The sequence below is a fragment of the Mugil cephalus genome, chromosome 12, assembly GCF_022458985.1.
Source record: "Mugil cephalus isolate CIBA_MC_2020 chromosome 12, CIBA_Mcephalus_1.1, whole genome shotgun sequence".
Classification (NCBI taxonomy): Eukaryota; Metazoa; Chordata; class Actinopteri; order Mugiliformes; family Mugilidae; genus Mugil; species Mugil cephalus.
This window is the reverse complement of record NC_061781.1, coordinates 12,353,827-12,572,878: the sequence shown is the minus strand read 5'-3', so window position 1 is coordinate 12,572,878 and position 219,052 is coordinate 12,353,827. Positions and strand designations below refer to the sequence as shown.

The window sequence follows — 219,052 nt, the reverse complement described above, 5'->3', positions numbered from 1 at the left end:
ATTTCCATGGCTCCATTTCTCAACGTTTCATTCCCGCTGATTGAGCCTTGCGAGCACGGTTACAATAAATTAGATTAATTGCTCACTGTTAAGCTGGAATTTTTTAGCCGAAGGCTGCAATGTTCTCTTAACAGAATTAAAACACATGGGGTTACAGAGGCATATGCAAATACAGCGCGCATAGGAAGCAAACATAATAAAATATCACAATCTGCACCAATAGACACTCTTAAACACAAAGTATTTACAACTTGAGGGAAGTTAAAATGATGAAAACCCATTTTTATTATCATTATTTAAAAGCTTACATTTGGATTTCTTTTTTACACCATCTTCCACCTTCATTCAGCTTACTTTGATCAACCCCCTCTTTTTATTTTCTCATCCTGGCTAGGAGTCAAGTGGATGCACCCCAACTGTGTCCACACAGCAGCCTACCTACACTCAGATTTCCTGTCTGATTCTGTGTCAGATATCTAATACTAACCGTGTTTAAAGCAGAGGTCTTTTTCTAGGCGGAGGAAACAAACTGATGACAAGGTTAAGAAGGGACCCCCTACCTACTATATGTGTTCTATATTAAACTCTACACTGTTTATAAATTTACATCATTATTATCATTTTGACACATACATGTCTGACCCTGAGGAGAAGCATACGACTTATCTAACCTTAGATGAATGGATGTTGATGGGAGCGAGCTACATTGTTAGCTTCTCTTCTGCTAATATTGCAGCTGCCTCTGGGATTTCACCTGGGGACTGAATTGCGGGGAACCTGACAGAATCTACGTGTAATATGTGGCCTCATGATTGGCCCAGCGGCGATAGGGGCGGGGCCTACCGTGTAGAGGAGGCTTAGATTGACAGGTCTCAACCAGTGACTGTATATACTATGGACAAACCCATAGTAACGTCACATATTGGATTGTGAACCTTGAAAATGAAGCCCGAAGTGGGCGGAGCCCAATTAACGAAAAAATAAATGAATGAGTTAGAAAAAAATCACCTCCCTGTACAGTTGTCATGAATAGTGAAATAAATCATTGAGACCAAAACCATTTTTGAACCAGGCTGTAAACATGTTTAATAATGCTTTAAAGTTGGGCTTTTTAAGATTGGGGTCTATGGGGATTTGCTCCCTTTTGCAGCCAGCCTCAAGCGGCCACTTGATGAACTGCAGTGTTTTATCACTTCCGCATGGGCTTCATCACTCAGACCCGGATGTTGCTGCTTGTTTTCAACTAGTGTGGCGCTCTATATGAAACGGTATCAGAACGAGAGAAGTGCTGACTGATAGCCTCCATTCATCCCTTTACTAAAATATGTTGGAATCATGTTATTGTGTAGTATTTAAAGACATTTAAATTTGTGAGGGAAAATTAAAAAAAAAAAAACAAGTCTAATCAACCAAAAATTTTAAGAAGACCCATGAGCTATTCTGCCTATATTAGTCATATTTCCAGCTGGATTCTATCTCTTTCATTAAAATGTCGAGCTATAGGCTGAACCTCATTTAAAACTGGTTGACTGGGCTTATGATAAAAAGTCTCCAGCTAATCTGAGTTACTAACCCAGAAGCAAGAGCAACAGCTTGGCCTCTGTCTTGCAGGCATTAATTTTTGTGAAGCTCTTGCCAGTCCACTTTTTTTCCATCAATACTGCAAACTGCAATTTGTCTTTGCCTCTTCCACGATGCCTTCCAAGACCCATTATTAGTAGTGTGTGACGTAGCGTTGTAAAGCATCATGCATTTCTTTGTATTGCACCCAGTCAACACAAATTATAGAGCCAGAGCAGGTGTCTGTGATGCAGAGTGAAAAAGAAAGAAGGTTCCATTTTCCTTTTTAAATGTATGTCAGTGTCTTACAATATATATTTAATCATCAGGTTGTACAAGGTAGATTATAAACAGACCTGCAATTGCAAAAGTGTTGCAAATGCTTCAGTGGTGAGCACAGACCTGAAATAAACTCAGTTCTATTATCTGCTAGCCTCCCGATCATGGTGTTTTCGCAGTCATGATATTCTGCTCAATATAAAACTAATATGAAGTTCTATGAGAAAACTGGAGTATACTGTATCTCACCTGAGAGTTACTTGCCATTTCTTGTGATATCTGCAGCTGACACTGTAGTTTATCCGGTCGTGTACACGCACACACACACACACACACACACACACACACACACAGATCTGTATGAAACACCTTTCCTTTCAATAACAGAACTGTGGAATGAGATGTAAGGTCAGTGGGTTTAGATAGCTGGCAGATCCAGTACCATGAGTTTTGCTCAGTAAGTGCATCTGTCCTTCAGGGCTCCAAGCTTTCTGTGGCTGCACTAAATTATTCAGAAGAATGCAGTAGTCATCTTTGAGGAAACCCAACAGACTCTCCCCTGCGTCCCATGAGGAAAGAGGAGGCAGACGGTTAGCTAGGGCATCGCCGCCGGAAATAACATGGCAGGGAAATTTGGCTGTTGTGGCGTTAGCAGCTGGTATCTGGTTCAGAGCCTGCTGTAAATTAAAGCCTGTGAAAGAAGCAGAGCAGAGTCAAGTTTTCCAAGCAGGTGTGCTGGACGCCAGCGGTGGATGCAGCCAGGTCTGAACAAAAGAGACTCAGCCCCTGACCCAACCTCTGCTGCCTTTTTGGCTCACTGTTGGAAAATGACTGTCCATCTTTCCCCCCTCTGCAGGCGTGACTAATCAATCCCGAGAAGAATGATGGACGACCACTGACTCCTCTCACTCCAGCTCCTACTAGCCCTTGGTTATCACACTGCAAATCCACTGTCTGCGTCTGCCAGAGGAAATGCGTGTGGACACGTATTTTTTTTCACCACAAACTGGCAAGAGGCAAAGTAAGGTTGCTGCAGAATGTTTGATAAATTCAAGTACTTTTCTGTGTCAGACTCATTAGCCCTGAGACACATGCATACAAACCATTTGAATTAATATGGTGAAACTAGATGTTAATGCAAAACGACAGGGCAGTTTCCCTCACTGCCACATTTCAACATGCATGCACACAAAGTGATGGCAGGGTGTCCTTTTCACAATGCCAAAATGCAAAGTCAGGAGAAGTCTGGTGACCGTCTGGGGCCTGCTGTCATCCCTCTCCATCCGCACAATCATCACCCGTCATCTCTCTCTCAATTTGGATCCATCCTGTCACACTATCCATCTGTGTATCTGCCACCTTCGGGGTGCATGCATGCATGTTGCAAAGATTGCTGTGAAGCAATAATGTCACACGACAGGTATCCACTCAAAATTGCCTCAGGCTGAAAAAAAGACTTAATGAAGACTAAACTGTTACCGTCTGTGTCTCCAAAAATGCAGCGAGTGTTTTCTTATCCCCCACTGCTTCCTCACATGGTCCATAACACAGCTGCACTGGAAAGAAAACCTGTCACACAGAAGAAAAAAAAGCGCCACCCCGTCTCTCCGGGTTTTAATTAGCCGCTTTTAATTCCATAAATGCCTGCATATTATGTAATATCTTGTGCCTGGAGATTTGCTCTAAGAAATATGTTGTTACCCTCGGATATCTCGTCATATTTCCTGGGGACAGCGGCGGGGCTGTTTTTTCTACTAAGATGTAAGATGTCAGGCTCATTTTGTCTTGTTCAGTGACATCATGCGTCGCCTCCACTCATTGTGGGGAACAGACACACGGGACCATTGTTAGCGTCTGTCCCATTTTGTCTCTGAAATCATTAGAGGCATGCTGGAAATATACAAGTACAAAAAAAAAAGCACAAAAGACTTCACCTCATGTAACACTGTGGCTGTATAGACAAATATGTGATGCATTATGTGCTGCCAGTGTCTAAAAACCTTTATTAAAGACCAGCGCATCGTTTGGCCTGATGCTATTTACTTTCAATCCACTGGAAATGCAGAGGACTCGGAGGGAAGCATTTCAGCCTCACAGCAGGGCTTCGGCTGTTATTGTCAGTGGCTCTGCCTGCGCTGTGAAATTTTGATGAAAGTTTTCTCCCAGTTTATTCCCACACTACATTACCCAATTTAATTTCCAATTCTGTTTAGCTGGATGTGTCTTTCTGATTTATGTTCCAGTCTGCATCGTCATCATCATGGATCATTACAGGTGTTGTGATAAGACTCTCAACATCCTCTCGCTTTCATTCACGCTCTCACCCGTAACTCGTAAAATTAGGTGTGTCTTCGTGTCGGCATTCTTGGCAAAAACAGTGGTGTCGTGTTTTTAAAGTCCGATATAGGCTCCGACTGTTTTGTTCTTTCTTTTCTCTGCCTCCCACAGCTCTTTTAGTGTCATGCTAATGAAAGGAAACGTCCAGAAGTTATTAAATGGAGCTAGAGACAGACTGTCTTACAAAGACAATAGCTTCTATTGTGCTTCGCAGTTCAGGTTCTATAATCCTGACGACTGAAAGTACATGTGTGGGTGTCTTTATATAATGTACCACATTAAGTTTGTGGTCATTGGTCATTACAGCCTACACTGTAGTATGTGCATGTAAGAAACATTCACGTGTGGAAAAAAAAGATGAAAGGTCTTCCAGTTATTCTAAATTGTGTATTATTTGACTGCTAAACTCATTGAATGGATAAAGAGGTGTTTGCTCTACATGTTTCCACAAAAGTCGTGATCAAACCAGTCGGCCGTATACTGCTCCTAAAGGGCAGCAGGAAAATCTGAATTAAAAAAAAAAATAAAACTCTTGAGCTAATAAAACATTATACAGCATTCATTTTGTATAATTTTTACTTATTTGTATTATTATACAGCAGAATTTGAGTTTAGACTTCCCACTTATGAGATACATTTAATTCAGTTTAAGAAGGGAATAGTTATAAGCTGCTTCCGTTCAGACAGATATCTAAAAAAAAATAACAATAATTGCACCTTTTCATTGCTGTCCAGTGGTCAGGCTCTTCTTTAAAGGATGATTCCACTGTAATAGTTTTCACCACAGTGTCTTTAATTTATGACAGAAATCATGAGCAATGAGTTGATCAGACTGAACCCAGCCAACACTCTGGCCAGATTATCAGCTTATCTGAACCACAGTGTTTTAAAATAAAACTGAACAGACTCGTAATATTGGTAATAATCCCTCAAAACGCATGGAAAACTATGCCAATGCTCGTTTAAGTGCAGTAGGTCAAATATAAACCAGGAGGTCAATCTGCAAAATGCCATGGCTGTTTGTAGACCGTCTGGGTCAAGGTTTTTACTCTGTTTCTCTGATTGCAGCGGTTTTTTTTAATTATTATTATTTTTTATTTAGTATCATCATAATAAAGAAACATTACTCTTCTGACACTGACAAAATATTTATTTTCTTTCTTGCTCGCTTCATCTCTGCAGCAACTAAATGGTTAACATGTCTCGCACGTCTCTAAGCACAGTGGGGCTTCGGTTACTGTTAAGGAGAGATTGTGGTCACGTTTAATTATTTAAAAGGTCACCAGGATGTGTTCACTTTATTATCATTCCACCGAAACCACAAACTAACTGAAGCTAATGGCATGAGTGTCTCCGCTGTCTGAGACCGGCATCGTAAAATGAATTAGGAATAAAGATTGTGAGAAACCTCTTTCTTTGAAACTTGTATTCTTGTCTGAACATACATGTATAGCTTGCCCTAATTTACTTTCTTTTTTGCATTTCCCCCACATCAGGGAGTGTCATTTTCTCAATGAAGGTTTTCACTCATATGACATTCAAATATTGGTTTCAGATATGCTGCTCTAAATCCAATCCATTCAATACTGTCAAAGGTCATGAGCTAAAGATCCAGGTTCAAGCAACGAGCGCATCATGTGACATGTTAGTAGTGGACACATACACAAGTATTTAGATGCAAACAAATGATTTTAGGAGTGCTACTTGTGCAGTGATATTGTCAACAGCCATTAAAGACAGTACAATGGGAGCTCATTCCTTGCATGCAATAACCTTTCCGATTCCCCTCTCGGGGGAGTAGTTGTAAATTGGCATGTCACCGTGGCTTATGTTTCAGGAAGGTATTTCTTCTGCCTACCTACCTAAAGGGGATTCATGTGTAAAAGGCTACGTACAAAAGACAAGCCGAGCTTTCCTTGGGCAGATGTATGACACACTTATTGCTGGAGCTCTGCACCGAGGCTCTTTTAAAGTTGCAGGTGACTAATCTTCACTTGTCAAACAGACAGGTTGTCTCTTTTTTTTTTCTCCCCTAAAAGTGACACTTTGAAGGTCTCAGCTCTTTTCCCCCGACTTTTTCCTGCAGAGTTCAGATGTTGGTGATTCATCCCATCCCCTGTAGAGAAAATAACTACAGTATGATACTTGTACTTGCAAAGCAGGGCCCTGCCTCAAGGAACAGAGTTTGTGAGTCAGGGCTTACAAGGCTTTGAAGGATATCATTAGCTGGTGCAGCAAATGCCATGGCCGCTGCAAATGAAAAGTGACATTATAAGAAAACACGGGAGGTGGCTACAAGACTGTTGCGCGCTGTAATGAAACTGTGTAAATACGAACCGAAGCACACAGGAGTGCACCAGGATAATAATAAATAATAAAGTTTTATCAGTGACTCATGCACTTTTTTTGCGGTTGAAAGTGTCTGCGCCGAGATCTACCCCACTAACCTCTTCACCCTCGCACCTTTTTTCCTCATATCATCACCGAGCAGCGCAAAAACGCAGCTGACACTTTGGGGTGAAAGAGGGAGGAGTGTGGGGGAAGAGAACAGAAGAATGCAGACGAATTGGCAACAGAATTAAAGGCACAGAGGAACAGCAGGTCCCACACGCCCCAGCCCCCTCAGCTGGCTTTGTTCCTGCATCTTCTGCAGCAACAATTCAAAAGCAGCTTGCACAAATTAGACCCATGGGGAGAGAGAACAGACCAACGTGCAGCAAACTACTGTCACTCAGAGCGGCTCCTGCCGAGGAGAGAGGGGACACTGGATATGCAAGGTGCTCAAGCAGACGAATTGGCCACGAGGGACCAGATGTTCCTCTGCTGTGTTGCTTCTCCTCCCTAATAAATGCTCTTGGTATTGCAGTGCGAAAGTGCACACAGCGCCGCGCAATCTCTTGTCTTTGCATCTTCATTATTTTAAGACTCGGCCGTCTCATTTAATGTGGCGCAAAGGAACTCAAAAAGATGCCTCGTTTTCGGCTCCTAACAGTCATTAAAGCGGGAGGATACAGTCGCTCGCACTGTCACGCCTTGCGCGCACACACCTGGCACAGAAGACGACGAGAGGCGACAAAAAAAAAAGGGCAAAGAAAGAGAGGAATACACACAGAGAGGGAAGGAAGTCTCACTCGGGGAGGAATTTGGCAGCTTCCACAACTTTGTAGATCGCAGGTGTTGTGTTCACAATCGTGATCGAGTTAGTAATGCCACACATCAGTGCAGGCTGGCAGGATGAGATGGCAGGTGTTGTCTGCAGAGAGGTGCGCTGGCAAGCGCAAGGTGTCATATGTGGAGTGAATTGGATTGAACACAAGAAACTCTTATTCTGTCAAAGCCCAGCTTGTGGTATTCGTCATGATTAGAGCTGCTGAAGTCACGCAACAAAAAAAAAACGACTGAGAACCGACTGAACCTGAGGACTGAGTGCGCGTCAGAGTTTGCCCGTCCTTTGATAAGGAGTCGTGCAGTGTAGCGACTCAGCATGTCACTGCTTAAACTGGATTCTCCAAACCTATTAGTCACACATTCTGCTTTATCCAATAAAAGGAGTTAAACATATTAGTGCTTAAGCAGAAAATGCGGCCTTATGTCGGGACCAGGCAGCACATGAATGATCAGCAGCTCTGTACAAGAAGAAAAACGTTTTTTTTGTTTGGTTTTTCTGAACAGTTCAGTAGATTTATTTAATTATTTTTTTTCTGAAAAAAATTAAAACCGTTCTGAAGTGGACAAAAAGTAATTAGACACTGACTGAGAGCAACACAGAGGGGAAAATGAACATGTTAGAAATATATTTTGTTCGCTTTTTAAACAAAGAGCGTGGCAGAAGCTGGGTTTTAAAAGATGACAACATGTTTCTTCTCTGTCTTTTCCACAGCCTTTGTCAAGGATGGGGTGCAGTTTGTAATGGCAACCAATTACAGAGGCCTTTCATCCAGGAGTCAGCATCAAACGGTTCAACTGTCAGCCTTTGTTGCTGGGGGCAGAAAGGCAGCCCGGGGAGAGGCTGATGCGCTCAGCACCACTGTCTTCTTCTTCTTCTTCTTCTCCTAATGTCCATCTCTACAGGACAAACCGCCTTTGGAGGAATAAAGTTTGCACCTCTTACATGTTATCGAGGGGGAAGGTGCTGCATTAAATTAGAGGTAGTTTTTTCTGCACCGCGATCGGAAGAGAAAGTGAATCAGTGTGTTCCATTAAAAACGCGCTTGTTGATCGGAGAGGTCCGCACTTAACCCTACCTGTTTGTGTGTCTGTTGCCACCCGAGGGATTTTCCTGAGCCGTCCTCCTCCTGGGACTTAACAGACATAACAGATGCAGCATCAAAGTAAAGAAAATGCCCTCTGCTCACAAGCACACACTAACGCACACACACACACACACAATACACACAGACAGAGCACAGATGTAAAGGCAGCAAGGGACAAACGGATCCTGCCTGGGAGGGGGTATATTTAGAGTCTTGCGTAATGTGCTTTTAACACAACACAGAGTGGATGAAATTTTAATGCCAGGCCAGGGAGAGGGTGGAAGAGGGAAAAAAACAAAATGAATAAAGTTAAGTATTTAATCTGTGCTGTTGCTTAGGGGTGAGACAGAGAGCTGAAAGCAGCCTATGAGCATCGGGCATAGCCGCCGATGTAGCAGCCATGGATGAATGGGTCTGCAAGGGAGGGGACGGGAAGCAGCAGAGAGAGCAAGTGTGTGAGACAGGGAGAGGAATATTGGGAGATATGTAAGGCAGGGGAGAGGGGAGAAGAGAGTGTGCATGAATGAGCGAGCAGGAATAACTACGAGCCATGTCAGTGCTGTGCTGGGTAACCCAGGGGGAGCCGAGAACTGCACAGTAGTATCTCTGGCAAAGCCCATACACTCTGATGTGGATGTTTATGATGCAGAGTCATGTACGGACGTGTTTACCCTACACTTGTTTGCGGGGAGGACGTGCGCCTCGGTGTAATCAGACGTGAGAGCAATCATCAACTAACGAGGCTTCATAAACTCTTCCTTTCCCGATATCCATTAAGTTGTTTTCATCGCTAACTTTCTCCTGAAAGTTCAAACCAATTGTAAAAGTCGTTCACAAACGACCCGTTTAAATAGGCACAAAAAAATAGGCAATTTCCATAAATATACATCCGCGTTTTTTTGTTCGGGGGAATGTGTTGAAAGAAGCAGCAAATCGTTCATTTGTTAGAGTCTAATTTCAGCTGCCGATTAATACACGTTTGGTGCTTTAATGAGAGTTTTACAACAGCAGGATGGCGTGTGTGGGATTGAGTCAAAAGAAAACCGCACACTGTGCCTCACTTGTTTGCTTTAAATAGCCTTGCAGGGCACACAGACTGTACTTGCTGAACAGTCATTGTTGGTGTTGGTGCTTCTGCTGGATATTGATGTTGATATTGTAAAATAGCCACTAAATTATTCACAAGCTGAAACGTGACCATGACTTTAGTCTAAACTGAATGATTGCATGGATGTTTGTCTCGGTCCTGAATACATTGTATAGGAGTGATGCCTTTATAGATACAAATCCTCACTTCCTCTTTTGCTTTGATAAATACTGTGGCCACTAGAAGCTGTAACATTGGCTAGTAATAAGCTGATTGAATAATTAACCAATGGGTCCCAAAGGAGGGCAATCTTGTTTTCTCTATACAGCCTAAATACACAGTAATTCAATTTAATTATTAATGAATTACATTAGAAATGTATGTCACAAAACCTGTCAGAAACAAAAAAGTGCAACATAACCAACAAGTAAAACTGCACTGTCGTGTTGGTGTATCTCGACTGGCCAAAAGTCACCCGCTGCTACATAAATGTAATTTCCATATAACAGTCCAGCCTTATTTCCTTCGGCCGCTCTTCACCTGCAGTTACGGGGTTTGAGGGATGGAGCGACGTGAAATCACACACTGGTGCGCTACACAACAACAACATAAGCGGCGGTACATCCTCTGGCTTGACACACTGACACACTGACGCACAGCACATTTCACAAATGTGCACATTGACAAAATAAATACCGTCTGCAAACGAGCGCCACGTCTCCCTGCTGTTGGCTTCAAAACAAAACATGAAATGAAGCACCGGGCGAATCTTAGGAACACCTGTCTTTAAACCAGACGTCTGAGAGAATCTCACAGGGAGCTTCATCACCTACTGCATGACTCACTACATGGTTTTCCTCTCAGCTTTACTGCTCTCTTCACCAGAATAAGAGTGAGATGACAGAAAACATACCAAGGCTGCTTGGCCTTTCGCGGTGTTTGCCTAAAAACTGTGTGACAGTCGGTGTCACTGAATGTGAAGTAGCTCTGATAGTTGCTGTGAGCTCTGATTGTGTAGTGTTTGGCTGATGACAGACGGAAATGACAGATGGGCGATCAGGAACCGGCTATTTATCTTCTCACGCGGCTTTACCGCACCAGGAAATCTTTAAGGGGGAAGAGGATTTGAAAAGCGATGCGGATGGCTGATCAGCAGATGTGTGGGCTCGCTGGCGTTAATGCTGCCAGTACGGTTAGACGATGCACCGCGGTGACTTGACAGTGAATGATCGTCAGAAAACGTCAGTTTCAGGCAAAATGGGGGAGGGCCTCAGTGCTGGCAGCGGCAAAGACAGGGGTTCCAATGCCCACATGCTCAGGAGCAGTGACAAGCGTTAAAGTTACCCTCCTTTCACCTGGTATTTAGTATTCTCACAGTAATCCTAGCCTGCACTTCTGTTTCTCTGCACTCTGCAAATCTGCAGCTAACGACACCCTTTGAACGTATTTCACCCAGTGGATTAAGAGAGGTCTATTGATCACACCTCAGAAAATCACACAGCCAAGTTTTTGGCCTTGACTTATTGACTTGCTGTTACTTGACACTCTTAGAGATATCTTTCTCTGGACAAGAAGTTCTCCCACTGCCAAAACTTGTAATTGCAGGATGACTGGGCAAAGGTTAGGTTTAAAAGCTGCGTTTGAGAGACAATTAGAGAGAATAACACAATAAACTCTTGCTGTTAAATATTAGCAACCCACTAATATAGGCCTAGGTTCCCCAAACTGATGGAGAGATTAAGTAGGGACCCCCTACCTACTATATGTGTTCTATATTAAACTTAGCTTAGTGCTACTTATAAATATACATTACTATAATCATTTTGCATTCATTATTAACTAATCCTTATCCCTCTACTAAAATATGTTGAATTCATGTGAATGTGTATTTAAAGAAATTTAAATTTGTGGGGAAAATTTTCAAAAATATATAAAAATGCCGCAGACCCCCTGTTGAAGACCGATGCACTAATATATGATCAAAAGGTCCAGACCAGCTTCTGGGAAACTCTTGCTCTCCCTTTCAAACACTGGAAAAAATAAATTAAATAGGTGTTACAGTGTATTACATTAACTGGTCATTTTTCATTATCAATCATATTTTTTGAGAAAATGACAGAAAACACGGAAAATGCCCAGATGGCATTTCAGAACTTTTTTTATTTAATTGATATGATGATATGATTAAATATGCTTATGAACACTTTATCCTTCATCGACAATTTGAAGCTATTGCTTACTACAAAAGGAGCTTAATAATATACTTATAACATATATAGCTGTGTTTATTTCTACGAGGTAGAAGTTCAGACATATTCTTTATTTTCGTTTGGCTTTTTCTGTTCTGCTGAAGAGTGGTTGCGCATCCTGGAGCATCAAACACGTTTGTATACACACACACACGCATGCACACTCAGGGGGCACCTCTTCATGCTGACTTCGCTGATAGCAGAAATAAATTCTGAGACCCATCAGTCAGAAGAGAGGTAGGAGTGAACTTTCTTCCTCCACAGCTTCATGCTGAGGCTATAAACTGATCTGTGTCACAGGAAGAACAAAGCAGCTTTAAGCGGAGCGTACACATGCAGCTGCAGCATGCAGGAGCGGGATTATTGTCACGCTGGAGCTTTCCGTTTGGATGTTATGAAGCTGAAGCACCAGATGTGCTGGTGCGATTTCCTGTTCAGAACCATGTGACTCCTCAGAAAAAGAAATTGAAGCTGTTTCCATGGACAAAGAAGGAGGATTCAGTCACATCTGAGCGTTGATATACAAAGTGGCTGTTCGGTGTCACGCAGCACATTGTGTGCTGCATTTAAACTGTCGTTCATTAAAGTCATCCTCAAATGCCAGCACTCTCTTAACTTTATGCCTCCTTTTTTTCTTTAAAGATGAGTTGTGACTGCTGGAGCCCAGAGATGTGTGAGCTGACATGCAGGGCTCATCTGGCCCATAACGGCCTGGAGGCAGCATCTGTCACCAGCAGAGCAGGCCTCCTGCTCCCGGCTGTGGTTTCCATCGAGCCTGGGCGCCTAATGAGGACATTATCAGATCAGTGTCTTCAGCCTGACACAAGCCCAGCCGCCAGCACAACTGATTCGACCTTTTCCCACCTGCTCTCAAGATGAACGACCAGGAGCTTCGCACAATATATTCAGGGGGGGAGGCAGGGGGTCGAGGAGATTTTATTTCCGGGAAGTGAATTGCTTCAGAGATGAAAAAGGAAGGCGTGGTGATTTACGGCGTATAGCCTAATACTGCATAGATCACGACCTCAGAGTGATCATCGTAAAAATGTGAACATACTATATTATATATTATTATATTTTGTCATATATAGACCTTTTATGCACACAGATCCTCAGTATTTCATCCAGAAGAGAGCTTTTAAAGCACTGTTAGGAAGTTCGAGTATAAGAAAAACTCATAACACAATTGGTCCTAAGATGAGACAGCTTCGTCAACAGCTCTTCCGAAGGTCAAGAATAAACTTAAAGCTTCAACTTTGCACACTTGTGCTCTAAATGTAAATCTACAGCATCTACTGTAATCTATTTAAGAAGACATACTACACAAGATTTCACAATTCTCTGTTGGGCAAAGTCTGCCCCAGTCTGCGCTATAGCCACGGGGAAGTTGGCATAGTTAGTTAGCATGAAAGTCTGTTAGTGTGTAAGAGGATGAAGACGCGAATCTGAGAGCGTGTTAGGGGAACAGACCCGATCTGACCTCAAACACAGTCAGTCAAACAAGTTTTAGTTTTCTGAGCTGAATTTGGACACAATCTGGTGGTGTGAACTGACTACAGACTCTACTGCAAACACGTGTGAAAAAGCCACTGAAAAAGAGAAAAAGAATCAGAAGACGACGGGAGGTGGAAGGAAAATCAAAACAACAAATGGCACAGAGTGGCTACACAGCGAACCTGGATCACAGAAATGGAGGGTCTTTTCAAAATCTGTAACACTATGAAAGTTGTGTAGATAGGCGTCATATTTTTATGTAAAGGTCGGCTAATTGGTTTGCTTATACATTAACAGGTATAATGTTTACCATGTTTGTTAAGAACGTTTGTAGTTCACGTAAACTCAGAGCTGTAGCCCCTTTAATGCCACTGGACAGCACATATGTGGGCCAGTCAGGAGCCAATCGACTCATTTGATTGTTTAATTGGAACAGGCTTTGTTGTCTGGTTCATTCTGGAGAATTAGTATGTAAGCATTGTTTATGCTTGTATTTTCACTGCAGATGGGGGTGTGTGATTGTTCAGTGTTTTGCAATGTGCTAATTGAGATGCCAACATGTGACTCGGCCCACATCTGCGCTGCATTGTTTTTATTGTAATTTAATCTCGGCGCAGCCTTACTATTTATTCCTTAGTGCGAGATCTGAATATAAATAAATAGCCGTGGAAGTTCACAAATTACTGCTTGATACACAGAGACACTGAATTTTTCATTTTATAGTCGGGCAATTTATTTTGTTTGTTAAAATTCAGTGAAGTTGGTGTTAGATAGGTGTTAAAGTTACTTGTGCAGAATAACTAACTGCAGTGTTTATTGTGTTGTTTTTGTTCTTGAAAAGGCACCTACCCACCGATCTGTACAGCCTTTGAGTAAAATGCAAGAAACCTTCAAAGTGTCTTTTCATGTGTTCGAACTGATTCGCCGCAGTGAATGAAAAACTCCTCAAATAATACCACAGTGTTCACAGTCTCTGTTTGAAGCTTCAGTAATTTGTTAATTAGCAACAAACATCAAGTTCAGGCTGGTTGTAATATTAATGACTGTTCAATACGTTGGTAAATGACCAAGTATTGGCAAAGAAAAACACTGACCTGGCAGTAGTTTAGGTCTTCAACAGGGGGCAAAATTTTCTCTAGACATCAGCATATATATTTGTGTGTGTGTGTGTGTGTGTTTGTGTGTGTGTGTGTGTGTGTGTGTGTGTGTGTGTGTGTGTATTTCCCCCACAAGTTTGAATGAATCAAGAATCAAACATATTTTAGTTCAGGGATAAATGGAGGCAGAAGATATTATCTTCTACTCATTCATCAATCTAAGCCTCCTGTATACAATAGGCCCCGCCCCTATTGCTGCTGAGCCAATCACGAGGCCACACATGACACACCGGCTGCCAGCTTCCCCACAGTTGGCCAAGAGCCTATTCAATCCCCAGATAAAATTACGTAGAGGGTCCCTACTTAAACTCTCCATCAGTTTGGGGGTCCTTGGCCCGAAAAACGTTCCCCTGAATTAGAGGAAAATTTAAACGATGGTCAAACCGATTACAGACAATGAGATGGATGCGTTCAAGAATTTGACAAAAATGACCACTTTACAGCTGTTTGCCTCTACCAGTCAAAAAATGGCTCGACCCCCAACATCTGATCAGTTCATCCCTGAGTCCATGTAAATGTTTGTGCCAGGTTAGAAGAAATCACTTGACAACCTGATACATAATGCCCCCGGCCACGTCACGCCTGTCAAAGGCACAAGAAGCATAGAAACACAAGATGTCAACCTGCTAGTGGCACGAGAGGAAATCGGTGGCTCTCCTCCACTTGCGTGAAAAAGGCTGCACAGAAAAAGCGGTGGACCAACGTACCGACGTACCAACAGTCATATGTTCCTGACTGTGATAAGTGTCTCCTATCTGGGATGAATATCTTGTGATTTCACATTAATTTAATTGAAAAGTGTTAGCGTGACACAGAGAGTGATGTGATTAAACGTGCCGCTGTTGTTTTAAAAAATGCTGTCGCTCAGTGACGGAGCCACCACGTCCTCAGTACAACACCATGTTGCATCCATCACATGTACTTTGACTCAACACTCTCACACAACGCTTTAACACTGAAATCTGGGCTTTGGTTCGCCTCTGGAAGTCTGTGAACTTTAATGGGGCTCAAACCGAGTGTGAAAACTACCTGTGATTGCTGTCTATGCACCACCGAACATTTGCTTGACAGGCCGAAGTTAAAACAGATGAGGACAGAGCAGCAGCAGCAGCAGCAGCAGAGGAGAGCCATCTGTTTCACCTTCAGTCTTGAGACAACTGCAAACATCTAAGTGATTCTCCAGCGACGGTCCATGTGATTCAAATTATGAGGAATGAAACAGTGGCATTTTTTTTTTTTTTCAGCTGTTGCGGAATGAAAACCCTTTCAGTAAAATGTAAACATCCCACTGCCAGCTCTGCAGGCAGAAACACTTCACACACCCGAGAGGCCCGAGAGAAAATTTGCTTTGTTTACACATTTGCACTAATACATCTATGTAATTATCGGCTCCGTGATGGAAGAGAGGTGTCTACAAGCTAAAACAAAATTTAACTTTCGATTGTCATCTCCAAAACAGAGCTGTTCTATCATTTTGAAAGCCTTATGTGGGACATTAGTATGCACAATGAGGTGCACTTCATCTTTGCACGCGGGGAGCAAATTAACTTCAAGCACTGCCATCTGTAATGGTGTTGTGTAACATGGGTTATAAGGGTATGCGTTGTTTTCTGCAGTTGGTTGCACACCCTCAGCTCAGGGACGGCAGGGCTGCGAACAGCACACAACATTGTATTTATGTATTTATCTCTCCATCCAGCCCGGCTGCTTGAGCCGAGACAAACCATACTTTCCTTCCTACATCCATCTCCAAAATGGCATCTCGGGCTGTGGCATCCGCAGAGCACATACACGCCGTAAATACGCTCGAGAGGAACCTCAGACGAAGACAGCTTAATGTCCTTGGTGACAGCTAATTTGACTGTGTGGGAGTGAGAGCGAACTGCCAGAGTGTTTATTTCCCGCAGAAAAATCAACATATCTGATCTCGGGTGGGAGGGAGAGTCATTTTCCGGAGTGAATTTTTATCCTCTGCGAGGGTAACGGCTGGCGGAGACGGCGCCACATCACTGCCTCCTGTTTTCACACGATGCCTTTACAAATTAAAATTAGCCACAGAGTTGGGTCTGTTACTAAAAACGTGCATCTGGTAGCTTTTTTTAAATTTATTTTTAATTTTACTATTATTATTATTATTTGTAGGAACCTTAACGAACATAGCAGCCTTGGGTGAATACGTGCGCATACGAAACAGAGACACAGTAGAAAATACACAAGAGTGACCAGAGTAAGTGCAACAGCAGAAAAGCAGGTAGTCTTGACAATTTGGCAGTCTATAATTTTCATAGTAGTAATTACCACGTATTCACATGCCAAGTGCAGCAGAGAGAAATTATTTGGTCTGAATAAATTACAGTGATTTAAAAAAAAAAAAAAAATTATATTGAGCACTTCATGCTGCAGTAAAAGTACAACTTGTACCACGCTGGTTAATGTAAGGATGTAAGAAAGTGCCCGAGCCATTACTGAATGATTCAAGAGCTGCGGATACCTCACTTTGTCCTACAGAGTAATGAGAAAAATGCGCGGCAGGAGATTTAAAAGGAATTAAAGCAAGATGGAGTTAAATGATTGAATGTATTTTTATTGTTTCTGGCGCCGAGTGCAACATCTGCACGAAGGAATGGAAATCTTATGCGTCCGACATTTAAGAGCGTTCAGAGTGTCTCTGCTCGTTCACGCGATATTAAAGGGCGCGCATCGTCCATGTATGGTTTCTAATTGCACATAATAATCTCTCCTGTCTGACGGGCTGAAATGTTCCAGTAATAATCCAAGTGTTATCATTGTATCCATTACAGCAGCCTTGAACATAACCCTGCCCCTACGCCCAGAGGTAATAAAAAGGTGAACAGCTACATTGTTATACTTGTTTGAAACGCGCCGCGTCCCTCGACGGCGTGAGAGGCAGTCTCATTTATCAACACCTCGCAGTGTCGCTTCAGTCGCAGGTGGGACTAACTGGGCTACAGGAACCAGAGAGAAAACCTCGGGGACAATCTATAACACAAAACTACAGAGAGACTCCGAGCAGAGCACAGAAAACATTACTTTGAACACGGAAACAAGATTGATGCTGCACTGTAATTTCCTTTGAAGCATGTTCTTCATCAATGAAGTGACTCTCAGCTTTGCACATCTCATTAACTTCGCTGAGCATCGTTCAGATCATTGTTTTGGTTGTACGGGCAAAAAAAAAAAAAAAAAAAGCGCTGATGCTGCTTTGATTCAAACTCACCGCTCTCATCAGCGTCCTTTTGATATGGAAGACGATGTTATTAAGTGGCTGGTGAACAGTGTTTACCGGGAATTAGACAGATATTTCCCTCAGGTTTTGGTGAAGACCAAGACAGACGCAATAAGAGTGAATATTGGACTTACATGGACCTGATCACTTTATTGCCCCATGCTAGCTAGGCCATCACATTTTTTATTATGCTAATCGCGTGTAGCTTGTTGTGCTCAGGTAAAGCAGCCAGTAAAAAAAATACATTTAATGAACATTAATCCGTGTTAAAAATTCACCTCCTCCTGCCTCCTCTCTGAAACTTCAGTTTTATAATCACTGACCAAAACTGATGAAAGTCAAAGGTAATCAACTGTCCCGCAGAGCTGACTGTCACAGTTGTCAGGGCCACAAGGTCAAACCTCTTCACCTCCAGACTTGGAAAAGACAAAGGACACTGTGAAGGTGATGATTCATGGTGCAGACTTTCCCCGTCCGTGAAGCAGATGGTGAGTTGGACTGGGGATGAAAAGACAGATATTTTCATCCGTGGCCCGCCTCTACCCATCAAAAGCTGACTGTCGGGCAGTAACCATATCGATCACAAGTGGCACCGATCTCCAAAGAGCCAGACTGAGGCGTCTGGGGGCTCAGCGCTGAAGAGAAAACAGAAGGAAAAGTGTTGTAGAGGAGGAGAAGGATATACAGCCTTCTCACACAGTGACAGTAATGACAGCAACACCTACAGCTTCCGCATTTGCCTTTAATATAAACGCAGTGTGAAGATGCTATGGGGTTTGCTAAATGCAGAACACTAATTGCCTAGAAACCAGCTACATACATATTTAGTTGATGTCAGTGTTCACGACATGCAAAACTCACCCACCATCCCCACCCACGCAAACTCATATCAATTAGTATCACTATACATCTGGACAGATATAGTGGGAGTTGCAGTGGTCCTCTATACAGGAGTGACTACATCTACAGGTGATCTGGTTCCTACTGCACTCAGCTGTGGAGGACACTCTGTGTTTTACCCTCATCTAAACCCTGATTTCAGTGGGTGGTCTCATTAGCTGGGCTCTCACAGTGTCTGCTAATATTTGTATTATCTTTCATACCGTAGTCTCTCCACTTAACACGCGTGTTGTGCACGGGGATCTTTTTTTCTAAAAAAGCATGTGACTGCCAGGATGACGCTGCTTAATCGACTCATCACAAAAACACCAATCAAGAATATGAATGAATGAATGAATGAATGAATAAATGAAGGCTTTATTTCGAACCTGAGAAAACACATGCAGAAATAAAAAAACAGAAAAACAAAAATAATGTTAACAAACGTGTCCGAAGGGGAGTAGGAAGAAGCTTATTTAATCCTAGCCCCTTCTCCTTTCTCAGTAATTAACTTTCAGTTTCGATTCACAATTTAAATTGTATGTACCAATACCTCATCACCATGCATATTTATATTTACGTACATTTTTACATTTTATTGCTTTGTACATGATTTGTGCTGTTTGAAAGTGAACCAGGTCAGTGAATTGATTTTAAGAATAATGAATTTGTGTGATCTTTGTAACTGACATTATGAATTTATCTTATGGTTCTTTTCTGCATTATGGATAGTGATTATAGTGTACATTGATAAGTATTGCACTAACCCCCGCACAGTAATTTAAAAATGGTAAAACCAGTGAACAGTAGAGAATGTGGAGTGATTTGTGGTCCATAGTGTATTTTATTTTGTCATCTATGAGGAACTCTTTCAACATTGACACCATCTACTTCCACCTGCACTTGAGTATCTGTTTTATAGTTTCTGTCAAACCACCCCTTTAATTTTCCCATTTCTGCAGTGATCATCTCCAGTAGCTCCTTTAAATCGTACCCTGAACAAAAAATATCCGTGTCGTTGGCAAACACTACTAATTTTAATATTTTTGATACCTTTCGAATATCATTTATGTAAAGGATGAATAATTTTGGACCCAGTACTGACCCCTGGGGGACACTACAAGCAATGTCCAAGCATGTCTATGTATACTCTCCCATCTATACAAATTGTTTCCTGTCTCCTATGGACTTTTTATTTTTTTATTTTTTTGTCCAGAAACACTACTGTACCAGGAGTATTTACGCTGATTCTTATATTGTGCAAGTCTGCCTTGTGTCTCCAGAACAGTTGTGACTCATCAGAGAATGGACGTGGGTCTTCTGATGGTGTCCTGTGGTGTGTGGTAACAGGATGTTGTTCGTGGGGGACCTTTGGGTCCTGTAGGTGGGGAAAGGAGGGGCCTCTGTGAATCAGGGTTAGATTAGGGTTAGGTTTGTCTCAAGGTGGATTGAGATTGAGCGGTTGGTGCATCGTATCTAGCAGGGATTCAGATAGATATACATTGCTCAGGGGCTGTTAGAGAGAAAGACATAAGGAAGAAGAGTGAAGAGTATTGGACTTATTGGAAAACCCAAAACAAAATCAGATCGTGTGAACAGTAAAGTTGCTCTGTGTTTGCTGGATGTATAAATTAGACATTATCAACTTTTAAGGATTATGTTTAGCTCAAGTCAAGTGGTCCCAAAAAAAAGATACTTAATCAAGGTTAAAAATAAAACAACCAGCTCAACTCATCTAGCAATCAGTTAAATTTTCTAACCACTGAACGATAGGCCTACTGCAGAACATAACAGACGAACACAGGGTGTGAGCTCAGCACCGGTCTAATTCTTGGGTCAGCTTATAACTTGTCAGCCCACTTTGACTAAATATTGTACATGGTAAAAAAAAAAAAAAAAAAGAAAAAAAAAGGGCAATAACTGCCTACCAGGACTTTTAAACTATTTACATGTTAATATCCCAAATCTGTTTGTTTATTTGTTGTTACTCTTGTTGTTGTTTTCTTGGCCCGGTGTAGTGACATTGGTGAGGTCTTTATTGGTTGCCTGGCAACAAAACCAGAGGAACTGCTCCTGGCCCAGAAATAACCCTCACAAAATCATAGCCTGTCATTTTTTTTATTTTTTTTATTTTTTTTTTACACTTGCACTGCTAATTATAAACACGTGAGACAGAATTTGTTAATTAGAGAGCTTCAGAGGTAGCGGCAGGCTAATTTTTTTTTTTGCACTCATTTACACTAGCTGCCCTCTTTTTTCACTCTTTATGCTAATCTAGGCAAAACCCTACCTTCACTTGAGTGTATTTTCCAAAATCATGAACTATTCATTGATGACTTACACATTGAAATCAGGCTTAGGTTGATGTCTCTGAATCAACTTCCCATCCTGATCAATGTGCAGTGTCTGATGTTTGTTCCTGTGGTGATATTTCAATGATAAAAAAAAAAAAAAAAAAAAGGGATTGTATCAGTGCAGCCTTGTCCCTGGACTACACCATCAACATGTTTTATATCGTAACTCTGTGCATCATGCGAGGTTCATAGAGTGCAAGTCAGCGTGAAAACATGCTGCACCCTGGAGCTAGAGCGAACAAAGCGGCTATAGAGGATGCAAGGCGAAGCCACTCCTAATAAGAATGACTTTTAGCTCTCGAAATGTCACAGCGTGCACCAAGGTAAAATTTATTCAGACCCCTCCCTCTACAATAGGCTTTTTAACGCAGGCCCACGGAGGAGTACTTAAGAACATCTGAAGGTATTTCTCAAAGGCTGGAATAATAAGGTTAAAGCCTGGTGGAGCACTTTTTAATTACTTAGTTATAGCCAGAGTCCTGCGAGGAGCATCTTAACTTGCTTCCAAACTTAAGCAGAAAGGTCAAACACTTGAAGAAATGAACACACCTAAAACGCTTAAATCAAAAAGTCCCTGCAGGTGCTTCTCTTAATTAGTAATGTTTCACCTAACGTGTTTCACTTTGAAACGGTTACAGAGCGTGCGGAGCAGGGGCGCGCATGTGAGCACCTAAATATATGTGACGCTGCACTCCTCCGCGGCGCCATTAACACGTTGACACAGCGTGTTACAGCATCCTCACGAGTGTGACACCGTTGCTAAATGTCATGGTAACAACCTTGCCGAGCGGGGTGCAGCCTCCACTCTGACACAGCCTCCTTCCTGACTTTCATCATTAAACTGCACACTTTGAAAAGCCTGTCACTATTGAGCGCTCTTGAAAGGAAGGCTCTTTTCATTTAGTGTTCGACTGAAGATTATTTGCATTCAGGGATTTTAATTGTGCTGTGTGATGTTCAACAGGCTAAGCTGCTTCAGAGGACTTGCGCAGCTCATTTGCATTAGTGATTGATGGCGGCTGATTTTCCCTTGAACTTTCAGGGATGTAGAGTTCAGAGCACTTGAAGCGACTGCGAGGAGGAGAGGAGGGAGGGCGGTCAGGAAGCAGGGTGGGCTCAAGGAGGGCAAGCTCTTTAGTCAGTCCGTACTCACTGATAATCAGACAATCAACCGAAGGCGCCTTTTGAAAGGGCCCGATTGTCATTCTCTATGACAGTAGTAATAGTCATCCAGTAATCCTCAAAATAAATCTTTTAACTATCACCCCAGGAGCACAAATTGATACGTTCGTGCTAAATTCACACTGCTTTAAGGGCATGTTGCATAATTTGACATATGTTCAGTTGAAGCGGGATGCGTAGTAACACACTTAGAGATGAAAAGGCAACAGTTCAAAGCATGGAAACCCCTTGGTCCTAGAAATCACATTTATCTGCTACTAAGATACTACTACTTTTGTGAAAACAATTTAAAAGAAATGAGACACACCACAGGTAATCCAACCTTTCATAGCGAGTAAAGAACAATTACTTTTATATATATACAGTTTCAAGGTTAGTTTTTGTAAACCAGACGGTCTTGGTTTTTTACAAACGGTCCCCAGTGACACCAGGCAGGACATACTCTCCTTAACAACTGCTGTAATCGATACCGTGACCCTGTGAAGGGGTTTGCAAGTATGAAGAGTTATCGCCTCAATCTGCAGCTTCCCTGACAGAATTTCAGCTTGATTAGCTGTCTCACGGCAATACTGATTTGCTCTCAGACGTGTCAACGGCAGCAGGAAGTAGTTTACAGCTAAAAAAGCAATAAAGCCCCCGCTGCACAATGCCCTAAACACCAGCTAGACACAGTTACTGTCTAAAGAGACAAATATGTCCCTCTGGAGAGACCAAAACAAAGTTACAAGAAAAATGATGTACAGCAGGAACATGAGACTAAATGAATATACGTTGTTCCATGATGACGGGAACGTTTAAACAGGCAGCTGAAGATTAACATACGTGGTGATATTTCAGTTTATTCTGGATATGCTAGCTCCTTAGCTTGTTTTCACTGCTAACACTATAAAATCTGGGGCTTGTGGCTCTACTCGCAATTTGTTTCAGAGAACAAGCTATATCAAACAGAATGTCTCAAATAATCAAACTGTTAAAACAAATACGTTTTATTGCCTTATTCCTCAAAAAACATGTCTTCATTTGTCACATATCTTATGTCCCAAGACATTTCTTTCACTGTGCCCGTCGGTTCTGTTGGACTGCAGGTGAATCTGAATGCAAATATGGCCGACCGTTTCTAAGTGTTAATGCGCGATTCCAGCTCTGCAGGGTTTAAACGCCCGTCCTCTGCACAGCAGCTCTCTCTCTGCCACACTCCAGGAGTCTCTGCGGGATTTTCTTTTTTGATTTGTTTGAGTTATCCCACTGGAATGGTGTGGTTGGTGAGCTGTTTCTGCTCTGCCCTCAGATGTTTCGCTCTTGATGTGTGAAGTTAATGTCATTTTAGCCAAATCCGTCTCACAGAGTAGTTCGGAGGTAACCTTGGCGAGCTAGTTTAAGTGACTCAGAACAGAAGTACTGAGTTCTGATGTAATTCTGGGAGGATCATGTCTGATGAGGCCTATTTAGGACCTTTGGTTTTGTTCTAGTCTCACTCCACAGCTTTCCCTCAATCCCAACATGCCTCAGATACAACGACTTAAGTTTTGTGAACCAGGGTTATTATGCTGTATATGTTGTTGAGGATGGCACTCGGTGTCCTTCTCTATACTATCTATTCTTTATGGTCGTGAGCCGCTGAGATGCTGTTTTTGTGTACTGAGACAGTGCTTTGTTGCACTCTATTGTGTGGTGCCTTTCAAATGGCGCGCACATCTCTTAGTCGTTACTTTAAGTGTCTGTTGTGAAAGAGCATGCCATTAATGCAAGAGAGGCGTAGAGTGGCACAGTCCGTGTAGCATTATGTAGGAGCATCTGTATGAGCATGTTTTTCTGCCGCAGCAGCATAGGAAAAATAACTGGCTGTCCTTGTGATATTCGCTGTCATGTGCTAGATTTTCGGGTCTGCAATTGAGCTTAAGCTCGACACTTTGGTGTTTTGGTTTTCTTTGTAGTGAGGTATTTAAAGATAGTGTCACAGAATCCTTGAGGCTATCTTAGGTATAGATAGAGTCATAGATTACTTTATTCATCCCCGAAGGAAAATTAGGTTACAGCTATAGCTATACAGCTACATATTGCGTGAAACATGATGAATGTAAAAAGGAATCAGACATGATAGTCATATATTCATATTCCAAAAGTTACACAACACTTCATTTAATTCTTTCTGTAACTGCTGCACATCTACTTCACTAAGCCTTAACTATTATACTTCCAGGCTAAAAGCTCATTGCCCTCAGCAGACTGTGAGTTCAGTCTTTAACAGTTTATCCTGGAACAAATGAGCTCAGCAGTCTCTTCAGTTTAACCTCCGCTGCCCTACATCTGTTTGTTCGACAGCATACAGGCTGATAAAAAAAAAACAAGTCCAAATAAAATATGCAAAGAATTCAGCTTCTTTTTCAATTTGCAACTTCAGTGTTTTCGTGTTGGTTTATATACAGACTCACAGAATCATCTATGCAGTATGCCAGACACATCTCTAAAATTGTTCTCATTTTAATCAATAACAACACCGCGTAATGTGAAAAGTTTCATTTGTAGCGATGAGCCCAAAGAATTATAATAATGACTCAGCTCAACTCAGAGTTTTAAAGCCTGCAAATTTACTGTTGTGATTCGCCGTCACAGCGCCGCCTCATTTCCCACAACAGGCAGACGTACCAGAGAGGAAACTGATAAACCTGATGTACATATACCTACACAGTGGTAAACAGCATTCAGAGAAGACTTTCAACATCTAAAGCCAGGCGGCTGTCTCATGAATTCACGGGGGCCAAGGCTAATAGGTGAGTGCATTCATATTTGCCATGTGAAGAGAAACCTGAATTGGCATAAATTCTGCTCTGTGTCTGCTAGATGTTTTAAAAGGAAATCGTTTTCTATAAAACATTCAGGAGGTGACAATAGGTGAACATTTGTTCAACTCTGCCCCCAACCTGCAGATAAAAATCATAACATATTCGTAGGTTTAAATACTGATTTCTGCAACCACACGCAGTTTGAGCTTCTCACATGAAACAAAGAAAAAGGCGCAGGAGTCTTATGAATGGCTCTGAAAGAATGGTTGTGATTTTGCACATTCAGGATCTTTGCATCAAAGTACAGCAGCTAGTTAGATAGTTCGACTACATGTAACTGACTGAAGCCTTTCAGCCAGACATTAATGGTTTTATCCATGTTTTGTGCACCAAGCAAATTCCTCCATTTTGAGGTGCCACCATTTAAATGAGCATCATTGTGAGTGTAATACTATAAAGTGGAGGGTACCTTTCAGTGCTGTGGCAAAGAAGATTAGCTCAGCCTACAGACGCCTAGGACGCTGCTAACGCTATTTGGTGATAAAAGCATACCCAGCAGAATCCGAGTGGATGTGACAATCAATTTCAATTCACTTTACAGACAAGAGTAATTCAATTAACCACATTTGCACCCTGAATGTTAGCTGACATCTACTGCTGCATGTGTGAATAGATCCTCCGCAATAAATAAAACCTCAGCAGCATCACTACGCGCGTACCTATAGCAATACATAGAAACAGCAGCTTCACAAAGATGTCTTTGCCTGATGTTTTCATAGAGATACACTGAGGTGGAATCTGAAAAGGTCAGTATCAGTAATATTTAAATGAAAGCCTTTCCTGTTGCTGATTGAACAGTGTTGTGGATAACGGCGGACTGAGAGAGCTCATGGTGGCAGTCCATCCTTCAGTGTGAGTCAGGCACATCCTTTTTACTGCATTCAATCTTTGAATAATGCATGGTAGCTAGCCGCATGCATCAGCAGCCTCTATGGCATTTCTTCTCCTTATAGCCAAAACTGCAAGCTTCCCCCATCTGCACCCGTCAACACCAAGCAATCAGCCAGGAGCAGCAGCAGCAGCGGCGGTGCCACGGAGCTCAAAATATGTTGAACTTGAATAGCCCACTTGCATAAAGTGGGCACTACTTTCCGAACAGTTCTGTTTTTAGAAAACGGCGGCAGATGCCTGGCAGGAAAGAGATTTCTTCGGCCACTGTGCTCCCTCCCACCGTTGCAGCAGTCAACCTCATCTCTCCCTGCGTTTGTAAGACACAGATCACAGCTCCATGCTCCGTTTTCACCCATCTGCAGCTCATGTGAGAAGCTTTTCCTATGAGTTTGCAGGACCTCGGAGAAATCCCTCCTGCATGCAGTCCGTCGTTGTCACAAGGCTCTGGCGGTGACACTTTTTGTGGTTTGAAAATGTGACACACGTGCATTCTTGCGGTCTCCACAGGTATTTCGTTTTCCTTCACAAGTCACAATTGTCACAGCCTCCTCTGAGATTTTAGGATTATGTGCTTTATGTTTTAGACAGAGGCATTTTTCAACCTTTTATTCGTCTGCCCTGGTCGTGGCCAAATATGTCTGGCAGTTGTAAATCAGCTGCTGCCATGCCAAAAATCTTTGGCAGCCACCTTACAGCTTCTGAAGTCTGCACCCTCTGCACCAGTGATTACGGTTCATTTTCAAACATTATGGCCACATAAAGACACCTTCCAAACAACAGATGGATCCGGACAATATGAAAGAGATAAAAGTGGAATTTCTGCGACAAAGCTCTGATATAGTCCATTGTAGCTTTTTACTAGAAAAAGATCCACAAAATACGACGCAAGGACTCCAGTGTTTGGTTGTTTTTCTTCACGACACAGGCTCCAGATACATTGCTTTTTTTTTCAAGCACATAAAGAGTGCTGCCGACCAGTAACGATTCTGAAGTGTATTGTATGATACTACAAGTAAAATCTTAGCATAAGAATGAAACGTATTATTACCACTACACTGACTTCTATCCTCACAAGACTTGGAGGCAAAAGAGAACGAAATGAGCAGAAAGCCAGCGGGGGAATTACATCTGAGAGAACTGCAAGCATCAGTAGAAGCAGTCTATTATCTATTATCATTTGGGAGGCAGTTCAAAACAAGACCTTTAAACCACAACCCAGCCCTCCAAAGACTGTCTACCCAGTAATAAACTGGCTTTTCAATTAGCACCTATCTGACGTTACAATGATAACACAAAACCAATTACACACTGTGCTCCAGATAACTCGTAATCCACTTAATAGGTCTGATTTGACTTCTTCTCCTTTTTTTTTTTTTTTTTTCAGTTTTCCTTACCACCACTGCACGCCTCAGGGCTTTTTGTTCTCCAGCGAGGACAAGGTATCACTATGAGTTATCAGTACTGAAGGCACATTCGAGATAGCAGGTCGGCCAATCTCCTGACAGCGTGTGCTACAGTACGTCTGTGTACAGGGGGGTGTTGATGACGGTTTCGTAGGTGAGATGAGCAAAGTTTAATCTGTGGCTCCAGGCTCCAACACTTGGGTTCACAGTTCACAGCTCCGTGGTCCCTGGTGTTTTTCTTAGATAATGTTGTTTAGTAGCTTTAAACTTAACTTGCAGGCGCAGAATATATTAGACCTTAAATTTGCTCTGTTTAGATTCAACAAGCATTTTGAATTATGAATGTTTTGTTGGTGTGTACAACATCAGGAACCAATGATACAGCGGCAACGAGAATTTTACATTACGTAACCAAATGCTCTGGAGAAAAACTGACCATTACAGATGTAAAATATTGTTATTTCTGTTTTCAGGCTAACCAAACAGAGTAGGTTGGAGAACGAGTGTAAGTGAGCTGCAGATCTGGGAAATGAGACTTTTCTGGAGGCAGCGGAGCTCAGTAAGTAGACTAGAGTGACCGCAGCTATTAACCTGGAGCTGTTTCAGCACTGACAGATAACAGAGACCTGCCTCTAATGATGCCACGGAGTCACAGCAACAATTCAGCACCTTAATTGTGAGGCGAAAGAGCTAAAAAAAAAATAAACAAAAACTAAAAATGAAAATCAGCTGCATTCAGGCTGTGGTGTGGAGCAATCAGCTGCAACCTTGCTGTTACAGCAAAATGGTAAAAATGATGAATAATTAAAAATGGGGGAAACACTAATTGTCTCATTTGGCATCCTTGCAAAGGTAATCATACATTTCAGTTTTAATCAAAACAGGCCTATACAGCCTTTAGTGATTATTTTTCCATCACACCTGAGATGAGGCAACTTGTCTCATGCATCATACGATGAACAAATCAATCACAATTTGCATCATAATGATATTTCACTGGAATCCTTTCTCACGGCTCACTGTGTCACCTCCCTGTTTAGGAAAGCAAACAAAAGACTTTTTTTTTTTGCCTCGGGTTGATTTGTACGAATGGGTGGTACAAAAAGAGATGGTAAATGCATTCATCAAATATGGCAATTTGCTTAATGGACTCTGACAAAGCCATTGGCGGTCTTTATTTAGATGCAGATGACTTCCTCCATACTGGCTTCCTCTGTCACTGTTGCCGCCGCCCATCAGAAAAAAAAAAAAAAAAGAGGAAAGCACCCTCCTATTTTCAGAGAGTGACAGTAAATCACCACCACTGTCTGTCTGTATATGAAACTGACAGACTGACTGTTTACTCTATCTCTCTCCACCTGTTGTATGGTTTACACTGTTTCCTATTTATTCTGTATACAATCTCAACTAAAGCAGCAAATAGAGAAGCCAGGCCCCGAGACTGCATTGTATAATATAAAGCGCATGGTCAATTCAAAGACATGCTGTCTGGTCTGAAATTCTCTCTGTTTTTCTATGTTTCACAATATCACTGAAAGGCATATCTGCTGCACCACAACGCAGCCTGATGAAACTGTGATATGAAATAGTGTTTTTCAGTACTTGATATTGTACGCCATGACTTTCAACAAATATGCCTGAAAAAAAAAAAAAAAAATTAAGCTATTTTGTATTCAATTGCTGCGTTGCTTACGGGAAAGTTTTAGAGCTGGAAGAGTTGATAAGAATGTGACCTGCATACTGAAAGCACAGGGCATTCCTGCTATTAAAAACTGCTCCTGGATGGTGCATAATTCTGTTGATTGTGGTCGACAGTTTGAGGATAATATCAAATGAATAAAATCAAGTATTGTCGAATGTATGTATTATATTTCAAATGTATTTTGTTTTTGTGCAATTATGGCTTCACAGATATACGAGAAACATGTTTTCCACTTAATTAATGTTTGACTTACTCATCTGCCTTTTGAAGTTGTATATTAGTACTTTTCTTTATTCATAGGAAAACTCATAAGTTGATTAATCAACCATTTTTTAAAGCGTGAAAAAATAAATGGAGAAATTTGATGATATTGCCTCCTGCTCTGACAATTAATCAAAAAAAAAAAAAATGATGAACTGTTAGCTGCAGCTATGCAGCTAGCAATAACCAGATAAATCGGAGCACATTAAGATATTTGTCTGTTTTGACAAATTTCCTTAAAGGAACGCAGTAAGCGACCAACAGGGATTCCATGCATTTGTTTCTGAGTAATTAGACTGAAGTCCTTTGGGCCTCATCTCTAAGGATGGTGGGATGAAGCCTTTTGCAAAAAATAAACAGAACAAATGGAGTTCTCCTTTAATGAGGCTTAAATATGACTTCTGTGCTTAAGATGTGCTAATGGAGATTAATCTTCAGCGCCGCTCCAAATCCACTGTGTCTCTCATCGCGGAGGAGAGATTAACAGTAACTCACCAGGGAAGATGGTAAGTGTTTTTTTTTTCAAATCCATGTTGGGACTGAAAGTCTACTGAGAGGCTGTGAAATGACCTGTATTGTACCATGAAAACCTCTCACATTAGTATGGTAACCAACTTCAAGCAAAGACCTTCAAAGTCAGTTAAACAAATGGCCCATGGCAAAGGCTCTCACATCTAGCAGAAAGTGTTTCTCTGAATTCAGTCGTTGGGTCAGCACGACGGCTGGATTTGAACGTCTTTTACGTGAGATAGTTTGTTTGATGTTTATGATGTTTTGAGGCCAAGATATGAAAAGATGTTTACTTTAAGATATGATTAAAGTGGACTAAATCTGCAGTCGGACACGAGGAACCCTAAATTAGTCAGACGTTATTTTAAAACCAGCGATCTTCTCAGCTTTGTTGATGCGGCCAGATTGTGGAGAATATTTGTGACATACTGGCAAAATGTCAAGGTGCAATTACTCACCGCCTACCCAGATATAGACAGTAACAACATAATAATTTCGTTCGTCCTCTGAACATGTGCCATATTGACTTCAGCTGTAGAGTATTGACTGAGACAAGGACGTCGTCTGTTCTCACTGCTTCCTCCTCACACAGAGCAATCATGGCGTGCCTTGCAGAAGCATATCTGTTTGTCATACAGTCAAATGCAAACAGGCAGCGGCAGTCATTGCTGATGACATTTGATGACACAAAGGTCAATGTTTGAATTGGCCACATGAAACGAAAACATCAAATCGATGTTTCTCATTGACTTGATAGAGCAAAAGCAATCACTTCTCCGCATTTGGCTGATGAAAAGTAGCACAAAAACACAGGACTGAATAGTACGCACTGAACAAATCTTAATTCCACGGACAAGAGTTCTGTCAGGACCTTGACACCGTCGCCATGATGGTGGAGGGGAGGCAATTGTTGTTCCCATCTGGCCGCATAATGAGCTCAGAGGACGACCCTATGGTTATTAATAGAAACATGTCATTTGGTCCATACAGTAGCCTACAGTGGTAGCAAAACAAACCGTACAGCTGTTGTCGATAATATGAAGGACCTTGGCATTTCTTCTCGACTGACTCATTTTACAATTCTCTTTCTCACTTACTGTCAGAGTGCACTGTGATTTGTCCTTTCACAAAATTACTCCAATTGTGCGGTTTGTTTTTCTGGGCCCACTTTATGAGGGAAGGGGCTGCGGAGCTGAAACGCTTAAGTGTGGCAGTTCATTGAAATTCATGTGGGAAGAGCAGCCAAAAGTGGTCTGATCTCTTTAGAGGACCTATTTCACTTTCAAATATAATGTTACAGTTGGTGGGCAACCTCTCCGAGGCATCAGGATAGCACAAGACCAATGCAAATTCTCTTTCTTCTTTTTCTTTTCACAAACACATAAGACAAAGCGTCCTACACAGGACAGAGATCTGAGCTCTGAAACCGTGAGGTAAAACATCAAGTTACATATAATGTTGTTTTAGATACAAAATAGTGTAAAAATACCAGCACCTGCAACAATAAAAATGAAGACTAGAGGGCAACGGTTCAAAAGCTAATTTTGATGTCTTTAATTACTTCACTTACTGAGCATGCCTGCAAGGTTAACAACATGAATCTGTGTTTAAAGGCTACTCAATCGATTTAGTATTCCACTGGCGTAAAATGTAGAGGCGTGCAGGAGAAAAGGAGTATTGAAAATTAATGCAGCAATACAATTTGAATTTCAGTATTGAGTATGAGTAAAAGTCTAATATATACAGCACTGGGCAAAAGTTTTAGGTAGGTGTGGAAAAAATGCTGTGAACTAAGAATGCTTTTAAAAATGCAAGTGGAGTGGAAGTGGAATGGAGTTTGTTTTCATGAATTAACAAAATGCAGTGAATGAAGAGAAGAGAAATCTAAATCAATTCAATATTTGGTCTGACAACTCTTTGCCTTCAAGACAGCATCAATTCTTCTAGGTGCTTGCACGCAGTTTTTAAAGGAACTGGGCTGGTAGGTTGTTCCAAACATGTTGGAGAACTAACCACAGATCTTCTGTCTCTCCATGTAATCTCAGACACACTCCATGATGTTGAAATCAGATCTCTGTTCTTGCTCTTCTTTACGCTGAAGATAGTTCTTAATGATCTTGGCTGTATGTTTGGTATGTACAGCCAAAAATGTGGGACCAATCACACGCCTCCCTGATGGTATTACATGATGGAAAAGTAGTACAGTATTAAACTATCAAACATTCATCTGCAAATTTCACAAAAATAATGTGAAAAAGTCCTAACATTATTTTCAAATCCAAGATGTCTTGTATTTCCCAACAGTTAGTTCAAACCCACTAAATTGCGTTTGTCCAAGAATAGCATAATTTTACTAGAAATACTAAAACCTATAAACTCTGGTTTGGCTTTTTGGGGCAAAATGTAAGAACTGTCATGTGTAGTCTGCACTGTACTTGATGGGTACTTGGAGCAGAAAAGGTAAAAACACACTTCACACAGAGTGGGACGGAGGGAGGTCACCGGCTCATTTTTGCTCCAGGGCCGTGATCCTCTCTACATCACAAGATGGTTTAGAAAAGGAGGAAAGTGACTGTTTTTCCACAAGCTGTATTCGCAAGATCAAGGTCATCCTAAGTCCATGACACAACAAAATTTAAATTTTTTGATTATTTCCTATGAGAAGTTTCTGTGATTGTGTTCAAAATGAATGGCTATGATCACACATGAGTCTCTGCAACCATTACTATCTTCAAAATATCGATTACAGCTCAACACAGTGTGTTGCAAATCTTAATTAATGCCTCAAGAATTTCCCTCCAAAAAAACATTATATTACGGCTCCGCTATGGGAAGCTGGAAATAAAGTATTTGGTACTAAAACACATGAATTCTCTCTATTTAGACCATCAGTTTCTGCTGCCTGGCCATATGGTTATGTCCTTTCAGTAACAAGGGGTTAGGGTCAGGGCACAGAGGGTTAGGTTTAGGGTTAAGGTAGACAGAGCACCACATCTTTGGCTCGACTGACGTATTTCTAAAAATTTACTGCATAAGGATCATACTAATGATACCAAGATGAAGAAAAACAAATTGAATCTTGTTGAATTTAAACAATGAAGGTGTTGCATTTAAGTGTAGTACCTTTGCACTGATATCCCTGCTATGTCAACATGTGATTTGAATGAAACTATATTGACCAGAGCTGCCTCTGATCTTACCTGAATTTTAACATTATTGTTGTTTGTTACTTACTTTCCATTCATGGCTATAAGCCTGATAAATTTATTTTAATCTGCATTGTATAATTTATCATTAATCTTTGGATGATTTAGGTACTGCTTTGTAAAGAATTTAATTACGGTAATGTTTCAAATTTCTTTACTACCATCAACATACTATGGATGTTTGCCAAATTGAACTTAACCTTTCACTGTTCCTCAGATGTACGCATACATATAATTCATCACACACTACATACATACATACATACATCTACTGTACACATTCATGTGTACTACATACCTTTGCTTTGTTCCACTAATATGATTACCAGTGCATTTAAATACAGAGGAGACAACATTGGCAAGTGCCCAAGTTTTCTTCCCTTTATTTAGTTGATTAATTATTCATATAGAATAAAATATACATAAATATGTTAAAGCAACAAAGGTAACAGAGGCATAGTTTTGCTGCAGATACTGTTAACCCTGGGGGGAAGGGAGCTAATGAGAGCAGAAAACAGTCAGCTCCCACTCTTTGATAATTTTCTCTAGCATATTATGTGTCATTAACCTGGCAGGAATAAAATCTGACTTCCCTTCTCGTTAATTAATGGCGACCATTGACTGCAGCTAACAAACACAGCAGAGAGGGGGACCCGCGCGCGCTGGGATGGCTCCGGAAGGCGGAAGTTGTCGTTACTAAGGCAACCAAGTGGGCAAACAAGCACGAGCACATCTGAACAACTCGGCAAACTTGCTTCTTTTTGTTTAGCTACTTTTAGCGGATTAAATTTTTCGTTTTTGTTGTCTGTGTTGTTAAGTTTGTCGCTTGGTGCTCCATTTTTTTTAATTTTTTTATTTTTTTTATTTAATTTTAATTGTAATTCAACGTCCTAGTCAAATGGCAGGCAAGAAGAAGGAGGCAAGCCTACAGGTTGGACAAACACGGCGCCGTTTGTGTTATGTTGACAAAATTCGTGTAGGTTTTTAGACTACTTTTTATTATCCCTGCTGATATTAATTGATTCACCCTTTCTCGACCAGGCTTCTGTCACAAACCAAGAACAGTGGGAGGAAATGCTTGCCACCAAGGGGTTAACAGGTAAAAGGCCAGTGGCACAGCTGTAGCAAGAGATGTAACTAAACAATAATAATAAACTGAATGAGTGCTTGTTATAGTAGTTGTTAATTTGTTGTATTCTGCTACCCCCTTGTGTTTACTCGGATAACTGCAGATTAAATGCTTGTACAAATCTACCATCCTTCCCATCTTTGCCTTTCCTCTACTCTTTTCTCTCTCACGCTCACAAACACACACTCATTGTGTTTCTGCATGCAGTTGTCGATGTGTACCAGCAGTGGTGTGGCCCCTGTCGAGCTGTGGTTAGTCTCCTCCGAAAAATAAAGAACGAACTGGGTGATGACCTCCTACATTTTGCCACAGTAAGCCCAAAGCTAAATTAAAATGTCAAGAATTTAAAATTGCAGCCAACACTTGCAAAGAAGAGGCTTTTAACTATGTTTGTGTTCGTGGTGCAGGCAGAGGCAGACAGCATCGATGCACTGGAAAGGTATCGAGGGAAATGTGAACCCACCTTTCTCTTCTATGGGGTGAGTGGGTGCATACATTATAAATGCATTTTTGCCCTTTGCATAAGCCTTCTGTGTCTAGTTAATTCAGAAATGCCATTTACAGTTTAATATTATATTATGAATCTATGCATTTAATTTTCAGCAGGTAGGTAACAGTTTTTATTGGATGTTACTGATATTTCTACTGATACGTCTATATTTATCTGCAATTTCAATTGTCAGAGACACTAATGTTCTAGGCCAGGATATAAAGTAACCCAGACTTATTATCCTTCTGTGGTAATGCAAAGTCTGGCTTACATTTTTAGAATATTTTTATATATTCACCATATTTGTATTACACATATTTTTAATAAACAATTCTGTTGCTGACTGACTGCTGTTTTTTGCATCTTAGTAGAGTGTTAACATAGGCTTTTGTAGCATCTCTGTATGTCACTGCTGGTAAAGTTAAACTGATTTTTTAAAAAAAAGTTTTAATAGACATTAGCAGGCTTGTGTTGGTTGAACAGGGTGGGGAACTGGTGGCCGTGCTGAGAGGGGCCAATGCACCTATGCTTCAGAGGATGATTTTGGATCACTTGGCCAAAGAGAAGGAGGTCCTTGAGCAGGGAGGCGAACGCAAAGTGGTGGGTAAATACTATATTGTACTACAGATACTACATTGTTTTCATAACAGGCATCTTAACTTGGCCTGGTAATGCACAGATACAAGTAACATTAACAAAAGTACAGAAGGCCATAACAGTTGATCTAATCCCTCCCCTGTCCTCAAAGCCTAGTGACACCCCTGGAGCTGGTATTGTGATTTGTAACTGATTCATTTTTCACAATCCAATGCTTAAAAGATATTCCAAGAAAAAATAAAAAATATCCTCCAGCTTAACAGTTACATGGCATTCCTGCTGTTTTCTTTGTTTTTGGGATTGAATATTATTGGATTCACTTTTCTTTTGACATTTCATTGACCAAATAATAATAATGATCAGAATTAAAGCAAACAGTAGTTGCACATACGTTGTAGGAAAGTATTCATGCGAGCGAGACATAGGCCACATGTTTAAGTATTCACTGTGGTATTCACAGGTTAAAGATGATGGTCTGGTGGATGATGAGAACAAAGGAGAGGAGGAGCCGCCTCAGCCATCAGAAAACGAAGAAAGCATAATTGGTACTTCAAAAACAACACAACACATTCATTTTATTGACATTACTGCCTGTACAATTTTTACTGTGATTATCGCTGCTGTTTATTTACCATTTTGCCTTTTATTGAAATTGCTGATCATCATTTGAGTTCCTTTCTTCTGATGTAGTTCCTGCCAGTAAATCCTACACAGTTGCCATCATTAAACCAGATGCTGTTGCTCATGGCAAGGCAAATGAGATCATAATGAAGGTACACAGAGACTAACACCGCTCACTTTCTAAGTAGACAAGATTGTCTCTAGCCTTCCTGCTGACATTAATTTGTTATGCTGGCATTACTCCCCTGGCTAGATACAAGATGCTGGGTTTGAGATCCTGGCCCACGAAGAGCGCACACTTACTGATGCTGAAGCTCGAGACTTTTACCAGCACAAGGCAGCAGAGGTATAGTACAGTGACTCAAGGAAAACAGAATAAATATGTGTATCAAGGCAACACGTTTGACAGACAGCAGGTTTTTGTGCAGATTGCCATGCTGTCAAACTGAGTGAAACTGATGATGGAGTATGTTTGTGGGGTTAGACGGGGCCATTAATATTCTGAGTCAACGTACCAATGGGACAGCAGTCACGACCAGTGTAAAAGTCATTTCAGTTACTTTGTAATACATTGCACATCCATCTGCATTTCTGCACACGACTCAAAATAGAGTTGCTGTACAAGCAGCTTTTTTAGTGCTTATTGTGCCATTTGTTATTCAGATTAAGAAATACAGAATATGTGAGAAAGGTGGGCAGGTAAAGCAGTGCACATACAGTATGTACATAGTATTAACTTTTATTGCAGTTTCTCTCTTGTAACGTTGTAAATTAAGTTCCACTGGAGGTTAATGGTGTCAGTGCATTAACATACCTTGTGTGTCTGCTCTTGTCTGTACGTGACGGTGGTTTGCAGGCTTCCTTCGAGGACTTGGTGCAGTTCATGTCCAGTGGCCCCTCCCATATTCTGGTGCTCTCTCAGGTAGAGGGCTTGGCTGGCGTTGTACCAGCATGGCGCGAGTTCATTGGCCCAGCAGACATAGAGGAAGCCAGAAGAGAGAAACCAGAAAGGTTAGTAACTGGAAATCATCCATACTGCGTGCCCCATTCAGAGAAAAGAGCTGAGAAAACACCAACAAACTACTAAAACTGTGAGATTAGCTATGATAAAATCCCCTCATTTTTGTAAACATTTGCTTATGGACTTTATTTCTGCACTGATGAGGCCAACAGTGGGAAACAAGCTCAGTCTAATGTCTGGAAAAGGCACATTCTCGCCTGCTCCATCAGACACACCCAAACATTATGCCTCTCTCTGGTTGAACACCAGCCGAGCAACCATCTGGTCTCCTCTCCTTTCTCCCCCTTGGCTTCCTGCAGCTTGCGGGCACAATACGGGACAGAGACACTATTCAACGCAGTGCACGGTAGTGAGGACAGCGACCAGGCCAGCAGGGAGCTCGCCTTCTTCTTCCCCAACTTTAGGACGGCCTCGGTAATAGAGCAGGATGGGGAGGAAGATCGTGTGGAGAGGACACTGGCTCTTATCCGGCCTAACGTTGCCAGGGAGTACAGAGGTGGGGCTCATGCCAAATACATAGAAGTACAAAAGCACAGACACACACACAAAATGACGGCTCGTATAAGCGTAGTGGGACTGCTCAGTACCATCAGCAAAGGTGTTGAATGACACTGTGTAGTGTACAATCCCTCCGCTTATTCATTTATTCGTTTTGCAGATGACATCTTGGCCCAGATCCACAAGTCAGGCTTCACGATAGCCCTCCAAAGAGACATGGTGTTGACAGAGGAGCAGGTCAGACAGTTTTACTTTAACCATGTTGATGAGGACTACTTCCCCGCACTGCTCAAAAGCATGACAAGGTAACTGTGACAGGCCGTATTAGTGATCTAATGACGGATGTGCTACAGTAGACATTAATTCGACATGTTGTGTTTACAGTGGACCAGTGTTAGCTTTGGCTCTTGCCAGAACTGGCGCTGTCCATCACTGGAAGAACATCCTTGGTCCTTCTGACGTGAGTAAAGCCAGGGAGGAGTGTCCTGACTGGTAAGTGATGTTGAGTGCTCTTTATTTACCTGCTGGAATGAGAACAAAGAAATCACTGTGATATAACTGTCAAAACAAAACAAAAAGTGGTCCAATATTTACCATTAGATATGGGCGGTGACCAGAGTCTAATCATTACTGTAATGCAAGAGTCTCTGTCTCTTATACTCAGTCTAAGGGCCCAGTTTGCTGTGGAGAATGAGCCTCTCAACCAGCTTCATGGCAGCGCCACCCAAGAGGAGGCGGAACGAGAGATCAACTTCTTCTTCCCCAAACAACAGACTCTGGCTGTGATCAAACCTGACGCGATGGAGGAACACAGAGGTCCTCCCTGCTCATTTAAATATAGAAATGTTAAGTTTTACTTCTGTTTGCGGAGTTTACTGATATTTCTTCTCTTCACTCTCACAGAGGCGGTTTTGGAGGAGATCCGTGGCAGAGGTTTCTCTGTAACGCAGCTGAAGGAGACGGTGCTGTCACGGGAGATGGCTGAGGAGTTTTACAAAGAGCACAGGGAGAAGCCTTTCTTCAGCCAGCTGGTGGAATTCATGTGTCGGTGAGTTTGTCCCCTGATATGGCCACATGGGAGCAGTGAGAAGTGACTACAGCAGACCTGCCCTAATTCCTGTAGCCGCAGCAAGTTTTAACTGGGATCTCAGCGGCTCAGAATCCAGGCAGCCTCAGGCAAGCAGCTAGGAAGTCCGTCTCAATTTCATTCTTTGTTTCACTGCACATCTACATTTTAAGAGTTATCTTCCGCTCTGATTAGCCCCCACACTTCGCTGTTACACAACTGCTCGCACACAGGGAGTAGAGAGATGGGTGCCACAGAGCACTTCAGACTGACAAGCTACGTTTCATTTTCAGTCTTAATTGAATTTTTTTTTTTATTCTGGCAACTTGCAAATGGCTTACACGTTTTCTTTTATAACATATTTTAAGAGAAACTTACTGAAGTGTTTAGCTGCTATTTCTGGCCCTAACCAGTTCGCTTGTATATGTAGATGTGATTAGAATAAACCCAACAGTGGGGTCTTGAAATCTGAAAATACACCTGGACTTCTCTACAAGCAAAGGTGAGAAGATGAAACACTGGAGGTCAAAGAAATACAATGTTATGTTTAAAGTAAATACATCTGATATTTTAACGATACACTATCAAGTGTGAAAGACATCACTTGTGTTGTGTACAAAGTATTATTACCTGAATCTACAGCTCCTGCAGCTTTCAGTTCTATGGAGAAAAAAAACTTTAATTTTACATCCCCCAAATCTCTAAGACCTACTTTGTGCTGCCTGTTCAACACCAAACTACAGACACTACTCCACCTAGCTGGTTAACAAGATTACTTGGCAGCTACAGAGAAACATCATCCCTCGGGAGTTTGTAGAGACAGAAGTGAAAAAAAAATAAATCACACAGAGAACACAAACAACCGCCCGAATGGATGTTCACTTTCCTCCATAGCTGCTGTATGTGTAAATAAGCAGCTATTTGCCAAGGAAGTCACCATGTCATCTTGGAGGGGTGTTTCCTGCTTCAGCTGCCAGTAACTGACCCAAAATATCAGCTGTGAACTACACTTGGCCATTTTTGGTTTCAGTACTCAGATTCAGATACTCAGTTTGCATGTTCTCCCTGTGTCTGTGAGGGTTCTCTCGGGGTACTCTGATTTCCTCCCGCTGTCTCAAAGACGCGCTCGTTAGGTTAATTGGTGAATCTACATTGGTCATAGGTGTGAGTGTGGATGGTTGTCTGTCTCTCTGTGTTAGCCCTGCGATAGACTGGAGACCTGTCCAGGGTGCACCCTGCCTCTCACCCAGTGACAGCTGGGATAGGCTCCAGCAACCCCACAACCCTCCAGAGGACAAGCGGCTACAGGAAATGAATGAATGTTTAAACAGATGCTTAACAAGCACATCTCAGTTTAAAGCAGGCCATGACCACACTTCGTATTACTGTGGTTTGAAAGCAGTTAAAATACCTGTATATAACGCAGACGTCCAAAAACAAACTGGCATTTTTGCCAAAGGTATTGTGACTCTTGACAATTTATTTGCATTTTTGCTGCAAATTATTCGCGGGTGAAAAAAGTAATTTTGTCGTGCTTGTTAATATGTTGCTAAATTCGCATCCCTAGCAACAATGGATGCAACATCTTTATAGGAGAACATTTTGCTACCCAGACTTTCCAGCAGGCGAGTAATAAAAGGCCAACAGGTGCATCACTCTTTCCCTACGTGTCTTAAAAGTGTTTGAATGCTTTGTTTGATGGTGACAAATAGAGTCCACCGGCCATTATTCTATTCAACAAGATATCTTTAGAGAAGAGTGGTTCAAAACTGGAGTAAAAGTGACACCCTCATTTTTTTACGTAACAGCATCCTATTGTGTTCGTTTCAGAGGGCCCTGTATGATGCTGGTCCTGACCAAGGAAAACGCAGTGGAAGAGTGGAGGGCCATGATGGGCCCCACCAACCCAGAGACAGCCAAGGAAACATCCCCACAGTCTCTAAGGGCCCGCTTTGCTGCGGACGTCCTTCACAACTCGGTTCACGGCTCCTCCAACGAGCAGCATGCAGAGGAGAAGATCCGTTTTATCTTCGGTGACATCAGCACCGACACACAACTCGCCGACGATGAGAATGATGGAGACACTGACAAATCAACTGCAGGTAACCATATGATATATGTGACGATCATTTCCCTCTGTCACAGTCTGGTTTCATATCAGTAATCAGTTTGTGCGGATGTTTTCGGGTATGTAACAGTTCTTCCTGCTACAAATATTATTTCTTTTAGTCATCTACTGTAAGGTTAAAATAACAAATGCTCCAACTTAAAAATCCATTTCTTTCAGCACAAGAGGAAGGCAGTTCTGCAGATGAAATTACAGGAATGTCAAGATCTTCAACAGAAGAAATACCCAAGAACTATCACCAAAATCAAGGTATGCTCTTCAGTATTTGGAATTCCACACACGTTTCGCTGGGTCTAAACAGTCAAAGTCTGCATCTCTAGACAAGTCCATGGGCTCCAGCCAGTTAGAGCCCAGCGGCACATTATTTTGCATAGGTGGCCATTATCATGCAATTGTAACAGGTATTGATTCTCATTCAGCGCCAAGTACAACATTTATTGGAGACAATGAAAAAGTCTGTAAATGTTGTAATTTAAACCATGGATACGTACCTTTTCTAACCTTTACCAGTTTATCATTGATATTTAAACTTTGACGTCATAAAGAACGCTTTTGGCAATAATGCTTCAACACACAGCTTGTGGTCTGTGTGTGTGAAGCGAGTTTATTATAGTGAATGGACACTAAGTAATAGAAAGAAACAAAATCTGAAACAAAATTACTCTGGAGACTAAATTGAAAAATACTAAACTGTAACAACTGTTGTTGGCTGCTTCCCTCTGAGGATACATCCTGAGCTGTTTAGTATCAATAAAGTCACGTGGAATTAAAGTTGCTTTATTGACAATTCAGATATTGTTTGTGATCAAGGGTAGGCATCTATCTTCATTGAGGGGAAAACCGTAGTCTCTAATCTTCATAATGTCACAAACAGCAGCTGGAAATGGGATGTAAACTAATCACAGTCTACGTGTGTAGGGAATGAAGTCAGACCACCTGCTCCCATAGCTCATTTTGTTGATATCTAAATAAGATCAGGAGACGCAGTTTGTCCACGTTGTCCCTGTGGTTGATGATTTGAAACAACGAAACATTACTCTCACACTGAACGCGGACCATTATATTACAGTTAATGCGTTGAGGTTGTTAGTTATAAGCTACAGCATTCAAGGTGTTTTTGTCATTTTTTTATTTCGCAGATGACTCACCCGATTCAAACCCTTCCAGTCCACAAACAGGAGGAAGTGGTGAGCCAGAGCACTCAAACTGAAACAACACCCAGTATTTTCCCTCTATTATGGGCTCAACGCGTATCATCATGGGAACAAAGCAACACCTGTCATTCAATGAATCGTGAAATAAACAAGACAAATATATCAGACATTCACACCTTCTGTAGGTGGCATTTCAAAGACACGAGGTCACTTGTGCACAGGAGGTCCGTTTGCTTCAGCGCAGTTGTCAACAGTTCGAGGTTTGTCTTGGCTAAAAGCGGCGGCTTCACGACTGAGCTTCATGCATTCGCGCTTCATGCATTCACCCAAAAGCAGCTGATAATTTCAGAGTTCACAAAAGACTCTGAAGAATCCAGAGAACATCCTGTCACTGTCAGTTCAGTCTATTTCAGGTCGCTCTCATATCATCCTGTGCTAACAGGAATGAGAGTGTCACTTCCATCTCGCTTGCAAGAAGAATATAAGATACAGGAGCTTAACAATGCACCATTAATACATACTGCAGCCAAATTAGTTTAGTTACTATAAACATTACGCAACTAGTTAGAAAAGCTTCATCCGAATGTTCTGGGCGATGTTAGTTTAGTTTCTTCCTGGTGAATCAATTAAACCCAGATTTGAGTATAACTAAGAAATGATTTTCTCACAGGTAAGATAATTACACCTGGTCAGGACTTAAACAGACAACAGCCTCAGGTCGACACATTTATTTATTTTGTCTTATTAGCAAAACTATATATTTTTTGTAGCGATATTTTACATGGAATAAGAAAACTATAGCATTTATTAACTCGTGTTGGTCATGATGGGCTTGAAACTAGGCACAGACTTTCAAGTGCTTTTTAGCTGAGGCTTTACACGATGGGACTATAACGTCAACTACAAGTGTTTTCAGGCGGAGTGTCCTCCCAGTCGTTTGCGACCTCCATTAAGAGAGCTTCGTCCGTGTCATCCTCCGCAGAGAACGATCTCTGGAACATCTCCATGATGCTCCTCTGGTTAGGGTCCTAAACAAACAGTCAGATTAAAGACTCAAGCTAAAGACTTGGTTTAGTCCAGGTAAGTAAGTCGTGTGTAAGTGTGTTTCATTTACGTGCAGTATGTGTATTTAAAACATATTAGCAGTATTATCTGATTTACACAGTTTACCTTAGAGTGAAAGCTGGCGTTGACTGCATTGTCTGAGAGGTTTGACTCAGACAGACCCACTTGCTCCAAGACATTCATTTTTTCCTGGATTATCGGCCTGAATCAATACATAAGTAAATTATTCAAATAGAGCAAATGCAGCTGAGTTCACTCACATTATGCGCAGTATTAGTCAGCCCTCGTTAACTCAAACCCGTGCTGTTTGAAAATGTGTTAAAATGGTAAATACGAGAGGAAACTGTCTGAACGGTGATAATAAAAGTGGGGTCATAAAATGCTTCCCCCCCGATTGACACATACCACAGGTGATCATCAGCAGTTGCCTTGGCAACCAGGTAGTGAATGTTCACATTTCTGGTTTGTCCGATTCGGTGAACCCTATCTTCTGCCTGAATGAGAACCTGAAAAAATATAAAAATCCTTTAAAGCAATGCAAAAAAAAAAAAAAAAAAAAAAAAAAAAAAGAGCAGCGGCTGTTTCACTGCATTACAAAATGTTTCCTGCTTTCATTTAGCCGTTACTCAAACTTGTAATAATTCACCTGCTCACAGATGAATTTAAAGCTGCACATACAAGTCAAACTGCGTACAATTGTCAAATATGTCCATAATTAATCAAGAAATCTCTTATATGATTATATGTAACATTCTGACCAATGTCACAAAGTACTTCCCAAAAGGATTAAATTATTGACACAATAAAACAGTATTAAAATGACAACGGTTTCATTGAAATAAATTAACATTCGACCATGAATGAAAGCTTTTCGTAAATTGATAAGTTTCAATATGTCTAATCCGAGCAGGTAAATCATTCTGGAGTTTGATGGCCCAGCCTGCAAAAGCACGATAACCCCTTTTCGTCATCACCCTGGGGTCAAGGATCTGAGACGGTGCCCACGCTGGGCCGTGAACATCAACAATAAAACTGCCACGAAGGAAGGCTAGAAGTTGAGTTACGTACGGTGTGATCCTATTTTCCTGATATTCCGAAAGCAGCATTGGAAATCATTGGAAGGCAATGGAGGGAGGCCAGACTAATAGTTGAGGAGAGTATTACATAATAAAATAAAACGCACCCTATACCACTCTATGTAAATTTGTGTTTTAATGGTATCAGTGCCCTTTGTTCCCCGTCTGACCTCCAGCAGGTTCCCCACAACCGCCTGGATGTTTATTTTTAAGAGGTATGTGACCAAGAGACACAGAACAGCACTAGTATTTATTGCCCTCATCAATGCTAAGTTATATACATTTATAATTAAGCTTTAAACTCCAGGTTAAATATCTGCCTTCAGCTTCTAAATGTTTGACTTTATCCACCAACTCGACGTCTCTGACGTTCTCTGACTCTTATTCGAAGTTAAAAACAGCTCCAGCGCCCACCAGGTCTGACCAGAGCGTCTGCCTCAAACTTACACTGTGGTAAATATGAGGAAAAGTGAACCTAAAAGAGGTTAAAAGAGACGACTGAGACCAGAACCGGGTCCGGCTCTGCGCTCTCAATAAAGTAATTATCCGTGGCTTACCCCGGGGTTCCAGAAAAGCTCAGCGAAGATCACCAGGTCTGCAGAGTGCAGAGTGAGGCCCATATTAGCTGCAGTGATTGACAGTACAGCCACACAGGCCTTGGACAAGAACTGAAACTTTTCACACAGCTGCTGTCGTTCCGCTGACGGTGTGGTCCCATCGATACGAATGAAACTGACGTTCTGTGGGGGAAATTTTATTGTCAATAGTTGCCACCATTAAAAAGTCTCTAATATTTCATTGGATCGTCTTTAGCTTTGATTACAGCACACATTTGCTGTGGCATTGTTTCAATAAGCTTCTGCAATGTCACAATGTTTATTTTCAGCTAGTGCTGCATTCACTTCACACCAGGATCTTGTATTGATGATGGGAGAGTCTGACCACTGAACAAAGCCTTCTCCAGCCCATCCCAAAGATTCTCAGTGGGGTTAAAGTCTGGACGCTGTGGAGGCCAATCCATGTGTGAAGATGATGTCTCATGCTCCCTGAACCAGTCTTTCACAATTTGAGCCCCATGAATCCTGGCATTGTCATCTTGGAACATGTCCATGATATCAGAGAAGAAAAAGTCCATTGATAGAATAACCTGGTCATTCAGTATATTCAGGTAGTCAGGTGACCTCATTCTTTTAGAATAATGTAGCTGAACCCAGATCATAGTATTGCCCCCACAGGCTTGCACAATAGACACTAGGGTGCATCTGCTTCTCTTCTCACCCTGATGCCCCATCACTCTGGAGCAGGGTTAAATCTGGACTCATCAGACCACATGCCCTTCTTCCATTGCTCCAGTCTTACCTTTATGCTCCCCAGCAAACTGAAGCCTTATTTTCCTGGTTAGCCTCATTGATTAGTGATTTTCTTAAGGCTGCACAGTCCCGATCTCCTGAGTTCCTTTCACAGTGTACGTGTGGAAATGCTCTTACTTTCACTATTAAACATAGCCCTGAGTTCTGCTGTTGGTTTTCTTCCATTTGATTTCACCAAACGTTTTAACGATCGATCAGGATCAACCAGGATTTCTCCCTCAAAGACGATGGTTCTTCACCATTTTTCAAGTTCTTAGTAATGCATTGGACAGTTCTCCTTAGATGTTTTCTCTGATGTTTTCTCTGCTTAATAAATGCCAATGATTTGACTCTTCTCAAACAGATTAACGCCTTTTCAACAACCACTAGATGTGTATTTCAACATGGTTGTTTAAGAAATTAGAAGCTACTCATTGCATGAGTTGGGATTAAATAACTCATTGCAGCTGAAAGATGATCACCCATGCAGTAATCATCCAATAGGAAGTTCCTACCTATTTGTTTAGTTACATTTGTTTTGTCCAGGTAGTGTATAAGCAGCAGTAGTGCGCTAAAGTCAGACCTGCCCTCGTAGTGTCGTAGCTGCTGATAAAGACGGCCTAACTGAGTTTAACTCTCACATAAAACTCTCACATAAAAAGTCGGAATGACCTCCTTTGTGTCACAGTGGTATTCCTATGCATGTATCTCACAGAGTAACCTCATTACATCCTACTTACCTTTTTCCCCAGCTCCGCAGTGATGTGGTCCAGGACTAATTTATGATGGGCAAACACGAGAAACTTCTCCCTCCCACACTCCAGCATGTCTGTGATGTACTCCCTGACAGTGACAGAAGAACACACTGCAGAGCTGAACGGAAATATTCAGCCTTAATGCGAAACATTTTTAAGTTATCTCAAACCCAGAGCAAAAGAACTCAGTTTCATTTCACATTTCAATCTCAGTTCTCATCAATCCGCAGCTAATTCGACTCGCTGATCTCCACCATTAGAGGATCTGTACTACTTACATAATGGCTTGTAGCTTGGCTTCAGCTGTGTGGTTATAAAAGACGAGGAGGGCCTCCTTCTCTTGCATTTTCTAAAAAAAGAGATGGAGATAAGGAACGGCGCAAGATAGGAACTGACAGGCGATTCTGTTTCATGATGTGACAAGACTTCCTTCACTCTGTGGAGCAGAGCGATTATGTGCAATCAAGTTCAGCGACACACTGCCATCGGACTGCACAAACACTGTAACAATAAGGCTGGACTAGAGAGTAATCTGGGTCATTTAAAAAGCACTTCTGCATGTTTTTCAAGCCTAAAATGAGTCCCTCAGTTGAAGAAGCCGGAACAAATACACCTGATTTCCAAAAGGGTTTCTCAGCCTTTCTCTAGCTATTACGTCTGTTTCGTGACAGACTGTTGATTTTGAAAACTTTTGTACTTCAGTAATATATTTAAATAATAATTCAGACTTTTACACGTATTGTATATCTATGTTGTAATTATGTAACCAACTAAATCCATCTGTGTTTACTGTGACTTCATGAAGTCATGAAGGTGAAACAACACTCTCAAAAGCAGGACCGTCCCCAAGAGGAATCAAGTTGCCGTTATTAGACCCAAGCTTCTCCAAGTGTGATAAGTCAAATGTGTGACATTCGAAACAGTCTGTTCTAAAACCTGTTCATTTATGTTTGTTTATTTTTATGGCATTTGAATTTAAATTTTAGGCTTTTTTTCAGTCAATTGTAAAGACATTTAGCTCATCTTTCAATCAATACAATCTTAAAGTTTTCGCTAAAGTGACTTCCCTTCTGCACCGGTAGAATCTGTGATGCTACATTTGTGTTACTTTACTTGTTCCAGTGTGTTATTCCTTACGTGTTCACTATTCTGCTGCGCTGCTGGTTTCTGAGGTTTTTGTTAAAAGGCTGAAAATGTGACATGTTCATGGGTAACATTTCTCACTTACATTGCGTTGACCCTTGGCCAGCTCCTTGGCTGCAGCTGAGAGAGCAGCTTTTGTGCGTGTGCTGATCCCGTCTATGGTCACGGTGACCACCTTCCGCTGCTTAGTGGGAAGCTGGGAGAGGACTTCAGACTTGAGGCGGCGCAGCATCAGACTCTCCTCCAACAGCAGCTTTAACTCTCCCAGATTAGAAGAGCCTGTGTAGTCCCAGCCCCACGTGTTCTGTAGGTTAGGGAATAAAAAAAAGACGGACTGACAGGAGGTAAAAGAGATGCTTAAAGGGTTTTTCATTTGGAATAAAAAAAGAAGGAAGAAATGGTTTCTACTGAGGTTAACGTCAATAAAAAGAGGAAAAAGATCAGTTAGTGAAACTAAACATACTCCGTGATACACAATTGGTCTTTCAATTGCCTCCAACAAGTAGGAAACATATATATCGACTATCCCATGTGTGCACAGAGACACAAGCTCACACATGCCTAACTGATCGATGGCCACACTAGTCCACTGATCAATAGTTAGCAATAACATGACATGATGTGCTGCGGTGTGCCAGAAAATTAAGAGAAAAAGAAGACGCGGGTTAGTAAAAGCTGTATCAGGAGGACAGGAATTGTCTTGAAATGTTAGTAGAGGATTAAGGAAAGCAGCATTATATTCAAACGTAACTTGTAACGTAACAAAAGACTCCATGTGGCTGCATTAAGAGAACAAAAGAAGATGAATTAAACAGTTGTCCTCTAAAAGCCCTGGTCTATTTTACACACTATTCACCAGCGTACACTGGCTTTATGGTGAACTCCTCTTCACACTGTGCACTTGTCAGTGAACCTGTTAAATTTTCCCACCCCAAAGGGTATATTGGAGACATACTGAAATTAACTACAAACTATATGTTTTAAATGCGAATAAATCACCTTCACTTACGTCTGCAAATCCCACGCTTTTGAGTCGTGTAATATTCTCTTAAGTGTCCTGGAATCACTGCCAATTACAACTCAACTGCATTAAGCATCGCGTCTACCGAGGTCCTTCAGACTCATAAGCTACCTGTCTGGCATCGCAATAGCGCATCCCGAACTCGTGGAAGCGAGGAAATAGAGTCGGTCTGACAGCCAGAATCTGGGCGTAGAGCTCCGAGGGTCTGGACATGGCAGGAGTCCCAGACAGGAGAATCACTCTCTTCGCTGCCTGCGGGTGGAAAAACGCCCGTGATAAGAGCACTGTCGAATGGCTGCAGCTAACAGAGCAAGAAATTACATCCCAACCATGAGTGAGTGTTTTATGGATCAATGGTACCTGTCGATAATCATGTATTCCACACACACAAAACAAATGCCCCTCTTGTGTACAGCACAGGTAATACTTGTTACAGCTTAACGGCAAGGTTTCAGCTTTCACGTTCGGTGAAATATTAAAGGAAACAGTGCAGGCCTCTGCTGATGCTAACAATTCTCCAACTCCCTGATCCACCTGCATGCAGCACGTTATCTTTGTCAATCGCAGGCTAATAAGTAACCAGTTAATTAACATATATAGTTGATCATTTAATTTATCTGTTAATCCAAACAGAATGTTAAATGATAAGGAAGAAAAACAAGTACCTTCAGCAGGGGCAGGGCTGCTTTACAACGAGCAGTCTTCATGTTCTTCAGGAAGTGGGACTCATCCTGAAAATATCCAAAAGCAATCGCTTTTTAAGGCTAAGTGAGTAATCAGCTTTTAAACAGGAAACGAGACGTGTCTAAATAACTTCCAACCATGATGAGGACACTGAAGTGGTTTCCTGGCAGCTGCTTGTCCATCCTACTCAGCAGGTCGTAGCTGATGATGTTGATCAAACCGGCCCTCAGCTTGTCTTTGGTCTTAACCAGCACGTTGATGCTTTCAGGACTCAGGGAAGGAAGCCAGCGTGTGAAGGCCTACAAGAAAAGTTAGAGCTTCAGGCGTAGACTCGCACAAAAAGACCTTAAAGTAACAAAGTTGTCCTTACGTAATTTACACACCAATCAGGCATAACACTATGACTATGTATCTATATATTCATCCATCCATGTGGGTGGCACATATCTAAGTAACATTCACATGAAGCATTGAACAGTCTCAAGATGACTAATGTTATTTACGTCTCCTGCCAGTGGTCACAATGTTGTGGTTGACGGTGCAATTCGCAATGTTTTGTGCCTAAAAGCTGGTTTGCTTTTATGAATCACCACTATTTTATGTTAACACGCCGTTGCGGTGTTCCCATTTAAAAACAGTCGGTCTTATTTGGGTTTGAAAAATGTCCACCTTGGCCCAGATGTTTCTGGCAGTTCACCTGCTTGCTCACTGTTGGCGTGTCAGTCTGATTTAAATCCTTCAAATTACGGCTCCCAATATTTGCCATAAATATTGCCAAAAGCACAAGACTAATGGCGCAGCTAAGAGCCGAGCCAAAGTAAGCGTCCTTTAATGGGACGACATCCTGAGACTAAACCCTCCGCTGTGATCAGGAAACTGCGTTTGATCCAAGATATCTATTTAGGGAACAGGCTGTCTCAGCTCGTCAATAGACAGAAGGCCGAATGAAGCGCCTCTTAAAATATGCAGCTACAATATTTTGGCAACGTCTCTCCAGGTGAAGTAAAGAATAGATGCTACAAACCATGTGAAGTGGACGCGTGAGACAAAACTGCAAACAATATACCTGAAAACATTTTCCAGTGCCACCTTTTCTTTATCCTACGTGACACAAACTAAATACTGGTGGAACTGGTAAATTAACACGGATCATCTGCAGTTACATTTTTATTTTAGTCTATTATTTAAAAGGTAAAGAAAATATTAATAAAAATAGCCAAATAAATACATTTAGATTAGCATGTCCATCATAAATCAGTGTATCACAACTGAAACACTTGGCCTCCAAATTCCCTGATGCCTGATGTTAGTACATCTGCTTAGTAAAAAGTTGAAGTACTTCATTGAGTCTTTTCTTTTCATGCCACTTTAAACTCTATTCAAATAAAGAGGGAAACTTGTACTTTTTACTTACTACATTTATCTGACAGTTTTAATTAGTTTAGTTTTTTTTGTACACATGCATGAAAAACTGAATGAATGAAGAATGAAGAAAGTACCAGTAATACTTTTAATACTTAAGAACATTTTCATGACTTTACTTTTACTTGTAACTATATTTGCCATCTGTCATGGTCCCAAATGAAGATAAAATAAAAAAATGTAAACAATATCAAGAACAAACCATCTTCATAAGATGAAGGTCAGATCTTTCATCAGCGGAGGGTCCTTAAGGCAGTGCTGCTTACATACAGCTGACTGACAGTGACGATTAAAGTTGAAACACGGCTCATTAACGAGCTATTTACCTGCCAGGCATAAAAACTTCGATTAACAAAAAATTACCTCAGCCCAGGTGAATCGCACGGAGGAGGGAGCCACCACCAGTAAAGGCCACTCGTTCCTGTAGTAAGCTGCGATACAAATGGCCTGCACTGTCTTCCCCAGGCCCATGTCATCAGCCAGGAGGAGGCGGCCTTGTTTGGACACCGCAAAACTGCAGCGACATAAGAATTCAAATTAAAAGCTTATACTCATCAAACTTTTTTTTAGATAAACTTGTTATTATGACTATGATTATGATCTCAGTTTGCACAAGACTGAGAAAGTTACATGTGAGTGACTGTCTCCTGGTATCGAGTTATCGGCTGCACTACGCACCGTGCAGAAAGTGAACTAATGGCTGCACAAAGACACCTACTTGACTCCCTCCCTCTGGAAGGGCATGAGGCTGCGGGTGAGTGTGGGGTCGATGCTGGAAAGGTCTGCCTCAGGGACGTCTAAAGACTTGGCTTTAGTCCCATCAAACCTGGCAGAGAAAGCTTGGATCACTGCCCTGGGCAGAGGCTCCACCTCCACTGCTGCCATCCCACTGAGGAGATCCACTGGGTATGGAACACAGCACGGTGAGGCAAGATGGCAAATGTAACAGAGACAACGAGGAACGCGGCAATGGACGAGCTGAAGAAAGTTAACTCACTGAGGCTCTTGTAATCCTCGAGTGAAAAGCTCCACTTTCTTGTCTGCGTGTCTGCAACACAACCAAATAAATAGAAAATAATCCTGCAGCCATAAAAAAAAGAAAAAAAGAAAATACAATAAGAAAACAAATAATCGCAAGACGTCTGTTACCATAGTTCCTTGTAGGCATTTGCTTAAACGCTGCAATAACATCAGCGTGGAAACTGATGTCAACCTCAAACTTTGTCCGAGACACCAGGAAGCACTGCCCTCGGAGGGGGGCGTCAGGTTTCTGCCAGCCATTACACAGCTTCAGCAGCGCTGCCAGTGACACACCGTTGCATGCTTGACTGGTGGCTGCTGCGACGTCCACAACTTCCATTCCCTCAAGAGGCCTCAAAGACACAGAAGCAATAGCTGCTGCATTCTCCACTGCAATAACGGGTCGAGAAGACAGAGACTGTAAATAACGCTTTCAAGTTAGGAGTGTCTTAAAACCATCCGACAGATCCCGCAAATATTTTCTTACTTAGCTGCCGATAGTCCTCCAAAGCGAAGTTCCATGTCTTTGTGGCTGGGTCTGTGTCAGAAAAGAATATTTTATAAGGCTACAGAATCTGAAAATGACATGCACACCGAACAGAATAACTACATAAATGGATTTAGATTTGGATCCCTGTTTCAAAAACTATTTTAGAAGATAGCATTTTTTATATTGCGTTCACAATAGTGAATTCAGTCATACATACTGGACAGATGGACAGATGTATTTGCAGCACCTGGTCATAAGTGTACCAGTGTTGAAAATGTGTTTTTATTAGGACTGTGAAGCAGCAAAATGTGAGTATCAAGAGTCAGCTACAAAACAGAGTAGCTGCGCTGGAAGATACTCACCATAGTTCTTTGAGGGGATGGATTTGAAAACAGCTATAAGTTCTGCATGGTAGCCCACTTCCACCCTGAAACGTCCATCTGAGTGAGGTGCACATTTTCCCCGAACAGAGACGGCAGGCTTCTTTGCAGGCACGGCATTCGGGGTTGTAGGTTTTGAGGGAAGCTGTGCCACAGGGGCAGCTTTAGCAGCCTGCTTGTAAAATGAGCTGGGTACATCTCCCGAGCTGCTGGAGGGCAGGGTGGGTTTAAGTTGAGCTGACTTGACACTGACGCTTCCTCCTGCATGTTGTCTGTTTATATGGAGTGGGTCAATGACTTGTATCTTGAAAGGAATAACAGATAAAGAATTACAAAACAGTATACTACCCACGACGTAAATTAGCATACATTTAAGTATTTAAATAAATCAAACCTGTCTTTTATTAGCAGAGGTGTACTGGTTGCCAGTGCCAGAAGACTCCTGGTGGTTTGGTTGCTGATTTTGGACGCTTTGTGAGTCTTTTTTGACGGGTCCAAAAAACTTTATTGCAGATGCTGAGGTTTCTCTGTGATGATCGAAAGTAGCATGATCCGCAGAAACGCTCTGCTTAGGGAGATGTGCATGCACTGGAGCAGTGCTGAAGCCTGCTGTGGTCTGCTTACTGCTGCCAAGAGTCTGTCCAAGTCTCTGGGCTCTTCTCTCTAAAGCCTTCCGTCTGTTCTCCTCAATCTTTCTCTGTTGCTCTGCAGTCAACTGATTAGACATATTGACTTCGATGCTATTTAAAAAAACTGGAGCTAGTCAGCACAAATTGGGACATCTACTAGTCAAAATCTGAGCTTGCCCACAGTTACCTGCAAACCAGGAATCCATGAAACCCCATCTGGTCTTTCGGAGCGAATGACTGTGCGAGCGTTTAGCTTAAAGTTTCATAAAAAGTTCTTCACACTGCTAAAGTTAGCAGCTAACGAGGCTAGTCCTGCCAGCAGCGAAACCGAGCAACAAAGTGTATCGTCAGCGTTAAAGTGGCGCTAAACTCACAAGCATTCGCGGACTAGTAGAAAACCATCAGTCTACTCTAAACGCTGCAAACACTTTGTACGCACGAAGCATGGTGAGTTATTTAAGCTAACTCTCAATGTGCAGGATGGCTCAAGCTCTGCCGCGCAGGAAGTGACGTAGGAAAACAAGCAGACACGTGCAGAAGGGGGCGGTTGCTTATTGATGTAGAGGGATTAGAAAAAATAATAAATAGCGATTAATTACATTTTTATTGGGAAAATCTTTATGGAAATATATGTTATTTAGAAATATATATAAATAATGCTTAGTTAGTTTTTGTTGGGACTTTGAGCTTTGAAGATGAATTATTAGCGCAACTAACGGTTAACATTATGAGTTATATGTTTCATTTCTTTTATTAATTGCACATTAATCAACACTGGTGCACTAGGCATCAGTGTTAATGCGCCGAACTTAGCACAAATGCTAATTTACACTCGTAGTACCAAGGCAGGTACGTAAATACACAACACAAACACAGAAGACTTTAAGACCTCACAACTGCAAATCATACAGTAAGACAATTACAAAACCAGACATGGGCAGACAATGTCAAAACAAACAATATAACAAAACATTTTGACCCACAATTGCAAAAAAATCAATGGACCAAGAACTCTGAGAACAGGCATCAGATTAAGAACAGTATTTATGCTACACCAGTACACGTCTGATTTATTTTTAACTAATTTTGAACACATGTTAAGCTAGATAGCTACCTGACAGGAAACTATTAAAGTTGGTTCTATATTGTCTCTTATTGTTAATTATAACCAATATGTTTTCTACATTATGGCTGGCTCTACTTGGCTGGTTATACTTGAATAAATGTTTTAATCAATTAAGTGTTTTACACTGATGTATGACATTTATAGAGACAGCTTCCAAAATTTCCAGAAATATTTAAAACAAAACAAAATCTATAAACCCAATAATAATAATCTTTTGCCTTGAATAGCAAACTTCAGATATTTCAAGTGTAAGTCTGTGCTAATGCAGACTTAAAGTGTCTACATCATACATGTGTAAGAACTGGGCCACTCTTTCCTTTGAATGACTCTGAATATACATTGCTTACAGTGAATAAATATCCACATTAGTTAAAAGTAACTAAAACAGATTTTTGAGAGGAGGCAAACATTACGCACTGGATCTGATTGATTTTATCACCGCTGCTGTCACAATAATTCTTGTTTTTGTCTCATGTGTTTTCTGCAAGCCTGAAATGATTAGCTGTCTCATTTGGCTTATTTTCAATAGCTATTAAACCGAGCTCGCTTTTGCACCTGAGATTCGATAAAAGAGTAATCACTAATCTATCTGTTGGCGATTCATTAAACGTTGCCCACTCTCCAGACCCCAGCCTCATATAAATTCTGACATCCCACCTGGCCGACCAATCTGGCCACAGGTGTTTTCATCTCAGTTATTCAACCATGTCCACTGACCAGCCAGTTTATTGCGCTCCTCTGTTTCTGTCTTTTCTGTCCAGCTACGGTTTTGAAATACTCTACGTATTTTTTAATGTCCTATTATACTTAAAATGCCATTTGTACGAGTGCTTATGCAGCTTATAACAACTTCCACCAACTAGCTATCCTTAAAAAATGTGAATGCATTTATAATATGAAAATACAAACCGATATAGCACTGATATAGCAATGAGCCACATTGCAGGCTGTTCTAAATGAATAGTGGCTTTGTTTTATTTATCGTCAATTTTAGTTTCTTGAAATTTGAATAAATCTGTGTAGGCCCTGGGAAACTGACTATTATCTGCTGTTTAGAAACAAAACACGTAATGGATAAATTAAGAAAGAAATTGAGTCAGAATAGATCCAACAATGAAAACAACAATGTTACATTTACTCAAGAGAATCAGAAGCAACTTGCAATGAGTCTTTTAGCGTCCCAGTTAGCTCTGTGGAGGAATTTTGGCCCATTCATCTTTGCAGAACTGTTTTAATTCAGCCACATTGGACGGTTTTCCAGCATGAACCACCTTTTAAAGGTCATACCACAGCATCTAAATAGGATTCAGGTCAGGACTTTGACTAGGCCACTCCCAAGTCTTCATTTTGTTTTTCTTCATCCATTCAGAGGTGGACTTGTGGGTGTGTTTTGGATCATTGTCCTGCCGCAGAACCCAAGCTCGCTACAGCTTGAAGTCACCAACAGATGGTGAGACATTCTCCTTCAGGATTTATTGGTAGAGAGTAGAAGTCATGGTTCCATTTATCACAGCAAGTCTTCCAGGTCCTGAAGCAGCAAAACAGCCCCAGACCATCACACTAACACCACCAGATTTTACTGTTGATTTGATGTTCTTTTTCTGAAATGTGGTGTTACTTTCACTCATCAAGATCATCAACATCAAGATGTTTTTTGGCAAAACTGAAACGAGTCTTGATGTTCTTTTTGCTCAGCACTGGTTTTCATCTTAGAACTCTGCCATGCAGGTCATTTTGGCCCAGTCTATTTCTTATGTCCAAGAGGTCTTTTGTGACCTCTTGGTTGAGTCGTCTCTGAGCCCTTGGGGTAATTTTGGTCGCCCGGCCACTCCTGGAAAGGTTCACCACTGTTCCATGTTTTAACCATTTATAGATAATGGTTTTCACTGTGGTTTGCTGGAGTCCCAAAGCTTTAGAAATGGCTCTATAACCTTTTCCAGACTGATACATCTCAATTATTTTCTTTTTCTTTAGCTCCCGAATTTCTATGGATCTCGGCGTGATGTCTCACTTTTGAGGATCTTTTGGTCTACTTCACTCTGTCAGTCAGGTCCTGCTGACGTGATTTCTTGATTGAGAACAGTGTGGCGGTAATCAGGCCAGGGCGTTGCTGGAGAAACTGAACTTGTGATAAATCACTTATAAGTTATGTTTCAACAGGAGGGGAAAACACTTTTTCACGCATTGGTCATGTAGGTTTGAATTTCTTCCCCCTTAATAATAAAAACCTTCATTTAAAAATGCATTTGGTGTCTACTTGAGTAATATTTGTTTTATATTTAACTTTGTTTGATGATCTGAAACATTAAAGTGTGATTAAGTGTGGAGCCTATCAGCGAGATAGCAATGACCACAGTCCAGTTGATTCCTCACCGGGAGGAGTTGTAAAGTCTTATGGAGGGACAAACAAACGACTTCCTCAACCTGTGCATGAAGTGGGACAGAGACTGCAGCTCTTGTTGTATGTTGTACACACTAAGGGTGTGTAAGGGTGTCTTGAATCTCGAGTGTGGTGAACAAAGGGATTTTGAAGGTGCATTAGTGACATTTTCTGCTTTTATTCCATTTACACTGAACTAAATTGCACTATTTCCTACCATAATCTGTGTTTTCATTTGTTTTGTTTTTCTGATTAGAAATGATGTATTTTTAAATAATTAACAGTGCACTCGCTCAATTTGATTTGATGCTCTCTTTTTGATGTCAAGCAGAAATCCGCCCCCACGCCCACCCATTTTGAAACGGGGAAAAACCAACCACCATCCTGCTATTCCTAGATTCACCAAACATGTTCCTGTGTGTTTGTCTCGGTCCACAGTTGTAATGAGTTGGCTGCTTGCATCACCGTGCGGTGGTGACGTGTGGCGTCTGGGAGCTGTCCCAGGAATCATGGGGCTGAAGCTGCAGCACCAATTCAGCAGCCAATGATCACAGGAGAATCCGGGGCTACGGATGCTTTCACCCGGACCAGGACAGTCCGACAATCGCGTTGGGTTTTCCACGGACGGATTTAAAACATTCTGCCTGTTCCTCGGACACGGAGACTCGATCACTGGGGGGATGTAAGCTGCACAGATACTTGCCAGCGACCTGCAGCCTGGCTGAAAATCTATGAGGAGGGGGGAGAAAAAATCCCGAAACTGGAAATCGCATAGAAATCGGTGTAGCTCGCCAGGTAAGACAGATTTTGCTTCCTAATATGTCACGCCATCGATTGACTTAATTTGCTCTGAAAGCCTTACAAGACGTCGACTGCGATCTGAGCTGTGCTGATTTGAAATGTGGCTCTCATTGTTGTGGGAAAATTTGAATTTTAAGATTGAGCGCTGACATTTGATTTTCGAGTCCATTTCAAAGGCAGATTTTGATCCTTGGGTTTCTGCACCCGCCGCGAATCTGGGGGGAGAAGCCTGTCTAGATAGTTTATGTTATACAAAGATTAAGGCCATGAAATGACAGTGGACACTGAGTGAACGGGCCATAGGCTTATTACTTGAATGCACATTCCCATCAGTCTAACATTTGACTTTCCTCTTCTAGCTGTTTCATTTGTTCAACTTAATGGCTTCAGACACTTGTTTGCATCGATTGGATTTATTTGCATCTTGCATTTACACCCTCGTGGGAAGACAATAAGAGGCATACGAAAACAACAAATCAGCACCAAAAAAAAAAACAACAACAACAACAACTAAAAAGGCTGCTGCAAAACCACGACACACGCCGGGAAACGCACCCCTGCCCCCCCCTCCACCACCCCAATCCCACCACATATGAAGAAGTGTTTTCTTATGACGGGGACACATACAGTGCAGACTGTTTCCTTCCAGCACCCTTGCATGGTGCTGTGAGTTTGTGGCCGGAGACAGCCCGATGCAGCGCAGCCGGGGCATGCTGAAGAGCCGCTGCTGCGTCCTGCTTGGTGACCTGAGGGTGCTCCTGCTCGGGCCACCGGCGCCGCCGACGCCGCTGCCCGCGCTGACCCCCATGAGCGGCCACGCTTCGGAAAGCCATGAGACCGGCGTCACCGTCCCCGACAACAACAACACGCTGACGAGGAGCCACCAGCAGGCGGGGGACCGGACCGCCCCACCTGCGGCCACCGGGCCACCGGGCGGAGAGCGACACGCGGCGGGCTGGGTCGACGCTGCAGAGCTGTCGGCGGCCCTGCGCGGCTGCAGCAGCTCCTCAGATGACTGCTCGAAGGGGAAGCTGGAAGAGAGGTTCTCTCTCACCAGCTACACAGAAAGCGGCTTCAGGACGCCCGTGTGCAGGATCTGCTTCCAAGGACCAGAACATGTAAGTGCTGAGACATTCATGACATGTCTGTGTAATCCAGTAACTGGGAGCCTATAACTCCGCCACACATTCTCTCAGAGGGTTCATGAAATTGTAAAAATCTAGCAGTGTGACATTTAGTTGGAGTGGAATCTCTAGACTATTTGCCGTGAAAGTAGAGGGGTGGCAACAAGTCCTCCGACCATTAGACCCCACAAGGTGTTGGAAATGTTGCACACTTAGATTCAGAAGTCAGCTCTTCAACCTACAAGCAGTTTTTCTGGTCCATTGGGCTACGCTGGGCACGCTTCTTGAATAAAACACTCCCCGTGTCTTGTTAGGGCAGCGGCACAGCTGGAGAGCCCTCTAAGCAGGAATCCCACTGCATCTTGCTCTCATCCCATTGCGTGGCTTGAAAAGACAGCCATAGCTAGCAGTGGGAGGATAATGAAAGACCTCGTCCCCGTGGCTGACAAGTGTGGAAGATACACAGAGATGCAGTAACAACTCATTATAGTCAAACGCTGTGAATTCACATCGAAGCATTATATGCATGAGAAAATATCAAACAATGCCCCTCTCACACGCCACCTGGAAAAGGAAAAAAAAAAATCTAATAATGTGCACAGAACAGAAGGGAAAAGCCTTCAGGTTAATCACACCGCTTGCCTCCGCCTTTGGGACCACATTGATGATAATGTCACACCACATCAATCAGAAGAGGGAAATGTGACAGAATATGGCCATAATAAATAATATTAAATTATAAGAAGGAGGCAGGCACTTAGCAATTTAGAGAGACATTAGTTACACTGTTTGACAGAGCTTTTGAGAGCATATTGACGAATATGTCACACCTCGCCAATTTGTAATAGAGGTAGGGAGATTATAACCAAAAATCTAGACACAATAACTGAGGTGTAGAACATAACTTTTTTATCTGGCAGTCTGTACTCGGAGTAACTTTTCCAGCAGCAGCAGATTTACTGTATCATTTCACGGTCAGTGCGCTGTGTATAGCCTATAATCTCTCTATGTTTCATCAGCTAATTACTCCAACAGCAATTTTGTGCATCACTCCACCTCTGAGCTCAGGCTTTGTAATTATTACTGACATGGCGACTAGTTATGAGATTGGAAGACAAGGTCTCACCCTTTTTTTTTTTTTTTTGTCCAGAAACTTCACAGATAGTCAGCACACTCTGGGGCGCATACAAAGTACCGTGTTGAAAATTTGCAGCATTTCCCATTGCTTCATTCAAGCTGTCTCATTAATGATTCCTATCTACCTGTCTATCCATCTGTCTTTGACCGCCCTTCCTGTTCCTGTCATCTATGAGTTGCTGGGTTGGGGGAAGTCCAGATATGGATCTGCTGAGGTGTAAATGGGTACAAGGAGAATGAGGCTCAATTTGAAAGGAGAAATGAGCCGACTGTCTGCATGTCACTGTGTGATACAGGCAGTGGGGACATTAGTTATCCTCTATCCTCCCTTAGCCTCCAGGATGTCACATAGACCAAGGCAGTCAGTATCTGATCTGACAATCCACCTCCAAAACATATCCATCCCCAAGGCTGAAATAGTCAGGACAGAGTAAAGAAGGGCACGTAAGACGTATCTTTCCTCGAGCATCCGAAGAGAAAAGAGCCTTGAGTGTCTGAGAGAGGCTATTGGAGAGGGGCTGCGCTTTGATTTAATATCACACCAACCAATGTAATGTGTCTGTGTAATCAACTCCTTTTTTTTTCCAAGCGAAGTTCTGTATCTCAATGCACTATTCAAATGCTCAAGTGTAGATTTAAATAGATATTGGTTACAGTAATCATACCTCTTTATACATGCCCTAAGGCAATCCCTTTAAGGTATGAAATTCCCTCTCTGTGATAGAATCCCATTTCAACAAGGAAACACTGCACTGGAAAACAAAAATAAGGAATTCCTTATTAAGCTGATTATAACTGAGGATACGTTTGATTACACAAATTAAGACACACACAAACTGTGGATACTGTACCCAGTCTCTTGGACATGCAATTGGATTGTACCCATGCATGGCATGAAAAGGAGCCATGATTACATCGCCCACTAGATCTTTTAGTGCATATTATATATCGGCACGCAAGTTACTTTACGTTTTTTTTTTTTGTTTTTTTTTTTGTAAACCTCTTGAAAAATAATCTTATCCACTTCTATTGAAAACTCACAATGTACAAAATAATGAACAGCTGAGCCAGTATCCGATGAAAGGACATAGAGCATATTCATTGCTTTTAGCTGAGGACCTCATGCCTGCTTTTTTAAAATCTACTTTAATATAAGCAGCTAACTCAAGACACATTTCTATCCACTATCGGTTCCATTTAGCTAAAGGTCAGCGTGATGCTTTACAGAGGACTCCGGCTTTCTTGCGCGGAGCATTTTTGCTTTGTTCATGCTTTGGCTTTCAGATTTAATCTCGACCTTGTCGCTAGAAAAATAAGTAATTTCTTTACTATGTCTTTTGTTTATTTCTATGAAATATTCATCAAGTGAACTAATTCATGAAAAAAATTAAACGGTAATACACAAAGAAAAGCAATGGATTATTCCCACTTGTTAGGGATCCTGAAGCATCATGAGCTATTATGCTGAAGTGCCCTTTGGGGTTAATGCTTCTACTGTCTAGTTTTCACTTGTTATGTATGCTGAAGATATGTCCCTGGTGCTCAGGGGGGGAAAAGAAATGTTTTTTCTTCTCCTGTATTGTTGCACAGATAATGCACTTGCACAGTTGAGTTTGTCGGAGACACAACAAGAAGCCTCCAGGGTTCAAGTTAGCATCATTCTTCCTATATGGCTCCAGAGCACTGAGCCACTATCCTTTCTCTATCTCCATCGCACGCAGGATGGCTGCACTGCCATTTGGAATGGGATACAGAAAACAAGTTATATAATCACATGAATTTTCTTGTGGCTTTGCTGAGATCTATGCACGGTCGCTGTGTGTTCATAAACTCAAATTAGAAACCCAAGTTTCTCTTTTATTTATTTAAAGAGGCTTTAACTGTCACTATAGGCCCATCGGTTCTGCAAACTCATCAACGAGTGGAACGTCCCTCTGCGCGTGTTTTATGAGCGGTTTTTATTGATAAATAAATTTGAAATAATATCACGTTCAGTTTAATTTCCTCACTTATTGGACCTTTAAATTGTTAAGTATGGGGAACAGTAAGAATCTGTTTTTCAGATGACTGCAGTATTGGGGCTTTTTATAGCAAAAAATGCTTGTGGCCTGAATATTACTGGCCATCGTAAAAATCGCTTGCTTTCAGTTTCCGTGCAAGCTAGTTCATTATGTGACAATTTCCCTCTCACTTAGAGGTAATGGAGTTCACTTTCCAGACCTGTAAGAAATAGCCATCTCTAAATTATTTTCATATCATGATATGCATTGAGATTGGATCCAATTTTATAAGGAGAACTCTGGTGACCTGGGGTGCATTTGTGAGTGAGTGGGACTTATTGTTGTTGTTTTTTTTTCTGTGATTATTACTGTTTGATCAACAAAAGGACATTTAGTTATCACTTTCTGTATGTGTGGGCTGTGGCGCCACATTTGTTATCAGCCTCTCTTGCTCTCCCTCCAGCCTCGGTTGTATTGGAGTGATCTAGGTTTCAGTTCTTGGCTGCGATCAGGCCGGTCGCAGTGAGCGGCCTGAGTCCCACTGGACACGACAGAAGTGTTCTGGTGCTCCTGCCAATACACTCCCACCCTGGCCATCTGTAGACGGGCCTTTTCTCCTCTAACTCCCTGTTTGAGTCAGGGTGCTGCTCCTTCTGTCAGAGATGTCAGCAAAATAAAGGCACGGAGAAATGGTGTGGAAACTTACTACGTTTCCCTACGATACCTTAACTTCTGGCACCGAGAGATGCAGTGCAATGAAATGCGATGCCTCCGCTTAGGAAAGAGAGGGAAGAGGAGATTTCTTGGCGCACACACAGGGTTGGGTAATTCATTTTTTCATTTACTGCAGCCTTTTTGTACAGTCCCATTAAGGTTAAAACATTTATACAAGAAGGTCCTGCGATGCATTTTACAGAGCCGCGTTTGTTAAGTGCAGGTCAGGACCTAAAAACTGTGGCAGGGCTTTGGGATATCATCAATATCCAATATGACAAGATTAGTAATATATTTTAATGAGCCTGGGACCCAGGGTGAGAGATAATAAAACTCTCGTTTGTTCCTCAGGCTGAATACAGCTTAAAAAGGATGTCTGGTTAAGAATATGGCTGAGCACATGCTGTGAGAAGACCTCGCGATGCCAAATTTAGTGATGGTTGCACTTCACATTGAGGATTTAAGAGTTTTATGTGTAATGGGGAAAAGTGCTTTGCTTTCTTTAAGTCACACCCAACAGGATAAGTTGAAAACATGTCAAGAACAATGCCGCTCGAGTTCACAGCGCTGCTGACCACTGAGCATCACTTCAGCCAAAACAAACCAAACGTTTAATCCAGCTGCTCTGACGTGCTCATTGCAAAGGTCGCACTTTATTTTAGCTGCTTGAATTACAACATCAAGACATTTCCTTGTGATACCTAGAGGTTAAACACACAATACAAGCATTGTTATTCTGCTGTGTGGTGACATCAATCATGTGTGGCTGTCATCAGGCTGACAAAGGGGATATGAAATTCTCTTTATACTCACACTGACTGACAGAGAGTTCAGACATGTCAGTCTAAGATTACCAGTGTGTTAAGCAACTCTATTTTCTCTAGTAACTGTACCAAATACATGAAAAATGTAGGGCAGCTTTTACTTTTACATTGTCCCTTCCAGAGGAAGGCAAGGAGAACAGAAGTGTGTCTTTTATTTTCCTATTTGATCTGTGGTTGCCATATGTATAACTATTAATGAATATTTATATGACAGTTTCATTCATTTCGAGAGCGGCCTTATCTTTGTGTCTTTAGCTCAGTGTTTTGCGGCTTTGTTGGGGGTTTGCTCTTTCACAGAAGCTTCAGTGACTAATTCTCCACGTTGAAAGCTACTGGCAATCAAGCATTTTGCCTGTCAACTAGGTGCAAGGCAAAGCTTTCATTTCACACCTGAACTGGTGTTCTGCTGTCATAGGCCTGCACGGTGCTGTTTACTCTGTATGAAAGTGTGTGTGTGTGCATGCTTGACTAACCGTGCACAAAAAGCCCCCTGAAAATCAATAAGCCAGCAGAAAGAAATATAAATATGTGTATGGTGTAAGTCTCGGCGTATTGAGTGTAAAAACGGGGACTACTGGAGCTTAAGAAGATGAGAAAACCAAGGATCGCCAGCCGGTCGGTGATGTGCTGTGGGCAGATATGTCTTCTGAATTACAAATCACGACTCTTTGTATGCTGCTCAGAGGCATCGGTCAGGTGTTATGAAGGAAAGTTATTAAATCTCAAGGGCTGAAAACACAGTCAATATGATATATATATATATATATATGTTCAAAGAGAAAACATGAAACACCAAATGCATATTTTCAATGTAAAATTACGAGAATTAGTTGCAGGTATTGACTAAGTCTGCATCTCTCCTCTAGGGGGAGCTCCTGAGCCCTTGCCGATGCAGCGGGTCAGTTCGCTGCACCCACCAGCCCTGCCTCATCAAGTGGATCAGTGAGAGGGGTTCCTGGGCCTGTGAGCTCTGCTACTACAAATATCAGGTCATTGCCATCAGCACCAAGAACCCGCTACAGGTGAGCTGCAGGTGTAAAGAATACCACTGAAGAACTTGGAGAGGTTTTTTATCAAACGTGTGTTTTTCTTGGCAATAAAAAAAAAAAAGAATCACAATCTCTATTCAGAAGTCTGAAAATTAAACTGGTTTAGGTTTGTGCAGAATGACTTTTTTCCCCCCACTCATTTAGAAGCATTTTTGCATTTTGCATTAAACTTTATTTGGGATGCCTTGTGGTGGAAATTGTCTGAAAGATAATAATGTATAATAATGTACACATAATAATGACACAAAACTGAAAGAGTTAAAGTATCAGGAGACCACAGTACCTCAACACACAAAGTGGCATGGAGGATTTCAAAGTGGTTGAACAGAAAAACATTTGTCTCTTATAGTGTTTGCAAAGACAGAGTTTGTCATGCGATTAGCTGGTTTCCCAGAGTTAAAAATACACATGACCATAACTGTACATCCACAACTGAACCACATCCCTGCAACAACTTGTCACAGGTAAATAGGAAAAGGCCCCTTTCTATGACATCTAACACCTAGACAGTGTCTCCTTTTACGTCTGAGGAACCAGTCCATTACATCATCAGATGGGTACAGTGATGCCCCAACAGAAACGCTAACTTTGCGGCTGAGAATAACAGAGTATGAAGGACCATTCAAACCATTTTTGAATTAATGATCAACTAGTAACTTAACTTCCACAGCCTACGACGTGATTTTGAGAACCCATGCAGTTTTAACTGAAACTCTAGTTGCTCTGATCAGAAACTGAGGAATTCAGCAAAAACTTTTTGAATTAACAAGGCTTTTCCTCCTTTGATCCTCAGAACAGAAAGATTGCAGAAGCGTTTCTTTTCAGTTTGTGTCTGTGCTGATATGATAGAGTGGCCTGTGACACGAAACTGATGATTTTTAGTTTTTTTTTTCCAGACGCGACTGACGTGTAAAAGATTGCTTTTTGGTTTCATATTTGAAAAGCCGGTGCTGAAACTTTTGTTTTGGTGAATGGATTCCAGGCAACGGTTTTGTTCAGTGTTAATGTCTTATTGTTTTTTTTATACGTGTCCTTTTATATAACTACTAATAAAGTCAAAAGAAAAAATAAATAATTTAGAAAAACAAAGACCTCAGCTGTTCTGTGTCTCCTTGCAGTGGCAGGCCATCTCCCTGACGGTGATAGAGAAGGTGCAGATAGCAGCAGCCATCTTGGGCTCCTTGTTCCTGATGGCCAGTATCTCCTGGCTCGTCTGGTCATCTTTCAGCCCGTCGGCCCGCTGGCAGCGTCAGGATCTGCTCTTCCAGATCTGCTACGGCATGTACGGCTTCATGGATGTCGTCTGCATCGGTGAGCTGCAAACCAGTCAACGCTGATCTATTAATTAAATGTAACGTGGGGATTATACTGATTCTTAGAATTTGTTTCACGGCTGAGGGTAAAATCGAGTGTTTCCAGTCTGGTCGCATTAATCCAGTTGCATTTCACAGGCAGCAAATACCAGTGTTCATTAATATAATATGTAATATTGGCCTGATTGCAGCTGAAACAGTGCACTATTCAATTCCCAATGCACCGAATAATATAGCATTCACTCAGACGTTAAAATAGAGCTTCAATTTACCATAAAAAGCTACTGCACCGAAATTCAGGCAAGTTTTGAAGACCAGTGTGCGCTGTCATAACAACCTCATCCACACCAAATGTTTTGAACAACAGTGCGATGGCATCTCCCATCAAGAAAACCCTTGACTGCCACTGCAGCAGGCAGCAGGGCGAGAGGATGAGGAGATTGATTGTCTCCGGACTGGTGGCGAGGACTGACTGCGGAGTCATTAACTCTGCACTTTACAGGGATTAACTTGTCACCTGGTGGACGTTAAAGAGCAAAGACCTGATGTACACTTATCCACACACAAAAAAAAAGTTAAGAGTGCGAACCTGAGTCAAGGAAAGCCGATGGGATTTTAGCTGCGACTGCTGTCACTGTGACGATTTTATTCTGTAGCTGGAATAAATGCACAGTGGTGACACGTCCCATATTTTTCATTTACAAGACATTTAAAGTGTTGTTCAGTGTATTTTCAATGCTGTTGTACTATATTCATTCAATTATTACATATTATGGATACTGGAGTATCTATATACTGTATATAAAAAATGTTGTTCAGAAAAAACTACCATACCATATTAGTGTCGACAGCTACATTATACAAACCTTGCATTAAATGCTAATAGGTGATAATCATACAAAACAAACCTACTTCCTTCTACTCGACTTGAATATGAAAGAAAAACAGTTCATCTCAGGTTCCAGACATTTGTCGTCAGGAACTGATTTCACTTTTCCAGATACTGAGTTCAACGAACATGAATCAATAAGCAATTTTGAGCCGAGATAAGATGTTATAAAAGATGTGTCATTTTTGCCAACATAAATCTAAAAAAAAAAAAAGTGAATAACATTGTGTCATATGTCACACCAAGTATCTATCTGTTCTAAGAAATAAAGATCCTATCTCTGGTTTATGGTGCGGTTCTTTAAAGATGAGTTGTTTTCTTCTGCTGCTGCCTCAGTTAATGCTATAAGCGAATGCACCGCTGCACATATACAGTACAGTGTAAATTTAGACACATCACTTTGTCAGGTCATTAAGCTGCCAGACGAAGACATTGTCTAACTTTACACTTTGATCTCCACAGCGCTAATCGTCCACGAGGGACCGTCCGTGTTTCGCATCTTCCACCGCTGGCAGGCCGTGAACCAGCAGTGGAAGGTCCTGAACTACGACAAGTCTATGGACAGCGACGACCTGAAGGACACCACTGTAGACAGGACACTGTCTCAGCCCAGCCAGGGCTACCAGACTGGGATAGGTGTGTCCACCTCCACCTCCTCACTGATGGTGGTGGCCTCCACGGCCGCCGGCTCCACTTCCACGACCGTGGTGACGGCGGCGGGAGCGCTGGGAGCACACGTGGACCCCAGCGGCGGCAGCGGAGTGCCAGACCAACACTGTCCCTACAACATCCTCCACCTACTCAGTCACCTGAGGCAGCCGGAGACCCGCAGCCAACCCAGCAATAGCACAAGAGAGCTGGTCATGAGAGTCACCACAGTCTGAGGAGTCAGTTGAGGCCTTATCTCGCAAGGAGGGGGAAAGATTTATGAACCAGCTGACAGTTGAAAAAAAAAAAAAAAGAAGAAGTCCTACCTTAACTGCACTGGATTAATACCATGTTCCTGTTTGTTTGTTTCAAATTGCATCTCTGATGTCCTTAAATTGATTGAATAAACGTCGAGTTGTTTGATTTGCAGAACTGGTCGGATAATAGTTATTTCAAGTATTTTGTATTTGAGTAGAACAATATTTATATTTCATACAGACACGCTGTCAGGTAATTCCAAAAAGCCAGCAGGAAGATTAGCTGCCAAGTGGAGAAAAGAAAGGTTCACATTTAAAGATTTCAGCAAAAAAGGCAATGAACTAGTACGTCTTCAGGACGCCTGCTCATGCAGATCCAGATCTGAATCACAGAACACTCCTACATGACGTGTTGCATGTTTTCTGGCCGTTGTTCAGATGCATTGTCGTTTTGAGACTGTGGGGTGCAGAGGTTCTTGGTTGTGATAATTTTTGCTTAAATTTCACACTAATAATATACGAATAATGAAAAATCCATATTTGTGTGGCAATACGTGAAAATACAGCAATACAAGTTGCGTGTAAAAAAGGCAAGCGACAGTTCGAAGCTGTCAGATGCAGATGTTGAATTTGTCACTCGAAGATTTCTCCATCACGTTGTATGATCGCAGAGAGTAGGTGACGTGGTGTAAATCACAGGAAATATGTGTGAGAATATGAGGAACAGTTAACAGGCGGCCGCTTGAAATCATCTGTAAACATGATTTTCGGGTCCGTTCTTTTTGCCACGACTACATCAAAGCGGGTGCAGTTTTTTTTTTTTTTTTTGGTGCTGTCTTTGATGGGCACTTTTTTTTTTTTTTGTTGCAGCATTTTCTTTTCAGGCACCATTATGTTATTTAGTTGATTGCAGGAAGAGTGAGGAGAGTGCATTCACGCCTGAAAATGCATTCGATTACTTTTTCTTTTTCTTTTTTTTTGTGGGAGCACCTTGTCTGTAAATGCACAAAATGAGCACTTTTACTGTTTTTTTTTTAACAATGCTTCTGAACAATGGGAAGTCATCAGCTAGTTTGTTTAATTGCATCCGCCAGTCATGAAACATTCACTTGCGGTCCATTAGGGCCCGTATTCATGTTCACGTTTGGCTCACAAAGCCACTGATTTCCTTGTCTCTTGGCTCTCACATTCACAAATGCTCTTTGATATTACTTCATGTCCATGAATAATTGGTTCAAGGGGGCTGCAGATCTCGAAAGCATGTAGTGGGAGGACAGGCACGCTGTTGAAAAACATCTGTATTGCAGAGGGCGTGGAGGGAGTGCAGATGTTCACTCCCCCAACCACCACCAGAACAATCTGACACTGTGATGCTGTACATGGAGGCATTCATTCACAGTTTCTTATTTGGATGCAGCGTCCTGAAGAAAAAAAAAAAAAAATCTGATTATTTTATCTCGTTGCCAGCTAATAAACCCAAAATCTGATCATAGTGTGAGACATTTTTCAGGGGGCTCAGATGCCTTCGAGCGTTTTCCAACATGCATTACATTAAAACACATCATTAACTTTCAAAATACATCTGATACGGATTAATCTAATCTGCAGCTTAATGTCACTCTGTCTCCTGTCCCGCAGATTAATGAGCTTTCCATCAGAGAACACAATCATAAAGTGCATCATCTACTGTCTTATTGTTTTAATTAATTTCCACATTACCTGGTGGTGGATGAGCTGTTTTGCAATCGCGTCATCCCTCGTCACGATCAAAAGCCAGGAGTACAGTAACTGCAGAGAATCAGGTACAGCGCCGTGAATTTCTGCTGAATTATTAACGCCGTGAAGTGCTGATATCAATGGGTGGGAGCTGCTGTACAGAAACAGCTTGCACGGAGCTGGGAGGTTGCCGAGAGTTCACCGTGAATCTGCTTGCCTTTTCTTTACACCTCGTCTCTTTGAATTCACAGATGCACACACCTGCCTTTGATGAAACCAACAAAAAAAAAAAGGATGCATGGGAATTTCTTATCTCATTTAATTTCAGGCTTAACGCGAACTCACATATTTAACTCACATGCAGCACATGTTAATATATGATAATATAAGGCAGGCTGCATATTAAAATTCAGTTCCAGTTCCAGTTGTGTGAAGATACACTTGCTTTTAATGCCATATTAAAAACATCTCCGTACGACCATCTCCTTAAACAATACACCAGCACTTAGGTGCAGAGCTGCAGCTTGTCAGCAGGCAACCGTGTGGGGCTCCTGAGGGCTGACAAACTTTAGCTATGGCAGAGGCAACGTGTGAAGAGAGAGTAGAAGACACAGCTCCACGCAGGCAGTTATATTGTGTGTCGTGTGCATGACTCTGAGGAAGTAGTTGCATGTCAGCGCTGTCCAGTTCCAGATAAAGATGAATTTATCCATCTGGGAGTGAAGAAAAATTGAAAATGATAGAGGAAGAGAAGACCATTAAGGAGCAATATAGTGGTAAGTTGAAGCAGATAACAACAATTAATACTAATTAGCTGAATGAATGCTGTGGGTGTAGTGTGAATTATGGAGGATGGACACATTTGGATAAAATAAGTTCCACCAGCATCATCTTATCTTGTTGGTTCTTTCCTTGACCTTTAGAAGCAGAGCAACAGGCCCAGCTCTGTTGTCCATGACTAAGTCTAGTGGAAGTGAAAATAGTTTTTTCTCTTGTTCACATCATTTTCTGGTGGATAATCTCCATATACCAAAAATAATTCAACAACAAACAACTCCAACTGAAAACCAGGATGAACTGTTGAATCGTTTAGCTTTAAAAAGAAAGCAACATTTTTGACATCCAAGTATTTCTAATATCCTTGCACTCTGTGAAGCGTGATTGTGTGTAATTCTAGTTGGCACGTATAGTGTAGTAAAAGTATTGCTCTCATTTGGAAAAAAAAATACTAATCAAATGGATTTTTGCTGAATATATAGAGCACTGAACCTGTGAAATTGAATATATTACATGCAGCTAATGTGCCGTTCGTGCAGGTCGTCTGAAGTCTGTATCACGCTGGAAGAATGCTCTGCATTCAGTCCCCGTTTCTTCCTCCAGCGCCAACAATGGAAAGGAGAATTTTGAAGTGCAGCCTTCTGATTGCGGAGGTGAGACAATATTATAGAGGTCCTTCTTCCATAACCAATGTTCTGTATCAGAGGCTGCTGAGGGCTGAACAGACATTCGCTGCACTTATTACTGAAAGATAAATATGAGCAATTTAGAGGTTGTGGGTGGAAACCGGAGGGCTCGGAGGAAACACACAAACACACGCTAGAAAAAACTCTAAACAGGAAATCCAGAGCAAAGATTCACGCCCAGGATAGTTGCTGGGAGATGTCAGCAGAAGCCACCGAGCCACTATCGCCCCTCCATGTAAAAAAAAAATATATATTCTCACATTATCTTGGATCATTATCCTTAAACAGACTTTTATACCAGCGGAACCAATTGATAAAATCAATGTCGTTCTGAGCTTCACTTATCAAAACCGATCATCAGCCATTGGAATAAAGTCAACGTTCCTGCAGCTTGTTCCCCCCCTGGTGGATTATTTCTGCACTGCTCATGATGACTTGCAACTCGGTGGCTGAACTCACTAATGTGGCAAAATATGAGGTGTGGGCAGACATTTAGAGGTCTGTAATGAGGCAGCTCTCTGTGTGATCCTTCAGCCTACCAAGGACTGCCAACTGAAACAGATTTTGCCAGGCTGCGTGACACATTTCCACTCTGAATTTCAGTGAGTAACTTCATACTTTCCCTCAGTACGCTGCACTTCAGAGGTAAATAACATGCTGATAGCCTCATTTCTGTTGTTTAGGGCCCGTTGAGGTATGAGTTGACCTCCCACCACCAGAGGTTGAGTGACCAGAATCTAAAATCTGTTACACCAAGGTTTGAGTGGTGCTTCAAGGCTTTCAGCGCGCTGTCAGGCACCAGGAATCAGCTTGTACACTAACCACCGCAGATTTGTGTTAACTGCAGGATGTAAACCCCTTCCGGGTTGCTAAGAGGAAAAAAAAAACAAATCCATGTTGTTGCTCAAGCTCATACATTAGTATTTCTACATTAAATTATTATGCAAAGGATTTAAAAATGATTTAGTTGCGGCCTTGAGATAGATCTGGCAGATGCTTACGTCTGTCGCAACTGCTCATATATCATACTTTCTCCTTTTATTTCTTATATAGATGAAGTTCTGTCATTAGTTTTATATTCCACCTTTAATTATTGAGGCCTTTACTTAAGTAAAAGGTTAAATGAGCCTTTTATCATACAAAGCAAACACAAATCAGTATGGTAGATGCATTAATGTTAAACAGACTTGGGTATGCTTGTTACTGTTTTCATGATGTGTAAATGTTCATCTGGATGCAGCAGGCGTCCAAAACGAGCGCTGCCCAGGAGACCGGCTCTGAGATTGCCAGCTTCTCTCCTAATCGCTCGCTTGCTCGGTCAGCATCCCTTCAGAAAAGCACCCCAACCCTCCCCACACACACACACACACACTTGGGTGCTCTACAAACAGCAGCAGCACTCTGTGAGCAGGTCAGTGGCGGTATCACTGCGTTTCTCTAATTGAGCCCCTGATGAGGAACTTCCTTACTGTAGCCTGCTCCCTTTGAACATCAGTAGCTGCGCATACATTCTTGCTGACAGTCACACCATGTCAGACTACAGCGCGTGACCTCATTAAAAGACGTCTATCAAACCAGGCCGCAAAATATCCAATCTTGAAGTGCAGTATTGTTAAATTACATCTTTCTAACACGAGAGCTTGTCATGTTCAAAGCAGATCATTTGAGAACACGGTGCTGGGTTTTGTTTTTCACTGGAGGACATGGGGGCCGATTGTAAAACACCCAGTAAAAGTCCTGCTTCCCGGAAAAGGGCAATCAATTGTTTTGAGACTGAGGATTTAGCCCTCTGTTTGATAATGGAGGGATTATATTTTATTGGTAATGGAGATCTGAGTATGAGTAGTTAAATCCACCAGGGTAATGGTTTTTGTGAGGGTAAGGACTCCTGATCTGTTATCAACTCTATTATCAAGGATATTACACACCAAACTTGCAGCTACCACTCCCTTGATTTCTTCCTGTATACATGAGGGTCACTTTCGCAGCCTTAATTATTGTGTTGTTGGATAAAACCACCACGTAGGACTTCTGAGTCAAAGTAAAAAATAAATAAATAAATGAAAAAATAAAATATTCACAAGCTTGATATCCGTTCTGAAAAGGTCTGTTGTTTGTTTTCCCCTTGTTGAACTCAAACCGACTACTCTCATTGCTTCAGATACTCCAATCAGTAAGTGCCTCTCATAATATTTTCACCAGAGCCTCATCTGTACTTGAATTTAAGCACTAAACCTAAATGACGCATAAAGATTCAATCGTCAGGCCCACACTGAGTGACCTCGTTTCAGCTGCTGCATAGAGGACGTGTCCCTGCCCTTGATTCATTAAAGTATGAATAAAATCATGAAGGCATGAAAAGACAGGCAGGTCATCTGTAATAATATATCCACGCCATAAGACAGGGAAAAATGTCCTTCAAGAGACAATGAAAAATTGATTTTATGTCCGGTGGCAATGAGAACCGCGGCAACTACTGAATAGTGCCTTTGAATTCAGAGGGCAGGATTTTTCCAAATGAATATTCAGACATAGTAAGAGGGAAACAGAATGGAGCTGCACTTTAATTACATTTACAATGTCAAATGAAAGATAAAGCAAAAGTCTTTAAGAGGGGCCATGTATTGTGTGAGCCTTTCACTACTAAAAGATACACTGAATATTTTTTGACCACTGGTGGCGCTATGGAGCAATATTAATGAGGGGCTGTTTAATTATTGACACAATAAATACGACCTCATTTGAAGGCAACAAGAAGACCTGGAGTTTAGCCATAGGTTGCGAGGAACTAGAAGCTAACTAGAAGCCTCAGAGGCTAACTGTAAACGAATCACTGAGCAGGTATCTTAACTAAAGTATACAAAGAAAACACAACTACATTACAATACATAAGCCTACAAAGTTGGGCCTCACAGAGTTTGAATACCATCAGAGGGCGTTGTTCATATTAGCTTTTTTTTTTTTACAAACACTGTAAACAATGGTTATTTATAGATTTTTAGATGTTAGACTCCATGGAAACACACCCATCCTATCTTACAGAATGTAAATACAGACTTGGTTTACTACTGAATGAAGTTAAATAAAATTAAAAAAAGCGATAAATGTTATGTAGTATGAGCTGTAAAACTATTCCTCATGCGGAAAAATGTTGCTGTGTGATTTAATTATATTTCACATTATTATGGCCTCGCTTTTGATTGAGGCCACACTGATAGTAAAGTAAAAGACTCGATGAAACAAGCATGCAAGCAATTGTTCAACATTTTTACTTGAAATAAGTGGATATCGAAACAATTGCAGACTATGTACCTGCTTACAAACTATCTTTTTTTTTCTTTTTTTTTTTTTTGCTATTTCAGCAGTTAAATTCCAGCATGACATCTCTCATGCCGTATAGCCTTGAAACATAAACAGAGTGTGAGTGTGAGCCGCTCTCTCCATGTAAGGCTGTGCAGTGGTGGGAGTTGATGTGTTTGTAAAGCTGCTCTTTGGAGAGGATCAGTCTGTGACTCTGACATTTATTCTGTCAGATCAGCTCGATAAATAGCTTGTTGCACCCTGTTGTATTTATTCAAAAGCACTTAGGTCTCTAGAATTGTGTCTGGGCCGTGGAGACTGTACTGCCTTCTCCAGCTGTCATTTTTACTCAGCGCACAATCATCTAAACATCTCTACAGTTTTACTTTCCTGCGCGTGCGCGATAGCTCGAGCGCGTCCTCGCTGTCCAGATGGGCACGCTCGGTGGCTCGCGCGCTGTGTAGAACTAAAACGAGCCTTCATCAGAAAGCTGACCTTGATCAAGTCCGCCGATATGGGAACTTTGCGACTGCGATGATTATCTCTAGCTCACAAATTGCTTGAATTTCCTGCCAGTCTCTTGTCGCAGCTTGGAGTTTATGTTCTCTGTGCTGTCCCTGCGGTGAGTAGCTACATTTTATTTGAACTTTCTTCAGGTTTTAGAGCAGTAGTTCTGCACAGATAGACAGCAATAAAAAAAAAAAAAAAAAAAGTGGAGCCATTTGGTCTGCGGGTTAGTTCTCTTTACAAATTTGACGGTGTGGTGTGAATAAAAGAAGTCTTTTCCGTGTTTTTAATGTATTTCTATCGCGTTAAAGGAATTTTCTGTTTTTAGTTGAAGTGTGCATCACCTTTACTGAAGATAATAGGGTGTATTAAACTCACATCGTAAAGTACACCTGTGTAACTTCACGTAGTGGTAGGTTTTAAAGTAGCCGAATTTTTGGTCATATATTTCTATGCATTCCGTCACTCAGTATTTAAGAGGAAACATTGTGTTTCTTACTCCACCACATTTATCTAACAGCTTTAGTCACTTCACAGCAGTTTAGAAACCTCTCATGATCTAATTACAGTAAATAAAGCTAATCTCAGCCAGTGTATAAAATCAGCTTATTTAGCTACAATTGATCTACATAAAATATAGAAAATAGAAAACTGACAGTTTATATTAGTGAGATACTATTAACCAAATATATTTAAATGGTGGTTTTGCTACTGTTGCCGTGGATGTTCATCAAGTATTTTTCAACGGTTTGAATGTTCACTGATGAAATCTTAAAAAACTCAAAGCTAGTGGTGGTATGGTCTAAAAAACTTTCATGAAATTATCCGAAATGTTTTGATAAAGGATTTGGGATGTTTTGGTTTGCTTTTTTATTTTAGATTTTGATACTGTTGACATTAAGTGTGCGAGTAGTTAGACTAAACCAACACTTGAATCCGCGTTTTATGACTTTGTGTTTGTTGATGTTGGGTTGTAGTTCAGGGCTTTTTACAGTAAATACGTTTCTACTGGAATCACTGACCTCTCATCAACTCCTGTGAAACTCTGCTAGGATAGTTGTTCCTCACATCAAATCTCACGTAGAGTCGTTTTGAGATTCTTCCAAAACTACTCATTAAATGTGTGGGATTCATCTAAAGGAATTTTCTTTCAAATATAGTCGTCTTTTCCACGCAGTGACGTTATTCACTGATGTTTAGACAACGATAAACATTCTTAAGCCCTGTAGAGACGCCTGCTGTGAAGACTCACTTGTTTGACAGCTTCTTCCTGCATCTGAAGCGAGCTTGGGAGTCAAAAGTATGCATTCAGTAATGGTCCTATTCAACCGCGTCTGTCTCACAGGAAAAAAATGGCAGTGATTTCAGGTTTCATCTTTCTGTGCCTGCTCCAAGCTGCGGTCCCTCAAACAGGACCTCGCGTACCCAGACCGATACCTGGGAGAGGTGACAGCCCCGAACCAACTCCCACACCCAGACCTGCAAGCTGTGAACGTGAGTCCCCTTAGGTCTCTAAATAAAATGTTATCGTAATGTAGTTTTTTGGATTTGCCACGCAAGAATTTATGGGTCTGTGTTGAGTAAATAGTGGGATTATTCAAATAAAAAAAAATGACTGGAGAAGCATTTCCTTAAAAATGCATTGGAGCAGCTTAAAATGGACATACTCCTCCTACTCCTACTCCTCATCTTCCCAAGTGTACAAGAGTAATAGCATTTTAGTGTAATCAGGAAAAGGCCAGAAACACGTCATATTACTCATCTTCAAGCAGCATTTTACTGCTGCACTGTGGTTGAAGTCAAGCTAATTTTAGGCCGAAAGTATAAAAGATTAAATAAAACAGTTTAATTTATGAACTCTTCATATGTTTGTGTACAAAAATCTTAAGTAGACACTTGACACTAATGTCCCTTCTGTTGTTGCTTTGCATTTGTACGAGATAATAAATAGGGCAGTAGAGTTATTTACACTTTGCATATGTTCTATCCTCCAGCTGGGATAATTGACTGTCCCATAAAGCTGTACTTCACCATCGACACTTCAGAGACCATCGCCCTACAGGAGTCCCCGCCTGGAAGCCTGGTGGAAAGCATCAGGGAGTTCACAAAGGTCTTTGTCCAACGGCTAGCTAATGAGGAGTACAATGGACAGGTCCAGATCACCTGGTCCATAGGAGGCCTGCACTTCTCCCAGACACAGGTCGTCTTCAGCCAGTTCACGTCCAAGGAGAACTTCATCAGGAACCTCGGGTCGATCAGATACTTGGGAAAAGGCACCTACATCGACTGCGCCCTCAAAAACATGACTTACCAAATGACGCACCACTACGCCGAGACGAAGGCCGTCCTCTTCTCCGTGGTCATCACTGACGGCCACGTGACAGGAAATCCATGTCAGGGAATCAAGATAATGGCGGAAAAGGCCCGCGATCAGGGCATTCACATTTTCTCAGTGGCAGCGTCCCGGTCCATCGATGAACTGGGCATGAGGGAGATAGCCAGCTCCCCCGACGAAGTGTACCGCGACGACTACATCGCTGTGGAGATCGTCGACGGGAGACCAGTTCTAAGCACTAAAACCATTGATCGTATCATAAAAGCCATGGTGATCTGAAATCTTTTTACCTCATGTTTCAGCTCAAATTTGAAGTGTGATGTGATTCTCATTGTCTGCTGTCTTTTCTTTGCAGAAATATCAAGCATATCTAGAGGTGAGAAAGACTTCAAAGAAAGGCTGATGGCGCGGTTGTGCTTTTAGAAAGTCTCCCTCGTCTTCTATATTTTTATGTAGTCCAACCTTTAATATTGATTTTCTCTTTGTGTTGTAGTGCTATAAACCCAAATGCTACGAGACCCCTGGAAATCCAGGACAAAAGGGGCCTCCGGGTCAAAAAGTGAGCATCAGCAGCATCAGTCAGTCGTGTTTATTTTTGCTTGAGCCAAAACTTTTTTTTATTGAAATGTCCGTATTTCTTCTTTTAGGGGACAAAAGGAACCAGAGGCCTTACAGGGTCAAAAGGTCTAAAGGGTAAACAGGTAAGTAGAAATGATGTCTTAAATATAGTGCATTTAGAATTCTGTATCCTCATTGATAACTGAATGAAATCTGTCATATTTCAGGGTGATCCGGGCATTGAAGGTCCAATTGGTCGACCTGGTCCAAAGGTTTGATGACACCTGCTGGTTGATAATCCTTGATGCTATGTAGTTTCATTTTTTTTTAATCTAATTTGTTTGTTCTTTTTTTTTTTACAGGGAGAGGCTGGGTTGAAAGGTGAGAAGGTGAGTGAAATCTTTACATTCTCACTTTTTTTTTCTTTTTCTTTTTTTAAATGCAGTGGTGTTGGGATTAATGGATCTGTTTTTATTTCATTAGGGTGAAATTGGATTTAGTGGAGCAAAGGTAAGTAGCGTGCTTTGTTTGTTTATTATACCAGGATGCTGGACATCTTTCGCCGCCGGTGTTTATAGACTGTAGCTCATTTTATCTCCCTATTGACGTCTAAACACAAAGGGTATGTCTGGATCACCTGGCAGGAATGGGACTGACGGACAGAAGGTGAGTGTTTTATCATGTTTTACCATGATACTAATATGATCAATATATATATATTTATATGTATATGAGTTCTGCTATAATTACCCCTGTCAAATCTTCAGGGTAAAATGGGCCGAATTGGAGCTCCCGGTTGCAAAGGTGATCCTGGTGACAAGGTGAGTCTAGTAGTTTTATTTTATTGTTATTAATTATATGTTTATATTATTTTCACATTTTCACATGCAGTATTAACTGCAGTGCAAAATGCAGTAGCTGCTACTTAAACACTAGACAAGTCTCTGTGATATTAACATGTCCATTTACTGTAATAATTGTATTAAGTCACATTTAATCCATGACTTTTTGTTTGTTGGTTGTTTTTAGGGGCCAAGCGGCTTCTCCGGAGATTTTGGTGAAAGTGGCCCCCCAGGGACGAAAGGAGGAAAGGTCTGAATTAATTCATAATTAAGATCTTTTCGTTACATTGAATGAAAGGAAAACTGGAAAAATAAAATAGGTTTTCCGAACATTAAGCTTTGTCACGTCGCTGATAATATTTTAGTGAGCAGGTCAAACACTTGGTTCCTGAGGGAAATATCTCCACAAAATTTGTCTGGATTCCAGTGAGATGCTCCCAAGGCTATGAATAGATAGACTATAATTCCCATTTGTCATCATGACTACTCAGTGAAAGAACTAGAAAAGGCAAGGAATGAAAAAGGAAAACTGAAAATGGCACATCACAGAGAAAAACAGGAAAAAAAGATTGATTCACAGAAAATAGTTCTCTTTTTATAATAAAACGCAAAGTTCCAATGACCCGACCCCTTTCGTTATTAGTATTACGACAGCGTATTTGCCACCATCCATCCCCAGTGTCAGGTGTTTGCTCATTTTTGGCTGGTCTCTGCAGAAGCAGCAACTTTTACATCTGCAGTCTATGTTAGACTGGATAATAACAGTGTTCAGCAGAGCCACAGTCTCCCTCCCAGACACTCGCCTGAGCGGCCTACGTAGAAGCAGACTGTTAGTGTGAGACACATAACAGACTTCATTCAGACATTATGACTTCTGGGGATGGGTGGTGATAAATACACTGTCCTGACAATAACAATGAAATCCAAACAAAGAAGCCACTCGGCTGAGTGGTGGAACGGCAGTAGCAGAGTCGCATTGTTTTAGCTTTGTTTTACAGGTAATAGTTTCAAAGCAGTGACATATTTTCTTCCAGTTCGTCGCATAAATTATAGTTTTATTTATTTAACACTGGACCAATAGTTGAGCATTTTTGGAGAGTTTGAGGTTTAAGCACGTGGGACTAGTTGGCTAGTGCTATTAATGCTAACATAGCATGCTAGCATGTTATCATGCTAATGTTAGCGGCCCTCTGCAGTATCTGAGTGAAACGTCACATCCCTGTCGTTAAATAAGATTTTATAATTAAATACAGCAAAATAACAAGTGCACATCGACAATTACAGCTCAAGTGAACTTCACTGATACTGTATCTATTGTATCAATACCACAGATCCTCTGGGTGCATAAGCTGCATGCTGTTTTTTGTTCGGTGTAGTTGGTTATTTTGTAGGGTTTCTGTATTCCAGGTAATGTCTTCATTCATGTGTTAGTTTGGTTTGTTTGTGTTTGTTTAGGGTGACCCCGGCCTCCCTGGGAGGTCTGGTCTCCCTGGGCCCTCAGGTGATCCCGGGCCAAAGGTAACTTTCAAATTAAACTTCAACAGAAAACACTGAGAAAAATTAAAGGCTTTTAGTTATTTTAAAAACAGAATTACTCACAAGCAGCCTTGTTCCTTAGGGTGAAAAAGGAAATCCTGGGAATCCGGGACTACCAGGAGAGAAGGGGATTACGGTACAGACAGGAATTTATATTTTATTACATTTATATCTTTTATAAAGAAAGTAAATGTCAGCTATTTAATACCTATTCAACTTTTGCAGGGGCCTGAGGGTTCACCTGGACGAAAAGGCGAACAGGTATTTAAAACATCATTTAAAAGGGTTGTCACCTTGAGAAATTACCATAGTCTTCTCAAAGTGATTGGTAAATATTACAGGGGAGAAGAGGATTACCTGGACCAAAGGGCACAGAAGGACCTGATGGACAAAAAGGAGGAAAAGTAAGTTTAATATTCAGAGGAAGTTGCATCATATTCTTAAAATATTCCACAATTCATTCATATAAATGTCATTTTCTGTATTCAGTTTTGTATTGAAGCAGGTAATCTTGAAAGACAACCATTTGCATCTGGACTATAACTCATTTTACTGTAGTAAACATCTGGAGAAGAACAAAGATAACTATGAGTCTAAGATAACTCATTCTGACAGATGGTACTAGTTTCTGTTAAGCTTGCAAGAGATTTCAACAGCGAGAGAAAGACGAGTCTTGTGTGTTTAAAATACCTTGGCCAAGTTTTCCTCTTCCGGAGAAGGACCAGCAACATCTCATTTGACTCATACTGTATAACTTTGTTCTGTGTTGGATTACCCAGATTTTCCTGAAATAGAATTATTGCCTCCCTGTTTTTCCAGGTTACATATACACTGGCATATGAGTAATATTGTGATGGGAATGTGTGATGAGAATTGTGACAGTTTATTTTAATTAACTGTGACAGGGAGAACGAGGGTCAGAGGGAGCCAGAGGTCGTTCTGGAGAAGATGGACTGAAGGGCGCTAAGGTGAGTGGATCGTGCCGTGAGTGGACTTTGGCAGTGGAGCAACTCTGCAGCAGTTCATGAGAACTCAGCAAACATTCGTTAGAACTCCAGTACTGAAGTCATCCCTTCTTGTGAAAATTCAACCACATTTTACAGAGAAGTTACTTCATAAGCCTTTTAAAAATGATTTGCTCCACGTTGTGCATTGCGAAATTCCCATCAGTATGAGTGATTTCATGAGTGTGCTGGAGTCAAGGTATCAAAGGAGTTTTCTGGTACTTTCTCTCTCCGCCAGGGTGACCCAGGAATACCAGGACCAAGGGGTCGACCAGGAGAATTAGGGGCCCCCGGAGCAAATGTGAGTTGTTTGTAAAATCATTATAATAATCAGCCCTTGTGTTTTGAGTGGATTCCTAATGATTCACCTTTTATCCCCTGTGGCTGCAGGGAACCGTAGGAAATCCTGGTGATGCAGGACCAAGGGGAGACTCTGGGCCACCTGGCCCCAAGGTGAGGAGTGAGGACACATCCGTTCATCACTTTTAATAAATTAATGATCAAACACCGCATCATCAGATGATTGGTGTTAATTTTCTCTTCTATAGGGGGACAGTGGAAGATCTGGATTCAACTACCCTGGATCAAGAGGACCCACTGTGAGGTTTTGTTTACCTCGTGAAAAATCCTGCACCTCTTAAATTTCTCTGCTGGAGTCTGACGTACTGCTGCTGTTTCCAGGGACAAAGAGGTGACCCAGGCAAGAGGGGACCGAGAGGGAGCAGAGGCGACTGTGGGGCCAAGGGAGAACCTGGAAATAAAGGACAGCCAGGAGAACCCGTAAGATTGATAACGGTGTTATAAGCTGATGCAAATCAGGAATGATTCATGTGCATAATCCCAAAAATATGCAATGTGCATCCTGCCTCAGTTCCAAAAAAACTAAAGGTTGTTTTACAAGTATCACAAGGAAAAGAAAGCATCTTACTTACCTCTTTGAGCATTGAGCCCCGCAGATGGTTAACATTATTTAACACTACGATAGGAGTACAGATATCACTGCACAGACAACACATAGCTGACTAATTTCCAATGGCATAATTTCCTCAGTTCCAAAGAAACCGCGCCTTTTGTATTGTCCTGGGGCATTGGTTCCTGCGAAGAGATGCTGTTGTTCAGCGGAAATGAAGTTTTAACCACTTCTGTTGTATTGGGATTCAGATACAAATCTTAAAGAGACAGCATGATGAAGTCCAGCCGATGAAAGTGAAAGTATTTGAAATACAGGGAGTGATGTTATCGTAAGCGAGTTGGGGGGAAAGATTGCTCTACATGTTACCATGGTGAGTGCCAAGGAAAGTACTGAATGTCAATTTAAGTATATATCTGAGGGAATTAAGCTAAAGAATAAAGCACTGAAGTCACTGGATTTTTAACAAATGAGGGCATCATAGCAGTGATCATCAGCCAGACTGGTGAGGTGTGATGTCTTCAGGTGTCAGAAGACTGTTAGCAACATTCAAAAACATCTGTGTATTGAGTCATTCGTGTTGCCCCCACGGTACTAAGTTCATGAGAATAGCACGGTTTGTTGCGTCATTCTGTGGAAGTCCTCTGCAGAGCACTTTAGAAGGAAAAAAAAAAATTTGTCACTGCCACTGAAAAATGTGTTTGTGTTTAGGGGGAACCAGGCCCGCCAGGGGAGCCAGGACAGAGGGGACCCAGAGGAGACCCTGGACCTGATGTAAGCAACAGCACTAACACAAGAATAATGACTTGACCACGCATGGAAATTTTTAGATCCAGGTGCATATCTTTCTCCTTGTGCTGTGCAGGGAGGTCCAGGACCAGTGGGCGACCCTGGGCTCACCGTGAGTAAACTTCCAAAAACACTCCAGATTTAGATTGTCTTTGTCCTCTTGGATACGTTTTTTCCTAACTAGCATGCACATCACTGCAGGACTGCGACGTGATGACTTACATCAGGGAGACGTGCGGTTGTTGTGGTAAGAAATCCTCATCCCCGCTCCAACAGAGCCTCGTTGTCAATACTGTTCAACGCGCTGATCATTTTCTTGTGTTTTGTCTCAGACTGTGAGAAGCACTGCGGTGCTCTGGACATTGTATTTGTGATCGACAGCTCGGAGAGCGTTGGGCTGACAAACTTCACCCTGGAGAAGAACTTTGTTATCAACACCATCAACAGGCTGGGAAATATGGCCAGCGACCCCGATTCACCCACCGGTACCTTTAAGCCAGAAACAATAAATCAGCCAATAAATCATGCAGCAGATAAGGAAAGAAAGATAAACCAATCTGAAGGAGCGATTCACTCTATCTTCCACCTGTTGAATAGAACGGTTAAAAATGTGGACTGGACTTTATATTCAGCTCGTGGTCATAATACTGTGATTGAGCAGGAAAAACTAAATGCAGACTGTCAGTGTTCCATATGTTTAGCCATCAAAAGTGTAAACAATATCATATTTAACCTGTCAGCTGACATTTTAAGTGTGAACCGTGTCACAAACATCAGATGTTTTATTTACTGCTAAATAGCACCTTTTAGAGAACATTTTGAAAGTGTGTTAAAAAAATGACTCATCTTTTGACAAACTGAGAATTCAAAACCAACAATTAATTAGAGCTACTACATGAAAAATTCCTCTGTAAAACAACAAGTTTTGTTCCAAAAAGGTAGCTCTGGGTGACATTACAAAAGAAACAATCCTGTCATGCTCCTGTAAATCCCCACCGCTTCCAAACCAGTGTAAATCTTTGTTCACAATTAAAAATGTAGAGTAAGATTTTCATTTAAAATCTCTTGGCATCTTCTAGGTACACGAGTCGGAGTCGTGCAGTTCAGTCACAACGGGACCTTCGAGGCCATTCGTCTGGACGACGCCAACATTAACTCCTTGTCTGCCTTCAAAACGGCAGTGAAGAATCTAGAGTGGATCGCCGGGGGCACCTTCACGCCCTCGGCTCTCAAGTTTGCCTACGATAACCTCATCAGGGACAGCAAGAGAGCCCGAGCCAGAGTGTCTGTGGTCGTGGTCACAGACGGCCGCTTTGACCCTCGCGACGACGACAATCAGCTCAGGTACCTTTGCGACGACCCCGCGGTGGTGGTGAACGCCATCGGGGTCGGCGACATGTTTGACGTGCAGCACGATCCAGAGACCCTGGTGTCTATAGCGTGCAACAACAAGAACCGCATCACCGAGATGAAGCGTTACAGCGACTTGGTGGCTGAGGACTTCATAGAAAAGATGGAAACCGTGCTCTGTCCAGGTAAGCATGCACCAGCACGTCCATCGGGATCATACGCCGGTCCTTCTGTTTGACCTACGCCTTTCTGTTTCAACCCTCCCAGATCCAATAATTAAGTGCCCTGATCTCCCCTGCAAAAGTGGTACGTTGCAATTGCGGCAAGATTATAGGTTTAGCGTTGGAACAAAGTGAAACTCTTTAACTGATTTCTTTCTTTCCAGAACCTGACGTAGCTCCCTGCGTTGAGCGGCCAGTGGATTTGGTATTTCTGGTAGATGGTTCAGAACGCCTCGGCGTGGAGAACTTCCGCAACGTCCGGGAGTTCGTGCAGAAGGTGGCTGACAGACTGGTGCTGGCCAGGAACAAGTCTGACCGAAGGCGAGCCCGTCTGGCACTGATGGAGTATGGCCGGGAGGCCGATAATTTCGTGGCCTTCCCTCTCACGCACGACCCCGTCACCATACAGAACGGTATAGCGGAGTTGCGTTACCTGGATTCTTCTTCGAGCGTGGGGCCTGGCATCATCCACACCATCAACAACGTCCTGCACGGAGGAAACGAACGCCAGACCAGACGCAACGCGGAGGTTTCATTTGTTTTCATCACAGATGGCGTCACTGACACCACCCATCTAGAGGAGGCGGTCAGCGCCATGCGCCGGGAGCAGGTCGTCTCCACCGTGATCGCCACGGGAAGTGACGTCGACGAAGAAGTCCTAACGAAGCTGGCCATGGGTGACCGCGACGCCATCTTTAAAGGACAAACATTCTCTGACGTGTTACGGTCCGGTACGTTCGACCGTTTCATCCGGTGGGTGTGTTGAAAAGAGAACGAGCTCATGTGAGCGTCATACTGGTGCTACCGTTGTTAATCTAGCATTTTAAAGGATAATTCTGGTCAACTTTAACCTGGTGGATTTCCCATTATGGCGGCTGTGGTGGCACTAACTTTGCATTCGCCTCCACCTTTTGCAGTGGTTCAAGAAAATGACGAGTCACACAAGACAGGCTTTATCAAATGATTTACAAATCATTTTTGAAGTGAGCCTGAAAGCGAATTCAGAAATTTCAGAGCAGTCTTTACAGCTCTGAAATTTGAAGACTGAAAACTAAAAATACTCACCCCCACGGTCGACGCTGTAATCAGACCTTTTATTTAGATGCTCACACAGCTCGTCTGGACACAAACGCTTGTGCTCCCTATGCAGTATAGAAAGTATATGCAGCTTCTGTGCGACTCGTCGTTTCCTTGAATCTCTATAAAAGTGAAGGGTGCAAAGTTGAGACCATCCATAAAGCCAACACAGCGACATTGCTGGGACATACATCAAGTTGAAATAAACTATAATAATACTTAAAAACACAAGACTGGTTTACTATGACTCTGCTATGCACTATACTATAAGCAAATGATGTCACAGTGTTGTGCTTTACTTCATTATCATCCTTAATATTTCATTATACAAAAATATAATTCAAAGTCATGCATCCTTGATCAAGCATTAAGCTTTACTGATTAAACATAATAAACCTGCAGTTTGTTGGACATTGCAGTGCTGTCTTCTGTAAAGTCCCAACATCACTGCAACTTAGAGTGGAATTACAACAAGGTTCTTAAAAGACAATATTTACAACTTGAAAAAATAATCACAAACATTTGGCCTAGTGTACGTGGGACAGTTTTTGTGAATTATCAACTAAAGTATTTTTGCACCGGATGTTTAAGCCACAGCTGAGTCACAAATACAGTTGCGTGCAGTTACAAAGATCCAGGGGTCTCAGAGTGGGAGGCAGAACAATGGACGGCTGAACTGGTCGGATCTGGTCGGGTTGAGAGATTACATTCTTCTAATTTCTCTGTAAGTGCGCAGCAGACACTCCTTCTTCTTACATCATATCCAGCTGCACAGGAAGAGGGAAAAAAAAGATGTAAGCCTTAAGAGGTCTTAACAAGCCTGGCATATTAGCAGTCACAAACACAGTGGTACATCCCGTAGATAGACAGAAAACGGCTTTAGGAACTTGTTAGATAAATATTTAAAGGCAAAGCACTAACCAAGTCATCAAAATCTCCAGCATCTTCGGCCGGTGGTGCAGCTGCCTCCTCCTTCTTCTCCTCGCGAGCAAGAAACTGAAAACGAAGTGGGCTCAAGTCAGCATAAATGACGCTTTAAGATCTTTTTTTGAAATCATCCGCGGGGCATGTATAAACTCACCTGACTGGCTTCGTTTTTGGATACGGTGCTTCCTTCGACCTCGTCCTTGCTGATCAGAGTTACAGCGTCTGGACACGAAACACCAAAAAAATAACCTGAACTCCACAGTTGACGTGTACCGTGATTCGAGCCTCGTTCCCATTTTAATTTATTTACCTGTTTTGCACTCTAATTATGTGGAAGTTTCATCTCGAGGGAGGAATGATCAGAGAGAAACCCTGTATCTCAGAGCAAAGAGGCTTAGCGTACCTTGAACAAGCAGGTCCCAGAAGACCTCAAGCCCCCTGTTCGGGATGCTCCCCTTCAGCGACTGGAGGTAGCTGTTGTACAAATCAGCATTCCCCAGCTGAACGAGGAAAGATAAAGAACATTTAAATTCCAAATAAGAGTCTTTCAAAGGCTCACATCGACATGCAAACACATACTTGCTACAATAACCGGCCTCCATTCAAGTCACAAGAAACAAAACGGACTCGTTTTTAATCTCAAAAGCCAAACTACAGCAGCTACTACACCATCGTGCACTTCCATGAATGTTTGTTTACCTTAACGGACTGCTCTCTGAAAGCCTGGATACAGGTGATGCTTTTCATGTAATAGTGTGTGCTCTTGTTGCCAAGCAACTGCTCTATCCTGTGAGTCAGCTGCTGACAGACTGGAAGGACACGGGGGTCACCACAACCAAACAAAGACATAAACACAATTAGAAGGGATGAGCGTGAGTCACGACGGTTTATAACACAACCAATGGAAGAAAATAGGTTCACGGGGGGAAAAAAATAACAGCAGAATAAAAAGTCACCCTCTCCGAATGGGAGAATCTTCTGCTTGATCAAAAGGCGGAAGTCTCGGGCTGGATCCACACTTCCCACCTGGTTATACGGATACGAATGTGAGACTTTTAATGTTAAAAACAAGTGCCGGTGTTATTTTTTTCTTTGAAATAGCAGGATTGTTACGTCATCCAGCTCCCCCGGTCCTCACCGAAGTAACGGAGCCTTCAGCGATGTCAGCCAGGTTATACTCCTCCTCAGTTTCGTCTTCTTTTCCTTTCTTGGCATCTGGCTCCTCTGAGCTACAAATGACAAAGAATTCTGTCAGAAACCCGAAAATAGCTTCTCGAAAGTTTGGTACATTTCAGATACACAACCAGAACTACTGTAAGACAAGTAGAATTACAAGTCTAACATAGATATTACTTTTTTTTTCACGTTTTAACCTCGTCTGTGGTGTTCAAAGACCTGACACGTTACCGAACTTACTCTTTGCCAAAAATCTGAGCACTAGTTTTCAGCTTCTTTTTCTTCTCCACTTCAGTGAGAGGAAACTTCCTCTTCACCTCCTCGAGTGGAGCTTTACAGCGTTCTTCAATGACAGCGGGGCGATCGAGAGCAGCCTTCACCCATGCCTCCATGGGGGGGAGAGGGGTGCCGGGTTTCACCCCCCGGTGATGCAGACACTAAAGACAGGTGGAGAGGTGGAGTGGTAGCTGTTAAGCTCTGGTGAGAAGACAAATAGTGAAATTTTTCTTCTAATATAAAAATGGCAACCTCACATGGCCTTTTATCGGAAGTAACACAAGAGCATTATCGTTTCTCTGAACACAAACTTGACTGCAGCACCTGGAAGTGCCTCTGGAAGGAAGGGTTGGGAATCTGGTGGGCCTTCAACAAGTCCGTCTGTTCTCCGTTCTCGTCTTCTTCCACCAACATCATAGAGTCGATGAGCGAGTCGACAGCAGACAGCTGGGTGTCTAGAGGAATAGAAAATGTTCACTCGAGTTTATTCGACCGTATCTTAAAGTCTTTGAACTTGGTGTTCTTCTATCATGGATCTACAGCGTCAGTGATTCACAGCAACGGAAAGTAAAGTCAAAATCTTTCGACTCTGGAGTTGCAACAAGAAAACCCTGATTTAGAAATGACGGTGGAAAGTTTCTGAGTTCACTTTGAAATTTACAGCGCGTGTCTGGAAGCAGGATGAGATATTACGACTGCGGAATTCACATGTTTTCACATTAATAGAATCTCAATTGTTCAATTATACACATTTAATTACTCAAAGCAGAGGAGTTTGTTGCATCTTCAAATATCCCTAGAGAGCGTCTTCATGCGGTTATGAACGAATGTAAAGGACGGTGACGTATGTGTGCATCTACAGGAAATGTTGAAACTGTGTCATTTACTCACTGTGCTTTAAGGAAACAATATATATGTGTGTGTGTGTGTGTGTGTGTGTGTGTGTACACTAGGTCTACATCTGCTGCCCTGAGTAAAGTTACTAAACAGAACTTACATCAGAGCTCTGAATAAACATGACGCACACACAGAAACGGTACCTGAGGGAGTGAACTTTTTGTTTTCAAGTGAAGGAAATGTAAACTGTCTGAGATCTTCCATGAAGGGCAGCTGGACGTACAGCAGACACTGTGGACGGCAGAGAGGGATTGTCTCACATACTGATTCATTAAATATAAATATATAAATGTTTAGGCCCGTTATCTCACCTCATAGTTCCGCTTGATGCAGGGGAAAGCTGCTCCCACTTGAGGGTTGCTGCGTCGATCGTAGGCGTAACGTACAATGGCCACCATTTTGAGCTCATCCAGCGCTCGGATAAGAGCCGACAGCGCCACTCCCGCATGCTGCTCGGAAAGAAAAAAAAAGTATAGAGATATAACGGGTCAGTGTGAGCACGCAGTCACTCGCAACAAACCAGTAATCTCCATTCTCACCTCATCATCCTTGTGAGCGAATATCTTCACAACCTGCGTTCCCATGAACTGATGCCGACGTATCTGCAGACAAAAAGACAGAAGGTCTTGATACATGAACATATTTTAACTGAAACTCTGTTTGGATGCCTGGCTAGAATACCATGTCCTGTTTGGTGAAGCCCAGCACAGCAAAGCATTTCCCATCATGTTTGTATTTCATCTGATCTTGATCAACTTTGGAGAAGGGAACGATGTCGCTTCCGTAACGAAAACCTGCGAAGAGAAAAGAAGTCAGACTTAAACGGCAACTGGACCTTAGAGTCTGAGTTCGGTGGCTGTTGATTTCACCTTGAATGATCTCCTCCTTCGGCACCTCTGTCTCATTGTCATCGTCCAGGCAGTGGACGGTTTCTCTCTTTATGTCTTCTTTCTGGGCAGATTGTGCGTCAACTGTAGTCCAGGTTTTCTTGAGTTTCTCTTCAGTCACCTGGTGGACGTGGTAAATATTGTATCTTGTACGTTTTATCATTATTGAACCGTTAACAACACAGCACAACTACATTTTAAACAGCCAACGAGTCATTAGAAACCATTAGTTAACGTACTGCTTTGTAGCCAACAATGCGGATGGAGAGAGAGCCGCCTATGGTCAGCTGACAGGGCCAGGCCATGGGTCTCCTCTCAATACACTTGAACATACACAGCTGTTCGATTGCATTCCTGCAACGGGATGAAGGCACAAGGAAAGCAAGTCATATGACACCACTCAGTACAAACAAAAGCAACTTCTTGTACTTGCATAACTTGAGTAGAAACATGCGAGACTCAGCAAAAAAGAACCAACCCGAAGGTGTAAATTTGATCCAGGCCGTCCTCTTCATCCAGGCTGAGCATGACGTGCTTCACCATGTCCACATTGTCTTTCTGTTCCTTGGAAAGTCCTTTTCCTGGACCCGGTGGGGGACCAGAGCCTCTCCTGTCTGCATCTCCTTGACCTTCCTCGTCTTCCTCCACAGGGAAAGGAAAACTGAAAATCAAAGGTTTGGAGTTAAAGCATGGGTAAAAGGTAAAAGTGGGTCTGTTTGGGGATGTGCATTAAAATTGTGTCTTTAAAGAGAGAAAAATATCAATTATCAAGACAAAAACGCTCTCTTACAAATGGCCTGATTTCAAAAAAGGAGTTAACAAAAACGTCACATAGTGAAAACGTTTGAGCCTTACAAGAACTGCAGAGTGATATCAGCTCGTTTCAGGTTTTCAATAATAACATCCAGGTTGTCCGGGTTGGACTGGATGCTGAGGTCAGTGAGGAGGGCAATGTTGAGACGCTCAACCTTCTTTCCCCTTAAAAAGTAGAAAGTGAAATAGTCCTTCAGTTTTCTTGTTGCTTTTGAGAGAACACTGAGAATTATTCACGAGATACAGGCAGTCTCTTACTTAGTCTCTGTCTGGAGAAGATCCATGCAGACTACGAGGGCATCCAGCCCTGTTAAAGTCTAGTTAAGGAGCTTATGATTTCCATTTGTCAACATAGGTTAGAAAAAAAAAAAAAGAACACAAGAATTCAGCGTAATTACTGTGTATCGTTCACAACTTTACATAAAGTGTAACTTAAGTTGGACTGTTTCAAGAGAGCATTACATGAGTATTTTGAAAGTTTTCCTTATAAAGCTTCTAATGTAAAAAAAAACAAACAAACAAAAAAAGTGTTTTGACAAGTTCATATGTTAATGTGAAAAAATATTTTGCAGGACAATTTTACCAAAACAGATGCATATCTTCCAGCAGTCTTGTATAATGTCAACATAATGTCCTCTTTTCTTTGCTGAGATGTAGCATAAACACAGTAGCACAAAAAAGTTTTTCTTTCCCTAAACCATAGCAACTCAAATTCAGACAGAAAACTGCTGAAGACCGATATTTACCTAGTGGAAACTTTGAAAGAAATATTAGAACTGAATAGTGACTTAGGCATCCATCATAAGTGTATAGACGGAAAGTTAAAATGATTTGAAACTTTGTGTGACTGGTAACAAAAAATATATTATAGTACCCTATCTATCTATCTATCTATCTAAAATGTACTGGAAATATCAGAAAGGATACAATCAGCCTGCTGACCCTCTGGATGGATCTGATTTTCAATCTCCTCCAGGAGCTCAAAGTCAGGTGTCAGGAGGTGGCGACGCACTGTGATGTGCTGGTACTGGTCGTCCTGGGCCAGAGGGTTTCTGGTGGAGTCTGTGCCGAACAGGACCAGAGCCAACTCATCTTTAGTCTCTGCAAAAACCTAAACGGATGGAAAAGACGTGTCTGAAGATGGCAGAGATTCCTCATGGCCGTAGTTAATCTTTGAATCTTGCTTTCGAGAATTCTGCAAATGTACCTGGCGCATTACAAACTTCTGGACGATTTTTTTGGCGAAGTCAAAGGGAGTCTCTTCACCCGGGGCGGAGTTGGACATGGAGAAGCCCACGTCCATGCACAGCACCTGAGCTGACTGCAAACAAACACTAAAGGGTCAGCACTGCAGAAGTTGTGTGTTTGAGTACAATAATCAGCACAAACGCGTTTTATGCTTTTTTTTTCCTTTAAATGTTTTAATATAATTTGCTCTTATGTTAACTAGAATAGGCAGGGGTGAATGGGGGTGTGACAGTGTTTGCTTAATCTCGTCCCAACATGTCCCAACATGTAGCTGAAGTCAAAAGTATGATGCTCAATGAAAGAGAACAATTTGTTTCTGACATTTGGAAACTGCTCATTTAAAACGAGACCTAACGCATCTATAAAAACCGCGCATAAGTGTAATTTGTTTAAAAGAAAAGCACTTACCTTAGCGCCTGCCATCTTCTATCTTCCCTCCAAACTATTGTGTGTCACTCTGTCTGGCTCCGGACGGAAACGACAAGAACATAAGGAAGGTTCCCGTTTAGAGCGAAACATCTTCACGCTACACATACACACATTATTTATTATTGTTTACCGTAAATAAAGATGTATCTGTTAAAGGAAACATGCTGGGTCTGTACCACCTTGTCATAATGTAGTCGTGGAACTGAGCCTGATAAGAAAGTCATATAAAACGTAAAAATCCGATCTAGGTCAAACGCCCTCAAGCCAGTCAGCTATTTCCGACTATGGTTGAAGATTTCATAAATAAAAGAAAATACTCATATATAAAATAATGGCGCTCATAAATTATTACATAATTCAGTGACATGTCAATTATATAGACTAATATATTCAAAAAAGTTTTTTTTTTTTAATTTTAATATTTATTCGTCATTCAAAGCAGATTAAGTCAAAATTTCCAACCTTCTCATTCACAGCTTTATGAAGTTGTATTAAAAATGTAATATTCTCTACATTTCTCAAAGAAAAGATCTACGTAAACATTAAACTTTCTCTGTGATGGTCACACTAAACTCAACTAAAATGCTAAACCATGTTTTCTGAAAAATTAATTTAGACATTTGAAAATTCCTAAAACCTCTGAAAAAAAGACCAAAGGAGCAAAAACTATACATATTAAAACACCTTCCCAGTCATGCAGAATAATTCCCCTTTTATGATAATTTACCTATTATACAACATAACTATCTTATCTAATCTATCTTATCTAATATAATTATCTTATCTAATTTAAATTAGTATATTATAAAGACTCGTCTTTATTCCCTGGCTTTCAGTGGCATTTGATTTGTTTTATTTCCTCATCTGGTCACCTTGTTAATAGTTTTGCAGTTGTTAAGACAGTGATGTTGATCTGAAATTGTATGTTTATATGACATGTTGAATGTGAAGCACTTTGGTGCAAATGCTCTTTTCTTTTAAAGGTGCTATATGAATGAAATAAACTTAAACATATTTTAAACATTGCTACTAAAACACTACAGGGCCTGTAATGTAATGTTTATTGTGCACTGGAGCACTACAACATAATGCTGGGGTGTCACATTTCAAAGCAAAACCTAGACAGCTATCTGCAACAGCATGCATCGCGCTGGGTTATATCATGACTTAAAACGACAGAAAATAGTGCTGGATGCATCTCATCCTGTAGCAGAAGGGAAACAAAACTGAAATATGACGTCATAGCACTAAAAATAACAATCCAACACTTGATTTGATTTGTGTAATTCTTTAATTTGCATCCTGTAGATTAACAACACGTAATGTGGAATTCAGTCCACTACCAGCAATCTTTTCCTGTACAAAAATAAAACTGAATTATTTTGAACAACCAGTTCTACCCTAATATTAAAACAATTTTATTGTTTTTTTTTTTTTTAACCATCTGCTTTGTATTTCAATAAGTTCATGACAGCTGTGTCAAAGTGCTTGGGGTATAAAACACCTAGCTACAACAATTTCTGAAAGGGAATTTAACTTAAACATCGACAAGAAATTTAAATAACATGTAAAATATGATTTTGTTGAAATGTAACAGGAATTATCCACTGAAAATGTACTTAAACGAGAAGACGTTCAAGATCACCAGCAACAGTTTTGATTTGTGTTTTCAACATACGAAAACATAAGAACTTTTTATTCCCATCCAAACTATGGCTTTGTCACTTACTCCCACAATCTTCCCTAAGGTTTGAGCTAATTTTATAAAACATCACCCAGAATAATACAGGTAGGAATTACAACTGATCTTCATTTAAGGGTGATTTATTTCAACAAATTTCATGGCAAGACCAAATGAGCCATGAGCCTCCAATAGTAACAAACCCACACATAAATTAAGTTAATTTTAGTCAGTCCCACATCGTTGTGGATATTGTACCTGTGCTTAAAATTCTCATCAATAATCCACAGCAAATGCAATATTTACTCCTCTTTTAGTAATGTTTGCCTAAATTTGGAAAATATTTGGGTCTTCAGTAGCAGCTGAAGTTAGTGCGGCTGTGTGCTATAAACAGAGGAGGTAAGTCCAGACTCCAAGAGAGATTTGCTGAAATGGGAAGGTCAAGAGCCTTACACTTTAAAAACTAGATGCTGGCACAGGACAGACAAACATTTTAGTCAAAGTTGTGCCAATGGTGCATATTTCCACAAAAAAAATAAATAAATTAAAGTAACTGACACACAGTAAACACGCAGCAGTTGCCCTGTAAAAGGTGCCCATTTTTCCCAAGTTGGATGTCTAACCATTGCTCCAACTATATCTCCAGAGTCACTTTATTGACTTCACAAACAAGAGCATGTTGCCTTCACAATCACTCCTATGTTTGATGCCACTGCACGGTATAGTGATCGCAAAAACTTAGGTACAGATATTTACAGATGAAGCGAAACTTGGCTAAAACTTTCAAGCTTCCGGTATTGTGTGCCAGAGTCCGCAGCCTAGGAATACAATCTGAAGTCTGTTTGTTTTAACAACTTTGAGCTGGAGTGCTGCTCAACAATTGCAAGTGGCTGTTCAGTGATCGGATGGAAGCTGTAATGAACCTGTGAGTTAAAAAATTACCCATATTAACCATTCCCAGGTGCAGTCAGTGCTTTACATTTGTAGTAAAAGCACAGGACAGTTCAGGCAGTGTTTAGTTATTAGTTATCATACACAAAAAAGTACAGTGACGCAGCTTTAACAAAAGAATCTTATCAAAAGGTGTTCGGTACTCATTTCATTCATCCGTAACTGACCTCGAAATAAGACGTTTTTTGTCAAACTGCTAATTCCAACGTCAAAAATAAACCGTCAAGCTACTTTTTGTGACAGACTTCAACTTCCAGTGCATGTTTAAAAACCAGTCTGACACCATCAGCTTGGTCCTCAGTGTCCGCAGCTTCACACTGACGACGTCTGGGCAAGTTCGCTGGGCGCCTTGCTCTGCAGAGTGTCACAAACGGTGTCGGAGTCGAGCAGCTCCACAATGCTGTAGGGTGAACAGTCCTCGAGTCCGAGCTTCCCGCAGGCCCAGCCGCAGAAGCCTTTCTCCAGGTCTCGCACCGCCTGCCACCACTCGCTGAAGGCCCACGACACCTGCACCACGGCCGAGTACAGGGCCAGCGACAGCGCCATGGGCATGATGAGCATGGGGTAGAAGATGATGAGGAAGGGGCATATCGTGATCTTATGCCAGAATGTCCGCTCCTCGTTGTACACCAGGAAGACATTGTACCAGGTGAGCGTGCCATAGTAGAAGGAGGTGATGAAGGAGAGGAGGAAAACCACAGGTGCGCACGAGATGCTCCACAGGACAACATGGGGTCCCTGGCACACACCCAAGCTACAGCCGCGTTTGTAGCTGTCTCCCGCCTCGCACTCGGCATTAAGACGCTCCTTTGACTTGGCCAGATCCCTCAGTTCCTTCTCCGTCAAAGTGACATGTATGTCCACCACCTGGCCCTTCTTCTTTCCCCTGGTGATGGTGCCGGTCAGGGTCACGTAGCGGCTGTCGGGAGGAAGGTTCCAGCCCCCTCCTGTTGAGAAACAATGATGTGAGAGGTGAGCGTGTGACAAAGAAAGCTCCCTCTCCCTCCCTGACTACACGCCAAACCAATTTGTGAGAGAAAATTGGATGTTAATCACAAACCATTTTGTTTTGTTTACTTTAATCAACGTAGAAGCTAACTGTCAGTGGCTAGAGGCACACTTTTACCTTTATCCAGTTTATTTATTTTAGTTAATGTTATAAAATGACATCACCTGTTTGAGTCATGTTATGCTGGTGGAACAAAGGGAAGCTTTTTTATGAGCTATATGAATAACTTCTCTTATTAGACATAGGATATGCAATTAAATTAAAAAATAATTGAGATAAATACTATGCACAGATATTTTGTCTATTTTGAATTAGCCGTATCTAGTTTAGTTGATTTGGAATTGGGGCCCTGCTGTTGGAAATATTTAAAGAAAATTTCTTCCAATAACGCAACTGTTTAAGTTAATAAAAGTTACTTTTTGTGAGACTACCCTTCAAGTTTGCTACTTTACACTCTGTCAATAGTTAACATGAGATAAGATAATCCTTTAAGATAAGACAATAATACACTATAATAACCTACAGCATAGAACATAAAACTTCACACAATTTCACATTGTACATCATATTATGCATGATACATGTCGGGTCAGTGACTGGCAGGTGCCTTTACAATTTTAACAGCCTCCTCACCTTCGTTTGTAGGAGTACAGAGGAATTTAGTTCCCTCCTCAGTGTTCCTCTCTGCTCCCTCCTCACCACCTTGGTCCTCTCCAGGCGTCCTCTCCATGTCAGAGCGGTAGACAATAATGGACTCCGGACGTGGGTCTCTCTTCTTCCTCCTCTTCCTCCTTACAGAGGGTCCCACATCTCCGTCGTCCACGTGGTTCCCTGATACGTCTGATCTCAAGGAGATCATCTGGGGGCTGCCCTCTCCCTCAGTCTGAGGCTCCTCTGCTTGTGCCATGCTCTCGTTTGAATAAATGCTCCCTTTGAGGTTACTTTTTGTTTTGTTATGCAAAGTTATGACATTAATCAATAGTGAAACCTCAAACAGCATAAAACATGTCCACCCTCCTTAAGCTTTCACTCCAGGCAGCAAGAAAAGCTGATTGCAAAGTAATAAAAGCACACACATACACACATACATGCAAAGAGAGAGAGGGAGAGAGGGAGAGAGACCGCCATTAGAAAGAGGAGGTTTGTTTGCTTTTTAAGTCACTACTTATTATATATGATTCAGACCTAGATTCTGCACCTGATAATTTGATAATTAATGGATGGATAAATGCCTCCGGATACACCATAAACAAAAGCATGACAGGTTTGTTCAATGGAGAGGGGGTGGGGGGGATCTCTATTCGCATGACAGCGCAGCAATAATCTCAGTGCTGCGAGCTCAGGCTACACAATCCCTTTTAGAGTCATAATTATATTTTAAAAAATACACAGATCATACAAAGATTGCAGTGTCGTGACAAAACTATGCATCAATTCATGCAAAAGGGGTGAAATCGACAATTCATCCCTGCGCACAGCTGATCCCCTCCCATTTAAATCCCACCCATGTCCGCTCTTTGTCTGCAGCCGGCGAATATGTGCTGTAACCGGAATATTTCCGCTGAAATGCAGTCTTACCGTCAGTAGTTTGGAGAGAAGACAAAACGTGCCTTGTGCGAATAAGTGGTTGGATTTGTCTGACACATTGCAGGGAGAACCACACATCACAGCGAAGTGTTGTTTTCCAATACAGATGCGCTGCTACGCAAAAAGGACGTGGTCCAGAATAGCTCAAGCCCCGCCCCTCTAACCTCTGTCTGTCTCATCCATTACGCCCACTACTGTTGTCACATGGAAAACTGCCTTTAATGGAGAAAGACGAAATAAACTACAAAAAAGGATTTCTTTTGAAAAAATAATAACATTACTATACACACAGAGTCTCAGCTGAACAGCCTATATTTTTTATTTAATGTCCGAAATAATTATGCACATATCTTAATGAATGCGCATGCGCCGCAGAGTTACAGTGAATTTAAATATTTAAATCAATTTTCTGTGAATGTATGAAACCTAAGACATAACACATTTATATGTGTTTAGCTTAATTTCACACAGTCAGACTCAAATATACCTCGACTATAACTACTATTACGCGCATAAAAATCCATGGTCTCCTATGATAAACCCCATGTTAGCTAACTAAACTAACGTCAGTGCTAGGAAGCTGAAAAAATTTGTCGTTTTAATAACTAGTGTTATTTTTTTATCGACGTTTTCTTACATTATATAATATATAATAAGTAAAACACAGTTGCCTCAGTATTTCAACAACAACCAAGTGAATTAAAATTAATATCGTGCTTTGTCTGTTAAAACTGCCGTTACTAAGCTAACGTTACTGTTGACCGTTGACTGTCTGATCCACAGAGACAGGAATGAGCTAATGTGGCTAACATGAAGAAGCTGGCGTAAAAATGAGCGACCAATATTCACTTAATAATATCGACAGCCTCCTGTTTCAGCTCGGTGAGTTCACTTATTGAGTTTATTGTGGGATTATAGCAGTTTTATTGTCATGTTGAGTATTTTTGACTTGGTGTATTACTCAGCCTCTAACTAGCCTGGCTATACGGCTAAATATCTCTATATAACTAGTTAGCTAAATGCAGCTGTCTAAGTCAAAACTAAATTATGTGTTTGTATAAGACAATTGTTATTTATTTTTCTGTGTTTTACAGCTCTTCAAACTCGAGAACTTTCCCAAAAGAAGAATGAAATCTTCCAACATATTAAAGGTACGTGGTGGACATTGGTAAGAAATTCTGGTTTAATCAGTGTTAAGGACAAACTGTCTTTAAATATAATATTTTTACCTTTTCAATAACATGATATTCTGTGCTGTGCTGTATGGCGCCTTGTCCGACAACAGTTTGCAGAGATAACATTGCTGAGAGGAGGTCTCATATTGAAACAGTTCACAAACATGTCAAGAAACTTGACGAGGAAATCGGTGTGAGGCAGCACACTGTAACAAATAATAAAGCAAAGACAAAAAGGTATTGCATTGAAAAAGAAATCTTGACAGTCTGATACATCAACTCAAGCAACTCAAATATATAATTGCTTGTCATCCATGTGACTTCAGCATGAAGGTGACCAACAGCCTGCTTCTTCAGTATGAGCAGTCCCTTAAAGCAGAACTGGAGAGCAGAAAGACCAACTACAACCGAGACATGTAGGTTCACTCGGCAGTGTTGTTCATGTCCAGCATATCTTGTTGGGCTGCAGGAAACTAGTGAAAAAGCTGATTTTATTCTTTCTTTGGAAACCTGCCAAGGGAAATATATGAAGAGAGGATCGCAAGCTACAGAAGGACATTCCAGTCACATCAGGAATATTATTTCCAAGATCCTCTTGCTCAAAAGCTCCTCATGCTGCAGGCTGAAAAAGAGGAGATCGATCGCAGGATCAGGGCTTGTGATGATCAAATCAAAATGAAACAGAGGGAGCTGGACCATCTCACTGGTAATAAACGTTTTATGTCACCACCTTTCTTTTTGGGAGTGTTGAAATATTTACTGTATATGCAGTTACTTTCTGTCTGCCCAGGTCCAGCAGTATCTTCTTTTTCCACTGAGAAACTTCCAGACAGGTACCTCTTAGTCAGTGGTGCTGAATAACAAACTGTAATCACACATGGCTTCCAGCAAAGCTTGTATTTTCACTGAAAGTGAATTTTTCCATCTAGTGTCTTTGGCCAGCAGTACACAACAGAAGAGAAACAAGAAGGTCTCCAGACAAAGGAGGACAGCGCTTCTGTCATGGACATCTCTCTTCATCTCAAACAGACAAGGGTACACTGATACATTCATTTTGCATTTGAATAATGCTACTTTAACAGTGCCAAAGTTAAAGCTGATCTTGTTACAACCAATAAATCTTAATAGATCTTGGAGGATGGTCATCAGACTTCTGTAGAGGCAAATGCTGAGGAAATTTATGAGAAAAACAAGGTCCGGGATTCACCCACCTGTTGTACTTCCCCAGAAAAACCAAGTAAGGAGTTGTGATCTCGTCAATAGTTGGATGGAGTAAATTCTGATGCATATATTCATGCAAATACTCACCCATAATGTATCAGACGCCATGTTTTTTTTGTTTGGATGGTTACATTATATTAAATCTATTCACTAAACACTTTATTGTTCTTCAGGTCAAAGTCAGCCAATTGAAATATACACTGAAAATCAGGACCAGGAAACTGCACAAGAGGACCGGGTTTTGGCACAGTTGGTCAGTTTTCTTCAGTTTTGGTGTCATTTACCTTTATTAGGTGTAGCAATGCAGAAACAGAGAGAAAAGGAATGATGTCTGGAGATTAATTGCTGGTTAGAAACCAGATATATGTTTTTCTGGTGCCCTTCTCCCCACCAAAAACCCTCTCCTTTCCAATATCTGTCCAAGTACCTCAGGTATTCTATAAAAAGACATCATAAAGACCCTAATTTACTAGTCATAAGGAGAACAGAATGTTTTATTAGACAGCTTTAAGGCTTTAAAGCTTTTTTTTTTACTTAAATGTAAAACTGGTTTAAAAGACATTTACAAAGTGAAGATAATCTATAAAGACTGTAATCTCTGGGGTTATGTATGACCTGGTATCTTTGAAGCTTTACCCACACAGGTCGCTACTTTGTGAAATTGGAAAAAAATACTCATGGTGTCAACATTTTTCATTGAGAGACATTTTCTATGTATGGCCATCAGAGATGTTTCATTCTTGATTTATCTAACTGGAGTCTGTTGATCAGCTCCTTGATCAGAACTGTAAAAGGTGTTATGTGCGTAGGAGGAGCAGCCCAGTGTTCCTGCGGTAGAGGAGGTTCTGGAGGAGGAGATGCAAGTGAGAACAGCTATGGATGAAGAACAGGCACCAGGTGAAGACAACAGTGAGGGACACGCTGCTTTTCCACAGACATCACCTCAGGGGACTAATCCTCAGACATCCCCAGCAAAAGAGACAGCTCTGCCTTCACCCGCAACATTCCCATTTAGGTAAGTTACTCAATTTGAGTTGTCCAACATTTGAATAACTATCAAGAAAAGATAAATATTTTTCTATATTTCTTTCTTGTTTGCTTTAAAATTAGCACCACCAGCTCCCCACGTCCAGGGACCTCTGATACCAAGTCTCCAGCTTTCCTGTTCTCACTGAACTCCAACCCTAGCACACCAGGCTTCTCTGGATTTGGATTCGAGTCGTTACAGGAGGAGGTGAGAAGTGAGGAAAGGTAACAGCTGATCTGACTTAAGCCATTGTTTCTTGGTTTTAGAATTACCTCCAAGTTTCTTTGCAGGACTCAACTTTTCCATTTGCTGGCTCTTTTTTCGAGGAGAAGGTGATGAGTTTTCACTGTAAGCTTCACTTCATACGGTTTTGTAACTGGAAGAAAGACATTAAACTCTCTTTTATCTCTTTTCAGAAAACAACTGAATCAAAGTCTTCAAGTGGTAAGTATCTACTCAGTCTGTTATTATCTATTACATGTATTGAAGTACAAATCACTGCAGGCCCAGAGTTCCTGTTTGGACAACCAGAGCAAAACGAAGACTTCCAGTTTGCCTTCACCTCCAAGAGCCCTCAGTCAGCAAACAAGGAAAACACCAGGGAAGATTTTCCATTTTCATTCAACTTCTGAGTTTTGTTTCACTTTTCTGATCTTATTTATTGTCAATTGCAGAGGATGAAAATATTTTTCTAATAGTCTTTCATTGTTCGTATTTCGTTATATGGTTGCTATTAACTATGTTTGTATCAAAATAATTCACAAGTTCATACATTTCTTTACAAAGATTCCTGTTTTCAGTACAGTGGTTTTGAAGTTAAACGGTTTTTGACACAGTGTAACAGACTGTGTTGCTGTGTTGTGACTTGCTGTTCACTTTAACTAATGGCAAAGCAGTTTCAGTCTAATAGAGGATAAAAAAAAATGAATATTAACAACTCACTGGTCCTTTGACTCACACAGTCGCATTTTAACATTAAGTGTGTTAAATATGTTTGAAATGAGACTCTCAACAAACTACCGAGGCGCTCTTAACATTCATTTTGTGCACAGTCAGTCATTCTTAACAAATAAAACCTATAAAATGTGAAATTGTACACCATAAATTCTTGATCATATTATTTTTGGCTCAGAATATTTCTTATTCTTTTTGGATGTGACTTTGGAAGCAAACCATTCATACCGCAGCGCATACAGTCTGTTACATGTGATATACTCTGTGGTTAATCCCTAACCACCTTGGCCTCACTTGGAAAAGAAAAAGCTCTACTGAATGGTTCATTCAATAAATGAATACTGTAGGTCTACATGATCTGTGCTGGCTTTCATAAAGGACACAGTCATTGGAACAAATGACGCAGATATATGAGTTTAAAAAGTGCAGAGAGTACTGTCCTTTCAGAGATCCTAGAATCCAGAGTCAATGCTGATGGAGCGTCGAGTCACGTGTTCAATCTCTCCAGGCACGTACTCGCAGAAGCTGGTTTGGTACTTGGCCAACATTTTTAGCATAGGCCGCAGATTGAACCACCACTGCACCTTGGGCATCCGATGCCTTAAAAACAAGAGGGTACTGATTAATAATAAACCCGACGCGCACGACAACGACAGCAACGTTGCATTTGAGCTCTGCTTACTCAAAATCGGTCGCATCCTTGAGTGCAGTGACGGGCGTGAACGCGATGACCTTCCTGTTGAGGCCAAGGACACATGCCGTTTCTGGAGAGTTGGCAAACACGCGGCCTAGTGGAGACAAACGAACACACCTCTGTTTGCTTAACCTGATCTAGATCAACTCTTCTCCTTCACCTTGTGAACATTTGTACAGTTGCCTTACCTTGACGGAAGTTTTCAGTCAGTCTCTCTGAAATCCACTGGATAGCTCTCACACCCAACTTGGTGCCGTAGTTTCTGTCAAACGGAGAAGGTTCCCCTCCCTATAGCACAAACACACCAAGTAAAGATATACTGGAAGATTATGCCAGGTCACAGTTGGTTACTGAGAAAGTTGCTCAACAGTGTTTTCCTTCCTTCTTACCTGCTGGAGGTGTCCCAACACATTGACCCTGCAGTCAAAGATGCCCTTCCCCTCTGACGAGTACAGTCTGTGGATGAAATCTGTCGTGTAGTTTTCGTGGCAATTCTCATTCCTGTTGTGAAGAAGAAAAGTCCCGTAATGTTACTGTATGCAGCTATATCCTTCAGTCAGCAGGTTGAGCTAGACCAGAGTATCTCCAACATTATTCAGTTCAGGCAGCCAGCACAACAGATGATGAGATTCACAGAATGAGTGCGGTTTACCTCAGTATTAGACCTCGCTGGATGTCTTTCTTCATCTTTTCAGCCAAATGCTCCACATTGGTCTGTCAGCAGGACACATCGTTTAAGAGATGGAGAGCCGTGAACATCATGAACAAAAGAAGAACAGATTTTTTTTTCCTTTCAGTCTCACCTTGAGGTCGTGGATGTTAATGGGGTCTTCGAAGATGTAGGCTGCGTCAGCACCCACGGCTATACCAGTGGAGGTGGCCAAATAGCCGCAGTATCCGCCCATGGTCTCCACCACAAACACTCGTCTCTTGGTTCCAGTGGCCGACTGCTTTATCTTGTCGCAACTCTGAAGAAGAATTGGAAATTGCATGTTTGAAAAAGGGGGTTGTGGCAGTGCGTGGGAGTGAAGAAGGAGAAGGAAAAGAGCAAAGCACTGACCAGAGAGGAAAAGAGACAAGATTGTCTGTCTATGTGCCTTTGCCTTCAGGATAAAAACTCGAAACACTCGCCTGTCCTGACTATATATGAAGTTTTCAATGTTTATTCCAGTGACACAGCAGCTCATATTCGATGTGATGCTTTCTGAGTTCACCTCAAACACCAAAGTCACATTCTTAATGCCCCATCTGCTCAGCATTACCTCCATGGCAGCATTGACCGCAGTGTCTGCCCCCAGGCTGAAGTCAGTTCCAGGCACGTTATTGCTGATGGTAGCAGGTATAATGCACATGGGGATGCAGAGCTCATCGTAGCGACCGCGGGCTTCAAACAGCTGCAGCACACCTTCATATGCCTTTGTAAGCCACACAGAGGTAGATTGAGACACTGACATTGTACATAAATACACAAATAATTCAAATGTGAGAGTTTGAAGAGTTGCGTCTTGTGATATACCTCAAATCCTCCGATTATAAGCAGAGCGGAGATGTTGAATTTGGCAATAGTTTCCACAATCTTTTCCATGTGTTTGTTGGGAAGAGTTCTGAAGGACACAAGCCAGGAATTTAGAAATCATTTATCCAGGTAATTAACTAAATAAAAGGTCACAGAGAAGTTCACAGTTACCGTTTGGTCCCCAGCAGTGAGCCCCCTTGGCCTGTCCATCCAGCCACAGTGTGCCAGTCCATCTCAAACAGCTGTGGACACACATGACACATACAACATTTTCCGCTCAGTTTCGTACAAGACACCGTGTAAACTGCTAAAATCCACTTCACGCAGAGGAAGTCTGCCTCACCGCTCCGTTGGCGAACCCCAGAAAGCCATCATGGACAGCGTAGACCTTGTGTCCATGAGCGAGCGCTAACCTTACAGCCGACCTCCCGGCTGCATTCATCCCCGCAGCCGGGGCGCCCACGTTCAGAATCGCCAGAGAGAAATTGCTCTGAGGGAACAGGAAGGAATCGCACATGAAGGAGAACACGCGAGTTTAAATTCTGCATTTTACATATTTTAAAGGTCCAATATGTGGGATTACGTGTCATCTAGTGGTGAGTTTACAAATTGCGCTCAAATGAATACTTTTCCCTCACCCTCCCTCATAGTAAAACAGTAACGGCTACTTCAGTGTAATAAATAAATAAAAGTTCTCTCTATAGTTTTCTCTTCTTGTCCATTCAGGGCTACTGTAAAAAGCAAGATGCAGCAAAATGGTGGACACCAGAGGAGGTAAAACTCTCATTCTATGCTAACAAAAATACACATTTGAATGAAATCACCGCTGAATCCTACACAGAAGACCTTTAATATGCATTCATGTGTGTGTTCAAGTGTGTGAGAGACTCACTGCAGACTGGGCAGGTTTCTGGAAGGCAAGAAGCTTGTAGATGTTCCAGTTGTTCTCAAAACTCCTACAAGAATATCACACAGGGCTTACTTCAAGGCTTTGCACTGTTATACATTGATGTATTACATTTATTTACTTTAATATGCTCTCACCCTCCACGCAGTTTAACGGCCTCGTCAAACCTCTTCTCGTTCATGGCCTTCTGCACCAACTTAGTCTGCAAAAGGACAGTGCAGTAAAATCAGAGATCCCAGCGCCCACTGCTTACGTGTCCATTAAAATCAATTAGAGCCGAGCCACTCACCATCTCCACACACTCCATTAGCGGCAGGCGAACCGGGTGGTTGCCCGACAGGCCGATGACGCAGGCTGGGGTGTCGGGAGAGGCGTCCATCAGGGCGATCACCGCCTCGATACCCAACTTACTGCTCTGGAAACACACATGTGCACATACGCATGTAATCTAAAAGGCACTGAGAAAGAACTTAACCTTGATGAAAAGGCTGGTAACAGCAGGATCATTTTGAAGGATGTAGGTTGTGGTGCTGTGTCGAAGATATTTTTCCTCTCGCCCAGGATCTTTATACCTATAGAGATCACTCGACAACTTCTCTCGTTTAGGTTATTTATTGATTCAGCGCTGAGACTTCAGCCTGTCTACCTTAAGGGTAGAAAAAACTGAAGCCCTCGTCTAAGCATACACAGTGGCCTTGTTCTACCTAGGCTCCACCCATAGACAAAAGAAGGAGCGCTGCCTTTCATGTATTCTGTGATTTTCCATGTGTAGCTGATTGGCTTTAGCTGATTTCCAACGTGTGAAATATCAGAGTGTGTGATGTATCCTAATCTTGTGAGCAAGCTGCAGCAAAGCAGTGGACCACTCCTTATATGGTGAGGAAGAGGAAATAACATTCTTCCTGTTTTCCCCGATGTTAAACACAGGCTCAAGGAATTTCTTAACCCCTTAAGACCCAATAGCTGTGAAACCAGATTGAATTGATCACAAAAGTGTTATTTAGCCTAGTCCACTGACTAAAATGGGGTTGTCAAAATGACGCAATTATACAATTCAGTTTTATAAACACATAGTTTAATAGTTTAGTTTAATATCAGGACATCTTAATGTGTATTATTGCACAAGTACAAAGTTCCTAACCAAACCCAAAGCATTGTGCCGTAATTCATCTCTTCTTGTATTGTGTTTGGGTTGGTCCTGATTGTTGCAATCATTGCAATTAGTGATTGTCCTTCCATATATATATGTATTTTTTTTTTTAAAAAAGGAAACAGCTGAAGTACAAATCAAAAACGTGCACTTGTGCCCAAATGAATAAAAGAAAGACTAAATGCGCAGTCCTGCTCACCAGTATTCTGTCAAACGCAGAGGGAGTTCCTCCTCGCTGAACATGGCCGAGCACGGTCACTCTGGTGTCATATCCCAACCGTTTCACCACCAGCTGCAGACGGACACGGAAGAGTCTCAGTGAAATATGGGTTAGAGGGAATCGCTCACGATTTAAAATAAATCAAAACAAACCTTGTAAAGATCGGACAAATAATCAGAAAAGCAATACCTGATAAAAATCTCGTCTTACCTTAACAATAAACTGGTACAAATACCACAAAACATCCTCTATTGATTTGGAGTAAATGTGTCCTTAGGCAGCAGTTACAGACATAAACCTTTAAACTTTAAACCTTTAAACTTACATCTTTTACATAACTTGTGGAGATGGGCTTGCCGTTCATGTCAACAGCTCCTTCTGCAACGATTATAATGTTGAGTCTTGACCCCTTTATGCGGCTCTGGAGGGAAACAGATAAATACGCGTTAGCTACTTTACACAACCCTGCCCTCGAGGTCTGCATTTTAAGAGCGCCAAGTACCATGTCTGTTTTCTTCTTACTTCAAAAAGTGTTAAAGGTCTCTTATGAATACAGAGCATACTGCTGTGGACCTATTTCGTTGTCTTACCCCCTCTAGACGGGCACACATGCGATCCTCCCAGCCTTCGTGCGGAGGAGCCTCTGGAATGAGGAGCCAGTCGGCCCCGGACGCCAGAGCCGACACCAGGGCCAGGTACCTGGAGTAACAGCACAACGAGTTGTTTTATTCAGTAGCTGTGTATAAGGGATAGCACAGTGGGTCAAAGTGTTACTCACCCACAGTGTCGCCCCATGACCTCCAGAACAAATGTGCGCTGGTGGCTGTGGGAGGTACAAAACAGTAAAGAGTGAAACACTTTTGCAGTGAGAGCATGTTGATATACAAGAAAGCAAGTCTGGGCAAGATAGAGACCATGCTGAATAGAAAAGAACGGTGGGGGTGACTGCATTCCATTAACGGCAAATCATACACTATGAGATATACTGAAAATCTCATATAGAGCTGTTATAAATGCTTCTTTTGATGGTAAAGAAAAGCAGCATCCACTCATCTGAGAAGCTGCATCTAGAGAACATTTTTTAATCACTGAAACATCTGAAGATCATTTTTTTTTCTTTAAATGCATATTTTTATAAAGTACCACTATGGTACATGTTAAGTAATATGCATATAATTTATATTCTATAATTCCTTCAGTTAAACAACTGAGTAGCACATTTGTCAGTGACCTGCTAACAACTGCTCTGATGAAACGCCAGCTGCTGTCACTGCTCAGCATCACACAGCGACTGACCCACCTCTGTGCAGTGGTCACGATAGCGTCGACTATCTCCATGATGCGGTGCAGAGCCGAGTCGGCCCCTATGGTCATATCAGTGCCGCAGAAGTCGTTGTCTATGGAGCCCACGAGCCCCACGATGTTCAGGTGATTGTGCTCCTTGGCCAGAGAGTCTGTTATTCTTCCTGAAGTACAACACGGACACAATGTTCCCTTTAACAGTCCATACACCGGCACTGGTCTACGCAATGAAACGACGCCTTTAAGGACTAGTTCACCCCGTTGTTCTCATGTTTTTAAGGTTCATGTAAGAGCAGCTTACCATTCTTCACGAGCTCATCCAGCAGACCTCTCCACTCACTGCGGAAGATGTTGGCTCCGGTGAGGCTGCCGTCTCCGCCGCACACGCACAGGTTGGTGATGCCCTTCTTCACCAGGTTGAAGGCGGCGCCGAGCCTGCCCTCGCGGGTTGTGAAGGCCTTGCAGCGAGCGCTACCTATCACAGTCCCACCCTGCGGCCGGCGGACACGTTAGTTACGTTAAGTCACGAAGCAAGATAAGAAGGACGAGGCATCGGAGGCTGTCGCTGAAAGATAACACTTCTTGCTTTTCCGCTCAGCTAGAGTTATTCACATTTCTGCATCCCAATATTGGTTTTAAAATACTCTAGTGAGAGCATGAACTTGGATCAGCAAACCACTGCGATTAACAACCTGGATGCACCTACGACACGGGTTATTATGATGAGGGTTCGAAAACACAGCTGTAGAATAAAATCCAGTGCACTCTCGTCCTCATGCAAAGACGAAAGCCTTAATTAGATAATCTCCCTTTGAACAAAGCAACTTGCTGCATCTTTAACTGATGAGGTTAGAAACACATGCAGCAGTGCTCCTTACCAGATTACAACCACAGAGAAGAGGCGAGAAGACAGGGATGAAATAATACAGTTCTGATTAAAACTATGAAAGAAGAGACATAGAAGGAAATATATAACACATGAAAAGGTCTTTTACAACTGAACCACAATAGGCCTTTTTTCACAGAGGACATTTTAAAGCGCAGTGAATAAAGTTAACGATGGCTGCTTCGGCTCCGGTGTCAGCTTCTCTGTCACACTGACGATTTTTACTGGGACACCTGATATGAATGGGTCCGTTGTTAATGTTAGCGGTACCATCAGCGCCGGCTTGAGGTGTCTGCTGTGAAAACAGTCTATTTTATCTACCACAGCATTAGTTGAACCTACCAGCTGGATGATGTTGGTCACGCTGTGCCAGTGAGCCAGTTTGATGTTGTCTCCCCCATCCACCAGGCCCTGGTACCCCTGGAAGACAATTATTATGGCAAATTCAACGTGGGCAGGTGAAGCTGGAGACAAAGAGTCCCAGAGAGCACGAGTTGGATAGAGTCGCATTAATAAAAACAGAACGAGGCGGCTTTGTTTACCTCATAAATGAGATAGACTTTGGCTCCCACGTAAATGCCCATTCTGGTCACGGCTCGGACAGCAGCGTTCATGCCTGGGCGGGGGACAGTTGCACAAAACTATTAACTACTTCTTAGGCGATTGCACACAAGCTGTTGCATCATCGCCCCGCGTGAGGAAATCAAACAGCGTGGTGGATGTGACTTTATTATCAGCTACCGGGCAAAGGTGCCATCTGCTAAGCGGGGGCCGTAACGACTGTCGTTTCCAGGCTTTGACTGAACAGACCCCGACGCACATTTTGAGTTACGAGTGAGATGGAGAAGTACTCAGAGATTTAGTCTATGTGACATGTGTCTATGTGACAACTAAAAATGCATTTCACTTCAATCAAAGCACACAAAGGGTTAAAACGTGCTCTTTAAGCCATTTATTGATAGTGATAATCTTATCTTAACTTGTACTAAATTATTATTATTTATTAGATTTGGTATAATTAATCTAAATATTCAAAGTAACTGGAGCATAAATGCACTGAAGTATTACATTTGTCTAGCGAGAAGAGGAAGTATTAATAGGCACAATAAATTCAAGTACTTGAGTAAATATACATGGCTAATTACATTTCTACAGTTTTGACCATTCATGACCTTTGACCCTGACCTGATCACAAATCCTCCTGAGATTATCTAACTGTCTGCATGAGCAGCGTGTGTCGACTGTTAGCGTTTATTTTGTCACATGAACACACATCCCGGCGTCTACAGTCGCTTTTATGAGGAAATAACTGTAATGTGGTGCCAGCTGGGGTGAGTTTTCCTGTCACCTTGTGCATCTCCTCCGCTGGTCAACACAGCCATGGCCCGACCAGCCCCCGACATCTTCAGCTTCTCCAAGTCCATCGAGCACATTTTGACCTCCTTAAAGCGCACAGAGGAATAAACCAGCGGAAAAAAGTTGCTCGTGTCAAGAGTTTGAGGTAATCCCACCGTCGCTTCCTGGTTCTCGGTCTCAGACTTTAGGAAGAAGAACCTGGGCTGGATTGGCTCCGCCTCTTCTCAGCGGTGGAGTTAGCGACAGTGGGCGTTAAATTTATAACCCCGCACCGCCCGGAGTAATTGTCTCCTTCCGTTCTCTCGTCTTATGAGGGAAGCCCCGCCTACCCGTTGAACCCTGACGCTTGTAAAGGAAGTGACTGGAGATGGGCTCTTTGAAGGGAGCCGCATCTTAAGGAGCCGTTCAAAAGACTGACTCCTTCTTGTTGTTGCTCTTTAAAATCATTTATTTTTTTTAAGTCAACCTTTTTTTTTTTTTATCAAGGTTCACCAAAAAATTTTTATGGTGCAATAAAAACTACACAGGCTACAGTTAACTTCCACGCGAAACAACTTTACTGTAAAACTTTCTACACGAGTACATTTTTACAATGCAGATAAAAATTATAATAAAAAAAATGTATATAAAATATTATACTACTAGAATATAAATTCAAAACAAAGTCGTGTAAATGATAAGTGTGAACAAAACTAAAGATGTACCTGAAATAATAAAACAGTTGCATCTGTTGTAGGTTTTACTGTCTCTCCTTCTTATCCTTTGGCAAAAGTCACCATCATTAGTGCTAGAGGCACTAATCTGACACTATTACTGTTGGGTGCTTGAGTTTTCATAAGGTGGTGTAAGATGTTTGTTGACCTTGACTTGAAAGAGATGTCTTTCTGACACATATTGCATTGTACTCTACCTTATGTGTCTGCTGTGTTTCCTTTGACTTGGGCTCATTTTGTAGTTTTTTTTCCCTGCCACAAATATCTCCTCCTCTTCCCTGATAAAGCGGAAAATCTGTCTCTGCTCCGTCAGTCAGACTCAGGCTGCGCTCACTCTCCTCATCCCCATTAACTAGGTAGTAGCTGTGCATATATAGATATGTTCATGTAAACGGAGCGTGCTGTGGACAACTCAAACTCAGAGATGTCAGTTGCTCACAAACGAACAGTTGTACTGTTCATGTAAAAGAGCTGTTCAAAAGACTGTCTCGTTCGCAAACGTCACATCATGTCATATAACGGATAAACAGCACCTACAGCAGGGACTTATTATCAAGGTTACAAGAAAACTAGAACAATTCTCAAGATTTGTGTCAAAAACGTATTAAAATTCCAGTTTAAATCTTGGATTAACAATGATGGGAGTTTGTTGTGAGTCCTGATTAGTCAAAATGGGTCATAATTCTATGAATACACCGGAAAAAATACACAATAGCCTATACAGTATACACTGATCAGACACAGCTTTACGACCATGCTGACACTAATAACGTTCTGTTCCCAGACACCAGAGGACATGTCATATGTCTGTTCATTGATGAGTCACAGCTGTTTGGGAGGTTATAGTCCTCTTCACACAAAACTAGGTGACTATATAGAAGACCACACCTCTGCGACCTGGCTCCATGGGAGTTTCTTGAGCTGACAACATTCAGCTCGTCTTCCTGTCCCCTGCAGTCAGAGCAGCACTATTTTATGAAAGGACGACAAATATATCTGAAAAATTAAACTAGTGAGTTTCAGTGCAGTTCAATGAAGTAATTGAATAGATGGTGATGCAACCTATGTTTGAGTAGATATAAAATTTAGAACTGAAAGCTGTTTTTCATTTAGACTGTTACAGTTGAGTTTATAAGTCTATAATGTGGGGGAAAGAAACGTGGTAGTTTTTGGGGAGTAGGTAAAAGTTCAACTCATTTCAAAATGCCTGGGAGCACCACTGCTTTATACTGTGTTTATAAGAACTCTATGAATTAAAGAAGAGTCAGACCACAATGTTTTGGGTACAGTACATCAGCATTTATTCCATGCAGTTGTTTGCTCTGATTTTATTCCCTCAGATACTCATTGCACTGTACACTGGATAATACAGGAAACTGACAGGATTGGTTGATCATAATGCCATTCGACAGGAAAGGGAGTTCAGAATGAGAGTAACAAAGAAACAGGTGTCTGATAATATGGGATGAGGCATCATGATGTCCACAGTTAGACAATTTTACAGAAATTCAGATGTAAGTAACCAGTATTTTAAATAAAAACAAGAGAAAGGGATCACTGCAGACACGTAGAGATCAGCGTCACACATGCCTTCAGGATCTCCTTTACCCTGCTGTGACTGATTTATGGTTGGAAGTGATTCCCAACAATCTATGATAAAATAAAATAAAAAAATAGGAACATTTGATCTCGCTAATTACTACTGCTAATGATAATCTAAAGGATGAGTGGTCCCCTGCAGGGTCAAATGATATGACAATGCTTTTGTTCTACCGTACAAATACTGTCCTCATCCCATTTCAATTCATTGTGCTTCCATTAAATAATACTTTTCAGGAGAAATCGTAGCTCGTGACATTACTGAAGCTGCCAGAAATTAAAAAGGACGCTACTCCTTACCAGTCATTCAAAATAAATTAATTCAATAATCATGTAGGCCAGCTACAAAGAAACAAAAAGATCAAAATTAAATTAAAATGTCACAAAAAAAAAAGAAAATCATACTTCACAGGATATATGCCGGAAAGACAACGTTATTAACAGCTTGATCGGATCACCCAGTCATTACAATACACTAGGTTATTTCAAACGTAAACAAGAGTGAAGAAGAAGGTAGAAGGAGGCTCTTTGAAACGCAGCAGCTGCTTTCAGTAGCAGGTGTAAGCCTTTCCAGAGCTCTGAAGCAAAAAGTAGTTTATCCATCAGTACAATTTTAGATGCACCTAGTGCTCTAGGTTTTATGACTCACACCCTCCTGCGCTGTTCAATACTGATGTAATAGACATCACAGAGCATCCTGCTCATTTTAAACCAGTCGGCCGGTCATCAGTGACAACGGGACCTCGAGACTTAGCCCGAGCTGAGCGATAAGTTAAAGAGACAGAAAGAAAAAACAAAAATGTGTCACATTACATTTACATGTATATATACAGAAGTAACACTGAGATGAGGTTGCTGAAAACCAAGAGCAGCCGAGAGCTCTGTGGCCTCGTCTCTGGCTTATGTTCCTTATGCAGAACACTGGAGCCGACGTCTTGACATCATCAAATTCAACCCTGCCTGACTGTTTTTCAACTGCAAGATCAGTAAGGTGGATGACCGACTAAAATAATACAGAGAGAAAGAGGTGCAGTATCCACAGATGCAGTATCCCATTTCAAAGATGACAGACAAAAAAAAAAGTAATATTGCTGGGGTTCTGAGACTTTAACTGTTGGGAGGAACATGGGATAATATAACTCGGGAAGAAAAAAAGGGGATGAGATGACACGTTTACATAACACACGGAAAAGTTGTCTGTGTAACTGTCGCCATCTAGTGGCCACTGATATATTGCTCTCAACTGGCAACGCAAAACCTGAGCATTAAACCCCGGAAAAAGTCTACAAAAACTGGGAATTTTATGAAAGAATTTCAAAAATATAACCTCTACAATTAGCTGTTTGACACTCTAGCGCTGCTCTCCTCTAGCCACCAGCCACTGTGTCTGCGTCTAGCCAGCTAGACATCCCGGATCCTGAGCAACAAACCTCCCTCTTCACCTAGCGCCAGCCCACATTATTGCTGTTCCATTTACTACGTCACAGATAATAATTACCATACTTGGACACCAGACAGTAATGACTAACCTGCTAGAAAATGGTACATGGGACTTGCTCTACCTTGTGATTCAAAGAAATGCGATACTGCACCCGGACTGCACCTAAAATGGAATATGTCGCTACGTGACATTAACAACCGTTACCAGCTATAAAGGGTTGAACATCAAGGCTATCTGTAGGACCTTTTTAAAATATTCCTGCATGGTCCGTTATATGTGCCACTCGAAGAACATTCCTTCATACAATAATTGGTCCAGTCCAGTTTCACAGTCCTCGAACAGTCCTGAGATGAGACGTGAAACTGTTATGTCTAATGGAGAGGAAGGGACTTTGTGTTCACACGCATACACACACATACACAACTCCCTCGGTGACTCTGGTTGTGACATCTGATTGCTGATGATGACATGTCTAAGAGAGAGTATTCTTGTTGTTTTTCTTGTATTTTTCTTTAGCCTGTCAGCGAAGTGTTCCATCTCTGCTGCCCTGCTAGCTTGTCCACCTCATGCAGTCTTCGGGCAGCGTTCGTATTCATGAAAGTTGCGGTACGCATGCTTTGACAGTTGTGTGGGGAATCCTGACGTCGAGACGGTGGGTCTTAGGGAGAGACAGAGTCCAGTTGCGAGGCAGGTTGTTCATGCTGGTGTTCACACTGTTTCCATGAGATCCTTGCTCCCGACGTTAGCCGCCCAGGAGACACGGAGGAGGAGGAGGAGGAGGAGGAGGAGGAGGTGGAGGTGGGGTACCGGGGCTCTGCACTGTAAACTCATGATGAAGCAGGTTGGTCAGACTGCGGTAAGACAGATTGCTTGTCGTTTGGGGGGTTTCCTTCTAAGACAGTAAGGTGTTGAAAGCAGCTGCAGCCAGACGAAGGCTCGTAGTGATGTTCTTGTTCTGGGTCAGTCACCTGAGAGGACAACTACCGCAGCTACGCAACCCCACTACTGCTACCTGTCCACCTCAGACACGTTATCGTCATCACCTTCATCCAGTCCTTCTCAACACACATTAAGCTAATGCTTCAAAATGTCATTTTTTTTCTGTTCAGATCAGAGAACTTACAGAGGTCCTGAATTTACCTTCAAAACTCGGACAAAAATAAATTATGAATGTTAGACTATCTACTGTACATTATCATTCAAAAGGGAATCCCTGCCATGGGTTGCCTGGATGCTGGGCTAAGTGAGGGGGGGTTTTATGAAGGGAAAGGTATGGGTTGAGGGGTTCTAGGAGAGATTACGGGGGGACTTTGCTATAGGGAGCTTTGTTGTCCTCTTATTGCTGTGTTTTTTCTGCAGAGCAGAGTGGGACATGATGATGGCCTCCAGGCAGAAACAGAGCAGCGCCCCGGGGAGAGTTTCACCACGAGGACGGAGCCCCGGCTTTGTTGTTTCTAATGGTGGCATCGGAGCACTCGGCTTCAGACGTGTCACAGTCCGAGTCCCCGAACTGTAGCGGATTCTGAGAGAAGAACGAGAAAACGGAGAGAAACGTCAGCACAGATCCAGTATCAGGGATGGCTTTGGTCTTCATTATACTGAAATGTATAAAGATGACATCCATCATTTTTTTTTATCTATGGTCATTTTATTATCAACCCATCAAGCCACATGAAAGTCAAATTAATACATTAACCTTCAAAGTGTGTTTCTGACGTGGCTACACAAAAACATAGCTTGTGATTGTTGATTGTCACAGAGCTAATGCTGCTCTGTATTTATATATTTGACATTATTTCCATCTGTATAAAGACTAAGCTTAGGAGTCTGCACAGCCCTTACAGTGACATGCTGATGTTAAGAAGGTACAAAGTTTCCTGAATTCATATATAGTTTTGTGAGACAGGCCTCAACTAAAACGTCTCTAAAACCTTTCTGCTTCCCTTTAACAGCATCAATCCACGTACAAGTAAAGTTGCTGAGGTCCATCCTCATTTACTCTGACCCAGTAACACATAGTCTGATTCTTATACCTTTGAATTACCAAAAGCTAAAATTCTTTAGCTGCTTAGATATACTCATTTATTCTGAGCTATGATTCTGAGGATGTTGGTGTTCTCCAATAATTGAAATAACTTTCCAAAATTCACATGGCTAACGAGGCTAACATCCACTGACCTCGTAGCTGTGTTCGTCAGAGCACAGTTTTCCCAACGAGATCTGCGTCTTCACCCTGCGGACGGCGCACTCCTTGTCGGAGAGGCCGTCTGACTGGGTGGAGATGTCAATGGGGATGTCCGGCGTGTGCGACAGCAGCTCGTCCAGGTGCTCCTCCTGGCTGGCGCTCAGCCTCTCCAGGGGCCCGCTGTGCGAGTGGTCGCTGGTGTTTCCCTCCTCTCCGTCAGACACTGACAGGTTCTCTGAGCTGAAGGTGGAGTAGGACTGGAAGCTGCTCATGCAGCGGTGAGGTCTGTGAGGAAGAATAAAAGTTATTCAGAGCGGATCGTACCTGGTTCACTGTATTTGGGAATTTATCAGTGTTTCGGTTATTCCGTGGTGAAGGTGGTTTCTTTGCACCGCGTGATGTAACACAGTAAATGTCAAATTTGCAAACTCAATATTTTACCTCTGTCTCCTTGGAAACTCCACTTCACTATCCACCTCTCCCTCTTCTTCTTCAGATGACTCATCGCCACCCTGCAAGCGTGGAAATTGCAGCCGTTACTCCACGAAGAGGTAAAAAAGTTTCGTTAACACATTACACGTTCACCGATACCATGCGCTCACCTTCCTGAGTGGCCTGAGGGTGCGGGGCAGTGCAGAGGGCAGGTTGTGTGTGGGTTGAGAAGCATCCTGTCCCTGCGTCTCGGTCTTCTTTGCGGCGTCTCCGCCTGAGACCGAGTCTTTGTTGGGCGCCCCGGAAGCAGACTGGGAGCTTTCTTGGGTGTTGAGCAGCGAGTAGTGCGGCAGCTCTGGCTGGCTCGATGCGGGAGGGGTCTCCTGACAGTGTAGGCAGCCGGGGAAGGGGTGAGCCTGGCAGCAGGGACATAAAGAACCGGCGCCCGCACCCGGTACGGGGTTGGAGCTGGTGGACGAAGTCCGCTGTCGCGTGTCCGCGTCCACGGCGGTAGAAATGAGGTCGGGGCTGGAGCCGGAGACGCGGCGCTGCAGGTGGTCGGTCTGGGGGCTACGGAGGGCGGCCGCGGGTCCAAAGTAGCGCAAGTTGTTGGCACAGTTGACGACGGCCTCTTCGCGGCCTTTCAGCGGGAGGATGGGCCCCTCGGTCTGCGGTGGGATGTGGTGGTGGTGGTGGTGGTGGAATGGTTGTTCCTGGAGGGACTGGGTGTCTTCGGGCGCCCCGGCGACAGGCTTCAGCACGGCGGGGAACTCGCTGTGGCTCCCCTTACTGTTGGCGCGGCGGTGGCGAGGCTTGCTTCGGTAGCGGGTTTTGCCAGGAGGCGTGGAAACCTTTGGGCTGGCAGACAGTGGTGAGGGGGAGGGAAGAGGATCAACACTGGGGATGCCATCGGAGCGAAGCAAGTCTGGCCTGTGTGAAACAAATTACATTCATAAGATTAATAGAACATATTTACGGTAAATCTGTTCTCCATAGAAGTCTTCAACTAACACTTATCAAAGAATACTGGGACTTGTTAACGGGAAAAGTAAATCACACCTAGAATAACCTGTAAATGTTAATGGGGGCATAACAGTTAAAACAGAGATTATCTTGAATAACTGGTCTAAAGTTCAGACCTCTTTGTAGAAGGCATCCCAGGTTTATGGGAAATGCTTCCTTTCTTCTTGATGAGCTTCTCTACAGCGTTGGACCTGACGATGGGTCGGACCAGGTGACGCTTATAGGACCCGGGATATTTCTTCTCCACTGCTTGCTCTCTCCTGCAGGGAGGACAAGCATGAAATGACGTTCACATCAATACAGAGCAGCCCTCTCATTACTCTCATTACTCTCATTACTCCAGCCTCTAAAAGAAAGCTTACAAAGCTTTCTGAAACAAGTGTAGATTAGTGATATCGTGACCATGATCGACCCTTAGTTTCACAAGAGGAAGAAAAGCCAGATAAGTGGATTATAGGTCAGAGAACTGGTGACAAATAAATACATTTATTTGAGCTTCATTTTTTTTTTAAGTAACAACAACAGCAGCACAAAACGCTCCATTGTTGTGAATAGAAAACCAAAAGAGAAACTGGTTAACCTCACTTCACGATCATTATTTCAAATATCTGTTACTGGAAAGGACTTTGAGAAGGAGGAAATAACCAGTAAACCATTGTGATAAAATGTTCATCTCCGTACTTCATTAGTTCCTTCTCTCGGACCTCCAGCTGTAGCATAATGGCACTGAGCTCCATGTAAAGGTTGTTGGCTCTCTCCAGTTTCCTCTCGTAGTGCTCCCTGATGTCCAGAGCATGCCTGAGACGGTACAGAAAAATGCAGCCATAAATTTATGTACAAATCACCATCATGTCTTGCTTCCTGCAACATGTTTACTATCACCTTGTTTATCCCTCTTGCCCTCATTGCTAACACACCTGAGTTCATCCCTCCTGCGTCGGATCAGTTCCTCGTCCAGCCTGTGGATGCAGGTGCCTTCACTTTTGATCTTCTCGAAATGTTTCTTCACCTCCTCCCTCCATTCAGACTGTAATACAGATGAACAAAGTCAAAACGATGACTCCACGCTGCTGTTTAAGCTGAGGAAACTATAAATATAAATATCTAGCTTTTTTTGTGCTTCACCCTAAAGCACAACGTGTAACTATACCGTGACCTTTAATAATTTATTTTTAGAAACAGTCCAGACCTGAGACTTGAAGTAGGTCTCCTGAGGAGCTCCAAGAACGTCAGCAGAGGCAATGTCCAGATGTAGGAGAATCTGGCGAAACGAAGGCCTGTTCCTGGGCTTGCCCTGCCTGGAATCAATGAAAATCAGGAAGGACCGATGTATGCTCCTTGGCAATTTTTCATTGTTAACAATCAACTTTAAGTGCAAGGACAGCACTCAGCGGGCATCTCTGCTCACCATGTTTGCTTCATGAGGATTTTAAACCCATCCGGGCAGGTGGAGGGGACAGGGAGGTGAAGACTGTTGCTGCCGACGCCCCAAATGATGGCGGAGGAGTCCACGTCTTTGTAGGGAATCTCGCCAGTCAGCAGCTCCCATAACACAACTCCGAATGACCTGCAAAACACAAGACAGTTCTCACCAACGACATCACCAAATGAAAAACAGCAGAATTTCATTTTTACTTTAACCGGTTATGCAAACATTACAGTAACTGTTACATAATGAATGCGTCCTTAAATCGCAGAGTCATAGCTTACACTAGATGGTATTCACATCCAAATTGGAGGAAAGCCATAGAAATAACAATCGGCAGTAAATCCTGTTGTGTTGTGTGCCATGTCGCTACTCACCAGATGTCAACTTTTTCAGACACAGGCTCATTTCTTATCACTTCTGGGGCCATCCACGCCACTGTCCCCGCGAATGACATCTTTGTACTTTTGTCGCTGAGCTCTTTGGACGTTCCAAAGTCAGAGATTTTCACAGTGTCGTTGTGGGTGACCAAAACACTACAATGCAGCAAAAACAGCAAAGCCAGGCACTGTCAACATTATGGGATGAGCAGAGTAAAACCATTCAGACTGATGACACAGTTTTATCTGCGATATTACACTAGTTTTCTTAAAGGGTGAGTTGTTGTTTTTTTAAAAGCACTTAGGATCAATCTTTAAGCCTCAAACGCTCCGCTGTTACAAAAGCACATTTCTGCCTCTGAATCACCCCATTAGCTAAATGAGACTGACCTTTCCAGCACATTCAGCCTGCGATCATTCTGCTGACTAACACAGTGTTGGGTGGTGCTGCAGCATGATGATATTGATTAGAGAAAGAGGACTACAGTGTGCGGAGGATGAGACAGGAGGAGTACAATGAGACAGAACACTCTGTCTTACTCTCACGTTAGGAAAACTAGCCTTTATTTATTCTGAGAATGCCATTAGAGCTAATTTCTGAACCGTCCAGAGCTGAAAGGTTGAATTGTTGTTGCGGTTGCATTCTAAGAAATCTTAAACAAATCTGCTGAGCTCTTTTACTGAGCCTTGCAGATCAGCTTTAAGAGCGTGACCATGATGCTACTGCACGGGGTAACATACAGTTCCTTGTTACTGACACAATAGTAAATTAAGGGTCTTGAAGGGTCTAAGATATTGTTGTCTGGCAGCAGCAGAAAACTCACTTGGGAGACTTGAGATCTCTGTGGATGATCTTGTGAAGGTGTAGGTAGTTCATGCCGCTGGCGATGCCTGAGGCCCAGTCCACCAGCAGCCGGGGGGTCACTTTCCTCCCTGCCCTCAGCACCTCATACAGTTGGCCCTGGGCGCAATACTCCATGATGATGCAGTAACAGGGCGCCTGGGTGCACACACCCCTGAGACGGACGAAAAACATAAGAGACACATTTACAGATCAGAAGATCATCACGGTGTGAGAGTCCATTATAAGTCCAGTGACTGAAAAACAACAACACAGCATCAGGCTCTGACACAACAAGCCAATTAGTAGTTTGCTGGTATCGGTTTTTAACTCTAACTATGGCGACATGTCCTACATTTTTGTGAAGAAGGCACACATACAACTGTTTTTTCTTATTTTTTATCATCATCTCACCTGGATATTTTTGCAAAGACAGATTCATCTAGAATAAACAAACTATAGACCAACTAATGAGTCTGTTTAAGGAGAGCCGTGGACCTTTTTCTTTGTGTTCCAGTGCAGCCCTTTATTCCAGGACACTTTTGGCCACAGTCGGCCTTTGTTGTGGGTTTTGTGTTGCTGAGCCCTGACGTGCAAGGACGAGGACTTACTTGAAGCTGATGATGTTGGGATGCTTGAGCTTCCGCAGGTGTTTGATGTCCGTCTCCTTCTGCTCTCGCACCTTCTTGATGGCCACCTCCTCAGAGCGGAACTTGCCCAAGAAGACGGCTCCCTGCGCACCGCTGCCCAGCCACTGCAGCTCTGAGATCTCCTCAAACGGAACCTCCCACATGTCTGAAATTAAGTAAACGACATTTGGTAAATATGCCAACTACAGCTTAATGCTTTCTGTTGAACGTCTGTCTTTACTTTGTGCAGTATAAGAAATACACCTTCACACAATTCAATCGTCCGTATAGTAAAAATGAACCAGAGCTAGTTGGTTAGCTTAGCATAAAGTTTAGAAACAGGAGGAATCGGCTTGTTTGGCTCTGTTCAAAGTTTTAAAAAGTCTGTTCAACACTACATCTAAAGCTGAAACTGAGTAGCATGTTATATCTGTTTTGATGAGATATAAAAAGAAAGAATATTTTGATTTCTAAATGCATGTCTGGGTACAGATATGATGCAAGCACAAACGCGCACAACGCAAAGTAAGCACTAGTTATTGTAGTATTTGGCCATAAAACTGAAGCTCTGCAAAAAAAAAAGCTATAAATGTCTTAGGTAGCCAGTGACTCATGTGCTGTTCCATCATCATTATGTGGTTTTGGAGACAGTGTAGAGGAGAAGCTAAAACCTCTAGTCCGCTGGAAGCCTGGACAACCACAAAGACCCAGCCCAGCTCTGTCTGACCTCGACTTGTGTCCTGTAGCCTGCGTGTCCAGCCTGAACAGGCAGCCCTGCAGCAAGGTGAGTCTACCTTTACCATGACCTCAATTCAAACTGACAGCTGTGCAGCTCAGCTCAAAAAAACAATAGGGCGAATGGCTATTTGATTACGGTTTCAGAGTACAGTGGGAGCGACAAGAGGGAATCTTTAGTTTGTTTCTCAGAAATCCTACAGCGACAAGGACGTTTGAGGTAAACACACATCATTTATTTAGGTAAAGCGATGCCATGTAGAAATATGAAGCTCGGCGCTTACCTTGCTGTTGTAGCTTGTATTCCGTTGAATATGTCTTTCCTATGATGTTCCAGACAGGCCGGAGGCAGCCGAACAGACCCTCCAAGAAGCCCCCGGACCCGGGCCCTCCTCTTTGGAAGTGCAGCTTGATGTCGTCGTGGTGATGCGGGTGGCTCGGCCTGCCGTCTCCGTTGTGTCCCACGGGACAGTCCCCTTCTCCCGTGTGCTCGTCCATGCCGCTGACACACCCGCCGTGCTCACAGGACCCCGGCGACACGGCCTCCTCGTGCTCCTGCAGCTGGAGCACGCTGTTGTCGAAGTGGCCGCCCTCGCTCCGCATCGAGTCCACGCTCAAGGCGATGTTCTGCGGGCTGACGCCCCCCAGCACCGAGTCCTCATCCTGGCCGGGGGTCTGCAGCGTCTGCAGGGGGACGGGCAGGTGCGACGGCGGGGCGAGGTCCGTGATAATTTGAGGGGGTAAGTTAGGGGGAGGGGCCTGAGGAGGCTGGGGTTGGGAGTTGGGCGAGTTTGATTTCTTGATGGTGTCCCCGACCACAGTGAGTTTGAGCTCCTCCTTCAGCTTGCCCACCAGCAGACTGGGGCAGGAAGTCCAAGAGAGCACCTCGGGGGAGCTGCCCATGGTGTCGTGCATGTGCATGGGCTGCCAAGTGGGGATGAGTGGGACGTGTCCTAACACACTGGTTTGTCTGAATGCAGAAAATCACCTGCAGAGCAACAGGGAGACAAAGGTTAATTCAATTATAAAATACACAGAAAAGAAACACACTTAACACATAAAATGCAGATTTATTATTTTAAAAAAATCTATTTAAATGACTGCATAACATAGCTGAGGCCATGATGCGACCTTTTTACTTCCACACAGAGAAATGCAATCCTCTCATAGATTGGGGATTGAGAGAGCTTACATTAATGGTTATTATTTTTATATGGAGTTAATACACAGCAGAGTGAATGATGACGGAAAGGCTTTAAATCTGTAACCAAATTAAAAAAAAGAAAATCTTTAGCAACTAATGCCATTCTGTGAAATCTGTAGGAAACAAACCAATCACTACAACTCACAACCGAGGCTTTTCTATGATCTCCGTGAAGCAGTAACGGTATAGAAGGGATTAATGGTCTTGCCGCGTATTGAAACTGCTGAGAGAAGAACATATGGCAAACGCAGCGAATTCTCGAAGCTAAACCTTTAGCCCCACCACAGCACCACAGGGCCAGGAAGCCGCAGAGCAAACACACCAGGAGAAAATCTTTACCATCTTAATATATCTACTAGTGTTACACATGGCACGGCTCGGCCAGGGTCAAAGGAAGGACACGACGTTTATAAAGGAGACGAGTCTAAACACACGAGGAGCAGGCAAATCCTCCGCCGCAGTAATTCTATATTGATACAGTTTTACAGATAGAAAGGAGGGGAGTTATATTTGGACAACACAGGAAATGAAAAACCCCAAAAAATAAATCCTGATACCACTGACGATGACTGCGCACTGATAAATTTAGATAATCTAAAAGTGTATTAATCCGAACTTGGATGTCACCTCCGTTCACAAATAGCAATAACAGATTTTTCAAACATGGAGTGAGCTCGGTGCAAATAAACCTGTTGGATTTAGTCGAGCAAGAATAAACCAAGGCGGGAAAAAAAATGTCAACTTTATCGCCATCTACCAGCTATTTACATCTCACAGCTGTCCTCAATGAATGAAACTGGTCCAGGTGACTCGAGTGGGGAGGTGTGATCGTATTATAACAGCAGTCCAATTAAACCCGATCATGAACATGAGGCTGAGAGCACATTAAAAACTAGTAAGTGGACTTTGAGTGGAGTAAAAACTTTCACGACTGTGTTAAAAATATCAAGTTAATGATACATTTTTATGCATCCCCCAGACTTAAACGCATTACTCTGCTGATCCTAAACACCTGCCACTAATTCAGTAACAGCTTGGTGTTGCTGATATTGGGGAACATGAATCAAACATGAGTCAAAACTACATTTGTTGGGGACTATTTTTAGAGGTGGATTAATCCACATTTGACGCTCTAATTTGTATTTACGGCAGGTGGATGGCGGGGATGGCGATATTCACATCGTCGTGTCACCTATGTGCAACACTAGGTCTTTTGAGACATAAACAAAGGGAAATCAAATGCTGTTTTCTTTTAATTTTTATGTGTTGGAAACTGCTGATCTCTATTTATTTAACGCAGTGTTTGTCTTATTATAGCGTCTGTCACCAAATTATTCTTTTAGCTTTTAGATGTAGAAAACATAATAATCTCTTCATGGTCTTCAGGTTGAGGTGAGTTGAGGTGTATTGGTGTGGATCGTTGCATGTTGCAACACTAGAAGCTCCCAAAGCTGAAAATGTTCAAATCCTCCACACGGGTGTCTTAATTTGCTGCAAGTGTAGCACACACTGTGTTTTCAGACAAACAGATGGCCATCTTGCCACAGTCTGGCTGCGCTCGTTTCTCAATCTCGGTAAAAAAGAAAACTGCACAAAGGAGTGAATCAATTGCTGTGTGAATGACACTCAAGTTTTTTTTTTTTTTTTTTTCCTCCTTTAAACACTCGAGGACAAAGCTTTAGAAATTCAATCATGTTTCGGTAGAAAACAGTGTGGGACACAGTGAGAAAGCTACAGTGAGCGCAGATCAAAGTCCACGAGGGAGGAGACAGAGGCAGAAGCAGTGACATGGCTCCGTGTTACGTGGAAGTTTCCTGAGGGAGAGAGGACGGTCGCGTAGTCCGGTCGAAAACACACAAGGTTTATGTTGCCTGCTGCAGAGATCAGCAAGCTTGAAGTGTTCCACTTGGCACAGGTCAAAGTACAACCAAGCCCTGATCCCGCTGATGCAGAATAGGTTAGCTGCTAAACTGTGACAAAGCTACCGACAACCCGGAGTCCTGACCCCAAAACGTACCTTTAAGCACACCTGTGTTTCACTTGACTAAAGAACGAATATGGGGAAATAACAAGGGCGATAAAACGTCTTGAGAGGGACTCAAACCGGACGTGCTCATAGTTATACAGGCTACGCGTCCCAGTCCGCCGGTCCGCACACAGGATGCTGTGCGCATGGTCGTGCAGATGCATGTACTGTATCGGTGTGCGTCCACTGGGGGTAACCTGAGTGCTGTGAGAGTGTGGTGGCTGCCAGGAGCTCATCTATAATGCAGGGCCGTCTCTAAGCAGGCTGCTGAGAGTGCAGGGGAAGGAGAGAACGCTCTCTCAGGTATCCAATAAATCCGTCCCTTCCAAAGCGGAGACAAACGAGCTGCGCGAGTAGAGGCCACGCTGTAATTCCACCTCGCTAACAATTCTCAGAACTGGCCTTCTGACGTGGGCCACGGTGGGTGGATGTGGTCGGTTGGACAGGAGCACGCAGGTTGAAGATGCAGCCCCACACACACTGTAACCGAGGTGAAACGCAACAATTACACTTCCTGAGAGAAAACGTGATGCCTTTAGTCCTTTTTATGCATCTCTTGAAGTCTATGCATCCATGTCCGATGCCAGGAACAGGAAACAGACCTCTGATCAGTTCCATTAATCTCTAACGGAAAATCTCTATGGGTATAGAACACCATGAATAATGTCTGCGCCTGATCGAGAAGGACTCGGGGTTTCGTTTACACAGTCATTTATTTACAGGACTTTCCGAAAGTGATCACGGCCGTGGAAAAGGACACACCGGCCGTCCCTCAGACGGTGTGATAAAGTGGAATAAAGTGGATGCGGCTTCAGAGAAAGACACAATATGTAGTTGAGGGAATAACATGAAGACAGAGGGGAAAGAGAGCTACACGGGAAGAGAGAGAGAAATTATCAGGGGCTGATCCTTTAATCCCTCTACAGGGCTCTAGAGACATGCTTGTACACACACACACACACACAGACCCTATTCAACCCTCCCCCTTCTTTTATCCTTTACATACTTCCTTTCATTTCTGGCCCCTCTAAAGGCGACCGAGCATCAATCACCAACGCAATATGATGTGTTTATTTTTAGGATACATCCACAAGGATATGGAAAAGTAACGGCCAAGACCATCCTCGCTGCGAGTGTTACTGTACCACTCTGTATTTGTGTGTGTACACAGCAGCTGGTGGTGCAGGAGGGGTGGTGGTGGTGGTGGGGGGGATCAGGTTCAGGGAACACACATGCTCACACACACATGCCCGGGGCGTGTCTGGCAATATCCAATAATCCCACTACTCCCACCAATCCACTGGGGAAGGCAGTTTTTTTTTTTTTTTTTTTTTTTTTGTATCGCTCAGCAAACGCCAGCGTGCGCGTCCAGATTGTGTTTCAGACGGACTGAAGAAGAACCTCCGCAGAACGGCAACGCTGCATCCGTGGCACCTTTAACATAAACATCCGCGCTCGCGCTCACCAACAGCATCTGCGTCCCCGCCGCTCTGCTCCTCATTAAGAGGAGCCCTGCTGGGACCCACATGGGGAAACCTCCCTTCAGGTGACAGCTGCGCCACCAACAAAGAACCAATTTAGCCCCCTGTCCCACCTCATCGTTCACACGTTACCATGTCAACACAGCATCCATCCTGACCTTCTGCTACCGGTCGCACTCAATCTCATCCAACATTCAGGTTTCGAGAGGCCAGGGGCCTGAAGGCTGCTGCTGCGCCGGCAAAGTAGTTTTGCTTAAATAACATGGATTGAAAAACTACTCAAAATAGTGCTTTGCATCCGTCGATCATTTCTGAATTTGTTTTGAACAAGACAAACATGCAAACAACACTTAAAATAACGTTAAAAAATAAAGATGGAAACAGATTAACTTCAAAACAAAAAAAAAAATCTTTCCAACAGATTCTCCACTCAGCGGCCGCCAATTTGCACATGTCGAACGTAAAAGCATATTTCTTATCTGATCATTTTATTCAGCGTCCTTGTAAAGAGCTGAGTTGGAATCTCTGAATCACCAGAAGGAGTTCGACCGGATTACAGAAACATTTCCCGTGTAAACGAAGCCAGTCGTCCTCTCATTTCTGGAAGGAATTATAAATACCTGCACCAGACCGTTTCCATCCCTCCGGATCGCCTCTCTCGAAACAAACTATGTGAAAAGCAGATGGCGAGAGCAGCCCTGGTCACTCCACCGAGCATGTGACTGTCTGTTATTCTGGGTCATAGTTGAACAGTTGAACTCTGATATCTGCACTCGTTCCCCCCCAGTCAACGCAGACTATAGACTTTCATGGAAGTTGTCCACAAAGAATGTTATGAAACACATGCCTGGAAAAAAAAAAATGTCGTAGACACATTTTTAAGATTTTAACTATTTCGACACCTCAGAAATGCGACTCTGGCGACGGAGATGCCCAGTCCTGATTTGACTGTCGGGGACGCGGGCAGCTGTCTAAATCAGCTTTCCCTCGCTACGGTGGCCATGAGTCCTGCCAGAGGGGATTGGACAGTCTGCTGTAGGTGGGTGAAAGTAATAATCTGCGGGTGCGGCGAGAGCGGTGGATGGGAAAATAAACAAATTCTGGCACAGAGCTCTGGCATCTGCCGTCACATGGCTGACATTTCCCTATAATCCCTCTTTCTTCATTTTCTGGCTCCCTCAGATGACTAACCTGTGCTGACTTCAATACCTGGTGATGGCTGGAAGGGGGGAGAGCAGGCCACGAAACCATAATCCTTGCCCACCTTTCTGCATGTTCAGGGTTTGACTGATGTTGCCGGGCAAATAGGAGCAAGGTCAAAGCTACTGCAGGAGCCACAGGGAAAGTGCCAGGTGTGATCATGCGTAATACGGTGTTTTGTTGTGAAGGCTGGACTGAAACCGATGAATGAAGCTCCCGCCGAGAGCCAGAGGACAGGAAGATGAAAGGGAGCATAAAAGCAAAACTGAAATGTTTGTCAGTGAGAGTAAAAATCCAAGTTCGAACCCTCCCAGCTCCCGCTTGACCGTCGCGTTCGAGAGGAATCTCGGATACAGAATTAACACGACGGTGAATCACTTTCACAGCAAACACACATCACTTGCGCCTTAAATAGTCTCAGCTGGTACCAGCCGGAACCGGAGAAAATAAATAACTGGAGAAAAGAGTGTGCGCCATCGACACGTCACACACTCCAGCCTCCAGCCTCGTTCTCCGAGCCCTCAGCGAGGCTGCAGCCCGCGCTGCGAGCAGGACACGCGGCCTCAAATCCCAAACTGTCAAGCCTCCTCTGAAAAGCTCACGAGACTCCGATGCGGGCCTCTTTAGTCAAGCAGAGCCTTTGCTCCCGGTGATGCACGGCAATAAAGCTTTACAGAGATCTACTTATGAATACTAACCAGATCCATCCGGATATAGGATGAATTCAAAGAGACAGAAAGGGATGGTGGGGCCAAGGAGACAGTGGAGAAAGAGGCCGGCGCAGAGAAAGGAAGATGAAGAAAAAGCAGATTAGGGAGACGAAAAGGCACACAGAGGCCCGTGAATGAGGGAGATATGGTCTAAAAATGCTCTTGAGGGAGACAGAAAAAAAAGAGTGAAAGCGAAGGGATGAAATGGAAAAAGAGAAACTGCTACAGTGGCTGCTTGCGGCGTGATACAGTACCGACCACGCTCCAATGGGAAAGACTCCCAGAGCGACAACAAAGGACACAAGAGGAGCCGGCTCCATGTGAACTGGGCCTGTCTGCCCTGCACGACCAGGAGACAGCAGCGCACTCGCGCACACACACGCACACACACACACACACACACACACACACACACACAAACACTGCACACCAGAGCAGCTGCTGCCACAACAATTCCCCTTGTGCTCTTTTAATAGGGACGGCCTGCCTGGCCCGCCAACAAGGAGAGAGACAGACACACACACACACACACACAAAAAGTGACACAACAGACAAACATGCATATTGCGGGAGAATGGCTGTGACTGACACCATATTAAAGGCTGCAATAAGAAAACATGCAAAGCTACCGAGCAAACAAATAATAATAATAAAAAAAATTTAAAAAAGTGGGGCATGTGAGTCTAATGGGAGCAAGTGTGTTGCCGCTGTGCTACATGTTCTTCCTCCTGACTGACGACGGACTCAGCCAAAGCAGAATGCAAAGGAAAATCAATACACATTAGTGCTACTGTTAGCTGCTGGCTGCGTACTATCCCCGCTTGAAAACACATGTAAATCTACACTCAAATGGCAAAGGCCTCGTGAACATAATTACGCAGCCATTTCTTTCTTTTTTTTTTTTTTTTTTTTCTTTTAAATGTCCTGTGCAGAAAAGGATGGATGAGTAGATGGGCACAGCGCTCCCCTCCTCCATCCATCCATCCGTCCGTCCGTCCTCCCGTCCCTCTCCTCTAAAGCTCGGCTGCTGGCTACTCATCCTGTGTAGTTACATAAACATGCTTAGCAGCGGAGGACAGAGGTGGGCACACACTGAGCGCTCCCGCTGCCAAGCGAATAAAGGGACGGATGAAGATGCAAAGCGGGGAGGAAAAGTCTGAGATGGTGATGAGGCCGTCGGGTGGACGAGTTAATTTAGGTTGAATAAAACGCCTGTGGAAGGAAAGTCGATGTGATTTGTGCACATACTGAACTGCCCGTGGCTGTACACAACGCGCACACACACACACACGTGTGTCCCAGAAAAGTCGGTCATCTTTGACCAGTGGCGTTGCAGTGTCTCAAAGGGTGCGTTAGTTTCGTTCGGCCGCAAAGCTGAAGAAGCAAGAGGTCACTTCTATACCTTTCCATACATCCCCACCTGTCCTTCAGAGGGCACGCAGAAGTGCTGCATCAAAAAACAGCAGCAGCGTCACAGCTGAGCTTAAAATAGCTCCTGCACGCACCGACGCACGACCGCCCGACACAGTCCTGCACCACGGCTACTGAACAAACACCGACACGTGATCCCGACCGCAAACAGCACAAACATACACACACAAGACGAGACAAAGTCTCCTCGCGGAAATGCGACGCGTAATTGAAAAATTAACTGCGAACGACCGGAAGGCGAGCGGGAGAAGTATCATCACAACACACTGCTCCCGCTCAGATGAGCGGCAAAGACACAGCATCAGCAGATTACTCACAGCGTACAGAGCTCAGATTCATGGTCCTCTCTCAGCTCTGAGGCAGGAAGAAGAGAAGAGAAAAAAAAAAAAAAAAAAAAAAAAAAAGCCGGACGAGAAGAACTGAACGGATGGTCGGGATGCGAGAGAGAGGAAAAAAAAAAAAGCAAGAAAAGGCAGCGGGGATGAAGGGAGAGAGAGAGAGAGGCTGCAGAATCACAGACATTCCTCTAACTCGCGCAGCACCTGGGCTGTGAGTGGGTGGGCGGCATCGTCACCGGCTCGCTGAAGACCTGCTCACGTCACACTTTTCATGAATGGAGCTGTCTGACGCAGGGAGGACGCGGCTCAAAGAGCAGAGGAGGTAGAGTTGAGGAGGAGTGGGGGGGGGGGGGGGGGCTGGTGGGGCGGAGCTTTCTGCACAGACTCGGAGAGGAGGAGCGACGAGAGATGAAGAGGAAAGCGGTGGAGGAGGGATGGAGGATGGGGAGGATGGGGAGGACGGGGAGGATGGGGATGGAGGGGGGGGGCATTTCAAAGCAGCACCAGCTGGGAACAGCAGGTTAGGCTGCGGTGGCGTCTCTGTAAGTAGGACAGACTGTTTCTGCGCAAGAGAAAATCCCCTTCGTACCAAATCAGAAATCAGTTCTCTCAAAGCCAATTGTATTAACATTCCACATGACTGCGGGCCGCGTCCGGCACGGACGACCCATTTGTGACGCGACGTTTCAAAACAACATCTGCAAAATACTCTGAGCAAAACCTATTGATAACGTACAGTCACGTGTGGTGGCACCAGAGAACGCAGCAACAGTGTTTTGTTTCTTTGTTTTACTTTCAGGCTTTTTAAATGTGTAAATATGTGGTGTTTTCGCCTCCGTCCTTTGCACAGTCACTGTTGAGGGTCACTTGAACAACCAAAGCACATTACAGACTTAGTAGAGTTTTTGTCACCTGAATTATAACAAACAATCTCGAGTTAATTAAGGTCACAACCAAACAGTCGCACACATAGAGCGCACGGCTATGCAAACAGAGGGAGTCGCGCAGGTCAGACTTGTTCCTGGAGTTAAATAAACTACCGAGGTGTGAACGCAGTCGTCAAATACGCTAATAAATACTCGACGGCTGTAAAATGTTTTTGCATGTTTACAGTCAACTGATCTGCAGCTGTTTTTATATAAATTATAAAATGCTTCTCCACGCAGTTTCTAGACATTATTGGTGTATTCACAAAGATGCTCCACGTATAGAAAAACCAACAAGAGCAGGTAGAAGTCAAAACCTTATAATCACAAACAGACAAACAGAACCACATTTACTGAAAATGGATAAGATAAAATATTAACTGGCAAAAAGAGATCATCAAAAACTGCGGGAGTCAATGTCAAAGGGCTTAAATGAAGTTCTAGCTTCAGGACTAAAAGGCTGTGAGAGCTGGAGAAAAAATCAAAAGGTCAGACACTGAATGTCAGGGGAGTCCTTCTTTTCTCCCTCCAAAAGGTCTTTAAATGTCTCTCACTAACTCGGACAGTCTCCCCTCATTGTGCCGAGTTATCAACACTCCGTTCAGTCAATCTACGTGCCAGCACGTGCCTTCCGATCTGCACACGAGAGCGTGTTTTTGTGTGCGCATACTGACCTGTCAGGTGGTTCCTGAGCATCTCAGAGGTCAGCGGACTGAGCTCTCGGTTCACGTCGGTCTCGTTCTTGCTTCGTAGCTGCACACAAACACACACAGAGCAGGGGAGACGGTTCATACTGAGTGAATGAAAAGTGCGGCTGGAGGTACTGAATCTGCAGCATTTCAAAAAAATGACATCCAATCAATGCAGCAGATGAGTCGACAGATAATCAAAAAAGGCCGGTGAGGAAAGGGGGAAGAGGAAAGGCAGAGATTGGGACGGACTGCAACCAGAGGGGGGGGGGGCACGTCAGAAAAGACTGTCGACTGTGAGGGAGGTCTGAAAGGAATCGCTCGGGGAACAGATGCTCCCCCTAGTGCTCTCGTTTCAAGCCCTAACCTCTGGGGACAACGGAGATGGGGAGGGGCAGCAGGAATGTAATGATGCGTGGAGAGCGAAGGGGGTTGGGATATCGGAGCGCCAATCTCGGTTGTAAAGCCACACCCCAGCAGGAGACCCTGCCAGAAGAGGAGGAGGAGGAGGAGGAGGAGGAGGAGGAGGTGGAGGTCTGGTATCCTGAGGCGAGGAGGCCGCAGAGGCGTCCAAACAGTGACTATAAATGGCGTGAAATGACAGTGAAATGAGTCACGGCGCAGACCGTCGTGGATGCTGGAGCTTACGGGGCCGATATTAGGGCACGGGGAGTGTATCCTGGATCTGATAAAACTACACCTATGTCAACAGTTCTTCTGGCGCCGAAGGAAACGAGAGTATGTGCAAACTGGAACTGTCACCGGTGCTGCTGTTGTTGTTGTTGAAGATACGCGCCTGTATACACGAAACACAGCGGGGAAATTCCCAAAAATAGGAGCCCTGGTTTAATATTGACAGAGAGACTTCAGATATCCACATAACAGTGGAATTCAAACGGTTGATCTGTTTGCTCAGCGCGAACATCAAACTCTGCTCCAAAGGTCAGTCGATCACATGTCTACGTGCCCGCGTGGAGTCGTCAAGAACAGAGATGAAAAACTTTTCAAGCTGCTACCGTCAGTTCAACTGTGATGCCAGATAAGACGGTGTCAAGGGTTGTCCTGCACTTATGTAAAAACCCTTCCACGACAAATGCCGCACAAGTTTATAAGAAGTTGACTTTTAAATTGAAGAGTTTCTGTACAATGTTTTCTTATTAATGAAATAAAAATGTGAGGTCTTATAGTTTATGTAAGTGTCCCAGATTAAATGTCGTATCTTAACACGTGCGCTGACTCACAACACGTAATTAAAACTTGATTACACACCTTTGTTTTTATATCAGCAGTTAAATAAATTTACCGCCGGATAACAAAGCAGTTTACTTCGCGGTGTCTTTAAAGATGCAATATTGTTGTACACCTTATACCTTTGAGTACAGTGTCACTTTAAAAAAAAAAAACACTTATAATACTGTAAGCTGTGGCAGGATCAAATCTAAAATTTTAATTAAAAATTTGCCTTGTTTCCTCATTAAATTTCCTCCACGGACTTCTTCTAAGTAATTTATTTAAGATTAATTAAAGGTTTTAATTTCACTCAGGCAGCTGAAATCTGAGCGTATTTGTTTCTAGTATAATCACTGCTCCTTAAAACAGACGGCGGCCTTCAGCGCAGCTCATCCACTGACAAAGACAAAATGAGGAAAGAGTAGCTGCAGCTTGAATCACAAGCAAATACAAAGTGGATAATGCTAAATTTAAGGAGAATGAAACAAAAACTATAACTACACACAAGCTCAGCAATACACCTCAATACACCATTACTTCAGCTAACAACTATTACTCTATACCTACAGAAAGAATCTCTAGTTATTATCTCAAGTGAATACTTGAGGATTTAGTTAATGAACTCTATAAAATGTAAATGAAAACTTTGCTTAGAAAATTATTATCAGCAGCTATTTGTGCTTAACTTCATCATCTATCTTTATATTTGTTTCTGTGCCTTTTGATGTGACATAAAAAGACAGTGTGAGGAATTTAATTTAATTTACAATAAAAAAAGGATAATTATTTCTAGTCACAGTTTCAGCTTTAATCCAAATTGTCAAGTTTAAGATATGTCTCATAATAAAAATTAAATTCAAATTAATTTAGACTAAAAGATTAGAGAAATAAAAGACATTTTTTATATCAGTGGATTTTCATCACAATCCATCCATCAAATGCCTCAGAATTATTTATTGTTTAGCACACTGTGTTAATAACTATTGCTTAACCTCCTGAGACCCTGTGTCCTCATATGGGGACATAATTGTTAAGGTTTGTGGCAGCTCATTCTGCTTCATTTAGACCCGCTGTCCTCATAAGTGGACACCTTTATCTGCCATGTAGTTGTCAATAAGGAGCAAAGGGTCAACACACTCCTCGGTGTCTTTATTTTATTTCTGTTTTTATGGTTGAAACTATTTACGCTTATTAACTTAGTTAACTTAGTAACTCTAGTTTGATATGACACACAAATTCAGTCGTAAGAAGCTACAGCGTCGCTAATTAGCAAGTACCCGTTTGAGGACGTTGGGTTTAAACATCCTGCTCGAAGACGATGCTTAGTTTTTATACTTCTTAGGTCCTTGGAGATATTAACAACCCATAACAAATAAAAGCTTGTGTCTCAGGAGGTTAATAGGATAAGACTCATCCACCTCCCTTCTTCTTCCGTTTTAGGAGGTTTAAATTAGTTACGTGGACAAATAAATTCCACCCCGCGTCTACAAACATTTCCAAAGCAAAGACATAAAAACGCCGCGTGTCTCAATCTGCTTTTCCTCCCAGCGGTGGCCTCAGCCTCCTGCTCTGCCTCCATCACTGTCACGCACACTGATGCACAGCCAGTCATTGCTCCATGTGTCCTGGCTTCGCCTCCAAGTGCAACAGAGCTGTAAACCACACTGGCCCGGCTCCGTTATACACACTCATTACTATTTCACCAGCAGCGGAACAGCAGCACTGACAGCTCCTGTGTCCCCCGCATTAATAAGAGAAAAAGCAGCAGCAGCGCACACGAGCTTACAGCGGTTTACATTTCAAATCTGCCAGCGCAGGCAGGGCCCAGGTACAGACACACGACTTCCACGGGGGTTTGCCAAGTCTTACAGTAGGTTGACATACAAGCTCAGAGTGTCCCATGAACTGACCGGAAAAGGAAGGCTGGAATAATTATTCCAACCCATCAATGTATGTTCCTACATAGAAAGAAATAACAATCAACCTGTAAATGTGAAGCAAAGTAAGTTAACGAGCATCGGCCATAAAACCACAACCTAAAATTACTCACTAGCTCATTAGCTGTCAGATTAAAGTGACAAACTCCTTGTACAGATGAAGTGTTCTTCTTTTATGGACATTAACATTTTTATATGATGCGTTTATTATTGAGACTTACACTGAATCTACACTTCTTTTTTCCCTGTTTGCTGCCCAAACATAAAAATGAGATTCTGTGAATCCATTGTCTATTTCCTACATAATCGTATTACTAACAACTTCAGTCTAGCCGGTGCAGCTTGCGATTAAATTAAAGGTCTCGTATCAGATCCCTTTTAACAAGTTAACGCAAGACTCACATTTCCTCAGAATGTTTTTTTGAAGCCTCGACTCCAAACGCCGCAAAGATCGATCCTTTCGCCGTGGCCTGTGAGCGCCTGATTTTAGCCTGATCCAAACGGGCTGTTTCAGCGACTGTATCTTTAAATGCAAATTAGCTGCGAACGGCAATGCCCCTTTCCAGAAAAGGACGGGCGCTTCCCCGAGCAAAGGACAAAAATGAGGAAGAAAAGCTAATATGACAGGGAACAAAAACACTGGAGCTCAACTGTGTATTGATAAGCCCCCAATGACTGACTCAGATAGACTCTAGAAACAGTGCGGTAAATATGTATAGAATTTATCACAGTGAGAACTTACCGCTGTTGTATCCGTACTGAAACGCAATGTATATAACTACACAACTTTAAGTCCGGTTAAACTTGTGCCGAAGGTGTAAAGGTACCACTTTTGTGTAGACACGTTAGGTGTGTCTATCTTGTGTCTAGATAGAACCAGCAGCCTCTAAGACACTCAAAGTGATAAACTTGGGAATAGTGCGTAAAGCAATTAAATGGTCAATAAAAGGCTTACTCAGCCACTGTGAACGTCTCAAAGTCTGACACTGGTCTAAAACCATAGCAGATATGTCTAGAAGAGGAATGTCACAGCTAAAAAAATAAATCTATTTGTAGAATATTTCCTAATCTCTGTTTCTTTAGAACGGCTGATTATATTCATGTGATAAGTATCTTTAGAATAATACAGTAAACTCTGACCAGGATCTAACTTGGAAATCTTTACTTTAAAATCTAAAAATTATATATTACAATTCTTCGTACGTAGAGTGCGTAAATGAATGTAAAATGTGTAATTTAGTTTTTACCCAACCAACTGTATAAATAAGTAAAACAAGTTAAAGTGGCCATCCGAATGCAGCTAACTTAATGTACCATCTCAGTTAATCACTGGTGCCACTTTGAAACCACACATTAATATATAATTTAAAGGTATAAAACAACAGAGTTCAAACCAAATATACATGTTAATGAGAGTAATAAATATGGAAATAATTTGTTTTGGTTAAAATATTTAACTTCAAGATACATAATATTTGACCAACCTGAAAACTTCAAACTGGCTGCTCATGTTTTATTTTAGACTCAGTAAAGGTTTTATATTCAGTGGTGTGCCAGCCAGCATTAAGTAATCACAGTTTCACCAAACGCTCCGTCGGTGCCAACTGCGAGATACGGTCAGCTGAATGTTATTTGGTTAAATGATTGGATTTGAGGAGGTCAAATAAGTTGATGAGAAGCGACTAGTTCTGACTTTGTAAACAAATATCTGTGGCTAAGATGGACGATAGAAAACAGGCGGGCCTGGCTGATCGCTGTTTTTTTGTTTTGTTTTTTTTACAAAGGCAGACGTGGACGGGTGAGCCCTGCCCACAACAGCCTCTGATTCTGAGAGACAGATAATGCTTGTGAGATTACCGTCCTGAGCCCACCAACAGCCCCGCAGCCCGACCAATCTGCGCCGAGAGGAAATTACATAACAATGACTGTCCGACGCTCCCCGAGGATTCTGCCCGCACCACAACAACAGTCCATCTATCCCGGTTTCCGCTTTTATCATGAGTTCAGGAAAGGCTGCGGGAGTGAACGGATGAGGAGAAATCCCGGTTGTGCGATCCTCCCTCCCTAAGAGCATGCACCTGATAATCCCGAGCGTGATTTATGGGATTGCATGCGGAGCCATAATGCCGAACGCAGCGGCTCGTCTCAGATAACGTCAAATGTTCTGAAGCTTCTCCGGCTTCGATGCTTCTAATTATTTCACTTAAGAGATTTACAGAAATGGGAGGAAAATTAACGCAGACTGGGGCCGTCCCCCCTTACTTCCTTTATAATCCCTACGAGGGGGATATAATAAGAAAGAGAGGTGGTTTAAAGTAGAGGACGGGCGGTGGTCTGCCTGGGATTACAGATGTGTAGCTGGAGGTGGAGGCTGCTGCTCGCTGGGGGTGAGAGGTTAGAGGAAAAATGTGAGGACACGGGCGAACAAAAGCCAAAGGATAACACACTGTACATTAGCTCATTTTACTTCATGTGATTTGAGTAATGTTGGGTGCAGGAAGAATGTCAAGAACAAAAGTCACATGCCAAAACATTAGGTACCCTTTTGAAAATAAGATAAATAACACCCCTGCACTGAATCCTAAATCCTGCATGAAATTTATGTTGTATCAAAGGTGGTAAATCAACAGAAATCATTTAGAGGGACAGAAATATGTTTCTGTTATTTGTTCATGGCCACTGGCTGGAATGGAGCTGTCAAAAATAAGAGAAACATGTGTTCAATAGTAATACAAACCACAGGCTCCACAGTGAAAACACAGTTGAATCAACAGCTCTGTGAGTTATTTTAAACACCATAACATCATGAAGCTACGACTCAGTGCAGGACTGTTATATCAGAAAGCATTTTGTCTCTCTTGTGTATTTTCATGTTTAACAATTACAATTACTTAATCATGTTGTTTCATCTGTAAAATGCCTCATATGCAATACAGACAGAAAATATTCAAACATTGTTTTTAATTTAACTGTTAAATATTAAAATTCCTACATCTCAGGTATCCATTCAATCTCTAGTTTTCTGTTTTATTTTTCAGATACTACTTTCAGATAAATATATTAAGACTAACCAGTGCATCTTTTCTTTTTTTTTTTTTAACCATGCATTATAGTAAAGATGCACACGCGTAACTAAACACACACATACGCAGTCTGGACTGGGGCATGTGCTCTGGTTCTGGCTCCTCCACTCGTGTGTGTTAATATGCTCCCCATGAGGCGCTGCAGGCTGTGGTAATTATAGAAACTCAGCTAGCACCCATATCACAAGAGAGGAGGACACTGAAAGCCATGCGCTGATGTGTGATTACATTACTGTATCGTATCGTATGTTGGACTTCTCCTAGAAATATTTTTGGAACACTTAAAAAAAAACTTAAATGGTGCAAATTAATGTATTTTTTTCTAAATAATTTCATCTGCTCTATGAAGTAAACCCTGAATAATATCAGTTAGTGAGCACACTAATGGTTCAACAATGCCGAGCTAATCTAACCCCTCCACAGTCCCAACTGTAATACCCCTGCCCACATATAAAGGGATGTAGGGCTTAACCCAGTTTCTCAACAAAATCCCAGCCCTCAAACGGACCGGCCGGCGAGTCGTCTGCCGGCGCAGCCAATAAACTCAAACTCTGTCTCCAGGAGGGCCGACGGAACAGACGAGCCCCGGAAGATGGAAGACGATTATTTTCCTAACCCCGCTGAGTCGTCATTATTGACATTTGCTGATCTGATATAGACGTGAGGCGCGCCAGGCGGGCCTCTCTGTGTGGCACGCTGGCCCTGTGTGTGTGCGTGTGTGTCTGTGTGTGTGTCTGTGTGTGTGCGCACAGCAAGCCAAGGAAGGGATGGAGGCAGGGCCTGTGGAGCTCAGACAGCGTCATTACCGAAATGTCAGTCAGAAGGAAGGAAAGGGGGAGAGCGCCCGAGGGAGGGAGGGAAGAGTAAAAAGATGCAAACAGAGAGAAAGGAGAGAGAGAGAGAGGAGAGAAAGGAGGACGGCATTTATGTTCACATTCCTCCTTCAGACCAACATTTCTTGTTCGCCTCTTTCCACTCAGCTGCTCTTCAATAGCTGCGCTACATTCAACCTGAACATTCAGCGCATAAACCTGCGTGAGGGTTATTGTTGACGGCCGCCGGGCATCCACTGAACACGGGATTTCCTTTCCCGGCAAAATGATCTTTAAGTTTTTATTACTAGGCAGTGTCATGGCAGATGACAGGAAATGGAAAAAAGGAGATGCAACAAAACACCTTCATGATAACAGTGTTGTTGGAAAATATTTTAAAAATGAAAAATAAATGATAAATCTGAGCTTCCCAAGTTCAAAGGGACATCAACACATCTGAATCTGAGCAACCAACAGTGCAGCAGATTTCCAAATATGTTCACTACAATAACCCAATATATCAATCATTACCGTTATCACAGCAGATGTCATGTCAGTGTAGTGTAGCAGTGTGTTAATCATGGCTGCTCCTATGTTAATGCATTCTGGTTAATTGTCGCGACTCACTGGGACGCTTAACCCTTTATAGGGCACTCACTGAAAATTTCAACCCCACACTGTTATTGTACGACGTCAGAAGGCTGTTTCACTTTAATCAAGATTAATTTACCATATATGGTTCATTGCCCTTAAGTAGTAAACAAATGTAAATGTTTATTTAGACCATTGGAGCATAAATTCTGACTCAGGCACTTGTCAACATAGACTTTGTTACATTAGACAACATTACGACACTTCTTCTACCTAATAAGGACTCGGCGTTTGTGCAGATCGCAGTTGAGGCTGATTTGACCTGAGAATGTTTCCTTGATCTTCTCTGATTGGCTGAATGAAAACCACGTGCTTCTAACCCCCAGTGAGAGGCACAGGGACGCAACTTACAAGGAGTGCTGAAGTTACCAAATATGGTTCCTTGTCCCATTAAGGGTTCGTGGAGCCGTGCCATCGTTATTACACCTGTACTTTCCCTATCCCGACAAGTCGTGATGTAAGTGTTGCTATGTAGCGACAAGTACGTCTTTGCCTGGGTCTGAGTTCCAAGAAGAACAACCAAGTTCACTGTAAAAGATATGAACTGGGACGGTCACTCCAACGTATAACCTTTGAAATCTGATACCAGAGTTTTACAGCCATCACAGTATCAGTCTGCCGTAATGTTTCTACGGGGGGTAGCACACCGCTAATGACACACACAAACTTCACAAGTTTCAACTTATAAAACGGAGCAATGAGATTATTTATTAAGCCTTGAGGGACACCGGAGCCGCTGCTGTACGAATGTGGCCCAAAACAAGCAAGGCAGGTCTCCAGGGCCGGGATTAGAGAGATCAGACCAGCTTTAAGGCTACACTGCTGCTGTTGATACACATGTCAATTACATAAATACAGCTGCCTGTCCCTGCCAGCATCAGGACCCTCCTATGTTACACTCGACTCAGGGTTCAATGGACTCACATGTGACAGTATTTAGGATAAGACTGGTGTTGTTCCACACTTCTCTTACTGATGTCAACAAATCCAATTATGGGGTTAAAATAAAAGACCTTTTCTCGGGCTTCTGATTGGTCAGGTGACTCCCCTTTGTTAAGTCATGACTACCTATGTTAGTGCTGCTAGGTTAGACAAACAAAAGGGTCCATTCCCGTAGCCAAATATTGAAAAGCTGTAATCATAAAGTCTAGCTAGCTAACATTAGTTACCGTGCTAATGTTGGGAGACATGTTTTTGCCAGTTTTCAGCTTTTATGCTTGGTTATTTCCTCTATCGTAGCCACAATTTTCAACTGCACATTTTTTAATGTTTTTGAAGAATTTTAATGCTAACCATTTTCAAGGTTTACCAAAGGAAACAAACTCCTGCATCGTCAACAAACAACTTTAGCATCATAGCATGTCATAATTCTCTAATTTTAACGTCTCTGCTGATGACACAGATGTTGCAGCCCAAGCTTAAAAGAAGAAGTAATGTTTTCGTGAATGCATCTCGTTAAAATAAAAAAATAATCTGCTCATTCCCAAGTTGGTGGCAGAGCCTGGGTTCAGTGTCAATAACACACACGTGCGGTTGCTCCCGCTCGCTGTAAACTCGGTGTTAGCTGTCCCTGTGCCATAGTTAAGAGCACAAAGAACACCTGAGAGGAACAACCCTCAGCACAGAGCTTGCGGGGGGACTACATTTGGCTGATTGGTGTCGAGTGTGACCTGTAACTGCACCGCATACAAAGACAGAGGCGAAGCCATTAGTGACACACATGGACACTGACTGGAAATGTCCCACTCAGCACTCAGTGAGGCCGGAACACAACGCCGCTGCACTGACAGCGCACAGCCTCCGCCGCTCACACGTGTAGCGCTTTCCTCCGCTGACTGACTGTCAAAGAATGCAGGCAGGAATGAAAAGCAGTCAAATTCTGTTGTGACATCGAGTCGTCACGAGAGGCCGATGAATAATGGCGTCTGATTTGAGTCAGATGGTCACAGGGCGCTGTTCTCAAAGAGCGAAGGCACAGGCGACATGTTTCCAGTCACGGATCTGACAGGAGGAACGTCAGAACCTGAGCGATCATACGTCAGCGGTTTATTAGGTACACCGAACTGACACGAACAATAAAGGCCTGACCTTTATCGTCGGGGGGGGGTACACCGTCCAAAATAAACAGCGTGTCTAGAGACCCACAAAATATGAGAGAAGACCATCCCCTTGTTTCTGTACTTGAGTTTGAACAAGCTGTTCATGTTCACAGGGCGTCACGAGGTGACGACCGCTGCCCCCACTCCTGGTTCAAACATGATTGGTTCTGTACCTGTGTTTTTGTTTCGCATCGTTACCCTTGACTCCAGCAAGGAAAAAACAAACACTCTTTTGGAAAGGGACATGGCCATGACCACCTCATTTGCATTTAAAGACATTTTGAGCAGAGACTTGAAACGCAAGACAAACAAGTGTTTCGTTAACTAGTTAGTGATGTAATATGGGACCTTTTCATCTATTTTAAAGAGTTCTTGATGCAGATTTTAGGTAATTTTGAAAGGCTGCCGTCTGTCACTAGATTCAATGAGACAAATCTGGGGGCAACAGACTCAACTTGGCACAATCCAAAAAGAAATAGCATTGAACGTCAATGACTTGAGGTTTAAATTATTAAATGTAATAAACGTACATTAGAGTGCAAAGCTGCATAGATGGAAACTGAGCAAGCCTTGCATCTGTCAAATCCTGCCGAAGCTACTTTTTTGTCTCGCCTTCAAACACAAAGATTCAAGCAATAAAACATGTGCAGCGGATCAACTCATAACTTGATGCATCAGATAATCACATTCAGCGATGAAGACCACGGTGCTGCATGGATACTGTGTACGGCTGAGCAATCCAACCACGCAAGCTTTAAGTGACTCTGGACAAGTTTCAATAAAAACTAAACACTTACCTTGAATGCAAATCAGATTTCTTACAGTACTTTAGTCTAGGTTGAGGTAGCCTAATTGTACCTTCTATAAACCATGTAATAATCAGAAAAACAGGAAAATAACAATAATAATAATAATTAGACCCCAGAATAAGAAATCAGAGCCAAACTGCGTCAGACTTTAACTCTTTTAAGCCACGTAGTCAGAAATACGAAACAAAAGTCCAATCTGAGAACTAGAAAACAAACATTTCTCCGCCACCCACTATAATTTTGGCTCCCGTCCTGCTGCAGCCTATAATTTCTTCCTCCTGCTGCTTTAAACAGACAACAGGAGTCCGACAACTCGGTGTTCAGCGAGATTCTCCACTTGGTTACATAATGAAAGCGATTAGGAATATTTTAATACTTGTGCAGCCTGTGTGGCGCTTCGTGTCTGCTGCTGGGTGAAACTAGTGCTACAGGCTTCCCTTGTTGTTATTATTCATTGGTTTATCGTCTTTTGTTATAATTATTATTATTATCATTATTATTATTATTCATAAACAGTAGGAAGAGTTTATAGTCCGTGGTCGTCGTGGTAAAGCCCGAGGACCGACCGCAGCTCCCTGACAGCTGCCCCGGTCCGCATATTTCACTCAAACCCGCAGCGTTTGCTCTGAAAACTATTCAAACGTCGTTGGTTTTTATTTCGCTACGAAGCCGCAACTTTCGGTAAATGTTACTGAAAACTGAGTTAGTTACCGTCAAGCGGCCGTGGAGCCCTCGGAGATGTCCTCCTGCTGTGTCTCTGACTGTCCATCTATTGACTGTGTCCACTGGGACGGAGCTACGGGCTTGTGAGCGTCACGCGTCACTTCCGGACATCCGTGCACCTGTAAAAAGCTCACGAGGTCAGAGATCGTCTATTGAGCGGCTGAAAAACAACAGCGTCATAAGGGCGAAGAATAGAAAAGCGCGTTTACTAAAGTGTTTTTTTTTTTTTTTCAGAATTTTACATTTCAAACATATGATCTCTTCAAAAAAATATTTGCCTTAACAACAGTCAAATGCACCTGTGATAATATCCCAGTAAACACACATACAAACAATCTTTCCTCCCACTCCTATCCAGACATGTAGAATATGTAATTTTCAGCTTATTTTTACTTTATGTTATGTTCATTATGTCCATTCGTGTATGATTATTTTATTATTTTTTATTTTATTTCCATTTTACGTTTCAAATAAACTGAACTTTACCTTTTAAATAATAGTACAATTTTAGTGAGCTATAGTATTTGTTAGGTCATAGTGTGAATTATTTTTGCATTTGATAAAGATCTCCAACCTTCTTGCATTACTGTGCGTTTTTTTTTTTTTTGTTGGTAAAATTGTGTTATCTTGTTATTTTTCAATGGATCACAATAATATGTTAGCCTTGAACTCCACCTCCTGCCAGAACTGCAAAGCAAACCCTGACTCATGGCAGCTGTAGCATCTCATTTTATGCTCGATGACGTCTATCTCTCTACCTCTCATTGCATTGGTTTTTTTTCTTTTCTTTTCTTTTTTTGCTTGCTGTTGGGACAATTTGGCAGGAGGTTGCTCAAAAATCATCTCATTAAATCCATCTGATACTATGTCGACCAAAAACAATATATTATAACATAATATAATCCTGTAAAATGTTTCATCCACAACGAACGAGGACTGTGGTGAGTTCACCGAGTTCAGACAGTCAGAGCCCAATCGGAGGGTCATGAAATCAGAGCAGAGTGGGAGCTCTTCGTTTTTCTTCTCTTTGGTTGTGTAGTTAAAAATAGCTCATCTGATTCTGCCGCCGGGACCCACGGAATAAATAATAACTTATAATAAAAAACAACGTGACAAATGTGACATTTCACTGTAGAACCCACGGAGTGGATCAGCTTTAATCCTTACATTTAAACAGACTGACGACAGAAACACTGGAATCTGTTCACTCCCGACAACATGATTGAACACAAGTTCGCTTATTTGTCACAGACGCAGAGCCTGCCTTCTGATTTACTAGCTTCAGAGTTATTGATTGATCGGAATAAAAATAAAAAACACGCAGACACGCACACGCTAACACAGGAGGCGAACGGAGAGGGTGTGAAACCGATACTGCGCCGTCTGGCCACCTCTGCCTGGACCAATGAGAGGCCGAGGAGTCTGCTCCGAAACTATATCACAGCAGTGCAGCCTGGAGGTGGAGGAAAACCCTCAGCTCTCCGCTCACACGAGCACAAGCTTTTCAGCGTGTCTCCAGCTCCTCCTGTGCCTTATATTAGACAGCACACGCACAAGCACAAGTCAAATTTTAATAAATATCTGGAACAAGAGTAATGTGCAATAAAATAGTCAGACAAAGAAAAAAACATAGCGCGTTTACTTAAATACAATAATAAGTAATACAAAAGTAAATCCATTATGAGAGAACACAAAATGCTCTTCAATTAAAAATAGTAGCAGGAAAAAAAAAGATATTATTACTACTGATGATTGCATTGAAAGTGCAGCAGGTTTTATACAGTGTTTGGTATCGGGTAACAACTTGCATTCCTGTGATTACCACTATATTTTATTAAAAAGATAATGGATAAGTTTATGGTCATATCAGTGAGGTAAAAGTACGACTATCTAGTCCTGTATTTGAGTAAGTATGAAATGTGCAGCACGGCGTGCAGGCTAGACATTCAGTTCACATACAGCAGCATTCTCGGTGGCTTCATAGTGTCTTCAGTCGCACGTGCATTCAGTGCAAAACAGCTAATCTACAGCAGCCTGAGCGGAAGGCCACGTTTGAAGGCAGGGCCCATGGATGCAGAGGCACGTTTACAGTTGCAGTCGTGTGAACATCAGAACTTCCTGTTGTGCAGCAAAGCAACCTGCCGCAGAGAGTCTCTTTGGTTTGAGCTGAGTCTGGCTTTGCCGCTCACCTCCCGCCACTGAAGATAGCCATGGCTGCTCACCACCTACGAAGCACCAGAGTGAAACGCAGACGTGAACGACAGTTCAAAAAATCGGATTCTGCGCATATTATAAAATGACGTCCTCACCATGTTGTTGATGTCCACCATCACCTGGCTTGTCCTGTCCAGGTGGATGTTTCGGACGGTGGCTTCCACCCAGGCGTTATCTGTGTTCCTGCAGTCGTCTACGTAACCTTCAGACACCTGAAATAAGATCAGAATCAGCATCCAGTCAAGAAAGAGCATTTCTAAATGATCAAAATAATAAATAAAATCAAAGCTTTAGGGTTATAACATAATGTTCAAAAGTAGACCAGTGAAGGGGCAAAAGTTTGATCCCCCACTACAAACTGAAACTAAAATCTTAGTTGACAATAGTCTCCACTCATTCAGTTTTTCCCATTGGACATTAAGAGGGGAGATGTTTTTGTCTGTTCACCCCATTTATTTGAATAATATAAGCTCATCTTATAATACAGCACACCCCAAATTCATCCATATATCGAGACTATGTTAGTTTTGGCTGAGTGTACCGAATAAAACAGGACCCGAGTGTAATTTTCCATTGCTGATCTCATTTAGTCAGTCCCCAATGTCTCCCTGGTCGTCAGATTAAGGATTTGAGGTTGTGTCCCGGTCAAGGTTCGAGCTTTGATGTCAAGCTAATGATCACATCAGGAAATATGTCAAATTCTCGCTTGTCGTTGATTTAATTACTTATTCTTTACTGATTTACTCTTGTGCAAAAATATAACTCAGCCTTCTAGAAGCTGCAAACAACACGGGGCAGTCGCCCGGTTCTGGGTGTAGTTTATTGTCCGTTTAGTATTTTTTACTCCTTCGGCTGCCTTAAAGCCAAAGTGTTGAACACAGCCTACCTTTGTTCCCTCTGACACCTTTTCATTTAAGGTTTCATACAGCTTCTTCCCCAAGGTTCTTTTGAGACACAATGGCAGCTGATCCGCAGAGTCGACAGGTCCCTGGATGTTGTGAAAATAAAATAACAGAGTAATTCACTGAGGAAAAAAAAAAAAAAAGCAAAGCTTGAAAAAACAAAGAAACAGGACTCACGCCAGGCAAAGCCAACGTCCCTCGACTCTCGTCCCAAACTGCCAGGTACTCCAAAACAGACCTCTCACTGTCCTGCCAGCTACAAAACAAATCCATTTTAAAAGTCTTAGATCTCGCCCGGCAATCATGCAGCAATCTAGTGGTTAGCTCTATGAGGATATGAGATGACCGACCGTGTGAGCACAAGGTCTAAGTTGAGGTTTGGTCCCAGGCAGCTGAGAGCGCCTCGACCTCTGATGCCCGTCCTCCCTCCAGGGTTCCTAATGACGATAGGATAGGAGCCAACAAGGCACTCTTGTGAGGTTACTGTAAGTGCTATTTAAAAGCCTCGTGTCTGTTATCTACCATCATACCTGAAATTATCTAAGGCTCCTGGTTCTGATCTGCAAAGATAAAGAAGAGATGAAGAATGTCCCGAGACAGAATGAGGCCGAACGTAGAAACTAGGCGCACTGAGACCCATTTATTGTCAACTAATTTATATTTTTGAGCAGGATTTTTTTTTATTATGCACCGGCTGCCAAGCATGAGTCAAAACATACCCATCCACATGATCGTCACCGTCTTCAGATACGTAATAAATAGGCATGTACGAGCTGAAGCTGACCTGAAAAAAATAAAAAATAAATAAAAAATTCAAACAACCTTTTCATTCAGGAGGACCAGCAGCTGAAATGTAATGTAAATGTAATGTAAATGGAATGTACCTCCCACGGCACCTTCTCCTCAGGCACAGGGAAACGCGTCACTTTGCTGTTCGGGTAGCGGAACTGACGGGAGTTCACGTGGAAGCCGTCATCTCTTTCTAGAGCGCTCCTCAAAGACTCGGTGGCCTCGTCCGGCGTAGCTGAAGCTGCGGGACAGAGCAGCAGTGAGGCGGTGGATTGAACATGCAACGTGCTGGAAAAATAAGAACAAAATGTAAAAGGTGAACGAGGAGTTTAGTTGCTGACTCTGCGATTGTGGTTCTGTTGGAGCAAAACCCTGAGATTTCAGACAGTCCACAATCCACTGCAGGGCTCTGGTTGACTGGATGGCCTGATGAGACAAAGGGAAGTAAAATTTAATAAAAACACATGGGTGCACAGAGAAACATGTCATCTCTCTGCTGTGTCAAGCTTTGCACCCGGAGCTTAACGCCGAACGCTACAGACACAGGTGCAACATCAGCGAGAGGCGAAAGTCAGGTGACAACCTGTTTCTCTAGTTGGGCCAGTCTTTTCACCACGGCGGCGGAGTCCATTTCCTCTTCTCTCTCCAGACAATCTGCTATCGCGGTGACCCTCAGGAAAGAAACGAGCACAGTGTGAATTTTTAAATGCCGCTCGCAAACTGTTAATTAAATACCGAGCAGCAGCCGGGCCGATCTAGCCATCTGCTCCGGATTCATTTTTAAGAGAACAACACCACATTTTTTCATCGTTTCGTGGACTTTGTCATTGTTTCATATGTCAAAAAACACAAACACACACATTTGCCAAAATTGTCCTTTTAAACCAATGTTCACGCAGGGCTGTCAGTGAGAGCAACACCTTTATGAATAACACAAGTTATAAAAAGTATAAAAATGTTGATTGGTGCAGCCTGAAAGTTAATTATCAATCATATTCAACATATTTATGTTTTGAATTCTGTGGGTCAGGACCCCAGAGTGTATATGCAAGGACACAAGACTGTTTATCTACAGAAAAAGATCACGTATTGCATATAATATATATTTAAAATTTTCAGAAAAAGTTTTTTTTCCCCCACATTATTAAGACATTTAACAGAAAAACTATGCAATATACTACAGACTAAGCAAAGAATGGATGACCTGAGCAATATACACAATTTGATTAACTTCTACTTTATGCTTGAGTTGAGACGTGGTGAGATTCTGCTGTTTCTGAGCACAGTGGAAGATCCTGTGCAGTAGACAAAAAAAATAAAAAATAAACATGGAGCTATACAGGAGGAAGAATGAGTCCGTCTCTTGTAATTCTACAGTATATTGAACGTTTGGTTAAACCAAGAAAAGTGATAAATTACCATTAAAACTTCACTTGATAACATGGTTCTGAACCATCTCTAAAAACTCATGATTAGGTAGAATCGCACTCTGACTCGAGCACGTTGAAGGCGTGATGAGGCTCAGACAGCAGAACCTTGGAGCGTCGCTATGCATCAAAACTAGACATGCACATACGTCGCTGTGTCATTTTACTTTTGGGCTGTATCCAGGATACGCCGCTCTGTGCTCTGGCTCTGGTCCTGCTGTGTGGACTGCAGGTATCTGTCCTTCATCAAGGCCTCCCAGGACAACAGCTCCTCCTCCTCTAGCTGAGGCAGCTCATTCTCTGAAAAACAGCGTCACATGCTTCGCATCAGGACCGACCCTAATTTTGTGTGCATGCATGCAGGTCCACACAGGCTCAGAAACCTCAGACATATGGACGCAGTGGAATTGAGTTAAACCTTCCTGGTGCATCCTAATGAGCAGTGGAGCGATACATGAACAAAAACAGACGACATTGAACTGACTGAGATGAGGTCAAGGGTTCAGAGACCGGGAATAGTCAGCTGGAGACAGACCTTCAACGCCACATTTGAGCAGAGACAGAGAGAGCATCATCTGTTCTCATAAATGACACTTTATTAAGGGTTGGACCCCCTTAAGTCTTCAGGCCTGGCTTAATTATTTGTGGCATAGATTCGACAAGGTGCTTGAAACGTTTCTTAGACAGTTAGAGAGAATCCAGATTGACATGGCAGGATTTTGCAGTTGCTGCAGATCTGTCGACTGCATTACATCTGAAAAGTACAGTATTAGATCCGGTGACTGTGCAGGTCACTTGAGTACAGTGAACGGGGTTGAGGCAAAGCTTTGTGACATGGCGTACTATGCTGCTGGAAGTAGCCATCGGAAAAGGGTAATCTGGTCCTAAAGGGACGATACTCAGGTAGACTGTGGCATTCAAACCATAATCCATATATATCCACATCCAAATTTTAACCCAAATTATGACCCTACCATCCAAATGTTGCAGCAGAAATCAAGAGTCATCAGACCAGGTTTTCAAATTTCCTGCTGATTAACTCTGGTGAGCCGACCTTCCTGGAGTTTTTGCTTGGCATGATCATCAACCTTGATTGCAACAAGCAGTTAGTCGTTGGAGTAACTGATGCCTTTCTGTCGGCTCAAACCAGTCTGGCTACTCCCCTTTTGCATCAACAGTGGATATTTAGTTTTTCTCAGATGTGGCTGAAAGCTTTGGCTTTTGAAGTCAAACTACAATTTCTAAGATCAATAATGATAGAAAGACTCATTTATAATTTCTAAAGATGTTTGGTTGTTATGGAGATGGTTCAGTAACTGTATATGACGCAATATTCAGTACTAGATTTCTGGCTGTTTAGGTTGCCGCTGTCATTGTTTGATATTAATCTTCAAAAACTTTTACAAAATGACAATAACTTGTCTCATAATTGTTGACATGATACTGAGTGAGGTGTCAAAGTTGTGCTTAGGTTAACGACTGAGTCCTTACTGAACTCTTTGCACACGAACGGTTTCCGCAGCACCGTGTTCCTGATGAAGATGTAGAGGTGACTGAGGATGATCAAAGGAGGCGGCGCAGCCGGGCGACTGTGATACTCCTTAATCAGCTCGTATCTCTGAAACTTCCATATTCTGTCCGTGTTGTCCTGGACTTCCTGGAACGTAAAGCTGTGCAGGTGCACAGAGACACAGGGTGACAAGCCGCCCGTGACCGTAATAGTTTTAGGAAGCGAAAACGACATCTGCTTGAAACTCTTGGTGGTGAGAACTCACTTGAAGATCGCTATGAGCAGGTTGAGCAGCAGTATGTTGGCGAAGAGCAAGTAAACACAAAGCATGATGATGGTGAGCCACTCAGGGAAGACTGGTGTTTGGTTCTCATTCAGCACAGGGCACTTGGGCTTCAGGGGATCTGTGCCATTCATACTGCAGCTGTTTATGTCAAAGGCAGTGTCTAAAGAAGGCAAAAGAACATCCTCATTATTAACAAGCAACTTTCAGCGAGGAGAATCTAACCAAAACTACAAAGATAGTACAGGCAAAGCTCCACTCACTGTCGATATTAGTGGGGAAATTCCCGAATATGGTGACGTACGGCTCGTAAACCGCCCCGCGGATAATCCAGTCCAGGCGATTGTCATTGTCGATGAGGATGCCTTGTTTGGCTACACCGTATGCCACCACCCAGATACTCAACAGAAACATGAAGAAGAACATATCCATCATCTGGGCCCGGGGAGAAAGTTGGGGATTAGGTACAGCCATGGACAGGACAGTCTTTTCTGGGAAAGCTTTTAAATTTAAAACTTCTAGCAGTTAAAAAGTTGACCTTTTGTTGTGGGTTTCTATGGCGGCCAACTGAGTAGAAGCATCTACTTGTATTCTGTAAGACGTGTGTTGGAGCACTTTGTTGATTACTGTTACTATCACATTATATCTCACCATCCTTTTCACGATGATGATTTTGGGTCCCAGGGTGCGGCTGATAGTGAAGATTGCCATGAGGCGGAGGCAGAAGACCACAAAGTCGATGCAGAGGAGGATTTTCCCCGCGTAGAACAGCTCAGTTGTCAGCCTGAGGCAGAAAAACTCGATGACTCACAGATAATCCAGTGGGCGGAGAGATTTCAGTGGCCCGAAGAAAACTTACCTAAATACAAGGCCAACGATAAACAGGAGGATGGACAGGACATCTAAGATGTTCCAGAGTTCGTTGATGTACATTTTGGCTTTCTTCCGAAACCCAAAACCGTCCGGATCATGGAACAGCTGAGACAGAAAAGACAAATTGATACGTGTGTGTCTGGATTGTGATATGCATGTAGTGATAGAACAGTAAAACAGAAACACTGAACATAAAACCTGGTAAAGATGATAAATAATTAGAGAGGAGGAAGGTTAAACTCTGTATTTGTGTTAACTGTTCAGCTAGTCTACAAAACTACCAATATTGGAATAATTGCTTTTAAAAAAAAAAGAGATTTCACAAAGCCACATAATGATTATTCGTCTTTTTTATGCAAAGGGAGCCTATCATCTGCAGACACCAGTTGCATTTGATAAAAGGTGCTCTGGAAGATTTAGTTACCTGCTGTTGCTCCCACATTATTTACGGTCATTATATTTCAAGTGAAAGTATATATTTATGTTTTTAGTCTTTTAAAATGTATTTTTATGGAATTGGAAGCACTGTATGTACCGTACCTATAAACCTAACTAGAGTTTTACTTTATGTGTGAAATTTATGTGATTATTTCACTTTGTCTCTTTGTACTGTATAACTGTATGTTACAGGTAATCCCTGTTTTTCCACAACTGATTATAGCAAAAATTAAATTCAAATTTGTGCTTCTGTCCTCTGCTCTTACACAACTGACCAAATCAAACTCTGCTTCTTATGCAACTTAAAATGACTAAAATTGACCAACAGGTGACGTCAAAGAAGGAGCTGTAGACAACACAGTTATGTATATATCTATTTTCATGAATTGACCTATATTTGTTTAGTTTGTGTGTCCCAGCTGCAGGCGTTTACCTGTCTGATCTCCTCACACACTAGAGACACCAGCCAGATGTAGAGCAGAAACTCCGCAGGTGAGGGTGTCCTCTGGAAGTCAATCATCAGGACCACAGCAAACAGGAAGAGGAAGGCGAAGTACGACACTATATTCCAGTAAAACTTGACCTGTGGTGAACTGTACAGGCTCAACAGTCTGGACCAGCAGCTCAGAGGCTTCAACTGTGGTAGGCTGTGGACACAAAGGTCACTTGGGTTAAAGAATATTTCCAAAAAATAACTTAATCAACTACTAGTGTGAGAATTAAAAAAAAAGCAAACTACTGTTACTGTTAAGAAGCAACCGTCTACTTACGAGCCAGACGTTATATGGTGCATGCTTCCTGTCACTGTCTCGACTGTCTTTATCTCCTCCCTCTTGTCATGGTCTCTCTGGATGGTTTCATCACGTCTAAGGGGAATTACAGACTCATGGTAAAGTACGACCATTTGAAAAACAACTCTTATAAAATGCATTAAGTCGTCATAAAGTCCTCCCAAACGATTATATTGACCCGGAAGATCTTTGCAGGATCAGTTCCCAATGGAGCTCTTCCAGACTAAAGTCAGGTGAGGTTGGGATGGCTTCCAGGCTAAGGCTTAATAATTTCATTATATGAACTTGTATGTCTCCTTTAATTATCTTAAGAAGGAATAGTCAACTATTTTTTTCTCCAAATGATAGAATTGATTTTAAGATCCTTTTATTGGTTTATAAAGCTCTTGATCGTCTTAGTCCATGCTATTCATCATATCATATGAACCTTGTAGAGCCTTTAGGATTTCTGGTATTGGCCTTTTAATAATTCCCAGAGTTAGATGAAGAAGATCTGAGGACTGCAGAGAGTATTGATATTTTTAAAGGCAAGCTAAAGAGTTACCCCTTTAGTTTGGCTTTTAATTGAATCTTAAATATCTATTTATTTACTCTTATTATTTATTTACTATTTAACATGTGAGATTATACCAGGGGTAGGCAACCTTCAACACTCAAAGAGCCATTTGGATCCGTTTCCCACACAAAAGAAAACACTGGGAGCCACAAAACCCCTTTGACATCTAAAATGAAGATAACACTGCATATGTCGTTTTTACCTCTATGCTAGAACTATAGTGTGTTGCATTTATGAAATGAAATAACTGCTACAGAGAAAACGAAATTGCATTCATGTAACATAACAGGGATTTATCCGTGGTTGGTTTACCTGGGATCGAAAAGTTCAATAAATAGCGGGCTGGACCCCTCGGCGGGTGTCGCACGTCCGCAGTTGTGACGTATATTTTGAGCGACAAAAAATGAAATACATTTTATTTTAATGTTAAAAGATCATCATCAATTCAAATTTAGAATTTAATTTTTATTATTTTTTTTAAAAAAACTAACGCAGTTAAATAAAAATACATTTGAATTAAATACTCGATAGCAACTAGTAAATGTGCTGCAATGCACTGTGGGAGTTCAGTGTTTTTTGGTTGTTTGATGTTACAACCGTGAGTGTGGTGTGGCATTCAGTGTCATTCAGTTGTTGTGTAGCTCTCGCTCGTTCACTGATGAGTGACTAGTTGCCGCTATTCTGAGGCAGTTGGCGTAAAAATAGTGAACGGCTTCGATCAGTGTCCTTGCTCAGAGAGCCGCAACAGAGGAACGAAGGAGCCGCTCCGGAGCCGCGGGTTGCCAACCCCTGGATTATACCATGGTCCGGATGAATGCTCGATTCTGATTGGCTGCGGGGTGTACATTAAAAAGGGATAACGGACACCCATAAAGACGTTCCGGTCAAATTACCTGATGACAGTTCTAAATCACTGCGCTGGCTCAAACGCTTTGGTTACCGTGGCAACAGAAACACAGACACAGACTCTGTCCGGTCGACCAAGGAAGGAGGAGAATACAGTGCTGACAGTTTTAGGAGTCTGAGAGCCGGCATTAATCGCCGACGTAAACATCATTAGCGACACGGTGTTCAAGACAAGTAATGCTGTTTTCAAGGCGATGCCGAAGCGCTACAACAAGAGTGGGAAAGACACCAGCTTCCGCCACCCTCGTATCCCTGAGTCGGAACTTTAAGAAATCAGAACTTCATATTTCTTACAATAAAAACTATTTAGGAAACTATCTGTGGACTCTGTGGAAATTTCGCCTGATCCTCTGGACACACATAATAATAAGTGCACTGGCCTTCTGAACTGACACTTTCTATCACGTAATGTAACGTTAAATAGTCCGCTCAGCCGCTTCTTGTGAAAAACGTATGATTTAAACGGTAAAAAAACAACATTAACGTATTAATAATTGGCCTAATATTTATATATGTCGTAAGTGACCATGGTATAAGCGGGTTAATGCTCTTGAGGAGTCCATTATCTGAAATAAATTGATTCGCGGAAGCGCCTCTGCGTCGTCCATTAATATCAGATAATGGACATCTCGTCGGGCATTGACCCACAGGTAACACGTTGTGCTACTTTTGTATGAAAAGTGCTTTACTAATTAAGTCTGATTGATTGATTGATTGATTGATTGATTGATTGATTGATTGATTGATTGATTGATTGAAATGTATCGTGAATTCAATTGAATGACAGCTTTACCTATTATTCAATGCTAAGTGTGATAGGCAATAGTTTTTGTCATTGTCCTCTTGTTTTAGAACAAACAGCATACCGATCACCATGCAGATTGTGTCTGTAATGTGCTCATCCCTTTTAAGGACACGTGTTGTTGTACTGTGAGTATATTCCTTTCCATTGTCAAATTTATCAAGTTAAACTAGGCTGTGTTTGGCAGTTATTGTAATGACTTTTCTATATTCAATTATTACTGCGGCGTGCGTATCTTTACACGGACTCTGTATGAGGAAACACGTCAAAGTGACTGTCTTCTAAAGCTGCTCCATCCCAGTTAATGATTGCGACCATTTTCATATAAGCTCCTATACTATACTGGCGATATATTTATTCTCCTTTTGGGCTTAACTATTATAAAGCTCTCACCTAAAAACCAGAAAGCTGGTGTAGATGAGAGGGAAGAAGACCATACAGACCAGGACTCTCCACACAGGGCTGTCCACTGACAGCTCACCACACCAGATCTGAGTCAGCAGAGCCTGAAAGAAATTTTCATTGTATCGCAACAATTCATGCCGATTGCAGTTTCATTTTATTAACTTCTTAGACTTTTTACCGCCTACCACAATCTTCTGTCCACATTCTAGACATCTCAACATTTCAAGACCCACCCTAATCCAGAGTTTTATAACTTAAGTGTCCGGATTTTGCTCTACCTGGACGCCCGACTGAGCTACAAAGTTTTTATCGTCGGCCTCCAGCGCCAACCGCAGGCATGTTGTTTTACCCCAAGAGTGGGACACGCGGACCAGCAGCTTCTGAGCTCGTTCCTCGTCATTCTTGTGGCACTGGCTGAACACACCTGGGACACACACACACAGAAACAGAGAGGATCAATTCAAACTTTGTCAAATCACTGTCAGTAAAGCCACTCTTGACGTCCGTGTCCTACCAATGGCGTGTCTCTCGTAATGATCGGCGAGCTCTAGCATGTCCTCTGCCTCATCTGCATCGCTTCCTTCTTGTGCCATTTTCTTCAGGATCTTACTGCTGGCCAGAGCGGCGGACATGCAGTCTCTACACTGTGCACGAACAGATACAGGAAGATGCAAGTTCATGTTCAAAAAAATATATATTTTCAAACTTATTTTGCTTTCATCACCTGCTCCCAGGCAATTTCAGCCAGCTCCTTATTATTCTGGACGATAGCCCAAAGGAAAAGGTCTCTGCCCGGGTCCCTTTGTGGTTCAGGCTTGTCCTCCTTGGGTGGAGACTGGGAACTTGGTGTACTTTTAGACAGCTAAAGAGAAACGGATGATTAAAAGTGTTACATTAAGCATGTAGTGACTGGTTATAGCCAGGATTCATGATAGTATTCCAGTTAACCGCTCAGTTATACTCCCTAAAAGCAAACCATGAGGCTCCAAATGCTTTCTCCAAATTTTAAAAAAGAAAAATTATGGTTTCAACTACAAAACAATTTTGTTGGTCTAACAGTTATTTTTTTTATTCTCTAATAACTCCTATAACCCCATATCACTGAAAGGTTTTAAGACAGATAAAAATACTCACTGACATTGAAGTTTCCTCCAGAGTCATGTTGAAGTGGTATGCCGCAGTGGGGGGAGAGTACAGGGGCTTGGTGAAGTTGCCCAGCAGGTGGCGCACCTCCTCAGAGATGTGCGTCAGGGAGATCGTTTCGCCTTGGCTCATGCGAGGTCGAGCCCTGATGCCGAACGCTTTCCTCCTGCCGCGATGACTACTGAGGACCCGCTTGGCCAGCTTGCGCAGGAAGAAGCAGCTGGGCAGCTGTCTGTAGAGCTCACACAGAGTTTCCTCATCTTGCAGGAAATCCCTCAGACTCACACCGTTCTCCAGGAGCAAACTCACAAACTGAGGCTTGCTGCCAACCAGCGCTGAGAACATGGCCCAGTGGAGGTCGCTGGACTAAAAGATGGCAAAAAGGGGAACTTGTTCTTGAATACTACAACGGTTCCCTGCCTCTCTTTTTTTTAAATACTAGTAAAGTAACTGTTTCTTATATTTGTCCCTTTCCAATGTTTATTCATGTGGTTCAAAAGTTCTTACTTTTTAATTGAGAAAACCCAACCTACAGCAGAAAGCAACATTACTTCATGTGGAGATCAAAATATGATAGCTGTAGTTTGACGCTTGTCCTAGATGATCTGGTAACCCAGCACCTAATGAGTCTAATTTTTCGTAGCAACCTGTCTTGATTATGCTGAACAGGACTGGTGCACAGCAATGAGTTCAGAGGGTTGATCATTTGACGGCCCTGCCTCTGAGACTGATAACGGTGATGTTATGGTGTTATGTACTGTACAATGAGCAAACCCACCTTCCACTGGCTCTCCTCAGTGAAGATCTCGGTCTCAGCTAAGTCTACTCGGTTCCAGGCTATAGCCAGCTCCAGCTGCCTCTTCCAGGACTCGATTCCCTGTGACGCATTGATCCGTGAAGCTGACCGGAGATGTGACATACGTGTTTATATTTACTCAAAACTTTGGCTGCAGAGATGCCACACATTCTTTAATTAGTAAAATGTTTGTAGTAGCTGAATGGGTGAAATGATTTCCCGATAATGGTAATTATCCAGTGGTGGAAAGCAGTTTAGGAAAGTGTGCATGCCCAGGCTGGTAGGTGCATACCCTCTTAATGCACTTTGGATCAGAATCTTTTTCATACCATACATTAAGCGTCTAAGATCTAAGTGGGTTTCTTAAGAAATTCTGGGAAAAGCATTACATATTTCTAAATGGATCACGTGTGTCCATGATGATCTTTCCATTCCATCATGATACATTTGATACTACTATCCAGGCACTTATTTTCCGAGAGGCCTTGCTAAGAGTTGTTTTGGAACCCAGCCTTTCTGTCTTCACAGTGATGTGTTGTACGTCTGTAATCAATACAGTTCAAACCTGGACCTTACTTTTGAGTAGTGCTTGAAGAATGGCCACATCCACATCCGCGTGGCTGTCCTCGCTTATTCTGAATATTGTAAGCAAGTGAGACATCCTGATGATGTCCTGAATCTGGAACAAAAAAAGAGTACTGAGATGTACTGTGAAGAGTCTCACACCTTCAGCCGAACAATACAACCTCTGGTATTTAGTTGCCAACACTAAACTACAATTAAGAACAACTCTACAAAGAAAGGAATAAAGGACCAAAGTCTGACCCCTGTGAGACACCATGTGTAAGATGGGCAGTAGAGGACAATGCATAATTTGGCCTTCTGGTTGTTAATTTTCCTTTAGACGTGTATGGATAACTACAGATTGGATTTCGGTCCATCATCATCAACACCACTCATTTGTGACATCTATCCACATTGCTGTAGTGGGTTGGTTCAAAAATGTGTGAATTCACGATTACAAGAGATTGAGATATAGATAAAATACAACTTGAAGTTCAGAGTGGCCATTCATGGTCCCCATAAGATGTGTTATAATGAATTTGATCAGCTGATTGTGCCACTTTATGAACAAATAACTGCAAAATTAATGCCTCAGCTCTCCTGTGCATTTAGTCAGTGTAACAGCAAACACCAAACTACAATCGTGGACATGATAAAAAAAAAAAATGTTGTTCCTGGTCATCCACACAAATATCAGGTCTAAATGTTTTCCATTAGAACACTGTATTTCACTTACGGCTGACAGGTGTATGTACACATACCATCTTGGTCCACCTTAAAATCTTGAGGTCGGAAAACCCTTCATACTCTGCACCAAAAAACTTCTTCATCAAGTGGTGAATGAGGGTGATAGTGATATGACTCAGTGGCTGTCCTGACACCTGGGCGATCACATCTGCAATTCTTCCTGAGCCCTCCAGGATCACACATGGTGTTCCATTCAGCATGGCGTTGTAGATGGTCTGGTGGGAGACGAACAAGAGAGTCAGGCAAGAAACACAGAGGCAGTAGAAAAGAAAAGATGGCAGAAAACTGCTGACTCACACTCAGTGTGCCAGGTCCTCCGTCCAAAACCACACACACCACGGGGATGGTTGCACCACTCTCTGGAGGATCAGAAAATCAATATAAAAGCAGGATTTAAAAAAAAAACAATTCCCTTGGAGATTCTATCTGTAACGGCTTACAGATTTTGAAGATACCACATCAGCTATTTTTAACCTTTGTTTCCAAGACGCTTTCCGGAGATGCATTTCTCTAGACGGCTACGCAATTCAATCTCCACACCGTACTCTCCGTGGGTCCCATTGTCCACCAGCAGGAAGTGCGTATGGTTGTTGTCAAGACAAGACAAGCGGCCCTGGTCCTTGGTGTCCATCAAATAATGGGCCGGGAAACAACCCTGCAATGAAAGTGGATGAGGACCAACAAAACTTGTTATCGAGTTGTGTGCAGCTGATAAATCTTACCCCCTAATGAATCAGTTAAACATGTGTCTATCCTACCTCTGAATGCACCAAAGTGTCCCTGTTGTGAATTACTCCCCATGTTGCTATTCCAATAGCAACTATCTTGCCTTGCACTGAGTTACTGAGGGCGTAATCCCGCACAGCCTGCCCGACATGCTTCATCACACCTGCATGGGTGCCGCCGGTGATGATCCATGCACCTGCATACAAACAGCAACAAACAAAACATGTCAGACATGATACTCCGAGATGTTCACCTTAAAAGTCTACCTTTTAAATTAAATATCTATGTGCTGGGTTTGAAGCAGATTTGCTCATCTTTTATGGTCACGGTTAAAATGTATTTGTGACCACAAAATCTTTGAATGATTGTGAATGGAGTTTAAGAAGTGAATTCTTTTTTAAAACACTTGGTGTAATGATGCTGATCCCTCTTGGGCTGGCTGACCTGTTGTCTGGGCCACTTTGATAAGACCTCGGTGAAACATGTTCTTGAGATGGGCCTTCAGGTAGAAATTCTTGGCCCCTCCAGTCACGGAGATCAGCAGGTTGGGAGGGGGGAGTTTCCACTGATCAGTCAATAGGCGGTACAGGACTTCAGGCCTGGTCTCTGTGGACACTCGCGCATACTGACAACCAACAAGAGACGGATGGAGAGTCAGTAAGGCGGAGGTGCAGGCAAGCATTTACAGTACACAAGGTCGTATTTTAACAGCGGAGAGCTGATGCACCTTGCCCAACTTTTGTCCCACACCACCAAAGCTGATGTCTCCAAAAGCATCAGTTGGCACTTCATGGACATGTTTGTGTATGTCCCAAGACGCCCCCGTGAAGTCTTCTGGCTTGATGGCTTCAGCTGGATGTTCAGTCTTGGAGTAGCCACACTTACAAACATCCTCTTTACTAGAGATACATAATAGACATCAAGATTAAAAAAAAAAGTTATTAATTTAAACACAATAGGTAAAATTAACCTTTATATCCAGTGGTCAGCCAATGATGCCCATTGTCCACTAGCAGCAAGTGTGTGTGGTTGTTGTTATAACTACTTGTTTTGACTTCTACAGATCCTATGTTTCAACTGGAATTTCAGACAAGATGGAAACAATTGTCCAACAAAAAAAACAAAAAAACAATCTCCAACGGCAAATTCCTAAAAGTCAGTTTAGGATGACTAACTCAATGAAGTGCTGAGACTTTACAAGAAGAACTTTTAGAATATTCAGTTAATTAAAAAGATAACAGTGCAGTAACTTCGTACAATGAAATCAATGTGTTTTGATGACAGAGTTGCACAGTCTCCGTGTGGGTGCCCAAACTTTTGAAAACAGGGAAGATTACTGGAAAAAGCTAGTGAATTTAATGAATCATTCAGTCAATCACAGTTGCCTCACAGTAGCTCTGTATTATTGTGCAGCAGAAATTACACAAGGTCACTTTCAGAGACAATCATCCTAAAGATCAGGACAGAGCAGCTCATCTTACCTGGAATCTTTTTCATAGAAGCAACATTCCTTCTTGTGGATGTTGTCCTTGATCCAGCAAGAGACGGCAAGGCGCTGGACAGAAGGACAGAGTGAGAGGTGTTTAGAGGGTCTGACTGCGCTCATCGCCACAGCGTGAACCAGCCGTGATCCCAGCTCAGCCTCCCCCATCCCGGCACTGCATGCGGCGCTATGCCGATCTCAACTGTCTCAGGCTGAGGGCTGAGAGTTACACAGGAGGGAGGAGGCTCTGCAGTCGGTGCTGTGGGTGCTGGCGTGCACTCAGCACTGCACTGGTGATGTCAGAGCTCAGCCAATGCTGAGCAGGCTGCTGAAACTCAAGCAAACCTCACACTTGGCGGGCAGAACAGGCAGAAGCCAATTTAAGATCAATATGGGAAAGCATCAATGAGAGAGAATTCATTATATGGTAATATTTATCTGAGACAGCATGGATGATTCACCATTTGCCAAGAGTAGATAGTTTGTACAACTATTTGTTGATGCAATGGTTTTTGACAGACAAAAGTCTCCAGAGATGAACTATAACAAAGCACGTTTACTCAAGTACTGCAGTACAGTTTTAAGGTATTTCATTAGAGTATTAATTTTATGCAGCTACAGCTACTCCACTACATTTCAATGAAAAATACTACACTTTTCACTTTTCAACAGCTATAATTACTTTGCATTCAAAACACATTAGTTTATATACATGTTATAATATATACAGACATACAGATGCCATAGTGCATAATGGACATATTTTCCTTCCAAACATTTTGTATTTTTACTGAAAAACATACACTAAAGAGGTATAACATTATGACCACTGATGGGTAAAGTAAATAACACTCTTTGACCTGGCATTCACGTGGATGTGTTGACCTGCTCTCATAATGTTATCCCTGATTAATATATATATACATTTTTTCTGTATAAATTTTTAATTAATAATAAAACAAAATACAGATTAGAACCCACATATGGATTTTATGACATTCAAGATACCTCTGCTTGTAAACATTTTTTTTTTTCATTTCTTCTGTCTTTTCTAACAATAAAATTCTTTTACATTGACAAATAAAGCTTCCACAATTCATAAAATGCCATTTAACTCAATCCTCACTCAAAACACATGGCAAGCAAAACACTCACCTTTGTAATACCAGGAAACACTCCATTTAGTCCAAATTTCTTCTGCTTCAGCTGCTCGATCATTTGCTCCGGGTGAACCTTGTTCTCAATTTTAGGAAGCATTTCTGAGAAAGTTAAAACATGTTTGTTAGTACTATCCTGCGATTTTATCTTCCAGGGAAAGGCAGAAGAAGACATGAGGCTAAGTGTGCATATGAGCAGTTATGGTCTACTAATCTACACACCACGCAGAGTCTGGGACTTAAGGATTCTGACATACTACACCACATATTTGAGCCCATACTAGCCTGCTTATTCAGACGCCATCAATCAAGACAAGTAGGCTGTTATTATTGGTTTAGTTGCATTATGAAACGGCTCTCATCCTCTCTAGTACTAAGTGATATGTTCATTCAGTTTACAGCTTCCGCCAGAAACAACAATCGACCGTGCAGTCGGGTGTCACGTTACAGACAAACCAAAAGACTGAGATTTTATAAAAACGTGACCTTAACACACTAAAGGAGACACACGAGTTTCACCAGTTAGGAAACTTACCTCAACACACGTAGGGTTTTCAGATTCCAGGTGAAAACTAGGAAAACCTTTACATAAAACGTTAACCGAACACAATCTACATATAAAGTATGATTTGTCGCAATTGACATATTAACATCTTACTCTCTCCTCTCACTGGAATAAATGACACCAAAAAGTCGCTTCTGGTGTCTGCCGTCAACAACACGCAGATTCAGGTTGGAGAAAGTGCTGTGTTTTTTGTTGCCAGGTGACACCTCCAGAGTATTTACCTAAGGATCTTGTTACTACACGGAGTTCTGCTTCATTAACATGGGGTTAATATGTATTTGTATTGGAATTGTTTGTAACTAAAACTGTCAAGAGTTTTCTGGTGGTAGTTGAACTTTAAATAATCCAAGATGTCTGTAGTTGGATAAAGTTAGTAAGTGTAATAGCTTATTGTGTTATCGTCACTGGATATATGTGTGCTGACGAGCTAATATTAGCCTGCTTGCTAATAGGCTAAATTAAATGGCTATTACTACAGTGTCGGAAAAAAACTTTTCAGACATTCTTAAAATTTTTACACAATCTCAAATATTATCATGAAATATCTGTGGGAAAATCTTTTTTGTGTTTTATAAGGTGTAGCTGCATTAGACAGTTTCAGCATGTCAGTTCTCAACATTGTATGTTGGCACCAAAGTTAACAATAACAGAGAATGTGTTCAAAACTGAACAAAAAATAAATAAACCATCACAACATCAACGTAATGTTTAGTTCTCCTGCCATTAGTACGCAGCAGATTTCTAATCCTGGCTGGCATGTTACCCTCAAGCCTTTCACACTGTTGAGGGGTAACTTTGTCCCATTCTTCTTGAATTACTACTTTTAATTCTTCTAAATTCTTTGGTTTGTGCTTTGAAACAGACCTTTTGATAATCTACCACAGATTTTCAATGGGGCTCATGTCCGGGAGTGGAGCTGGCCACTCTAAGACCTAGATACTGTGTTCCTGCAGCAAAGTTCTTCTGGCCCTGGATGTGTGGCAAGGGGCATTATCTTGTTGAAGCATCCAGTTCGACCTCGACGGGACAGTGGGAGCATGTGGGTTTGAGAATGAGTTCAATGTGCCATCACAGACTGTGAGATGACAAACACAAGCAGCACTCATGCTTCCCCAAACCATGATACTGCCTCCACCATGTTTAACAGTAGGTACTCCACACGCTGAAGATAATGCTTCACTTGGCCTTCCATGTACCCTCACATTAGCAGGAGGAAGATAAAGCAGGAAACTGGACTCATCTGACTGGATTCACAGAATTTTCTCCCAGTTCCTGACTGTCCAGTTCTTGTGTGCTTGGGCCCAACGGTGCTGGGCTAACCTCTGTCTCTCATTGTTCATGGGCTTCTTCACAGCCTTGTAGGACCTTAAGCCATGATCTGAAAATCGACCATGTACAGTGTGATTGGTTGGAACACTGGACATAGTTTTCCCTGCACGTGTGGATCAGGATGCAATAATTTCTTGCTGAAGAAACTCTTGGACGCCCAGAAGAACACAGAAGAACAATACCCAAGAAATGATGTCAATAATGTCTGTCTGTTTTTGTATTTTGAAATGATCACATCAGAGTTTAGTCATGAGGGACTTCTCTGTGGAGGGAAGGGTTGTAGAAACAAGGTGAGGGGAGCTTTTAATCTCAGGCTACACACTGGTCAAATAAATGGGGCAAAATAAATGCTGTTCTGTTGTACCTCCTGTAGGTGTCACTATCCCATCACTTTGAAACTAATGCGAGTCTGCGGGAAGTTGTGATTTTTATGGGGCATTCAGTACACACATTTAATGTGAGAAATCTCATCTCATCTTCTACTACCATGTATACTCACTAGGGCATACTGTGAGAAATGTATAAGTTAAATTACTGGTTTATGATAAACAAACAAACAAACAAACAAAAAATCATAGATTGGTGACAGAGTATCACGGTACCTTCCTTTAAATTTCCTGATGGCTAGCATAGACTCAGTATACCAAAAAGCTCAGAGCCATCTCTATTTCCTCAGTAGATTAAACTCATTTAATATCTGATGGACAATTATTGCCGGTGCCCTCTTCTACGCCGTCGGGAGACAGCACTAAGAAAAGGGAACCTTGCGTCTGGACAAAGCTGATGCAGGAGGAGGGCTCTGTGGTTGGGGCAGAGCAGGAGTCCCTGACATATGACATCAGTGGCAGAGGCAAGGACCTTGAACACAATCTGGACCATTATGAACAATGTCCACCACCATCTACACAACACCATAGTTAGGCAGAGAAGCTCGTTCAGTGACAGGCTACTGTGTGTCCTACTCCACTGACAGGTAGAGGAGCTCATATGTCCCTCAGGCCATAAGACTATACAACGCCTCCCTGTGAGGAACCAACTGGACTGTGGTCATTGCTAATAGAACAGTATATTCCTACGTGTAATTGCTCATCCATCCAAATAACTCAGATGAATTCAATCACTGCTTCTGTAACGAAGTCAATAGTGTTTGGTGTTCCACTTGCCGCCTTTTGCACTGTTAACTTTATTAATTACAGTTGTATTTTATTTTATTTTTGTTATTGTCAGTGAACGCAACACCCCTGCTGACTAGGGTTGTGACCCCCGGGAGATAGCAACCTTTACACTGTGCTGTCTCTGTGGTGAGTCCACACTGTGTTAGCACCTCCGTAATTATTTTGGATTATTTATCGTAATATCATATCAAAGTGAGCACGTCAATTGGTAGAGTGACGATGTTTTTAATTGTTGCGTAATTAACATGTGAAAAAACATGTTTTTTTATTTTTTATTTTAGCTTCACGGTGTGAGAGCTGGTTTCAGAGGTTGACTGATTATACATTCTCCTGCCAGGTACGTTTGTGTTCGTTATATGTTCTTTTTATTCTAATGAAAAATATGAATAGCAACAATTAGGCTGCACTGTCTCTCTGCTTCACGGTGTGAGAGCAGGTTTGAGAGGTTGACTGACTGTGCATTATCCTGCCAGGAATAAACGACCAGTGGCAGCAGTGGTTTGGTTTTCATTTGGTTATTATACACACACAACACAAACACTACCGCTACACTTCTATAAACATTTGTGAAAGTATGGGCCGCTCTGGTGCACATGACTGTGCACCAATGCACAAAGCAAGGTCCATGAAGACATGGATGAGTGAGTCTGGTGTTGAAGAATTTAACTGGCCTGTACACAGTCCTGACCTCAGCCCAATAAAAAGCCTTTGGGATGAATTAGAATGAAGACCGTGAGCCAGACCTTCTTGTCCAACATCAGTGTCTGACCTCATGAATGTGCTTCTGGAAGAATGGTCAAACATTCCCATAAACACACTCCTAAACCTTGTGGAAAGCCTTCCCAGAAGAGATGAAGCTGTTAATAGCTGCAAAGGGTGGACCAGCGTCATATTGAACCTTATAAACTAAGAATGGGGTGGCGATATAGTATACATATATCGTCGCTGTCTGATGAAAAACACTTATCTCCAAATTAGTTTTTTTCCAGGAGCATGAAAAAACTGTTTTTCTCACAAACTGACTGACAAAGTAAACCCAAGTTTGTGTAAATAGACATATTTAGGACCCGAAACGAATCCCTGTTTGCACTGTCATCAGTGACCTGTCTAAATTATTTTAAACTGACTCACGTGCATTGTTGTTAGCAATAGTGGACATACGTGTTTTTTTTAAATAATGCTTTATAGCAATGTCCGGTTATATTTTGGCCTCTATTCTCCTTTTTATGTCAAACTAAGTTGGTTAACTATTGATAGCAGGCTATTCTACAGTTCCACTTTGCATATTACGCTAATCAAACCTTTTTCTTGGCATTTTATATTTAATTCCGGAAAATTCATGGATGAACAGTCATCTGATATTGACGTGTGCACATCAGTTTGACTTCAGGGTTCAGTGAAATCATGCACCCTATATTTAATTAATTTATTAATACTAAATTACACACAACATTACGCCAACAAGTGCTTAAAAGACACTTTGACTCGACAAAAAAACCCCAAAACAAAACAAAAAACAGCAACTCGCTAACAATGTAGCTGGCGATGCTTGGCCATTTTGTAACTTGTCTCCGGGAGTCTGAACACAGCATTGTGCAATTAAGCAACATTTATCCTTGGCTTACTATTTTGCCTATCCAAAGTTATCCTTGTTATCCTTCTGGACTGTCATCCTAATTTCTCTGTTTCTGCATAATGCTGTACTGCACCTTATGACTTACATGTGTGCGAGCAATGTTACAAGAAAAAAAACTAACCTCGGATGTAAACACACTTCCAGTTAGTGGGAGGCAGCTGGGGATGCTTTCTTTTTCTGACTGGTCATACTATGTCAAAGATGATGAAGTTATGAACACCAAGCTTGTAATAGAGGGTAGAGGCTTGGGGCAGAGCAGGAGCCTCTGCAGATCCATGCACACCAACAAGGTCTTCTCACCTGCCTTTTCCTTGTCCTTCTGCTTCATGGCTCGTGCGTCTTTTTTAAGGCAGTGCTCCTCCCACGTGGCAGTGTCAATGTTCCCAGCCTTGACTGCGCAACAGGTATCGCACTAGTCTTCTTTTTTGATGAAAAAGAGACAGGGCTGTATGTTAACTTTTTCAGCACATAGCACTTTCTAGCACAGGACCAGAGAGTTGTAGCACACCTTATAAATGCCTGTCACCTCTACAGAGGACAGTTAATTCAGCTCATCAGTTACACAGTAACATCAGCAAGTGTAATTCATAAATACATAATGTAATACAATTATAGAATAATAACTCAAAATGTTTTCAGATACAGAAGTAGCATCTTTATTACACTTTAAACAACTAAATTTTGCATAACAAGTGTGACATATTTACGCATAAAACAGTGTCAGTCTAAAGACGTATTAGCACAGAGGGCTGGCCCCTGCTTTATAAAGCAACATTAGGAATAAAGCAGTGGTTTATTGTGACGGTAAATTCAGGTAAATTCAAGTATTTGCACATCGTCTTTCTTTAAAATGCGGTTGCCCACAACATATGGGTTATCCTTTCTTATTTTAAGTGGTGCTGTCTGACAAAAGGAGCAATACGTTACTTGTTTTGTCGCATCGAACTTTAGCCAGGCAAACTCCTGCTCCCACTCGGTGTTGTAGCTATAAGTTTTAGCTTTCACTTTTGGCGTTAGCGCAGTTTCGGTCGGTGGTGGTGGGTCCTTGTTAACTTAATTTACGTTGTTGTCTGTGTCGTCTGGGGTGTCGTCTGTTCGTTTCGTGTTCTCAACATGAACAGGTTGAAAAAATCTCTTGCAAATCTCATGTTTGTTGGCTCATGGGAGTAACATTAGCCACTGTGTACCTGTGCCAACCCAGCTGCATGGGACAGAGCGTGAAGCTGTGACCGTGAGGAATTGTGAGAATTGGCGTTCAATACACAAGACATAACATTAATCACTGACCACAGTTGACTACAACTACCAGGAAGGGGAGTCGTGGTACCATCGTAGACATACAGGATTTATTTTTTCAAACGAGATTCGAAACAAGGTTTTTTTTTGTGGCTAAATCTGCCCATAGCACCCATGCTACAGGGCAGATCAATTCTTGGCACAGGCATGTTTTGATGTCGCACATATGTCGCACTGTACAGCCCTGAGAGAACGATTTAAATCTGAAAAATGGTGGAAAACATTTGCCTTGACAGAGGCCGGATATCATGTTCTGCACCGTGTGTGGAGGTGACTGATGGACTTGAACACAGGCTCCATCTTTGAATAACAGGACCTATGGTGGTGTGATGGAACTTTTGGTAAGTCCAGAAGAAAGGTCTTAAGTTCTGCTCGTCTGTCACCACCCTCACTCCGTCAGACTGCTGAGGACTTTTCCCTCTTCTTCCCGCCCCCACTTCAAACATAACCACTGCTTTATCCCTAATGTTGACAAGAACATGCGTTGACACACTCGAACTCTTCTGCCATCCACAACAAGGTGATAAATAATGGATGTTGACCTCCGGGACTCTTCTGCTGCTGTCCACTGCTGCTTCACACTGCTTAACTCTATTAATGATTAGACAGAAATTTTCTTCTCTTTCCAGTCCAATTTCTTCCAGAAGTACTTGAAAATCTCCTGTCTTTTTGACTCATCAATCTGTCTGCAGTTCAGTTTAGAGGACTTTTGGCAGGCTGCAGACTGGCATGGCATGCCCATTTGTCTTGTCTTCTTCATTATTTTTCCTACAAAGACAGGTTTCTATACAAAAAAATATAACTGATAATACCTGTTTTCAGATTCCTCTGGAATGTATTCAGGAGAATCTCCTTTTTCACTTTCGATTGATTCCTCGAGTGGAAAAAATAAAGAGAAACACATTTAGTACACTGAATGCAATACTAACATACTGGCTTAGAGGAGAGAAAGTAAATTCAAGTATTTCAATAAAATAATAAATAAAATATAAAGTAACAAAAATTTCCAAACCTTTGTGCTTTTTCACCAGGCTCTGCATGTTTCAAGTTAGATGTTGAGTTTTTGAATGCTGACATTTCAGTGAAATGTCCATTTGTTTAGGTAGACACAGAAGACACTGCACAATGTAACGGCTGTTTCACACTTTTTATAAAGCAAACGTGCTTTCAAAGAGGTTTTGATATTCTTCATCTGTTTCTCTTTTTTATTTGCTACCACTGTAAATTATAAAATTAACCTAAAACCTGTCCCGCCGCCGAGATTGGCCATGGTCACGTGACGAGACTGCACAGCTACGTTTGACTGGTGAAACACAGTCACGTGGTAGAGCCTTTGGCGAAAGTCTCGCTCTGTCAAAATAAAACAATAAAATGAGGCGTACGCTGGGGGGATAAACATAATAACGCGTAGAATACCTACTCCTAGAAGTACAATTTTTTCAAAAACTGATTCAAGTAAATGTAACTCGTTACTACCCACCTCTGCTCGTTAGTAGCTTACTCATTAATAAGTGTTGTATTAGCACAACTTGGGCAAAGAAAACTCAAGTGATGCTGTCGGGTTTCATCAACTTTTCTCTGCTGCTATGCTCCGCTCTAACACACCGCAGTGCACCCACAGCATACTAGCTACCTGGTTGTGCTCGATAAATTCTGACCAGGATGCACAGGTACTTTAGTTCTGTTTTGTAGTTACGTTATAGTGTCTTCAAAAAATCTAAACATATATAAATGAGAATGAAGTTTATATATTTGTTTTAAATAAAAGTAAAGTCAATACATTTTTTAAGATCTTTCAAAATTGTTTTTGACATTTTAAGGCCTTAAATTCAAATTGTTGGATTTTAGACTTACTGAGACCCCACGGACACCCTGACACTGACCCACTTCAACACACAAAGTAGACACACACACGAACACTCAGATCCCTTACGGCACAATATTTATTCAACAATATACAGATTATTTCTCTCTACATTTCAGACTTATCTTCAGTTTTTTTTTTATATTTGTCTTGCTTTGAGTTTTGTACATTTCTTTATTTACAAGATTTAAAATAAGTCTTTCTCTCCATTTATACATCATTAGTACAGTGTTATCGCATCATCCAGCAGCTTCCTTCGAAGCATTTAGATTCGATTCATCATCGCTAAGCTGTTTATTTCTTACACCGACTGATGTGTTTGAGCCACAGAGCAGCACACTGACAGGAGGGCTCGACATGCACCTAAAGTCCAGGTGCCGCTTTCTCTCTGGGAGGGATGACGAACGGATGGTCCTCTTTAAGAGAAGTCCTTTGCTCTGTAGCACCACAGCAGGGTGTAGAAACAGAATCACTGAATGGGGATACTTTGGAGGGCTTGCACCTTTAAATAAAAATCATCTTAAATGCATGTGCCCCCCTCCCACCTGACAAGGATAAATAAAAGACCGTCCACCAAAAAATTTAAATAAAATTTTTAAAAAAAGGGGGAAAAAAATGTTGCATAGGATCAATTCTGACGTCAAGAACAGAAATTTTGGTGCTGCCATTTTGTTTTGAAGTGTGGCTTTTTTTTCTTTTTTTTTTGAAAAACTCCTGAGACCTTCCAGACCCCGTAAATTATCTTTTTGGTTTTATAATGAAAAAAAAAATAAATAAATAGCTGTACCCTTAGACTTTAACAAAAATAGCATTGCGTTGGGTGTGACATCCCATAGAAGTACTACTTTAAAGAGACTAAAACCCTGCATTGAGTGTATACACATTTGCACATCTATATATGTCGTTTCAATAACTATCTCGAGAGAGGTGGATGGATTAAAGTGCATTATACTGTATGAAAACAAAGCCCACAGTTATCACATGCAGGGCAGGAAATGAACTTTCTTCACCAGCCGCAGTGACTGATCAAGAGCAAACCCGCTGAGACATTCTCACTGAAAGAGGTTTTCTGAAATGCAAGAGGACTTTAAGAGCTTATTATGCTGACAAAATAGATGGCGGATAAAAATTTCCAGCCGCAGGCAGTTATTTTTATTTTTTTTTTGACACTCACTGGCCGATGTTCATTTCCTGCCCCGATCACATGCAAATAACACCACACACTGAGGGATATTTGTTACTCTACATACAGTACCAACATGACTGCTGGTAACCTTGGTCAGGGGCACTCGTATTAATGACATGAACACGTCACCAGTTTTAAAACGGCAAAAAAGGTGCCACCCGACTCACAGCAAAATACAGCAAAATGGGGAACACGGCTCTCTGAGAGCCCCACAGCACAGGGATGACAGCAGACAGACCAGGTAAGAGCTCAAGCTCTTTCTTCTTCTTCAACAACAGTCTGGTCCAACAGGAGGAGAAGGAGGAGGAGCGTGCGAGGCCAAAGAGCCGATCACCGAGGCTTTCTCTTGGCCTGAAATGTTTAAGGCTAACGCACACACGCAGGACTCGCTCAGGACCAGGAGCAGCAGCTGTGTGGGGATTTCACTGCACACCGAACTTTATATACATTAAACCATTCACCCTTGTTTTCAACAAGCACGTGAGCAAGACGTGGTAAATGCATTACAACAGCTGACATCTACAGTACACAGACGCATAATATACTGCTTTTACGCGTGGACAGCAACACTAAGTGATGATTGTGAAAGCACAGTGTGTGTCGCGCAGAGGTGATGAGTGGGGGGAGAAAAAAAGAATAAAGAAGTGAAGCTGCATCTAAGGGCACGTTGAGCCGTGTGTCATCCCTTTATGTCCCTCAGCTTTAAAATAAGACCAGAGTACAGAAAGAAATAGGCATTTCAAATTAAGACACCCGAGCATAAAATATTATTATTTACTTCCTTAAGGAGAGGATGTGTATTGGCACATCTGGCAAGGACAAGATTGGGTTTGGCTCGTTGGCTGTTTCATGCATCTGAAACAGCAGTGCTTTGCAGGGCACTAAACATGCAGACAAGCGCGATGTGTTCAAATCACTCAGCCTGGGCAGGGAGCACTACAGAAAGGCTAGCTAGCACTGCGCGCAGATGCAGGCATTTCACAGAAGAGAAGATACAACTCCATGCACGTGAGGATTAAAACAATTGCACTTCAAACATAAAAAAAGTAATTAAAGCAGGACAGTTTTAGGGAATTGAAATGAGGTTAATTCCAAATGTGATTGTTTGATATATGACAAGAAATACGAGAACCTGGAGACAGGTTTGGGACAGTGTGTTCTTGTTTTGGAGCTAGACTTTGCTCACCACACGACAGAACTGAAATGCAAGGCCGAGATATTCAGTTGCGACTCCTCACATGATTTTTATACACAGAGATTTTAGTGTCCTTACAGTGTGAAACCATTTTTGGTCCCCCAACAGGTCAACACTCCAGTTTTAAACCTCAAAATTCTGCATCTGACTGGGAGACACGTGTCTGAGTGGCAGGTGAACACACAATGAGGTAGAACGAAATGTTTCATGAGCATCCAATCAGAGCACAAAACGAGACGACCGTGGCAGAGGCTGCTGATGCGCAGTGACTAGTACGAGCCTCCAGAGGGCAGCAATCCACCGGCTCAGACACGACAACACACACGAGCCTCAGCCAGAACACAGACCCACAAACACACCATCCAGTGCTTTCAGATGGAAGGATCCATTAAATGGTCTTAACAACAGTAACAATCCAATATAAAATACAGTCATTTCCTTTAGCATCAGACACAAACCTGCACTGTCCAATGCAATGAGATTCAGCTTCAGATTTTAAATCACAAGACAATTATTATTTTTTTCCTCTTCTAGCTGCACATTAATGATTATTTTTTAAACATGTCCAGTTAAAAGCTCGGGGCATGACAACCGCTCTCCACATTCCAGTTTGGTTTTACAACAATCTTAAAAGTTGATTGAAAATATTATTAGAAATGCAGAATAAAATAAAGATTGAAACCTAAACTTGGGTTTGACTGATTTCTGTAAAACTATTGTCAAACTAGTGAAGATAAACAAACCAAAAGAATATAGTCTTTGGAAATGTGAATTAAAAGAAAACATTTAAAGATTTCTCTTCATAAAAGAATTTGTGCCAAATTAAAGATGGAAAAAAAATAATAATAATAAAATCAGCAAAATCGATTGCACGTGAGCCCGGGAATGAAAGGGAAGGACCGAAGAGAAAGAGCAATAATCCCAGACTCTTCTCCATGTGAGCGACGGTAAGTGTTATTGCTGATTCATTTTGACTGATTCAGTCAGGAACTCAAACAAACAAACAAACAAAAAAAAAAATCTGAAATGTCACATGACCTACAGCGAATTCTTCTCTGTCATAATATTCTCCCTTTGAGGAGAGTTTCTGTGTGGAACGCTCAGCTCGGTCAGACGGGAGGATGCGCTGACTGACATGCTGGACTCTTTTACACTCGACTGTAGTTACAGCAGCGGGGCAGTCGTGATTCACGTGTCCTCAGTAACGCAACCCCCACTAGCGACGACTGCAGGACACAACTGCAATTAGAATGGATGTTAAAAGGGTTGGATGGACGTTAAATGTGTTCTTACTTTCTACACTCACACACACAGATAGACAGAAGTTGTCATAGAAGAGCTGTAAAGAGTCGCAGACAAAAACTGCACGAGTGTTGTGTGTAGCTGTTTGTGTGTGTGTGTTGGTGTGTGTTGGTGTGTGTTGGTGTGTGTGTGTGTGTGTGTGTGTGTGTGTCTGCCGCCCCCTTTGCTGAACATTAGACCTGTGATATGATCTGCATGTTGAAGCTGGGGGAGCGTGACTGCTTGGTGAGGGGGGCTCCAGGGGACAGGAGGTCCCGGGCCTCCTCGGGCCTGATCAGGTGCTCCTCCTGCAGGCTTATGGTGGAGTGGCGGTGGGAGCCCCCCGTCTGAAGCCCCCCTTCCTTGTCTGAGCCCCCCGCCGCCTCCTCTCGCTCGTCCCCGCCCCCGTTCAGGTTGAAACTCATGCAGTCAAAGGACTTGCTGGAGGAGGTGCTGCCAGTCCGCACCAGCGCCGGCCCCACGGGGAAGCTCAGGTGCTTCTTTATGGGGCTCAGGTGGATGGCATCCAAGTTGATGCTGGCCGGAGGAGACTGCTGCCTCTGGTGATGCCTCCTCACGGCTGCCTGGTGATCCGCAGACAATTCGGCCTCCTTCTCTCGTTCCTTCTCTCGTTCCTTCTCCCGTTCCCGCTCCCTCTCCCTCTCCCTCTCCTTCTCCCGCTCCTTCTCTTTGTCCCGAGACAGCCGGGACGTGATGGCTCTCTTGATGCTGCTGCTGCTGCTGTTCAGGCTGCCGCCCCTCGGCCCCACGCTGCCGCCGGCCTTGGTGCCGCTGGGCTGGCTGCTGTTGGACGCCCCGGAGGAGAACCCCTCGTCTGGGTCGTTGACATTGAAGGAGTCCTCGCCGACGCTTATGCCATCGGCTTCTGGGCGCGAGCGCGAACGAACACACACAAAAGAAAAAGCATAATAGACAGAAACGTGAGTGAGATCAAACAAAAAGCCAGGCAGGACAAATGTGAGTAGAATTAGACTCAAAACTTTTAACCGTGATACTAAAGTTCCACACTTTGCGTATTGAAACCATGTCAACAGGCCTTAGTGAAGCTTAGTAATAATAATGATAATGATAATAATTGCAACAATAATAATAACTATTATTATTATTGTTTTAGACTTAACTGGGAACCTATTGTGAAGTGCAACACTTAATGCTCTATGCTGCTTCATTAGCTCAGTTGCAGTTCAATACACAATGACCTTGAGCTCTGATCATCTGGTGCAATTCAGATCGACTAAAATCTCACAAGCGGTTTGTTTGGGAAAACTGTGAGCTCAATAAACCGCCTAAAATAGAGCAGGTTTGTTAAGCAATTCAAAATCTTCTGATTATTAGTTTAACAGCCGACATGAAGGCATAAAAAACACCCATAAATCATTTCTAATCCATTCGTGGCCTCACTCTGAAAGCTGGAAGGGAAACAGACGATAAATCGTGTTAGAAAAAAAGCACGTTATCCACATACAGTATGCAGGGTAAAGCCTGTTAAAAGAAGAGACAGACCGTCAGCCGTCTCTGTCCGTCATGCATCGTTGGGCACAAGCAGAATTGAACGACAGGGAACCACAGAACAGCACCAGAAAAGAAACGGGAGAAAAACCGAGGAGGAAAGGATCTGGACCGACATGCACATAACATGAGGAGGAGACGCATGCTCTCCCTGCCCCGTCCCACGTTCCTCCCGCAGCACTGGCCCGGGGCGGTCACATGGTTGGCCGGCCGAGACGAGCCTGCCAATCCGTGGAGAGCGCCGAAGCGAGTCCGTACACCTCGTCAGATCAATAGCTTTCCCGTTAAGAGCCGACTGCCTGCGAGGCTAAATTGGTCGGTCTGCAAGCCAACCTGATCCCAAATGAAGAGGGTAAGCTTCACCATCACGGCTGTAACCGGTGTTTTTGCTCGTTTTAGCCTTTTTGACTACATTTTGCTTACGTCTGCTAGTGCAACACATTTGTTTTGCGTTGGGTTTATGATTATTTCAGCGTCCTACATAAACCAGCTGGAAATGTGGCGTGGACAGAATAACCCAAACGTTTCTTTGCATTCATCATTTTTTTTTTTTTTTTTTTTTTTTTTTACTCTGTTACGTCAAAGTGCTGTAACTCAGCAGTGGAGCAGTTTAAAACTCTTATTTGATGGTGCATTCAAGGACAAGTCACTTTCTCGAGCTGGAAGCCAAAACTAATGATGCACATGCAGGGCCATTCAAGGACATTAAAATGCTGAATACATGCATGACACAGTAAGTGAGGGGGGATTACGTAAGGGGATGACGCTCCTGATGCAGGGGAAGGGAGGTGTCCTTCACATGTGGCTGAGCTGATTTCCTGGAAAGCTCATTGTTTTATTTAAAAGTTATTATCAGTACCGTTATTAATAGAAAGACATGCGTCTACCTTGTGCCTTGGTCCCTGTAATTGTAATTTAAGTTGACTGCATATAAACTGAATCAGAGCCCAGGACAGACGATAAGTAAAGGAATAAGAAATGAATGTAACAGAGATGTTTGAGCTATATCATGACATGTCGCTATGATTTAGAGAAACTTGTTCTTGTTCAGCTATGTTGAAGCCTGAAACACATGAAGTTTATCTTCTGTCATGATAGTTTGCCACAAAGGTAACTAATGATGTGGCTTTGCAGTCACAGATGCCAAATATCCAAGTGTCCTTATAAGTCACCATCAGTTCAGAGTTTTTTTAACCCCCTTTTTATTTCCAGAACAAATTTAATCTATGAAATATTAACTTGCTAACTCAAACAATTTTTAGTTGTGATCAAGTATATTTCCACAGAGAAAAAAAAAACGAATGAAAATGCATTGCTTCCTTGGAGGAAAGCAAAAAAAAAGTAAAAAATCAAATGGTTGCGGAGCAAATAATAATAATAAAAAAAGCAATCTGTAGTAAACGGGTTTAAACATGCAAAACCACCAGTAATTTCTCATATGCAGCGCAGTCCATGACGGACATGTGTCGAGATTTCTTTCTGCAGGAGGATGTCAAGTGATTAAACACAAACGGGGACTGATTAATCTTCTTTCGAGGTGTGGTTTTACTGTACCTCCGTCTGATTAAACACCCTGAGGGATTCTTTCACCACAGCAGTGAAAGATCACTGGAAGAAGATGGGATGGCGTCAGACAAACAAAGACAGCGGGCCGGGGAATGAGCCGATCCTCAGTCTGACCGTTGTTTCAAGATTTCAAAACAAGCACGGATGGCAAAGGGCAAGCACATTTAACGAGACAAAATGGGCTGTAACAGTCCTGGTGGTGGAGCAGACTCGGGTGTTTGAATTATTAGATTTTATATTCAATCTGTTCGTTTGGCCGTGTCATTTGAAATGCTAATGTTCCGACGTTACATGTTTTAAGCAGAAATTACTGAAGCTTGCTGTAGCGTGTGCATGCAGGGCTTGTTCCCACTCACTGAGCCGAGGGGGGAAAAAAAGGACACAAAATTAGCATAGTATAAAGCCATGGCTCTAAAAACATGAAATGGAAGACCTCTCTCTGCAGAAGGGCAGCAGCTGATGAATGCTGTCAAACGCTTTGATGTATCGTTCAGAAAAAAAAAGATGTCAGGTAGCCCGTGCCAGTTTTGTTAAACAGTCTGCGTATGCCCCAGTGCGCCCAATAAAAATGTAGAAAAATACAATCGATAAAACCAATTATCAAAGGCGGAGAGTTGAGAAACCCCAGAGTATCAGGTCAAGGATGCTCAACATGCTCAGTGAGTGACAAGGGCAGCGGTTTAAAGTTGAAGGCATGATGAGGAAAAAAGAGAGAACATGACATGATGGCAGGCCCATGCAAAATGGCCACTAGCCCCACTTCCTTCAAACCCAGAATAGGCGACTCTTCCGCTCTTAAAGAAGGCGAAACACAGCAATGGTCTGGTAGTAGAGGGGCAGGTGAGGGGTCTTATAGACGGGATGAGTTAGTATACTCTGGGGAAGTGAAGAGGCACCCGCAATGGGGAGGGCAGAGTAAAACCGCCTCAAGCTGAGGAGGGGTAGTGGTGGGAGGAGGAGGAGGAGAAGGAGGGTCGGGAGGATGCAGATCGTAGGGGCACCTCCTCCTGAGACCCCCTCCGCTCCGAGCGTCCGCCCCTGTCCCCTACCCTCAAGTGTGATGGGGGGAATGATGCTGCTGCTGCTGCTGCTGTGGTGGCTGTGATGCCGCCCTCCTCTTTCCTCGTTATCTGCGGGGTCCCAGGGAGTGTGGTGCTGCTGTTGTTGTTGTTGTTGGTGGTGGTGGTGGTGGTGGTGCTGGGCGACGCTAGGAGGATTGACGATGAGGCTCAACTCTGCATCGGTTGAGTAGTCAAAACAATCTGGGAGTCAACAACACAGACGAGGAAATGTGTTTCTTTAGTAGCAGCAAGCTTCAATCTTTTCGGGCCTCATCACGGGCACAGCGGGTCTATTAGCTGCCTGCAAATTCATGTGTAGATTTAAAAAAAAAGAAGAAAAAAGAAAATGTTTTAAAAATGAACTACGCAATCAATCGCCCATCTACTGGATAAAATGGAGTCAGCAGCACCATTTTGTCGTGTGCGAATCACAAACCTTAATCTTAACTGGTGAGACAAAACATGTAACGCACTTACTAGACAACAAGACAAGCAAAAAAACAAAAGAGCAGTGAGTGGCACAAGCACCACGACATGGAAACTGTGACCACGATTACACAGTAACTGACAGGAGACACCATTTATATGATGCTAATGGTGTCCACTGAAAACAGGGTTCCTTCTCACTGCTGAGGACAAACACCAGAAAAGTTATTTTCTCACCAAAGAGTTTCTTCTTGAGGGCTTTCATATGTCGAAAAAGAAGCAACAACTCGTAAGGTTACAGCTTAAATCGGAACTGAATATGGTCCCTTGCATAACTTGCATAACTTTCTGGTCCAACCTAACCTGGGTGTCACATTAATAATAATAAGCTCAGTAAGAAAGAGAATTAAAGTCTACTCCTGAGGCCTGGTTCACTTTGCTGTGTGTCCTCCTTCGGTCTTACCCTCTCTCTTCCAGCGGTGGCGTCGTATGGAGGCGGTGGTGATGGCTGAGATGGATATACGGCTAATGGTGGGCGTCACCTCCACCTGGAGCACCTTGCGCCCCCGCGTCTCGTCAGGAGCGCTTTCTGGCAGCGAGTTTTTCATGGCGTTCCCCAGCTGAAGTTGACACACGGGCACAGACGCAAGATCAATAAAAACGTTCAATGCTAAAGACGAGATCAGCCCGACGGGAGCCGACGCGGAGACAAACAATGGAAGATGTCAACGATTATTTCATTATGAGCGGGCTGAAGGGTTCTCTGTGTGGTAAATCAGCACGCACACAAACGCTGCTGTTCGACTCACCAGGAGAGGCTGGGAGTAAAGCTCCAGCTGGGCTCTGTACACGATGTCCTCCAGAGCTTCTCGCCCCATCTCCCACTCTCCATTGTATCTACGAGCAAAAACAAATGCAGACACACACCGGCATGTAACCACGTCATGTCTGGTTTAAGTAAACAGATCGTCTGGCAAGATCCACTGATGTCTGAGTCACGTCCTCTCCAAACTATTATTGGTCGTTTAGTGATGCCTGCAGCTACGGCAAGGGAAGGGATGACGACTTAGGCACAGAGTGATTAAACTCAGTCACTTTTAAATTATTTAAAAAAAATAGATCTCCCTTGTGGTGAACAGCATAAAAGAAATTTAGTTTAAAACCCCCCCACCCCCTACACCCACCCACCCACACCCACAGAATTTCAGAGGAAACAGGAAACAGTGACAATTTTTAGTTTATGCGTCACTATGCAGCAGAGTGGAACCAGAAATAAACACTGATAAATGAATGATATGACAAATTGCACACAAATAAACACTGCTCATCAGTCAGTAACGCTCCATTAATAACCGGCTCTCTACCCCAAATATATAATTATTATTGGAGTTCTCTGATAGATAGATGAATGCATTAAAAAAAATCTGCTGAGAGATGAATTTTTAAAGAGCTGCTCGAGTATTAGTGGACATCAAGCACTGTGCTGCTTTTTTGGCTACTGGGGCGTATTTTTAGTTCTGCAGAAGATGATGATGATGATGATGATGATGCCTCATCTTCAAGAACTGAAAGAACCGTGAAATGAAAGAACCAGGCGCAGTATAGAAATGATCACGTACGTAACGATAAATAAAAAAAAAAAGAAGAGGTGCACACGGCTTTGATCCGGTCCTGCAAATGCAACAATCAGACGGGGGCTAAATTAATGGGGTTTCCTTTTACACTCAACATCAAACGATGAATGGGATGAATGGATGAGAAACCTCTGCGTTGTTGTCGCTCCGGAATATATTTCACGCGCCTTTCTATTTTTTTTTCAGATGTCCCTGAACGCCTCGCGCTCCTTCCTTTGCCTTCGTGTGGCATTACGGTGCTGTGGCATTAGGGAACATATTAACCTAAATCCCAGAGCGTCCTCTGCGTGTGCCAAGGTCCCTCTGCTTGTGTGGATTCATGTTTTTCTGCCCTACCTACTGGGGCCACGGGTGAACGTGGGAGCTGGGGTTGACACCGAAGTAAAGGATTACATTAAAAAAGGCTCCCACACACACAAACATGAGGTCTGTTTTCATTATTTGTTTTTTTTTTTTTCTAGCGGCACTGACTGCTCCAATCTCCTAATTGCTGCCCCGTGCCCTCAAGGGGGCAATGAGGCAGGATGCATACCGATTCACTCCCACCGCCCTTAAGAGCGGTGATTCCAGTCACCGTCGTATCAGGGGATCCATCTTTTAGCGCTACCTGTCATCGAGGAGCTATAATCTGCTTTACAACGAGCGTCCTCTCAGCGGATGAAATCACCTGCTCCCACAACACGCTATCGCTTTAATCAGCCCGTACAGAGAGGAAGCTTCTGTCCTTGGCACGGTGCTGGCTAACGCTTTGTGCGGGGAGGAGATTTTCTGCAGCAGAATAAAGACTTCCCTCATTAGCGACGTCCCGCAGTTGTAAACACCGTCAAACACTGCGCTGCGGCGCTCATCTCTCCGTATGTGATAAAATGTAAATGAAGAACAAACACGAGATCAAGTTCCCCCTTAATTATCTGAAATCTATCACTCGGTGTCACTGCCCTGTTTTACGGGTGCTTGCACTGATTCCATTAAAGATTAGTGCATGGATGAAGCCATCTAAACTACTGAACATCACCTGAATTTGCAGTGCCCCACGGCTTTGTGCACCCTTTTAGCAAGGCCCAGCTGTTTAGCTCGTCTAGACTACTCTCAAAGCGGTAAACTAAAAACTGCTTTGTTTCACTACTGCTTTTGGCAACAGTCGCTTTCAGTCCCAGCTGTGCACTAGTTGCTCAGCACCAAACGGCTCAGCAGGAGTTGGTAGGAACTAAAAAGGAGCTACAAGAGATTAAATATTTGTCTTACATAGACCAGGTGGTCAGACACGCAGCCTCAAATGAACGATGAAGTGAATTTGTAACTGCTGAATGTCTAAATGTGATAGTAGCTGCGTTTCCATTACACTTTTTTCACAAAATAATAGCGATATTTCTGAAAACTCAAGCTTTGTACGTGTTTCCATTCAAAGTGCTTCCATTGCACTTTTGCGATGAACCGTTACATTGATACGTCTGAAAAACGGAAAAGGTAAAAATGTTTTAGAGAGGTTTTTCGAAATGTAAGTGTTTCCACTACCATTTTTTTTATTGCAATATTTGGGATTTGCTCGTTTCTAGGGGAACGCAGCAAGAGTTTAAGTTTGCCAAGTGAGTTATGGCTCGAACTGAACCATCAGTAAAAGAAATATCAGCAATGAAGGCCGACTGTCTCCTCATGTCGCCTTTATCTGGACCGAAACCTTCCGTGGAAGGAATAAATCTGATCCTGATCTGTTGGTCCAGATGAACTAGTAACTGTGGGACATGCTGTCCAAAACAGGGTCATAGATGCCAACCTGTGTCATAGCCCTAAGAGATGACAGTGTGTCAATGTTGTGTCCTGCTTTTTTTCATCTTTAAAAAGATACTTACATGGCGTGATAAACGGCAGTTAGCATCTGCACCATGAACTCCGGGTCCAGCAGCACGCGGTTGCACGGCTCCCTCCAAAGCTTCTGCTGTTGCCGGGGGAATCCACACACACACAACCTAAAGAGGGAGGTGATGTAAGAAAGAGAGAAAAAAATAAAAGTTGTTCTGGTGATTAAATAATGTTCCTGTAGGAAGTACCGGTCAGATGTGTTGGGACGGGAAGAACTAAAGCTAAAGGGAGCATTAGTCACTTCCAGAGTAAACAAAGAGCAAAGACATGAAAACAGTGGATGAATCTGAGCCAAATATCAACTATTTAACATTTGTAGAGGTCGGACAAGGTCGGACAATGGGGTGTTGGGAGTCTACACTGTGAGGCTGACCTCCAAGAGCGCGCATTGTTCTTGAGCTCTGAAATCTTCAGAGGCACAGTTTGCCATCTGTCTAGACTGAACTTGCTTCAGGCGTTGTCGCAGCATAGGCAACAATTCATATCCTGAAATGTGTGCACGCTGCGGTGGAACAATCACTGGAGGAACGGCTTCACTACAGAAATACACATTAGGCCATTTCTAATAACTCTCAGTGTTTACAAGACAGACAGGTATCCAGCAGTTATGTTTTTATTTGGCAAATCAAACGAGCTAACTGGCCGACGTCTGATGAAATTGTCCTCATAAATCCTCCTGCAAGAGGACAGTCGGCACGGAGGACAGCGCGAGGACTGCGCGGAGCTACTTAAGTGGGTGCAGAAAAGGTTTTTCTCACCGTGAGCTCATCCTGCAGACTGACTGGTAGGAGGAGAGGGGCATGTAGACCACAGCAGAGTTGTAGCACAGCATGAGGAAACACAACACCTCAAACCTGTAACCAAGCAAAAATAAAAGGCAGACAGACACGTATTAGGGGCGAAATTAACTTTATAACACTTTAAATATTTATCTATGAAAGAAAAAAAAAAAGGAGGAACGATAACCCACTCCGCTCGTTTCAGACAGAGATCATATGATCTATTTATATTTACATTAGGGGTGGGTTCACGATACGATACGCATCACGAAACTTGAGTCACGATACGATACATTATTGCGATATCATGATATTGCGATATTTTGCAATATTCTACATAGTCACTGAGACATTTTAAACGCAGCTTAAAAAACAAGAAACAACAAACATGCAAAAACACGACTTTCTTTTTTTCTTTTAAGATCAATATTAAGACACTGAAAATCGATATTTCCAAACAAAACTCCGTTGCAACTTCTCCAACTATGTCCACTCCAGAGACACCTGTACTCAAGGCACTTATGCAGAACTGCTCAAGCAATTTATCAACTCTATGAACTGTTAAATAGTCTGCTAAGCGAATTGTCCACCTAAGCAGTTTTGTTCACGCTCGTACAATGTAAGGGTTGTTGATGCATACCTAAACATACTGCAGTAATAACCCTTAAACTCCAAACAGTGCTGAAGTGTCGGGACAAAGGCAGAATATCCGACACTGAAGATGCAGTCACACCTAACTGACAGCTACTGAGGATTCATAGTACATCGCCAGTTTATTGTCACGAATGTTTGGCAGTTATTTATTGGGATGCATGTGGGTGAGCAAGCAAGGGTGTTGCTTAATCAACCTGAAAAATGTGCGTGTCTGCACAACACACATGGGAGGTTTCTCTATTGGGGCAAAGCGGCGATGCCCCGCCAAACGGGGAAGCAGAGGGCTTTTTTTATACGACTATCAATCAGAGCTTGGCCAGCTGCCCGTGTTTCTCACTGTTGTAGTGCCTCTGAATATAGCCGGGTGTAAAGCCATGTACCGGGCCGCCACGTTGGGGAGATTTCAACACATCAACGCAAACATCATTCTCGGACACTCTCATATTTACGTCTTGCAGTGGCATCGTTTAGTCAAATATGAGCATTTTTTTCCCCGATCATCAATTAAGACATTATTCCTGTGAAACTCAATGTGTCGGGAACTTCTGATTACACTGCTCTCGCTTGAGTTTTGCCGCTTTAAAACCAATACAACAGACCTTAGAAGTGACGTGATTTAAATAATGAGTTTTCTGATTGGATCTATTGTATAAAAAGTTCAACGGTTACATTGTAAATGCTCTTTTTTTCTGGACCTACAATGAAACGTGATGAAAAGTGCAATGTGACGATGTCTAGTTAGCCCGTTGTTCATTTACCATTTACCAGTTATCTTATCCATCATAGGCTTTCCCCTCATTAGAGAGAGATTTGTCAAGAACTAGCAGGGACAACAAATAACAGTAGGTGTAATTTAAGGCATAGGTCTTCGTGGAGGCACTGCAGGGGCGTCGCAAAATATTTGGTTGATTAGACATGTTTTATATATATATATATATATATATGTATATATATATATGTATATACATATTTTTAAATGTCTTTAAATACACATTAACATGAATCCAACATATTTTAGTAAAGGGATAGGTTAATACTGAATGCGAAATGATAATAATCATATAGAACACATATCATTTGTGCCGGACCGTTTGGACACATAACTCCATTTCTAACATAGGTCGCAAAGAGTTCATGAGGGATTTGAGATGGTTTGCGACATCTGCCCTCTGAGTGAAATGCAATCAAAACAAAACTACTTGAAATGATTGCCTTTTAGCCCTCAGTGTAAAATCTTAATATTGTGCATATGATGTTTTTGACTAAGAGTGTGCATGCTCACAGATGGCAACCAGGAGAAAGTGCCTTAAATGAAAGGACAATAATTGAGTGCACTTCTCAGAAGCTTTGGGCTTTCTTCTCATAAACACTATCTCAGCTGCACAAATGGACGTCTGGATACACTGCAAGGCCCGGCCCTGCTGAAAACCATTCAGGATATTAATGATGTGTCGTGTTCAGCGCAGCTCGAGGGCCAAACTGCTCTGGACATCATCGGCTCTGATGAGCGCTTAGTCATGTCCATTTCTGCTTTTACGTCACTGGATACAAATACATACGTACAAAATGCAACTCAGCTCATTTCGATGCAGAAGAGGAGCATTTTCTAGCAGGATTTCTGGCATGCTTCATTACTATGCTACGCTATCATTCATCCGCAGCAGCAGGAAAACTGGCGAGAGCCAAAAAAGCTTTCAGGCCTGCAGAGAACAGCCAGAGGAGACTGAATGAGAATCAAGGGTTATGATCTGATTATCTTAAAAGGTCTCTTTCATCTTGTGGGCAAAGAGTTGATGTAAGGTAAAGGAAAGTTTTGTTGTGATAAAATAGCTATAAATACGAGGGAACGATGACTGGAAGCTGGAATCAGTGCAGTGATGGTGTGCGTTTAGAAAACTGTACAGCCTCAAGTGCTGCTAAGTGATCAAAAAGCAACAAAAGCAAAACAACGCACAATGTCTATGATCGGTCTGACCAACATCTCAGGGGAAGTACCTGTTCTGTGCAGTGAAGGTCTCTCTCTGAGGGTGGAGGCCGCTGTACACCACTCGGATCAGGTCATGTTGACAGAGAGCTCCCTCCGTCAGCGCCATGGACCCCAGGCTGGATGGCTAAAAACGGAAACATTATTAAATTAGACACTTGTCCAACACGCTGGGTTTTACGAGATGCTAACAGAGGGAACGGCGCAAAGGGAACACATTTTATATTACAGCGGAGTCATATCGCTGCTGGACTTTTTCATCATGTTTTTATTTTTTTATTAGTTTGAATATGGATGGATTTTAGTCTGTAATTTGCAGACTGCACGACTCTTCAACCACACCCCGTCTCTTACGATCATCCCTGCACCTCTACCTTCTGCAACTTATTCACGCAACATTAATGTCATAACTTCTACCTAGTTCCTGCTTCCACTTTCTTCAACTTCAACAAACATATACGATCCGTCAGCGTTTCCCCAAAGCGTTTGCCTCGACTAGCGAAAGGAAAACTAACCCTTTTTAGACTTTGGGGGAAATTCCTGAGATGTTAATTGGCACATCTAGAGTTTCAGAGAGAGGATCTTGTGTTGTCTGGTAACAAAGTAGATCATTACACAAGAAAGACGCGCAGGGATTTGAGCAGCTTACCATCTCTGCAATGAAATTTTCCCAGGGGAAACCCAAAGACACTCCACCCCCGTCCTCAATTACAAAACATGTCCTTGTATGTCACCTGACCTTCATCACAGTAACGTGGCTTTCAGCCTCACAGCACCTAAGTCCTCGTGTTCAAATTCTTCTAGTTCTGTAGGTCTTTTATTTTTATTATTTCACAATGTATATAATGAATGAGCATGAAATACACACTGCCAGTGTACACCCCTGTGTTGAGTCAATCCTAAGATTTAGGCTGATTTGGTAACACAGGAAATTGCTTAGTGGAATCTAACACTGCGTGTGAGAATGTGTCAAGGGGCTAATTTATTCTGGTAAAAGTCATACCTAAATTGAATTAATACTCCGTCCTCGGTATCCTGTCCTACTCTGAGCAGAACTGAGAGACGGATGGATTAATTAAAAAGGAGTAAGAGGTGCTGGAGTATGCCAACGCTGGAGGCCCAGAGATAAGGCCATGTGATGAGCAGAGCGGTACTACGGCCAGGAAAGCTTGTTGTGATTCGTACACACGCTCGCGCACCCCCTCCTCTTTCCTCCATTCTCTCAGCATGGAGGGAAGAGCCTCTCGAGCTTGTAATTACTGCGATAAATCGCCCTCAGCACTCATCACCCACTGTAGCCTCATAAACACTCACACACATACTGACGGGCGCCTACCGAGGGCCGTCGTACTGTATGAAAAGATTCAGTGAAAAAAAAAACAAAATGCCTAAAAAACACCTGGACATCAGCCCTCGGTAAAGAGTCCTAGGTCAGGACGTCCAGTTAACTACCGCGCTGATCAGTTAAAGCAGGATTAATTAGTGGAATGACGTTAAAGTCCATTTGTTTTAAATCACAAGAAATCACCACTGTTGTCTCTAACTCGTGACCCATTGATATTTGATAAGAAAAAGTTGCAGCAACATGTGCGGTAGAATCATCTTAGTTCAGGGGCCACGTACAGCCCACTTTGATCTCAAGCGGGATGTTGAGGCAACTCAAGACTTTTTAAAGTAAATTAGGAGAATGTTTACATTTATAAAGTATCCTTTAAAAAAAAGGGAAATTTCTTGAGGAAGATAAGTTCAGTTTGGGCTCATTGCTGTCTGTTGTTTAGCTCTGGGTCTCATTGTTGTATTCTTCAACCTCTCTGACTACAACAGTGGACAAATTAGAGATAGGAGTTATTTTCATTGAAAAGAATGCAGTCTTCTATGTCATTTTCACACTTTGCAAATTCATGCTGCTGCGGGCCATATCAGGCCCGCGGGCCGTGCGTTTGCCACCTGTGACATAAGGCGTACAATTCTGGATTGTCACGGAGACGTGACTATAACAAAACAACGATGAGGTACTTTCTTGTGGCCGCGCAGTTACTCAAAAGCCTCACAAGTCACAATTGAAAAAGGAATTAAAAAAGAAGGCAAGTATAATCAGTGACACACATGACTGTGGCCTAAAGAGTCTTTCAAAAGAACACACAAGGAGTAAAAATGAGCCCTGTTGTACTAAATATGTCTTAAAAACTGGGAAAGACCCTCAAAACTGGTCACGAATGATCTGTAATATGTTTTAACAACACTCTGGCACTTGCACTATTCTTATCCGATTAATTAAATTGGTTAAATAAAAAAAACCAACACACAGATTAACGAACATTCGTCTGTCTAAGCCACACAGACAGCTGAGCTCTGAAGCAGAGGTTAATAAGAACAGACCTGCTGTAGTGCTGAGACAATTAAGAGGTGCCATCTTCCAAATTGCCACTTAAATGAGTCTCAGTGCCACTCAACACAGATGGTGTGATAAAGAGAGGAGAGGTGTCTGCTGGAAAAAATTCCTGGCTGCGTCGGCAGACGGGGACGCTCGGGAGTCTTACCTCGTGATATATCGATGGTTTGGACAGGGACGGGATTGTGAAGGAGAGGAGCTTGCTGTTGCCATCTTTGTCCACAATCTCCTGAAGGAAGAAACACAGCGAGGAAGAGACGGTCAAGCTGTGTCGCTGAGTGAAAGCGGTCTGGTACACATTTCTGATTTATCTTAAAATGCATCTGATTTGAATTAACTCAGTTTGTGTCTTTTTTTTTTTCTTTTTTCTGTGGACCTGGTTGCAAACGGCTCCTGAACCCTGCTGGTACGCGTTATTGACTGCGACCGAGATTAAAAACGTCACTGCCCTCGCCACTCAATTCCAATTTTGCGCCGCGATACGTAACAGAGATTAATGTGTCCCTGAAAACGATGCCATTTCTAAAAGTGCTGCCTGATTATCTCCCCCGCTCGCCACCGCTGCTGCTAAATAAATAAATAAACGAATAAAATGCAGCACATTCACAGAGATATACAGCTGGGAATAAATTATTTGGCAGGAAACACTTGTCGTTCCCATTATGTGCAGCTGAAGAGGATTGTCTGGGTTTAGGAGTTATCTAAACATCTTTTTCCAAGCACGGCAGACATTTCAGATCAATTATTGTGTTGGCTCTAGGTGTAGATGATTATCTTTGCAAATGTTCACAAAAAAATCCCCTCCATCTCCTAGTGTACTGCGGGTTCAGGCCTCGCTCTGCCCTTCACTGCCTAACGGGACATCTCTGAATATATGACGGGCCTGCTGAGACCAGAGCTGTTTATCAGAGCTGATGGCGAGAGTGTATGTGAGCACGCACAGTATGGAAGTGCGTATGTGTGTGTGTTAAGCGGTATAGACACAGAGGAATAAATTATGCATGGATATACCCTTAGCAGCGCTGGCTGACATGAAGCTCTTTCTATTGATATCTTTCGCTCTTGGCCCATTTCCCCCCGGGTGTTTCCCGATGATGCAATCCATCTCAGGTCTACCCATTAACTGGGATCTTCCCCGTGGGTCGTCTTTGAAGTCAACACACACACGCACACACACAACCTCGCTAATGTTCCACCTTTACTAGCGCAGGTCTAACTCGGTCCATCCGACATTAACAAAGATCCATTCAAAGTTGGTCGTAAAAACGTTACCGACTTCCGGCTAAAAATATTTTAACCGCCTATATTCACCCAGCGACGCATTTGCTTAATGTGAGTTATTTTTACATGAATGAGCAGGAGACAGATTTGAGAATTGGCAACCGAACAAAGGCTCCCTTCTCGACTGGCGGGGATCAATATAAGCTGCTGTCTGGCTAACTGTCGCATCCTACAGTGTCTGAAGGGTTACGTTCAACAGCAGGAAACTGGACACTAGTTCTCAACGCTACTCATTCAAAACTACAGGACGATGCTGCGTTTCTTAGAGTCGGGGTCAGTGACAAAGCTGCGCCTCTCAAGCTGACACTCAAAGTGGAATATTCCTCCAGTCGGTGACTGTGTTTACACAAAATATTCAGTTTTTGGTTCTTAATCTGATAAAGTTCAACTGTCACGTTTACAAGCGGCAGGATTTTAATTCAGATTTCCACGCTGATGATTGAACGTCTGGAGCCTTAATAACTGTGAATATCCAAAAGCAACATGTCCAAAAATACCAGACTAATATGGATATATCCAAATGAAATGAAAACGCTACTTTTTGAAAAAGGCTTGTATATATCCAAACCACGTATGTGGTTACAAGACCTGTATCACACTCAGGATATTTGGAATAATAGTAGGATATTAGTGTGCATGCAAATGGACCGACTATCCAACACCTGACACCCACTTGTATCCACAATCCATTAAAAGGATGAAGCAGGGGCGATACTCAATACTCTTAATTTTTGTATTGATTCTAACTCCTACATCCTAAAACCCAGACAGCCTGGATGCACAGAAGGACTGTGGTCGGTTCTCTGAGATGCTTTGAGCAAAGGGCTGTTCGGTTTACCGCTTCATCCAGGTCATGGTAATCCAAAGGGCGTTAAAAAAAAAAAGAAGAAGAAAAAAAAAAAGCAACTGGACTTGCAGAATTTCTTGGGGACGTTTCGCCACTCATTCCGAGGAGCTTCTTTAGTTCTGAGAGACCGGTGGGAAGTTGAGGTTTAACAGGGAAACCTTAGTGAGTAAAATCTGTCAATCAAGTTTCCTATTAAGTTTTCCTATTTAAACCTCAACTTCCCAGAAATTCTACAAGTTCAGTTTCATTTCTTCAACGCGTACTGGAATACTGGTATTTTTTTCGTTATGATGTGAATTTGTAATACCGGGATACCGGTGAATTTGATTACACGGTGCTGGGAATGCGAGACACTGTTTCTGACCGGACCGTTTTCAGTGTAGCTCTTCTAAACATGGATGATGCAAGTACGTCGCTGTGAGGCGTGGTGAAGATGGAAATGTCCGAAAAATTAAGCAGCAGAACGAGAAGATTTGGGGGAACATGCGTCCTCGAGTTCTGGGGACATTCCCCATTTTGGAAGACCCGTCCCCCGGCTAAAGCTGTCCCCAAAAATGTCCCCAATTTTAGCTTTTTACAAATGAGGGAAAAGGTTGCACGCATACTACAATTATTACGGTAGCTGGTCACGCTGCTATTAACATTACAGACATAGCAGTTTAAATATGTTTAAATATGAATAGATATGTCAAAATAAAGGAAACCATAATTGTCTCTCTTTCTTAATTTCATCTCGATAACATTTAATACTTTTTTTCTTTTTTTATATCTCCGACCTGTAAATGTCCCCAGATTTCCACATCAGCAGGCAGCGCTAACACGGGGCCATGCAAACCTGTTTTACTATGACTACTATTCTACAACATTTACTCATCATGACAGTAAAACGGTCCATCCTTAGTCAACCTACTGCATTAATTCCTCTCTCAACCAGTAGAAAACGTTGCTTGAACACGTGATTATGCACGAAAAAAAAAAATAAAAAACACCGTGACAACCCAAGCATCTAAAAAAAAAACTAAATAAAAAAACACCTGAAAGTTGATTTGATGATTAATACTGATGCACTTAGCACAGGATGAGCGTCCTAAAAGGTCATGACTGCCCCACCACCATCACCAGACCTCAACAGGCTGACGCCACCCACCAGGTTGTAGATGCCCAAGAGTAGGGCCTCGATGCAGCCGTTGCTCTGACGGTCCCTGCTGGCAGTGACTCGCAGATACACCCACACCAGCTCGGGCAGGAACTGCAGGGTGAAGCGTCGCAAGCGGTCTTCTGAGCTCCGGTACAGCTCGAACAGCTGGTGGCACACGGGCTCCAGCAGCTGGGTACCAGACCAACACAAGTAAACGTAGATTAGTCCCTGAGTTTACAACAACGTTGCTCTAGAAAGGTCATCAATAAACAGAGAACAGAATATGAAAGGTTAATTTCTGTTTATACACACCTATCAGGCATAACATTATGACCACCTTCCTAATATTGTTTCCTCCAAAACAGTTGCTACGGGGTGAAGGAACCTGGTCTGGTCCAGGTGGGTGGTACATGTCCAAGTAACATCCACATGAATGCCAGGTCAGAACGTTATGTTATTTACTTCTACTGTCAGTGGTCATAATGTTGTGGCTGATCGGTGTAGTATTTATGTTGCTGCTCTCAAGGAATCGGTGTGATAACTTATACTAATAAAATAAGGCAACGTTGCATCAAATAATGTCCTACTTTTACCTTTTATAATTCATACAATTCTCACAATGAAATAAAAACGTCGCCCATTCAAAGGTTTATTTTAAGATGGTCATGATATTTAGTGGGAGTGATGCAGCCAATAAATATGTATATATACATTTGGTGACAAAAAAAAACAGTAAAAAAATACATGTAGGAGGAACGAGGTTTGACACCTGTCCTAAAACGACATTAAATCTCTTTTATACACAAAAGGTTTTTGACACGGCCTCAGCGTCAAACATCCACCACAAATACACGGCGACAGTGTCTTCACCGTTCTCATGAATCAGTAAACCCTCCTGACCGCTGCACGGAGGGACGGAGGGACGGACAGACGGAGGGAAGGTTCTGGTGCCAGTCAATAGTGGGAGGCGCGCGGCGACGATTCACTACAAATGAAAGCCTGGGCGGACGCAGTCTCGCGGGAGCCGGTGTGTTTACACTGTGGAGGGGTCAGTGAAGTGAATGCACACGCAGCACTACTGTGTAAGTGTGTGTGCGCGCTGGACTGTGACTGACCGGGAAATAAGCAGCTACTCATTAATGAACTTGGCAAGGCGTCTGCTCTCCTTATCAAAAAATAAATAAATAAAAAAAATAATAACAGGCAGCCATCAGGCGAACTTTGCACACTCCTCTCACACACACACACACAGTCCTGGGTCTCTTCTCTACTCATAAATGTGACTGTGCAGCTCGACCGACAGCACTAATAGAACTTAGATCCCCGTCTGCTTGACATCCAAATTTGACCGTGAAATAGAGGGGAAAATTGGGGGCGAGAGATCTGGAGGCAGACGCTGTATCATTAGAGGGATATTAAAGTCCTCTTCTTATTGGCTGCCTCGGCAGTTTGCTCAAAAACTTAGGCTCTGTTTAAGGCCTAAACACGGTTTTAGCTGGTGTAGGACATATTTGTGTGCTCAAATCAAAAATAACTGCAGATGCTCCAGAGAACGCAGTGCACCGTCCCACAGGTGACGTCGCTGGTACAGCCTCCGTGGCCGTCCATCATACGCTCACTCAACGACGGAGCGTGCTTTAGCGCGCAACGTGCAGGCACAGTCACACACACCACGTTTCCTTCAGACTAAAACACTTAGGACTCGTCACCTCATTGTTGGGGTCCTGGATGACTCTGTAGAGGGCCGGTACCAGGGACTTCTTCAGGTGAAGGCTGCCCGCGTAGCCGGGGATGTGGGTTTCTGGTAAGGACTGGAGAGACAAAGGATCGTTGAGAGGCGGCGTTCGAATTTTGCATTTCTAAACAAGACTGGGGGTTATGACAAATTAGCCCTGTGTGTAATTTTCCCTGGAGTTGTGTGATGAAGGAGTAGACTTTACATCAGGTTCGACACAGTAAGCCGTGACATGAGCCAGCTTGCAAAGTCCTTTAATAGAAGCACCTGCAAGGAATTCACCCATCATCACTTTTATTTTTATTATTTTTATTATTGTAACAGTTTTCCTTGCGAGACATCTAAAAATATCTTGTTAAAAATCAGCAAAACCTGTTAGGGGTGTTTAAGAAAAATTGGATTTGCCCATGAAAAGATACCATCTTGACAAATAAAATAACTCTTTAAAAGAAGTGACAGGGTGATGATGTCTGGCAGGCTCAGAATAACCCGGGGTGAATTATTCAAATGGTCAAGACGGTGTGTGTGTGTGTGTGTGTGTGTGTGTGTGTGTGTGTGTGTTTTGAAGATGACAGAAGGCAGTGATCGCCTCTCAGCGTGGCAGAATGGTCATTTTGAGGACAGGACACGATGTTCCTGCTCTCGCCATGACTCATTCACATCTAATCTCCTATTCCCTCCTTCCTCTAGTTCCTAACGTTGTTCTTCTGCTCTTCCGCTCCCACCAACGTTCAGCGCGGTCATTTATTGTGTTTAGCTCATCTGCCCTCTGAATTTGGCCTTTTTCTCTCGCTGATTTGGAGCATCAGCTGATTTATCGCTGGCGAGGTTTTGTCTGATACTCTGGAGGCCGCTCTTCTCCCGCCTCAGTGTTGTGAACAAGAAAAACTAGTCGGTCAAGTCGACAACAAACACATGGGTGTCAGTCGAAAGTATATTTGGGTTTAACATGATGCTTCGCTTGCTGAAGCTATTGTCAGCTTGTAAGATAAATATTCAGATTCATTCTTTGGACGTGACTGGGTTTCATGTGACTGACAAAGCTCTGGCCTCTCCCGTGTGTCTCCGTCTTAACCAAAGTAGTATGTTGATCGACTGCTGCAGCTATTATTAGTCTGCCGTGATCAATTCGATACTAGAATTGACTAAATCTATTACGTAAGGCACCCAGGCCAGTGTTCACTATAGCCTGGTGACTCAACCAAACCACGAGTGATGCCAACTCCATTCACATGTTCTGAGTCTATTTCATAAAAACATCAGACTTGTTTAGAGCTTTCAAACAGGAGGATTGTTGGAATTTGAGTGACATGTGATTTGTTATATGGATTTCCAGTGCTCCGTGAGACACACGTGGTGCGACTGTGTCACTGCGTGGTGTGGTGAAGATGGGAAGGTTCGAAAAATGAAGCGGCAAGACGTTATTTATTTATTTATTTTTTGCTTTTTTTTAGGGTGACCAGATGCCCCCGATTTCTGGAGACAGTCCCTGTTTTGGATGACTTGTCCCCCGGCTAAAGCCGTCCCCAGAAATGTTCTCAATTTTAGCTTTTTATGAATGAGAAAAAAAAATGTTGCGCACATACTACAATCGTTACGGTAGCACTGCTATTGACATTACAGACACAGCAGTTAAAATATGACCGTTGCTGTGCCTGTTTTTTAATTTCATCTTGATAACAGTTAATTCCTTTTTTTTTTTTCTCTCCGAGCTGTAAATGTCCCTGGATTTCCACATCAGCAGTCGTTTGTTTTACTACTAGTGTGGGATTATTCTACAATATTTGCTCATCACAGTGAAATAGTCCATGCTTAGTCAATCAACTGCATTAATTTCTCTCTAAACCAGCAGAAAATGTTGTGAACACGTGATTATACATGAAAAAATACCGTGATACTGTCAGAATTTTGAAAAATATACAATGACACACATTTTTGGTCATACCGTTCAGCCCGAGCCTGGTTCCTAGTTGCTCTAATGTCATTCAGTTCACTTTATTAGAACGTAAATATTGACGTTTGCTCTCCTTCATCACAGCTGTTACACCCATAGTGCTGGTTTCTTTAGAAAAATGGCCCCAGGATCACATTTCATTGTCAGGAGAGTCTCATGAGTGAGGGCAGAGGAGAGGAGAGGAGGAGGCGTTTACCTTGAATTCTGAGAGCCATTCTTCCACAACCCCGCGCTCTGAACCCAGCATCTTCCTCAGAGACGCCCCCTCGGCTGCCTGGTGGACGCAGAGAGTCGGCGGGTAGTGAGGTCATGGCAGAAAAGGAGAAGAGAAACCCGTAAGAGGAAGATATTAATGCAACACATGATGAAGCACCACTCAGATATCAGTTATCATGTGGAGATAAGTATGCATCTTTCACTTCCCATTACTGCCATCCATCTTCAAAGGGCTGCTTTTAGGTTAACTTCCTCATTCACTCTTTTATTTGCCTAAATTATAGCCATTTGAATAGAGCAAAGGGTCTTTTAGGGTTTAAAGGAAGAGAAGACCAAAATATGAGAAGGTGAGCGCACACCAGTGTTAATGAGGTGCCGACAACTGGAACGAAATGGTAAAGAAGGTCTTCTTCAACGAGACAACGAGAACAAAATTCTGCTTAGCAGACGATCCCCTGTTCCGCTTGAAGCACCACTTCACTTTCCACCAGATGATTATTCAAATTGTCCTCCGATTATAACTCCATCATCCTGAAATCTCGAGGCAAGCACATGTTAGCCGCAGCCAGTTTCAAGATGACGACAAATTAAATGCCAGTGTGTAGAAAGCAGTCGTCGAAATCCAGAGAAACTCTGTTAATGTTAATGAGATGCAGCGTGTAACTAGAATCAGGGCTGTCATCAGCGCTGAGTCATAAAACTCATCATGGGTTTTTCTTGCAGCTCTGTTGGGGATGATCATGGGTACACTGTGGCATAATAAGTCACCCCTGCAAGCTCACCTGTCACAATGGAGAAGTGAACCACTTGAACCACTTGAGACTTGAACCAGGGTGCGGAGGCACGCAGGCTTCGATTTGACAACTCGTATGTGGCCAAGCGTGACTCGTTTCGTTTCACTCATACTGAAATATCCGAGAATAAGCCAGACAGACAAAAGAAAAAAAAAAAAGAAAAAAAAAAGCTTAATTAAGCAACGCAAAATAAGTCACGCGTAACTTTCAGTTCGGGAAAGCTCTGATCCATCTGACCAAATGTTTCGAAATGTGAATTAACACTTAATTGCTTAGAATAAATAATATATATATATATATATACACATACACATACACATACATATACATATATATACAAATATATATATATATCTCTTATGTTTTTTACATTCTCTTACTTATTCTTATTGCCGACATTGCTCTTTGTTCTGAACACTGGTGCACTTTGGGTAGGAGCTGCTGTAACGAAAAGTAATTTCCCCCTGGGATCAATAAAGTAATTGTGATTCTGATTCTGAAGTGAGTTACAAAACGGCCTCTACTTTATTATCCAAGCACGCTCTCATCCCTGCTCCCTGCACCCAGCAACTAAAATTAACTTCTGCGAACTGCCGAAAATAACGAGTCATTTCATTTCCTTCAGACTTCGGCTCGTCCCGTGGAAAAAAATATCTTCTCGTTATTTATCCTACAAAAAAAAAAACAAAACAAAAAAACTTTGCTGTGAAGGAGCCATGTGCCTCAGTGAAGGAGAGAAGAAGAGGTGGTGAACAGTCACGGGCTCCAGCGACAGTTTGGATACAGGCTGTAGGTGATGTTGCAGAGCGCCAAGCTGACAAATGGCAGAGATAAACCACGCTTATGTAATGGCAGCATCACACTGCAGCTCACAATTGAGGCCATCCTTTCTCATGACTTGACACCAAAACCTTTCACCGAAGACGATCAAGTTACTGTTATTAACCTTTAGTAAAGCCAGAGGCAGAAGGGCCACAATGTTGACTCAGGTCTGTAATACACCACTACAATAACAAAACATATAGCAAGGGATATTAAAGGAAAAACTGGTTAAATACAAAGACGAGTAAATAAAATGTGAATGTGTGATTTATCTTTTTCATTCTCAACATCTAGGAAAAATGTGTGCGTCTTCCTCAATAACTTCTTGGAACTCGAGTCTGGTTACCTAACCGTGCCGCTCATAAGACTGCTGTTGTGGGTTTGACTTGATGGGATTATGGATTAGCTCTAACCAGTACCACTTCAAAGTGGGAAAATCCCATTTAACATTTCAGGCTCGAGTCCGTTGGCTGATTGTAAGACGTTCAACAGCCGACACACACGCCGATTCTGTTATCTGCCGATTAAATGCGTCAAGTCTGTTTCTCTAATTCTGTGGAAGTTAAACCGTCACTGCAAAGTTAATCACAGTAACGCATGTTGTTATACATGTACAGTAACGGCAATTTTGACTGACGTTTAAATTAAAAATATTCAACTTAAATTACCATGATTAGATATTTTAACTTGACTATATAATTATTTAACAAAGGTTTTACATGCCACAAAACATCAGGTAGAATAGACCAATTCACAGCTTGTAAACAGAGTGATGTTTATTGAGGGGCGGGGCTTAACTGGAGGCAACACTATAGCCTGTAAACTGTGGTTAGCATATTTTGGCAAGAATAGACGAGGAAATGCATATTTTAGAGAATAATAAACTCACTCTCACAAATATACTACCAGAAGTAAGTAGAACTACTGTGGAGGGTAACGTAGACCATAGACCAACACGCAGTGCTAGCTCACAATTAGCATTAGCATGTATCAAGAATCTTCCAAATAATTAACTTAACATTATTTCAGTCACAATTTAGTCTTAGATATTAATATTACTCTATATTAAATGTGCACTGCAAACGGAGAGTTGTTGATTGTCTCTCTCCAATCCTTTCTTTTTATTGTGTTCGACCAAAGTTGTCTATGACTGGCAATAAAACTTCAAGTTAGTGTTTTTGCTTTTTTCGTTTTTTTTTTACGGTCGACAGTGTTCACCTTAAGGTCCCCGTTTTGCCTCCAGCTAATGCTGTGACGTCACAGTGACGTAGACCATGAAGGGGTCTATATAACTTTACACATATTCAATATAGTGGTTCTATATAAAACAATCTAATTGCTGTTAGATGGACAGACTTTCAGAGGTTCACGCTGTTTACGCACTTTTGTTCCAATTGGGCTTTTATTCTAATCAACCTCGCTGTTAAACTAACACCAAATAAGCTGAGTGTAGCTGAGGCTTAGCTGGGGCTTCATCTGATTGGCCAAAAGTGCGTGGCCTGTGTATCCTGAGCTCTTTTCTATAGGTCAAATGAACAGATGTTGAAAATGAATACATGTAAATAAAAATATTCATTGCATGAAGCCTTCCGTTGTGACAGATTTTTCAAGGTGCACTAATTTGCACCGTCAAGCCTAAACAGAAGTTTGGTTTGTAAATATAGCCTGAGTTCATGTGGTCATTGCACGAAGATTAAGACGGAGTGACTCCTCACCTTGTCCTATGCACCCGCCCTGGAACAAAAACGTGCTCCCACAGCATGCGACATGTGACGGTTGGGTGTTGTAAATAAACTCTGTATCCAGTTCAGTGTCCTTAGTCAGCTTTCTAGCACGCGCAAGTTAACAAGCTCCGAGATTGCGCAGCCGTTATTGAGACTGTCAGACGTAACACTGTTGCAGCTGTGTGCATTAACTTTGTGAGTCACGGCAAAGGCTGCTTCTCAAAAGCCTGAAACACTGTCACACTGAATGTGCACACTTCTAATGTGTCACTCCCTCAGTAAGCCGTGATGTGGACACACCCTTGTTTAATCTTGTTAGTTAAACCCACACCGCAGGGCATAAAATTAGCGTGAACACTTTATCTGGATTTACAGTTGTTTTTTTTTTCTCTAACGTTTGTCATGGTTTACATAAAAGTCACACATGTACCATTCCTCACTTTGTTTGGGCAGTAAGGAACCCAGTTCTAATTTTTGGAGCTATATTGTAACATGAACCAAAGAGACAAACTTCAATTACTATAATCTAGTAAACAATAGTTTAGAAGCTCTCCAGTACACCATTATAAAATAACTCTCAGAATGGTGCAAATAAGCATGAATGTGTTACAAAACAGCCTCAAAGGAGCAGGATATCTGATTTGCTGCAGGACGGGCAGATAGACGACTCATGTTCGCCGCTCACAGCAGCCGGAGATATGAACTAGAAAAAAAACCTCCTCGTGCGAGTACACTACTTAAAACCCGAGTCCGTGAATCGCAAGGCTCCATTTAGCACGCTTGTTCAGCTCTTTATGAAAGGCTGACTCATTCATTTCCTCTGGCTTGTCAAACTGTCAAAGGCTCGCACAAATTCTCCGTCGGCGGGGCAGGCTTATCAGTTACCATGGGAACAGCAGTGAAGTGACTAGCAGGCAGGGGCGAACGTGCAACAATGAACGTAAAAAAAATACAAACAAACAAACAAAATAAAACAATTATACTGCTCTCAGGAAAAACGGTGAGCAGTAAGTGGCGTGTCAGAGCCGACGGATCGTCACAATTATGAAAAATATGACAAAATGTGTCGTTATCCCGCAGGAGTTATCCTCAACAGCACCATGATGCTGAAAGGGAGAGCGCATTGCATTTTGTTATGAACATTTTATGTGGTTTTTCTGCCTTTTTGAGACAGGATGTAATGGGGGGGACATAGAGCTGAGATGACACTCACACTAAAGGGAAAACTATAGCTGCTGTTTATGGGACGTTAAAGCATCTGCAACAATCTGGAAAAATTATATATAAATCAGATTAAACAGGTTGAAGGGTTTTCAAGAGCTGGCCACCCGCTTCTGTTCATCCTTGAGTCACAAAATGAACAAGGGCGTAGTGACTGACGCTCCTGAGACATCTTGAATGAGATAAAATAATAATAATATGAATCTAAACTTCCACACACGGGGGAATTAATTAATGTTAAAAATTCTGCTGGTATCTTCCCTGATCCCTACCTGTAGGCAATGTTCGATATAACTGCCATGTAAATCTGAAGCTCACGTTTTTGGAAAAGCTGTTGCAACTAGACCAGGCTGTGTATTGTTACCAGCAGATTGTACATATAGCGCAGAAGAAGCAGACCTTGAGAAAACAACAAAAAATATCCTGAAGAAGACAAAGCAAAACTAGTCACCGTAGTTACCTTTGACTGATAAATGGAAACTGCTATAAGAAGTCGTGAATGAAAAAAGTGTTTCCTTGAGTTGAATATTGTTGTAAGAAAAAAAAAATATGGCAGAATCTAGTAAGTGTGAAACATTGTATACATACATGAGAAACATTTTTGAAGAATGAAAAATAAATAAATAAATCCCCATGGACCTACCTCAGTGTCCCAGAACTCAAATCTCCACTGGGAGACGCAAGTGGTTCTCCACAGCGCCACACATCTGTCACTCACAGAGGGTCACCTGCAACACCAGAAAAAAAAAAAAGAAGGAACCATCAATCAGATCATCAAGGGAGGAACCGGACATCTGCAGTTCACAGTAACTCACGTTCATTTACAGTGTTAAGCACATAAAATTCAATTCCCTATAATATAAGCCTGCAAACACCAATAAAGGGTAAGTTTTGATAAGTGATTCATGGTCTAATCAGTGCAGATGTAAACATATGCAGCTATGAAGGAATTACATATGAATTTAAAACAGCAACTCACAGAATCAAGTGACATTATTTCGCTGTAAACCGAAATTCTGCAGACGAAGTACACACACGAAAAATAATCAGTCAAAACAAGGAACAAAGCAGCTAGCCACACGGTGACTTAGAAACCAACTCGGTTGCTACAACATTACGAGGATTCACTTGAAAGCTGTTGCTGTGGTGTAGAGAAGCTCTGCAGCATGCGTGCAGCATGGGAAATATATTTTTGTCTCATAATGGAAACTATGCATTTTTTTCCCCGACCAAACATTTCATTTCGAAGGTTATTTTGAGTCACAGCACAAGGACTCAATTTTCAAGTTTCCCCGTTGTTGCATAGCAACAGTCAGCTGGCCGACTTGTTGTCCTTGCCTCCTAAAAACGCATCACAAAGATCCACACCCATGGCATCTACGGTATTGGGCAGGATAAATCGAGCCTTCAGTGACACACACACACAAAAAAAAAAAAGACGTTGCGTGGAGAGAGCCCACGCTGCACTGCCTCATGTCCCTGAGAAGCTGACGGTGCCACATCACCGAGCGCTGCACTCGCCGTTAGGGGCTTTATCAAGTCTCGTGCTTATCTGAATGAATCTCACATTAGCAATTCATCACACAGAGTGCAGGATAATCACTGTCCCGTTTGTCTGAATTAATGTGCATACCCTCGATTGGAAGAAGGTCTTTATTTTCCTATGCCAGACAAAGTGTGCTCGTTCAGTATGACTCATCAAAGCTCCAGGTTGAGTGGACACAGAGGGTCGAGTTTTGAAAAAAACAAAAAACAAAAAACAAATAAAAACACATGTTAGATGACATAATCATATAAAATACAAAGTAAGGTCTGAAAGGAAGATTTTCGTTCTTTACGTGACGAATCCACTTCGAGTTTCATTACATGAAATCAAGCTCAGAGTGATTCGCTCATGATTTGTACCACGAGACTATCCAATTTATACTGTAGTGCTTTCTTGGACGTTCTTGGGTAAATTACACCATTTGGGTAATGGTGGGAATAAATAAGGATGACAATATGTTGGGTTGGTATTGGGAAGTTTCATAGGTCACAGAGAAGTCGCTTAGATGAGTGGTGAATCGTCCTCACGCTCTCTTTTAAATATGGCATCAGCCTATATAACTGAGAATCTTCACAGTCGGGTTCATCAGCACTTTCTTTTGTTAGACTCGTCAGAAACTGACATTGTGTCCGGTTACATAATTAAATATTTTCTACAGTACTGCTGCTTTGACTAAGCTCTTTTCCACAAAGAGGGTGTGAAGTCTCATAAAACTCTTGCAGACTAGTATATAGAACCATAATGATTTCAATGAATATCAAAGAGGACGGGAATTGAAACAGACCGATGTCATTTTAACTGTAGAAATGGGAAACTGTATCACAAGTCGGACACAATATCAAATTCTACAGTATAATATAAAGTCATTCCATAAATGATATTTTGCCTTTGTCAGGCCTTTGGCTTAGAGTTTTCCCATTATCTAGCCACTGGAGAATGACCGATATGGATTTTTTAGGGCCTATACCGATTTCTTTTTACATTTTTACAACATTGGCCGATGGCCAATATTTGGGGCTGATGCTGCTGTTTCTCCCTCCATTTACATCATAAAAAAATGACACAACGATAACAGATGTTATAAGTCTCAATTTAACCAAAAACATAACCGTTTATCGAACTCAAAGAATATTTAACGCTCTTATACAAACACACACTCTGTCGGTGGGGGAATGTATGGGCTGCACGGGTCCACAGCGCCTTCAGCAGCACAGGGCTGCCTGTGGATGTGCCCGTCTGTAAATCTTGCTGGCGAAATTACACACACACACACGCTATATATCGGCAAACGCACTTGCGTATTAGCAGATACTGATAAAAAGCTCAAATATCGGCCCAATATATCAGTCAGCCGATATATTGGTCGATCTCTACTAGCCAACAAACAACAGCTGAAATTAAAATACTGACCTTTTTGTCGTGTTACGAGAAACTATACTTGGCTGCCACATACTTGGGAATAACAGCAAGATTCCTTCTGATCTCAGGATACCTAATGAGAGGCCAGGCAAAGTGACCATAAGCCAACTTTCCTTCAAGGGACGTTCTTCCTCTACGCAGGACCTGTTCATTGTCCTGTGGCGGGGGCTCACGGGGGAGTGGGACACTGCCGACCCATCCTGTTTACGGGACTTCAAACCCCGCATCACAATAACGTTGCTTGACACACTGCAAAATATGTCCGTGTCCTAAGTCACCTCCTGTTCATTCACTCACTACTCAAAGTAAAATAAACAGTCAGTAGTTCACTAGGTATATGGTCATGAAATGCGATTGTGGACGCTTCCTGGTCATAGTCTTTTTTTGGACCATCATCTTCAGCAGTGTTTTAGGAAAATCTAAAAGGAATATGCGGATGTTTGCTGGATGTAACCTATAGGTCTTTGTCATTTGCTAAGGTTGTTAAAACGATGTAAATACCAGTTGAATTTATTTAGTCAAAAAAAAAAAAAAATGGTAAAAACATGTTGCCCTGATGATTTGTTTTTATTTTAATCTTATTAACTGTACTTTAATTTTCCACAAACAGGGCAAAGACATTTTCTTCCACACATGTATTCACATGATTATTGGGGTAAAAAAAAAAAAAAAAAAAATGTGACCACACACCAACAATGATTATCTCAGCAGCCCAGTCATGCAGATACTGAGTGCTGCATCACGTTGCACAAACAGCACTTAGGAAGGAGGAGAAGGAACTGTTCATCAAGCTCACTCTTCTTTAAAGCCGCTTTCATGCTGGAGTCTGGAACCTCATGACTCTGTAAGTACTTGTTAGCTAAGCTGGTGAATGACACATCCCCTCCATACAAACAGTCAGAGCAGTGTTAAAATACAAAAAAAAAAGATGGCTGTGGCGAACGATTAATATCTTTAATGTTTAATCAAGGCTGCTAGTCGCGTGGATGCGTCATGATTTCACTCTCAACCACACAGTCGCCTCTTCTGCCTGGATAACCGAGGCTAATGGCAGCTGTAGCATGCTAACCAACTCTTTAGACAAAACCTAACCAAATCATGGGGCTCAACTGTAGGACAGATGAGGCGGTTGACTAAAGAACTACCTACGAGAGTGTCGGTAAACAGTGACATCTGTATATATATAGCCTCCGGTGGAAATCTGTCACCTTAACAGCTGTGAGCTGTACATGCAGCCCTGTAGTGAGGGCTCCCTCAAACACCTCACAATACTCATCATTCATTGCAGACACATGACTCATACAAGTACCTGTGACTAAGAGACTCATTAAACCAGTGTAAACAAGCACAAGGTTGGACCCCAGCAAAATACAGAGAGACAGTCTTTACCACTGCAGCACCCAAAGTGGGGGAGACAAGACTGCGGTAGAAAAAGTTAAATAGTCCGTCTCTGTTGGGATCTGCAGCCGAAACAGACTGGCTTTACATGCGATAAACAGATGAGCTTGTATTGGTTCTTTTTTTAGGACGCAGTTAAACATTTCCTCTGCCGGAGCTGGCAGCTTTCATGTTTTTATTGTTGAATGAATCAGTGTTGAGTGGCTACTGCCATAACCAGACTTAAACACTGCTGAAATATTCTAACACAATCACCACGACTTTGACCCCTTTTATTAAAAAATGAAAATAAAAAAATGTATTTTTGCTAAGCATTGCTACGTGGCAGTAAGAACACAGATTGTACAAAAAAATATTCCAGAGCGCAGCCCGGCAGACTGTAGGAACATTTGCAAAAATAAATATATAAATAAAGCACAGTGAAATGTTGTAACAGATGCAAATGAGAACACAGCATTAGTCAGGAGCGTGGCAACCGGGTGCATGTGTAAATATGTGTCCTCGCACTCGAGATGACTTGGTTCTGAAAATGTATTTTCAGCTTCACGTGACACAGCGGTTTGTAATCCAGACTGGCATCCAAATCAGAAATTATTGCCGGGCTGAAGTTATCTGACCATATTCTGGACTGACTAGTGCTCGGCCATTTACATTAAAGAATCAAGAAAGATTTTTTCCGATCTTTACAAGACCTAGCCCTAAGACTAACCCTAACCCTAACCCTAGCCCTAACCCTAAGGCTAAAGTCAGCAAACAACAGAAATAATTTCGTTCAATTCAATAGAGACGTATGAACGTACAGTGGTGGAACTTGATCCCTTCATCACTGATGGGAAAAAATCTGAGCTATACAAACTCTGCATCAACAAACAAAGGTAAAAAAAAAAAAAAGAAATCGACGAAATGAAAGCTGCACACATTGGTTTGTATGGGTCTGTCTCGGCTTCTCCTCTCTGCCCTAAATGAGCAGTGCCAGGTTTCAACAGCCCAACACTGGGGATTTTTCAAGGTCATCTTAGCTCAGCCAGCCATGAATTATTGAACTTGAGCAAGCTCTGTGCCTGCGCCGTTTGAGCCATTTCTTCCTTTAAGTTCCTGCTCCATGCGACGGCGATCGACTAAATCTTCAACATCTGACAACAGGCTGACGCCTTTAAGGAATTTCTCCTGCTTCGGGCCTCTCTCGCAATTGTTATGTTTCCAATAAGCTAAGAATAGATGAATTAAAGGCCTTGAGGTCAAGATCGGACTGGAAAGTATTTTAGTGTAATAACATGGTCGGGGCATTGGCATGTGCTGTTACAGAGCCATATTTTCGTTTCTTTCAAAGATACACTACACAACTGATCGATCGTTGTGTCTCATTCCTATATTTGGTCTCGGCGGCCCGTCTCTTTCGGGTCAGGCTATTTTCACGCCGATGCCGTGTGGTCGTCTGCTGATTCGCACAAAGAACACGTAGAGTAGCGCGGTCCACACGCACAAGTAAGCAGAAAGCACACACGTTTTGTTTTCCTCGCCTCCAAAGTATTCCTCCAACACAGCTGATGAAAGGCCGAGTGAATTTTAGTTCAACCTCATCGACACAAACGCACACAGTCATGCTACGTGCATGGGCACTCTTTATCCAGACACTTTCCCTAGGTGGAGGGATTAGCTCTAATACCTGACTACGATGAACCAGTCTGCTGTAATCTCCCCTGTGCCTCCGTCAGTCGTAACAGCACCCAGCCGCTCGCCAGCAGAGCATGCACAGCAGAATGTAGAGCAAAAGGTGCACTGGAAAATATCCAAATTACCCAGACTACTTTACAGATTGATAACCATATAGAGCATTAGATATAGAGCACACACCTCAGCAGGACAGAAAAGGTCCAAAACAGGCAGCAATAATGACTAAAGTCAATATGTTCTTATGTAAATCTGCCCCAAAGACATGTGGACACAAAAACGTCTTTTTTTTGACTCAAAATATCCAGTTAGGTAAGCGATACACGGGGAGACAAAACATAGGCAGGTGCACAGAACAGAGGAGGCAAAGAGTGAAAAATTAGCCTCCGTGTCTCCCCCCATCCTCTCCTCGTCTCTCATAGGCCCAGCTAGGGGAACTGAGGCGTACGCACATCCTGGGCTAAAATTAGCTCTGCTGCAGCTGCAGGGCCAGACGTGTTGGGATGGGCCCGTGCTGCAACTAAGTACACACACAGACACACATAAAGGGTTCCAACGATCACACAGGGTGATTCACAACACACCGCAGCACAGGTGACTGCCAACAGCATCCGGCCCCCCCCTCCTGCTCCTCCAGCTGAAGTACACAAATGGCTTCAATGCAAATGTTGCGTGTACACACATCCACATGCTGGCTGCACCGGGGCCCATCCAGGGTGCCCGACAAGCCTCGGCATATTAGCAGTGGGATTAAGGAGAGACAACACGACTTAGGAAAGCTTACGCCGTTTGCTACATTCAAAATAAGCATTTAGTTTGTCCATATCCTAAACGACTTCCAGTGACCTCTTGCGAATTCCACCCTATAATTTTTGAGATTAATAAATCAGGAAAACGTGGAGTAACACTATGTCAGGACGGAACCCTTTCTGATGCAATCACTTTCACTTATCATTTGTTTCTTGTGTACAATCCCTTAAATATGTCAGAAATTCTTCCTTTTTTTGCGACGATCAACTCACATGTCCCGGTGTAAACAGATCCAGGAGTGGGCTACGTGAAGAAAGGGTCCTCCCTCTCCGATTAGCTGTGCAGTTTTGGCGAAACAGTCAACGAAAAGAGAAACGAAGGGATGAAAGTAAAGCAGCAAAGTCTAAGGGAACACGGAAGGCTCTTCTTGTTTTTTCTTCTCTTTTTTTTTTATCTTCATCTCATCGGAATGTTCCCAGATGCAAATATTTTCACAGTGACAATCTAGAGCGAAAGAAATCCAGACAAACTGATAAGTGGCGTTCAGGAAAGGCCAGTTTTACAACAGCTTGCGGCTACTCCTCGCCTCCCAGCGTCAGAGGTGCAAAGTAGGACGTGCTGGGATGTATCTTCAGTGATGTTCTTGTCATCGGGTGTTTCGAGCCTCAGGTGACCCAGTTGTTGTTAAGGGCCCGACTTGTGTCTTAGTAGATCAAGCTAACACAGCCAAAAGTAGTCCTTCCAGCTTCAACACCGACTACTGCTAGTATGAAGAACTGCTTTCTTCCAGGCTATAGTGAAACATATGTGGCAGTCGGCTGTTGGCTGCAGTCTTTGAAGAGCGTACAAGTACAAACTATTCGCCCAGACACCGGTAGTGTGAGGCATTTCTAACCCAAACGTATGAAGGTTACAGTGTTCTTTAGTTTAAAAAAATCTTGATTCAATCACACAGTTGTTCCAAGCTGTGGTCAGTGTTGGTGTTTGCATTATAATGAAAGAGATGTAATATTCTGCAGGGGTAAAGAAAACCTTGCCAGCACCTTACACTGTGATGCTGTCCACTAATCCTTAAAGAATAAAACATAAACCAATGTTTTTCTGACACTGACAATAAATAAAGAAGAAGAGGGGGTGGTTGTGTATTTTTATTTCACTAAAGCGAAAACACTGGCGGTCAGGAGTTCAATGACAGTTCAAACTATAAACACGTGACCGCTAAGCATTTAGCATTGCCGCTGACAGCGTGTGCAAATGGTGCATGTTTGCGAGGGGCAGCTAAGCATTCAACTTTCCTCTAGAGAAATGGAGGAAAGTGCTGAACTGCTACATAAGCCGCTAAACGGTCTCCTAACAATGGGCCACCTTGAGCTTTCGTGATACACCATGACCACAGCCAGCAAAGCCAAAGGCTCAACGAGGGGGAGAGAATAGAAGGAGAAGGAGAGGCGGCACATCATAACCTCAGATTCTGGGAGGTCTGTGAATACGAAGAAAATCAGGCCACCGAGCTCGATCCCTCAATTTCCTTCCACCCCTTCCACACATAATAGTAGTTAAATCAAACTGATTCCTGCAGTATGAGAAAGAACAACAATGCTGGCGACATTTTGGTTCCATTCATTGAACTGCAGCGGCCGCAGAGAAATTACTCCGGCTTTACAATGACACAGTTCTGCAACTGCAACTGCAGCCAAGTTAATAAGCATTAGCCGGAGAGTTTTGGCCAGACTTCGTGTGGCTAATGAAACACTCAGTCACTCGAGCATTTCAGACCATAGACATCTATAAACAATGGAATTATGTAAACCATTCTTTTGACTGGGCTTAAACTAACCGCGTTGTTCGATTGCCAAGCTACTTCAGCGAAAGCCTCCACCTCCCTTCCTCCACTTCTTCTTTCATATCACAACAACAAATAACTGGCAGCAACTCAAAGGCTCCAGGAATCAACCAGGCTCTGGCATCTGCTCAACTTCAGACGGGCGCCGAGTCGTGACCAGCACGCTGAGCAGGAGAGCGGAGAGGTGACCAACGAGAAGGTAAAACCCAGGGGCTGTGAGAGGATGATGACCCTTTATCTTGCTTTAAACACGCCGACCGCTGACTTTAGCCACGTCAATAACACAGAGGTTGTGTTTCCCCTCCACACACATTCTTGACACCCTGTAACGGGGGTAAAGTTCAGGCGCCTTTCGGTATCGTGTACACTGTGTCAAAGGGTCAACGGCAAGATGTCCTCCTGTCCGGGAGTTACATTTCACATGTGAAATAGGTCGATCTGGCCAGCAAAACTTTAAACATAACAACATACGTGGCGTTAGACTTTGCCAGCCTACGGTATGTGCTGCAAAACAGAAACACGAACGTGAGAAGTGTTAAAACTGTGCCAAAGCAGGAGGCTCTCACAGAGCTCCTTGTGCCACACAATCCTTTGAGTATGTTTGGTGTCATTGCGCAAAACTGGCGTTCAACTATCCCAGCTATTTTGACCTTTGGGTAAACACTACCGAGTAGCAGGGTTGGTCATTTATCATGCAGAAATGTCAAACATTCACAAGCACCAGCTTCTCTACTGAGGGTTTTCTGTTTTTTCATTCACCGTCGACTGATCCGAGCTCTTGATTTGATCCGTTTGATAAAATGTTCCCTGGTTGTGTGAAAAGCGTCGCAACTGGAGGTAACTGAAAATTGTGCGTTTTTTTTTTTTTTTCTTTTTTTTGAGCCGCTTTGTTCAGACTGTCACTGCAGGTAACGGTTAATGCTACTGTTGAGAAACACAAACAGCAGGGGACACATTTGTAGGTGTAGGTTTCTGCTCCATCTGTGCTGAAAGTCATTATTAAACCCCAGTAGATCCTCATTTATTTTTCTATTCAAAGCCTCTAAACCTTGTTAAGGAGAATGTGAAGCTTTCGGTGCGGCCTTAAGGAACTGAAGATTTGAAAAAAAAAAAAAAAAGCTGGCCTGTGTGTTATAAGTTATCTGTTCAGTGCATCTGGGCAGAGCGGTGGATTATAGTTTAACCACTTAGGCAGGACTAAAACTACGCTGGTTAAAACCCTGGACGGTTTTAACATACAAACGTCGCAGGCTACCTTCTCTCTAGAGCTGAAAATGTTAGTGCCACACACACTACAGGACATTATTCAGATAATCGAGCCTAAGGGGGCAATGCACCACCTGACATGATCTCACAGGAAAGTGGATGTAAACAAGACTGTGGTGCAGCAGCTCACTGCGCTGGAAATATGTAGTTAAAGGGTTAAGTGAGAGAAAAATAAACCAAAGCAGGAGGCTGTGGATGAAAAATGTTTCATATCCGTCAACGATAGTCTGCTAAGATTAGCAACACTGTTGTAGACTGTAGTCATCCATAATTTAAACGCTACTCGTCAAACGTGTTTGATATATTGGACATTATTCGCCCCGATTAGTTTGAGCTGTTTGGGAACCAGTGTGAAAACACCTTTAAATTCTGTTAAGTTGAAAAGCATCAAAAATTTATCAAACAGAAAAGAGCCAGTCTTACTGTAAAACGGGACAATGTCGCTCTGCGCTTCCATGGGGACAGGTCGTTTCCTTTAGGGATAATCTACTTAATCTAACCTAATTAAAGTATTCACACACACACCCAGCAAACCAAAGCACCAAACACGGCAGAAAGAGACACTTTCCAGATACAATCTGAGTTTTAAATTCTTCCGCCGCCAAAAACATGTAATACACTTGTCTAAAATAAATACACTTATAAGGGGTACTTACTTACTTGATAAGTAATTAGTGCAAACAAACAAAGGTAAATGCTCCAAATTCGACATCCTGTGTGGCCTCACATACGAGTTTATCCTGAGTGAACGATCAGCTTTGACTTTCCTATTTTTTGTCAGACTTAATTTCATTCTTGATATGCCAAGAAAATGCAGCTATTTTACTGCAAAGTTTGTACCATGCTTGTGAATTCAAACGTAGAAACAGCAAAGCCACAACGACCGAGTTGTACAGCAGCAGGACTGAAGGTGCAAAAATGTGCCAAGTATTCAATTTGTTTTATTTATTTAAATAAACACGCCATTTGAACACAACACTTTTGGCAATAGTAAAATAACTAATTGCTCACTATTTCTTGACATACGACATTAATTAACAGATTAATAGAGAAATTAATCCGCAGATTAAACTTTGCAGTGCGTATTCTTTGTCATAGCCCTGGTTTCCGGACACACATCTTCCACTTCTTGTAAAGTCTAATTTGGATGTCAGACACAGAGAGGAGAAACATATTGTACATTACGGAAACAGTCATGAGAGATCTCATACCTGGCAGTTCAGTGAGTCAGCAGCACCATAACGCTCTCTCTCCATGTCCGACCACAGCTGACTCTCAGACTGCACGCAACATGACCAGATAGATTTTACTCAAGACTTTTAAGGACATTAAGAAACCCATGCTGGATGCTGAATTACTACAAACAAACCAAACCGCATCCAGAAAAGCTACATGAGAAAAAAAAAAAAAATCTCCAGGGAATAAGCGAGAGGTTTCTCATGTGACTGCCATTGTGGGCACATATAAGAACCATGGCAGCTCTGCTCATCTCTGTTGGAAGGGCAGGGGGGCTTGCTGCCTGTGTGATCCTCTGGCTCTGTGGGAGTGAGCACAGTGGAAAATAGTGCCCATTGCTAATCCATGGCAGGCTAATTACAGCTTTGATCCCCTAAGCATGTGCATCACCATTGGTGGAAGGGAGGCAACACACCATGGGGCTCGATACAAATCGGTGTAGTTGTGGTTTCATTTGTTTTGGTTTAGGGATAGTCTCGATATGCCGAGAGCTGGAGCAGATGTGTAATCAACACACAACCAACAAATGTGTGCATTATCGGTCAGGTCAAACGCTAACTCAAGCTAAGTCATGCTAACTTTAAAACGTGGTCGTGTAATTACAGTGCACTGTTCAAATTCATGCAACCAGAAATTCCATAACGTGATCCCACATATTTTAGGGCCTCCTACAACTTAAACAGTGGGTTGAATAAGTCGCCATATGTTTCGCTGAGCAGCAGATGAGACTCAACTCCTGGAGACACAGATTAAGTGGGTAAGTGGAGTTTCTGTCTAAAAAAGGCCGCAGCTCTGATGTTAGCCTAGTCCCAAAACACACGGTGGCAGAGATACAGCAAGGGAGGAGGAGAGAGGAGGATGACGGTTGAGGATGAGCAGCAGATGGCGCGGAATTATCTGGATCTTCAGCTCTACATCTTCGCCCATTACACTATTATTTTAATGGTGGCTTATTTATGCAGATCAAAGCGAGCGCAGGCAGCATTCAATTCATTTACCAATGCCGGTTTTAACAAACAAATACCACACACACTTTGTTTTTTTGTGTCACTACGTCAATCTAAATACACACAACTAGAAAATAACTTGGAAGGAGCAGCAAACTGGCTGAGCAGAGTGGAGAGGAGAGAACAACTGGCCGATGCCAATACACTGCCCTGTCCATGCACAGCCTATTAAACAGTCTGGGGCATGAGTGGGACATCTGCCTTTACCCTAATGATGGTGCAGCTCTGAATGCAACATAAGGAGGTGCTCACCCTTGTTTGCTGAGGCAATGGAGACGTGGATCATCACAGAATTGCACAAGTTTCTAACATAACTGATGATCCACAGAGGCCCTTCCCCACAGGACCCAAAGGCCCCCACAACAACATCCTGTAGCCAGACATCATATGACACCCTCAGAATGTGCATGTCCATTCTCCGATGAGAATTGTTGTGTAGGCACAAGAGAGACCTACACAATATTATGATGCTCTGATGACCAATTAAGTTCCAATAAAATTAGATATACTAGTAAAAATCAACTTAATTCTTATATAGCAGTCCTGGGCTAAAGTCGGTAATTAATCTGGATGAGCATTTTGGACTTAGAGCAGGACTGCTGTTTTAGAATACATTTGTTTTTCAATGGAGTACCTAATGAACTGATTAGTGAGTACAGCGATTTACAAGTCAGCAGCCGATGCACATAATGTTGGGTAGACACATCCCTTCACATCTTTTTAGACAGATGGCTGAAAAGTTATATCAGGACACCTCCACCTATGTTTTTTTTTTTTTTTTTTAGCTGCAGTGGTTTGTGAAGGCTAAGCATTAAGTGAAGGCTTGACAAAAGATGCAGTGCATGATGTCAAATGACCGACAACATGTCTGCTGTTTGACCTCAAACACTGAGGCGTGCTAACCCCTGATAAGTGCCAGGTAGTCCACAGTTAGCTTAAAGACTGGTACAGCTGCCACGACAGCCCGGACCCGTACGTCAATGCTAGCCATCCCACAGTTAATGCTTCTGCCTTAAGTTGACGCAAAGGCTGCTACGTTAACGCAGTCCCTATGCAGAGACAAGCACCGACCAACCACAACACGCTGCAGCGATGTAGAATGCAAGATGTGTGACTCGTCCACTTGGTAGTACCGAGGTTCCGCTTTAGTATTTCCTTCCATCGCCGTGACTTTTGAATTGGTTGTTCTGGATCACTAAAGAATCGGTAACACCGCCTGAGGAGGTCTGGAGGTCAGACATTTCTATGACTTGTGCTCAACGAAATTTCAACGACATTTGGTGGAAGTTTCGAGGAAAGTTTCGGTCGCCATTGCTGAAAGTGAAGCAGGAAGAGGAAAAAAAAATAACCTGAATGGGAAACAAAAAGAGACACAGCATCGTTTGGGTGGCGTTGTTATACAGCGTGCCGGACTCAGGAGTGCACAAGTATAAATGACTGGCACCAGCCTAGGCTACGTGCGTAGGTTACGCGTCTAGGCCCCGCAGTACTATAAAGGACCCTTTAGCACGGCGTGCATGCCTTTAGCGTGGCTGTTAAAGTCAGCAGCTGGTAGATGTGCTCATTTTCTATCAGTCGTGACCAGGCCGAAACGGCTGACTGCCTGCTGCCTGCAGCCTGTTTCCAAGCTACACACGGACAACACTTGTGTCCGTGGCGGCCACCCCGCCGGGTCCACACCAACACAACGCTGCTGGTGATGTTCCAAGTCACCAGCAGCCCTCGACTGCGACTACCTGGAAAAAAAAATGTGACTGTTTTGCCGGCAATAAATACTCACTCGGACTAAAGCTGGTTGCGGGGATGTCACACGGTGACCGTATAGTGGAAACAGGGGCGGCGTTACCTCCGGAGCGGTCACTCAGGTCGTGTATCTTTCCTCCAAACGATCCCTCTTTCCACGACCTGTACCTCCGTATGTATGATTCTCCCCCCCACACACATACACACACACTGCAATGGTGCTGAGCCACAGCGGCACACGATTGGTCAGACGCGGGACTCAGTGCGCTTTGGTGCGCAGAACCAGGAAGACACGAGAGGAGGAGGTGGAGCACCAGTGCTGCGTTCATAGCCGTAGGAAAACTCCCTACCACAGGTGTCAAACAAACGGCCCGCGGGCCAAAAGCGCCCCGCGAGAGGGACGAATTATGCGAACATAACACAACACGGAGACCTGGAGCTAAACATTAATTGCAGCAACAGAAATTGTTGTTCATTACATGTTTCCTAATAGTGCAGTTAATTAAATGCAAACACATTCATAATGTAGGCCACTACGTTGTATTGGGAACATTGGGAGTTGTCGTTATTTATTTCAAATCGAGCTTGATATAGATCTCTCTGATACATCCTATCATAACCTTTTAACCTGAAACTGTGACTACAACATCAAGTATTGTAATCGAGTCTGGAGAGTTGGGCGTTGGTGATGACTTGGCCCTAGGCTACTGGACGGGCTGAGTAGGTTGTGGCTTTAAGTGCCTGCTTTCACTTTCGTTCTCTTTGCTTAAGATCCCGTTTTTGTTAATGTCGTAAGAATTTTGCGGGGATTTACTTTTGAATTCTAAACGCTCATCTGAATTTATTGTGTGTCAGTTTTTTTTGGTTCCGTTACATCCGAGCGCTCGGTACTTTCCGGAACCTTATTTAGAGAAGTGCGTCATCGACGTAATGGAAGCAGTTTCCTACACTCCGAAATTTTTCCTGCCTCTGCTCATTCTGTGTTCACGCTCGTTTGTAGAACTTTAATCTAACATCTATTTTTTTTCTTTCTTTTTTTTATCTAATCCGTTTTGCCCTCATTTGCAAATTAATTGATCGCTAAATTGGCCTTCGGTGTCGTTCCTGTTTGTCAGACCTTTTCAACCAAACTCCATGGCTCTTCAGGACAAGTTGCTGAAGATCGATCACATAGCGGAGTCTCTAGACAGCAGCGAGCGCAGGAGACTCCTCTACCTCTGCGAGAGCCCCGAAACGGATACCAGTGTGGCTTGTGTGAAGGAGGCACTGAGATCTATAGTGACCTCCCGCGATAACAATGGTCTGTTCCTGGCAGAGCTCGTCTACAGGTTGGAACGATTTGATATCCTCAGGAAGCTTTTCAAATTCAGCAGAGAAAACATAGAAAGGGACCTGAAACACAAACAAGTTCTGTCAAGATTCAGGTAAGATGCATGGACACATTTAGCTGGAGAATCGTACATATTTTGAGACTAAAATCATTTTTAATGTTTTTTTTGTTTTGTTTTGTTTTGTTTTGTTTTTTTCTTTCTGCAGGGTATTGATGGCTGCCATAAGCGAGGAGATGAATTCTGATGATGTGAACCGGATAAAGTTCTTATTGGGCAACACAATATCTCGAGAGAATTTGGAAAACGTGAAGGTGAGCCTCAGTGGATGTGCTGCGATTGTATGGGAGAGAGTCATTTCAAGAAAGTAGGCTATTTTGTATAATCGATACCATGATTAATTTCCCTTCTTTTTGTGCGACAGAATTTCTTGGACGTCATTGTGGAACTGGAGAAAAGGGATTCCGTTTCTCCGGAGAGAGTCGACTTTGTGGAGAAATGCTTGAGGGACATTGACCGGATTGACTTAGCCAAAAGAGTGGCATCTTACAAGATGTCAGGTGAGACTGTGTTTTGCTTACACATTTTCACACTGAGTGATTCGAAACGAATCTTAAAATAAAAAAAGGTTTGTGAGACTGATACTGTGCACATGGATAGTACATGGAAGTGAAACACATTTAAATGGAAAAGGGAAGTGAAAAGAATGAATGAAACTTTGTATGACATCACTGTAATGCTATAATAAGGTGAAGCAATATGAAGGGTAGAAGTTAGACAAAGAATGGTTGAAAACAAGCAGGAGATGTTTAATCTTCTTTTTCACTTTCACTTGCTTGTTAACTTGCACTTACTTGTTAATTGGCACAGCCAGTTCGTTATCTATGACCACTTATCCTGCCAAGGGTCCGCTGGCAGAGGTGGGTTTGTGAGTAATGGATATGTCACCACAGGGCACAGAGAGACAAACAACCATTCACAAAACTTAAAATGACCAAGTTAACAGTTCGATTTCCTTATGGACAATATAAAACCTTGAACCTTGTACCTTGTTGGCAAGATTCTTGGCTTCAGGCCATTCCAGTCACATATAAAAATATCATCATAACTAAACTGAAAGAGCTTATTCCAAATTAGTCAGTAGTACTTTTTTTTAAAAAAAATTAACCCTTTCTTTTAAAACGTAAATGTTTAACTTTTCAAAAGAACATTTGAACGCATGGACCAAAGAAAAAAATAATTAACCGAACAAGAGCAGGCACATCATTAAACATTCATTTATTTATTTAGAGATTTATGATGGTTATATTTTACAGCTGAAATTCCTGGGCGCCATTCAGCTCTACTGCCAAATTGTAGAACTCATGTGAGTACGACACTGTAATAAAAAGAAATAATAAATAAATAAAAAAATCCTTTTAATTTCCCGCTCATGAGTCCGGTACCTTTGAATAATACTTTCTCTTTTGATTCCTGTGTAGCAAACAAGACAAGGACAGCCCCATCGCATTGGTAAGTCAGGTTGAGTAAAAATGAAGCAGATATTGTCAAACATTACGTATATGGCTGGGGGCTTCACAGAGTGACGTCTGGCAAGCCCCGGCTCATTCTTAGTCATTTATTCATTTCACTTTGTTGTACATATTATGATATTTCTTTTTGTCCTCAGCCAGAGTAAATGCACCGTTGGTCACAAGCGCAGTGCAGATCCCTGAGGTGGGCTTTTTTACTCAGTCTTGGAGCATTATTTTTTATCTTTAAGTGTCATTTCATTATTAAGGTGTATTCATAAATTGTCTTGTCCCTTTGCATTTCAGAGATCGCTAGAATTGTACAAATTTAACACTAACCCAAGAGGAGTTTGCCTGATCATAGACTGTGTGGGTAACGATGGAGGTGAGACACTAAAAGGAATTTTAAAAACACTACATGACATTAGCTCAAAGTTTTCTTGACTGATAATGCGAAGCGATCACCGCTGTATGTTAGGTGGTTGAGTCCGAGGCGTGATTTTAGTGCTGCAGCTGGTAAGCTTGAGTGGTTTTTGTTAGGTGGTTTCCAATCTAAGGGGTCGTGGCCCCTAAAGTGGTTCACAGCGCTGACCTGATTCGTTGTGACATTTTAACGCAAGAGGGGGAAAAAAGAAAGAGAAAGAACATCAGTGTGTTTCTTTCTACATACCTCTCATGTTTGCGTTTTTGTGAAAATGAAAGACGGAAGGTTGGAACGCTTTGATATCCTCAGGAAGCTTTTCAAATTCAGCAGAGAACATTTGATGTCTTTCATGTTCATGTGATGTGACTTTATTTATTTTATTTAAATGAGAACAAGAAAGTAGAAGAAAGTGAAGAAAGTGCTTCAAAATTGAACATACTGTAAGTTCAGTACTTAAGTTTGTATGAAGGGTATTGATAAAGTATGTGTTTGAATTAGCCCTGATGCAATATGAGGTTATAATAAATAATAATAAAACTAAAACATAATAATCATTGTACAACTGCATGTATATTTTTAAAGTCTCCATCTGTCCTTGCTCCCTTAGAAATGTTGGAGCAGACATTTAAGGATCTTCACTTCGACGTGATCCTCCAAAAGTGGCTGACTGCTGACGATACTCTTTCAGCTCTCAAAACCGTAATCAGACACAGAGACAACTACCCAGGCGACAGCTTTGTCTGCTGCATCATAAGCCGCGGTACAGACGATCATCTCCTGGGTACGGACTTGTACGGCAGGGGTCTGCCCATGGACAGTGTCAGGCGCCTCTTCACCGCGGAGCAATGCCCCGTGATGACCGGCAAGCCCAAGCTCTTCTTCATCCAGCGGTACAGCGTTCAAGATTTCCTGCCCTGCACCAGGATGTACAACCAGGACGAAGGTATCGAGACGGATGGCTACGCCGGTCTGTCCGCGTGTAATCACATCCCTACAGATGCGGACGTGTTCTGGAGCCACTGCTGGACGGATGAGCGTCAGCTGGAGCAAGGAGACGGACACCGGTCTGTTTACCTGAAGGCTCTGACCGATGCCCTACGCAAAGCACAAACGAGGTACAGGAACAAGTCTCAACAGCGAATGTTCAGCATCACGCAGCTCCCGCGTAAGCTCAACTTTTTTTGTTTTCTCCTGACAGGAAAAGTAGTCTTCTCGATGTTCAGATGGAGGTGAATGCGGCCGTCTATGAACATAACGGAAGGAATCCCGGAGAAAACTACCACCTGGATGTCAAACACACATTCAGGAAGGGTCTTTTATTAAATTAGTATGTATCACCTTCGAATAATGGTAGTCACACTACATGTATATCTATATATTACACATATATAGAGAGAGCTTAGACTAATAGCATTACTGCCCAAGTCATTTTTTGATTGTTAGTTTGCGTTTACTAGCTAAAGATTGAGTTTTTTCTTGTTTTCTGAAAGCATTCAAATGTGACTTGGGCAATTATGCTATTAGGCTAACGATATGTATATATGCAAGATACCTTGACTGTGAAAAACGTTTTACTGTGTATACAGCGCCACCTGGTGGTGACATGTTCAGATGAAGTGAAACAATTATGTATCTGGTTTGTTTTAAAACATATTTATTTAATATTTCAGAAAATAATATAGAAAGAGCGCAGTCTTTCTTTGTCATGTAATTTCGAATTATCTGACAATGGACACAGAAACATCACCTGAAGGAAAACAATGGGCAGTGAATATGACATAGAGCAGCTAAAGATTGTAAGACAACACGAAATTTAACCACTGCTTGTTTTTGTTATTAGTAATATAATCATAATAACTCATGAAACAAACACTAAACTTGGTTTGCACATCTATCTGTCTGTCTATCTGTCTGTCTGTCTGTCTGTCTATCTGTCTGTCTGTCTTTTTATTATTACATTTGAGGTTCATAAATGTGATGACCGATTTCCACTTCTAAATAGAATTAGTTATTGTGAAGCGTTCATAAATCTAATATTGTAATTAATGTAATTTATAAATTATGTTAGCACACATAAAATATTCAAAGTGTGTGTAGCTTCCAGGCGGTGCGATGTTGTTAACTTTGTCGGGTGCTGAGAAAGAGTCACGGAGAAATGTAAAATATGAGATAAGCTAATAGTGTCTTTTAACAGCCTCATGTGCATTTGACACAGGCACGTATAAAGGTAGCTTGTGTTTAATATCTAGCCTTTAATTTGTTTTATAACATGCCTTGTGACATTTGAATCAAGTTGATATTGAAACCGTGAGCTAGATTCTGATGTGGGTCACATGACGCGGTGGAAAGTACCTAAGTGTTTTTTTATTTATTTATTTTTTTTTATAATACCTTATATGTACATCGATAACATTGTAAGGCAGAGTGGCTCTAGTTACTCTTATGCGATGGATGATATAACTGAAATCTTAAAATTCAACACATTTTAAGGATTAAAACAGATTTCCATAATTTTTCTTTTTTTTTCTTTTTTCTTTTTTTTTTTTTACAAATAGTGCAATGAAGGGTAGCATTTAAAATGACACAAGTTATGACAAACTTACAAAACAGTGATTTTTCCCTCTTCTTAATCTTAACAGAATCTGCATCGGAGCTTAGTTATCTGCACTCTCACACACTGTACAGATAACACTTATGTGGGATTGTCATACAGGATTGTAACTTGTAATATTTTGCTACTTCAGGAAAATATCAACTCTTCTCTACCACTAGTCAAGTTATGTCCAATGTTTAGACTATTAACATCCTTAGAGACCCGTCCTACCCAGGAAGTCTCTGCCTGAACATCCACATGAATGCCTAGATCCAAAAACCATGTTTTTATTTCAGATTTTTTCTGTCTGCTATGAAACGACACTTGTATTGCTCTCCTTTTTGTTGTTATTTGTTGTTGCTTTCTCTCGTTGTTGTTGTTGTTGATCTATTTTTTGAAGTTTTGTATATTGTCGGGTTTTTTAACCTCTCCCGTACTCATACTTGTTTAATTTCTGTTTTTTTTCTTTGTAATTGTGTTTTCTTACAGTGCAAATAAATAAATAAATGAATGCCATGTCAAAACGTTTCCCAGCAGAACAATGCATCGTCTTAAAACGGTCACTGCTATTTAGTTCTCCTGGTTTTAATGTTGTGGATGATCGGTGTAAGCTCCGGCTGTGTCTGGTTCTTCCGATTTTTTTCAGGACTTTAACTCAAAGTGACCCTTAAACTCCTTTCAGGGCTTGATCTTCAAGCCAAGTGTCACTTTCAGGGCTTTCACATATTAAATTGACACTTTAACTTACAGGTGCAAACTGTGAAAATGACACAGGAGGGTGCAGTTTTTCAATAAAAATAACTGCCATCTCTAATTTCTCCACTGTTTTAGCCAGAGAAGTGGACCCAACACAACACTGAGACCCAGAAACTAAACAGCAGACAGCAATGAACCCAAACTGTACTTGTCTTTCTTGAAAAATTTAATTTTTTTTTTGAAAGATAGTTTATTAAATGTAAATATTCTCCTGATTTACTTGTTCTTTGCACTAAAACGAATAGAAAAAAATCTTGTTGTCATTGCTTATAGGTTATTATGCTGTTGTGTTACTGGTCTTGCCTGCTTGTGATCAAACTGGGCTGTGTTGACACCCCTGCTTTAACTCCTTCAGGACACTCCCATTTTAATGGCTATTTGAACTTTTGTATCAGTGTTCTCAGCCTATGTTCTCAGACTTTTCTTCAAAATAAATCCCAGTTGTTAATATAGGCGATGTCAGAATAGCAGCCAGTGAATCGGTAAATGAATAAATGAAATAAAAAGCAACTTTGTGGGAACAGTTTGGGGGTGACCCCTCCCTGTTCCAACATGAATGCACACCAGTGCATAAAGCAAGGTCCATAACGACACGGATGAGTGAGTTTGATGTGGAAGAACTTGACTGATCTGCACAGAGTCCTGACCTCAACCCGATAAAACACCTTTGGGAAGAATTAGGGCAAAGACTGCGAGCCAGGCCTTCTCGTACAACATCAGTGTCTGACCTCATAAATGTGCTTCTGGAAGAATGGGCAAACATTCCCACAAACTCAGAAGAGCTGAAGCTGCTGTAGCTGCGAAGGGTCGGCCAACGTCATATTAAACCCTATAAATTAAGAATGGAATGTCATTTAAGTTCACATGCTTGTAAAAGCAGGTGAGCAAATACTTTACAACATATCTATGAGAGATGTGTGTTTATCTTGTTTCTCCTGCTGCTTCTCTTTCTTTTCTGTCTCTACCCAGGCAGCCTGAGGCAGATGGGTCCCTCCATATGAGCTGGCTTCTGCTCAAGGTTTGTTCCTGTTAAAAGGGAGTTTTCTCTTGCTGCCGTCACCTCCAGGCTTGCTCTGGAAGCTGCAGACTGGATTTTGTAAAGGCAGTTTATATTGTTATTGATGCCAAATAAATGAAATTAGAAAAAAATAAAAAATAAAAATAGAAAGTAAAGCAAAACCTGTCAAGTATCTCTTTAAGAAGGCAGCTATAAGTTTAGACTGGAAACCTCTTCACTTTCATTATTGTAATGTCCTAAAAAAGTATAATATTCTTGATCTAGACAGCTATCAAATCTTTATGGATGCCTGTCTCATGTTCAAAGCTGAATGAATGAATGAATGAATGAAGCTGAATGAAT

The 219,052-nt window shown here is 42.4% G+C and overlaps 12 protein-coding genes across 28 annotated transcripts; 5 read left to right on the top strand and 7 right to left on the bottom strand.

Annotated features, from left to right (window-relative positions):
• The first annotated feature begins 33,550 nt into the window (after nucleotides 1-33,550).
• Nucleotides 33,551-41,771, top strand: nme9 (NME/NM23 family member 9). Its single transcript, XM_047601842.1, has 17 exons — nucleotides 33,551-33,825; nucleotides 33,936-33,993; nucleotides 34,231-34,334; nucleotides 34,431-34,502; nucleotides 34,997-35,113; nucleotides 35,571-35,655; nucleotides 35,801-35,883; nucleotides 35,985-36,077; nucleotides 36,588-36,742; nucleotides 37,052-37,248; nucleotides 37,411-37,555; nucleotides 37,635-37,742; nucleotides 37,915-38,066; nucleotides 38,154-38,298; nucleotides 40,147-40,418; nucleotides 40,604-40,693; nucleotides 41,584-41,771. The coding sequence occupies exons 1-17, from the start codon at nucleotides 33,793-33,795 to the stop codon at nucleotides 41,652-41,654; spliced, it is 1,980 nt and encodes a 659-aa protein (XP_047457798.1). The 5' UTR covers nucleotides 33,551-33,792; the 3' UTR covers nucleotides 41,655-41,771.
• A 540-nt stretch (nucleotides 41,772-42,311) lies between these two features.
• Nucleotides 42,312-53,150, bottom strand: smarcal1 (SWI/SNF related, matrix associated, actin dependent regulator of chromatin, subfamily a-like 1). Its single transcript, XM_047601840.1, has 17 exons — nucleotides 52,398-53,150; nucleotides 51,986-52,307; nucleotides 51,621-51,671; nucleotides 51,263-51,523; nucleotides 51,111-51,161; nucleotides 50,832-51,015; nucleotides 50,477-50,627; nucleotides 48,829-48,990; nucleotides 48,673-48,738; nucleotides 48,119-48,259; nucleotides 47,072-47,290; nucleotides 46,122-46,192; nucleotides 45,829-45,931; nucleotides 44,297-44,479; nucleotides 43,069-43,169; nucleotides 42,769-42,865; nucleotides 42,312-42,626 (listed from the first exon to the last, which is right to left on the bottom strand). The coding sequence occupies exons 1-17, from the start codon at nucleotides 52,728-52,730 to the stop codon at nucleotides 42,495-42,497; spliced, it is 2,628 nt and encodes an 875-aa protein (XP_047457796.1). The 5' UTR covers nucleotides 52,731-53,150; the 3' UTR covers nucleotides 42,312-42,494.
• A 3,373-nt stretch (nucleotides 53,151-56,523) lies between these two features.
• On the top strand, nucleotides 56,524-67,066 carry marchf4 (membrane associated ring-CH-type finger 4). Its single transcript, XM_047601991.1, has 5 exons — nucleotides 56,524-56,933; nucleotides 57,299-58,057; nucleotides 63,605-63,760; nucleotides 64,906-65,098; nucleotides 66,452-67,066. Exons 2-5 carry the CDS (start codon nucleotides 57,632-57,634, stop codon nucleotides 66,871-66,873), a joined length of 1,197 nt encoding a protein of 398 aa, XP_047457947.1. The 5' UTR covers nucleotides 56,524-56,933; nucleotides 57,299-57,631; the 3' UTR covers nucleotides 66,874-67,066.
• Nucleotides 67,067-73,619: 6,553 nt separating this feature from the next.
• On the top strand, nucleotides 73,620-84,913 carry LOC125017546 (collagen alpha-2(VI) chain-like). The gene is made up of 28 exons (XM_047600865.1): nucleotides 73,620-73,995; nucleotides 75,226-75,374; nucleotides 75,875-76,485; nucleotides 76,571-76,591; nucleotides 76,709-76,774; nucleotides 76,863-76,916; nucleotides 77,001-77,045; nucleotides 77,136-77,162; nucleotides 77,257-77,283; nucleotides 77,395-77,439; nucleotides 77,541-77,594; nucleotides 77,803-77,865; nucleotides 79,071-79,133; nucleotides 79,234-79,287; nucleotides 79,377-79,412; nucleotides 79,493-79,555; nucleotides 80,057-80,119; nucleotides 80,394-80,456; nucleotides 80,546-80,608; nucleotides 80,704-80,754; nucleotides 80,837-80,935; nucleotides 81,777-81,839; nucleotides 81,931-81,966; nucleotides 82,056-82,101; nucleotides 82,187-82,339; nucleotides 82,934-83,389; nucleotides 83,472-83,510; nucleotides 83,590-84,913. The coding sequence occupies exons 1-28, from the start codon at nucleotides 73,973-73,975 to the stop codon at nucleotides 84,189-84,191; spliced, it is 3,135 nt and encodes a 1,044-aa protein (XP_047456821.1). The 5' UTR covers nucleotides 73,620-73,972; the 3' UTR covers nucleotides 84,192-84,913.
• Nucleotides 84,856-91,299, bottom strand: xrcc5 (X-ray repair complementing defective repair in Chinese hamster cells 5). Its single transcript, XM_047600866.1, has 21 exons — nucleotides 91,135-91,299; nucleotides 90,686-90,799; nucleotides 90,406-90,589; nucleotides 89,737-89,785; nucleotides 89,521-89,643; nucleotides 89,144-89,326; nucleotides 88,905-89,019; nucleotides 88,648-88,786; nucleotides 88,460-88,572; nucleotides 88,318-88,380; nucleotides 88,090-88,227; nucleotides 87,922-88,009; nucleotides 87,206-87,336; nucleotides 86,846-87,042; nucleotides 86,568-86,658; nucleotides 86,386-86,455; nucleotides 86,129-86,238; nucleotides 85,833-85,929; nucleotides 85,584-85,651; nucleotides 85,424-85,498; nucleotides 84,856-85,269 (listed from the first exon to the last, which is right to left on the bottom strand). Exons 1-21 carry the CDS (start codon nucleotides 91,147-91,149, stop codon nucleotides 85,255-85,257), a joined length of 2,178 nt encoding a protein of 725 aa, XP_047456822.1. The 5' UTR covers nucleotides 91,150-91,299; the 3' UTR covers nucleotides 84,856-85,254.
• A 1,128-nt stretch (nucleotides 91,300-92,427) lies between these two features.
• Nucleotides 92,428-100,218, bottom strand: tmem169b (transmembrane protein 169b). 3 transcript variants are annotated; one of them, XM_047600884.1, is made up of 4 exons: nucleotides 100,079-100,218; nucleotides 97,613-97,764; nucleotides 95,430-95,844; nucleotides 92,428-94,734 (listed from the first exon to the last, which is right to left on the bottom strand). In XM_047600884.1, exons 3-4 carry the CDS (start codon nucleotides 95,794-95,796, stop codon nucleotides 94,100-94,102), a joined length of 1,002 nt encoding a protein of 333 aa, XP_047456840.1. In that variant the 5' UTR covers nucleotides 95,797-95,844; nucleotides 97,613-97,764; nucleotides 100,079-100,218; the 3' UTR covers nucleotides 92,428-94,099. The 3 variants fall into 3 exon arrangements, with proteins under 3 accessions (XP_047456840.1, XP_047456841.1, XP_047456839.1); XM_047600885.1 differs by lacking the exon at nucleotides 97,613-97,764 and having other exon boundaries at nucleotides 100,079-100,204; XM_047600883.1 differs by lacking the exons at nucleotides 97,613-97,764; nucleotides 100,079-100,218 and adding an exon at nucleotides 96,375-96,878.
• LOC125017557 (protein SIX6OS1) lies at nucleotides 96,876-100,453 on the top strand. Of its 6 annotated transcripts, XM_047600882.1 has the most exons (14): nucleotides 96,878-97,265; nucleotides 97,478-97,534; nucleotides 97,669-97,795; nucleotides 97,885-97,974; nucleotides 98,077-98,264; nucleotides 98,349-98,391; nucleotides 98,488-98,593; nucleotides 98,687-98,795; nucleotides 98,953-99,032; nucleotides 99,589-99,794; nucleotides 99,884-100,013; nucleotides 100,097-100,138; nucleotides 100,223-100,250; nucleotides 100,311-100,445. In XM_047600882.1, the coding sequence occupies exons 1-14, from the start codon at nucleotides 97,214-97,216 to the stop codon at nucleotides 100,436-100,438; spliced, it is 1,386 nt and encodes a 461-aa protein (XP_047456838.1). In that variant the 5' UTR covers nucleotides 96,878-97,213; the 3' UTR covers nucleotides 100,439-100,445. The 6 variants fall into 6 exon arrangements, with proteins under 6 accessions (XP_047456837.1, XP_047456834.1, XP_047456836.1 ...); XM_047600881.1 differs by having other exon boundaries at nucleotides 96,876-97,265; nucleotides 98,077-98,391; XM_047600878.1 differs by having other exon boundaries at nucleotides 96,876-97,265; nucleotides 98,077-98,391; nucleotides 100,097-100,250; nucleotides 100,311-100,453.
• On the bottom strand, nucleotides 100,445-109,025 carry pfkla (phosphofructokinase, liver a). The gene is made up of 22 exons (XM_047600876.1): nucleotides 108,784-109,025; nucleotides 107,978-108,051; nucleotides 107,778-107,855; nucleotides 106,851-107,040; nucleotides 106,548-106,713; nucleotides 106,026-106,070; nucleotides 105,838-105,946; nucleotides 105,573-105,668; nucleotides 105,227-105,319; nucleotides 104,167-104,292; nucleotides 104,015-104,079; nucleotides 103,863-103,926; nucleotides 103,314-103,460; nucleotides 103,142-103,212; nucleotides 102,971-103,058; nucleotides 102,717-102,869; nucleotides 102,258-102,422; nucleotides 102,107-102,168; nucleotides 101,844-101,955; nucleotides 101,643-101,742; nucleotides 101,443-101,548; nucleotides 100,445-101,360 (listed from the first exon to the last, which is right to left on the bottom strand). Exons 1-22 carry the CDS (start codon nucleotides 108,866-108,868, stop codon nucleotides 101,213-101,215), a joined length of 2,343 nt encoding a protein of 780 aa, XP_047456832.1. The 5' UTR covers nucleotides 108,869-109,025; the 3' UTR covers nucleotides 100,445-101,212.
• Nucleotides 109,026-110,781: 1,756 nt separating this feature from the next.
• Nucleotides 110,782-141,661, bottom strand: si:ch211-45c16.2 (mitogen-activated protein kinase kinase kinase 13). 4 transcript variants are annotated; one of them, XM_047600927.1, is made up of 15 exons: nucleotides 141,533-141,661; nucleotides 130,186-130,264; nucleotides 120,480-121,183; nucleotides 119,443-119,626; nucleotides 118,815-119,006; nucleotides 117,988-118,146; nucleotides 117,593-117,751; nucleotides 117,374-117,482; nucleotides 117,102-117,211; nucleotides 116,866-116,982; nucleotides 116,301-116,444; nucleotides 115,332-116,091; nucleotides 115,171-115,241; nucleotides 114,723-115,014; nucleotides 110,782-114,066 (listed from the first exon to the last, which is right to left on the bottom strand). In XM_047600927.1, exons 3-15 carry the CDS (start codon nucleotides 121,114-121,116, stop codon nucleotides 113,965-113,967), a joined length of 3,036 nt encoding a protein of 1,011 aa, XP_047456883.1. In that variant the 5' UTR covers nucleotides 121,117-121,183; nucleotides 130,186-130,264; nucleotides 141,533-141,661; the 3' UTR covers nucleotides 110,782-113,964. The 4 variants fall into 4 exon arrangements, with proteins under 4 accessions (XP_047456883.1, XP_047456886.1, XP_047456884.1 ...); XM_047600930.1 differs by lacking the exon at nucleotides 130,186-130,264 and having other exon boundaries at nucleotides 141,533-141,613; XM_047600928.1 differs by lacking the exons at nucleotides 130,186-130,264; nucleotides 141,533-141,661 and adding an exon at nucleotides 128,565-128,892.
• Nucleotides 141,662-142,663: 1,002 nt separating this feature from the next.
• trpm2 (transient receptor potential cation channel, subfamily M, member 2) lies at nucleotides 142,664-159,072 on the bottom strand. Its single transcript, XM_047600149.1, has 32 exons — nucleotides 158,898-159,072; nucleotides 158,144-158,315; nucleotides 157,861-158,041; nucleotides 157,449-157,612; nucleotides 157,165-157,345; nucleotides 156,988-157,049; nucleotides 156,705-156,905; nucleotides 155,956-156,058; nucleotides 155,362-155,483; nucleotides 154,575-154,949; nucleotides 154,165-154,302; nucleotides 153,955-154,084; nucleotides 153,719-153,864; nucleotides 153,429-153,541; nucleotides 150,751-150,846; nucleotides 150,414-150,627; nucleotides 149,529-149,647; nucleotides 149,321-149,453; nucleotides 148,933-149,104; nucleotides 148,652-148,832; nucleotides 148,368-148,546; nucleotides 147,044-147,176; nucleotides 146,033-146,120; nucleotides 145,791-145,875; nucleotides 145,545-145,690; nucleotides 145,380-145,444; nucleotides 145,191-145,220; nucleotides 145,011-145,097; nucleotides 144,838-144,916; nucleotides 144,645-144,746; nucleotides 143,854-143,970; nucleotides 142,664-143,769 (listed from the first exon to the last, which is right to left on the bottom strand). Exons 1-32 carry the CDS (start codon nucleotides 159,065-159,067, stop codon nucleotides 143,653-143,655), a joined length of 4,401 nt encoding a protein of 1,466 aa, XP_047456105.1. The 5' UTR covers nucleotides 159,068-159,072; the 3' UTR covers nucleotides 142,664-143,652.
• Nucleotides 159,073-167,982: 8,910 nt separating this feature from the next.
• LOC125017232 (protein FAM126B-like) lies at nucleotides 167,983-211,340 on the bottom strand. 7 transcript variants are annotated; one of them, XM_047600113.1, is made up of 14 exons: nucleotides 211,118-211,340; nucleotides 197,845-197,929; nucleotides 193,423-193,545; nucleotides 192,621-192,698; nucleotides 190,445-190,546; nucleotides 188,745-188,924; nucleotides 185,618-185,698; nucleotides 183,089-183,204; nucleotides 180,419-180,514; nucleotides 179,651-179,767; nucleotides 176,976-177,063; nucleotides 176,630-176,786; nucleotides 175,729-175,941; nucleotides 167,983-172,469 (listed from the first exon to the last, which is right to left on the bottom strand). In XM_047600113.1, the coding sequence occupies exons 4-14, from the start codon at nucleotides 192,669-192,671 to the stop codon at nucleotides 171,778-171,780; spliced, it is 1,893 nt and encodes a 630-aa protein (XP_047456069.1). In that variant the 5' UTR covers nucleotides 192,672-192,698; nucleotides 193,423-193,545; nucleotides 197,845-197,929; nucleotides 211,118-211,340; the 3' UTR covers nucleotides 167,983-171,777. The 7 variants fall into 7 exon arrangements, with proteins under 7 accessions (XP_047456069.1, XP_047456070.1, XP_047456068.1 ...); XM_047600114.1 differs by lacking the exon at nucleotides 193,423-193,545 and having other exon boundaries at nucleotides 197,845-197,938; XM_047600112.1 differs by lacking the exon at nucleotides 193,423-193,545.
• Nucleotides 211,341-211,452: 112 nt separating this feature from the next.
• LOC125017234 (CASP8 and FADD-like apoptosis regulator) lies at nucleotides 211,453-217,480 on the top strand. The gene is made up of 9 exons (XM_047600119.1): nucleotides 211,453-212,504; nucleotides 212,617-212,722; nucleotides 212,833-212,968; nucleotides 213,725-213,774; nucleotides 213,890-213,920; nucleotides 214,078-214,124; nucleotides 214,226-214,304; nucleotides 214,951-215,458; nucleotides 215,542-217,480. The coding sequence occupies exons 1-9, from the start codon at nucleotides 212,215-212,217 to the stop codon at nucleotides 215,669-215,671; spliced, it is 1,377 nt and encodes a 458-aa protein (XP_047456075.1). The 5' UTR covers nucleotides 211,453-212,214; the 3' UTR covers nucleotides 215,672-217,480.
• Nucleotides 217,481-219,052: the final 1,572 nt, after the last annotated feature.

What these genes read in the sequence shown, in the direction of transcription:
- nme9 (XM_047601842.1), top strand. Translation starts at nt 33,793, where the DNA reads ATGGCAGGCAAGAAGAAGGAGGCAAGCCTACAG. An exon ending in CAAATGAGATCATAATGAAG is followed by an intron (nt 35,884 to 35,984) that starts GTACACAGAGAC and finishes TCCCCTGGCTAG; the next exon opens with ATACAAGATGCTGGGTTTGA. An exon ending in CTGCTCAAAAGCATGACAAG is followed by an intron (nt 37,556 to 37,634) that starts GTAACTGTGACA and finishes TTGTGTTTACAG; the next exon opens with TGGACCAGTGTTAGCTTTGG.
- smarcal1 (XM_047601840.1), bottom strand. Translation starts at nt 52,730, where the DNA reads ATGTCTAATCAGTTGACTGCAGAGCAACAGAGAAAGATTGAGGAGAAC. An exon ending in CATCCCCTCAAAGAACTATG is followed by an intron (nt 51,672 to 51,985) that starts GTGAGTATCTTC and finishes TTTCTGACACAG; the next exon opens with ACCCAGCCACAAAGACATGG. An exon ending in GCCAAGCTACAAGCCATTAT is followed by an intron (nt 45,932 to 46,121) that starts GTAAGTAGTACA and finishes TGTCACTGTCAG; the next exon opens with GGAGTACATCACAGACATGC.
- marchf4 (XM_047601991.1), top strand. Translation starts at nt 57,632, where the DNA reads ATGCAGCGCAGCCGGGGCATGCTGAAGAGCCGCTGCTGCGTCCTGCTT. An exon ending in GCACCAAGAACCCGCTACAG is followed by an intron (nt 63,761 to 64,905) that starts GTGAGCTGCAGG and finishes GTCTCCTTGCAG; the next exon opens with TGGCAGGCCATCTCCCTGAC. An exon ending in CATGGATGTCGTCTGCATCG is followed by an intron (nt 65,099 to 66,451) that starts GTGAGCTGCAAA and finishes TGATCTCCACAG; the next exon opens with CGCTAATCGTCCACGAGGGA.
- LOC125017546 (XM_047600865.1), top strand. Translation starts at nt 73,973, where the DNA reads ATGTTCTCTGTGCTGTCCCTGCG. An exon ending in TAGGGGCCCCCGGAGCAAAT is followed by an intron (nt 80,457 to 80,545) that starts GTGAGTTGTTTG and finishes CTGTGGCTGCAG; the next exon opens with GGAACCGTAGGAAATCCTGG. An exon ending in AAGGACAGCCAGGAGAACCC is followed by an intron (nt 80,936 to 81,776) that starts GTAAGATTGATA and finishes GTTTGTGTTTAG; the next exon opens with GGGGAACCAGGCCCGCCAGG.
- xrcc5 (XM_047600866.1), bottom strand. An exon ending in GAAGGAGGAGATCATTCAAG is followed by an intron (nt 88,573 to 88,647) that starts GTGAAATCAACA and finishes TTCTCTTCGCAG; the next exon opens with GTTTTCGTTACGGAAGCGAC. An exon ending in CCAAAAACGAAGCCAGTCAG is followed by an intron (nt 85,499 to 85,583) that starts GTGAGTTTATAC and finishes CTTCGTTTTCAG; the next exon opens with TTTCTTGCTCGCGAGGAGAA.
- tmem169b (XM_047600884.1), bottom strand. Translation starts at nt 95,796, where the DNA reads ATGCTGTTTGAGGTTTCACTATTGATTAATGTCATAACTTTGCATAAC. An exon ending in CTGTACTCCTACAAACGAAG is followed by an intron (nt 94,735 to 95,429) that starts GTGAGGAGGCTG and finishes GTTTCTCAACAG; the next exon opens with GAGGGGGCTGGAACCTTCCT.
- LOC125017557 (XM_047600877.1), top strand. Translation starts at nt 97,214, where the DNA reads ATGAGCGACCAATATTCACTTAATAATATCGACAGCCTCCTGTTTCAG. An exon ending in TTCATCTCAAACAGACAAGG is followed by an intron (nt 98,594 to 98,686) that starts GTACACTGATAC and finishes AAATCTTAATAG; the next exon opens with ATCTTGGAGGATGGTCATCA. An exon ending in CCCGCAACATTCCCATTTAG is followed by an intron (nt 99,795 to 99,883) that starts GTAAGTTACTCA and finishes TGTTTGCTTTAA; the next exon opens with AATTAGCACCACCAGCTCCC.
- pfkla (XM_047600876.1), bottom strand. Translation starts at nt 108,868, where the DNA reads ATGTGCTCGATGGACTTGGAGAAGCTGAAGATGTCGGGGGCTGGTCGG. An exon ending in TCACTGCTGGGGACCAAACG is followed by an intron (nt 103,059 to 103,141) that starts GTAACTGTGAAC and finishes TGTGTCCTTCAG; the next exon opens with AACTCTTCCCAACAAACACA. An exon ending in CGGTCAATGCTGCCATGGAG is followed by an intron (nt 102,423 to 102,716) that starts GTAATGCTGAGC and finishes ATTCTTCTTCAG; the next exon opens with AGTTGCGACAAGATAAAGCA.
- si:ch211-45c16.2 (XM_047600927.1), bottom strand. Translation starts at nt 121,116, where the DNA reads ATGCACATGCACGACACCATGGGCAGCTCCCCCGAGGTGCTCTCTTGG. An exon ending in CGAGAGAAGGAACTAATGAA is followed by an intron (nt 116,445 to 116,865) that starts GTACGGAGATGA and finishes TCCTCCCTGCAG; the next exon opens with GAGAGAGCAAGCAGTGGAGA. An exon ending in GAGTTTCCAAGGAGACAGAG is followed by an intron (nt 115,015 to 115,170) that starts GTAAAATATTGA and finishes TCTTCCTCACAG; the next exon opens with ACCTCACCGCTGCATGAGCA.
- trpm2 (XM_047600149.1), bottom strand. Translation starts at nt 159,067, where the DNA reads ATGGGGGAGGCTGAGCTGGGATCACGGCTGGTTCACGCTGTGGCGATG. An exon ending in TGGCCCAACTAGAGAAACAG is followed by an intron (nt 145,876 to 146,032) that starts GTTGTCACCTGA and finishes TTGTCTCATCAG; the next exon opens with GCCATCCAGTCAACCAGAGC. An exon ending in AACAGAACCACAATCGCAGA is followed by an intron (nt 145,691 to 145,790) that starts GTCAGCAACTAA and finishes TCTGTCCCGCAG; the next exon opens with CTTCAGCTACGCCGGACGAG.
- LOC125017232 (XM_047600114.1), bottom strand. Translation starts at nt 192,671, where the DNA reads ATGCTGGGTTCAGAGCGCGGGGTTGTGGAAGAATGGCTCTCAGAATTC. An exon ending in ACCTTCACTGCACAGAACAG is followed by an intron (nt 180,515 to 183,088) that starts GTACTTCCCCTG and finishes GCTTGGTTACAG; the next exon opens with GTTTGAGGTGTTGTGTTTCC. An exon ending in TTTACTCCCAGCCTCTCCTG is followed by an intron (nt 176,787 to 176,975) that starts GTGAGTCGAACA and finishes TGTCAACTTCAG; the next exon opens with CTGGGGAACGCCATGAAAAA.
- LOC125017234 (XM_047600119.1), top strand. Translation starts at nt 212,215, where the DNA reads ATGGCTCTTCAGGACAAGTTGCTGAAGATCGATCACATAGCGGAGTCT. An exon ending in TGCCAAATTGTAGAACTCAT is followed by an intron (nt 213,775 to 213,889) that starts GTGAGTACGACA and finishes ATTCCTGTGTAG; the next exon opens with CAAACAAGACAAGGACAGCC. An exon ending in CTGTGTGGGTAACGATGGAG is followed by an intron (nt 214,305 to 214,950) that starts GTGAGACACTAA and finishes TTGCTCCCTTAG; the next exon opens with AAATGTTGGAGCAGACATTT.